At 49.2% G+C, this 275,479-nt stretch overlaps 18 protein-coding genes, 1 non-coding gene and 1 pseudogene across 38 annotated transcripts; 13 read left to right on the forward strand and 7 right to left on the reverse strand.

Moving 5' to 3' along the window:
• The first annotated feature begins 6,642 nt into the window (after positions 1–6,642).
• ZBTB3 (zinc finger and BTB domain containing 3) lies at positions 6,643–12,225 on the forward strand. 4 transcript variants are annotated; one of them, XM_023559676.2, is made up of 2 exons: positions 6,643–6,665; positions 7,124–12,225. In XM_023559676.2, exon 2 carries the CDS (start codon positions 7,164–7,166, stop codon positions 8,694–8,696), a length of 1,533 nt encoding a protein of 510 aa, XP_023415444.1. In that variant the 5' UTR covers positions 6,643–6,665; positions 7,124–7,163; the 3' UTR covers positions 8,697–12,225. The 4 variants fall into 4 exon arrangements, with proteins under 4 accessions (XP_023415444.1, XP_023415445.1, XP_064143978.1 ...); XM_023559677.2 differs by having other exon boundaries at positions 6,662–6,683; XM_064287908.1 differs by having other exon boundaries at positions 6,662–6,679.
• A 724-nt stretch (positions 12,226–12,949) lies between these two features.
• On the reverse strand, positions 12,950–26,724 carry TTC9C (tetratricopeptide repeat domain 9C). Its single transcript, XM_003419641.4, has 3 exons — positions 25,522–26,724; positions 19,092–19,274; positions 12,950–16,573 (listed from the first exon to the last, which is right to left on the reverse strand). Exons 1-3 carry the CDS (start codon positions 25,757–25,759, stop codon positions 16,479–16,481), a joined length of 516 nt encoding a protein of 171 aa, XP_003419689.1. The 5' UTR covers positions 25,760–26,724; the 3' UTR covers positions 12,950–16,478.
• Positions 26,725–27,772: 1,048 nt separating this feature from the next.
• HNRNPUL2 (heterogeneous nuclear ribonucleoprotein U like 2) lies at positions 27,773–37,527 on the forward strand. Of its 3 annotated transcripts, none has more exons than XM_064287898.1 (14): positions 27,773–28,325; positions 30,398–30,533; positions 30,817–30,893; positions 31,101–31,240; positions 31,518–31,608; positions 31,697–31,818; positions 32,030–32,293; positions 32,470–32,592; positions 33,337–33,465; positions 34,027–34,195; positions 35,570–35,770; positions 36,773–36,846; positions 37,108–37,215; positions 37,335–37,527. In XM_064287898.1, exons 1-14 carry the CDS (start codon positions 27,788–27,790, stop codon positions 37,416–37,418), a joined length of 2,256 nt encoding a protein of 751 aa, XP_064143968.1. In that variant the 5' UTR covers positions 27,773–27,787; the 3' UTR covers positions 37,419–37,527. The 3 variants fall into 3 exon arrangements, 2 of the variants coding, with proteins under 2 accessions (XP_064143968.1, XP_010597410.1); XM_010599108.3 differs by having other exon boundaries at positions 31,706–31,818; XR_010322416.1 differs by lacking the exon at positions 36,773–36,846 and having other exon boundaries at positions 37,335–37,350.
• A 2,645-nt stretch (positions 37,528–40,172) lies between these two features.
• On the forward strand, positions 40,173–59,762 carry LOC104846803 (seipin). Of its 8 annotated transcripts, none has more exons than XM_064287899.1 (13): positions 40,173–42,850; positions 43,104–43,182; positions 44,992–45,174; positions 47,715–48,031; positions 49,251–49,332; positions 52,254–52,397; positions 53,357–53,491; positions 53,680–53,777; positions 55,215–55,356; positions 55,503–55,563; positions 55,731–55,814; positions 55,910–56,068; positions 58,035–59,762. In XM_064287899.1, the coding sequence occupies exons 3-13, from the start codon at positions 45,121–45,123 to the stop codon at positions 58,748–58,750; spliced, it is 1,992 nt and encodes a 663-aa protein (XP_064143969.1). In that variant the 5' UTR covers positions 40,173–42,850; positions 43,104–43,182; positions 44,992–45,120; the 3' UTR covers positions 58,751–59,762. The 8 variants fall into 8 exon arrangements, with proteins under 8 accessions (XP_064143969.1, XP_064143972.1, XP_064143975.1 ...); XM_064287905.1 differs by lacking the exon at positions 58,035–59,762 and adding an exon at positions 56,117–57,103 and having other exon boundaries at positions 42,733–42,850; positions 55,910–55,990; XM_064287906.1 differs by lacking the exon at positions 58,035–59,762 and adding an exon at positions 56,123–57,103 and having other exon boundaries at positions 42,733–42,850; positions 55,910–55,990.
• On the reverse strand, positions 43,177–44,993 carry GNG3 (G protein subunit gamma 3). The gene is made up of 2 exons (XM_003419642.4): positions 43,898–44,993; positions 43,177–43,636 (listed from the first exon to the last, which is right to left on the reverse strand). Exons 1-2 carry the CDS (start codon positions 43,994–43,996, stop codon positions 43,508–43,510), a joined length of 228 nt encoding a protein of 75 aa, XP_003419690.1. The 5' UTR covers positions 43,997–44,993; the 3' UTR covers positions 43,177–43,507.
• Positions 59,763–62,188: 2,426 nt separating the features above from the next.
• On the forward strand, positions 62,189–64,784 carry UBXN1 (UBX domain protein 1). Its single transcript, XM_003419471.4, has 10 exons — positions 62,189–62,236; positions 62,347–62,425; positions 62,565–62,618; positions 62,708–62,814; positions 62,902–62,971; positions 63,210–63,401; positions 63,497–63,548; positions 63,661–63,777; positions 64,285–64,477; positions 64,642–64,784. Exons 2-10 carry the CDS (start codon positions 62,367–62,369, stop codon positions 64,689–64,691), a joined length of 894 nt encoding a protein of 297 aa, XP_003419519.2. The 5' UTR covers positions 62,189–62,236; positions 62,347–62,366; the 3' UTR covers positions 64,692–64,784.
• Positions 64,785–66,620: 1,836 nt separating this feature from the next.
• Positions 66,621–69,983, reverse strand: LOC100672081 (ubiquinol-cytochrome-c reductase complex assembly factor 3). Its single transcript, XM_003419472.4, has 2 exons — positions 68,631–69,983; positions 66,621–68,538 (listed from the first exon to the last, which is right to left on the reverse strand). Exons 1-2 carry the CDS (start codon positions 68,748–68,750, stop codon positions 68,383–68,385), a joined length of 276 nt encoding a protein of 91 aa, XP_003419520.1. The 5' UTR covers positions 68,751–69,983; the 3' UTR covers positions 66,621–68,382.
• LBHD1 (LBH domain containing 1) lies at positions 68,741–79,455 on the forward strand. The gene is made up of 6 exons (XM_023559762.2): positions 68,741–70,188; positions 70,266–70,425; positions 71,433–71,660; positions 74,005–74,129; positions 75,056–75,153; positions 75,240–79,455. The coding sequence occupies exons 1-6, from the start codon at positions 70,039–70,041 to the stop codon at positions 75,268–75,270; spliced, it is 792 nt and encodes a 263-aa protein (XP_023415530.2). The 5' UTR covers positions 68,741–70,038; the 3' UTR covers positions 75,271–79,455.
• CSKMT (citrate synthase lysine methyltransferase) lies at positions 71,800–73,480 on the reverse strand. The gene is made up of 2 exons (XM_023559763.1): positions 73,406–73,480; positions 71,800–72,827 (listed from the first exon to the last, which is right to left on the reverse strand). The coding sequence occupies exons 1-2, from the start codon at positions 73,478–73,480 to the stop codon at positions 72,153–72,155; spliced, it is 750 nt and encodes a 249-aa protein (XP_023415531.1). The 3' UTR covers positions 71,800–72,152.
• LOC111753208 (small nucleolar RNA SNORA57) lies at positions 73,421–73,569 on the reverse strand. Its single transcript, XR_002788095.1, has one exon. It is a non-coding gene; the product is annotated as a small nucleolar RNA SNORA57 (small nucleolar RNA).
• Positions 79,456–87,175: 7,720 nt separating the features above from the next.
• INTS5 (integrator complex subunit 5) lies at positions 87,176–91,720 on the forward strand. The gene is made up of 2 exons (XM_003419644.4): positions 87,176–87,308; positions 88,574–91,720. The coding sequence occupies exons 1-2, from the start codon at positions 87,229–87,231 to the stop codon at positions 91,551–91,553; spliced, it is 3,060 nt and encodes a 1,019-aa protein (XP_003419692.1). The 5' UTR covers positions 87,176–87,228; the 3' UTR covers positions 91,554–91,720.
• A 194-nt stretch (positions 91,721–91,914) lies between these two features.
• Positions 91,915–111,210, forward strand: GANAB (glucosidase II alpha subunit). Of its 2 annotated transcripts, XM_064287914.1 has the most exons (25): positions 91,915–92,019; positions 95,174–95,278; positions 95,435–95,543; positions 95,794–95,921; positions 102,111–102,290; positions 102,744–102,809; positions 103,590–103,663; positions 103,837–103,920; positions 104,008–104,104; positions 104,372–104,552; positions 105,327–105,480; positions 105,686–105,921; positions 106,014–106,140; positions 106,243–106,322; positions 106,578–106,721; positions 106,853–106,949; positions 107,228–107,329; positions 107,506–107,749; positions 108,658–108,722; positions 108,908–108,984; positions 109,103–109,177; positions 109,354–109,467; positions 109,591–109,703; positions 109,866–109,966; positions 110,118–111,210. In XM_064287914.1, exons 1-25 carry the CDS (start codon positions 91,982–91,984, stop codon positions 110,225–110,227), a joined length of 2,901 nt encoding a protein of 966 aa, XP_064143984.1. In that variant the 5' UTR covers positions 91,915–91,981; the 3' UTR covers positions 110,228–111,210. The 2 variants fall into 2 exon arrangements, with proteins under 2 accessions (XP_064143984.1, XP_064143985.1); XM_064287915.1 differs by lacking the exon at positions 102,744–102,809.
• Positions 111,211–112,981: 1,771 nt separating this feature from the next.
• B3GAT3 (beta-1,3-glucuronyltransferase 3) lies at positions 112,982–117,880 on the forward strand. The gene is made up of 5 exons (XM_064287926.1): positions 112,982–113,121; positions 114,588–114,762; positions 116,164–116,524; positions 116,720–117,010; positions 117,378–117,880. The coding sequence occupies exons 1-5, from the start codon at positions 113,040–113,042 to the stop codon at positions 117,474–117,476; spliced, it is 1,008 nt and encodes a 335-aa protein (XP_064143996.1). The 5' UTR covers positions 112,982–113,039; the 3' UTR covers positions 117,477–117,880.
• A 175-nt stretch (positions 117,881–118,055) lies between these two features.
• ROM1 (retinal outer segment membrane protein 1) lies at positions 118,056–121,468 on the reverse strand. Its single transcript, XM_003419474.4, has 4 exons — positions 121,148–121,468; positions 119,272–119,899; positions 118,639–118,885; positions 118,056–118,528 (listed from the first exon to the last, which is right to left on the reverse strand). The coding sequence occupies exons 2-4, from the start codon at positions 119,859–119,861 to the stop codon at positions 118,322–118,324; spliced, it is 1,044 nt and encodes a 347-aa protein (XP_003419522.1). The 5' UTR covers positions 119,862–119,899; positions 121,148–121,468; the 3' UTR covers positions 118,056–118,321.
• Positions 120,426–130,247, forward strand: EML3 (EMAP like 3). 6 transcript variants are annotated; one of them, XR_010322417.1, is made up of 23 exons: positions 120,430–120,664; positions 121,461–121,632; positions 121,714–121,974; positions 122,068–122,178; positions 122,286–122,441; positions 123,241–123,308; positions 123,683–123,806; positions 124,030–124,200; positions 124,391–124,460; positions 124,563–124,673; positions 124,916–125,011; positions 125,394–125,549; positions 125,710–125,851; positions 126,300–126,451; positions 126,533–126,658; positions 126,743–126,874; positions 127,503–127,570; positions 128,039–128,127; positions 128,251–128,296; positions 128,401–128,488; positions 129,006–129,104; positions 129,391–129,521; positions 129,601–129,715. XR_010322417.1 is itself a non-coding variant. In XM_064287917.1 (23 exons), the coding sequence occupies exons 1-23, from the start codon at positions 120,643–120,645 to the stop codon at positions 129,793–129,795; spliced, it is 2,838 nt and encodes a 945-aa protein (XP_064143987.1). In that variant the 5' UTR covers positions 120,430–120,642; the 3' UTR covers positions 129,796–129,922. The 6 variants fall into 6 exon arrangements, 5 of the variants coding, with proteins under 5 accessions (XP_064143991.1, XP_064143989.1, XP_064143987.1 ...); XM_064287917.1 differs by having other exon boundaries at positions 128,199–128,296; positions 129,601–129,922; XM_064287921.1 differs by lacking the exon at positions 122,286–122,441 and having other exon boundaries at positions 120,426–120,664; positions 128,199–128,296; positions 129,501–129,521; positions 129,601–130,247.
• A 393-nt stretch (positions 130,248–130,640) lies between these two features.
• On the forward strand, positions 130,641–138,762 carry MTA2 (metastasis associated 1 family member 2). 2 transcript variants are annotated; one of them, XM_064287922.1, is made up of 18 exons: positions 130,641–130,785; positions 131,524–131,591; positions 131,907–132,000; positions 133,742–133,859; positions 133,973–134,036; positions 134,225–134,342; positions 134,639–134,741; positions 134,929–135,028; positions 135,195–135,383; positions 135,485–135,559; positions 135,676–135,734; positions 135,911–136,008; positions 136,131–136,270; positions 136,510–136,738; positions 136,885–136,974; positions 137,380–137,498; positions 137,606–137,754; positions 137,953–138,762. In XM_064287922.1, the coding sequence occupies exons 1-18, from the start codon at positions 130,758–130,760 to the stop codon at positions 138,116–138,118; spliced, it is 2,007 nt and encodes a 668-aa protein (XP_064143992.1). In that variant the 5' UTR covers positions 130,641–130,757; the 3' UTR covers positions 138,119–138,762. The 2 variants fall into 2 exon arrangements, with proteins under 2 accessions (XP_064143992.1, XP_064143995.1); XM_064287925.1 differs by lacking the exon at positions 137,606–137,754.
• Positions 138,763–138,888: 126 nt separating this feature from the next.
• TUT1 (terminal uridylyl transferase 1, U6 snRNA-specific) lies at positions 138,889–158,522 on the forward strand. Its single transcript, XM_003419477.4, has 9 exons — positions 138,889–140,910; positions 142,254–142,444; positions 152,663–152,978; positions 153,364–153,464; positions 155,039–155,508; positions 156,115–156,224; positions 156,384–156,494; positions 156,639–156,731; positions 157,342–158,522. Exons 1-9 carry the CDS (start codon positions 140,604–140,606, stop codon positions 158,475–158,477), a joined length of 2,835 nt encoding a protein of 944 aa, XP_003419525.3. The 5' UTR covers positions 138,889–140,603; the 3' UTR covers positions 158,478–158,522.
• Positions 158,523–159,802: 1,280 nt separating this feature from the next.
• EEF1G (eukaryotic translation elongation factor 1 gamma) lies at positions 159,803–170,672 on the forward strand. Its single transcript, XM_003419647.4, has 10 exons — positions 159,803–159,931; positions 161,036–161,194; positions 161,840–161,903; positions 162,062–162,204; positions 162,733–162,876; positions 164,545–164,674; positions 165,081–165,285; positions 169,818–169,990; positions 170,083–170,207; positions 170,439–170,672. The coding sequence occupies exons 1-10, from the start codon at positions 159,920–159,922 to the stop codon at positions 170,595–170,597; spliced, it is 1,314 nt and encodes a 437-aa protein (XP_003419695.2). The 5' UTR covers positions 159,803–159,919; the 3' UTR covers positions 170,598–170,672.
• An 11,290-nt stretch (positions 170,673–181,962) lies between these two features.
• Positions 181,963–213,604, forward strand: AHNAK (AHNAK nucleoprotein). Its single transcript, XM_064287927.1, has 5 exons — positions 181,963–182,093; positions 193,413–193,511; positions 193,889–194,048; positions 194,518–194,705; positions 195,676–213,604. The coding sequence occupies exons 3-5, from the start codon at positions 193,889–193,891 to the stop codon at positions 212,776–212,778; spliced, it is 17,451 nt and encodes a 5,816-aa protein (XP_064143997.1). The 5' UTR covers positions 181,963–182,093; positions 193,413–193,511; the 3' UTR covers positions 212,779–213,604.
• Positions 213,605–241,899: 28,295 nt separating this feature from the next.
• Positions 241,900–244,832, reverse strand: LOC111753186 (ubiquitin-ribosomal protein eS31 fusion protein-like; annotated as a pseudogene).
• Between the last annotated feature and the right edge of the window lie 30,647 nt (positions 244,833–275,479).

Here is a 275,479-nt window from a genome sequence, read left to right on the forward strand (position 1 = left end):
AGAGCTTGGGCCAAAGACACAAGGAAAATATAAGCCCAAGAGATAGAAAGGGCCACATAAACCAGAGACTCCATCAGCCTGAGACCAGAAGAACTATATGGTGCCCAGTTACTACCAATGATTGCCCTGACAGGGAACACAACAGAGAGCCCCTGATGGAACAGGAGAAAAATGGGGTGCAGAACTCAAATTCTAGTAAAAAGGCCAGACTTAATGGTCTGACTGAGACTGGAGAGACCCCAGAGGACATAGCCCCCAGACTCTCTGTTGGCCCAAAACTAAAACCATTCCCGAAGCCAACTCTTCAGACAAAGATTAGTCTGATCTATAAGACATAAAATGATACTGATGAGTGTGCTTCTTAGGTCAAGTAGACACATGAGACTATGTGGGCAGCTCCTGTCCGGAGGCAAGATAAGAAGGCAGAGGGGGATAGGAGCTGGTTCAATGGACATGGGAATACAGGGTGAAGGGGAGGAGTGTGCTGTCACATTATAGGGAGAGGAACTAGGGTCACATAACAATGTATATATAAGTTTTTATATGAGAAACTGACTTGAATTGTAAACTTCCACTTAAACCACAATAAAAAGAAAGAAGACGACCCTGGAGCACAGCATGTCCTTTGGACCTGGGATTCCTGTGCTGAGAACCTCCTAGACACAAGAGAAAGCTGTAACACTGGTGCCAGTGATAAATGGTGACAAACACAGCAGAGCCCAGCAGCATCAGTATGAGCAGCAGGAACCAGGAGACATGGCGCAAGGTGGATATAGTGAGTTTGCCAACCTATGGAGTGAGACAAAGCTGAGAGCCTTCAAGCAGGAGGCTTTTTGAAAGATTGGGGTGTCTTTGGGCTATTGTTGGCAGAGCTAAAGAGCTGTAACACTTGCCTCAGCAGAGCAGAGGACAAGAGAAGGCCCGCCTATTGGCACAGCCAAGAGAAAGGCCATCTGCCTGCAAGGCACGGCCGAGAAGCTGAGAGCTGTCTTGATTGGAAGCTTTCCTGACTGAAGAACTGTATCCTGTCTCCTGACTTGTATTCTGTTACTTCCAAGTTGACCCTGATCTGAGTTGTAGCCTGTTACTTCTCTAATAAACACATAATCGTGAGTATGATCTGTAAGTTCTGTGTGGCTGTTGTAACAAATTATTAAACCTAGCAGAGAAGTCGAGTGTGCCGTGTGTGTGGGAGGGGGTTGGCTGATGTCAAAAATGGGGAAAAAGTTGGAGAGTGGAGGTGTGTCTGACCTCCACCTCATAGGAATCAGCTTTGTGCTGGTCTTGATTCTTATCCCTTCTCATGGATGTGGATGAGGTCTGACACTAGTAAATTACATCCCCCAAAGTCCCATCACAAAAATGGCTCTTCTAGCCACACCATTGCTCATCCTTGATTTTTCTTTTTTCTTTTTTTTTTTTTTTTGCCAGAACACATTGACCTAGCCCAAAAGAGCTAGAGATGAGAGAAAGAGAGAGAGGAGGGGCTGTCTGAAGTGCTGGGAGGTGCGTGTGAACTCTGGAGCCTAAGGCTGCTACCCATTGTTATCTGGCTTGGATGGCTAGGGATGAGTTGATAGGAACCTGGCTGAATGAAGAGAAAGATGTTGGACACCATGAGCTGGTGTAGATTGCTGCAATTTGATGTCTTACTCCGGACTGGACTTAGCTTATGGGTGCAGATGCTCAGAGTTCTAAATGGAACAGAAGATTCTTCAAGACCAAGGAACATGCTTGTCTCCTTGGAGTACTGGTTTGATAAAGGATGAGCAATTTAAATACTCGCTATCTAAAACAGGGGGAGATAAAGACATGATGTAGCTGGCTTATACCCTTTCATGAGTGTGCTTCCACTAAATGAGGGGGACAAGGAAGGATCCCCAGTGAATAGATTCCTCTTTTCCTGATGGCTCTGAAGAAGAAAGGGTGGGGGGAGATGCTAATAGGATTATACGATTCAGTTGTGAGTGCTGATTGTTAACAGGGTTAATTGTGATTGTAAAAGCTGAAAGGTAGAAGCTGTGAGTGTGAAAGAGTGGACTAAGGGGGAGGCACTGCTGAAGGCATGAGTCCAGTGGCTGAACCTAAAGACCCTTAAAGGTTTTGCTGTACTGATAACTCCTAAGGCTCTGAACAAGGGAGTAATCTCTCTCAGTTAAATTTTATCAGAGGCCAGAAGATGAACTACTGGAGAACCTGACCAAATCAGATGGCCAGTTGCAGCAGACCTAAATGGCTGGTAGCTTAGGACTCTTTGCCCTACCACAGTACTAATTATTAATGACTGTTTTGGACTGGTAAAATGATTGGGAGGCGGAAGTTACCCTCCAAGTATCAAAGAATCATGGCTAGAATAGCCAGTGGTGGCCTGCGGTGTGACGGATCGCTTTGTGTGGCCTTTCTCATCAGGGTCTTGAATCTCCCACCCAAGTGATTGGGTGGGACTATGCAAATAAGGTAATTGTGGCTGTCATGGATAGAATCATGTCACCCAAAATATGTGTACCAATTTGGCTAGGCCGTGATTCCCAGTATTATGTGATTGTCCACCATTTTGCTATCTGATGTGATTTCTCTATGTGTTATAATTCCTATCACTATGATGTTAATGAGATGGATTAGCAGCAGTTATGTTGATGAGATCTACAAGATTAGATTGTGTCTTAAGCCAATCTCTTTTGAAATATAAAAGAGAGAAGCAAGGAGAAAGACAGCAGGACCTCATACCAGCAAGAAAACAGAGCTGGGAACAGCACACATCCTTTGGACCCAGGGTCTCTGCTCCTGAGAAGCTCCTAGACCTGGGGAAGATTGATGACAAGCACCTTCCTCCAGACCCAGCAGAGAGAAAGCCTTACCTTGGAGGTGATACCCTGAATTTGGACTTCTACTAGACTGTGAGAGTATAAACTTGTTTGTTGAAACCATCCACTTATGGTATTTCTATTATAGAAGCACTAGATAACTAAGACAGTGGGCCACCAAGGGGATTGGTCAGTTTTGCCATCCTGGTAGGCTTAAAAGAGAGACAATTCCAGAGCAAAGAGAGGATCTCACCACCACCAAGGAAGAAGGGGCAAGAGTAGAGTGCATCCTTTGGACCTGGGATCCTGTGCTGAGAAGCTCCTGGAACTGAGAGACAGAAAGAAAGAGAGAGCGCTGCAACACTGAAGATGGTGAGAAGTGATTGCAGAGAAACACTGGCAGCAGGTACCAGTAGCAGGAGACGATGTGGTGGGCTTCCTGGGCCACAGAATGAGAAAGCTGAGTGCCTTTGGGCAGAAGGCTTGCTGGAAGAGTAGGGTGCCTCTCAGCACTTAGTGAAGCTAGGTTTGCTGACCCACTAGCTACGGCTGAGTGCCCTCAGGCCAAGGCTATTGGCAGATTGGGGTGCCTCTGGGCACTTATCAGCAGAGCTAAAAGAGCTTTGTAACACTAGCTGGAGCAGGGCAGAAGCCACGGACCACAGAGAGGCATGCCTGTGAGCACAGCTGAGACGAGACTGCCCTAATGGAAGAACTGTATCCTGAGTGTTCTTGAACATGAATTGTTACCTGGTACTTCCATAATAAATCCCATAACTGTGAGCATTGTCTGTGAGTTTCATGTGGCCATTGCAATGAATTATTGAACCCAGCAGAGAAGTAGAGTGCTGTGGGGGGGATGGTTGGTGTCAGAATTGGTAAAGATGGCAGAGAGAAGAGACTTGTCTGAGCTCTGCCTCATAGGAATCAGCCTTGGGCTGTTGATCTTGATTCTCCTTCCCCTTTGTGAAGAAAGAGGGGGTCACATGCCACCCTCGTGCCTTTTTTACACTAATGATGTTGCGCATCTTTTCATGTGCTTGTTGGCTATTTGTATATCTTTGGAGAAATGTCTTAAGTCCTTTGCCCATTTTTAATTGGGTTGTTGAGTAGTAGGAGTTCCTTATGTAGTCTGAATATTAGACCTCTATCAGATATATAAGGTTTTCACAGGCTTTTTTCAGAAGTAGACTGCCAGGTCCTTTTTCCTGATCTGCTAGCTGAAACCTGTCCACCATGGGTGACCCTGCTGGTATTTGAATACCGGTGGCATAGCTTCCAGCATCACAGCAACACAAAAGCCCCCACAGTATGACAAACTGACAGTCTCACATACTTTGGACATGTTATCAGGAGGGACTAGTCCCTGGAGAAGGACATCATGCTTGGTAGAGGGTCAGGGAAAAAGAGGAAGACCCTCAATGAGATGGATCAACATAGTGGTTGCAACAGTGGGCTCAAGCATAACAACAATCGTAACAATGGTGCAGAACCGGGCAGTGTTTCGTTCTGTTGTACATAGGGTCACTATGAGTCGGAGCCAACTCGACAGCACCTGACAACAACTTCAGATATATGGTTCCCAAATATTTTCTCCCGTTCTGTAGGTCGTCACTCTCTTGAAAGTGTCTTTTGATGCACAAAAGCTTTTAATTTTTGATGAAGTCCAATTTATCTATTTTGTCCTTTGTTGCTTGTGCTTTTGGTGTCTTATCTATGAGTCTACTGCCAAACACGATTGTCATGAAGTTTTGCCACTATGTTTCCTTCTAAGAGTTTTAGCTCTTAAATTTAGGTACTTGATACATTTTGAGATAATTTTTATATAGAGCATGGGACAAAGAACTAAGTTTGGCCTTTTGTATCTGGTTTCTGAAAATAGTATGAGCTATTAAGGTGGCCTTTCTGAAACAGCCAGGCAAGTAAGGGCTACATAGGCCCCACAGCTGGGGAATTCAAATCAGGAAGGAAGGGGGGCATGATGCAGTTAGGCATATTCATTGATGGGATTGTTCATAACCAAGCATTAAGGCTCCATTCATGAATATTCATTGAGGTCCCAAAGATTAGCGAGCCCTCGACCTTGGAGCTCTCTTTTTTGAGGCCTCATGGATTGGTAAGGAGCCCTGGTGGTACGGTGGTTAAGCACTTGGCTGCTAACTAAAAAGTCAGCAGTCAGAACCCACAAGCCACTCAATACGAGAAAGATGTGGCAGCCTGCTTCTGTAAAGATTACAGCCTTGGAAACTCCATGGGGCAGTTTTACTCTGCCCTAGAGGGCTGCTATGAGTCAGAATGGACTCTACAGCAAAGGGTTTGGGTGTTTGTTTGTTTTTTCATGGATTGGTGGGAGCATCTACGCAGGGGAGAGGGTACAGCATATCCCTGGGAACAGTGGAGCCCCCAGGGCCAAGACCTCTTCCAGACTTTGCCTATTGCCTCTCTTGGCTTGTATCCTTTCTGGTTACAATAAATGGGTAACTCTAAGTATAGGTAATCGTCTCTGTGAGTTCTGTGACTCATTCTAGCGAATTATCAAACCCACACAAAAGGCTGGTGTTTGCCTATTTGGCAGGGACTAGAAGGAGAGAGTACCAACTTGTGGAGACCAAGCTCTAGGTGGTTAGGGTCAGATAAAGAAAGTGCCACGTGGGTGGCTGGTGTCAGAATGCTGACCAGGAAAAGTGAGGATATAAGTTATGTTCACATTTTGGAAATTAGCCTTATGTCAGCTATTATTCACGCATGCAGTGCAAAGCAAGGGTCCAGCTGATTCTTTTACACGTGGACATCTGGTTTCCCCAGCGCCATTTGTTGAAAAGATTCTGCTTCATCTATTGAATGGTCTCGTTACCCTTGTAAATCAATTGACAATACACGTGAGGGTTCACCTGAGGTCTCTATTCCTTTGGACTATGTGTGTACTCCATGCCAGTACCACATTTTTTCATTACTGTAGCTTTGTAATAAGTTTTAAAATCAAAAAGTGTGAATTTTAGCATGGGTTTTTCTATTTCTGCATAAAACACTTCTGGGAATTTGATAGCGATTGCGCTGAATCACTTTGGGTAATACTGCATCTTTCTTTTTTTGCTGCCTCTTACTCTGACTCGAGTAATGTGGTTGAAAAGGGTTCCCAGAGGGGTAACCTAGTGCCCTAGTTCTCACTCCTTCAGCCACCACACCTTGTTCTATAGTCAAACCTCCAATCAGACCTAACCAAAATTAGGGACAGTACATTCCCTACCTTCCATCTTTGTACTAAAGACAAGCAGGCCACTCTGGCCTCAGCTTCAATATACTGTGCCCATTCTTCCAAATCATAAACAATATTTATTGTGTTAGGAATTAAAATAAGAACACTTTTCAGGAAGCAAGAGACAGCTACAGTTCTGAGAGGTGTGCCTGTTGCCCACGGTTAGGGTTTTAGGACTCTGGCCTACTGGGTCCCACACCAGTTTCTTAACTCGTCGTCTTTTTCCGGTCACCCTGCAGCCAGAGCGACGTGCTGTCGGCTCGGGCACAAAAGTCCTGTGAACCTGCAGACGTAGCTCCGCGACCCGAGGGCGCCCGTCTGGTCCCTGAAGCCGGGTCCCCGCCCTCCTACAGTCTCAGGTGGATGGAGAAACTCAGCCAATCCAGGGGGGCTCTGAGGCAAAGAAGGCGGGACAGAGGAAAAGTTTAGGACAGGAGCACTAACCAATCCGACGCCTAGCTCCCTGAACGATGGCCGCGAACACCCACTTGGAGACTCCGGTCAGGGAAGGGGCGGGTTAGTGGGTGGTGGGCCAATCCGCGGCGGGGGAGGGCGAATTTGAGCCAATTGAAACTGAGGAGATGGGAAGGGGCGGAGTTCACACGGTGGGTGCGCGGCGGTGGGTGAGCGATCGGCTTTCTCCGCTAGTTCCCACCCTAGCACTCCTTAGCCCCTGGAATGCGAGAGGGAGAAGCTGAGGGAGTTCCCGGGGTTGAGCGTAGACGCATCCCCGGAACAGGCCTGGGAGCGAAAGAGACTCCAAGTTTGAGGAGCCTTTAGAAGCTACCGGGTGGGCAACGAGGAAGCGGAGGCTGGTCAGGGGAGGAACTTCCGGGGCGGGGCTATTTGAAGGGAGGCGGGGCGTGCTGCTAAGGTTAGGCCGGGGGCGGAGCTAATAGGAGACCACTGGGTGTGACCCAGGAGCAAGGGTACTAACTTAAGCGACTGTCTTGGGGATGGGAAGGTGTTGCCAGAGGCCTTGGGGTGGCATGTGGTAGTTCAAGGCTGAGGTTAAGATTGCTGGGGAGGTTACCTGGCCTAACCCACTATCCTCTCTTCTCAGGTGGGGACCTTTTTAGGGCCCCTTCCCTTCGCGGGATGCTATGGAGTTTCCAGAGCACAGCCAACAGCTGCTCCAGAGCCTCCGGGAGCAGCGTTCCCAGGGTTTCCTTTGTGACTGCACCGTGATGGTGGGTAGCACCCAGTTCTTGGCCCACAGGGCCGTACTGGCCTCCTGCAGCCCCTTCTTCCAGCTTTTCTACAAGGAGCGGGAACTGGACAAGAGGGATCTGGTGTGTATCCACAATGAGATTGTCACGGCACCAGCCTTTGGGCTGCTTCTGGACTTTATGTATGCCGGCCAGCTGGCCCTGTGGGGGGATACCCCTGTGGAGGATGTGCTGGCAGCCGCCAGCTACTTGCACATGAATGACATTGTCAAGGTGTGTAAGTGGCGGCTCCAGGCCCGGGCCCTGGCAGAGGCAGACAGTACCAAGAAGGAGGAGGAGACCAACTCACAACCCCCTAGTTTGGAGTTTTTGTCCAGCACCTCCCATGGCCTCCAGCCTTCGTTGACGTCTGCTGAGACATCAGGCCACTGGGGCAAAGGGGACTGGAAAGACCCTGCCGCTCCTTCACCTACTGTCCGTCTGCCAGATGAGCCGCCAGTATCCGGTGGCGCTGATACTACACAGCCTGGCATGGAAGTTGACTCACCACATCTCCAGGCACCTCCTCCACCAGTGGCTGATGTCACTCTTGCCAGTCCCAGTAGCTCCACAGAGATCATTCCTGCCAACTACTTCTCTTCTGGGCTCCCAGCAGTTTCAGCGGAGCCTTTGACTCCCCTTGATGTGGGTCCTGAGAGTCTGAGGGTGGTAGAACCAAGGGGTTCTGGAGGACCACTGCCAGGCTTCTATCCCCCATCCTCAGCTCCAGCCTCAGCGCCAGCCCCAGATCCGTCCCAGGCCCCAGCCCCAGCTGAAGCAGAGCTGGTCCAGGTGAAAGTAGAAGCTATTGTGATTTCCGACGAGGAGCCAGATGTGTCAGACGAGCGGCCTCGAGGTCCTGGGGAACTGTTCCCACCTGGAGGGGCAGTGTTTGGAGGGCGGCCTCCCCAGCCAGAGGCTTTGGAGGAGGTGGGGCCAAGTGACCAGTTCCTGCCCCCAGACCTTCACCTGCCCTACCATCTGCTGCCAGGTCCAGGGCAGTATCATCGAGGGCTGGTGATCTCGCCCTTGCCTGCCCCCCCAGCCCTGCATGAGCCACTTTACCTGCCTTCCAAGTATGAAGCAGCCCCAGGAAGCTTTGGGGTTTTTACTGAGGATGTTCCCACCTGCAAGACATGTGGTAAGACCTTCTCCTGCTCTTACACGCTGCGGCGACATGCCACAGTGCACACGCGTGAGCGACCCTACGAGTGCCGCTACTGCCTTCGCAGATACACACAGTCAGGGGACCTCTACCGCCACATCCGCAAGGCCCATAATGAGGACCTAGCCAAGTGCAGCAAACCGGATCCAGAGGCTGGCCCCCATCTTGGGGGGCAGCCCCTCCCCGGCTCCCCAACAGCAGACAGACAAAGCAGTGGTGGTGGAGGGCCACCCAGAGATTTTGTACTTGGCCCCAAAAACTAACATCTGGGGAAGCATGAACCAATGCTGGGCCTGCTCTGACCAGTGTTAGGGAACAGCACAGAACATTGGGGGCACTCCTGCTGGGGTGACAGGATGGAGGTCCCTACCTTTTTCGTCTCTCTTTGACCAGCCAGAGAACAGGACCTTATGGGGCAGAGCTTATCCCTCCAGGGGCACTGAGAATTCTCCTGGGGTGTATCCGCTTCTCACTCCACATTCTGGACCATAAAGCTAACAGTGAAAGTGGCTCTTTGAACTGGTGTTGGCTGGTTTCTTCCACAAGCCTGCATGTCTCCTGATTTCCTTCATTCCTCTTCTCCAGATCTTTCAGGAAGCTGACATCTGTACTTGGGATGGGGATGGCAGTCAGGTTGCTTATGAGGAAAAAAGTGAGACAAGCGGAAGGCAGTAAAGGCTTAGGAAAAACACACAAACTGGGGAATCTTACACAATTCTGGTTTATTACTGTAGTTAGTGTTTGTTGAGCTCATTTGTGCTGGGCTGTGTTGGGCACTTCATAGACATTTCATTTAATCCTCAACAACTGTATGAGGTATTACTCCACTCCCTTCTTTTTTTAAAAGACAAGGAAACTTAAGACTCCAAGAGCAAAGTTAACTTGTTTATGGTCAGTTAGAAGCAAGCCAGGATTTGAACCCTGGCTTGTGACTCGAACACCATGCATGCTCTGCTGGTTTTAAACTTTGTTGACATTAGCTCACAGAGAACTGCAAGTTGCTTTCTTTTTTGTCATTTTGGAGGGTTTGGCTTTGTTCTCTTGATCTATTACCTCTGCTTTCCACATAGACGTTTGGTTCACTGTTCCAACTGGAAATTTTTGCCTACATGTTGGAGACGTGAAATGAGGTCTTTGAGGATGAGAAACTGAAAGGCAAAGAACTCTTAAGTCCCCTAGTGGTATATTTCTGGGAGGAGGTTGAGGGCCTATGGTGGTATGGAAATGATGGGTGCTTACAGAAGAGTAAAGGAGCCCTGGTGGTGCAGTGGTTCAGCACTTGGCTGGTAACCGAAATGTCTGTGGTTCAAATCCGCCAGCTACTTCGCAAGAGAAAAGACCTGGTGATCTGCTCCCATAGAGATTTACAGCCTAGGAAACCCTATGGGGCAGTTCTATTCTGTTGTATATGGTGGCTCTGAGTTGGAATTGACCTGAAGGCACACAGCAACAGCAACAGGGAAGAGTAGGGGTCCCTGGGTGGTGCAAATGGTTAATGTGCTCAGCCGCTAACTAAAAGATTGGGGGTTTGAGTATACCCAGGGGCACCTTGGAAGAAAGGCCTGGTGATCTGAAAAATCAGCCATTGAAAACCCTGTGGAGCCCAGTTCTACTCTGATGCACATGGCGTTACCATGAGTTGGGAGTCAACGGTAACTGGTTAGGGAAGAGTAAGGTACAAAATCACAGGTGGATGGATCTTATAGTTCATCTAGTCCAACTCCTTCATTTTAAGTGTGATGGCCAACAGCCTAGAGAGGTTATTACTCATCTAAGGTCACACAGGTGGTTATCGACAGTAGACATAGGTGTGAAATGGGAGCCTGGGATGCCGATGTGGGATGGGAAAGAAAAGAGCTCCAGGAATATAAGAGAAGGGTCTGGCCTCAAGCCTTTTGTGAAGAGTGGTGCTCTAGGATCGAGTAGAAGGCTTCCTCCAAGCCCTTCTCTTCTTGGCACATAAGAACTGAGTGCAAATAACGCAGAAAGGAAAACAGAAAGGTAAAAATACAAGTAAATTTTTAGTATCCTTTTTTTCCTTTTTGGATCAGAGTCCTGATGGCCAAAAGGTCAGCAGTTCGAATCCACCAGCCACTCCTTGGAAACCCTATTGGGCGGTTCTGCCCTGTCCTCTAGGGTCGCTATGAGTCGGAATTGACTCAATGGCAACGGGTTGGTTGGTAGGTTGGTATGCTATATTCAGTACTGTGAACTCTCAATAGCAAGCTACTATTTTTAAGTTATAGGGAGGAGACAGCTGAGCAGAGATTTGGCCAAAGAAAGCTCCTTAGCTGGGACATTGTAGAAAGCAAAAGACAGCTCTTAACATGTTCATTGCTGAAAGAGTGAATTCTATGCCTTTCACTTTCCTTATGTCAGAATAACTTTCTAATTTATCTTTCAGATGGCTTCTCATTTTATTTATGCAAATATATTACCTTTCAAATGGCTTCTAGTTTTTTTTTATGCTTCTAGTTTTATTTATGCAAATATATTGCCTTAAGCCCTTGGTGAAACAAGGCAAGACAGAAACACACGAAGAGTTATTCTAAGTGGAACACCTTTTCTAAACTCTTCCTGGAGTAAGATCAAATCAAAATGCCTGTAAGCATCAGTTGCTTTTAAAAGTGTGAATTTTATGGTATGTGAATTAGAACTCAATTAAAAGGAAAAAAAAAAAAAAAAAGAATTGGTTGCCTCAGAACATCAGTTCCTAAAAGCAAGACGTAGTAAATGTCTGTGTATATAACGTATATAATTTCTCTGCGGCATCTACATAGTCTGGGGAACACAGTAACCTTTGTTATTGGTTAGGTCATGGCCATATGCAATACTTACCTAAAGAGGCTCTGTTGCTTGCTGAGATTCTCCAGAAAAGCAAGTATTCACTCTCAGTTCCCAGCACGAGCTGCCTTTTTTATTGGAAATGGCAGTTAGAAATTCACATGATCATTAAAGCAGTAATTAAATAATCAGCGCAATTAAGTCCACAGTGACCTCAGTTTCTTTCTCTGCTGGAAGGTAGGAACAGTTTATGCCAGTCAGTAGAGGTGTGATCAGTAGTTTCCACTGCTCTTGCTGGTCCCATCCATGGATTCCTGAAGTCAGGAACCACAGGCATTCAGGGATCAGCTCATCTGACCTCCAGTCTAACACTGGATTCTCCTTTCACCAGTTGTTATCAAATCTCTGCTTAAAAAAGAACTCTGTACCCCGAAAGGAAAACTGTTTCATTGTTGGACACCCCTAATTGTTAAATGGGGTTGCCATGACTTAGAATCAACTCTGTGGCAACTGGTTTTTTATACTGAGCCCAAATCTGGCCCCTTTTATGGGGAGATGGGCCAGGCCCCAGCGTATTAAGAGTTGTGACCCTGAGAATTTGCTTGTTAGCTATAATCTTAGTTTTCAGACAACCACCTATTCTTCTCCAGCTTGAGAGAAAGATTTCTAGTTTAGTGTTTTGTTTCTTCTCTTAATTGACTATTTGTTAAGCGTATGCCTTCACCTGGTGTCTAGTGCCTGTTCAATCCCAGACACTTCGGCCCTTCACATTGGACTTTTATTTCAATTTTCTCTGAAGCCAGTGTTTTCAAAGACGGTTTACTTGGACATATACTAACACGTTTTTATTGTAAAATACATTTATTTTTATTTTTTGTTTGGCAAGTGACAAAGTTCTCTAAAGTTCTGCCTCCCCATTTCATCAGTAAGCAATTTTGGTATGCATCTCTAAAAGGACTTAAAAAAAAAAAAGAAAACCAATTACCACCATTACACTCAACAGAATTGTCAATAATTCTTATTCATATTTCCCTGATGGTCTCATAAAGTTTTTTTTTTCAAATCAGAATCTGAACTAGAGTCATACATTTATTTTGTTCATTTCTCTTAAGCCTCTTTTAGTCTATAGGTTGCCCTTCCTTTTTTCCCCTGCCAATTTATTTGTTGAAAAAACTGGGTTGTCTAATGGTTTCCCAGTCTGGATCTCACTAATTGCATCCCCTTGGCATCATTTAACATGCTCCTGGATCTAAAGGTTCTTTAAAAAAAAACTCTTATCTTTTCAATAAAATATTGACTAAATAGTAGTATAGGTAATATCTGGTTTTGGCAAAACTGAAGGTGGGGGTATGAGTTTGGGAAACCACTGTTCTGAACTGTCCTTAATGTGCCAATGGCTGTCCTTTGCATCCATTGCGAATCCTTTCTCTTCATTCAAAACCTTCACATTCTGTGGAAAACGTTAAGGATTGGTAAGGCATGCAGCCTCCCCCTCCTCAAACTTCCACAGAGAGATTTCCATACCTGTCCTTCAGATTGTGGGGTAGCCAGATCGCCTCAAGACCTCATCAAACTGCCTGCCTTTGTCCACCTTCCTCTTTGCTAACAGCTGCATTAGGAGCTGGGCTTAGAAATCAAAACTGAAATGTAAGCCTGACCACTTTGTTCTCTTAGCAGTGCTAATTAAAAGGATGAGTGCAATACATTTGTAAAATATGTTTTTAAACATCAATTTTATTTTTTCTTCACTGACACATAAGATGATAGCTTATGTAACATCAAGTCTATATATAAAAACAAAATAAAATCATAAAGCAAAACTTGCCCAAAGCAAACAGTACACAACCACGATATTTTGTTCACAAACCTAGATGTAAAAGAAACTTAAGAAGCTTGGGAAAGGAATACAATAATTAGTTCTGTCCTTGGATAGCATAAGTTTATTTGGTAGAGAAACTTCTTGTCACAAGCTGATGGTTGTGTTCTTTAAGGGTGTAGGGAGGTACAAAGAGGGGTCCAGCTCTTTGGGAGATGTGACTGGTAAAGTGAGAATTGAGGTACATTTGCCAAAACTAAGGGTTTTTCTTTTTTCCTCTGTAATCTCTTTTGTGCTTATATGATAGCTAATAACACATACTTACTACCTCCACTCATAAAGGTAGAGGTGGTGCTATATGGTCTCATCTACTGTGTTGTTGTTAGGTGCCGTTCAGTTGATTCCGACTCAACGACACTATGTACAACAGGACCAAACACTGCCCAGTCCTGCAACATTCTCACAAGTGTTGCCATGTTTGAGCCCATTGGTGCAGCCACTGTGTCAATCCATCTCGTTGAGGGTCTCCCTCTTTAGCTGACCTTCTACTTTACCAAGCATGATGTCCTTCTCCAGGGACTGAACCCTTCTGATAACATGTCCAAAGTACATGAGATGAAGTCTTGCCATCCTTGCTTCTAAGGAGCATTCTGGCTGCACTCTCCCACAACAGATTTGTGTTTTTCTGGCAGTCCATGGTATATTTAATATTCTTCTCCAACACCTGTAATTCAACGGAATCGATTGTTCTTCAGTCTTCCTTATTTATATAGTCCAGATTTCCCATGCATATGAGGCAATTGAAAACATCATAGCTTGGATGAGGTGAACCTTAGTCCTTAAAGTGACAACTTTGCTTTTTAAAACTTTAAAAAGATCTTTTGCAGCAGATTTGCCCAATGCAATGTGTCATTTGATTTCTTGACTGCTGCTTCCATGGGCATTGATTTTGGATCCAGGTAAAATGAAATCCTTGACAGCACAGTAGGAAAAACTGACAGACACATGGTGACCTACTGCGTAGTACCCACAACATTGTGGACATAATCCACAAAGAGTAAACAGAATGACAAAGGAGCTCCAGTTGATGGACATTTGTACTGAGCCATGACTGCACCAGACCTGCAACCTCACCCAACATGGCATCCAGAGTTCCATTTATCCTTAAAAGGCACTAAGGAAGGAAAGCCCTTCCTCATTCTTTCCCTCCTCTGTAAGGACCTGTAGTCTTACAAAATACAGACTGATAAGTAAAAAATAAATTTATGATTTTATCCTGCTCTATGATGGCATTATTTCTGGAAGACTTGATCTGTCTTTCCCATGTTTTTTAGAGAAATGAGCATACTATAAATATGCACCTACTAAAAATTTAAATGTTTACTTGGGTGTTTTTTTGGCACAAAGTCTTAAATATAAGGATCAGCACAAAGCTGGTTCCTATGAGGTAGAAGTTAAAGATGTCCCAAAAGCCCAACTTTTCCAAATGGCTGTACCACTCTATCAACAATTTCTCCTCCCCTTTGGTGCAAAGAACAGGTTAATCCCTGTGGCTTAAGCCTGTTTTCTTCCACCTTCAGGACTTGTGCCTTCTGCCATCCTCATCATGGCCAAGAAATGTCCCACTTGAGGGGCCATTATCCTACCGTCCCTCTCTGACCTCTTCATCTTTGATAAAGCACTGACGTCCCCTTCCTAATAAACAGACCTTTTGAGTTCTGTACATGCTTGACTCCTTCCTGAACGGTTTGGACGGACAAACGGAGGCAGAGGAGGGAGCTAAAGGGAAGGCATTTGGAACAGCCCCTTGTCTGCATCTTTAGTTTCCAACAAAGAGACTTGTTCTTATTCTCTCGGTCTGATTAGCTGGTTGCTGGGGAGGTTAAAGTGCTGGAGTGTAGACAGCACATTGGATGGTGTGACTAAGAGGCAGTGCATAAGCTTCAAATCCTGATTCTGTCACTGAATATTTTATAAGGATCAGGACAAAGCTGGTTCCTATGACGCGGAGGATAAAGACTTCTCAAATATCCAAGTTTTCCAAACTGCTGTCCCACTCCATCATCTCTACCATCAACTACTCCTCCTCCCCTCAGTACTCTCCCTCCCATCTTTGGGGTCCATAATTCGCTGCAACAGCTCAAAGAACTAACAGCATCAAGGAAATGGCTCACACAGTTGTGGGTGAGGTGTAGGCTTCTCTCAGTCCATGTGGCTGTAGGGGCTGACAAACTCAAACGACTGGCTCACAAGACTGCGGAAGCTGGCAAATCAGGTCAGATGATGGGCTGTAAAGCCTGCCAATTCCAGAACTGGCAGGTCAGACAGCAGGCCTCTAGCTCAAGTCCTGTGAACCGGAGGTCAGATGATAACAAATGGAGGCATGATCCAGATGCAGAGAGTTTGAGAGCCCTGTCAGGGCACTCACATATATACCTCGGATGCAGGCCACACCCAAGGGAAGGGTGTAACTTGAGTAAGGGTGGGACTTGAGTCATGCCTGCTTACAAGGACAACCATACAATATTGGGAATTATGGCCTAGCCAAGTTGACACATAACCCCAACCATCAGAGCTTCCATATACCTTATTTGCGTAGTCCCCCTCAACCATTGTGTGTGAGTCACAAAAACCATGGCTAGAAGGGCCACATTAAGTAATTCGCTGAACCGCAGGTCTGAAGGGTTATTAAATAAATACTTAAATGCTTGACTTCTGAGGTTTTAAGATACAATAGTTTAATGGAAAAAATAAATAAGTATATGATTTGAGAATGAGCAACAGCAAAGACTAGAAATTACCAAAAGAAACAAAAGGAAACATTTTTGTAGGGGAAAAAAGAATCTCAATGTCTGTAGATATTAAGGAAAATAAGGAATTAATTTAACCAATGATGGTTTAATTATACTCACTGATTTCATTTTAATGCATTTGGGCCCAATTTATACATTTTTAGTTTCACAAAAAAATATATCTCCCAATTTGTGGCTGTGTAACTTTGGCTTTGGGCATCTGAGGAAACGAAACAAGGAACTGCTTTCCACTTGTCCTTACTATTCCACCCTCTGCTACCCTTCTCCTCTGTAAGTACCACTAACAACATCTACTATTAAAATCGAGGCCACAGGTATGGCTAATTCCACCCATAGCTGATAAGCATTTTCTGGTAAAAATACTTCCAAAGGTAACGTTCTGGTGAAAACGTTTCCCAAGGTAAAAACCCCCAAGAATAACGTACTGAAAACAATATAAACACACAGATGGAGAGACAAAAAAATGACACAGACTGTATAAATCATAAAGAGTTTGTGCAGAACTGGAAACAACAGAAATCCACGTGGGTCAGAGGTGTGGGGTTAATTTCTCTTGCTGAGGCTCAGGTTTCCCCTTGATGGATCTTTAATGGTCCACCCAAGTTCAAGTGAAGAAGCATCTTTCTTCTTTCTTAACCAAACATGCCCAGGTAGAGCTGCTTCTCTTTTCGCTGGTAGCTGCTGAGCTCTGACTGTGTCATCTGGAGGTACCGCCGGACATTGGCATCTTGAAAGAGGATGGAGAAGGCGATTAGAGACAGATCATAGCTGTACCCTGAGGAAGGGAAGGACTGTTATCACACTCCAATTTTTTCCTGTCCCTCTAGGACTTGAATATGTCACAACTATTCTATGCAGCCCTGGTGGCCCAGTGCTTAAGAGCCTGGCTGCTAACCAAAAGGTCGGCAGTCTGAATCCACCAGCCACTCCTTGGAAACCATACAGGGCAGTTCTACTCTGTTCTATAGGGTCACTATGAGCTAGAATTGACTCGATGACAACAGGTCTATGCAGCAGTAAATCTCATTAACACCACTGAATTTTTAAAATCTGTGTGTGTATAAGAGGTAGGCTGGTTGCTAATTTTATGATGAAAGGAATGTTTGAAGAAAAAGCTATTATAGCTGGGCCTCTAAAGATATTATCCATGTAGATGGTACTCATCTATGTATTTGAAGGTAATAAACATGAGTAAATAATTCATGTTTTATATTTTTATTAATTCATAGTAACTTTCTCCATACATTTGCATTAGTGAGATTTTACCACATTGCTTTTGTTTAGGGGGCATCTGCTTCTAGCATCTAGTAGCTGCTCTAAGCTAGAATGCAAAAAGAGAGACAATTTTCGGTGTTGAGTCAAGCAACACAGCCGTCTGTCTGTTACCTGTTTCTAAGGTATCTTTTTGCCTTGGAAACAAAGTACCAAGTCTCAAATTCCTTCCAGTAAGCCTGCCCTTTCTCTAGCTAAAGGATAAAATGGTAAAGCAAACGCCAGACGCCAGCTGGAGGGCTGGCAAAATGAGGATTATCAAGTTTATTCACTGGGACCCTGTGGTGTAATGGATCACTTTTATATGGACTTTCTCACCACGGTCTTTTAACTCCCACCAAATGACTGGGTGGGACTATGCAAATAAGGTGCTTGTGGCCCATCAAGGGGATTAGAGAGATTTCTAATAATGCAAATAAGGTACATGGCACCCTTGTGGGGATGGGACCATGCAAATAAGGTGCATGGAATCCTAACGAGGGGGTTGGTCAGTTTGCCATCCTGCGACGCTTAAAAGAAAGCCAATCCCAGAGCAGAGGGGAGAAGCTCACTACCACCAAGAAAGAAGAGCTAGGGGTGGAGCACATCCTTAGGATCCAGGATCCCTGCACTGAGAACCTTCTAGACCCAGGAGACAGACAGAGCTATATCACCAGAAATGGTGAGAAGCAGCAGCAGAGAAACACTGGCAGCAAAGGCAGCAGAACCATGAGACAGTAGCGTGGGCTTCCTGGCCCATGGAGTGAGAAAGCTGAGTGCCTTCGGGCAGGAGGCTTGCTGGCGGAGTGGGGTGCCTATGGGCACTTGTTGGCAGAGCTGGCCTCACTGACCCACAGAGCTAGAGAGCTAAGCGCCTTTGGGCCGAGACTCACTGGTGGAGTAGGGTACCTCTGGGCACTTATTTGTGGAGCTAAAGAGCTTTTAACATTTGCCTGAGCAAGGCAGAGGCCGGGCCCGAGGGGTCAAGGCAGGGGTTGGTGGGTCCGAGAGGCAGAGGGCCAGGGAGTAGGCCTACCTATGAGCACAGCCCAGAAGCTATCCTGACCGAAGAGCTGTATCCTGAGTCATTCCTGATCCTGAATTGTAACCTGTTACTTCCCTAATAAACCCCATAATCGTGGGTATTGTCTGTGAGTTCCACTGTAAGGAATTATGGTACCCAGCATAGAAGTAGAGAGTACTGTGGGAGGGACAGCTGGTGTCTGAATTGGTAGCAAGGCTGGAGAGAGGAGATAACGTCTGACCTCCATCTCACAGGGCTCAGCTTTGGGCTGTTCGCACTGAGGATTCTCCACCCGCTTTGTGAAGTTAGACAAGGTCTGATGTCCCCACGCCATTCTTACAGACCTAGATCCTATTCCAGTCATGTTCCTAAAAGCTAGGAACTGACCCTTGAAAAACAGCCCTTTAACATCTGTTTCACTAAGTGAGGGAAATTATGTACACAAATAAACCAAAAACCAAACCAACTGCTGTCGAGTTGATTACGAGCCGTAGCTACTCGTGTGTGTCACAGCAGGACTGTGCTCCGTAGGATTTTTGGGGGCTGATTTTTCGGAAGTAGATTGTCAGGACTTTATTTCAAGGTGCCTCTGGGTGGACTCAAACCTACAACCTTCTGGTTAGCAGCCGCCCACGTTAAGTGTTTGCACCACCCAGGGACTCCATGTATATACATATATGATGTGCCTATATATATATCCAGGTGTGTATACACCTATATACACATTAAACATTTCTGGAGAATAGACACAAAATTAATATTGCTTTCTCGTGGAGACAAGAACACAGGGGTGGGAGAAGGTCTGCTCATTGTACATCTTTTTATCCTTTTGAACCCTGTGATTGTATTACCTGTTCAAAAAATTCAACACATTGAAAAAAGCAAAATAAAATAAAACCCTTTTCGCACAGATACACCTCAGCAGGACAATTTTTTTTGTCCTCACCACTTCAATCCCCTTCCCTCTCACCTTTTGGCTGTCTATTGATGGCGGCCAGGAGGTAGTGCCGAGCCTGGTCATAGTCCTGCAGATGGAAAAAGGCCACTCCAGCCCGGTACAACGCCTTAGCATTATCAGGCTGTCGTTCCAGAACTTTCTGACTGTATTCCTTTACTCGTTCATAGTTCACTGGCTCCATCTGAAGAAGGCAGGCTAATGGGGCCAAATGAAAGGGACAAGAGGGAGGAGGGCCTTATTATAGTCAATTCTACTGACCAGCTGAAAGCAGGACCAAACATCATATGATACCATCACCATTCACTCATTCGACAAATGTTTAAGTGTCTACCACATGCCAGACACTCTTCCAAGCACTTGGGATGCAGCACTGAATGAAAAGGTTTTCATACCTTACAGTCTACTGAATGCCTACCAGAAACCTAGTGTTGGGTTAGGCCCAGCTGTGAAACTAATAAGAATGCACTTTCAAATTTATTTTAAACTCTCTTTCATCATGTCTCTTCTGCCCAAGGCTCTCTGGCCTGAATCCCCCATTTCACCAGTTCCTGTAGGACAGCTTTGATAACAACAATAGCTTCAATTAATTGTGTAAGTAAATAGCAAGCACTGTGCTTTGCGGTTAATAAACACTATTGTTTAATCTTTTCATCAATCCTTTGGAATAGGCAAGTGTTCAGGTCAGCGTTCTGCCTTTCTAAGAGAAAGGAAATGAATTTCCTATATCACAACTGTGGGAATTAAGCATACTACTATTAAGTTATACAAGAAATATAACCAAAATGTCCCTTAGAAGCAAGGATGGAGAGACTTGGCTTGCTTAGTTTGGACACATCATCAGGAAAGACCAGTTGCTACAAAAGGACATCATGTTTGGTAGAGGCCCAGTGAAAATGAGGGAAACCGTCGTCAGTGAGATGGACTGATGCAACAGCCACAACAATGAACCCAAATAACAGTGATCACTAAGAATGGTACGGGGCCAAGCAATGTTTCGTTCTGTTACACATAAGATCACCACGAGTCAGGGCCAACTCAGGGCAATCAACAACAGCAGCTGAGACATCCAAGACGCAGGGCTGATGAGGATATTAACGTGCCTGGGCTATGTTTGCATCTCCTCTACAACATCTCCACCAAGTGGTCATATAGCTCATACTTAGTTCTCCAAACCAATACCCCTTGCCATTGAGTCAGTTTCGCCTCATAGTGACCCTATAGGGTTTCAAGGCCGCAGTGTTTACAGAAGCAAACTGCCACACCTTTCTCCTGCAGAGCAGCTGGTGGGTTCAAACTGCTGACCTTTTGGTTAACAGCCAAGCACTTAACTACTATGCCACCAGGCAGGGCTCCTTAGTTCTTCAGTGGTCACCTAATTCATCATCCTAGCTTCATTCATTTGATAACTAGTTATTGAGTATGGACTATGTGCCAGGCACTGCGCTAGAAACAGGAAATAAGAGAAATAAGACAGGCATCTTGCTGATTAAACAAGAAAGAATACACATTAAACAACTAAATTAATTTTGAAAAGTGCTCCCACCAAGCACCCCAAGTAGAGGCTCTACAGATCAAGTCCACCTGGAAAGTAAAGATATTTTCAAGGAACCATCTCTAGAACATCTCATTTCCTTGATTTCTGGTCAATTCCCCACTGGATATTCTATTCTCTAATAATGTCCATGAAAGCCCCAAAAACTTGACTCCATCCACGTAATTAAGGTCAACTCTACTCTGAGGAGGCAGCTCTTCCTTGGTCGTATTTTGAGTGCCTTTCAACCTGGCAGGCTCATCTTCTGGCACTACATCAGATAATGTTCTGCTGCTATTCATAAGGTTTTCGCTGGCTAAGTTTTTTCAGAAGTAGACTGCCAGGTCCTTCTTCCTAGTCTGCCTTAGTCTGGAAGCTCAGCTGAAACCTGTCCGCCATGGGTGACCCTGCTGGTATTTGAATACTGGTGGCATAGCTTCAAGAATCACAGCAACACACAAGCCCCCACAGTATGACAAACTGAGAGACGTGTCGGGGTACTGGCCATTTTGAAATAGACAATCATATGGCCTACTATGCCGGGAATGACAACTTGAAGACAACTTCAAAAAACATTTCAAGATCTATCCTGAAGGGCAACGTGTCAGTGATAGGACAGTATCCATAAGCCTATAAGGAATACCAGTTAATACTACCATTATTCAAATTTATGCACCAACCACTAAGGCCAAAGATGAAGAAACTGAAGATCTTTACCAACTTCTGCAGTCTGAAATTGATGGAACATGCAATCAGTATGCACTAAGAATTACTGGAATGCAAAAGCTAGAAACAAAGATAAAGAATCCATAGTTGGGAAATACAGCTTTGGTGATAGAAACTATGCCTGAGATGGCATGATACAATTTTACAAGACCAATGACTTCTTCACTGCAAATACCATTTTTCATGAACATAAGTGGTGACTATACACATGGACCTTGTCAGATGGATGGGAATACAAAGGAGCGAAATCGACTACATCTGTGGAAAGAAATGATGGAAAAGTTCAGTATCATCAGCCAGAACAAGGCCAGGGGCCAAGTGCAGAACAGGCTGTCAATTGCTCATACGCAAGTTCAAGTTGAAACTGAAGAAAATTGGAACAAGTCCACAAGACCCAAACTATGACCTTAAGTATATCACATCTGAATTTAAAGACCATTTCAAAAGTAGATCTGATGCGTTGAACACTATTGACTGAAGACTAGACGAGTTGTGGAATGACATCAAGGATATCATACATGAAGAAACCAAGAGATCATTAAAAAGACAGGAAGGAAAGAAAAGACCAAAATGAATGTCAGAAGAGACTCTGAAACTTGATCTTGAACGATGAGTAGCTAAAGCAAAAGGAAGAAATGATGATGGAAAAGAGCTGAACAGAAGATTTCAAAGGGCAGCTCAAGTATTACGACACGTGCAAACACGTGGAGATAGAAAACCAAAAAGTAAGAACATGCTCTGCATTTCTTAAGTTGAAGAACTGAAGAAAAAAATTCAAGCCTCAAGTTGCAATATGGAAGGATTCTACAGGGAAAATATTAGCGCAGGAAAGCATTAAAAGAAGTTGGAAGGAATACACAGAGTCATTATACCAAAAAGAATTGGTCAATGTCCAACCATTTCAGGAGGTAGCATATGATCAGGAACCGATGGTACTAAAGGAATATGTCCAAGCTGCACTGAAGGCATTGGTGAAAAACAAGGCTCCAGGAATTAACGGAATACCAACTGAGATGTTTCAACAAATGGATGCAGTGATAGAGGTACTCACGAGTCTATGCCATGAAATCTGGAAGACAGCTACCTGGCCAACCAACTGGAAGAGATCCATGTTTATGTCTATTCCAAAGAAAGGTGATCCAACCAAATGTGGAAGTTATTGAACAATATAACATGCAAGTAAAATTTTGCTGAAGATCATTCAAGAGTGGCTGCAGCAGTACAACGACAGAGAACTGCCAGAAATTCGAGCTGGGTTCAGAAGAGGACATGGAATGAGGGATATCATTGTTGATGTCAGATGGATTTCGGCTGAAAGCAGAGATACCAGAAAGATGTTTACCTGTGTTTTACTGACTATGCGAAGGTATTTGACTGTGTAGATGATAAAAAATTATGGATAACATTTCGAATAATGGAAATCCCAGAACACTTAATTGTGCTCATGAGGAACCTGTACATAGATCAAGACGCAGTCGTTGGAACAGAACAAGGGGATACTGCGTGGCTTAAAGTCTGGAAAGGTGTGTGTCAGGTTGTATCCTTTCACCATACTTATTCAACCTGTATGCTGAGCAAATCCTCTGAGAAGGTGGACTGTGAAGAAGAATGGAACACCAGGATTGAAGCAAGACTCATTAACAACCTGCGTTATGCAGATGACAAAACCTGCTTACTGAAAGTAAAGAGGACATGAAGCACTTACTGATGAAGATCAAAGACCACAGCCTTCAGTGTGGATTACACCTCAACATAAAGAAAACAAAAACCCTCACAACTGGACCAATAAGCAACATCATGATAAATGGAGAAAAGATCGAAGTTGTCAAGGATTTCATTTACTTGGATCCACAATCAACACCCATGGAAGCAGCAGTCACGAAAAATGAAAGATGCATTCCATGGGGCAAACGTGCTGCAAAAGAGCTCTGTAAAGTGTTAAAGAGCAAAGATGTCACCTTGAAGACTAAGGTGCACCTGACTCAAGCCATGGTGTTTTCCATCCCTGGACAACAAATAAGGAAGATCGAAGAACTGACATCTTTGAAATATGGTGGTGGTGAAGAATGATGAATATAATACTGACTGCCAGAAGAATGAACGAATCTGTCTTGGAAGAAGTACACCAGAGTGCTTCTTAGAAGCAAGGGTGGCAAGCCTACGTCTCACATACTTCAGACTTGTTATCAGGAAGGATCAGTCCCTGGAGAAGGGCATCATGTTTCATAAAGTAGAGGGTCACTGAAAAAGAGGAAGACCCTCAAGGAGATGGACTGACACCGTGGCTGCAACAAGGGGCTCATGCACAACACTGATTGTGAGGATGGCGAAGGGCCAGGCAGTCTTTTGTTCTGTTGTACACAGGGTCTCTGAGTCGGAACCGAGTCAGCGGCACCTAGTAACAACAATAGCGTCCATTGGTCTGCAATGGGAAATTAAGCTCTGGCTACGACTCCCCAGGTTTAATTTTAGTTCCACTACTTACTAGCTGTGTGAGTATTTCCTCATATGTGTAGTGTTTAAACAGTGTCTGCCATGGGATTTCATAAATGTCACCTCAGTGAGTCCTACCTTACAACCCTCTTTAAAAGTGAACATCATCTAACTAGTAAAAAATGTCTGCCTTGAGCATTATGCTATCTATATGGGATCAAATTGACAGGAACCTTAGCTGGCAGTGAATTTATGTTAACAAGGGAGGAAAAATTCATTAACACAGGGTGAGAATGGTTACATAACTTGAAGAATGTAATCAACGTCTCTAAATGGTACAAGTACAAACTGCTGAATTGGTGTTTGTTCTGCCTGTATACCCCAAAAGCTACAAAATAAGTAAAATTATATATATATATATATATACACACACACAAACACACACACACACACATATACATATAAACTAGTACTTGGCACATAGAACAGAAGTGAACACCCCCATGCCTGAGGCTCTCAGGAGTCTCATTTTCTACTTTATTCTTTCTCACAGTACTTATCACCCTTTGGAGCCCTGGTGGCACACTGGTTAAGAACTTGGGTGCTAACCAAAAGGTGGACAATTCGAAATCACCGGCTCTTCCTTGGAAACCCTATGAGGCAGTTCCACAGCAACGTTTTTTTTTTTTTTTTTAATCACCATTTAATATATTACTTATGTTACTTCTTTCGTTTATTGCCCGTCCATCTCTCTTATTTGAATATATATTCAAGATCCCATGAGCATAGGGATCTTTGTTTTATTATACTATATTCTCAACATCTAACAAACAGTTGGGGACTTGAAGGAATTGAAACATTAGCAGCTATAAGTCTATTATTATTTGAATCAAAGAGTAGTGCACTCCTAGCGGACATATACTGTTAAAAAAGCTAGGTTTTCAAAGGACCATAGCTAATGGGTATTGTACTAACGTAAAAAAAAAATTACTCTTTTAAACAACCACTGTTGTTATTGTTAGTTGCCGTCGAAATAACCATTAAGAAGTGTGCAAACTACTTCTAATCATTTCTATGACCCCGACTTGGGCTGTCAGAATGTTTGAGCTAATTTCATTAGCTCTATGGTTAATCTACCTGCCATAGAATTGGCCTAAGAAATCTCCTTCTTTCAGTGGAATGATCCGAGTGATGCTAGCTCTCTTAACCCAAGGCCATCTGCAGATCAAAGATACCAGTTATTCAAGTTACCATCCAGCAGATTTATAAGGAAGAAAGTTAGAAAAAGCAATCCAAAACATCAAATATCGATGGCTTACCTCACCAGCTGAAGCACTGGCTTCTTTCCCACATGTTAAATTTCCCTTAAAGAATCAAGACCCTAACCATAAGTTCAGTATTTTTCTCTACAGTGTGCAAAACTCCCTAATGCACGGCTACTCAAACTACATGGCCATCCGCATCACCTGGGAGCTTGTTAGAAATGGAAATTTATAGGCCCCCTCGGAGCACTAAATTCGAATCTCTGAGGGTGGGTCCCCAGAAGTTGTGTTAACAAACTCTAGGTGAAGTTTGAGAAGCATTGCTCTATAGAAACTCAATCAGAACCCCACGGATTGGAAATAATATTCCAATTCATGCCAGGATAACCGGATGACAGTAGAAAAGCACGTCAGTGCCATTTTCCTGTGTTCACAGGTTTTCCTGTGTTTGTCTTGATACTCTCCACCCAACCTTCAGCCCTGCTCTTACCAGCTAGATTGTTGTAGCAGTCAGTCTGCGTGGTATGCAGCATGTTTTCTTGCTCAGATGTGAGAGCTGGGCCCTGAGGTCCTAGATTAGGTATCGGGGAGGGCAGATTTGGGTCCAGACCCCGCAGCTGTAGCAGGGCTCGATGGTATCTACTCACTGCATCTCGGTATTTCCCTTCCCGGTAGCGCTGGTTCCCTTCCTCCTTGTACAGCTGAGCCTCCAGCAGGCGCTTCTCCATAACTCTTTGTCGCTCAGTACTCCTTTGGAATTGGTATGTGAAAGAGCAACTGAAGCTCTGGGAATGGGAGCAAAATAATTGATTTTGGTAGCCGACTTTAAGAAGGCAAGAAATTATCCTTCTCCGGGATGCCGCCCAGGTTAAGTGAGCTTTGCTTGTTTCTACCACAGTCCCTTCCTCTCCTCTCCACAGTACTTTCAATCTCCAAAAATGCAGGAACTAATTAGGAAAAGGATGTGGGAATAGGAAAGCTAACGATGAATTGGATCCTAAAGGAGTAGTTCCGCGGTGAAGACGCCCCTGCAAAAGCAAAGGCCCTAAGGAATCGTGGCAGGCGTGCGAACGCCGGGTGAATTTGCTTCCTTCTTTCTTTTGGACACACCCCGTGACCCGGAAGTGGAAGGAGGTAGGCTGGGAGACTGCTGAAAGACATCTAGAGGGCTTGCCTCCTTTCTAGCCCTTTATTTGCACTTCTTTCCACAAATATTTATTGATGTCTGATAGTGCAGTAGAGCCCTGGTGGCACAGTGGGTAAGAATTTGGCTGCTAAGTTGTAACCGGGACAGTTCTACTCGGTCCTTATAGGGTCGCGATGAGTCCAAAGCGACTCCATGGCAACGGGATTTTTTGTTTGTTTTGGTCCCTAGCGCAGTGGTTAAGAGTTTTGCCGCTAACCAAAACCTCAGCAGTTCGAATCCACCAGCCGCTCCTTGAAAACCCTATGGGGCAGTTCTACTCTGTCCTATAGAGTCGCTATGAGTCAGAATCGACTCCACGGGCAACGGGTTTGGTTTTTCGGCTTTGGTGCTGTGAGCTGGGGAACCGATGTGAATGAGGTCCGTGCATCCCAACCCACAGCTCGCGACTAAAGCGGTGGTATAAGTATCTCGGCTGCAAGTCCACCAAACCTAGCCGCCCTCTGCAAATGCCTAAGTCCGGAAGTCTATTGAACCAGGGTTTACAAACGGGAGCCCAGAAACTAAAGGGTCACGTCTCCCAACAGTGCAGTATCCAAAGGGTCGCGTGTATTGCGTCACGGCGCCCAATCAGAAGCGGCCCCGCCCCTCCAGCCTCCCAGGCGGACCAACCTGGCGGGGGGGAACTCCGGGCACTTCAGCCAATTGGAAAAATACGAACGATCTCAGATGTCCAATCATAACTGCAGATAACTATTAGAGCCGGCCAATGAGAGAAATGAAAGGCGGGGTGGGAGCGTCTGTTGCTGGGCAGAAGTGGAAGCCTTAAGAGGAGCCCTGGGGGTATACCGTATTCCATGGTTCTGGAGCGTTCTTTTCCTTACTAGGCAGAAAAACAATTGCTAGTAGGCTTTTATGTTGCAACAGCTTCCCTTATAACATATTTTAAAACAAGTGGAGAACGACAGCTGTTCTTACTCTCCACAATCCTATGCACGCAGTCACTAGGGAATAGGGACTAGGAAGCAAACTCTAGGGGCCGGACGGGAAGTCGAACGCGACTAAGGGCGGTGAGAGAGTGGGAGGGGCAGATGAGACGGGTGCTCCGGGCGGTTGCACAGAAACCTCGGCTGGAACTACGAACACCCAGGCGTGTACACGCTTCCGTGCTACGAGGCACTTGAGCCGCAGCCAGCCTTTCCTGTCTCGACCTCCGGTGCGGCTGCGCGGTAAAGCCAGCGGCGGCGATTGGCCCAGGCGATGAAAGGGGGCGGGAGGAAGAGGAAGGGGAAATCCGGCATCCTCCGCGCGCGCCCGTGGTAGGGAAACCGAGGGGCGCAGGACGGGAAACAGCTCCCCATCGCGTTGTTAGAACCTGCGTGGGCCGAAAGGGGGAGGGGAGAAGGAAGGGGAAACAAACACTACGTAGTGGAGACTGTGCGCGGCCCTCGCTGCGTGCGTGCGTTCGTGCGTGCGCTCGCTCGCGCGGGCTCAGGGCTGGCTCGTGAGGCGGAGGCGGAGGCGGGCGGCGGCGGCGGCGCCTGCGCGGTCGGGCTCGGTCGACGGTTCGCAGGGGAGGAGGCGGCGGGAGGCGGAGGAGGCGGCGGCGGCGATGGAGGTGAAGCGGCTGAAAGTGACCGAGCTACGGTCGGAGCTGCAGCGACGGGGTCTGGACTCGCGCGGCCTCAAGGTGGATCTGGCGCAGCGGCTGCAGGAGGCGCTGGACGCCGAGATGCTCGAGGACGAGGCTGGCGGTGTCGGGTCCGGGCCCGGCGGGGCCTGCAAGGCGGAGCCTCGGCCTGTAGCCGCGCCGGGCGGAGGCCCGGGCGGGGACGAGGAGGAGGACGAAGAGGAGGAGGAGGAAGACGAGGAGGCACTGCTTGAGGACGAGGACGAAGAGTCACCTCCTGCTAAGGCTTCGGGCCAGGCCGCGCAGCCGCCGCCGGAGCCCCCGGAGGCGACAGCCGAACAGGCCGCGGCCGACCCCGATGCTTCCGAGCAAGCGGCGGAGGCCACTGCCGGGTCAGGTGGGGTAAATGGTGGCGAAGAGCAAAGCACTGACAAGAGGGAGGAAGACGAGCCCGAGGAGCAGAACGGGGACGAGACTCCGGAATCCGAGGCGCCGGGTGACAAGGCTGCAGAGGAACAGGGTGAGGAGCTGGCAGCGGAGCCCAGCTCCAAACTGCCGAATGCGCCCCGATCCAGTACCCCGCCCTGCATCGTGGGGTTGGACCCGTCGTTCTTATTGCCTGGAAGTGCAAGATTCCCATTGCCATTTGTGGAACTCGCCGGGAGGTGGATTTCAGCACCTGCCCACCTTTCTGAGCAGTTTGGTCTCCTCTGGTGGCCCCGCTCGCTGCAAGGGAAAGATTGCTTTAACTTGCTTCGTTGGTGGTAGTGAATGGACGTGAGTGATTATGGACGTGAGTGGTTTTGCACGCGAACTGCTCGTGAGCTACCTGTGGAGCAGCCTCCCGCGGTTCTCATTATGTTTTCCAACATGCTGAGGAATTGACGGCCACAGGGACAGCCAGACCGACAGTTGGAAGCTTAGGTCTTTAGGCTGTCTGACTGTTGACGTTTTTGTCATAAAAAATACTGAGCAGTAAACTAAGTTCGTCAGAGTCTGCTCCATGAAAAGCACATTGCTAGAGGTTGAGCCACACAGTAAATCGGGAAATCTAACCTTGTTCTTGTTTTAGCAGCAGGGCACAGCCTCCAGTGTGAGGGTGTCAAGTTTAATAGTTAATTAGTGAACAGAAAGTCTTAATCTGATATATTTAGGATAAATCAGTTAATCTTACTTGGCTGGAGCTTTTACTTGCCTGTATTCTTACCTTTAAATTAATTTTCCCATTGAGTTGCTGGATGGGCATATTTGTAGATCTGGCTGTATACCTGTGTCAGCCTTTTACATTTCAAGTCCCTGACTTCCTGAATTGAAATGATACTGAGGTGCTGGTGGGTCCATCGGGTAACCTTGTGGAAGAGACTGCAGAGTTGCCCCAGGGAGATAGTGAACTCTCTCACTTCTTCTGAAGGGGTTGGATAGTTAGAGCCGATCCATAACACTATCTGTCAGAGTAGGGAGGCAACCTGGAGCAGTTTCCAAGTGTTACTGTAAAGTGGGTTGCCTTAGTTCTTTTTATAATACATTTTTAGGTTGCTACTGATTTTCATGGTATAATTGGAACCCACTCTGTGACAATCACATGCAACTTGCAGATTGTTTGTCCTCTGTCCTGGAACAAAAATCCCATTACATAACTTTTGTATTATTCCAAATAGCAGATAAGGAAGATGTTGAGGATAAAGGACAGCTTTAAAGAAATTATTATTAAAAAACCATCTCAGTGTTGCAAAATACAAAAGTCTAGGGAAAAATTCCAGAGTGTTTTCCTCTTGTAAAGAATGTTGCTAAATATAGGAGAACACTTTTCTGCCCCAAATTATGTGCAGTAAGAGTGCAGTGTTATATATGGATCTCTTGTGACTTAACGGCTTGCTCTTGGAACTTTCAGTAAATTTTCATGATGAAAATCCAGCTTTGTGTCATGCACCTGAGTCCATTTGCTGCAGAAGTCAGGCCATGGTTGTGCGTTTTAAAGATGGAAAGACAAACTCTAAAAAAAAAAATTGAGGCTTCTGTATCGTGAAGCTGTGGAAGTGATGGAAAGTATGTGCTGATCACTTAAATACAGATCTCACAAGAATGTAAACCTGTAACAACAAAAAAACCAAACCTGCGGCTGTTGAGTTGATTCCAACTCACAGCGACCCTATAGGATGTAGAGCTACCCCCGTGGGATTTCCAAAGCTGGAAATCTTCACAGAAGCAGACTGCAGATTAACCTATAAAAGTTTTTTTTTTTAGGACTTAGAGGGTGTTTGTTTTTATGTCACTGATAGGAAAATCTGCAGGTTTGACCTGATTTAAGCCAATACATTCAGAATGCACATATTGTCCAGTTTTAATCTATTGTTTATCTCTAATTCACTTGTAATGTTCAGTGTTTTTTTTGGTCTTTTTTTTTTTTAATAAAATCCCAGCCAATGGCAGGAAGGTAATCTTTGGAAATGAAAGATTTTGTGGCTGTAGTGGGAATAACCTGGCTATTCTGGTTAGACAGATACTCAGACCCCCCTTTAATTTCTGTTGGTTCTGAGCTAATTCTACACTCCAGTATAAAAACTGCTGATTTTCTTTCCCTCGTTTTTGTAGGAGATGACCAAGATAGTGAAAAGTCAAAACCAGCAGGCTCAGATGGTGAGCGGCGGGGGGTAAAGAGACAGCGGGATGAGAAGGATGAACATGGCCGAGCTTACTATGAATTCCGAGAGGAGGCTTACCACAGCCGGTGAGGGAAACAGTCCCTTTCATTGAAGGGAGTGTCTGCTCTGATTTTGGTGTACCTGATGTTGATTGGAGAGTCTGGAAGGAGGGTGGATTAAAAAATGGAATAGGTTTTTATAGGCATAAGTTTTAGATTGAATCTACCCTGGAAAGCTCCTGTTGCCCTTTCTTATTTGTTGAAAAAAGCTGTGTGCTGGGATTTTATATTCACTGATCTCTTAAAACAGATGCTCTTCAAAGAAGAGGGCTGTGGTTACATTGTATTTGCTTTTCTTTCATGTGTATAGCTCAAAGTCTCCACCGCCCCCTGAAGAAGAGGCCAAAGAGGAGGAGGAGGATCCAACTCTTGTGAACCTGGACACATGTATGTATAAAACAGGCAGATTGGGTTGTTGTTTTCAACTAAGAGTGATTTTGGAGATTGTAACATCAGGGCTTGCAACTTAACTTCTAAGATATTGAGTATGTGGGAGACTTTGTATCCATTCTGGACAACTGGGTATATTTGGGCCCTGTTGGTGGCTTTTAAGTGTTGGGCACTGGAGTAAACTGATGGCTTCTTTCTTAACAGATACCTCGGATCTCCATTTTCAAGTGAGCAAAGACCGCTATGGAGGGCAGCCACTTTTCTCAGAGAAGTTTCCTACCCTTTGGTCTGGAGCAAGGAGTACTTACGGAGTGACAAAGGGGAAAGTCTGCTTTGAGGCCAAGGTAATATATACATTTTATTGAGGCCATTTATATGTTAATTTATCCATCGGTATTTTATTAGTGCAGAAGAAGACAGCATGCTTTTTACAATTACCTTGGCATCATTAGCCAAGAAATAAGCCCCATCGCTTTGGTATAAGTTCAGTGACAGTTGTTACTCTGATGTTGAGTGGTGATATTTGTAGTTTTCAGCCGCTATAGAAACATTGTTTTTCTAACTCAGACATTGCTCCTGGGTTGGGCAGAGTATCTGAGAATTCCTTTCTGACTTGGCCAGGTAACCCAGAATCTCCCAATGAAAGAAGGCTGCACAGAGGTTTCTCTCCTTCGAGTTGGGTGGTCTGTTGATTTTTCCCATCCACAGCTTGGTAAATTATTTCTTAAACTTCTTCATTAATGTTTGCTACCATTTTGCTTACTCTGTGGAGAGTTTGGGTTTAAAAACTAATTTGTCAGTTTTTCTAGGTGAGGATGAATTCTCTTATGGGTTTGATGGACGAGGACTTAAGGCAGAGAATGGACAGTTCGAGGAGTTTGGCCAGACTTTCGGGGAGAATGATGTCATTGGCTGCTTTGCGGTAAGTCCTCCTGAAAGTTGTGGGTCAGTATCAGCAAGTGGATAGAGGGCACTGGGGGTTCAGTTGTGCTACCCATCAGCTGCTGACTTTTATGCATTTACTGCATTGCTTGCCTATTGGTGTTGTACAGCAGCCTGAGTCAAAAAAAGTTGTTACATTTAATCACCCTTAAACCCTGCAAGCCCGTAAGTGCTCTTGTCCTGTGTTGTAGAATTTTGAGACTGAAGAAGTAGAACTCTCTTTCTCCAAGAATGGAGAAGACCTTGGTGTGGCATTCCGGATCAATAAGGAATCCCTGGCCGACCGGGCCCTCCTACCCCATGTCCTCTGCAAAAATTGTGTTGTAGAATTAAACTTTGGTCAGAAAGAGGAGCCCTTCTTCCCACCACCAGAAGAGTTTGTGTTCATCCACGCTGTGCCTGTTGAGGAGCGGGTGCGCACTGCAGTCTCTCCCAAGACCATAGAGGAGTGCGAGGTATGCGAAACAATAATGCAGGAATGTAGGGCTCTCGATCTGCAGTGGTGGGTGGGTACGCTCTCCCAGGTCTCCTCAGAGCCGAACTGGGGCAAGGGAGGATGTTCTTGAACTGGGCTGGATAAACATAACCCTCACTTATTTTTCCTTGTATTCATGGTTCTGTTTACCTGCAGGTGATTTTGATGGTGGGACTCCCTGGATCTGGAAAGACCCAGTGGGCGCGGAAATACACAAAAGAAAACCCTGAGAAAAGATACAATGTTCTGGGAGCTGAGACTGTGCTCAGTCAAATGAGGGTGAGTCGCAGGGGGAGATGAGTCAGCTGTAGTATTTGCTCTGGTGGTACCAAGAGACTCAACCTGTCCCCAGTGGAGTTAGTCTTTGCAGTGTCTGAGAACAAGGGTCTCAGAGATAGAAAAATGAGTTGTTTTTTTTTTCTTAGTTCTTATCATGCTTTAAGTGCAAGTTTACAAATCAAGTCAGCCTCTCATACAAAAACTTATATACACCTTGCTGTATACTCCTAGTTGCTCTCTCCCGAATGAGACAACACACACTCCTTCTCTCCACCCTGTATTTCCCATGTCTATTCAGCCAGCATCTGTCCCCCGCTGCCTTTTCATGTCCCCTCCAGACAGGAGCTGTCCACATAGTCTCATGTCTCTGCTTGATCCAAGAAGCTCACTCCTCAGCAGTATCATTTTCTAGTCCCTGTCTGAAGAGTTGGCTTTGGGAATGGTTCCTGTCTTGGACTAACAGAAGGTTTGGGGACCGGGGGCCACAACCTCCGGGGTCCTTCTAGTCAAAATGAGTCTTTTTAAAATATTTCTCTAAAATAGATTTGTTTCTCTCTGCTGCATTTTCCAGTTTCAAAAAGCAGGTGAAAATCTGTAATACATCCATATTGAGACTGGAATAAGAAAGAATAGATGTGATAGCTTTGGTGGCATTTAGGGTGGTGACACGTACCAGTGACTTTTGGGCTTTAATTTGCAACATAACTTCTTGTGTTTTTCTTCACTTCCTCTCAAACTCACCAGATGAAGGGGCCTGAAGAACCAGAGATGGACCCCAAAAGTCGAGACCTTTTAGTTCAGCAAGCCTCCCAGTGCCTTAGTAAGTTGGTCCAAATTGCTTCCCGGACAAAGAGGAACTTCATTCTTGATCAGGTATTGTTCAGACATTCAGAAGAAACCTGATTTTATAGATGATCCAAAGATGAAAAATTTGGCATACATTTAATATGGCAAAGTTGTCAAAGTAGAGTGCGTATGTAGAGAGAGACCGAGTTAAGGAATAGAATCAGGTCACCGAATTCTAACCAACTTGGTTGTGTGTTATGTTTGTAATTTTTTTTTTTTAAATAAGAAATAGCTCTCGTTAATGTTTTTGCTGGAGCGTACAGACTCAGACTATGAAACAGTTAACGGGGCAATGGAAAGAGCGTTGGAGCTTGTTGAATTCTTGGCTCCAGCACTTAGTAGATTTGTGGCCTTGGACAAGTCCCTTCACTTCTCTGAGCCTCTGTGTTCCTGATGTGCAAAAGAATAATGTCAAGAGCCAATTTTCCTGATGTGTAAAATGTAACAGTAGTTGTCAAGTAGAGTTGGAAGAATTAGAGCTTGTGTATATATAGTTCTGTAACCTGGCATCTTGCCTAAAAAGGGTTTTGGTTGAGTTTGATTAGTAATTGTTATCCCTAAAACGTCCATTCTTATCTTTGTTTCTAGTGTAACGTGTATAACTCTGGCCAACGGCGGAAACTATTGCTGTTCAAGACCTTCTCTCGGAAAGTGGTGGTGGTTGTCCCTACTGAGGAGGACTGGAAGAAAAGGCTGGAGTTGAGGAAGGAGGTGGAGGGAGATGATGTACCTGAGTCAATAATGCTAGAGATGAAAGGTGGGCTAAAATTCTACAAATCGGGGGTCCTCCTTAGTCAGCGTGCCCTTGAATTGGGCCTCTCAGCTCCTGGAGTGATTCTCCACATCTTAAGTGTAAATCTGGAGAGCACCTTAAGGGGCAGGAGCACTTCCAGAGAGAATGGAGAAGCAGTAGCTCCTCCACCCACGTTGGATAAGGAATCGAAAAGGTTAAGATGGATCTCTGGGAGAATTAGAACTCAAGGGAAAGAGACTCACTGAGTCAGTTTTTCGTTCAGGAAATATTGATGGATTTTGTTTATGCTCCTGTATGTTCAGCACCGTCCTAGGCATGGGGGAATAGCAGAGCTCTGCTTTCATGGAATTCATATTCTTGAGGGGGGAGATTATTGTAGTTCAGATTGAAATGTGGTGGGAATGAGTGATCTCATTGATTCGTCTTGTTTTCTGGTAACATGTTGGGCCTGTTTTTTGTTTTGGTTTTTATTTGTTTTGGTTTTGGTGTCTGACTGAAATCTAATATTTCTATGAACTACAAAGCCTTAGAGCAAGGTACACGTGGGGCAGAATTAACCATCTTGGTTAACCTAGCTTTCAGCTATCTCTTAGAGAGTGATTTTCCCCTTGCTGCCTTTAGCTCTTGGCATCCTACCTGTCCTCTTGTCTGCTGGCTCTTCGAACTCTGATAATTCCCAGGCATGGGAGCCGGTTTACGCATCTGTGAGCTTAATTCTCTGAGTTTACTCAGAATGAACTGTGCTAGTCCATCACTGATGATCAGGCCTCTGAATTCAGTTTCTTAAAACTGAATAATAATTGATTCATCTAAGGATCATGAGAGCCCGTTGAACCAAACCCCACTGGGACCCAGCCTCTGAACTTGATATGTAGAAACCGGCAATTGTACCAGCCCATCAAGTACAGCTGGTAAATGAGACCGTTGTACTCTTGTTTTCTGTTCACCTTGTGCAGATGAGTAGACGCCTTCAGGCTTGAGTTAACTTCTCATTTTAAAAATGTATTTCCTAACATCTTATCTAACCAAGACCACAACTTTCTCAGTTACTTCTAGCCTCTGGCTACCTGCTTCTCTCCTGATAAGAAACACTAACCCAGGTCACTCTAATTTATCATGGATTACTTGAGAACTCGTAAATCTGCAGCTTGCAGATAGTCCTTTGCCTGGGGCTGTTACAATTTAGGGAAAACTAACGGTGGAAAGAGTTAATTTGATTATTTATTTACACGTGAGTGGGTGTGAACCCAGCACATTTTAGTGCAGTAGTAGGTGAGGCTAAGAAAATCTTATTCTTCTTGTAATAGAGTTTTCATAATGAGATCTTACCCATCTATGCACTTTTCAGGCCCACAAGCTTCTCTCTTACTCTTATAGCCAACTTCTCTCTGCCTGAAAAATGTGACTATATGGATGAGGTGACATACGGAGAGCTGGAGAAGGAGGAGGCTCAGCCCATTGTCACTAAGTACAAGGAGGAGGCAAGGAAGCTGCTGCCCCCCTCTGAGAAGCGGACAAACCGCCGAAACAATCGAAACAAGCGCAACCGGCAAAACCGAAGTCGAGGCCAAGGCTACAGTAAGTCCCGGGGACCTGCCAACGCCCAGCCTCAGTCTCTTCTTTGTGCTGAGTACAGCAGGACCCATAGGAGAAGGCCAGGGAAACCAAGTCAAGTTACTGACAAGGAGGAAGTGTCTTCTTTATGGAGCATATTGCTTCCTGTGCTCTTTGTCCCCGATCCTCCTGCTTTCTCCATAACGCTTCAACTGAAGGCAGTGGTTTCATATGTTTGTTTCCTTGAAAAGTAATGTTTGAGCCTTCTCATCTGTCTTGTTTTCATTTTTACACGTGGTTTCCCTACTTCACTGTTCCAGTATGCCCGAAGGATTTGTGCAGTGAAGTTGAATGCTCATCTTAAGTTTTCTTGCTGCTTTCTCTGTCAGATCAAACCCACTGTGTAGACCAAACAGTGAATGCATAATTCAGTTAAAGCAAGTTAGCAGCCACTTGTGGAATGAATTTTTACTCCGAGTATCTAGTTTGTTAGTTAAACCCTCTGCGAATTCGCTGCCCTTTTAAAATGTGCATGTGTAAGTCAGTAAAAATTTTGAGTGCCTACGGTGTGCAAGGCCACCGCGCTAGGTGCTGGGATTACAAACACTGGCCCTCAAGGGCCTTATTATCTAGAGTTTGTTTCGGTTCTGTAAAATGATGGGTATGGGTTATATGATACCTAAGATCCCTTCCAGGGCTGAAAGTCTGTGATTCTATGAATGGCAGTTTTTACACATGTTTCTAACTCTGCCACGTATCCTTTTGCCATCTTAAATGTTCTTCAGGAATTGGGGGGCTTCAAAAGCAAGGTGGCTTGGTTTTCTTATGTCTCTATTCTCTGCCCTCCCCTCTCAGACTTTTTAAAAGGTCTCGGCTAGTGCTTTAATTACCATTGTGTGAGCCTGATGGAAGCAGGCCTTCTATTCTCCCCAAATTGCCTTTGGCTCCAACTTTTTGATTTCCACTCAGACGTGGAGCCAGGACCCCATGCCAGCTGTCTGAGCGCGCTCTCCATTTCTCTTCCAGTGGGCGGGCAGCGCCGAGGCTACGACAACCGGGCCTACGGGCAGCAGTACTGGGGGCAGTCTGGAAACAGAGGGGTGAGTGCAGCTCTCCTTCTGCTCCTCCCTCTGGGCCGTGATAGCCATTCCTACTGGCTTGGGGGAGCAGAGTGGTTTGGGCTGTTTACTAGGGCTTAGGATTTTGCCCGTGTAATGTGTTCCTCTGAAAGAATTTATTCTGGGAAAATTAAACCTGTTTATATCGCCAAGCTAAGATACATCTCATTTAAGAGGGGGTCACAGTGGGGTATGATGCAAAAAGCCCACAAATCTTTGCTCCTTCTCTTTCTGTTTTCTCAGGGTTACCGTAATTTCTACGATCGATACAGAGGGGACTATGATCGATTCTACAGGCGAGATTATGAGTACAACAGATACAGAGACTATTGCAGACAATACGATCAGGATGTAAGTATCCTCTTAGGATAGGTAGAGGGTGAGGAGGCTGGACCAGAGGGGGATCAGTGTCGCCTCTCCATCTTTAGTCAGTTCTGGCTCCAAGTGATGGGGTTTCCCCTTTCTTCTAGTGGCAGAATTACTACTACCACCACCACCCCCAGGACAGAGACCGATACTACAGGAACTACTACGGTTACCAAGGGTATCGGTGAAGCCCCTGCCATTGTCGCCTATCAGCCATGAAGCTGAATCTCTGGGGGTGCCAGGCACCCGCCAAAATACAACCAAGGAAAACAGGGGCTGTTGGGGTGGGGCTGAGCTGCCGGGGAGGGGCGGTGGGTGGGGGAGGGTACGCAAGCCGGGGTAGGGGCGGGGGGAGGTGGAAACCAACAGCAAAACTGTACATTTTTTTTAAAGTTTGTTGAAAAGAATATTGTCTTATTCTATAAAACATTTCAAACCTAGTTAGGTATTTGTAATCAAAAAACATTTGCGCAGAAAGCAGCACTTAAGGCTGCCTGGCCCGCACCCCGCAGGTGGACAGGAAAGAAACTGAAAATGTCGCCCTTCTGACATTGTGAGGCAGTTGGACTGGCAACCAAGCAAGGGAGAGTAATGTGGTGGTGTCGGGAGGACGGGGAGGTAGCGTGGGGGTTTTTTTCACAGCAGAAGCAGGCAGGAGTGGGGACAGAGGGAGAGCTTGTGACAGGGCAGTGAAAATAAACGATTGGCTCATATCAATCACTCACACCAACTAACAGTTTGTATTTTCTTTACCGACCTTTCCCTTTTGGGATATCTGGTCTGGTGGGCTGGGAGGCCAAAGTGTCCCTATCTCCACTTGCAGTGCCTTTGTGCTCTGTGGCTAAGGCATAGAGACTGCCAGTTGGGTGGTTCTATTATATAGGATTCCTGGGCCAAGGAGACACGGAGGCTGTTTTGATTGCAGAGCAGAATAGCTTGTCCTTCTGTGTACCCGGTAGCGAATATCCTTCACATCAGGGGAGAGAATGGGATTGCAGCTCTCAGCCTGATGATTGTGGCCTGCCAGTCTCTAGTCTTTGTCTTCCAAGGTTGAGACAGGTGGGAGGTCTCTGAAATCATCTCTGGTGTAGTGTCTGTCCTCTTAGTGCAAGAGAAAGAACGTTTCTCAGGGTTTCAGCTCACACAGAAACGCAGCAGGATTCTTTTCACTGCAGCAGGATATGTATATAGGTGAATCCTGTGGTGTGGGCTACCAGGCCCAGGTGCTGAGAATAGCAACTATTTTATACAGTACGGAGGGCGTGTGCCCTGCTGGTTTTTTGATACGCAGGTAGAGAGTAGATGGAAGAGGGGAGGGTGGGGGGTGGGAGGCAGCTCAGTGGGGCTGCTGAAATGCGGGAAGGTGTGAGTGTGAGCGTGTGTAAATGTGTGCATGAAAGGGGGCACCGCTTCTGACTTCTTGAGACAGGATTGCTTCTGGGGTGCTTTCCCTGTGTGTCTCCCAGAGAGGCCTCTAGCCAAGTTGCTGTGAGACTTCAGTTAGGATAGTTCCCTTGTGACTTTACCAACATTCTCCCAGTTCTTGACAAACAGCTTCAGGTTGCTGGGTTCAGGAATATGGGTGAGATATGGAAATGCAGTTTCAGTACTTGGCTTCAGTTTTCATTCATCTTCCTCCTTGGTGTCATGTCAGCCAAGAGCTTACTGAGCAAGCTCCACATGTTGTAAACTTCCTAGTGAGAGAAAACTCGGGGTTGTGCGACTAGAATGCTTCCCTTTCGTTCCTCACCCAGGCAGCTCTCTGTTCGAAGTTTCGTGCTGAGATTTTCTCTCCTTCTCCCCATCCCACTGTTACTGCCACGCAGCCCTTCTCTAGGCGTGCAAGTCCTCATCCTGGCCCTCTAGTCTCCCTGTCTGTTAGGACACATCCTTCTGCCCCACGATACCTCTGACCCCTCAGCTGGAATGGGGGCAGGTTGGCAGGAGATGAATTTGCTTGCTGATAATGATGTTCTTCCTCTTGGCTCCTGCTTCCTGGTGGTGCCGTCCAATGAATCTGTGTGTGGCAGTGGGTGAAGTGATGGCATCAATTTTTCTGTAACCCACTAGCTTTTTGTTATTATTAAGGGAGTATGAGAAAGCTTTGCTCATAGTGTCAGGGCAAAGAGGTAAAAACTGGAGCCCAAAGAAATTCCCCTAGGGCAAGATGATATTAGAATCGAAAATTGAGTTTCCTGAGGCTGAGGCTGCCACCCCTTTTCAGATGTTTGGTCCTCTAACAAATAGCATCTTTTTATAGGGCTACGGCAAGGTGGGGCTACTAGGATCCTCCAAGGCAGGAGGATAAAGTTGAGGCCACTTTGGGTTTTGTGGGAGGCACTTGCTGTTCATTTTTGACACTAGAAAGTTTTTTGTTTTTGTTTTTTTTCTCAGTTGTTTTTCTAGGTGGGTGGAGAGTGAAACTGCCACATCCTTGTTGATTCAGACCAAGAGATCACTCGCCACAACAGTAGATGTCTGGGTTTTGTTTCTGCCTGTCTTTTTATTATGGGAAAAAAATGTTTTTGGGGGGAAATGTGGATTATGGTAACAGGAGGGATCCCTAGCCTTGTTTTCCTTAGAAGACTTATTTAGTGTTTTATCAGACGTCTGTTGTAGTTGTTGTAGATGGAAAAGCTTGTGAGAAAAACACATGAAGCCTGTAAATGTCTTTGCAAAGCCTGTCAAGCATTCTTGGAAGTGGCCAGTAAAAAAGGGTTTTACCATTTTAAAAAAATGTAACTTGTGTCATTGTTTACATCTGTAACTCCTCCCCCCTCTCCCCTTCTCATTACAACATTTGGTGAAAATGTAGGCACAGTAGCTTCCAGTTTTAGAATAAATAACCATTTGGATTGAATTCACCCTCTCCTGTGGCTGCACTGACTGGGGTGGAGTGTATCACTGGGGGACTGATAGATTTTTTTTTTTTTTTTTTAATGCTTTTTTCTCAAATTGCACTGGGTCCAGCCAAGGATGGCCTTCCTCATGCGTGGCTGCCAGTCCCTTCCTTTTCTACCTACCAGGCCTTCACTGGGGAGGTGCAGTCATGGGTTGTTAGTCTGTTTAGTGCTTGCTTATGCTAAGAGTTGGACTCATTGGAGTCGAAGGAAATAGATAATATGATCTGTGTATACTGGGCCTATACTAAAACCCACTAGATGCTTAAAATTAATCATAAGGTTCCATTTATTGAGTCAAATGAGTTTATTCATGAGTAATTAACATTTATGATGAAAAGCCCAATCATTCAACAAAAGATGTTTGGGGTTATTTTGTAGTGACTTTGGAGAATGAGAAGGTGACTAATTAAAAATGCACTATTTTCCTAGCATTGAACTGATCCTTATTGCAGTTTCTACTAAATGCCCGAGTACTTATTAAGGCTGGGATGCCACAGGTTCATGGCATCCACTGTTCTGAAGGGGCAGCGGTATAGCTCTTGATACCACTCCAACTCCCAGTTCTGTACCTGACACAGATTCAGATCCTAGGGATTTATAGCTTTGTACCCTAAAGGCTATTCTCGATTTTGGTATAACATTTAAAATCACTCAGTATTGGAGCTAATTAAACCATTTTTATTTTTTTATGGTTATAGTTCATGTGATGTCTCTAGTGACCTCCAAGCCCCCTTTCCCTCTCAACTAGAGCTGATGAGTATGAAAATTTGAGTATGCAGAAAAATTGAGCAGAGGCTTTTAAAAAGAAATCTAATATCACGGTAATATTTATTGAGCACATCTGGCTTTTTACCAAGTCTGAGCTGATGTGGAAATTTTCACTTACTCTTCTGGATGTTGCCCAACACTGTGATGCAGTAGGAAAAGGGAAGGTTCTTCGTCCCTGCTATGTACCATGCTGGCCTTTTAATTAAGCATGTACATACAGTACAACCCATTCATTAAAGTTTTGAGTTCCTGCTGGGTACCAGACATTGTCAAGGTTTGGAAGATTAAAACAGACCTCCTTCTTGGAGGTTTCACAAGTGCTAAGAAGGAAATGGAAACCCTGGTGGCGTGGTTAAGAGCTATGGCTGCTAACCAAAAGGTCGCCAGTTTGAAGCCACCATCTGTTCCTTGGAAACCCTATGGGACTGTTCTGCTCTCTGCCTTAGGGGCGCTATGAGTCAGAACCGACTGGTTGGCAATGGGTTTGGTTTTTGGTTTTTTTGAGAAGGTAGTAAAGCAGGCTACTGTACAGAATGGAGGTAGGTCCCCACCACAAGAGGGAAGCCAAGTTACTTATGTATTTTGGATGAGGGAATTTATTGGATGATCTCCAGGACAGTTTAAAAAAAAAAAAGGGCCCTGAAATTCCAACAGCAGCTGAAAAGCTGCTATTCCCGAAGGTGCCCCGAGTTTACTGGTTACCCATGAAGCCCATGAATACAGCCATAGGAGGCAACTCCTGGCAGAAGCCAACAATTACACACTCCTTATTCCTTTGGTTTCTTCTGGTCTGTATCATCTTTGCGTGGGGTTTGTGGTGAAGCTGGGGATGATGTGCTTGTCCCTAACACAGGTCACTCTCCTACTGCAGGGCAGCCCCCCAAATGACTCAGGCACAAAACATGAGCTGGCCAAGGCTCCATGGAAGAATGTGTCGCCGAATTTAGGGCATCTCGATGATCCATGAGTGGGCAGCCTGGGGTTCCCCTTCTCTGCCGTGGCCTGGTCCCACTTCCGCGACATTCATCCTTGGAAGGAAACGTCTTTTAAAAGGCATCCTGGGGCTCATCAGCCTCCACCCAGTTTCACAGCCCGGGAGAGATGATCTCAAGACATTACGCCTTAGTTTTGGCCCTCGGCCAGGGGGCATGCCGGACCCCTGCAAGGGGTGGTAGGCACACTAGGGGTGGGGACGTTGCTTGTGACAGATGCGGCCTAATCTGAGAGGAAAATGAAAGCATATCAAGCCCGTTCTACCAGGAAACTTAAGCTGAACAATCTCAGCCTTATCCAGTTCCTGGGGAGACCAGCATATAGAGGCGACCAAGAACGGCGCCCCAAGGTGAACGGGGCTGAAAGAGGACGGGGCCTTCCAGGTACCAGGCGGTGACCCCATACTTAGTGACCCTTTTAAAGGGAGCCTCTACTTGGCAAGCTGTAGAAACCTTGATTCCCTCACAAGATCCAGCCTCCCAGCGCCTGACCCGCTGTGCTTCCGGGGATCCCCTTGCCCCAGGATCCTTCTTTATGACCTTCCTTTCTGCCTTCAGCTCGATGGGGAAGACGTCCGCGTCCAGGCTCCAGAGTAGGGTGGGAGCGGGTATGGACTTAGCGACGACAGAGGCAGCCATTTTGAGACCAAACTAGAGCACGGAAAGGACCATACTGGGAACTCTGGCTGCCTGGGGGCCGCCATTTTAAGAATGGGGACGGCGGTCTAGTCCTGTACGGTGAACGCAGGGATACGAAGGCTGCCATATTGGCACTAGTCACAGGGCAGCGGCCATCTTGGAAAAGGACCTGCCGTGGGCGCGGCCATCTTAGAAGTAAAACCCGCCCTTTTCGCAGTAACCCGAGCCAAGCCCCTCCTCTCCATTACGTATTATTGCTTGGAGACCCTCCTGTCTGCGATGGCCTTCGCGAGTTCCTCCCTAAATCTACCCCATACGGTCTGTTTTCATTTTTACAGTACTTGCTTTCATACCCCTCTTGTTATGTGTGTATGAATGCTCTCCGTAGTCTGAGTGTCTGTTGTAACTTAATTCTACTTGCTCGCGCCCGCTGTCCTCCCAACGCCGCCGGTCCCTGACCTCTGACAACACCTAACCTGTTTGACTGGCCCTGTTCCCTGGGGATGGCACGCCTCCCACCTGCCGCACCCACCTCCAAATCTATTGACTGATGATCCTCTCTGCCCCCAAGAACGCTAACACAGGAGCTGGCCTCTGAGGCTCTGGATGACTTTATTCTTCAAATGACTTTCCCCTTCCGGTAGCTCCAGGTGAGACTGAGAGCAAGCATCCCTCTCGCCATTGTCTGAGCGGATCCGGGAGGGAAGTTGGCAGGATGCTGGCAGAGTCTGACGGGGCCCTTCTGTTGGGTTAAGCAAAGGGTGCCCCGAGTCACGGGTGCTTGGGGTCGGCCACAGGAGGCGAGGAAATGGGATCGACGGAGAGGTGAAGGAGGGCCTTGTGCTTCAGATAGCTTCACAGGGTTGGGCACGGGGTAGGGATGGGGTGCAGGGAGCCTCAGGGGGCTCAGGACAGTGACTAACCTAGGGAAAGGCCCAGGAGAGGGGAAAGGTGAAGGAGGACGGACAGGGCAGCTCAGAGGAGGGCACAGAAGAACTTCTTCTCCCGGAAGGGGTTCTCCGAAGTGGGCACGGGGGTGATGAGAGGATCCTCACAGGCATGGGCATCACAGTAAGTCATCAAGTCTGCTGCTGCCTTGGATACCTGGGGCACAGCCAGGAGGGGGTTGTTAGCCAAAACATGTCTGAAGGGTCTGCAGTCTCCTTCCCCAAATGGATTCTCTTTGGCCATTTCTAGGGCTCCTCACCCTCACCCCCAACAAAGGTGTGGGACTGCTCTCCACCCATAGCCTGAGACTCCTCCCCTGGCCTCAGGGAGTCAAGGAAAGAAAGCATCTCTTATCCTCAGGTTTGGGAAACTACAGCAAGGCCTGACCAGTTTAATGGAATTGAGGGTCCCACCCACCTTTATCCGGCACAAACTGGCTTCAATCTTAAGCTGTTCCACCATCTTGCGAGCTTGCCCAATGCTCATAGTGCTGTTCACCGGGGTCTCCCCTTTCATCCTGCGGAGAGAGAGGGGCAGCTCAGAGGAAGATAAGAGGCCCTGTGCAGTTTCAGCTGAAAGCCCCTTCCATGCTCAGTCCTCACCAACCTTTCCAGGGATAGGGTCAGGTGCCCGTTATTTTGTCTCCTTTTATCCCCACCCTCCTCCAGTGATCCTTCTCATCCCTGAAGGGTGGCTGAGGAAATGAGAGGGTGGGATGAGATGCTCCCTAAATTCCCACATGGCCTGGGCCACAGATGTTAAACATACAAATCATATAAGGCCTTTCAGCTCTTCAAGTCACCTGCGTTCCCAGCTCTGAAATTCTCGAAAAGAAAGAACCCCACCCTAGTAAGGAAGTCAGATACCCCCCAACTACCCCCTTGAGCCCCAGTGGGAGAGAAGCAGGCTGCTCCCTACTGACCTGAGGTGACAGGCAGCGGCAGCCCTAGGCTGTAGGGTCAAAGCCTCCTGCCTGATGGGTGCCCCACCCTGCCGGGCGTTGCAGCTGAAAGTATCTGAGGCAGCAGCAGAAGGCCACTGAGAATGGTCAGGCCAGACAGAGGTCCGTCTAGGGCTGGTGTCAGTTTCTGCAGCTCAAGATCTGCCCTGATGGCTGGTACCTGAAGGATGAAGGATGCTAGAAGGAGCTGTTCAGATCCTGGAGCATACCAACTGCCTGGCCAGTGGGGGAGACGGCTGCCGCCAGCAGCCCCTGCGCGCACCCTCACCGTTACTCGTTACTGTCTCACTACCTACCCCTCCCCCATTGCAGGCATTCCCAAGTCCAGGCTAAAGCCTTCCGCAGAGGAGCTGGAGGGAGCGGAGGCAAAGGCCGACTCCCCCCCTCAAATGGGGTGGTCTGGGCCTGTGACAGCCCTGCAGTGGAGTGGGCCGGCTGCAGGGGACCCTGCTCATTTGAAAATCTGACATCAGCTGGGCAGTAGCCCCTCTCCCCTCCTCCCCCTACTCTGACACAGCATTTAGCACCTGAATCTTTATTTCTCTCCCAGGAACCGTCTATTCTCCATATCCAGGAAAATGTGACGAACTACAGGTATTAGCTTCGAGATCACCACTTCACGTTCTAGCCACAAGTGACTCGAGCGGAAGGTACAGGGCAAAGGAGGAACGTGAGGAAGATGTCTAACGACATGGCAGACCAGAGAGAAGAGGGAGAAGCCGGAGAAGAAGAGGTAGGTGTGCTGAGACCAGATCAAAGGATTGGACAAAGAGAAGGTGTAGGGGGACATCGTGGCGAGGGTCAGTGGGTGGTTGTGGAAATTGGTGCGCTCCCTGGGGAGGAGTGACAGGTATCGGAGTGAGGAATTTGGGACCTTTTGAACAGATTACCTCCCACACCTGCAGCGTTGTGCTTGGTGCTGCGGAGAATACAAAGATATACAAAACACCCACCTCTGAAGGATCTTATCTGGGGTGATGGGACATATAAACCCATTGCTGACGATTCGATTCAGACTCATAGCGACCCTATGGGACAAGGTAGAACCGCCCCATAGGGTTTTGAAGGCTGTGATCTTTATGCAAGCAGAGTGCCACATCTCTGCAGAGCGGCTAGTGGATTCGAACCGTAGACCTTTTCAGTTAGCAGCTGAGTGCTTAACCACTGCGCCACCAGGGCCCCTTTCGATGAGACATATACGAAATAGGAAACGCTGCCTGACAAGGCTTAGTCCAGATAATGTGCTGTGGGGGCTCCGAGGAAGATCACTCATCGTTTACACCGAGAGAGAAAATGCGGGGCTGAAATGCCACCACTTTGGTGACTAGGGGACAGCAGGCTCGCTGGCGCAATGCGCATGATGCGTAGGTTCCCGCAGACTGCAGCACTCTGGGCGAATCCGCCTCGCCTTGGACGTCTACAGGTCCGAGGAGCTGGCTGTGGGCGGTGAAACCCGGCCAGCTGGCTCCTGCCTGGCTCGGTTTCGGGGGTTAAATGGCCGGTGGGTAAGGTGTGGACAGAGCGCCGAGATTGCGACCTCGAGGGGTGCGCTGAGGGGACGCTGCTGGCTCAGAGCATGCCCTCCGTCAAATCTCGGGGCCTGGAGGGAGCCGCGTTTCCCGGTTGGTTACGGTAACCGAGGGTAACCGACGCAGGGAGGTGCCGGGGAGGGCGAGAAGCAAGAGCCCCTCAGCCCAGACCGGCCCCGCCCCTCCCCCTGCGCCGGCGCCGGCCCGCCCCGCCCCCTGCGCCGGCCCCGCCCCGCCCCTGACGTGAGGCTCCGCCCCCCAGCGCTACAAAGGCGGGCCGGCGGAAAGGGGCAGGACTTCCCCGGCAGGCGGAAGTCCCCCCGGGTGGTTGCCTTGGTAGTGCGTGAGGCCGGTAAGTCGTCCGAGCTGCTGCCCGCGGGCTGTTTCCATGGTGGCGCGGTTAGGTGGGGGCTCCCGGCTTCTCGCCCTGGCCCGCCGCCGAGTCGGAGCGGGGGCTGGCGGAGGAGTGGCCCTTGCTGCAGGAAGCCTTGCCCTGCCATGGAGCGGGAGCAGCTCGAGGTTCGGGGGCCAAGTGGACAGACGAGTCCCCCCGCGTCGGAGAGGAGAAACTCCGGAGGCGGTGGTGACTGCCCTTAGCTGATGGTTTTGAGTCCGGCTGTGCGACCATAGGCAAGCCGCGCATCCTCTCTGTGCATCCACCTCAGTGTCTTGGTTCAGTGGCGTGGCGTGGGTGTAAAAGCATTTTCTAAGAATTTTAAGGAGAGAGTTCTCTGGTAAGAAAATCAATAATATCGGCTATGAACCCAAGACTAGAACACTGGACAGAGCAATCAGATGTCAGCCCGTGTAGGGAAATCGCAAAAAATAAATCAAGATTTAAAAAAATGCTCAAAACAGGGAAACAGTGATGTCATTATGTAAAAGAAGACAACACTGCAACAATAAAGAGGAACTAAGAAATGTAGTCATAGATCTTTCATATGGAGAGGAAAACAAGGCGATATAAAGAAATAAAAGTTAGGTTTAAACTTAGAAAATTAGGGGTAAATGTTAAGGTAACCACAAAGGAGACTTAACAATCCTACTCATCAAAATAAAATATAAGAAAAAAATAGTCAGCAGGAACAAAAACAACAACAAATAACAGGAAAAGACAATGTATAAAGATAAACTACTCACCACAAAAAATTAAGTGGGAAAAAGAAACTGTCAACAACACACAAAGACATCAAAATGACAGCACTAAACTCATACCTATCCATGATTACGCTGAATGTAAATGGATTAAATGCACCAATAAAGGGCAGTGGCAGAAAGGATTAAAAAAAACACGATCCGTCTACACGCTGCCTATAAGAGACACACGTTAGAGACAAACTAGGATGGAAAAAAATATATCAAGCAAACAATCAAAAAAGAACAGGAGCGGCAATATTAATTTCTAACAAAACAGACTTTAAAGTTAAGAATTACAAGGTGCTCACCTTCTGTATATTATTTATTGCTATGAATGCATATGAAGGTGGCTTGTCCCAGGATCAGTGGTTGGAGGAAGAGTTCAGCCGAGGAGCTCCTGCCCTAGGGGTGAAGGGAGCATCGCGAAGGGATAATTGGCTGAAAAACAACCATCTGAAGAAGGGCCAAGTGAAATAATGAGTTTGCTTTGCTTTGCTTTGCCTTGCTGTCTCTGGTTCCTCAAAGCCAGTTTAGCAAAACTTGTCCTTTTTGTGCCCCCCTCTCCAGGGAGAGGAGCCATTCTTTTTCCCTCTCTGTCTTTTTCCAGGAACCACCAGCTGCCTCACCCCATGGCCAGAGGTGGCGTCCAGGCGCTAGAGGAGCTAGGAACACAAGGGCTGAACCTGGGGCCAGGGCCCCTGCTGTCCCTGCCATGGTCAATGATCCACCAGTCCCTGCCTTACTGTGGGCCCAGGAGGTGGGCTACGCCTTGGCAGGCCGTGCCCGAAAGCTGCTGCTGCAGTTTGGAGTGCTCCTCTGCACCATCCTCCTCCTGCTCTGGGTGTCTGTGTTCCTATATGGATCCTTCTACTATTCCTACATGCCGACGGTCAGCCACCTCAGCCCTGTGCACTTCCACTACAGGTGAGAGGTGCTTTCTATCCAAGTAGAGGAATCTTGTGGGAGATGATTGCTGCAAGGGGCCTTTAGAGATTACTCAATTCATCCCTCTCATGTACAGATGAGGAAACCTGAGCCCTGTGCTTATGTGACTTCTTTCCTTTCACAGCCCAAGGCTGGGACAAGTTGGACTCATAGGGCTCTAGGGTCTTGGTTCTACCTCTAGTTACTACATGCTGGTAACAAATGAATAAAACCTTTCGGACTGTCGTTATCAGGGTCGGTTCTATTTAAGTTGCGTCAGGCCTCTCTCAGGCTCAGTGTAGAATTTTGAGGCTACTCAGTCCCTTGGTTCATCTCAGAACTAAACTGGCCTTTAGCAGATATGAGGAAATCAGCAATTTACCTCAGTCATTAATCCCTCCCCACCCTCAACAGTCTGATGCACAATGGAGATTATGGAAGCACAAGGTGACTAGGCTTATTGCCTGAGCCCGCAGATTCTCCCCATTTTATAGACTGCCAAAATCTTTCCAACCATATTTACCTTAACAGTGGTTATAGGACCATCAACAAATGCTGGTAAAGGGATTATTGTCAATGGTCCAGAGTCATTTTTTTTTCCTGTCTGAGAGTCTGTGGTCATGAGTTATATTTTCTAAGGAAGGCAAAACTTCTCAATCTTTTAGGGGGCATGTGTCATATGAAAGCTATGACCTTTCATGCCATAGAAATGTGTGTGTATATACACATATGCACACACACAAACCCCGTGTGCAGTTTTGCCTACAATTTAAGGGAATTTGTAAGCCACATAAAGGACATCTGTAGATCCCCTTGGAGAGGAGTTTTCTCAAAAGACCAGAAATAGTGAATTAGAATCTTTGGGGGTGGGTCCCAGGACTCTACATTTTTATCAAGCGCTCTAAGTAAGTGGTTCTCTGGAAACACCACAGTTTGAAATTATTCAACAAGGAGTCCATAGATTCCCATCCAAGAATTCCTGCTCTCATGAGAGGAAAAAAACTCAAGTAACAGGAAGAAAATAAAAGGATCATTGTGGTGTCTTGAGTCTCCTGGCTCCATTCATTCTCCATCTCCCTGTAATAGAGAGAAGGGTGCCTGTTCTGGAGAAGGGATGGGGACTAGAGGGAGCCCTAGGAGGCCAAGGAGCTGTGCCAGAAGGGTAAGAGGGTAAGGCAGGTACTGTAACAGCAGAGTATCATTCCCCATTCTCATTTAGGACCGACTGTGATTCCTCCGTCTCCTCACTCTGCTCCTTCCCTGTTGCCAATGTCTCCCTGGCTAAGAGTGGACGTGATCGGGTGAGTATGGGAGCTGGAGAGAGGTTTCATTAAACCTGTAGCTTTGATGACTTGAGATAGGAGGCCCTGAGAAAAATCTGGAGAGCAAGGATGAATATTAGAGACTAGGAAGAAGGTTCTTGAGGAAAGGGAGGTTGAAGAAGAAATTAAAGTATAAATGAGTTATGTCTGTTGGTCTTTCCCGGGGATGATGTTAGGAACGTTCTAGTTCTCACATTGCTGCAGGCAGGTTATAGCCACTAGATGAACTGTGCAGCGTGTTTTAAACTCAATGAATAAATCAGGTATTTCACTGAAATAGGATGGCATCCACCCAAGAGTTTTGAAAGCTTGTATGTCAAATTATGAAACTAGTAACAAATACGTGTGACCTGTCATTACAAAGGGTACTGTGTCAGAAGACTGACCAGATGCCCTTTGTAACGAAAAGGATTCCTCAGGGATCCCTGAGAAATGCAGGATGAGAACTTACCCTTCTATACTAGACAAGCTGGTGGAGGTTCTGATAAAGGGTGACATCCCTGAACCTTGGAGGATAAGCATAATGTCTAATGACTGGAGTTTTTTTGTAGTTGTCTGCCAGCAACATAATTAGACGTAATCAGTGGTAAAACTTAAGAAGTTGTAAAAATATTTTGAAAGTTATTTTTCAAAAATGAGTACTTGGGAGGAAACTGACTTAAGGATCAAAAACACAGGATAGCAATTATGGCCACTCATGTATAGGGATGAGTAAACTATAGAGTGTGGGGCTCCCTGGGATTGGTGTTCAGACTGGCCTTATGTGGTAATACTGATAATTGGAGTGACTGTGTATCCTGTGACATCTTTCTCTTTACCACCGTGGAGCCACATACTATCAAGAAAAATCTCACCAGGATGGATGACTGGGGCGCAAATGGCAGATTTCAGGGTAGCAAAGTGGAATATCGGGCATTCCAAGACAAAGATTTCTCATTGCAGTCCTGGAACTTGGAGATTATTATAGAATGTTCTCTAAAGACATTGATCCAATGTGCTTCTTGTGATTGAAAAATAATAATAGTGATAATAATAAATGGGCTATATTGGGAGTTGTTGTTAGGTGCTGTCGAGTTGGCTCTGACTCATAGTGACCGTATAGGACGGAGTAGAACTGCCCCACAGAATTTCCAAGGAGCAGCTGGTGAATTTTGAACGGTTGACCTTTCGGCTGGCAGCTGAGCTCTTTACCACTGCGCCACTAGGGCTTCATATTGGGAGAGGGGATTGGAAATACAGCCACAGTACGTCTGCACCTGGGATGGGGCATACAGTTGTGTTGCTGCCCACTGTGGAGATCATAGTGGTGATACTGGGAGCCATGGAAGGGAGCCTACAACAGCCTGGGATACAAGGCTGCCAGATGAGGAAGGAAGGGAAGGATGAAGGCAGAGAGGAGATCCAGCCCAAGTCCCTGAAAATTAGAGAAGGTTGAAACAGGGAATGCTTTTGGATGAATGAAGAAACATGTCTTACCTGTAACACCTTGCTAGAAGTGGAAGATGTCTTTCCTGCTATCAGGATTGATAGAAAACTATGCATTGCATAAAGTAGTAAAGTGTAATATGCAGATTCTGCATCCCAGAAGAATGTGTGGAGGACTAGAGAGATCAGTGTTGGTTGGGGTAGTCTGACCTTATAGAAATGGGGAGACACAAAGTGGACCTTTTAAGGAAGGGTGAATATTGTGTGGGAATGGTGGGGAAGGGATAAACATGAACAAAGGTAGGGACTCACTCAGCAGATTCTGAAATTAGATTCCGTGGATCCCCTCAGACGAGATGGTACTTAAACAGAGCTATCTTCTTTTTTTTTTTTAATATGTAACATCTTTATTGAGATAAAATTTACATGCTGTGCAGCTCACCCATTTAAAGTGTACAATTCAGTCATTTTTAGTACAGTCATAGGGTTGTGCAGCCATCATCACAATGAATTTTAGAACATCTTATCACCCCAAAAAGAAAGCTTGTGGCCATTACCAGTCAGCCCTCATTTTCCAGCATCTTGCTCAGAGAATTACCTATTTTAATGTTTCAAAGAGTTCAGTGACACACCTGGCTTAGAATCGTCCAGCCTGCACAATCATCTGGCAGGAATTCGATAGAATCCATTTTTTCAAGAGGGAGTCCAGTCTGAAAATCAGAATCTGTCAAGAAAGGCCTTGATCAGGGGTGTTCTCTCTTTGTCCTTGTGATAAATGTTCCAAGCACTCCTGTGGCTGTGTCCAGATTTTTTAAGTTTCCCACTCTGGGCTAGGGCAGTATTTTTCAATTGCCTTTCTGGTTAAAAACGAAAGCTTTACCATCACCCTTGTGGTTTTTACACATCACCCTGAGGGGTTCTGCTGCCATATAAGAACCAGTGGAATTAAAGGAATGGAGGAAACTAGGAGATGTTTGGTGGCAAATCTTTAACCTTCTTGAGGTTGATCCTAGTGAACAAAACCTTCTCACAGAGCCTCAGGGCTCTGCCAATAGACGGAAGCAAAATAAGGGGCCTCAATGACACAGAGATGCTCTGTAGAGATGCTGACTGCTAGAGCTGGCTAGGGAGACAGTTCTGGCACTCGGTTGATTAACGGTATAAATGAGGACAGGCTGGGCAGAGGCCTGAGTCATAGATGGCCCAGTTGGGGCCACCATGATGGTTCGCTTTGGGAAAAGGGAAATGCAACCCAGCCATTCTCAGAACGGAGCAGAGGGGCCCACAGACTACTGAAGACCTGGGAAAGGGGGATCCAGCCACCACCAGGGGGCAGCACCTTCCCGGGCTGAGCGAGATGGAGAGACCTGTTAGGCTAATCAAGGGGTCGTGATTGAGAATTGGGGTGGTGGAACAGGGACAGTGCAATTAAAAAAAATTTTTTTTTGAAAAGAGACGGGGGTTCCTTTGGGCAGGTGCTGATGTATGGGCAACCATATCGTATTACCTTGGAACTTGAGCTCCCGGAGTCCCCTGTGAATCAGGATTTGGGCATGTTCTTAGTCACCGTTTCATGCTACACCAGAGGCGGCCGCGTCATCTCTACTTCTTCACGCTCAGTAAGTGTTCGGCGCCTGTCAGGCTGTGGAGAATGATGGCAGATGTCAGAAAACCTGTGTCGGGCCTCAGGAGAAAACATCCTTGGTCCTGAGGTCACAAATGTTTTAGGTTAGGGAAGAGGAGTCAGTCTCAAACCAACAACATTTGCCAGACAACTGCAGATATCTGATGAGCACGTCCAGCTTTAGGGGAAAGGGTGGAGCTGCTCTCTGAAAACCCGGCCTCAGAGCCAGACAGCCCTGGGCTCAAGTCCTAACTCAGACCCTATAGTCGAGGGACAAATGATTTCATCTTTTGGTTATAAAGTATTATAAAATGGGTATAATAGTAGCTGTCTCATAGCAAGAGTAGTTTGGAATCAGTGAGGAAAGGCAAAGTGCTTATTAGGACATAACCCAACCTAACCCACTGCCATCAAGTCAATTCCAACTCATAGCACCTCTGTAGGACAGAGGAGAACTGCCCCATAGGATTTCCAAGGAGCAGCTGGGGGATTCGAACTGCTGACCTTTTGGTTAGCAGCCAAGCTCTTAACCACTGTGCCACTTGGGCTCCGTGGTTTTTAATAAATGTTAGACCCTTCTTCTTACGTGAATTGTCCACAGAAACACGTCATGAAGCAATTCCCGGAGTGAAGTAAAGCTTCAGATGTGCACTGGGACTTAGATTCCATACTAGACTGCAGAACTGTTTTGGGGGAAGAGTAGAGCAGAGGCAGGATTGGGCTTAACCTAGGAGGTTTCTTGGAAGAGAGGTCTTTGTCGTACTAGAAGAGAGAAATGTGGTCAGATAGGGAGAGGGGTTACTCAAGCATTTGGAATGTTTGGGTCGAGATTGGGGGGGAGGGTAGGAAGGTTAAGGTAAGGGAGGAGCCTTGGTCAACCACTTGGGTGGCTGAGGTGTTGGTAGGGAATCTGGGGGCACCTGTCCCCAACCGTTCCCTCCCTGGCCCTGACAGGTGATGCTACATTACCGCTCAGACCTGCTGCAGATGCTTGACACGCTGGCCTTCTCTAGCCTCCTGCTGTTAGGCTTTGCAGAGCAGAAGCAGCTCCTGGAGGTGGAGCTCTACTCGGACTACAGAGAGAACTCGGTGAGAGGGGTGAAGGGTGACAAGGAAGCAGCCTTCACCATTAGCCAAGAATTTTGCCAGAGGAGCCTCAGGGCTCAGTTGAGGGGTGGGGGTGGGGACAGCCACAGAACCCGGCCTCAGGCTGGGCTGGTAAGAGTGACAGCGGCAGGAGCTCAGCCTGATGCTGCTGCCCACCTCACCCCCTGCAGTATGTGCCAACAACCGGAGTGGTTATTGAGATCCACAGCAAACGGGTCCAGATGTATGGCGCCTACCTCCGCATCCACGCCCATTTCACAGGGCTCAGGTGAGGAATACTGAGGTGGACTGTCATCGAGCTGCCTGCACGTGAAGAGGGCAGGGTAACAGGTTTTACTGAACCGAGTCAGGTTTTACACAGAGCAGAGGTTCTCCACTCTGGCCCTGCTATCACCACTGACCGTTCTGACTGGGGTCACGATAGCTGGTCCCAGATAGAATGGGAGAAAAATATAGAACCGAACTCATTCTTACTGGGGAAAAAAAAAAAAAAAGACAAACTGGAACAGTAGAGAACAGAGGAGTCCCTAAGACTATCACTCTGAGACACTCTTTAAACCTAGAGCCGAGCCTATCCCAAGATCAGCTTTTAGTGAAATAGCAGAGTGGTATACAAAATAACGGCTATTACACATTAGATTGGTGCCCTACTTAAAAACCAATCAGTACGAGACCAAGAAATCAGTAATTACTCAAAGATGAGAAATTAAGGAGACAAGGAAACTGGAGTACCGGGGAGGGAACAAACTGAACATAATTAGAGAGAATGCTGACATGTTGTGATAAATGTAACTAGTGTCATTGAACAACTTGCGTGGAAATTGACAAATGGGAACCTAAAGTGCTGTGTAAACTTTCACACACACAAAAAAAAATACTGATGCATGGATAGACTGGGAAAAAAATGTAGAATAAAACTCAAATTCTAAAAAGGCCAAATTTATTGGACTGGTAGAGACTAGCGGAACCTCTGAGACTACTGCCCTGGGTTACCCTTTAAACTTGGAACTCAGATCACTCCTGGGGGTCAGCTATCAGCCAAAAGACAGAGCAGCTCATAAATAGTATCACCCATGAGTACTGCACTCCTGTAAACAATCATCTAAATGAGGCCTAACCATCAACATTTACCCTAGACCTAAGATGAGAAGGTAAGGGTTACAAGGAAGCTAAATTAATGGAAACAGAACAACCAGAATGGAAATAATGAGAATGCTAGCAAATTGTGAAAAGTGTAACCAACGTCACGGAATAACGTGTATAGAAATTGTCAAATGAGAACCTAATTTGCTATGTAAATTTTCTGCACAATCACAATTAAAAAAAAAAAACTGATGCCTGGGCACCACCCAAGGCCAGCTGAACCAGAATCTGTCCCCAGGGGATGCTATGTGTAGCCAGAGATGAAAACCACTGTCTTGAACCATCGGATCACCAGGAGTTAGGGTGACTTGATGCACTGCTGCAATTGAGGCCCTTGGCAGTGGCCCTGCAATGCTGAAACCGCCCACGGGTCCTTGGTTTAATTAGGACCTCATGTAGCCCAGCAGCTCCACATCTGGGCTCTGGGAACTGGGTGGAAGGCAGGGAGGTAGAGCCTAGCTTTGGTCAGACTCACTTGAATTGCACTGTAAATTATTTCTGGGAAAGGAGGGGGCTGCTGCTTTCCAGTAACTGCCACTCCCCTCTTCTGCTTCTGGCTCAGGTACCTGCTGTACAACTTCCCGATGACCTGTGCCTTCATCGGCGTCGCCAGCAACTTCACCTTCCTCAGTGTCATTGTGCTCTTCAGCTACATGCAGTGGGTGTGGGGGGGCATCTGGCCCCGACACCGCCTCTCTTTGCAGGTCGCAAGGGGCAGGGACCCCTTTCCTTCCCCTGTTGTGACCCTTCTTTGTGAAGTGGGCAGGGCCATGTTGGGGGTTGGGGGATGACGACTCTGCTCACTGGGAGGGAAGTCAGCCCTCACTGCTCAGTAGTTTCTCCTCCACAGGTTAACATCCGGAAAAGAGACAATCCCGGAAAGGAACGAAAGATCTCCGCCCGTCAGCCAGGTAAAGGTGATGGTGGGGGGAGATGGGCTAGGCTGGGTGAGGGGCAGGTGCTCACTCAGGATGAGGCTTCAAGCTCACATACTGAGCTGAGGGTCAAAGGAAGGGCTGGAGGAGGTGAAGTTGGCACTGCCACCCTAGCCCTACCCTGTCCTCTGCCCCCTTCGGAGGTGCGGGGCTCCAAGGCCGGGAGGAGCTAACTCAGTCAGATGTTCCAGAGGGTGGTGAGAGCGCCGAGGACCCCTCAGGCACAGGTATGGTGGTGCCCCAAGTTCCTTCTGTCCTACTCCTTAGCTCTCCCTTTCAGCCTTTTCTGGGTCTGACCTCTGCAATCCCCTTTCGGCTGCAGAGGGTCAGCTGTCCGAGGAGGAGAAGCCAGAGCAGCAGCCTCCTCGTGGAGAGGAAGAGCCGGAGCCTGAGACCAGTGATGGTGAGGGGCACCCTGAACCTCTACCTGGGTGCAGTGAGAAAGAGACCGAACCACAGAGGAAGCAACACTGGGCTTCAGGTTATCTAAGTTCCTGTTGGGGGGTTTCTTTTTCCCTCCTTGTCCAAGGTTCAGGCTCCTGGGAAGATGCAGCTCTGCTGATGGAGGCTAACCTGCCTGCTTCTGCACCTGTGCCTGCCCCTGCCTCTGAGCCTGCCCCTGCCTCTGAGCCTGTCCCTGCCTCTGAGCCTGCCCCTGCTTCTGTCTGTGCCCCGGAGACTCTGGGCAGCTCGGAGCCCTCTGTGGGTGCTCTCCGCCAGCGCTCCACCTGCTCTAGCTCCTGAAGAGGGCAGATTCTTTACCTTCCAGCACTTTTCCCAACCCATTTTCCCCCAATAAACTATTTTTGTGCCAGCTGCTTCCTTGACTCTGAAATGAATTCAGGGCAGTTATTTGAAAGCCTTGTGTTTCCCAGATACCCCCTTATCTGCCATCCTGACTGAAGGAGGTTGTCAAGGGCTACCGATGGGGAAAGCCTCCAGACCCTGGACTACATTAGGCACATCTGTTTGCATTTATGAGCTTAGGCAGTCCACGGAGTGAGAACCTATCCTGACCCCTGTCACACTTCTTGCTCTTCCCATGTGACTCTGATCGCTCTCTGGGGAGGGGAATAGTGGAGGGTGGCTCTGGAGGGCTGGAATACTCACTCTGACCTCAGCACCCCTCCCTTTGACTGTCCATTGGGAGGCAGAAGGCAGGAAATGACTGCCATGGATGCGGTGTTTTAGAGAAACAGCATTTTGTAGTCTGGCTGGGCCCCATGCTGTCCACAGCTGTTTTCCTCTCTGGTACCAGCCAAGTGGCCCTCAACCTCATGCTCCCCTCCCCACCCCTTTCCATGACTCCAGCCTTGGGCTCCTGGCTGGCTGCTTTCCACATTCCACTCGCTTTTCAGAACCCAGGCGTCCTGGCCTCCAGCTGAAACCTCTGCATGTGGCTTCCCCTCCCTGGCCCCGTGACTCAGGCACTTTGAAGGGGCCAGCCCTCCTCTTGGCACTCAGGCACTCACCGGGTGGGGGTCAGAGGGAGGGGGCTAGGTGGTGATATCACAGCTGAAGGGTATAAAAGCTTCTAACCAAGAGAGAATTGAAATCGGAAGACACAAAACCCGGCCGTACAGCCTGCGATCTTGTGGACCCCTCAGCTTGATCCCCACAGACTGCTGATCTCTGGTTCCAAAGTCTTACTGGTGAGAGGCCTCTGTGGGCCAGGGAGGGGTGAGGGGAGGTGGTGAACAGACAGGATCAGGACTGCTTGGACAGGACTGGTACCCGTAACAGGTGGGGGGTGAGGAGTCCGGGGTCCTTATTTCCTCCTGTTCCATATCTGGAAGAGCCCTGGTACAGTGGTTAAGTACTCTGCCGCTAACCGCAAGGTCAGCAGTTTGAACCCACCAGGTACTCTGAGGTAGAAAGATGTGGCAGTCTCCTTCCGTAAGGATTTACTGCCTTGGAAACCCTATGGGGACAGTTCTACTCTTGTCCTATAGGGTCACTATGAGTCGGAATCCACTTGACCACAATGGTTTGGCTTTGGTTCCACCTCTTCTTTCTCACTCGTGTCTCGTTTCTCGGTTTTCATATATGTCGCCGACTGATGTTTGTTTTACTTAGGTCTTTTCTCTTTGTGGCAGCTGGGAGTCGTTCCACCTCTCCCTCCCTAGGCTGAGTCAGTCACCCCCTCCTCTTCTTGCCCAAGCACTTTGTTTATTCATCAACTGTTTCTAGCACATCACTCCTTGCTGGTCTCACTTCTGTCTCCGTCTCTCTCACATGCCAGACCGTATTTTGTTCCTTTTTGTCCAAAACCGAGCATGTAGCCTGGGTGCAGAAGCTGGCTGACAAGTGAGTGCGTCTTGTCTCATTCCCACCTTTTTCTGGCTCCTGTCACGGCCCCTAGTTCTATGTCCCCGTCCTTGGAAGTTTTGTTGAGGCATAGGGCCTGGGAGACATGGAGTCTAAACAGCTTTACCTATTGCTTCCAGACTCCATGCTGGGCTCACCCTGCCTACTGTGGCTCCTGGTCGTGACCTTCTCCTTGGTTCCCAGAGCTCAGCCCTTGGCTCCTCAAGACTTTGAGGAAAAGGAGGAAGATGAGACTCCAAGGCCACCCTCCCAGCCTGTCCCCTGTGACTATGACCGCTGCCGCCACCTGCAGGTACCCTGCAAGGAGCTGCAGAGGGCCGGGCCCACAGCCTGCCTGTGCCCTGGACTCTCCAGCCCCTCCCAGCCACCAGACCCACCTCGCCTAGGAGAAGTGCACATGGTGGCCGAGGAGGGCCGGGCGCTGGTCCACTGGTGTGCTCCCTTCTCCCCCGTCCACCAATACTGGCTGCTGCTTTGGGAAGGCAGCGGGGCTCCCCAAAAGGGTCCCCCCCTGAACTCTACCGTACGAAGAGCAGAACTGGAGGGACTGAAGGCTGGGGGGGCTTACATCGTCTGTGTGGTGGCCGCCAACGAGGCAGGAGAAAGCAGCGTGCCCCGGGCCGACGGGGAGAGCCTCACGGGGGCCAACTTTCCTGCCTTCGGGCCCTGCGGCCGGCTTGCCGTGCCCCCCAGGCCGCTCACCTTGGTCCATGCGGCCGTGGGCGTGGGCACAGGCCTGGCCCTGCTCAGCTGCTCGGCCCTGGTCTGGCACTTCTGCCTACGGGAGCGCTGGGGCTGTCCCCGCCGCCAAGCCCGGGCCGCAGAGGGGCTCTGAAGGGGCCTCGGGGCCTCTCTGGCAAAGCCAAACCCCACCTGGGGAGCTCAGCCCAGACCCAGGGGAGGAGCCGGAGATGGCCTCTGCAGCCTGGCTCGCGACCCGCTGGAGCTGGATGGCGGAGCACCAGGTTGTGCGCTGAGCTGCAGGCCCCAGGTGCCCAATTCTCTGGTCTGAGAGCTTCCTTAGGTCCCACACTTGTCACTTTGTTTCTGGCTGAGATTGAAGGAAGACTATAGGCCAAAAAAAAATTAGCAACAAACCTGTTGACTTATGGCATCCCCATGTGCTTCAGAGTAGAAATGCACCCCCTAGGGTTTTCAAGGCAGTAACCTTGCTGAAACAGAGCCAAGCCCTTCTTCTGAAACGCAGCGGGGTGGATTTGAATTGCCAACCTTTCAGTTAGTAGTCCAGGGCAAAACATTTTCGCCACCCAGGGACCAGACAACAGAACAGGGGTTGGCAATTTTTTTTAAAGGGTCAGATAGTAAATAACATAGGCTTTGCCATTGAAGAGGATAAAATCAAGGATTTTTTGCGTTTTTAGTATGTAGGTACTTATATAACCATTTGAAATGTAACCATTTAAAAATATAAAAACCATTCTTAGCTTGTAGTCTTTACAAATCAGACAGCAGACCAGATTTGGCCTGCTGGGCTGTAGTTATACAGCTTTCTGTCTTACACTCTCAAAAAGGGTCTGCCACTTTGGGTGGCCTCAGTGGGACTTTGAGAATATAAGCTTCTGCAGGATGGGAGTCTGAGGACAGAGACCACCCCCTTCTCCTTCTGCCTTTTTGTTCAGTTATTAAGGATGAACACATCCGAGTCAGAGTCCACCTGTGTCTAAGGGTAGAAATAAAAGTCTGATGCATTGACAAAAAGGGAGGGATTGACTGAACTACCATCTGTTCTGCTTGTTGAAAAAAAAAAGGGGGGGATTTCCCCCTTTTCCACCCCCACTTGTGTTTATTGTGCATCATTAACGACATTAAAGGAAGCTTAAAAGACAGATATTTCCATTTTCATGTTTTTTTCAATCCCCTATCCACACATCTATTTTTCAGAGTGATACACACAAACTTTTGAATTTATGTTTAAATTAACTGGGCACAGAAAAGTCTATTTTACGTTGCTGCATTAAAAAAACAAAAACCAAACCTGGTGCCATCTAATCGACTCCAATTCATGGCAACCCCATGTGTTACAGAGTAGAACTGCTTCATATAGTTTTTTGAGCTATAATCTTTACAGAACCAGATTGCCAGGCCTTTTTTCCTCGGTGCTGCTGGGTTGGTTGGAACCTCCAACCTTGAGGTTATTAGTCGTGTGCCACCCAGGGAACTTTACTGGCCTTATAACATGTTTTCATAATAAAAGAAATATACAAATTTCAAGGAATATTGGCAAATATAAAGTCGCAGTTCTCCTCAAGAGCTAATTGCACTTAGCAGAGAAGTCTTTCTCTATGCAATGCAAATATTTTGCTTTTTCAGGCAATATATCACGGACAAAGTTCCATGTCAGTAAACGAGGTATGTTGATGGCTGCATACATTTCCGTAGGAGGATGCTCCTTAACTGACTTTAGCCATTGCTCTTTGTCGGAACCTTTAAGTTGTCTTCAGGGTTTTCCATGAACATCCTTGTTTGTGCATCTTCAAATGTTTTGTGAGAGTATTTCTATAGGATACTTACCTGAAAGTAGGTCAAAAAGGCAGCACCGTAAGTTTTAACCATTCGCTTCTTACAGAGACTCTAGAATAAATTCAAAATGCATTTGTTTTCTAAAATACACCTGTTATCACACTGCAGTGAATAACTTGTACCTTCTAGTTTAATTCCTGTATTTCTTCAGCATTCATCCCTTTATGAATAATGACAGAGCCTGTTATCTCATTATTAAAGACGTGCTTTACATGCATTCTCAATCTTCACTACAATCATTTCACAGGTGAAAAATCCAAGGTTCTAAATGGTTTGAAGATACAACCAAGGAGTCGAGCTACGATTTGGGCCTAAGCTGCCCAACGCCAAAGCGGATGCTCTCCTCTCCACCACGGAGAAACAACGTTTAGTGGTTTAATGAATGAACACCTTCTGGGTTTAAATGCTGGCTCTCCTACTTATCAGCTTGTGACCTTAGGTAAATTATCTCATCTTTCAGTGTCTGTTTCCTGTGACTAATAATACATCATAGGGATTGCTATGATGATTAAATGAATTAATCATATAACAGTCTCCAGTGGGTAATATATTATCAGCATCAGTAATTTATTATTGCTCTGCCTCCTAAGAAACAAAGTGAGCTTGACTTTGTAGCAGGCACTGTGCAATAAGCGTATCTCCACCTTCAGGGCTGAAAATGAGCCCCCTAGGTTGAAGGCACTCCGAACATTCAGAGGTGGCAACAATGGACTGGAGCATACCAAGGAGCGTGAAGATACCACAGGACCAGGCAGTGTTTTGTTCTGTTGTATATGAGATCGCCATGCGTCAGAGTAGGCTTGAGAGCAACTAACAACAACCTTTAGGGATCTAACAGCCTGGGTAGTGGTGGAGGGCTAAGCAATCAACGAAGACTACAAAGGAGGGGTAAAAATGTATAATGGGGTAAATACTAGAGCTGGGAGGCAGAGAGGGGTGCTCAAAGCAGGCTTCCCTTAGAAAGCAAACCTTGAGTTGAGTCCAGAAAAATGACGGGGAGTTAAGGAAGCCCTGAGAAGAGGCAGGGCACCCCAGAGGGACTAGCAGTTGCAAAGGCCAGGAGGAAGGAGAAGGCTCTGTTTTGTAACATACACAGGTTACCCTGAAGTGGTGGGAGGTGAAATTGCGTAATAACAATCAACATTTATACAACACTGTCTTGCCAGGCACCTAAGGTAGGTGCCCTAACATAAAAAGGGGACAGGGGGAGGAAGGCAAATCAGCATTTGAGTGTTGTTCTGGGTAACTGGGGTGTCCTGGAGAAATTTTAAGCAGGAAGGTGAAGACAGGATCAGATCCTGTTTTTTTGCAAAGATCCCTCTGGCAGGTGGGCGGAGGATGGCTCAATTCCCCGGAGAGGATGAGTGGGTCAAAGAGTGTGCACATTTCTACGGCTCCTGATAAACACTGCCAAATAACTCTGCTGATGGTTGAGCTAATGGGCCAGATTCCTCTTAATATCTAAAAAAAAAAAAAAAAAAAAAAAAAAGGGTGAGGCAGCGTTAACTCCCGGGAACTGGCCCCATCCCGCCCACGGGTTTCATGGCCGCGTCGTCCGTCCTCCCCACCGCCACCTCCCAGCGCCGCCCGCCCCGCCCCGCCTCGCCCCGCCCCGCCTCGCCCCGCCCGCGCTAGGCTCCGGCCGCCAAACCAGGCACGTGCTTTCTGTCTCTCCGCAGCACCCGTCCACGGCCGCTCCCACGTGACCCAAACAGATTCGGGCACTTCCGCCTCCCCTCGGCTTTCTTCTTGTCGGTGTCCGCGGCGGACCCAGAGCCCGGTGAGCGAGCGAGCGAGCAAGGGCCCGGGCCGCGGCGTCGGGGCGGCCTTGGGTGCGGGCCAGGGGCGCCCCGCGGTGACCCGCCCCCGCCCTCCTCCTCGTCTTCTCAGGCTCCGGCGGCGACGGCGCCATGGCGGAGCTGACGGCTCTGGAGAGTCTCATCGAGATGGGCTTCCCCAGGGGACGCGCGTAAGGGATCCCCCAGCCCCGGGCCGCGGCAGGGCGCAGACCCGCCCCGGCCTTTAGCCCCGTCCGGCCTCCAGCCCTGCGCCCCGGCTTGTCCAGCACCATGGCTCCTCGGCGCTATTCACGGTGTTTTTGCTCTCAGGGAGAAGGCTCTGGCCCTCACGGGGAACCAGGGCATCGAGGCCGCGATGGACTGGTGAGTGCTTCGACTAGGTGGCCAGCGGTTGGGGGTTGCTCGGAGGGGGCAGCCTCAGCGCCAACCTGTCTCCCGACCCTCCCTGCCAGGCTGATGGAGCACGAAGACGACCCCGATGTGGACGAACCTTTAGCGACTCCCCTTGGACATGTCCTGGGACGGGAACCAACCTCTTCAGAGCACGGTGGCCCTGCAGGTCCTGACTGGAGGACGAGCTGTGGTTATTGTGGGGTGGGGGGCCTGGAAAATACAGAAGGCAATAATACTGGTGGCTTGTTTGTAGGACCCGGGTCTACCGCAGGAGAAGGAAAACCCAGTTTGAGTGAAGAGGAGAGACAGGAACAGACTAAAAGGTACAGTAAGGCACAGTCTCACAATCTGGGGGTCATCTTCCATCTCTCTCCAGTACAGAAGTCTGGTCTAAGAAGCTTGAACTTTCTCTTCCCACTTTTTTGGGGCAGTTTCCATTTTGTTTTTTTCACTTATTTTGGGATAGATGTTCCCTGATTTTGTTTTCCAGGCTAATTGTCATAAATTCACCTCCCCACTCAACGTCCATTTCTCTTGAGCTCTATCCTTGCTGCAACACAGGATGATGGAGCTGGTGGCCCAGAAGCAACGGGAACGTGAAGAAAGAGAGGAGCGGGAGGCGTTGGAACGGGAACGGCAGCGCAGGAGACAAGGGCAGGAGTTGTCAGCTGCCCGACAGCGGCTACAGGAAGATGAGATGCGCAGGGCTGCTGAGGAGCGGAAGAGGGAAAAGGCTGAAGAGTTAGCAGCCAGGTCTGTGTGATCGGGATATTGGATTAGAGGGGAGAAAATAAATCAAAATTTGCTTTGTCAGTGGCTGACCTACTTTCTTCCTTTCTGCCTTCCAGACAAAGGGTTCGAGAAAAGATTGAAAGGGATAAAGCCGAGAGAGCCAAGAAGGTGGGCGATTGGATCCCCTCTTCCAGCTTCAGAAGGAAAGGATGGGCTTATATATGATGTGTTTCTCCTGAGCCGGTGAGTGCCCAATGGAGTGTTTTACTTTGTCTTCTAGTATGGTGGTACTGTGGGTTCTCAGCCATCCCCATCAGCAACAGAGCCAGGTCCTGTTCCCTCCTCTCCCAGCCAGGAGCCTCCCACCAAGCGGGAGTACGACCAGTGTCGCATACAGGTACTGACTGATTTCTTTCTCACTCCTGGGACCCTTCCTTGGTCTGTAAGGTGCCCGGCTTAGGGTTTTTTTCAGTTATGTTCCTTTTGCCAAACCTCTCCCTTTTTTGTAAATGACTTTTGAAATCCTACCTCCTCTCCTCTCAGAGGAGGTATCGAATTTCATCTGTCCCAGTCTTATTTAAATCCATAGTACCGCTCTCTTACTCAGCAATTACTCTTGTTCGTGGCTTTTATTTGGTTTATTGCACAGTTACTCGGGTAATATATCTACTCACGTATTTTTATATAATCTTGTCTTTGTCTTCTCAAATTGTAAGGGAGGTGGGAGTTTTTTTTTCCAGCATTTAATAAAGCAGAGTATAAGTGGTTGTCATTAGGTGCTCTAAATAATAATAGCGCTGGTTCAATCTCTCTAGGAAGGATGGGCCCACTTCAGCTTTTCTGTACTGGGGCCCCTCACTCAGTCTTGACCACCACAATACTGTACCTCTTCCTTACCTTCTAGGTCAGGCTGCCAGATGGGACCTCACTGACCCAGACGTTCCGGGCCAGGGAACAGCTGGCCGCCGTGAGACTCTATGTGGAGCTTCACCGTGGGGAGGAGCCAGGAGGGGGCCAGGACCCTGTGCAGTTGCTTAGTGGCTTCCCCCGACGGGCCTTCTCAGAGGCTGACATGGAACGGCCTTTGCAGGAACTGGGTATGGCATGTGGGACCAGAAAGGAGCGCTCGGGGGTAGAGGGACATGCCTAGGAAGGGAAGGGATTTGATGAGAAGGAGCTCTGGAGATGATGTGAGGCCAGGAACCTTTGGGGCAAAGAGTAGGTATCGTTGTGGCTCAAGCCTGTTTTCTTCTGTCTTCAGGACTTGTGCCTTCTGCCGTCCTCATCGTGGCCAAGAAATGTCCCAGTTGAGGGGCTTTTATCCTACCATCCCTCTCTGACCTCTTCATCTTTGATAAAGCACTGACATCCTCTTCCTAATAAATAGATCCTCTGAGTTCTGTACGTGCTTGACTCCTTCCTGAATGGTTGGGATGGACAAATGGAGGCAGAGGAGGGAGCTAAAGGGAAGGCATTGGAATAGCCCCTTGTTCACATCTTTAGTTTCCAACAAAAAAAAAACTTGTTTTTATTCCCCCTGGTCTGATTAGCTAGTTGCTGGAGAGGCTGGGGGTGCTGGAGAGTAGGGAGTATATAGTGGATGGTACCTTTTGTTACCATGAATGAGAGCCAGTATATACATACGCTTAAAATCCAGATTTTGTCACTAAGTGAATATAAGGATCAGCACAAAGCTGGTACCTATGAGGCAGAGGTTAAAGATTTCCCAAATGTCAAACTTTTCCAAACTGCTGTCCCACTCCATCATCTTTAACATCAGCTACTACTCCTCCCGTCTTTAGGTTCCATAATTCTCTACAGCGTCTCACAGAACTTACCAACTGTATCAAGGAAATGGCTCACAGTTGTAGAGGCTGGCAAGTTCCAAATCCATGGGTCAAGTGTAGGCGTCTCCTGACCCACACAGCTGCAGGGAATGATAAACCTAAACCGGCAGGTTACACCCCAGGGTACTGGCTCAGGATGCTGTGGAAGCTGGCAAATCAGGTCAGATGGCAGGCCTCTGGCTCAAGTACCAACAACTGGAGGTTAGGCAGTAATAAACTAGAGGCAGGGTCCTGATGCAGAAGAAAAAGAGCCCCACTGGAGCACCCACATATGTACCTTAAATGTACGCCACACCCCAGAGAAGGGTGTGACTTGAGTAATGTGGGACTTAAGGCTGTGTCTCAAAGTATACCCCATAGTAACCCTGACTCATTACCATATAGAGGTTAGGATTTACAACACACAGAAAACGGAGGACAACCATACAATACTGAGAATCATGGCCTAGCCAAGTTGACACACAGCCCCAGCCACCACAGGTTCCATACACCTTATCTGCACAGTCCCACTCAATCACTGCGTGTGAGTCACAAAGACTGTGGCTAGAAGGGCCACATTAAGTAATTCATTGTACCACAGTCACTTACTAGCTTTGCAGCTTGACTTAATCCTAGTTTTTTCTTTAGTAAAATGGGGATAATAGTACCTGTTTCTTAAGAATTGTGAGGATTAAATAACACTGCTATAAGGTGTTTTAGCAATGTGTCTTGCACCTAATAAGTATTAGCTACTAAAATGAGATTTTTTTTTTTTAAATGTGGCTGTCCCTACAAATGTCAAGAGGAGCATTAGGGTGACTTTTGTAAGTGCATCGCTTGTGCTCTAAGAGTAAGTCATAAACCACACTCGTGCTTTCCTCATCATGACATCAGAAGGTACTGAGTGCTTTATATGTAATAACAGATATGAGGGCACTATTATCCAGGTGTAGGTACAAGTCTCCCATTTAAGAGATTAGGATACCAAAGCACATGACTTGCCCACATTGACACAGCTAGCAAGTAGTAGAACCTGAACACACACCTGGGAAGCCCCTGACTTTCGGGCTCAGGCTCCAACCACACTTCTCCATGGCAGTCCCTCTCACCGCTGCTCATCACATGACTCTAGTGCTCCCTTAAACAGCTGCCAACGTCTTGCTTCTTATTCCCAGGCTGGCCATAAGTAACACTGGAAAGATCACGCACAAGTATATTTTGCTTACACCTCCACCATCTGGCAGCTGGAGATAGCACCAGTGCTCATAGCTGGGTTTACACCTCAGGGCTAAACCAAAACCAGACCCAAACCTATTGTCAACTCAATTCCAACATTTTGCTTACAGCTCCACCATCTGGCAGCTGGAGATAGCACCAGTGCTCATAGCAACCCTACAGGACACAGTGGAACTGCCTCCTAGGGTTTCCAAGGAGTAGCTGGTGGATTCTAACTGCTGACCTTTTGGTTAGCAGCTGAGCTCTTAACCATTGTGCTACCAGGGCTCTGAGCTCAGCTACCAAGCTTTATTTAGTGTTCTCAGTTTATTTAATAAAAGCAGCCTTTTTCCAACTGAATTCTTACTTAGGATAGAAAATAACCAAAAGAGGAGTGGCTTCATTGACTTGGGTATAGGGCTTGGGACCTCACTACTTTATCTCATCCCTCAGTGGCATCTCCAACAGATCCTGTAGATTCACAGAGATTGGAAACTCTTACAGTGAAAACCCTAAGGAGGGGGGGGACCTACATTTACTGAGTGCTTGTGCTATCTGTGCCAGGCACTACACTTTGTATTTCTAAGTTAACTTTTACAGCAACCACCAAGGCGTAGCTACCACCTTTTATAGATCAGGACTGAGGCTTGGAGAGGTTTTATAACTTGCAGGAGTTGAACCAAGATCTGTCTGACTCAAAAAAAAAAAAATATATATATATATATACACATATATATATACCCATATATATATACCCCTCACTACCCCCCAATAGCTAGTCAACCTCTCTAAATCCATCATGGCACATGGTAAGTGCTAGGTGCCCCTCCGCAGCCTCACAGGACAGGAGGAGCCTAGAGTATCTTCTCTATGTCTCCGGCTACAAGATTTTTCAGGATGGCTCTGATTTCAAGAATGTCAGTGGGTTATCCCCAGAAGTTTGTGCAAATTTAGGCCACATGACCTGATAGTGTTTCGAAAATATGGTTCGTTATTCCTGTTGAAATTGTCAAGGATTTCGTTTTACTTGGATCCACAATCAATGCCCATGGAAGCAGGAGTCAAGAAATCAAATAACGCATTGCACTGAGCCAATCTGCAAAAGACCTCTTCAAAGCCTTCAAAGGCAAAGATGTCACCTTGAAGACTAAAATGTGCCTGACCCAAGCCATAGTATTTTCAATTGCCTCACAGGCACGCAAAAGCTGGACAACGAATAAGGAAGACTAAAGAATTCATCCCTTTTAATTATGGTGTTGGCAAAGAATACTGAATATACCATAAGAACGAACAAATCTGTCTTGGAAGGACAGCCAGAATGTTCTTTAGAAACAAGGATTGGCAAGATTTCTCTCACATACTTTGGACATGTTATCAGCAGGGACTGGTCCCTGGAGAAGTACATCATGCTTGGTAGAGAGTGAAAGAGAGGAAGACCCTTAGGAGATGGATTGACATGGTGGTTGCAACAATGGGTTCAAACATGGCAACAGATTGTGAGGATGGCACAGGACCGGGCAGTGTTTCCTCCTGTTGTAGTACATGGGGTTGCTATGAGTCCCAACTGGATGGCACCTAAGGACAACAACGGCTGTTGGGCTTCCGCCTCACACATGGGCCAGGGCAGGCCGGCGCCTTAAACACCCTAGACAGAGACAGGATCCCCACAGCTACTTGGGTATCTGGAGGCTTCAAGCAATAAAGCGCACTCTAGATGGGGGAACGTAATTTACTAGTTGCTTCGTTTGGCCACATCCAATCCAGGCCTCCATCCCTGACCGCGATGCGGAAGTTAAAGGGCAGTGCAGGGGTTGAGGAGGACGTGCTCACCCAGCGGCAGCTCCTGGGGCCCCGAAGAGGACTGGGCGCGGCATCCCGAGTCCGGGGTCCCCGCCGGGTCCACGGAGGTAAAAGGCCGCCTCGGACTCCTGCGCCCGAGGGTAGGTACTGCAAGTCTGGCCTCATGCCGACCTCCCACTGCTGCCACTGCCGTGCATCCAGTTCTTCCTCCGGGTCACGTTTTCCTGAGTGGCCGCTGCCTCCTGCAGCGTAGCCAGCAGAAGCTCCTTGCTCTTGACTGCCTCGGCCCTGCGCTGCGCGTCCTGCCCCGGCATCTCCTGCGGACAGTGAGGGAGGTTCGCAGTCCCGGCCCCCAACCCGGGGCTCGCTGCCCGCATGCCGCCACCTCGGGACTCCCAGTTACTCCCACCTTGAGCATCTCCTGTGTCCTCTGCTCTCCCGGGGTCACGAGGACAAAAAGCGCGGAACCGAAGCCAACTCCCAGCCCCAGCACTACGCCCATAGTCAGCACCTTCCGCACGGCCGCCATGCTGGACCACGCCACCAGCGAGGCAGCCTCTCGGTCCTCCCGCAGCCTAGAGAGGTAGCCACGGTCTCCCCGCTGCGCAGGCTAGAGCGGCCCATAAAGGCAACCATAGAGAAGGGGCGGGCTAGAGTGGCCCTGAGCCTCCAAAAGTTTAGAATCTAACACGTCTGGGTTTTAGCGGACGGATTTGAGCGTAAGAAGAGGCAGTGTTACCACGATAAAAAAAAAAATAAAAAAAGAAAGTCTTGGCACCAAGGGCTGAGCGCAGGGCCCGTCGTCATCAAATCAGGAGTGGAATTGGGAGGGAAGAGTGTCTCCATCGTTGCTGTGGGTTTTACGATTGCTCTGTATTGGGCCCTCCACAATCTCCCAGTTAGTAGATCGCTGTGCTCTGTAGTTTCCTGCGGTTACTTGTGGGTTTTCTCTACAGCACATAGCAGTCATTAGATACTGACACACATCAATCCATTGACAACACTCCTCCCCACTTCCAGTTTTGTTTTTTTTTTTCCAATCCCTTCAACTCTTGAACGGAAGCGCAAAGCCAAGTGTACTGGATAGGGAAAAGGGTTATCTTTATTTTTCTTTGTTTACAAATAACGGTTACTTTTTCCATCATGGTATATCCTTGTGGGTTTTTTTCTTTGTTGTTGAAAGCATGAAAACTCTGGGTTTTTCTTTTTTCTGGATTTCGTGTAACATACCAAATTTAGTTTGGAGAAGAAAAAGCCTCTTAGCTGTGTTACTTTGGGCAAGTCCCCTCCCTGTGCTTTGGTTTCTGCATCTGAAAATGGGGCAAACAATAGTACTTATAGTTTTAGGATATTTAAATAAGTTTATTTGTAAGACATTTAAAACAGACACTTTATGTACGAACTATGGAAAGGGAAACAAATTTGCTCTGTAAACTTTCACTTAATGCACAATAATAAAAATAGAAACACATTGTAAGTTTTCCTTGAATAAAATACAAATATGCCAGCTTGGGAGACCCAATGAACTAAGGAGTCAGGATATTCCAAGTTTGCTATCAAAACCCTTCACTCACAGGGTGTTAATCCAAATGTCCCTTCTGGTTCAGGGAGTCAGTAGAAATAAATCTCCTGTCCCACTTCTTGTGCATTGTTCCTTCCACTAGAAGGCCCATAATCTCCTAGCATGTCATCCTCCTCTCCTTAGAAGTGATTAAGGGACCAGGCTCCAAAGAAGATTAAAGAAGCAGTCTGTGGGCTGCACTGGGCAGGGGTAGTCTACTCTGAGTTGACCTACCCTGCAACTAAGAATCACCACAATGGCTCTTATGCCAGAGAGCAGCGAGGAGGATGGGCCTTGGCCTAGAGATAGCCTGGGCTCCTCCAGGAATTCAGAAAGTCCCAGGCTGACCAACTCTCTTAAGGACAGAGTGGAGATTGCCAGGGTTGAAGGTCACCAGGATGTTCAGGTTAGTACTTCCCCACCCTCTGCCCTGCTGCTGGTTCATCCTCCAACTTGGCCCAAGCCTCCTCTGTCACCGTTCAGGTTGTGTCTCAAAAGCCCCGCCTGCCCTCCATTGTGGTGGAAGCCTCTGAGGTGAGTGAAGAGAGTGGGGAGCTCCGATGGTCCCAGGAGGAGCTACTGCTACTTGCTGATGGTGAAGAAAAGGCAGAGGCCTTCTTCCAGAACCAAGATGAAGAGCCAGGTGAGGGAAGTGGCTAGTTCAATGGGGTCATTGTGGCCTGGGTATTGTGGGCAGGGTGAGATAGAAAACTCAGTTGTGTCCCTTGCATTCAGCAGTGTCAGGCACACAGTAGGTGCTCAATAAACATAGCGAAGATAGATGTAGAGGCGGGAGAGAAAACAAGGCAGTTGGCCAAGTTGGAGACCATTGGATAGCAGTGTTGATATCAGGATTGGGGACACCTTATGTTTTTAATATTTTAAAACATTTGTTGTTGGGGGGGATTACACCCAATCCCACTACTTTCTAGACTTGTTTCCATGTTACAGAAGCTACTTTTTTTTTTTTTTGGAGCATTTGCCTACTTCCTGATTCTCAAAGCAATCCAAAAAGGGAAATCTTTTCCCTTTATGAGATAACCAAGGCTCTTAATGTTATAATCACTGTATGACTCTTGAATTAACAAAAAATTAACAAATTCATTTTATCTTTTAAAAACTCAGTATTAGCAACCGATGACTGCCCTGACAGGGAACACAACAGAGAACCCCTAAGGGAACAGGAGAGCAGTGGGATGCAGACCCCAAATTCTCATAAGACCAGACTTAATGATCTGAGACTAGAAGAACTTCAGTGGTCATGGCCCCCAGACCTTCTGTTGGCCCAGGACAGGAACCATTCCCAAAGCCAACTCTTCAGACAGGGATCAGACTGGACAATGGGTTGGAGAGGCATGCTGGTGAGGAGTGAGCTTCTTGGATCAGGTGGACACTTGAGACTATGTTGGCATCTCCTGCCTGGAGGGGAGATGAGGAGGTGGAGGGGGTTAGAAGCTGGTGAAATGGACACGAAAAGAGAGAGTGGGAGGAGAGAGCAGCTGTCTCATTGGGGGAGAGTAATTGGGAGTGTGTATTTGTATGGGTTAGCAAGGTGTATATGGGTTTTTGTGTGACTGACTTGATTTGTAAACTTTCACTTTCAGTTAATGGGCTTTTTAACTTCCTTCTCCTCCCCACCCCCCCCCCCAGGGTGGGCTTGGAGCCCACTGGACCCCAGAATTCCCCTAAGAACCCTTAATCCAGGACTCAGCTGGGGGCAGGAACAGGAAGAGCAAGATACCTCCCGGATTCCTGGGGACATGGAGTGTCATGAAGCTCCCAACCCCTGTCCTGTCTGGGACCTGGCAGCAGGCTCTCCCGTCTGTAGAAGCTGCCTTACAGAATTTTCCCATCTCCTGCCTCCCAGTGTCTTTGAGGGTAAGTACTGTTCTCCCCCTCAAACAGTTCACCTGGTTTATTAAGCCCTTCTACCCAACACCTCACAGCTTTCCTTTTTACAGGTGAGGAAAAAATGAGGTTTATTAGAGGGTAGGCCACTGAGTCATACAAGTAAACCAGTGCAGGGATTTGGATTGAGTTCCTATCTGCTTTTAGGAAACCCTGGTGGCATAGCAGTTAAGTGCTATGGCTGTTAACCATAAAGGTCGACAGTTCGAATCTGCCAGGCGCTCCTTGGAAACTCTATGAGGCAGTTCTACTCTGTCCTATAGGGTCGCTATGAGTCGGAATCGACTCGAAAGCAGTGGGGTGTTTTCTGGTTAAACTGAGACAGAAATATTCAGTAATGCACATACCCACCTAGTAAATGTGGAAGCCAGGAACCAAATCCTCACTTTCCAGCCATCTAACTCACAAACACAAACGTCTCTAACCCTCAACAGAAACACTAGGATGAGGACTAATTGGTCTTTAATGAGAGCTTTGAACCAAGTAAGCAAAATAAGTGAACCCCCTGAAAGGGCCAAGCTCCTGCACAGTCACAGTACAGCCATGGGATCCTTGTTCCAAACAGGGTAGCCGCACATCAGGATCCTCATCTGAAAACTGAATAAGGGTCCCCCCAGGGCTCAGGACCCTCAGGCACTCAGCCAGCAGCTGGTAAGCCCCAGGCAGACAACCCCGAGCAACAGCATCCCAGGTGCCCTTGTCCAGCACCAGCTGGAAAGAGCTGGAGGGAGCTACTGGCCCCAGGTTCTGGGCATCAGCCTGCATGAAGTGGAGGCAGGAAGCCGGGTGTGCAGGGCAAAGGGGGGTCTGGCCTTGACCACCCTCTAGGAGGCTGTTCATATGGGCCACAGCCACAGGGGAGAAGTCCACCCCCAGCACATCCACAGGGTGGGGGCACTTGGTGTAGAGACCTGTGCACAGGCTGGAGGTCCCACAGCCCACATCCAGCACCCGCAGCGGACAGGCAGCCGGTGCCTCCTGAAACAGCGGCAGAAGGAGACCCTGGGCTTCTTCATATCCAAAGAACCAGTCGAAGGTGGGAACGCTGCCCACGCGAGGCTGAGCATGGAGCCGATCCCAGAGGCAGCGGTCAGCCAGGCAGCTTCCAGCCAGGGAGCCTGTGGACACGGGTGGAGACTATCTGTCACCCGGCGTCCAAATTCTAATGGGGCCCGAGGTCTAATCTCATTGCTACAAAAATGGTGTATTTATACCTTGGGGTTTTATGACCTGCAGTTCCAGAGACTAAACTCCCGGGTCACGACGAACCCACATTGCCCTCCCAGTTCTGCCCACACTCCCTACCCAAGGCGCGGCGCGTCCCAGCCGCCAGGGTCGCCACGTGGGAGGTTCTTAACAGCGCTGCCAACATCCCGAGATCCCAAGGTCGGCCAGGCACCTTCTGCTAAGTGCAGGCCCGCAGGAGAGCAGAACCAAAGGCGGAGGGGTAGAGGAACGTGGGGTTGGGAGGTGTCAGAGGTCCAAGGGAAGATCTGCAAATTCCGGGCCGCGGAAGAGCGCGTTATCGCCGCCCCGAACTGGGTAGCCTCGGATAAGAACGGACACAGACCGACTATGGCGCAAACAGTCTTTATTGGTGGCAACGGCAAGAGAGAGTACGGGGACACAACAGCTTCTGCTTCCGGGATGACGTTCAGAATCCTAAAATCAAAGGAGAAGACGTGACCATGCGGGGTAAGAGCCTCGGCTCTGACCTGAGCCTCGGAGTCACTTGTCCCGGCGCTTGAGGATAGAACCAGCAGACCGGAAGCCGCCGGCACCGAAGACATGACGCCGAGGGGACCGGAGCCCTCTCCCTCTGCCTCCGTACATAACGGGGACCGGGACCGCACGCCCGGCCCCCGCCAAGAAAAGGAGGGTCCGCGGGCCCGCCCAGCGCCCCAGCCCGGCCCGCGCCAACACCCCGACTTACTAACTTGCCGCCATTGGAGAGACCGGCGTCTGAGCCGAGCCCCTTTATATAAAACCCCGAGACCCGCCCCCGAGCTGCGATTGGCCGTCGGTGGGCAGAGGGGCGGGGCCGCTGCGCAGACGCAGCCGGGTAGCGGAAACGCTGAGCCGAGCGAGCGTCGCGGTGCAGCCATGGGGGCTCCAGGCGGGAAAATCAACCGGCCCCGGACGGTGACTGCGTGGGGGCCCCGGACTTGCTTTCCCCAAGCCTCCCCGGACCCGACTGCCTCCCCTTCAGCAAGCCGCAGGCTGCCGCTTCTCGCCCGATACGGGATTGAAGGGGGCGGGGATCCCGGCCGGCAGCGCGCGGCCTCCGCGTGACTCGCACCTTCCTTCCCCGCAGGAGCTGAAGAAGAAGCTGTTCAAGCGACGGCGAGTGTTGAACCGGGAGCGGCGACTGAAGCACCGGGTGGTTGGGGCTGTGGTGGACGAAGGGCTGATCACGCGGCACCACCTCAAGAAGCGGGCGTGAGTGCCATTCCCTCTTTCCCCTGATGCTCCCCGCCGAGTCTTCTCCCTCCTCCCTGCCGAGCTCCGGAGCACCTGACTCCTCCCTGCTTTCCCTGCGCGCTCAGGTGTGTGCAAGGGACGTTCGTCGGCTCCGCTTGTCCGCAGACTCTGCTAGCTTCTCACAATAATAGCTCACAGCCTTACTTTAGGCCCTTGATCCCACTGAGAGTCTAAGGAAAGCTTTTGACTCTCCCACTCCCCAAGTAACACTGTCCGCTCACACAGACTTCTATAAGTAAACTTGTTTTTACTTATGGAAAGGTACACATATAAGGGTTATGTTAGATGAATTTCACAGAAATACACGCAGGATTTTGCATACAAGTTTCAAGGCCCCCTAAGTCTTGGGAAAGAGTTCCCACCCCGTTAGTTAGTTTTTATGTCTTTCCATTGGTTTCTTCATTATATTTATTGTTTCTACTCTACACTAAACTTTAACCCATTTTATTTAATACTTACCTAAACTCTGAGGTATTTCTTCAGATTAGTATTAAATAAAATATGTTAAAGTCTTAAGTGTCAGAGAAGCTTTAAGTCACAATCTTAGAACCCAGATTTCCAAACAGTTTTGTGATTTGAACCCGAAGACCTTTGCAATAGCCAGAACTGCTTCTGTGGCCTATGTCAGTTCAGTTTCACCTGGACTTATTTGCTGCTACCTACCCTTCAGAGTCCCTGGGTGATGCACAGTTAAGGGTTTGACTACTAACTGATAGGTTGGCGGTTCACACCCACTCAGAGGTACCTCGGAAGAAAGGCCTGGCCATCTGCTTCTGAAAGGTCACAGCCTTCAAAACCCTATGGAGTACAGTACTACTCTGCACACATGGGATCACCATGAGTGGAACTGACTCGATGGCAACTGGTTTGGCTTTCGGCTTTAGGTCCAGTGCACGTGCCAACATTACTCTGTCAGGGAAGAAGCGCAGAAAACTCCTCCAGCAGATCCGGCTTGCCCAGAAGGAGAAGGCAGCCATGGAAGGTGAGGCTGTAGCAGGGAGCTGGACTGAGAGGGGAGCCTGCACTCATTTGGGTTCTTTAATGCTTTTCCTCTTTTCTTTTGCTCAGTGGAAGCCCCCCGCAAGCCATCCAGGACTAATGAACCACAGCCCAAACGTGAAAAGAAGACAAAAGCGCCTCAGGATGTAGACATGGAAGACCTTGAAGATAAGATCTAAATTTCTCACCCCTGCTACCAAAAGTTTTCCTCGAGCCAGGAGCCAGTTTCAGTGGACTTTGGAGAAAGCATTGTCCTTTTCCACTCTGCAGGTTCCTCTTCCATAATGGCCTGGTGCTGGGAGGGAAGAAGGTAGAGAAGAAAGATTGGGGAGGGGTTTCTCTAGCAGTCAGTTCCATTTGTAATAAAGCCCTAGAGCTGTCACTCAGATATGTGTGATTAAATGTCGGGATGGGGATGGGCAATGAAAAGGGGTGAGTGTAGCAACAAGACAAATAGGAAACAGGATCCACAGAGCTGGCTTGATCAGAGGTAACAAGAAACCAGCCTCAGTGATGGCTCCGTCTCCCTTGTGGGTGACACTCCGACCTCCCAGCTCTGACAAAAATACCGATTGTTACAGGGATAAGAGAGGAGGTAAGAGTCCTCATTCTGGGCCTGGCACTGCCCCAGTATGACCTGGACGGGCAAGTCACTTTATCTCATTTTTGTCTGTGCTTCTTTCGCTGGAATGCATTGTAGGGCCTGTTTCAAACAAGAGCTCCGTAGGTGTTCCTGATACAGGTGGTGCACATTATACAGCTGTTGTTTGTAATTTTTTCCTGAATCTCTCTTGATATCTGGGACAAAGTATATGTCCAAAAAGCATTAGTTTCCTTCCCTGGGAAGCTGTTTGAGTAGTAGTCGCGTCAGAACTTGTTTAACTTCGGAGGGGATAATGACAATCACCATCAGCCCAAAGCTGATTCCCAGGAGGTAGAGGTTAGACGTATCTCCACTTTGCAACTTTTTTCTTTTTTAAACCAATGCTGACACCAGCTTTCCTCCCCATGGCACTCTCTATGTCATTTGATTTCTTGACTGCTGCTTCCATGGGTGTTGATTGTGGATTCAAGTAAAATGAAATCCTTGACAACTTCAATCTTTTTTCCGTCTATCGTAATGTTTTATCGTGATGTTTATTGGTCCAGTTGTGAGGATTTTTGTTTTCATTATGTCGAGGTGTAATCCAAACTGAAGACTGTAGTCATTGATCTTCATCACAAATGGTTCAAGTCTTCTTCATTTTCAGCGAATAAGGTTGTATCATCTTGTGGTGTGATGGATCACTTTTGTATGACCCTTTTCATGATGGTCTTGTAACTCCTTGCAAATAAGGTAATTGTGGCCCACCAAGGGGTTTGGTCAGTTTTGCCATCTCTCTAGGCTTAAAAGGGAGCCAATTTCAGTGCAGAGAGAGGATCCCACCGCCACAAGAAAGGAAAGCCAAGAGCGGAGCCTGTCCTTTGGACCCGGGATCCATGTGCTGAGAAGCTCCTGGGACCAGGCAACCAAGAGAGCTGTAACACTGAGGACAGCAAGAAACAGTGGCAGAGAAATGGCAGCAGGAGACAGCACAGTGGACTTCGCAGTCCACAGAGTGAGAAAACTGCGTTCCTTTGGACTGAGGCTTACTGGCGGAATCAGGTGCCTCTGGGCAGTTACAGGCAGAGCTAAAAGAGTTTTATAACATTGCTTGAGCAGGGCAGAGGCTGAGGGCCAGAGAGAGGTGTGCCTGTGAGCAGAGCTGAGAAGAGGCTGTCCTGATGGAAGAACTGTGTCCTGAGCATTCCTGAACCTGAATTGTAATCTGTTACTTCCCTAATAAACCCCTGTAGAAATGGCGTGGGGGTGAAGCCTGACCTTCTCACTCCACAAAGAGGAAGGAGAATCAAAATCAACAGCCTAAGGCTGATTCCTATAAGGTAGAGTTCAGACATGCCTACTCTCTCTGCCATCTTTACCAATTTTGACACCAATCGTCCCTCCCACGGCACTCTCTACATCTCTGTTGGGTTCAATAATTCATTGCAATGGCCACACAGAACTCATAGACGATAGTCACAGCTATGGGGTTTATCAGGGAAGTAACAGGTTACAATTCAGGCTCAGGAACACTTAGGATTCAGTTCTTCCCTCAAGATAGCATCATTTCAGCTGTGCTCCCAGGCATGCCTCTTCCTGGCCGTCAGCCTCTACCCTGCTAGTGAGACAGGGAAGAGATTCGCTGGCTGAATTAAATAAGGGCTAAGTTTCAAGGCCCTGTGTGGTTGACCAGCTATAATTAAATCTAAACCTAAGTACAGATCACCATATAACTTTTACTGCTGGCACCCAAGAACTGCTTGTGATTAACTAGGTGTTTAGACAAGGGACTACTTTTCACGGCCCTATGTGCTTGACCAACTATAAATTACTGATAATCCTCCTGAGCTGTTTTTTAAAGGCCTCACCAGGTGCAGAGCATGCGCAGTAAAGATCAACGTGGACTATGAGAGACGTTCCACATGAGACAAACATGAACAGGGACCCCTCGCTGGGGCTCGAATCGAGATCCAGAGGCATCATGCATATACAACATCTCAGAGTAAGTCCCGTTTGACATCCCAGCAGCCTTTGTGACAGACTCCATCTTAGTTCCAGCAACCTCTGCGAGGAAGTCCATCTTGAATTTTAACTGCAAGCGTATTTGACTTTCATAATCTCTTCCCTTCTAGAAATCTCCACAAATCTAATGAATAAAGATAATGCCTTCCTCCTCCAAACCCTCTGCCTAAAAGCTTTTATAAGCCCTAGGGAATCCTTTGTCCAGTGAGAGACTGGAGGCTAGTGTAGGTGGAAACCCCTCTCCCTCTCTCCCTTGCGAGGCTTTTACTCTGTCCCTAATAAACCTTTGTTCCTGTGGAATCTCTGAGCCTCTCCTGGTCATTCTTGGTCAGAAGAAGGTAAGAATCTAAGCAAAGCTTAGTCCCAAGCTGGGAAGCCCTGCCCTGTAACACTAGGAAGAGTGTTATAGAGCTCTTTAGCTTTGCCAGTAAGTGCCCAGAAGCGCTTAGCTTTCTCACTCTGTGGGCTGGAAGCCCACCACGCTGTCTCCTGCCATTGTATCTTTGCCACTGCTTCAAAAGCTCTCTCTCTGGCTGCTGGTTCCAGGAGCTTCTCAGCACAGGGATCCTGGGTCCAAAGGATGTGCTCACCACTCCTGGCTGTTCTTCCTTGGTGGTGGTAGTGCGATCCTCTCTCTGTTCTGGAAGTGGTTCTTTTTTAAAGCAAAATTGACCAATCCCCTTAAAAAAAAAATTAAAAAATCCCCTTAGTGGGCCACAATTGCCTTATTTGCACAGTCCCACTTAGGTGGGAATTACAAAACCATGGCTAGAAAGGCCACAGAAAAGCGCAATCCATCACACTGCAACCCCATAATCGTGAGTATTGTGTGTGAGTGCTGTGTGGCCATTGCAATGAATTATCGAACCCAGCAGAGAAGTAAGAGTGCCATGGGAGGTACAGTTGGTGTCAGAACTGGTAAAGATGGTGGAGACAGAAGGCATGTCTGACCTTTGCTTCACAGGAATCAGCCTTGGGCTGTTGATGTTAATTATCCTTCCCACAAGTGAAGTTAGAGAAGGTCAGACTCCGCCTCCATGACATTTGTATATATTTGCATATCTCAGGTTGTTAATGAGTCTTTCTCCAGTCCTGGTGTTGTGTTTTTCATATAGTCCATTTCTCGGATTATTTGCTCAGCATACAGATTGAATAAACATGGTGAAAGGATACAATGCTGACACACACCTTTCTTGATCTTAAACCAAGCGGTACTTCCTTTGTCGTGGTTTGAAATATGTCTCCCCAAAAATATGTGTATTAACTTGGTTAGGCCGTGATTCCCAGTATTCTGTGGTTGGTTGTCCTCCATTTTGAGATTGTAATTTTATGTTGAAAGGATTAGGGTAGGGTTGTAATACCACCCTTACTCAGATCCGCTGTAAAGGGAGTTTCCCTAGGGTATGGCCTGCACCATCTTTTATCTCTCAAGAGATAAAAGGAAGGGGAAGCAAGCAGAGAGTTGGGGACCTCATACCACCAAGAAAGAAGCACTAGGAGCAGAGCACGTCCTTTGGACCTGGGGTCCCTGCAGCTCAGAAGCTTCTCAGCCGGGGAAGATCAATGACAAGGAATCTTCCTCCAGAGCCAACAGAGAGAAAGTTGTCTGCTGGAGCTGACACCCTGAATTTGGACTTGTAACCGCCTAGACTGAGAGAATAAATTTTTCTCTTTGTTAAAGCCCTTCACTTGCAGTATTTTTGTTATAGCAGCACTAGATGACTAAAATACCCTTGTTCTGTTCAAATGACTGCCTCGATCTATGTACAGGTTCCTCAGGAGCACAATTATGTGTTTAGAATTCTTCCATTCTGCGGGGAGAGTAGCGTCCCAGCTGGGGAGCCGTCCCGCCGGGATTTTGGCGGACGGGGGCGGAGCGTGAACGGGGGGATCAGCTCTATATTCTGTGGTGCTACACTCCTAGCTCTCTGATCCCTCCCCCACCCTCCCCAGGCAGCTCCATTAACATCCGAATACCCTGAGCCAGAGGGAGAATTCAGATAGGGATCTGACTGCATTTTTTTTTTAGCTGATTACCTGGAAAATCTAGTTTCCCAGTGATGGCTCGGAGACAGCAGTCCATATCAAACCACATAAAGAAACAGACCATGACAGCTTCTCCAACCCCCCAAACAAAAGAATCAAAATCTTTCCCAAATGAAGATACAATCCTGGAATTATCAGATACAGAACATAAAAAACTAATTTACAGAATGCTTAAAGATATAACAAATGAAATTAGGATAACTGCAGAAAAAGCCAAGGAACACACTGATAAAACTGTTGAAGAACTCAAAAAGATTATTCAGGAACATACTGGAAAAATTAATAAGTTGCAAGAATCCATAGAGAGACGGCATGTAGAAATCCAAAAGATTAACAATAAAATTACAGAATTAGACAACGCAATAGAAAGTCAGAGGAGCAGACTCGAGCAATTAGAATGCAGACTGGGACTTCTGGAGGACCAGGGAAACAACACCAACATAGCTGAAAAAAAATCAGATAAAAGAATTAAAAAAAATGAAGAAACCCTAAGAATCACGTGGGACTCTATCAAGAAGGATAACTTGCGAGTGATTGGAGTCCCAGAACAGGGAGGGGGGACAGAAAACACAGAGAAAATAGTTGCAGAACTGACACAAAACTTCCCTGACATCATGAAAGACGAAAGGATATCTATCCAAGATGCTCATCGAACCCCATTTAAGATTGATCCAAAAAGAAAAACACCAAGACATATTATCATCAAACTTGCCAAAACCAAAGACAAACAGAAAATTTTAAAAGCAGCCAGGGAGAAAAGAAAGGTTTCCTTCAAGGGAGAATCAATAAGAATAAGTTCAGACTACTCAGCAGAAACCATGCAGGCAAGAAGGGAATGGGACGACGTATACAGAGCACTGAAGGAGAAAAACTGCCAACCAAGGATCATATATCCAGCAAAACTCTCTCTGAAATATGAAGGAGAAATTAAGATATTTACAGATAAACACAAGTTTAGAGAATTTGCAAAAACTAAACCAAGACTGCAAGAAATGCTAAAGGAGATTGTTTGGCCTGTTGACCAATAATATCAGGTACCAGCACAATACAAGGTCGCAAAACAGAACGTCCTGATATCAACGCAACTCAAATAGGGAAAGCACAAAACAAACAAATTAAGATTAATTCTAAAAAATAAATAAATAAACAAAATAATACACATAACAGGAAATCAATAGATAAACGATCGCAATAATCAAAAAGAGGGACTAAATATAGGAGGCATTGAACTGCCAGATGGAGAGTGATACAAGGCGATATGGAACAATACAAGTTAGGTTTTTACTTAGAATTCTTCCATTCCTCGAAATGTTATACATAATTTGTTATGATCCACATGGTCATTTGGTAGGAATTACAAAGATTATGGCTAGAAGGGCCATATTAAGTAATTCATTGCACCGCAGGCAACCTCCTGGCTCTTCTAGCCATTGTCCTTCCATACTTGAAAGATTAACTTCCCTGTCTCAATCATTTTACCAGTCCAAAACAGCCATTAACAATTAGTCCTTCAGTAGGGCAGAGTCCTCAGGGTGAGGTTACTCAGGCACCAGCCATTCGGGTCTGCTGCAGGTGTCCATCTCATCTGGTCAGTTTCCCCAAAAGTTCCTCTCATCTTCACCCTTTTTGGTGTCTGATAAAATTTAACTGAGAGAAGATTATTCTCTTGCTCTGAGCCTCACAAGTTATGACCATAGCAAAACCTTCAAGGGACTTTAGGTTCGGCCACTGTACCCCAGTCCAGCAGTACTTTCCCCTTACTCCACTCTCACACTTAAACCTTCTACAATTAGTTTTTACAATCACAATTAACCCTATTAACAACACTCACAACTGAATCATACAATCCTATTAGGATCTCCCCCCACCCTTTTTTCCCCAGACCCAACAGGAAAAGAGGAATATATTCAGTGGGGATCCTCCCTTGTCCACCTCATTTAGTGTAAGCACTCTCACAAAAGTGTAAGCCAGCCACTTCATGCCTTTATCTCCCCCCCAATTTCTAAATCACCTGTCCCTATCTAAGCTATCAAGCTAGTGGAGCCTTGGTGGTGCCAGTGGTTAAGCATTTGGCTCCTAACCAAAAGGTTGGCAGTTTGAATCCTCCAGCCCCTCCTTGGCAACCCTATGAGGCAGTTCTGTGTCCTATAAAGTCGCTATGAGTCAGAATCGACTTGATGGCAACAGGCTTTTGGTCTATCAAACCAGTACTCTGAGAAGACAAGCATGTTCCTTGGTCTTGGAGAATCTTCTGGTTGGAACTTTGAGCATCTGCATCCATAAGCAAAGTCCATTCCAGAGCAAGCCATCAAATTGCAGCAATCTACACCAGCTCACAGTGACGAACATCTTTCTCTTCATTTGGTCAGCTTCTGGTCAGCTCATCCCTTGCCATCCAAGCTGGGTTACAATGGGTACCAGTGCTGGGCTTGAGAGTTCACACACACCTGCCTGCCCTTCAGACCAGTCAGCCCCTTCTCTCTCTCTCTCTCTAATCGTTAGCCCACATGGACTAGGTCAGCTGGCATCACCCATAAACTCAGGAGCCCACACAAATCCCTGCAATTCTGACCAGCCAGCCCTCTCTCTCTCCCTCGTTCTTAGCCCCCAAGGGGTAGGTCAATGGGTGACAATGGAATATGTCCAAACTCAGCCCATATCTTCATTGCAGCACTTCCCCTACTTCCACTCATTGAGTGGACCCAGGTGGCCACCCAAGGCAAGCATACCAGGCTGTCTACTTGCTGGCTCCTTTTAACCTCCAGTCCTAGAAGGAAGCTCCGATGGGCACTGACTCTTCCTGCCTCGATACACCCAAAGGCAAACCTGCTTGCTTGCTTGAAATTCAGAAAACAAAACAATCATTTTTTCTCTGCAGGTCGTTCTTTCAAATGCACATCTTCTGTTCTCTCAGCGGCTCTGGGTAGTTCTGCATGCCTTTTCAAATGCAAATTTCCTGACTCCGAAGGATTCTGGGTGGGGCTTAGGTTTTTGACCACATTTAAACCAAAAACCTGTGTTTCCCTAGGGCAAATTCTACTTTCCCTTTTAGCACATCCAATCAAGTATTGGCTGTGCTAAAATGGAAAGAGTTACTTGCTCTGTGTAATCTGTAATACCCAAAATTCATTTCTATCATACATTTAGATCTGTTTCACAACATTAGGAGAAACATTCAATATGTATAGTACATTCAAATAAATATAATCCTTTTTAAAACATTCTAGTTTCATTTTCTGTACCCCTTGACTATCTTCCCACTTATATGCATATGGTGTTGGGCCTCTGGCTGGGTGGAACCAGAAGACCTCAGCCCCCTATCCATCATCCCATTTAACAGCCCTGGCCCTTGCCCTGAGCCACTCCTGATGTGGATTTTCTCCCCTCAGCTGTAACGTAACATCTCACTTTCCTTTTAGTCATTAGAGATAACAACCAAAGTAACCATCTAAGAATCAAAAGTTTCACTTCCCCCACCCCTTCCTTCTTTCTTTTACAAAATCCCATACTTCTGACTGTGGAGCTATTGCAAAGATCCCTGCTTCTGACACCGACTGTGAAACTGGTGTGGCAGAGGCGTCTGACTTCCTCTAACTTCACAATGGGGGGAGGAGCTTGAAGCTGATTCCCATGAACTGGAACGGGGGAAGGAGCTTGAAGATGATTCCTATGAACTAGGGGTTAGACACACCTCCTCTCCTCAGCCCTTTTTACTGATTTTGACACCCATCATCCCCCCTGGGCACATTCTACTTCTCTGGTCAGTTTGATAATTTGTTGCAATGGCAACAGAACTCACAGACAGTACTCATGATTATGAGGTTTATTGAGGAAGTAACAAACAGGTTAAAATTCAGGTTCAGGAAACTCAGGATACATTTCTTTAATCAGAACAGCCTCTTCTCAGCCATGCCTGCAGGCAGGCCTCTCTCTGACTCTTGGCCTCTCTCTAGTCCTGGGCCTCTCAGCCCCTTGGCCAGGCCTCTGCCCTGCTCAGACAAGTGTTACAAAGCTCTTTAGTTCAGCCAATAAGTGCCCAGGGTACCACGCTCTGTCAGTAAGCCTTGGCTTTAAGGCGCTCAGCTCTCTTGCTCTGTGGGTCAGCACACCCACTGTAACTGACTTGCTCAGTGAGCAGGGAAGCCCCCTGTACTGTCTCGTGCTGGTCCGCTGGTTGTGCTACCGCCTTTTCTCTGCCACTGCTTCTTACTGTCTCTTGCCATCTGTCTTAGTCATCTAGTGCTGCTGTAACAGGAATACTACAAGTGGATGGCTTTAGCAAAGAGAATATTTATTCTCTCGCAGCTTAGGATACTAGAAGTCCAAATTCAGGGTGCCAGATACAGGGGAAGGCTTTCTGTTGCTGTTGTCTCTGGGGGAAGGTCCTTGTCATCTATCTTCTCCAATCAAGGAGCTTCTCAGTCCAGGGACCCTAAGTCCGAAGAATGTGGTATTCTCCTGGCTCTTGTTTCCTTGGTAGTATGAGGTCCCCATGATGCTCTGCTCACTTCTGTCTTTTATATCTCAAAAGATATTCACTTAAGACACAACCTAGTCTTGCAGATTGAGTCCTGGCTCTTTAACATAACTTCAGCTAATCCCCCTTCATTAACATCATATAAGATTTACAACACATAGGAAAATCACATCAGATGACAAAAGGTGGACAATCACACAATACTGGGGATCATGGCCCAGCCAAGTTGGCACATATTTTTTGGAGGACACAATTCAATCCATAACACTGTCTTTGAGATTACAGTTTTCTCTCTCTGTCTCTTGGGTCTAGGAGGTTCTCAACAGGGAATCCAGGTCTAAAGGACATGCTCTGCTCCCCTCTTTTCTTCTTAGTGGTAGTCAGGTCCCCCCTTTCTGTTTCTTGGATGGCTCATTTTAAGCCTAGCAGGTTGCTAAAATTGACCAATCCCCTCGTTAGGCTTTCATACACTTTATTTTCACAGTCCCTCCCCCACAAGGGTACCATGCACCTTGTTTGTATTATTAGCAAGCTGTCCAATCCCCTTAGTTGGCCACAAGCACCTTATTTGCATCGTCCCACCCAGTCATTTGGTAGGAGTTACGAGACCGTGGTGAGAAAGGCCATAAGAAAGCCATCTACTGTGCTGCACTAATGAATGGCAGACAGAAACCCAGATCTATCTGTTTTAGTTAACTAGTGCTTCTATAACAGAAATACAAGTGAGTGATTTTAACAACAGAAATTTATGTTCTCACAGTTGGGAGGCTAGAAGTCCAAATTCAGGGTGCCAGCTCTAGGAGAAGGCTTTCTCTCTCTGTCGGGTCTGGAGGAAAGTCTTTGTGCCTTTGGAGCTTCTGCTCCTGGGTGATCTTCATGTGGCTTTTCATCTATCTTCCTCCATCTCTGCTTCTCTTGCCTGCTTGTTTAATCTCTTCTATATCTTAAAAGAGAGGGTCTTAAGACACAACCTACACTAATCCAGTCTCACTAACATAAGAAAGACAATCCATTCCCAAATGGGATTATAACCAGAGGGATAGAGATTAAGATTTACAACACATATTTGGGAGGGACACAATCCAATTGGTAACAATCCATAACTCCAAAATGAATAGTCTTAAAATGTGAAAACATTACGGACAAGGACTTCGGGATAGTCTTAGAGCTGGAAGAACTCATCTTGTTCAAAAGCCTTTTTACAGATTGGAAGCTGAGGCCCAAAGAAGGAAAGTGTTGGATCCACGTTTGAGTCAGAGCTAGGAGTAGAAATTGTCTCTTACACTTCCTGTTAGAGGCAGGAGACATAATTTGTAACAGTGCTTGCTGGTAGGTAGTAGATGATATACTTTGTGACTGAGCTCTAAAATTTATGAACAAATAAAGAGCCATAATTAGTGGCTTAGCTTTTTTTTTTTAATTGTCAGATCGATGATAGATATGACCAAAAAATGCTATTTCAACATTTTTTACATACACAATTCAGTGACATTGCATTCATCATGTGCAACCATCATCATTATCCATTTCCAGATTGTTCCATAACCCTTAACAGAAGCTCAGTGGATTTAGCTTTCAAAGCACAACCATAAAAGTGTCTTTAATACCTACCATCTGGTGTTACTTTAACTCACACTTCCAGTGAGAGCAGTAAGCCTTCTGGTTAGTACAGACCTCAGAACTTACTGGTCTCTGCCGTTTTCTTTTTCTTTCATTCATTCATTCAACAGCTCTTTATTGAGAACCTACCACATGCTAGGCAGACAGTGTTGTAGGTGATGAGGATATAGCTTTTAACATAATGGAAGAAGTCCTTGCTGTCAAAAAGCTTATTTTCTGATCTTCATTCAACAAATAAAATGGCTAATGCCCATATACTGGTTACCATTGCAGACACTGCTCTAAGCGTTATAACCAAAAACCAAACCGTTTGCAGCTGAGTCAATTCCAAATCGTAGTAACCCTATAGGACAGGGTAGAACTGCTCCACAGGGTTTCCAAGGAGCAGCTGGTGGATTCAAACTGCCAACCATTTGATTAGCAGCCACAGCTCTTAACCACTGCACCACTAGGGCTGCCCCAAGTGCTATACAGGGAACATATTATCTCATTTCAATTTTCACAACAACACTGTGTGGTAGCTGTAGTATTAGTACCCTTGTTTCCAGATGAGAAAACAGGTACAGAGAGGTAAGTAAAGCACACAGCTAGTCAGTAAAATAAGTAGAACTTAATCTACGTAGACTGGCTTGAGTGGGAGCTCTAATGAGAGTAATAGCTCAGTATATAGTTACCACGCTGCCTCCTCTGCCAGGTACGGGGATGTGAGTTAGAGAAAGGTCCCTGTGCTGGGAGGCTGGGGAGAGAGCAAAGCCTCAACAATGGAAACTGGTAGAAGGATGTACTTATCCCTGACTGCGAGGACACCGTCAGTCTGGCTGGCCCAATTTATTTCGGGCTCCTTCTCCCTTCCTCGTTCCTTTTCTTCTCTTTTATACATTTTCTCTCCTTTCTTTCAGTCTCTTTTCCGCTTTCCCCCTTCCCATCTCTCTTTAACTGGTGTTTTACATTACCAAAATTTATTAATTCAAATGTTTCCTAGTGCTTCACTTTCTAAAAGCTTGTGATTGAACAACTTGTATTTTTTTGCTTTAGGAAAAATAATTAAATTCAACCGTGAATGGGCCGCAACTAGCGTTAGTCTGGAAAAATAGTGGTTGAACTGAGGGCTTATCGGTTTCACGTTGGCATTGCCGCAGCTCTCCTCCCCGACTCCGACGCGTCGCGGAACCAATGTTTGTGGATCACCCGCATCGCCGGATTAATTTTTCCGGGAGGCCGCGGCGCGGGTTCCTTTTGGGCTTCCCGTCAGTGCGCATGCGCCGACTGCGCTCCGCTGCTCCCGCCTCGGAGTTGGGTCGGGCTCCGGGATGTCTGCGTTGTGTGACCCTCCCGGGGCCCCAGGGCCTCCCGGGCCCGCCCCGGCCACCCACGGTCCCGCGCCGCTCAGGTAGTCAGAGCTCCTGTCATCTTCCCCCGCCACGCTGCTCCCGCGCCAATCCCCAGCCTTCTCGCAGAGACCTGGATCCTACCTCGAGAGCTCCCGTCAGGGTTCTCAGGGATTCCTGATCGCGTCTTCCCAGACCTTAGGGACTGCCTCACAGAAACTTCGGGCTTCAGGGCCCATTTTCCCAAGACCTCGGTCCTGCCTCCCCCTAAACCCAACCCTAGGTACCCCAGATCCCGGCCTTGCTCTCCCAAGAGTCGGGGATATGAGAAGTCTTAGGAACCCAGCTGCCCTGCCCCTTTTAGAACGGAGGGCACCCAGGGCGCTGACTTCATGGAAACGCCCTGAAAACCTGGGCCCCAAAACCTACCATTGCACTTGAATAGGGACACACCCCTCACCTTAGCCTGTTTCTTTGGAGGAACCTGAGAGGAATGACACTGTCAGAGCCCTATCAGCCCCTAGAAGATGCTGTCTTTTTTGGCAGAAAAGGCAACTAGAGGAAGAGGGTTTTGCCTGCTCTCGTAACATTGGCTTCTGGATCTCTTAGGACTGAACGCATATGTTTGGGGAGGGGAAGGGTTGAAAGGCATTATCTTGTCTGTGCCCTGGGACACCCTGATTCCCAGGCATATTGAGGGTCCTGGGAACGTTGTTGATGCAGTGGAGTCTAAGTGGAGGGTGATTAGAATGCTTGCATAATATGGGAAGAAACAGGTGTTAGGAAGAGAGCCCTGAGTAAGGTGTAAGTTAAAGCTATTTTCTTTCCATTAAGAGCAGAATTCTGGGGTGTTTGTTTTATGGGGGGTGGTGGTGGTGAGGTAAAGGTGGAAAGGTGTTTTTAAAACCAGTGTTATAGGAATCCAACAAATTCAATTCAACAAATATTCGTTGAGAACTTCCCATGTGAGAGGTACCTCAAGATAAGGACATTCATTGTTGAAAAGTGCAGAAAAAATAGTTCCTCCCCTCTTGGAGCTTATAGTTGATTACTTAACCTCAGTTTCTTGATCTGTAAAATGGGATCATAATAGTACCTTTCTTATTGGGTTGTTGTAGGATTGAGATAATATACATAAAGTACTTAAAAGAGTATCTGACACATGCTGAGTTATCTAATGTTGGTATTGTTATTAAAAGAAAAATAGCTAGGATTTATTCAGCAATTAGTGTGAACATCACTACCTTATGTAGAAAGAAACCGAGGCTCAGAGAGGGAACGCAGCTTGCCCAACATCTTACAACATTCTTCTCTTGCTTCTTTATAGTGCTCAGGAACTGTCACAGGAAATCAAGGCTTTTCTTACCGGCGTAGACCCCGTTGTGGGCCACCAGCTCTCAGCCCGGGAACATGCTCGCTGTGGTCTTCTCCTGCTCCGCTCTCTGCCACCTGCTCGGGCTGCTGTGCTCGACCATTTGCGAAGTGTCTTTGATGAGAGTGTTCGGGCCCATCTGGCTTCCCTGGATGAAAGCCCTGTGGCTGGCCCACCTCACCTTCGCCCACCCCCATCCTCCCATGTCCCTGCTGGGGGACCTGGTCTAGAGGACGTGGTGCAGGAAGTACAGCAAGTGCTGTCTGAATTTATCCGGGCCAACCCAAAGGCCTGGGCGCCTGTGATTAGTGCGTGGTCCATTGACCTCATGGGGCAACTGAGCAGCACTTACTCGGGCCAGCACCAGCGTGTGCCCCATGCTACTGGCTCTCTCAATGAACTGCTGCAGCTGTGGATGGGCTGTCGGGCCACGCGCACATTAATGGACATCTATGTCCAGTGCCTCTCAGCTCTCATTGGCAGCTGTCCAGATGCCTGTGTGGATGCATTGCTGGATACCTCTGTCCAGCATTCCCCTCATTTCGACTGGGTTGTAGCACACATTGGCTCCTCTTTTCCTGGCACCATCATCTCCAGAGTCCTCTCCTGTGGCCTCAAGGACTTCTGTGTCCACAGTGGGGCTGGAGGTGGCGCTGCTGGGAGTGGTGGAAGCACTTCTCAAACCCCCTCTACAGACCCCTTCCCTGGATCTCCTGCCGTCCCTGGGGAGAAACGGGTGCCCAAGATTGCCTCAGTTGTAGGCATCCTAGGGCACCTGGCCTCCCGCCATGGAGACAGCATCCGACGGGAGCTCCTTCGAATGTTCCATGATAGCCTGGCAGGGGGGACTGGGGGCCGGAGTGGAGATCCTTCCCTTCAGGCCACAGTTCCCTTCCTATTGCAGCTGGCAGTCATGTCACCAGCTTTGCTGGGGACAGTTTCAGGAGAGCTGGTAGATTGCCTTAAGCCCCCGGCTGTGCTGAGCCAGCTACAACAGCACCTGCAGGGATTCCCCCGGGAAGAACTGGACAACATGCTGAACCTGGCCGTGCACCTGGTGAGCCAGGCCTCTGGGGCAGGTGCCTACCGCCTGCTGCAGTTCCTGGTGGATACAGCCATGCCTGCCTCCGTCATCACCACCCAGGGCCTGGCTGTGCCAGACACTGTGCGTGAGGCCTGTGACCGGCTGATCCAGCTGCTGCTGCTGCACCTGCAAAAACTGGTGCATCATCGAGGAGGGTCTCCTGGGGAGGGGGTGCTGGGCCCACCCCCACCCCCCCGCCCTGTGCCATTTTTAGATGCTCTAAGAAACCATGTTGGAGAGCTGTGTGGAGAGACCTTACGACTGGAACGGAAGCGCTTCCTATGGCAGCATCAGCTTCTGGGCCTGCTCTCTGTCTACACCCGGCCTAGCTGTGGACCTGAGGCCTTGGGCCATTTACTGAGCCGGGCCCGGAGCCCTGAAGAGTTGAGCTTGGCCACCCAGTTATATGCAGGGCTGGTAGTCAGTCTCTCTGGCCTCCTGCCCCTGGCCTTCCGAAGCTGCCTGGCTCGGGTGCACGCAGGGACTTTGCAGCCTCCCTTCACAGCCCGGTTCCTGCGCAACTTGGCACTGTTGGTGGGGTGGGAACAGCAGGGTGGTGAGGGTCCTGCAGCTCTAGGGGCCCGGTTTGGGGAGTCAGCCTCAGCCCATCTGTCTGACTTGGCTCCTCTCCTGCTACATCCTGAGGAGGAAGTAGCTGAAGCTGCTGCCTCCCTGTTGGCCATTTGTCCCTTCCCTCCAGAAGCCCTATCCTCCTCCCAACTCCTGGGCCTGGTGAGGGCTGGGGTGCATCACTTCTTTGCCTCCCTGAGGCTGCACGGGCCCCCAGGCGTGGCCTCAGCCACCCAACTTCTCACCCGCCTGTCTCAGACCTCCCCGGCCGGGCTCAAGGCTGTCCTGCAGCTGCTGGTTGAGGGAGCCTTACATCGGGGCAACACAGAGCTGTTTGGAGGGGAAGTGGATGAGGACAATGAGACTCTCTCAGTGGCCTCGGCTCCTTTGGCCTCTGCCTCTCTGTTGGACACTAACCGACGGCACACTGCAGCTGTGCCAGGTCCTGGAGGGATTTGGTCAGTTTTCCATGCTGGAGTCATCGGACGTGGCCTAAAACCTCCCAAGTTTGTGCAGTCACGTAATCAGCAGGAAGTTATCTATAACACCCAGAGCCTCCTCAGCCTCCTGGTGCACTGCTGTAGTGCCCCTGGGGGCACCGAATGTGGGGACTTCTGGGGGGGCCCCACCCTGAGCCCGGAGGCAGCCAAAGCAGTGGCAGTGACCCTGGTGGAGAGTGTGTGTCCTGATGCAGCTGGTGCTGAGCTGGCTTGGCCCCCGGAAGAACACGCTCGAACCACGGTGGAGCGGGATCTCCGCATTGGCCGGCGCTTCCGGGAACAGCCTCTGCTCTTTGAGCTGTTAAAGCTGGTGGCAGCTGCTCCCCCAGCCCTGTGCTACTGCTCTGTGCTACTGCGGGGGTTGCTGGCTGCACTCTTGGGTCATTGGGAAGCCTCTCGCCACCCCGATACAGCCCACTCCCCCTGGCAGCTGGAGGCATCCTGCACCCTGGTGGCTGTCATGGCTGAGGGGAGCCTCCTACCACCAGCCCTGGGCAACATGCACGAGGTATTTAGCCAGCTGGCACCATTTGAGGTGCGCCTGTTGCTGCTCAGTGTCTGGGGCTTCCTCCGGGAGCATGGGCCCTTGCCCCAGAAGTTCATTTTCCAGTCGGAGCGGGGCCGCTTCATTCGGGACTTCTCTAGAGAGGGTGGGGGTGACGGGGGACCCCATCTGGCTGTGCTGCATAGTGTCCTGCACCGCAACATCGACCGCTTGGGCCTTTTCTCTGGTCGTTTCCAGGCGCCTTCACCGGCCACCCTCCTTCGGCAGGGGACGTAGCCTTTTTCATGCTCCAGAGCCGAGGGAGGTTGAGCAATGAGAGAGAGAAGGGGCTAGATTGCTCCTGAAGGGTGGAGGTCTCTTCTTCGTCCTTGGTCCAAATAGCGCTGTCACATTTTTCCTCCTCTACCTTTTTTTCTAAATAAAATTTGTCTAGTCGAGAAAAACAGTCCAGCGCCTCTGTCTGATACTTAGAGCGGGCAAAGTCGGACAGCGCGCCTGGCTCTGGATGGCCCCGCCCCCGGATTTAGGCTCCGTCCCCGCCCCTCCGCCCAGCATTTAGAGTGCGCACTCCGCCAATGCGACAGCCACGGGGCGGTGCTCTGGCCGGGCCAATAAGAAGGCCGGAAGGGGCGGGCGGTAACATACGTGGCTCAACGCGGGCAGGGGAAAGGGGGGACGGGGTCAAAGACTAAACCCGGCACAAGATGGCGGCGGTAGCGGCTGTGGCGGCGCGTAGGAGGCGGTGAGGAGCCCGGAATCCGGTGGCGCGCCCGGGACGCCCCCAGCCCCTCTAAGCCCCATAGCTCTCCTTCCTGTCTGTCCTTCTGAGACTTTGCCACCTCCGGCCACGCGAGGGCCATTTGTCCTTCTGAAGGCGGCCTCAGGCGCCCGTAGCCTTCCCGCGGTAGATCCGCGCGGCTCTGGGAGCCCTTGTTTCTAGGACTCCCCGCTTCAGCCCGGCGGCCCAAGAAGGCCGTAGCTGTGCGCTGAGTCTGGCCATGGCCACTCGCAGCCGCCGCCCTCTCCTGGCGACTCACAGCGGCCAACGCTGCCGCCTCCTGCCTGCAGTGCGCGGGGCCGCTGGGGTGGGGGACGAGACGCGCCGGGCCTCCGGGAACGCAGCAGGCTGCCCTGCTGGCCCTCAGCCGGTGTCTGGCAGTTCCGTCTGCACCACTCTTCTTGCCCACCCCTCCCAGCCCCATCCGCCGTGCCCTGGACCCTGCCCTGCTCTTGTCTTCTTCACGTGGACACCAGTCCTATCTTGTTCGGTGTCCATGGTCGTTGGGCACGGCCGGGGCAGGATCCAGTAAGTTCACACTCTTCCTGGATGATGTTGCTGAAACACAACATGTACCCGAAGGGTTTGGTCCTGCACTCTCGAGTTTGTATTACCGAAGAAAAGATTCGAATCACATTATCAGCATCACAAAATGTTTACTAGGATCTAACGGATGCGCTGGGGTTGGGAGAGGCGTGTCAGCAGCAGTGAAAAAAATGTGGATCATAAACTCAGTTCTCTGGGAGCCTGTGATCTGAAGCAATAAACTTGCCCTGCGGCTCAATCCTGACTTTTACTTGTGACCACCTCTTTCTCGGGGTGTTCAGGGCATTCCTGAGTTCCCAGGGCCTTCCAACAGGTCGTATTTGGAGGATTTCTTAGAAGTCCTGTCCCCATTGGCATCTCTCCAAACCCATTTTATAGACTGTGCGAATAGTGTATTTAACTCATGGTACTTCTAATTACTGCTGCTTTGGGCAGGTGGACATGGGCTCAGTGGCCCCGCATGCTTGTTACAGTCACTCCTCAGGATCTGTGATTAAGCCACATGGCTTGTTGAGTTTCTTGGTAGCGTTCCTTTTTCGTGTTTTGCTAGTGCTTATCATCTGCTTGGGAAACCCTGGTGGCATAGTGGTTAAGAGCTACGGCTGCTAACCAAAAGGTCGGCAGTTCAAATCCACCAGGCACTCCTTGGAAACTGTATGGTTTTACTCTGTCCTATAGGGTCACCATGAGTTGGAATTGACTCCACAGCGGTGGGTTTGGTTTTTTTTTTTTTCCAATTCCTGCTTGGCATAGTGTTTTCTTCACTTTTCAGTCTGGCATGGTCTGGAGTATGTGCTTTACATATTCTCCTGGAACTGGAGGGCTTACTGTTTTCTGATTCTGGTGATTTTCTTTACAGCTCGCTATCAAGTGGATAGGGAACACTGGTGCTGCAGTGGTTAAGCACTCGGTTCCTAACCAAAAGGGTTCGAACCCACCACCAGCCCTGCAGGAGAAAGATGTTGGCAGCCTGCATCTGTAAAGATTTACAGCCTAGGAAGGCCCATGGGGCAGTTCTCCTCTGTCCTTCGGGGTCGCTCTGAGTCCAAATTGAGTCAGTATCAGTGGGTTTGTTTTTTATCAAGCAGATATTGAAGCTGGTGCTGGATATAATGTGTATAGTAGATCCTACTCTTAGTTACCCAATTAGCAGGTTGCAAAGTTCTGTCGTTTAGAAGGAACCTGTTTTTTGCTTTTGTTTTTCCTGTTTGGAGCACCTTCTCAGAGTGTGCTTCTGGACTGCCTACATCAGAGTCACAGGGAGAGCGTATTTATAGTGCAGATTCCTGGGGCTCTGGAATCTTCATTTAATGAGCATGCAGGTGATTCTTAAGAGAAACTAAAGTTTGAGAACTCTCGTCTTGGATTTTCCTCAGAAAGGCCTGCTGATCTACTTCCAAGAAATCAGACATTGGAAACCCTACGAAACACAGTTCTACTCTGACACGCATTAGGTTGCCATGGGTTGGAGTTGACTCAATGACAACTATTTTTTGTTTTTTATTAGTCCCTCGTCTGTCATTTGATAGCATGTTGGGGAAATGATAGATTGTGATAACTTTCTTGGGGCGATGGTCCTCAGTGTGGCAAGCCCAGTATAACCTGTTAGTGGTTGGTATGCTGTATTGCGGATCATAGTTAAGTACATGGTTCCTGGAGTCAGGCAGAGCAGGGTTCCAGTCCGGTCTCACCTCTTACTAGCTGTTTGACCTTGGATGAGTTATTTATCCTTTTATGCCTCAATTTTCTCATCTGGAGGAAAAACCCAACCCTACACTCACCAAGAAAACAATGAAAGAAAGGAAAAAGAGGTAATTGTGAGGATTCAATAAAATAGTAAAGAAGTGGTTCTGAGCCCTGATTGCTCGTTAAAATTGTTTAGGGAGCTTTTAAAAAATGCTGATGACCAGGCCTCACTTCAACCAATTAAGTCAGAATTTTTGAGAGGGCTTGCCAGAAGTTGATACTTTTAGAAACTGCAGCAGAGTTGAGAAGTAGGGCCATAAACCAGGTAGCCAGGCCCCTGAAGGTCTATTAGGGTTCAACATTGTTACTCTTCTCAAACTTAAGGTGATCTTTTTGAAGATAAAAGAGTGGAGATCAGAGGAGCAGAATGCCTTGGAAATGTGACTGGCAGGCTAGCTGAGGGTGCATCTTTAACTTTCTAACTCTATAGCTCTATGGATCCCTTGCCAATGAAGCGCCGTGCTTGCTTTGTTTTTCTATCCCACACACATGGTACCACCACTTCCCCAGGGACTGGCTGTTACTGCTTCTTTCCTCTGAGAGGCTGATGTAACCAGCATCAATACGAGGACCTCTGAAGGCCAAAGATCCTTTGTCCACTTCCTCTGTCTTTTGAAGGGAAGGTGTGAGTGAGCCTGCCCCTCAAGGCTGCCCCTTAGCCCCATGTCTACTCTGCATTCTTTGCTGTTTGTTGGGACTCCATCTTTCTCCCCTTTTTCCGGAGCTGTCTTCTAGGACTGTGGGAGGAAGAGGCCTTTCCCTCTGAAGGTGGGGCCCTTCCTGACCCTGTGCTAGCTGTTATATCTTTCTCCTTTTTTCTCCTTAGGTATTGGCCAGGTTTGGTACTGGCTTGCTTAGGGGTCTGCCTGGGAATTACCCTTGCTGTGGATAGAAGCAACTTTAAGACCTGTGAAGAGAGTTCCTTCTGCAAGTATGATATTTCTGGGAGTGTGAGATGGCAGGTAGAGGAATGTGGGAGGTGTCTGTGGCAGGTGGAGTAACCTGGGGACATTGCAGGTGATAAGAGGGGCCCAGGGACTCTGGGATGTGCCTTCTCACCTTACTTTTGAACCATTCCGCTTCGCAGGCGGCAGCGAAGCATACGGCCAGGCCTGTCTCCATACCGAGCCTTGTTAGACTCTCTGCAGCTTGGTCCTGATGCCCTCAAGGTCCATCTGATCAACGAGGTCACCAAGGTCAGGGGAGACAAAGAAAAGTCTTGTGGGAGTGGGGAAGTGGTTGAGGAATAATTTGGGAAGGCGAAACCTGTAGCCAGGATCCTGCCCCAGCCTAATATTGGGATTTTACTTTGTGAGGAATTCGGATTTCAGTTCCCTTTGGGGAAAGACTCTGAGGAGGAGATCCCTCAAGAAGGGGTGAGTTCAGAGGTCATTCTGTAGCATAGCCTGTCTCTTTGCTCCGGATCCAAACCTCTGGCCCCCACAGGTGTTGCTGGTGCTGGAGCTCCAGGGGCTTCAGAAGAACATGACTCGCTTCCGGATTGATGAGCTGGAGCCCAGACGGCCCCGATACCGTGTGCCAGATGTGTTGGTGGCGGATCCCCCCATAGCACGGTAAATTTCCGTCTCCATGCCCCTGTTCTTCCCGGTGAACATTTTCTCGGTGGCTGACTTCCTTTCCCACATTGGGGTAATATCTGACTAGGGTGTTGCCACTCTCCTCATCCTTTCTTCATCTCTTTCCCTGTTTGACTCATTTTCTCTTTCACCCTATATCTTCATTCATTCAGCACACAGGTGTTTGTTCCTCTTCTGTGCCAGCCCAGGCTAGGTGCTGGCAGTACAACAGGAAATAAACAAGGCACAGATCTTGGTCTCCAGGAATACAGTATCTCCTTGATTTTTTTCCCTCCCTCCCTCCCTCTTACCTCAGATATTCAGAACAGAATTATTCATACTCTTAGGTCGTGATACAGTGTCATCGCTGTTTCACGTATAGCTCTTTATTAAGTACATAATTTAGAAAATAATACTATAAAAAAAAAAGCACCTATAAACCCTCCGCTCAACCCAGCCATATACTTCTCACCATCCTGTACCCCTGACTCCCCCAGAGGTGATTGTTATTCTGAAGTTTATCATTCCCTTGCTTTTTTGTTTTTGATAGTCTTATCGTGTGTATACGTGCAAGTATATATAAGCCTCAGCAATAGATTACATGGTTTTGTTTGTTTTTGAATTTTTTAGAGTATTTTAGTGAATGTGGTCTTCAGGGATTTCCTTTTTTTTATGTAACTTTATTTAACTCTGTACATGTATCTCTAGCTCATTTTTTGTTTGTTTATTGCGGTAAATATATACGTAACAAAACATTTGACATTTCAACAATCTTCACGTGTCCACTTCGTGACATAAGTATGTTCATCATATTCAGTCATCACCCTTATCCATTCTAAATTATGTTATTACCCTTAACAGAAGCTCAGGAATCCTGGTGGTAGCAGTGGTTAAAGCATTCAACTGCTAATCGAAAGGTCAGCGGTTCAAACCTACCAGCTGCTCGTGATAGAAAGATGTGGCAGTCTGCTTCTGTAAAGATTTACAGCCTTGGAAACACCATAGGGCAGTTCTCCTCTGTCTATAGGGTCACTGTGAGTTGGAATCGATTCGATGGCAATGGGTTTTTACGGTAACAGAAGCTCAGTGTTCTCTAAGCATTCTTTCTTTCCCACTACCTTCTGCCTACCTCGGTAACCACTAATAAACTTTGATCTCTATACACTTGGCTACCATTCATTTTTACTGCTGTATAATATATATATATATCTTATAATAATATTAAGTTGTTTGAATATACCCCAACTTTTTTATCCCTTTGCATGTTGATAGACAGTTGGGTTGGTTCCAGTCTTTTACTGTCTGAACTGTTGCCATGAATGTTCTCGTACATCTCTCCTGTGTACCTGTGTAGGATTTTCTCTTTGGTGATAGCTAGGAGAGGAACTGTAGTGTTGTAGTATATGGGAATGATTGATCAACTTTCTGAGTTAATGCCAAAGTGATCACATTAGTTTACACTTCCTCCAGCGATTTTTAAGCGGTCTCATTGATCGTATCCTCTCCAGCACTTGGTACCGTGGGACTTAATTTTTGTAAGTAAAATCAGTATACAGTGGTAGCTCATGGGGGTCTTGGCTTGGTCGTCATTCCCAGTTTGGTGAGATTGAGCATCTCTGTAGGTTTATTTGTCGTTCCAGTTTACCATCTTGTATGATGGTAGTTCACAGCTTAAGCCGTTTTTCTTTTAGGATGTCCTTAATCATCTGTAATAATTGGTTAAATAGTCTTGATAGTAATTCTTTATAATTTATATATGTTGTAGATATCTTTTCCCAGATTGTAGTTTGTTTTTTACTTTTATAAAGCTGTTTTTTAGGGGGAAAAAAGAACTTCTGATTTTAGAGTATTTTTTGATTTATAGAAAAGTTGTGAGAATTTTATCAGAGTTCCTCTATACCCTGCACCCAGTCTCCTCTATTATGAACATTATTGTGGTAAATTTTTCACATCTAATAAGTTATTTTTTCATTATTTCACCACTTGTCTCAGTTTGTTGCTCTGTGGTGGCTTGTGTGTTGCTGTGATGCTAGAAGCTATGCCACTGGTATCTCAAATACAAGCAGGGTCACCTGTTTTAGCAGAGCTTCCAGACTGACAGACTAGAAGAAGGACCTGGTGATCTACTTCTAAGAAAACTGGCCAGTGAAAACCTTATGAATAGCAGCGGAACATTGTCTGATATAGTACTGGAAGATGAGCCCCTCAGGTTGGAAGGCACTCAAAATATGAGTAGGGAGGAGCTACTTCCTCAAAGTAGAGCCTACCTTAATGATGTGGATGGAGTCAAGCTTTCGGAACTTATATTAGCTGATGCGGCATGACTCAAGATGAGAAGAAACAGCTGCAAACATCCGTTAATAATCGGAACATGGAATGTATGAAGTATTAATCTAGGAAAATTGAAGGTCTTCAAAAATGGAATGGGACACATAAAGGTCGATACCCTAGGCATTAGTAAGCTGAAATGAACTGGTATTGGCCATTATGAGTCTCATGAGCATATGATCTACTATGCTGGGAATGACAGAATGAAGCAGAACTATGTCACAGCCCTTGCCAAACATTTCAGGATCTGTCCTGAAATACAGTGCTGCCAGTGATAGGATAATATCCAAATATCCATACATCTACAAGGAGGACCAGTTAATACCACTGTTACTCAAGTTTATACACCAAAGATGAAGAAATTGAAGATTTTTACCAGCTTCTGCAGTCTGAAATTGATCAAACGTGCAATCGAGATGCATTAAATAATTCCTGGTGATTGGAATACGAAAGTTGGAAACAAAGAAGAATCAGTAGTTGGAAAATCATGGCCTTGGTGACAGAAAAGATGCTGGAGATCGCATGATAAAATTTTGCAAGACCAATGATTTACTGCAAATAACTTTTTTCAACAACATAAATGGTGACTCTACATATGGACCTTGCCAGGTGGAATATACAGGAATCAAGTTGACTGCATATGTGGGTAGGGATGATGGAGAAGCTTGATATCATCAGTCAGAACAAGTCTAGGGCCTGACTGGAACAGACCATCAAATGCTTAGGTAAAAGTTCAAGTTGAAGCTGAAGAAAATTTTAAAAAGTCCACAAGACCCAAAGTACAAACTTGAGTATATCATACTTGAATTTAAAGAGCATCTCAAGAATAGATTTGATGCATTGAAAACTAATGACCTAAGACCAGACTAGTTGTGGGGTGACATTAAGGACATAATACATGAAGAAACTAAAAAGTCATTAAAAAGACAGGAAAGAAAGAAAAGACCAAAATGGATGTCAGAAGAGACTCTGAAATTTGCTCTTAAACATAGCATAGCTAAAGCAAACGGAAGAAACGATGAAGTAAAAGAGCTGGATAGAAGATTTCAAAGGGTGGCTGGAGAAGATAAAGTATTATAGTGAAATGTATAAAGACCTGGAGATAGAAAACCAAAAGGGAAGAACACCAAAAGAGCATTTCTCAAGCTGAAAGAACTGAAGAAAAAAATTCAAGCTTCGAGTTGCAGTATTGAAGGATTCTATGGGCAAAATATTGAATGACACAGGAAGCATCAAAAGAAGATAGAAGGAATATACAGAGTTACTGAACCAAAAAGATTTGGTTAGCGCTCAACCATTTCAGGAGGTAGCATATGATTTAGAACTGATGATATCGAAGAAAGAAGTCTAAGCTGCACTGAAGGTATTGGCAGAAAAAAAAAAAAAACAAGGCTGCAGGAGTTGACAGAATACCAGCTGAGATGTTTCAACAAATGGATGCAAAGCTGGAAGCACTCAATCGTCCATGTCAAGAAATTTGAAAGACAGCTATTTGGCCAGTTGACTAAAGAGATCCATATTTGTGCCCATTCTGAAGAAGGGTGATCTAACAGGGTAACGGAATCATTGAACAATATCATTAATATCACATGCAAGTAAAATTTTGCTGAAGGTAATTCAGAAACAGTTGCAGCAGCACATTGATAGCGGTACATTGAACTGCCAGAAATTAAAGCTAGATTCAGAAGAGGATGTGGAACGAGGAATATCATTGCTGATGTCATATAGATCTTGGCTGAAATCAGAGGATACCAGAAAGATGTTTTTCTGTGTTTAATTGACTACGCAGAGACATTCGACTGTGGATCATAATTTATGAATAAAATTGCAAACAATGGGAATTCCAGAGCACTTAATGGTGCTTATGCAGAACTTGTATGTAGAGCAAGAGGCAGTCGTTGGAACAGGACAAGGGGATGCTACGTGGTTTAAAGTCAGGAAAGGTGTGTGTTGGGGTTGTGTCCTTTTCACCATACTTATTCAGTCTGTGTGCTGGATTAAGTAAATAATATAAGAAGCTGTACTGTATGAAGCAGAACGTGGCATCAGGATTGAAGGAAGACTCACTGACAGCCTGTGACATGCAGATGACACAGCCTTGCTTGCTGAAAGCAAAGAGGATTTGAAGCACTTACTGATGAAGATCAAAGACTACAGCCTTCAATATGGATTGCACTTCAACATAAAGAAAACAGGAAATCTCACCAATGAGCAATGTCATGATAAATGGAGAAAATATTGCAGTTGTCAAGGATTTAGTTTTACTTGGATCCACAATCTGTGCCCTTGGAAGCAGCTGTCAGGATATTAAACAACATATTGCATGGGGCAAATTTGCTGCAAAAGTCCTCTTTAAAGTGTTAAAAGGCAAAGATGTTACTTTGAGGACTAAGGAACACCCGACTCAAGCCATGGTGTTTTCAGTCACCTCGTATGCATGCGAAAGCTGGGCAGTGAATAAGAAAAGGTGAATAAGAATTGACGCCTTTGAATTATGGTGTTGGTGAAGAATATCGAATGTACCATGGCCCTCCAGAAGAACAAACATCTGTCTTGAAAGAACTACAGCCAGAATGCTCCTTGGAATGGAGGATGGCAAGACTTTGTCTCATGTACTTTGTAAGTGTTATCAGGAGGGACCTGTCCCTGGAGAAGGACATCACACTTGGTAAAGTAGAGGGTCAGTGAAAAAGAGGAAGACCCTCAATGAGATGGATTGACACAGTGGCTGCAACAATGGGCTCAAGCGTAGCAACAGTTGTGAGGATGGTGCAAGAGGAGGCAGTGTTTTGTTCTGTTATGCATAGGGTTATTGTGAGTCGGAACCTACTTGATGGCACCTAACAACAACAACAAGAATGAATTATTGCATTACTATTAACTAAAGTCCATACTTTATTCAGCTTTTCTTAGTTTTTACCTAATAGCTTTTTTTCTGTTAAGCGATCTCATCCAGGATATGACATGACATCTAGCTGTCATGTTTCCCTAGGCTCCTATAGACTCTGACCTTTTCTCAGACTTCTCTTATTTTTTTAAATAATTTTTATTGTGCTTTAAGTGAAAGTTTACAAATCAAGTTAGTCTGTCACTTGTAAGCTTATATGCACCTTACTACATATTCCCATTTACTCTCCCCCTAATGAGTCAGCCCGCTCCCTCCTTCCAGTCTCTCCTTTCGTGACCATTTTGCCAGTTTCTAACCCTCTCAACCCTCCCATCTCCCCTCCAGCCAGGAAATGCCAACACAGTCTCAAGTGTCCACCTGATACAAGTAGCTCACTCCTCATCAGCATCTCTCTCCAACCCATTGTCCAGTCCCTTCCATGCCTGATGAGTTGTCTTCGGGAATGGTTCCTGTCCTCTGCCAACAGAAGGTTTGGGGACCCTGACCACTGGGATTCTTCTAGTCTCAGTCAGACCATTAAGTCTGGTCTTTTTATGAGAATTTGGGGTCTGCATCCCACTGTTCTCCTGCTCCCTCAGGGGTTCTCTGTTGTGCTCCCTGTCAGGGCAGTCATCGGTTGACTTTCCTTATTTTTGATGCCCCTAAAGGTGTCTTTTGATGAATAGAAATTCTTAATTTCAAGATAATCAAATACATTTGTTACTTTATAGTTGGTGTTTTCTGTGATCTGTGTAAATAGTTCTTCCTTACATTAAAATCAGAAAAAAACTGATTTATATTTTCTCCTAAAGCTTTTATTTTTAAATGTGAAGGCATAATCTGCCTGGAGGCGATATTTGTGTATGGTGTAGGTAGGAAGTATAAAGAGCCAAGAGTAGTCCGGAGTCTTTTGAAGTGTAAATCTACAGATACACTGGGACTCAAACGAGAAGTTTCCATCACTTTCCTAGGCTTTCTGTCTCTGGCCGTGACGACAACAGTGTGGAGCTAACGGTGGCTGAGGGGCCCTATAAAATCATCTTGACGGCGCGACCGTTCCGCCTTGACCTGCTGGAGGATCGCAGCCTGCTGCTCAGTGTCAATGCTCGAGGACTCATGCACTTTGAACACCAGAGGGCCCCCAGGGTCTCGTGAGTACAGCGGTTTCCACTTCAGGGAACTTTACATGGAAGAGTCTAGGGATGTCATGGGATCTGGCAGTGGGTTCCTGGGAGGAGGCAGGGTGGCCAGACAGCCAGGTAGGGGTTGGGGGCTGGAAGAACCTGTCTGTCAGGGAGGGTAGGAACCAGACCTGGGTCAGTTTCTCCATTTCCTGTACAGACCAGGAGGCAGTCACTTTTGTCCCTGAGCTGTATCTTGGACATCACCGCTGGGAGGCCTGCCTGGTCCTGCCTCTCCCTCTTCCCCTTCTCACATCATCACATTTCCCAGATTTATTTTCTTCCTTTTTTTGTTATATTTTTTGGTTTCTGTTCTCCCCCATCTCTGGAAGTTTGTGGACTGAAACTCACTTTTATGTTTCTGTTTTTGTGTTGGTTTTGTGCCTCCTTTTCCCCTTCCCTACCCATCTCCTCCTGCCCCAGTTTCTCGGATAAAGTTAGTGTCACGCTCGGTAGCATATGGGATAAGATCAAGAACCTTTTCTCTAGGTAAATCCATGGCCACTGGTACTGTATCTGTTCCTCTGCCCTCACCCGCCCTGCGCTCTGGCCCTCAGGGGAGGTCGCCCCGATCCCTTCCTCCCCTGCCCTTCGCTCACTGTCATTCCCCAGCTATGTGCTGTTAGGGCCTCTGGGCCCCGTTCCCCTGGCTGGGAGCCTCCCCGGGAGAAGGAAGATGAAATGTTGAAAGGAACGGAAGGAGCCTCTTGCATTGCCAAGGGGTAGAGAGGCTGCCTGGCTCTCAGCTGGGGTGCAACTGAGGCTCTGGGTAGAGCTGCTTGCCAGCTGCCCTTGAAAGCATTCTTTGGCAGAACCTCTTGTGTAAGTCCCTATGCATATTTGTAGACCCTGGTATGGCCGGCTCGCCTTTGCAAAACCCTCATGTCAGGCCAGGAAGCTGAGGCCCGAGAGAGCAGTTGGAGCCAGAGTCTCAGTGAAGGCATCAGAGCCAGGACTGGCATCCCCAGGCCCCTGAACCATTCTGCTTGTCTCTTCTGGGATGCTCGCAGAGGCTGGCGACTTGGGCCTGTCTGCAGAAGGCACCTCCCATTGGCATTTACTCCTCATTTCCCTTTCTCATTTCTCTCCCCATCCTTTGCACACTCACCTGCTCACTGGGGGTCCTTCTTCATGCTTTAACATTTAGTCCCTTCCTCCAATGCCTTCGTTCCTTTGGACCCTTGGCTCTCTATTCCCCCATCCCTCCTTCCACTAGCCCCTTGTCCCTGCCCCCTCTGGATTGGAGCAGACAGCTCTCCTACCTTCCAGGCAAGGATCAAAAGACCCAGCTGAGGGCGATGGGGCCCAGCCCGAGGAAACACCTGGAGGTGGTGACAAGGCAAGTCAGAGGGGATAGGTGGTTGGAGGATAGGGCTGGCTGGGAGGCGGGAGGGGAAGGCCCACAAGAAACTTGAGTTTAGTCTTGCCGTTAGGGGTGGGATTTAGAAAATGGGAGGAGGGTGGGAGAGAACTGGGGTATGACTGGGCAGTGGTCCTCTTTCCTCTTCACAGCCAGAGGAGGCCCAGGAAAAGGCAGAGAAAGATGAGCCAGGAGCCTGGGAGGAAACGTTCAAAACTCACTCAGACAGCAAGCCATATGGTGAGGGGCTGGGCCAGCCTGGAGCAGGGCTGCAGGGAGGCCTTGCCAAGTACACGCTCTTGAGCTTGTCCTTTGCGTTGCTTCCAGGGCCTACGTCTGTGGGTTTGGACTTCTCCCTGCCAGGAATGGAGCATGTGTATGGGATCCCCGAGCATGCAGACAATCTGAGGCTGAAGGTCACTGAGTGAGTCCCATGGTGACATCAGGCTATGGGGGCAGGGAGAGAGGGAGGAGAAGTCAGAGGCTGTGGGGGGATGTGCATGCAGATTGGCTACCCTAGTCAAGTAGGGATCACTTCCTGTGCCTAGATCACCTTTGGTGACCAGGGAAGTCTTCTTTGAGAAAGGACAAAGGGACCAGTTCTTGGCCCACACCTGTGTCTGTGGGTTGGGGTTGTGGGTGCTGTAGCCTGGGGCCAGTCATGAACCCAGGTCTGCCTGTCTGCCTGCAGGGGTGGGGAGCCATATCGCCTCTACAATTTGGATGTGTTCCAGTATGAACTGTTCAACCCCATGGCCCTTTATGGGTCTGTGCCTGTGCTCCTGGCACACAACCCTCAGCGGGACCTGGGCATCTTCTGGCTCAATGCCGCAGAGACCTGGGTTGACATCTCCTCCAACACTGCAGGGAAGGTGAGAGCATAAGGCATCAAAAAAATGAGGGAGGGAGTCTTGCAGGCCTGGAGATCCGCGTGAATATGAGGGCGTTAGCTTTGAAGAAGCGAGGGTGTAGCCTGGGGATTGGGTGAGGGAAGGGGCCCTGGGCCTAGAGAGCAGCATTTCAGTTCCCCAGTCACTCCCAGAAGACACACACTCAGGGAAAGGCATTTCCTTTCTGGACTGAGGGGATGCCTCAGTTCTTCAGTACATTTCTTATTGAGTATGTGTTAAGTGCTAGGCACTTTTCTAGGTGCTGGGGACATAGGAGCAAGACAGATAGCAAAAAAGGCAAAATAATTTCAGAGGCAGTAAGTGCTAACTAAGGAACCCAGTGGTCCAGTGGTTAAGCGCTCGGCTGCTAACCAAAGGGTCGGTGGTTCGAACCCACCAGCTGCCCTTTGGGAGAAAAGACCTGGCGATCTGCTCCCATAAAGATTATGGCCTAGAAGACCCTATAAGGCATTCTGCTCTGTCCCCTAGGGTCACTAGGTGTCAGAATTGACTCGGTGTGTAGCAACAACAAAGTGCTAACTAAGAAATGACACAATCTCATGGTGAGGGTGGGGTGGGGCTGCTGTAGATAGCATGGTCAGACAAAGCTTCACTGAGGAGGTGACATTTGACCTCAGGCTGAAATGACTCCCAGGAACCAGCTGTGTGAGGGCTCTGAGGAGGAAATTGCTGCTTTTGTACTTGGGTCGGGAACAAGAGGGCAGCTGTCGGAACTCTCACGGGTCTCCTGTACAGACCCTGTTTGGGAAGATGCTGGACTACCTGCAGGGCTCTGGGGAAACTCCCCAGACAGATGTCCGCTGGATGTCGGAGAGTGGCATCATTGACGTGTTCCTGCTGCTCGGGCCCTCTGTCACTGATGTCTTCCGGCAGTATGCTAGTCTCACAGGTAGGTGGTGTCCCCACTGTGCCAGCCAGAGGCCTCTTGGGAGGGGTGGCTCTCTGTGCATTTTCAGAAGTGCTGTGCCCCAACCTGTTGTCTAGCCCTTCAGCCTCCTCCTAGTTTACAAGCCTCCCTCCATTTCTGGGTGTCCTCACTGACCCCAGGTTGGGCCCAGCCCCCATTGTGACGCCGCCACTCATTGAACCCACAGGGACCCAGGCATTGCCCCCGCTCTTCTCCCTCGGCTACCACCAGAGCCGCTGGAACTACCGGGACGAGGCCGATGTGCTGGAAGTGGATCAGGGGTTCGACGACCACAACCTGCCCTGCGATGTCATCTGGCTGGACATTGAACATGCTGATGGCAAGCGGTATTTCACCTGGGATCCCAGCCGCTTCCCCCACCCCCTCACCATGCTCGAGCAATTGGCCTCTAAGAAGCGGAAGGTGAGAGGCTGCAGCATGGCCAGTCTTCTGTGGGTGAGGCTGAGGCATGAGAGCCCTGGAACACTCTCACCACCCCTGTGCTTTGTTCTCAGCTGGTGACCATTGTGGACCCCCACATCAAGGTGGATTCTGGCTACCGGGTACATGAGGAGCTGCGGAACCAGGGGCTGTATGTTAAAACTCGGGATGGCTCTGACTATGAGGGCTGGTGCTGGCCAGGTAGGCAGGCCCAAAATCCAGGGAGAGGCCGTTGGGGACCGGGGAGGTAGGATGATGGCTGTTTGGCCCCTAGGGCTAACAGTCACCCTCACCCTCTCCCAGGCTCAGCTGCCTACCCTGACTTCACTAATCCCACGATGAGGGCCTGGTGGGCTAACATGTTCAACTTTGACAATTACGAGGTAGGGAAGGACCAGGACTCATTCTCCGCGCCACCTGCATCTGTCTTTCTCCCCCTGCCTCCCTGAGTCCGTCACTCTGCTTGGTGACCACGCTTTGGTTGGTTGTCTCTAATGTTCAGGGGGTCTCGATGATCCCGGATTTAGAGCGTGGAGAAATGCATCTTTTTAGATCCCTGGGAGCTCTCTGCTCTAACACCGCTTGTCTTCCCCCTCTTCTCTGTTCTTCTGTTCCCATTTTCTGTCTCGTGTTCCCAGGGCTCAGCTCCCAACCTCTTTGTCTGGAATGACATGAATGAACCGTCTGTCTTCAGCGGTCCCGAGGTCACCATGCTCAAGGATGCCCAGCATTATGGAGGCTGGGAGCACCGGGAGGTGCATAACATCTATGGCTTCTACGTGGTAAGGGCCTGGGAGAGGAGGGTTGACAGAAAGGGGGAAGCCTGTGCCCAGAGACTGAGGGCCAGGGAACTTGCTGCAGATAACAGCTAGCTTTGGTTCTCACCATGCCTCTTCTCCCCTCTCCTACCCAGCACATGGCAACTGCCGATGGGCTGATGCTGCGCTCTGGGGGCGTAGAACGCCCCTTTGTCCTAAGCAGGGCTTTCTTCGCTGGCTCCCAGCGTCTTGGTAAGACTTGGAATACTAGAGCTGTGGCAGATGGGTATGAAGGGCAGATCAGAGGAGCCGTGGGCCTTGGGTTCATCCACCCATGCCACCATCCACTGAGAGCGGTATGCTGCATCCTCCCAGCTGTGCACTGTGAGCAGAGCCAGGGAGTGGGAGGTCCAGGACCATTCGTATGTTCTTGGGACTCAGTAGGGTCCTGGGGGCCCCAGAGCAGATGAGACAGGTCAGAGAGGTCAGCCCTGCCACCATTTGTAAGCTCTCTCGCTTGTCTTCTTCAGGAGCTGTGTGGACAGGGGACAATACTGCCGAATGGGACCATTTGAAGATCTCTGTCCCTATGTGTCTCAGCATGGGGCTGGTGGGACTTTCCTTCTGTGGAGGTGAGAGAGGGAGGCATTTGGTGTGTTGGTGTGATAGGAGGCGGGGGCAAGGTGGAGAGCCCAGGGCCTGTGCACGAACACAGAGAGCTGAGAGTCCAGGGTGGGGCCGTGGGAAGCTCCTCAGGCAGCATCCCTTCACCGTCTTTTCCAACCTGCTTCCTCCTCCCCTCTCCCAGCGGATGTGGGCGGCTTCTTCAAAAACCCGGAGCCAGAGCTTCTCGTGCGCTGGTACCAGATGGGTGCCTACCAGCCATTCTTCCGGGCACATGCCCACTTGGACACTGGGCGGCGAGAGCCGTGGCTTTTACCATCTCAGTACCATGACATCATCCGAGATGCCTTGAACCAGCGGTATTCCTTGCTGCCCTTCTGGTACACCCTCTTCTATCAGGCCCATCGCGAAGGAGTTCCTACCATGAGGTGAGGCATCTGTGTGGAATGGGCTGAGCTGGCTTGGCACAGTGGGGACTCAGCTACATCTCTGGGCCTCTTTCTTCACTCACCAGGGCCTTGTAAATCTGATTTCAAGGTCAATAGTGAAGGGGAGACTAAAGAGGATGAATTTTAGCAGTAAACTTATATGGAGCACTTACCCTGTGCCAGGCATTATTCATCACTGTGTCCCCAGAGCCTAAGAAGACAGACAAGTGTATCCTACCCTTGTGGAACTTACATTCTAATGAGGAAGACAGACAAGCTCGTAAACAAATGTATACATGAGAAAACTGCAAACAGTGGCAAGCTCTTTGAAGAAAATAAAACTGCGTAATGGCATTAGGTGGTCACAAAAGGTCTCCGAGAAGAAGACCATGTGAGCTGAGACCTCAATGTTGAAAGTAAGGTAGACTTTTGTGACCTAGCAGAAAAATGTTCCAAGCAGAGGAGATCGCAAGTACAAAAAATCTTGACGTGGAAATGAGTCTGTTCAAGGAATAGAAAAAAGCCACCAGAGTGTCTCAGGGGTAAGGAATGAGAGAGAAAGGTAGAATTTGAAGTTGGAGAGAAAAGTAAATGTTAGCCGCCATTCATGATCCTTGGAGGGTCTTGTAGAGAAGGGTGATACAATGTGGGAGGAGGCCAGTGGAAGGCAGCTGTGCAGAGTAGCTTGAAGAGGGGACAAAAGAGGAGACAGGAAGGTGCGTTAGAAAGTTAAATGACTAGGCCAAGGATGTACTGTATAGCTGAGGTTTGAAACCCGGTTAGGCTGTCTGGTTGCAAGCTTCTGGGTCTGACCCCTGTGCTATTCTTATTGCCCGTTTTTGGGGGAACATCTTTGACTTCTGTCAAAACAGCAAGTTTCTTCCTTTCTTGTCTTGCTTTCTTCCTAGACCCCTGTGGGTGCAGTATCCTCAGGATGTGACCACCTTCAGTATAGATGATCAGTTCCTGCTTGGTGAGAGATGGGGAAGACAGCTGGTGGTCGGTTGGGATAGGGCTGAGAAAAGAAGTAAGCACTTATGGAGATCAGTCTGTGGATACCTAGGGAAGGAGGAGAGAGGGAGGCTGGTGCCTTGACATTCCCTGGTCTGGGAACTGATCCTCTCCATTCGGAGTTGATTCTGTCCTGGTATGTTTTAGGTGATGCGTTGCTGGTTCACCCTGTAGCTGATGCTGGAGCCCATGGCGTGCAGGTCTATCTGCCTGGCCAAGGGGAGGTAAGTTCAGGAAGAGTGGGGTTGGGAAAGATGGTAGAAGCCAAAAGCAGCAAAAAGGATGGGGGCCCCTGTGCACTGACTGAATGACCCAGTATCTTCTCTCTTCTGGTGCCCACAGGTGTGGTATGACATCCACAGCTACCAGAAGCATCATGGTCCCCAGACTCTGTATCTGCCTGTGACTCTAAGCAGTGTGAGTATGCCTGGCCCCTTTGCCAGCTCCATCTGCCTGTAGGTTTCCAGAGGGGAGAGAATGTGAGCTTTGGGGTCCAGTACCTAAGTGGGCACAGGTGGGTGAGAGCAAAAGATACTGAGGGCCCAAGGTTGGACAAAGGGGGTGACTTCACCGCAGCAATGCTCTTGCCCTAGATCCCTGTGTTCCAGCGTGGAGGGACAATCGTGCCTCGGTGGATGCGAGTGCGACGTTCTTCAGAGTGTATGAAGGAGGACCCCATCACTCTCTTCGTTGCACTAAGTCCCCAGGTGAATTCCCAGGCAGGGAGTCTCCTCAGCCATCTACTTACGTTCCTAGGATTCAGTTCTGTGGGGCTGTACCCCTGGCTCCCTCTTGGGCTCAGGCTTTCACCTGTTCCACTTTCTCCCCAGGGTACGGCCCAAGGAGAGCTCTACCTGGATGATGGACACACGTTCAGCTATCAGACTCGCCATGAGTTCTTGCTGCGTCGATTCTCATTCTCTGGCAACACCCTCGTTTCCAGGTAATGGGCTAGCCGTTCTTCTTTGGCACCCTCTGGAGGGGGCCAGGTCTTGAGGACGTTCACAGTTCACTGGACTCTTCTTCACATCCTGAACTTGCTTTGATCTCTTGCTTCTGCTCTGACATCATTCCCCCTGACGGGCATCTGCTTTTGCCCTTCCAGCTCAGCTGACCCCAAAGGCCACTTTGACACACCAATCTGGATTGAGCGGGTGGTGATCATAGGGGCTGGCAAGCCAGCAGCAGTGGTACTCCAGACAAAAGGTGTGTGAGTGGGCTGACCCCGGGGGCGGAGAAAGCGGGGAAGCAGGGAAAGGGTTGGGGGCGGCTTTGCCTGTGGGAAACAAGGTGGATTGCTGGGCAACTAACTGAGCATGCAGCTGCTCTGACTGTGCCCTTGTTCTTTCTCCCCCAGGATCTCCTGAAAGCCGCCTGTCCTTCCAACACGACCCTGAGACCTCTGTGCTGATCTTGCGCAAGCCTGGTGTCAGTGTGGCCTCTGACTGGATCATTCACCTGCGATAACCCAAGAGATGTTCCGGGTTGGGGAGGGAGGTGCTGTGATGGTTACTCTTCCTTCTACCTTGGAGTTCGACCCTCCCTAGACTTTACCTTTCTTATCCCACCACCCAGATTCTGCCAACATCTGGGCAGGATGAGAGGGCTGTCCCTGGGCTCCTAACTCCTTTTGGGATCTCCTGACCTCTCCCACTCCATTGACACCATGCCATTCCCTTCATCCCCAGCATCCTGCTCTAACTGGAGCATGTCACCTGTGAAGGCCTGGGGACCACAGGTCCCTTGCTTCCCCTCTTTCCCTTCCGTGGGGGCCCCTGAGTGTCCTTCCCCAAACCCTATTCACTTATGCCTCTGTGTGTTGATGCCATTTCTTGGACAATGAAGGCAGTGAGTTTAGGCCCCTTTTCTCCTTCTCCTTTCCTCCCTATCAGAGTGTTCTTCCTCCTTTTGTTTCTTTCCCCTGCCTCTTCCTTGTCAGCCCTCCCCTTTTTATGCCCCACTGAAACACTGGGACCACCCTTACCTGGTAAAGGGTGAATGGATCAGAGGAGTGCGTTCGCTGGAGAATATCCTCCTCCCTCTCATCCCCCCCTTTTCCTGTCCCTGGTTCCTTCTAGAGCTGCTGTAGTTCTGACAGGGGCAGTTCTCCCTTCCCTGCCCCTTGGGGGAAAGAAGTTTCCATTCCTCAAGAGAGGATGGATATTGAACTTCTTTTGCACCCTCCTTGTCCCTTGGGGTGCATTCAAGATGGAGAAATCAATTGTGGTTTCATTGAATCACGGTCACCTGTATTTATTGCTGGGAGAAGGCTGAGGGTGGGGAGAGATGATCATGTGTGCCCAGGGTCGGCCCGAAACCCTGGGTGGGGGTGGGGTGGGGGGACTAATGGGATGAGGGGGGATGTTCATGGGAATTTTTTACATCGTCTTGGCCCCCAGCTGTGACAAGTTTTGATAAAAGGAGAAACAATAATAAAGAGATAAACCATATAGTGTCAGGAATCTGCATTCTGGTTCTGGCCTGAGCCACGGATCCTAGAAGCTCAGTGACATCTGGCTTCAGTGTAAACCTCATTGACTCACAAAATGAGCACACACACACCTTCCTCAGCCTGCTAAACCAAAAAAAAAAAAAAAAACCAAACTCACTGCTGTTCAGTTGATTCTGACTCATAGCGACCCCACAGGGTTTCCGAAGCTGTAAATCTTTATGGAAGCAGACTCCTACATCTTTCTCCTGTGAAGCCACTGGTGGTTTCGAACCTCTCCGTGAGCAGTTGATTGGTTTAACTACTGTGCCACCTGGGCCCCTCCTCAGCCTGCTAGATGCTCATATTTTCATAGAGGAGCCCAGCAAGGTTATCAGATTTTAGTTGTGTGCCATCAAGTTGATTCCCACTCTTAGTGACCCTGTAGGGTAGGGTGGGACTGCTCCATAGGGTTTCCTAGGCCCTGGTGGTGCAGTGTTAAGCACTCGGCTTACAAGCCACCCAGTGGCTCCAGGGGAGAAAGACTGGTGATTGGTTCCTGTAAAGATTGCAACCTAGAAAACCCTATGGGGCAGTACTATGTCACATGGGGCCGCTGTGAGGCAGAATTCACTTGACAGCACCCAACAACTACTCTTCATGGGAGCAGATCTCTAGGTCTTTTCTCCTGAGGAGCAGGTGATGGGAACTGCCAGCTTTTCAGTTAGTAGCTCAGTGCTTAACCCCGATGCCACCAGGGCTCCTAGTACCTGTGGTTAATAAGTGGTGAGCAGAGCTGATCATGCCCCTCTTGGATACAAATAATCCTAGGACCAGATGTTCTCGCACTGAAGGCTGCTTTTCTTTACCTGGCAGCACTTCTTAAAAATTGCGCATCAAAATATGGTATGAGAAACTGACTTGAATTGCAAACTCTCAAAGCACAATTAAAAAAAAAAACGGAAAAATATTTCCCATTGTTGTAGTGACAGGAAAGTTTCCTCAATTTTGTAGACTGACCAACAATCTTACACGGATATTTTCCAAGAAATAGTTTTCGTTTTTACAGAAAATTTCTTAAGATGGCTTGTGCCTATGAGGAGGCAGGAGATTATCAACTGGGAATTCCCAGGCTGAGGCGTTCCCAATTAATTGCCTGGGAGGTAGTCTACTGCCTTGGCATCCCCACTCCTTGTCATCTGGTGAAAAATGAGCAGAGGAAACTGGATCGTGGAATCAGACGCCTAGATAGAACACAGAAGAAAGCTGCCCAGAGGCAATTTATATACTTTGCTTCAGTTTCTTATCTATAAAATGGGAACACCACCACTTAATTATGATTTCATGAGAGATGCCCAGAGCACAGGCCTGGAACATGATAGGTCCTAGATTTCATTCATTCCTGTAACAAGCATTGGCTAGGCAACTGAGATTGGCCGCTTGGAGTGAATGAATGAGTACAAGGAGACAATCTCCACAGGGACCGGATTTCCCTGGCAACGCCCTGCTCCGGGGTGGTCTAGATGCAGGGCCCACGTGGTCTCACCCGGGCTTTTGACCGCGGGCCAAGCGTCTTGACACGCCGGAGATGACGTCATCCATCCCCGTAGTTCCCGGAACTAGGCTGTGGGACCGGAAATCAGCCTTGTGGTTGGGGGGAGGAAAAGCAGACTGACCGGAAGTGGGTCCGGCGGGCGCCGCCAGCCCCAGCTCCCGGGAGCCCGCCCGCCGCGGGCATCGGGCGGAGGCGGGGCGGGGCGGGGCCGCTGCAGGGGCGGGGCCTGAGGGTGGGAGGGCGGAGACCCCGGGCCCCAGGACCCCGCCTGTCCCGGCGCCGCCGGCGGCGCGGCCATGAAGCTGAAGCTGAAGAACGTGTTTCTCGCTTACTTCCTGGTGTCGATTGCCGGCCTCCTCTACGCGCTGGTGCAGCTCGGTGAGCGGGGCTGGGCGGGGGTGCGGCGGCTGGCCCGAGGGCGCCCGCGGCTCTGCATCCCGCCCTGGGGACGAGCCCCCGCGCAGACCCAGTCATCCCGCTCGGCCCCCCGGACAGCCCTCTGCGGCCCGGGCGCACCCCCCGCCGCACCTCGGATGAAATCAAACTCCATCCCAGCCCGCAAGGCCCCGCATGATCGTGCGCGTCTGCCTCTCCAGCCCCATTTCACACTTTGCTTCCGCCCGGCTGGCCTCCTGACAGCTTCTCGAAACCCCCATGCTCGTGGCTTGCCTCAGGCTCTGAACCTGGTCCCTCTGCCTGCAACGCTTTTCTCCCGCTCGATCCCGGCTGCCTCCTCATCCTTCAGGGCTCAGCTTAAATGTCACCTCCTCCATTTCCGACCACGTAGCTAAATTAACCCTTTCTCTTCCCAACTGTCTAATTCTCTATCCTGTTTCCTTCATGGCTGTTATCACCGTTTGTGATGATTGGTTAATTTGTTTCTTGGCTTCTTGTCTGCCTCCTCCTCCGCTAAACTGAAAGCTCCATGAGGGCAGGGACCATGCCTGTTCTGTTCCCTGCTGTATCCCCAGTACCTAAGGCAGTGCCCCACTTGTAGGATCATTCAATAAACATTTATCTAATGATGGAACGAATGAATTTAATGATAAGTCTTTAGCCTCACAGCCCAGCGGACAGGTTGAACTCTCACTGCCTCCTACGCAGAGATTTAGGCATAGCCCCCATCAGATGCTTGAAAAGACTTCCCTGTTTAAGGAGATTGATTTGCTCTTCGGGATTCCAGAAGGCAAAATTAGGACCAGCAGGTAGAAAGGATGGAGGCAATTAATAAGCTCAATAAAGCTCAATAGCCAGTGAAAATTGTAACAGATGAAATTTATTAAGGATAGAGACCAAACCAAAAAAACAGTTGCCTACCAGTCGATCCCAACTCATGGCAACCGCATGTGTGTCAGAGTAGAACTGTGCTCTGTGGAGTTTTTAATGGCTGATTTTTCAGAAGCAGATCGCCAGGCCTTTCTTTCGAGGCACCTCTGGGTGGACTGTAACATCCAACCTTTCAGTTAGCTGCTGAGCTCATTGACCCTTTGTACCACCCAAACCCATTGCTGTCGAGTCAATTCCAACTCTTAGCGACCGTATAGGACAGAGTAGAACTGCCTTATAGGGTTTCCAAGGCACGGCTGTAGATTTGGACTGCCGACCTTTTGGTTAGCAGCAGTACCTCTTAACCACTGTGCCACCAGGGCTCCCACCAGGGTTTCCCTGCACCACCCAGGGACTGTTAATTGAGGCAGTGAGTTCCCCCACCACCAGGGATTCAGAAAAGGCTGTTAGAGTTGTAAAAGGATTCCTTGACTAGGAGTTGAATGGGAAAGTTAGGTCCTTTGAGATGCTGAATGTGCTGTGGTTCTCTGTCCCCCATCACTGCCTTCTGGGACCAGGCCAGCCGTGTGACTGCCTCCCTCCCCTGCGGGCAGCGGCTGAGCAGCTTCGGCAGAAGGATCTAAAGATTTCCCAGCTGCAAGCTGATCTCCGACGCCCACCTCCTGCCCCTGCCCAGCCCCCTGAACCCGAGGCCCTGCCTACTATCTATGTTGTCACGCCCACCTACGCCAGGTATGGCTCTGGTATCTCAGGAGGGCTGCATTAAACAAGAGATTGGGGTTAATGAGTTCGGGGAGCTGCTGGGCCAGAGGATGTGCCTCCAACTAGGGTATCCTGATGCCAAGCGTCAGGATAAATGAAGCACGTTTTTATTCAGAGATTAGTGGGGAAAATGGTTGTTTTTCTAATAATATAGACATGGATGTACTATGAAATAGAACACAAAATTCCTGCTAAATTTCAGTAAGGTTTCAAAGACATTTTGAGCTTGCCAGTGAGTTTACTCTCTCTTCTTAGGGAGCCTTTGGCTAGAAAGTTAGAGCTCCTGACTAAATTGAAGTAGAAAGGGGTTTGGCATACCAGGGTCTGGAAATAGTTAACACCAGCTATTATTTACAGTGTGTTTACACTCTACCAGGCCCTGTGCTAAGGGTTTACATTAAAATCTATCTATCTATCTATATATATAGATTTATTATTGATAAAACCAGTTGAGGAATAGTTTTGGATCTGTAGGCAAAAGCGTCTGTTCACGTGCCTCTCTGGAATCAGATGACTGACCTACCCCAGGCGCAGGTAGCTCCAGAGCACCACGGACCCCCTCCCCTCTAACCTTGGGACAGGCAGGCAGATCTGAAGGATAAAGAAGCCCAGGAGAGGCTCAGCAACACATTCTAGTTTCTTCTCTAAATTCAGCTAAATCACTCATTCCCCCTGGAGAGGAATGAGCCCCGGGGTTCCTCTAATTTAAGTTCTTCCACCTGGAAACCCACACAGTAGAGGAAAATGACCTTGGTCTACTGGTGTTTTAGAAAGTCGTTACCTTATTTAATCTTTAAAGCAACATTGTTATATAATATTATTTCCATTTTGTTATTGTCGGTGTGGGGAAGTCGATTATGACTTGCAGCAACCCCATGCCACAGTAGAACTTGCCCCATAGGGCTTTCTGGGGTGTAATCTTTACTAGAGCAGATCACCGCGTCTTTTTCCTGTGAAGCCTCTGGATGGTTTTGAACCACCAACGTTTTGGCTAGCAGCCAAGCACCTAACCACTGCACCACCAGAGCTGCTTAGTCCCACTTTACAGCCGAGAAAACTGAGCCTCAGAGAGATCGAGCCATTTTCTCAAGGCGTCTCACCTAATAAGTTTACAAAGCTGGAGGTCACATCTAGATCTGTCAAATTTGGCCTGTGCCTTTAATTTAGAGTCTCCCACAGTGAAAGCTCTGGGCGTGAGGTGGGTGACAGACATGGACTGGAGGGACAGGACAGGTGTCAGTGGGAAGTTTGGGTACTGGCTGGGACAGACCCTGGGAGGTGCTAGAAGGGGTCCAGGAGAAGCCACATGTCCCAGCTGGAGTGGGCAAATGGTGCCTCCCCTTCCCGCCTTGCCGTGTCTCTCCCCTGCAGGCTGGTGCAGAAGGCGGAGCTGGTGCGCCTGTCCCAGACACTGAGCCTGGTGCCCAGGCTGCATTGGCTGCTGGTGGAAGATGCTGAGGGCCCCACCCCGCTGGTCTCGGGGCTGCTGGCTGCCTCCGGCCTCCTTTTCACACACCTGGCGGTCCTCACCCCCAAGGCCCAGCGGCTTCGGGAGGGTGAGCCAGGCTGGGTTCGGCCCCGTGGTGTAGAGCAGCGGAACAAGGCCCTGGAGTGGCTCCGGGGTGGCGGGGGTGCTATAGGTGGGGAGAAGGACCCACCACCGCCTGGGACCCGGGGAGTCGTGTACTTTGCTGATGATGACAACACTTATAGCCGGGAGCTCTTTGAAGAGGTGAGCACTGGGGTGGGGATGGGGAAGGAGGCCAAGTGGGGGCAGTTTCATCAGTTGCCATGGTTACCAGTGTTGCTGGTGGCTGCTGTGAAGGGAGTAGGAGCTGTTGGGGAGAGTGACTCGAGTGGTCCTTCCTGCTGCTGCCTTTCCACTGGGCCACCTTTTCTTTGTTTCTTCTTTCCTGACCTCCTTTAGATGCGCTGGACTCGTGGTGTCTCAGTGTGGCCCGTGGGGCTGGTGGGCGGCCTGCGATTCGAGGGTCCCCGGGTACAGGATGGCCGGGTTGTGGGCTTCCACACAGCGTGGGAGCCCAACAGGCCTTTCCCCATGGATATGGCGGGATTTGCTGTTGCCCTGCCCTTGCTGTTGGCTAAGCCCAATGCCCAGTTTGATGGTAGTGCTCCCCGGGGCCACTTGGAGAGCAGTCTCCTGAGCCACCTCGTGGATCCCAAGGACCTGGAGCCACGGGCTGCCAACTGCACTCGGGTAAGGGGACAGAAGTAGGCTCAGAAGCCAGGCTCTAGGAATGGAGAAGGAGTGAGAGCCTGGAGAGGAGTGTCAAGAGATGGGTGGTTGACCAGGAGGGCCTTCAAGACTCTGATTCAGCCTTGCTTACTTGAAGGGGAAGCTGGGAGCCAGGGAGGGAAAGCAGTCTCTTGCCACTCTGTCTCCCAAAGTCTAGGAACCCCTGTGGCACAAAGAGGGTAAGGGGTAAGGACTCATTTTAGAGACCCCAGAGCCTTGGCATCCTGCTCGTCACACTCTGCAGCCAACACTGTGGGTAGAGGGCATGGAGAATGTTCTATGCTAAGAGCTGCAGAGGCCCAGCTCTAATGGAAACTCTCCGGTACAGGTGCTGGTGTGGCACACACGGACAGAGAAGCCCAAGATGAAGCAGGAGGAACAGCTGCAGCGGCAGGGCAGGGGCTCAGACCCAGCCATTGAGGTGTGACAGTAGCCACTGCATCCTGACTGCCACTTCATTGCAGGCATGGACCTTGTGGGACTGGGCGTCTCGCCTGCCCAGGATGTGGTTTTCCAAGTCCTGACCCCTCCGAGCCAGGCGTCCCCTCTGCCCCTCCAGCCCCAGGGCGTAACCAGCTGCTTCTCCCCTTCCCCCGCCTGCCACGTGGTGCTGCCCACAGGCTGGGGACAAGCGGCCCTTGTATTGAGCCAGGTCAGCCCTGTGGGGTGGAGCAGGAGGACAGATGGACTCAGGAGGGAGGGCAGCTGAGTAACTGGGTAACTTATTGGGGCTGGGCATGCACTGGGGGGCTGGAGGAGCTGGGCTGGACCCTCCCACCTCAGCATGCTGACCCCCCTCCTACCTCTGGAATAAAGAATCTCAATCTGGAAGGGCCTCTCTCTCCTTCACTTAGCGGTCCAGTTCTTGCAATCTTATCTCACATCTATGTGGGCACCATTTGCTGCCCAGGCTGAGCCAGGGTCAAAAGCTTGGTGGCCTGGCTTCTCCATCAGACAGAAGTCAGTTCTCTCAGGGCCCCACCCCCTTGAAGAGAAGGACAGTGGGTTCAGTCCCAAAGCTTTATTGAGTCTGTGCTTCATACGCAGTCTCCGGTCCTTCCTGTGCCACTTCCCGTCACCCTGTTTCCTTCTGTTCCCTGGTGATTTCTGCCACATAGGGCTGGGTCCTAGGACACCTGGTTTTCTCCCTTACTCCAGTCTGGCTGGCTGACTACCCTTCCCCCTCTAATCCCAGAGACCCCCACTGAGAGCCTTGGTAAAGAGCTGTGAGGCTTCCAGACTGGCCCCTACCTCACCCCAAGCTCCAGGCCACTAGGCCGCAGGCAGACCCTCCACAGGAGGTGCCTCTTCTGGTAGGGCCTCCTCAGGTGCTGGCCTGTGGGAAACCCCTGCCTGCAGCCAGGCTGTTTTCAGCCCACCGGGAAAGAGATAGCCCTGGGTCACTCCTTCCCCATCGATGACCCCGTTGAGCCCCTCCAGCGCCGTCTGCAGGTACCGCAGGCCCAGGAGCACCAAAGCCTGTGGGGAAAGCAAGGAAGCAGAGGTCAAGGAGGGTCTGCAGTCCCAGGGGGGTCTAGGTTGGAGGCAGCAAGGGCCAGATGGAGGAAGGCCTCCCTTTGCTGACTCACCTGTAGAAGGAAGGTGACAGCCAGTATGCTGCCCAGTGTGCTTGCCAAACCCTGCAGGTATCCCAACAGCACCCCATGGCACCCTTGGGCCCAGAGGTTTAAGTTGGGCTGCCGTGGATCAAAGATGGGGTGGGCGTGGGGGTCTGAGAGTCGGCTTTGCAGGCAAGGCCGGGGAGAGTGGGGGTTGCAGCAGGAGAAGGGGACCCCGTCAATCAGGTACAGGCCTTCCACATTGCTCTGGATCCGGCTGCAAAGGGAGGGTGGGGTGTTAGGATGTCTAGAGACAGAGGACCGAGGGAGAAGCTGGGGGGCCCAGGAACGGAGAAGGGACAAATTACAGTAAAAACATCTGCTGAAAGCTTTACTACGTGCCAGGCATGCATCATTCATTTATCTTTATAACAGGCTTGTATGACAGGTACTAGTATTAGCTCCATTTTACCCACAAGGAACTGGGCTCGGAGCGGTTTGGTAACATTCCCTGGCCTGGGTCACACAGCTAATAAACAGCAGAGCTGTAATCTGGTCTCTCAAACACTAGGCTCTATTTCTTGCCCATTTGGATAAGTAGGGTTTCAAGGCAGCAGGAGGAAGCCTGTCTAGGGGGAGAAAGAGAAGAAGCCAACCACTCACTCAACCACGTCCTGGTCATTGGGGTCCAGGTAGCGGCTGCTGACCCACTGGACCCCAAACCAATCCTTGTAGCCATGACGCCCGCAGCAGTGGTGCCTCAGCTGCAGCTCATCCACCAGCCGCTTGGCATGACAGTGTCCCGGCACTTCTGTGTCCTTGTAGTGAGCCAAGGCAGTCCCCAGGCCCTCCTCCAGCCCTGCGCCCAGACTCCCAGGCAAACCCAGGGCTAGCCCCAGGGCGAGGACCAGAAGGCCTCCACCCCCAACAGTGCCAGCCACCAGCAGCGGGCCCAGGACCCCTCGCCAGGGAGGGTATCGAGCTGCATTCAGACTTGCCCGGCTGGCTCCTGCACCCATCACGCCTGTGCCCAGAGCCACTGCCCCCGCTGCCAGGGCAACCTGGGGCAGGGCAGGGAATGGGCAGGAGGGAGCCAGGAAGGTACCAAGGGGCCTCAGCTGGATCAGGAGGTGCCCACTACAGAGGGCGGTGAGGCCACCAGTCAGTGCCAGCAGCCAGGAGAGGAGCCAGATCCCCTGCGCCAGGCGGATGCGGGGCTGGAGGGGCAGCACCAGGGGCAGCACCGGCGCCATCTCCCATCTCCGCTCGAGGAAGTGCAGGACTGTCAGGGCTGTGGTTGGCCGGGCCGGGATGCTGAGTCAGCGGCGCCCGGCTTGAGCTGGGCTAATGCCACTTTGACCCCAATACCCTGGGCATCTTCCACCCGCAGCCTTAAAAACCCCCACTCGGTGTCCTGCCAGCCCCAATTCAGGATGCCTTGCCTTGCCCCTGAGGAGAAGCCCCGCCCCCGGGTATAGGGCCCATTTCGTGACCCCGCCCCTGCCCCCTCGCGGAAGTTGGGGGGATGCTTGGCTCAGCCCGAAGGGCGCGGGGTCGGGGGCGGAGACTCCCCTGGGAGCTGGGGGCGGGTGCAGGGGATCTCGGAAGGGCTTGGAGGGAGGAGGCCGGGCGGGGTGAGGGGGTCAGCGGGTTGCCCCGCCCCGCTTGGGCCCGGACAGGGAGGGGTTACCAGGCGGCCCGCCCCCCGGCCCGCCCCCCTCCCGCGCTTCCTGGCGGCTCCGCGTCCGGCGCCTGTTTGTGCCGCGGCGCTGGGGCCCGGGACGGTCCCGCCACCCACCCCCGGGAGCCGAGCGCGCCCCGGCAGAGCCTGAGGCCCCGGCGGGCCCTGCGACTGCAGCCCCCGCCCCACAGCGCCCCCTCTAGGCGCTTTCCCCGAGCCCGACAGCGCCCCCGGGGGTGGCACGACGCCCCTGCGCGCGCGCCCCTGGGTGCTTCCCCTTCCCCTCTCCCCTGCCATGGCCCCCGCGGCTTAGACGCCTCCGCCGCCGCCGCTCGGAGCAGCCCGGGGGCCAGATGGACGGGGCCGCAGGGCCCGGTGAGTACGGGGCGGGGCGGGCGGCGTGCCCTTCTGGGAGCGCCCGGCCAGTCGGGCGATGCCAGTGCGCGACCGCTGCCCGATGGCGTCCCCGCGTGCTCCTCCGCCCCGTGGGCTCCGAGCATCCTCCACTGTTCTTCGGTCCCTCTTCCTAGTTACTTGGGCCCTCCTACTGTCATTTCAGACTTACCCAACGTCAGTCCACCTCCACGTTACTGTGGGCTCCTCAGCGTTTCCCTGCTCCCCATGCTACTCTAGGCTTCTGGTATTTCGGGTCACTTCTCACCCTCACTGTTAACCCGGGACCTTCACTATGACCCTACTTTTTACTGATAGATACCCTGTCCTGTCACCCAGGATCTCATCTCTGGTACTCTAGGTCCCTCATTGTGACTCTGTTGTGCCCCCCTTCTCTCCTGGTGCCCCTTTTTCTGGAGACCTGAGCTTGCTCCGCGGGGGCCCTGTTGCTCTGCCATCCCTCACCAGTACTGTGCCTCTCCGTGGCTCCCACGTTCCTCGGCAGTACACCGTATTTCCCTCTGGTATTCCACGGTATTCCCTGTGTTCCAGGAGGCTGAGACGGCAGCAGGAGAGGAGCTTTGCCAGGTTCCTCGCCTGCCCTGCCAGAGGAGGCCCTTGATCCGCTACCACCCGTCTCCTCCCCTCTGGGCGAGCCTCCAAACCTGGGGCTGCTTGCAGGGGGCAGTCCTATAGGACATGCACGTCCTATAACGGAGACAGAATCCCTCCGCCCTTCCTGCAGGTGCGTTCTGAGCGCCTCTTGCCCCTTTCTCAGGTGAGGGCCCTGCTCAGGAGGCCCTGCAGTCCTTGAGCCAGCGGCTTCGGGTGCAGGAGGAGGAGATGGAGCTGGTGAAGGCAGCCCTGGCAGAAGCGCTCCGCATGCTGCGGCTACAGGTGCCCCCAGCCGCCCTGCAGGGCACTGTCCAGCCAGCTCCCACCAGGGACAGGTATGCACTTCATCCCACTCCCTAACTTCTCCTTCCTGGGGCTTCTGGGGGCATCAGGTTGATTTGCTGTTTCCCTGGCAGCCCTGCAGCCCCCCCAGGACTGCCACCCACATGCAGCCCCTCCTTGGTGAGTAGAGGCACCCAGACGGAGACAGAGATGGAGATGGGACCATCGTGCCCCGGGCCCCCTGGCCTGAGCAATGGGCCCCGGGCTCCTCAAGGGGCCAGTGAGGAGCCTGGCGGGACTCAGCTTGAAGGAGGGGGCAGCAGCAGCAGCGGGACTGGCTCCCCCGGACCCCCGGGGGTCCTCAAGCCCGCACAGCCTCCACAGCGCGCTGAAACGTAGGTGTCTTGTGGCCAAGGCTGGGAGAGGTGGGAGGATTGGGGAGCATGATTGGAGAAGTGACCTTTGCCTCCTCTCTGTGCCCCCACCAGGCCACGGAGAAATTCTTCCTCCTCCTCCCCCTCCGAGCGGCCCCGGCAGAAGCTCTCCCGCAAGGCAGCTTCCTCGGCCAACCTGTTATTGCGGTCAGGGAGCACGGAGAGGTGGGTGAGGCTCCCCCCCACCTGCCCCGCCCCATACTCAGGCTCTGACTTTCCACAACCCTCACCTCCCTTCCCTGGGCGGGGTGGGGGACCTCATTGCCCAACAGGAAGAAAGGAACAAGCACTCATGAGGCGCCTGCTGTGTACCCGGCACTGTGCCAAACTCTCGACTTCCTCCATCTCATTCAGTCCCCACGACATCCTTGGGGGGTAGGTGGTCTCATGCTACCCATTGTCCAGGTGAGGAAGCAGGCTCAGAGAGGGTAAGTCATTTGCCTGGGGTCACACAGCTAGAGCCAAGATTTGAACTCAGCTCTTCCTGACTCCAGTTCCTGTGCCCTTTCCACTGTATCCCAACACACCTTCCAGGATTCCAAGAGGCTTTTCCGAAAGCTCCCATGCTTTTCATGGATGGCTGTCCTTAGAGCTTCAGCCCCCCAAATCTACAACGTGTACTTCTAGAGGGCAAAGAGAAATCCTACTGGCTGAGTGTAGTGTCAGAGTGGGTCCAGGCCCCAGGACACCTGCTTTCTTATTCTAGTCCAGTCCAGGGGCCTCTCCTTTATTCTCTGAAAAGAGATTATCACCTTATTATCATCCAGTGATAGTGATTTCTGCAATTCACCTGCCACTTTTCTCCTGAGAGATAAAGGCTTTCTTCCTTACCTGCCAGATCCCTGATAGGCAAGGCTGGTGTACCTTCTGGATTCACCTTGGCCCCATTTTGCAGATGGGGAAAGGAAGGGGAGGTGGTCAGTATGCCACAGGCCCTGTGGTCTGGAGGAAAAGCCTCTGAATTGAGAGTCAGAAGGCTTCCTGGCACCCTGTGCTGCCTGTTACAAGCTTTGTAGCACTCAGCCCCTTCAGTCTCAATCTTCTCCTCTCTTAAATGGAGCTAAAAGTCTCCACCTACTTTTAGAGCCCTTAACAGACGTGTTGCAAACTAAAAGCCTTCAGAGGCGCCTGTGGTCTCTGGAGTAACTTCCTTTCGTGTGCCCTGCCCCTCCCACTCAGTTCTTGCGATCTGACCCCAATCCCTATGCTTTTCTTTCTTCCCAACAGCCGTGGGGGGAAAGATCCCCTCTCCAGTCCTGGGGGCCCTGGATCTAGGAGGAGCAATTATAATTTAGGTATGTAAAGAGGAACTTGCATAAGATAGGGTTTGAGCTATTATGGGGGACCTGTGAAGTATGGGAGGTCCGTGGGGGGCACAAACAGTTTGTATTCAACTACTAACCTAAAGATTGGTGGTTTGAACCCACCCAGCGGCACCACGAAGAAAGGCTTGGTGGCGATCAGCTTCCGTAACGATCACAGCCAAGAAAACCCTGTGGGGCAGTTCTACTCTAATACAGGGTTGGCCATGAGTCGAACCGACTCAATGGCGAAGGGGTTTTGTGTGTATGTGAGTGTGAGTTCTGGTGGGCGGAGCTGTGTAGTCTGGCTTTCCTGGAAGGGAGACAGCAGGGTGGTGATTGACACCCCCTCCCCCTTTTCTCTGTAGAAGGCATCTCAGTGAAGATGTTCCTTCGTGGTCGCCCTATTACCATGTACATCCCGTCTGGCATCCGCAGCCTTGAGGAGCTGCCCATCGGGCCACCCCCGGAGACCCTCAGCCTTGACTGGGTGTATCCTGCCCCCTCCAGCTTCATGAGAACCATCTTTTCCCACCTTGCCCCCTGCCCCGCCCCTTTATAGTTTCTCCTGGGTCCACGGGGACAGGGAGCCCTCTGAATCCTCCCCTACCATCCTTCTGCCAATGGTGCTGTCAGCCTGGAGCTCTGGCCTCCTCCCCTCTGCCTCACCCTGCCATTGATCTGACCCTTTCCTTGACCTTGATCCCTACCCCAGTTATGGGTACAGGGGTCGTGACTCCCGCTCCAATCTGTTTGTGCTGCGCTCTGGGGAGGTGGTCTACTTTATTGCCTGTGTGGTGGTGCTTTACCGGCCCGGGGGAGGCCCGGGGGGCCCTGGAGGAGGTGGCCAGAGACATTACCGGGGGCATTCAGACTGCGTTCGATGGTGAGGGTCTTGGGGTCTGAGAGTGGGCGGCTGCAGGCAGGGAGTGGTGGTGGGCCCGGCAGGAAGAGGGTCTGGGCAGATGTCGAGGAGCAGGAGAGAAAAGTTGCCTTGCTGCTCTGCAAACATGGGGAAGGTGTCCTGGGTGGCCGTGAGAGACCCTCTTCCCTAGCGTGTGCCCTCCCCCACTTAGCCTTGCTGTTCACCCTGATGGTGTTCGCGTAGCCTCAGGACAGACAGCAGGAGTGGATAAGGATGGAAAGGTAAGGCCAAAGCCAAGCAACAGGTGGACAAGATGGGACTCCAGCCCAGCTGCTGCTCTCCCTGAATCTTTCCCTCACACCCCCAACCTTCTTCTCCCCCAGCCCCTCCAGCCCGTGGTCCACATCTGGGACTCAGAGACACTGCTGAAGCTGCAGGAGATTGGACTGGGGGCCTTCGAGCGGGGTGTGGGGGCCCTGGCCTTTTCAGTTGTGGTGAGCTGGCTCCAAAGCCTCTAGACCCCCACTTTCTTTGCCCAAGAACCCACTCTTGCACGTCACCATGAAGTCTGAGAAGTTCTAGCCTTCCTAAGCCCCATCCAGCTGGTTCCCCTGAGAAAGGATACATGTCAACTTCTGCCCTGTGGACCTGTGATGGCACCCCTGGCCTAATGACTATGAACCCCCAAACCTCCAGGACTCACCTCAGCCCCTCAACTGTGTACCCCCATCCTCAGGATCAGGGTGCTTTTCTTTGCGTGGTGGATGATTCCAATGAGCACATGCTGTCTGTGTGGGACTGCAGCCGGGGCACGAAGCTGGCTGAGATCAAGGTGATGAGCCTGGGAGGCCTGGAGGAGCACTTGAGGTGGGGAGGTGGGAGTGGTGTAGTACACAGGGCCCAGACTTACCAATACATCTATTTCTTTTGTGGCTAGGTCACTTTGGGGAAACCTCCTAGCCTTTCTGAGCCTCAGTTTCTTCATCTATGCAGTGGGGCTATAGAATTTCTGATCTCATAAGAGTTAGTGTGTTAGTTATTAGGGTGATTAATAATTAGTGGCTGAGAGTAATGCTATTAGGAGCCAGGGTCTTGAAGGAATGGCTGTCCTGGGGACATCTGCAGGCTAGCTGTCAGGACACGGATTGAAAGGAGTCAAGTGGGAGGAGGGTGCTCAGGGCTCAGGGTGGCTGAATCTAGTGTCTTCCCTTCAGAGTACAAATGACTCAGTCCTGGCCGTTGGCTTCAGCCCTCGTGACAGCAGCTGCATTGTCACCAGTGGGAAATCTCATGTCCACTTCTGGAACTGGAGTGGTGGAGCAGGGGTTCCTGGGAATGGGACCCTTACCCGGAAACAGGGTGTCTTTGGGGTGAGGCGTGGGTGGGTAAAAGGTGGCGGGGGAGGGCAGCGTGGAGATGGAAGTGTTAGACTGAGTGCTGCAGACCCTAGTGCTACCCCACCCCCACCTGTCCTGTGACTTTTCACCTTTGCCCTTCCCTTTGACCTCTGCTCTCTGCTCTCCTCTCCAGAAATACAAGAAACCAAAGTTTGTCCCTTGCTTTGTGTTCCTCCCTGATGGAGACATTCTTACTGGGGACTCAGAGGGGAACATTCTTACCTGGGGGCGGAGCCTCTCAGATTCCAAGACCCCAGGCAGGGGTGGGGCCAAAGGTATGTGGTTGGTGGTGGCACCTGGGAAGTCCTGTACTGCAGAGAGCCTATGGGACCAGAGGAGAGGGTTTCCCATCTTATTACCTTGAGACTTGATAGTTCTGTTTGGAGCCTCATGGGAGGACTCTGGGGGGCTGGTCTAAGGGTAGGGGATGGCGTGGCAAAGGGAAAGGGCAGAGACTTTGGAGTTTGCCACCTCCTGGGTTCAAATTCCAGTTCTGCTACTAGTGTCTGGCCTTTGGGGAATTACTTCATTTGAGCCTCAATTGTTTTGTCTGTAAAATGGGGAGAATAGTAGCCATATTGGCAGCCATTAGGATCAGAGACAGTATTCAATAGGCACCCAACAGCAGGGAGTTACTACCTTCTATTGTGATGGCCCTGGCTGCCTCTGCTTCCTACTCTCCTGCACCCCAAGAGCATGACCCACCTGGGGTTTTGCCAACAGAGACCTACGGGATTGTGGCCCAGGCCCATGCTCACGAGGGCTCCATCTTCGCCTTGTGTCTTCGGCGGGACGGGACAGTGCTGAGTGGTGGTGGGCGGGACCGCCGGCTGGTACAGTGGGGGCCTGGACTGGTGGCCCTCCAAGAGGCTGAGGTAAGGCTGGGCTGGGGGCCACAGAGGGAGGGCAAGAGGGATGGCCTGCTGGGCCCTGAGTTTTTGCCATCCCCTCTGCAGATTCCTGAACACTTTGGGGCCGTACGGGCCATTGCTGAGGGGCCTGGCTCGGAGTTGCTGGTGGGGACCACAAAGAATGCATTGCTGAGGGGGGATCTGGCTCAGGGCTTCTCCCCTGTCATCCAGGTTAGGGGGCCAAGGGCTCAAGGGAGGAGGGAGGGAAGAGCAGTTGGGGAGGGGCCAAGGTGACAGCCCCATGCCCTGCTGCAGGGTCACACGGATGAGCTCTGGGGGCTCTGCACACATCCCTCCCAGAACCGCTTCCTCACCTGTGGCCATGACCGGCAGCTCTGCCTGTGGGATGGGGAGGGCCACGCGCTGGCCTGGAGCATCGACCTCAAGGTAGACCCCTGTGTCCCTGGATCCCCTACCTTTATGACCTTTATGATTTCCGTAATCTCCTTTTTTCTGCTCTTGGAGGTAGCCAGCTTGGACTGGTATAGCTGAGCTGGCTATTAAGGTATTAATCCCTCTGTACTGGTTGGTACAAGCTGCTGCCTTTAGTGCCCTGGCCTCTCCCCTGAGGGACCTCTAAGACCTCCCTTTGATTCAGCAACTAAGAGGTTAATTTCTGGCTTTGTAGTTTGCCAGCTGCTGGGTTCAAATCCTAGTTCTACTACTAGTGTCTGGGCTTTAGGGAGTTACTTTACTTCTTTGAGCCTGAGTTGTCCTGTCTGTAAAATGGGGAGAACAGTAGCCATGTTGGCATCCACTAGGATCAGAGACAATATTCAACAGGCACCCAACAGCGGGGAGTTATTACTTTCTATCGTGATGGCAGCAGGCCTCAGTTAAATATTTTGAGTATCACCCCTTGTTTAGGCTCCAGTGACACCCCTATCCTATCCCAGGCCTATTGGCCCTCTCCTCCCCCATCTCCTCCTTGGGAGGAAGAGGCTTTGACAAGATGTCGGTCCTGGTTCCCTCACTTGAAAGGCATCTTCTTGAATTTAGCTTCTCTCCCTTCCAGGAGACTGGTCTCTGTGCTGACTTCCACCCCAGTGGGGCAGTTGTAGCCGTAGGACTGAACACAGGGAGGTGAGAGGGAGTTAGCACTCCTGGGAGGGGAAGCAGGGAGGTATGGGGAGGTTTTCTGGAAAGGGGGAGTGGAGGAGACAGACCACTGTCTGCTCAGGAGCCCCAACTGCGTGTTCCTACCGCTCAGTCCTTCTCACACTTTGGGCCTCCCTTGCTCTCTCGAATAACTGTTGTCTCCTCCAAGCTGGGAGTAGAGGAGGTTGCAGTCCAGGGTAGACAGGCTGAGGGGACTGGAGGGAAGACAGACCCTTGTAGTGGGCCCCTGGTCTCTAGTTCCTGACTGCTTTCTGAGAGGATGCTTAGCCCTTTCCCACTTTCCAGCATAGGAAAGCAGTGGTGGTTTCTCTGTCTACATCCCAGCCTTTCTGTGGGCTTGTCTGAGGGTCTCCAATTTGCCAACTCCCACCCTGCCCAGGCCAGCTCCCTGGGTGTCTCCTTACCCCCTGCCTTTCCCTCCCTCCCTTCCAGGTGGCTAGTTTTGGACACGGAGACCAGAGAGATCATGTCTGATATCACTGATGGCAATGAGCAGCTCTCTGTGGTCCGGTACAGCCCAGGTGAGAGCCATCCCCACCCTGGCCCCAGACCCCTCTCTGGCCTCTTCCTCTCTGAGTGACTGTCTTTGCAGATGGGATGTACCTGGCTATTGGTTCCCATGACAACATGATCTACATCTATAGCGTTTCCAGTGATGGCGCCAAGTCCAGCCGCTTTGGCCGCTGTGTGGTGAGGAAGCTGGGGTAGAGGGTGGGGTGTTGCTACAGCAGATAGACTTGCGGGGCGGTCAGGAATAGTGGCTGCGTTTTTAACCTCTTGACCCTTGCTTGCAGGGTCACTCCAGCTTCATCACTCATCTCGACTGGTCCAAGGATGGGAACTTCATCATGTCCAATTCCGGAGACTACGAGATTCTTTACTGTGAGGGGCAGCAGGGGAGGGCATGGGGAGAGGGTAACTGAGGTGGGTGTTACTTGTGTGTGGGGGTTCCTGGTTGGAGGGGATGAAGGAGAATGGGTGGGGTGCTCCAGGCAGCTCCAGGCTGTCAGACAGGGAGGTGGAGATGAGGCTGAAGTGGGGGCAGAATAATACACAGGAGAAATTTCTTGTGATTTGGAAAAACATAGTTTTATACTACATTGTGTTCCCACATGAACTTGAGGGATTTGAAAAATACACTAAGATTCCTGCAGAAAAGTTTCTCAGGACAGGTGCAGAGAGATTGATTTATCTAGGGAGCAGAAACTGAGGAGAAAGGGATAGAACTCAGGAACAGGAGACTGGGGAGGGTTGCTCCTGGCCAGGTGGCTACCATGATGATCAGACCACAGGGCCACCGCCTCAAGCCAGCCTCTCCAACCTGGCCTTCCGGGGCATCTTCCCGCTGTCTGGGCTGAGGGCAGGGTGAGACTGAGCTGGGTGGGCTCCCCCTCCCCAGGGGATGTGGCTGCAGGCTGCAAGCTGTTGCGGAATCGCTACGAGAGCCGAGATAGGGAGTGGGCCACCTACACCTGCGTGCTGGGCTTCCATGTTTACGGTGAGTAGGAGCGCAGGGGCGTGGAACCCTACGGGTGGGGTTGGAGGGGGGGAAGGACAAGGTGGAGCCCGCCTTGGGCTCAGAATGCTGGGTGTCTGTCCAGGGGTGGGGGTCAAGAAACCAGCAGATCCTGCTTGGGAGGCCCCAGGGGGTCCTGGGGCCCGGGAAGGATTGCCTGGAAAGCAGCCGGTGGGTGGCGTGAGTGCCCGAAACGGTACCGCGTTGGGTCGTGGGTGGGTGGCAGCTGGGGGGGGGGGTACCGGGCTGAGGACGGCCGCTGTGCTAGGCGTGTGGCCCGACGGCTCGGACGGGACCGACATCAACTCCCTGTGCCGCTCCCACAACGAGCGCGTGGTGGCCGTAGCTGACGACTTTTGCAAAGTGCACCTCTTCCAGTACCCGTGCGCGCGCGCCAAGGTGAGGCGGGCGGGACCCGGGGCCGGGCGGGCCGGGGCCGGGCGGCCGCCGCCCCTGCAACTCGGCATCCTCCCGCCAGGCGCCCAGCCGCATCTACGCGGGCCACGGCAGCCACGTGACCAGCGTCCGGTTCACGCACGACGACTCGCACCTCGTCTCGTTGGGCGGCAAGGACGCCAGCATCTTCCAGTGGCGCGTGCTGGGCGCGGGGTTGGCGCCCGCCACGCCCTCGCGAACCCCGTCCCTGTCCCCCGCTTCCTCCCTCGACGTCTGACCGCTGCCGGACCGAGGCGACCGGCCTCTCGGTGCGCCCCCGCCCCAGCCGCATCCCCCAGGACCAGGGGCCGAGCCTTGCCTCGACTTCGAGACATTCCTGAGGCGAACGGACCCCGAGCACACTGTAGAAACCCGCTGGCCGAGCCGGACAGTCCCACCTTGGGCCCCGACTCCCACCGACCGCTGAGGGGCAATAAACCAAACCCAAAGTGTCTTCCCTGTCCTTTTGTGGGGCACGGCTGGGGCGCCTCCGGGCCTTGTGTGGGTGGAGAGGCCTGCGGAGAGGGTATGGGAGGGTGGGCCATTTATGCAAATAAAAGGTAAAGCCGCTTGCAAATAGACGCGTGAAGAGCGAAGCCGCACAAGCCTTTGGCGGCCTCAGGGCTCCGGCGAGGAGAGAGTTAAGCCCAACTCCTCTCCCGCCCTCGGAGGAGGGGCCGAGCTGGAACGGAAATCACCGAGCACCGGGCTGCGGTTGGCCGAAAGGAGCCGAACGCTTTCCGGAAGTAGCCGATCTCTGGGGTCTCGCTCTCCGACCTGAGCCGAGCGCGGGGCCTTGTTCTACCGATCGGCCGAAGGTATTCCGGAAGGAGGCGAACCCCGAGGCGGGCAGGGCAAGCCTTCCTGGCGGCCGGCAGGGCCCAACGTCTGGTGGGGCTTGGCGAGGGCGGGGGGAGCTGGAGCCTGGCTCTGGTCCGGCAAGAGCCGAACTCGTTCCGGAAGAAGCCGACCGGACCGGCGCCGGCCTCGGCGTCCCGGGCGTGAGGCGGTAGCGGCGGCGACAGCGCGGGCCGGGATGAACCGCGACGGCTGAAGCGGCGGAGGCGCCGGTTGCACGGGCCCGACCGAGACTTCCGCGAAGCTCCAGCCCCGCGCCCGGGGCTTCTCCTCGAGCCGAGCCTTGCCCCAGCGAACCTCCCGGACCCCTTTGTGCGGCCGGAGTCGGCGGCGGGAACGGCCATGGCGGCCAACATGTACCGGGTGGGGGGTGAGTACCGGGCGCGGGGGGTGTGAGGCCCGGGGCGGGAAGGGTTGGGGGTCGGGACCCGAGGGGCTCGGCACTTGGCGGCGCGGCGAGCCGCGTCTGGGGCGGCGTGGACCGGAGCACGGACCGGAACCGGAACCAGGAGCGAGAGTGCGGGGACCGCGGCGCGGCCGAGCGCCGAGACCCGGAGAGAGGCTGCGGGGCAGCCCCGACGGCGCTCTCGGGACTGCGGCGGGGGCCCCGGGTCGGAGAGTGGGGCTGGGGAAACTGGCTCCGAAGGGTCTGACAGGACACGCAGGGGGCGCGAGGGGTCGGGGCGACGGCTGTGCCACCTGCGGGGGGACGAGGGAGGGAGGCTCCGCGGAGGGGCGCCCGGAGGTTTCCTGTCCTTGGGTGCTATTGTGCTCTGGAGTGAACAATCGCTCATTTTGCCGAGACTCGGGTGCAACTCCGTCGCGGAGCTGTGCGCTCTGCGGGGAAACCCCTGCTTCTTGTCTCTTTGCGAAGTCTCACTTTTGAGCGAAGGATCTGACTTTGGAACTAGGTGCGGCGGGGGTGCGGAGCCGTCCCCATTTTCTTATTCTCTCCACTGCCACATCTCAGCGTCCTAGTCTCTACCTGGACTCTTTTCTCCTTTTGGCTTACTCAGGTGGACTTTCTCTCCTCCCACTCTGGGGCTCTGGCGCTCCTATCTATCTCCTCCACTGATTTTTCCCGGCTCTCCCCCTTCCCTCCCCCCAGATTACGTCTATTTTGAGAACTCCTCCAGCAATCCTTACCTGGTTAGACGGATTGAGGAGCTCAACAAGGTGAGTGAGCAGAGGCTCTCTGCGCCCCCACCCCGTAACGGGCTCTTTCTTCTGAGGGCTCTAACTTCAGATGAAGAGAGGACCCTAGCTTAAGTACTCATTCATATTCATTCATTCAGTGCTTTCAGGAAAGGCTTATTGAGAGCTTGGTGGGGACTTTACTGTTCTATCTCTTGGGGACAAAAGAAAGGGATTTAGAAGGCTGTCGTTGAATATTGGCATTTCTAGGATCCTTTAGAAGCGTATTTTGTCTTTAGTCTTTGTGAAGTTCTGTGTTCAAATGACCGGTTTTCACTGCCACTTTTTTCCCCCCAGACTGCAAACGGAAATGTGGAAGCAAAGGTTGTCTGTCTTTTCCGGCGAAGGGACATTTCTAGTAGCCTCAACAGCCTGGCTGATAGTAATGCCAGTGAGTGTCTTTAACCCGGAACCCCGTGCTTTTTTCCCTTACCCCATGGTCTGAGGCCTGGGCATGTCCCTGCACGTGCTTCCCCTGGTATCATGCCCAAGGCGGGTGTGAGTTTAGGGGTGGGAGAATGCCTGGTCTGTGGAGGGAGGCCTGTTTTTACATGTTGGTGTTGGAAGCAGGGTGGAGGGACCATGCCATGCTAAGGAAAGCGAGAATATGGTCAGCGTGTATGTGTGAACATGAGATGTGTGTGACATGTGAATGTGAGCGTATGTGTGTGAGAGAGTTGGTAATATTTAAATAGAGGGTGAGGAAGAGCTTTTAGAGAAGTCAAACCCTTGGGACAGCTTTGGCTACGTTGGGACAGTGGGTAGTGGCTGAGAAGGGCAAGGTGAAGAGGAAGAGGCTGTAAGTGCCGGCCTGCAGAACAGGGAAGGAGGCTCATCTTGTGATCACAAGGTGGTGAGAATACACTGGAGGAGAGAATGGGAAGCTAGGAGAAAGGAAGATGGCAGGAAAGTTTCTTGTACTTTTTCTCTTATGTTTCCTCTCTACGCCATTTTACATCGTTCTGTTTTCTTTTTGCCTAATTTTCCTTCTTTAAGCTTTCATCTTTACATATATATGATTATGTATGTATGTATATGTGTATATATGTGTATGTGTATATATGTATATAACCCAGTGCTGTCATATATGTGTATATGTATACATATGTGTATGTGTGTATATGTGTATATTTGTATGTATGTGTATATATGTGTATATATATATGGTTCTGGGTTTTCTGTTTTCCTTAGCTTTTTTTTTTTTTTTTCCTTGCTTTGGTTTTCTTTTCCCTTACTAGATTATTTTCCTGTTTTCAGGCCGCTTTGGGCATGAATGGGTTAATGAAGAGCTTGGTTTACCAAGTTCCCTGGTCCCTTTGGGGTTTCCAGGGCCATCTGGCAGGGGCTGACCTTGGCCTTGTCCAATCAGAAGGGGTGCAGGGGGTGTGGTCCCCTTGCCTTAGCACCGGTTTCCGGAGCACATAGGGGAGGGGCGGAGCCTGGGAGGGGGTGCCCTTCTCCCTGAGGTTGGAAACAATGCACCAATGAGCCGGGGCCTGAGGCTTTTCTGCCCCTCCCCCTTTGGATGGCTCCCAGCCAAGTTAACCCTTTCCACCAACGTTTGAGGGCAAGCTGCAGCTCCTTGGGGAGGAGGGTTTTGGCACTGGTTTGAGAGATGCTGTCCTTGAAAGCCCCAGGAACTATTATTAGCCAAGTAGAAAGTGACGGATAGTTTTGGTTGTGTTTGATATTTTTGAGCCAAGAGTCCTGAAATCTGAAAAGAGGAACTGGTAAGCACAACCTTGTGTGATGCACACTCATCCCATTGGGTTCCTGAACACTGGGCAGGTTTAGCAAGGAGACAAGTGTGATGTTCTTCCTGGGCCTGGTGTGGGCAGTATTTGTGCTTTGTGAGCGGTATCTTTTATCAGCTGGGTTTGCCATGTATTTCTGTGACATTTTTCACAGCAGCTCTTCCCTAAGAGCATTCCTGATGGTAAGTTGGGAGTGTCTGTAATTGAGTAGAGGATTAAGAGGGAAAGCTGGTAGGATCAGGGTATGGAAGGCAGATGCCTGGGAAATGTGAGAAAAACAGAGCTGAGATAGGAAATGCTCTTCCTGGGTTGGAGCTTTGAAGGGGGCTTCTTTTTGGATTGGTTTCTGAATTAGTTTCTTCCTCCTTAATCTCCCAGGGGAGTTTGAGGAGGAATCAAAGCAGCCAGGAGTGTCGGAGCAGCAGCGACATCAGCTGAAGCACCGGGAGCTTTTTCTTTCTCGGCAATTTGAATCCTTACCGGCCACTCACATACGGTATGTGACAATCAGGGCCACTGTGGCCTGTGTGCACTTATGGACAAGAGGGGGTGGTGTATTGGAGCAGGAATGAGGAGCTCACTTAGGGTCTTCTGATCTCTTTCCTGCAGGGGGAAATGCAGTGTGACCCTTTTGAATGAGACAGATATCTTGAGTCAGTACCTGGAAAAGGAGGTGAGAAAGAGGATTGCTTTGGGAGAAGAGAAAAGGAATGGGTATAACCCCCAAAAGGCCAGCGGGATAGGGCTGTGATGAGGTACAGAGTTGACATACTGTCTTGTACTTGGAGCTCAAGACATGCCCCCCCAGCTCCTGCCTGTGTGGACTCCTGTCCTGTTTACCTTCTCTCTTCCCATCTCCAGGACTGCTTTTTTTACTCACTGGTGTTTGACCCTGTGCAGAAGACACTTCTAGCTGATCAGGGGGAGATCAGAGTTGGTTGCAAATACCAAGCTGAGATCCCAGATCGCTTGGCAGAGGGTAAGCACCAGGACAGAATGCAGGCTACTGGGTTATTCTGCTCTAGAGGGTGTGTGAACCTCAAAGTCTCTGTGCATGGTGTGCCCTGGAGTTGTGCAGTGCACAATCATGCTCTCTGCTGTGACCCTTATAGAGCTGAGAACTTGGGAACCTGAAAGGGACAAATGGGCGTACAGTTGGGCGGTCTGAGAGTTAAGATGACTGATGGAATCAAAGCAGGGAAGGGCGAGGAGGGAGGTGTTAAAATACTAATTATTCTCCCCCACTTTCTTCCTCCTGATGCCATTGCTCCCCAGGAGAATCTGACAATCGGAACCAACAGAAGATGGAGATGAAGGTCTGGGACCCAGATAACCCTCTCACAGACCGGCAGATTGACCAGTTTCTCGTGGTGGCCCGGTGAGGGGTGGGTGGATGGGGATGATGGGCTGGAGAGGGTGTGGACGTAGGACCAAGACCCATTCTGAGAGATGGATTTTGTTATTTTTTCTTTGGCGTGGGTGAGTCCCTTCTTTCTCTTCAGGCTTAGCTCCTGAGCCCACTTGTAATTTCTTCTTTCCGTCTTGACTTCTCCATCTCCCCTTAGAGCGGTGGGGACCTTTGCGAGAGCCCTAGATTGCAGCAGCTCCATCCGGCAGCCAAGCTTGCACATGAGTGCAGCTGCCGCTTCCCGAGACATCACCCTGGTGAGCAGAAGTTGGTGGGTCATTGGGCAGGCTGGGCTTTGGGGGGGACCTACAGAGCCTAGGGGCAGAAGAGGGTGTCTCCAAGGGAGTGGGGTGTTTAAAGAGCAGCAGGAGAGTGGCAGTGAGGGTTTGAAGTCATCAGCGTTATCCTCCATCTTCTCTGTAGTTTCATGCAATGGATACCTTGCAGAGGAATGGCTATGATCTGGCTAAGGCCATGTCGACCCTGGTGCCCCAGGGGGGCCCAGTGCTGTGCCGGGATGAGATGGAGGAATGGTCTGCCTCGGAGGCCATGCTGTTTGAGGAGGCCCTGGAGAAGTATGGGAAGGATTTCAATGATATTCGCCAAGACTTTGTAAGTAGATGGGGCTAGGAAAAGAGTTGGGAGAAAGATGGAGGGAACCAGAAGCTGGGACTAGATGCCCAGCTCATTCTCCTCTGCTTTGCACTCCTCAGCTACCCTGGAAGTCACTTGCCAGCATAGTCCAGTTTTATTACATGTGGAAAACCACAGACCGGTATATTCAGCAGGTAAGGGCTGGCCGGGGAGGCCGGACCAGAGGCCTGCCCCTTACCTTGGCCTTTGAAAATGATGACTTTTCCCTGCTGAGATGCTCTCATCCTTTTCTTTCCTTTTTTTCCTGTAGAAAAGGTTGAAAGCTGCTGAAGCAGACAGCAAACTGAAACAGGTTTACATCCCCACCTAGTAAGTGTGGTGGGTACGGGCGACTGGCAGGTTTTCCGTCTCTTTCCCCAACCTGTGCCTTCCTCAGTGACTGGGGGTGGGCAAGGCAGGCTCAGAATATTGTGTTACAGACAGTGTGTAAAGAGATTCTTTTCCTTGACCAGTTTCCTTGTTTCTCCCCCTGTCACTCCAATTAGCACTAAGCCAAACCCTAACCAGATCATCTCTGTGGGCTCAAAACCTGGTATGAATGGGGCTGGATTCCAAAAGGGCCTGACCTGTGAGAGCTGCCACAGTGAGTTCCCAGGAGGGACCGGGATGCTAGGGGTGGGTGGGAGGGCTGCTCTGGTCCTAGAAGTCCGGGGGCTGAGGTGGCATCCTTGCTCCCTGACCTCCCTCTCCTCTGTGTTCTGACAGCCACGCAGTCTGCTCAGTGGTATGCCTGGGGCCCACCCAACATGCAGTGCCGCCTCTGTGCTTCCTGTTGGATCTACTGGAAGAAGTATGGGGGACTGAAGACCCCGACCCAGCTTGAGGGGGCCGCTCGGGGTACCACAGTAAGGACTGAAGGGGACAGCCAGGGGAGGGGAGTAAACATTTGATGTGAGCTTTGGGCAAAGGCCAGAACAGTGAAGTCTTTGTATGGTGATGGTTTGCTGTAGGGGACCTGATAGGCAGGTCTGGTGGTAGTGAAGAGGTCAGGCAGGAGGAAATTGGCCCTCTACAGGGAATGGAAGGAAGAAGGGAGCCTCAGAGCCAATCTCCATTCTCCCGTTTTCCTCTGCCCCTCCTCCAGGAGCCACACTCGAGGGGCCACTTGTCCAGACCTGAAGCCCAAAGTCTTTCCCCCTATACCACCAGCGCCAACCGGGCCAAGCTGCTGGCCAAGAACAGGCAAACATTCCTGCTCCAGACCACGAAGCTGACCCGTCTTGCCAGACGCATGTGCAGGGACCTGTTACAACCGAGGAGGGCTGCCCGACGACCTTATGCTCCTATCAATGCCAATGCCATCAAGGCAGAGTGTAAGGGCAGTGGAAGGCCTTGTGGCGGGTTTCCCTAGATGTTAATGACGGTAGGGATGGTAGGACACAGATTTGACATGGCTCCTGGCCCCAGCAGAGGCCTGAATTGTGAAGCCCCTTCAGAAGCTTTAATCTTATTTCTCCAGGCTCCATCCGACTTCCTAAGGCTGCCAAGACTCCACTGAAGATTCACCCTCTGGCGCGGCTGCCCTTGGCAACTATCGTCAAAGATTTGGGTATGGGATGGGGAACCAGACTGTGGATATAGGCTGGGCATAGGACAGGTGACCCAATTAGGGTGGAGGTAGGCTCCTCCTACTCCCTTTACTGTCAAGAACCTTCCTTCTCCCTGCTTTTTTTTTCCCCACTGAGTTCTTAAAAAGTTAGTCTAACTGTGTTTTTATATGTTAATGATTCTTTTCATAAGCTACCCAGTATTACCATACTGATTTGGTCAGATCACAGTCCTGTATGATTTCTGAAATATTGGAAATAGCTTACCAGACCCTTCCCGGTCGCTACTTTTGGAGATGCCCAAGGAAACTATGCACCCAGGAGAAAGAGATGGAGTTGAGAAAGGGAAACTGTAGGGAAGAGAAAGTGTCAAAGTTCTCTAAGTTTTATTATTTTTTTCCTGGCAGTGGCCCAAGCACCTTTGAAACCAAAAACACCTCGGGGCACCAAGACACCTATCAATAGAAACCAGCTGACCCAGAACCGAGGACTGGGGGGCATTATGGTCAAACGGGCCTATGAGACTGTGAGTTGACAGGCTGGGGTGGGCCAAAGCTGAGTTGGGCATGCTTTTATTCTGGTAGGAGTCTGAGCAGGTCCCCTCCCTCATTGTGTTGCCCCACCCTTTTCCAGATGGCAGGGGTAGGGGTCCCCTTCTCTGCCAATGGAAGGCCTCTGGCCTCAGGGATTCGCTCAAGCTCACAGCCAGCAGCCAAGCGTCAGAAACTAAACCCAGCTGATGCCCCCAATCCTGTGGTGTTTGTGGCCACAAAAGATACCAGGTAGGGAGCCCACCATGGGAGGGGCTGAGAAGTTGATAACCCAGGTTGGTGGATATGAGAAATAGGAACATCTAAGCAAGAGCAAGCAGCTCCAGGAAGACTGGTGGTGCAGGGAGGGGCAGTGCTGGGAAGGCAGAACTGCCATGTGGAGTTTCACCTTGGGGGTCTTAGCCTTCTTTCTTCCCCTCTCTTGGCCAGGGCCCTGCGGAAGGCTCTGACCCACTTGGAAATGCGACGAGCTGCCCGAAGACCCAACTTACCCCTGAAGGTGAAGCCTTCGCTGATTGCAGTGCGGCCCCCAGTTCCTCTGCCTGCACCCTCACATCCTGCCAGCACCAATGAGCCCATTGTCCTGGAGGACTGAGCATCTGTGGGGAAGGGAGGTGGGCTGAGAGGTTGAGGGTAGGTGCTTGGGCACCCAATCCTCCTTTTTTTCTAGTATCAAAGGGAGTGAGGCCTGTGAAGAGGGAGCAAATGTGTGTCCCTGGAGGGGGTGGGCACCCCCTGGTGGCACCACAGCTGGGCTTGTCCCCTCCCCATGCTTCTCTGTGCCTGGTGATGGAGGACTGACTGCAGGGACTTGGCCTATGTGGGAACCTGGCCTGTTTTGTCGAGTAGGACCCACAAATTGTCTTGGACAGTTTTGGGGGGAGGGTTTTTTAATTTTTTAAAAATTTTGCCTCCCTTTGTGAAAGGGAAGGGGGAGGGGAAGAGTAAACAGATGTCAGGTGGTTGTACCTGATTGGGGGAGGAGGGTGTGCACTGCCATGTCTTTTTATTTTTTTCCTAATTGGGGGTTCTCTTCCTGTCCGGTGTCCGGACTTTCCTAATTGGAGTTTGAGGCCCCTAAGCTGGCATCAACCCCAGCCCATGCTCGCTCTTTCTTTCCCCCCTCCCCCTCTGCCTTTTGTACGCCAACTCTCAGAAATAAAGATCTTTTGTCCATTTTTTTAACCCTAGATTCTGTAATTGGTTCTTATAGTAACAAATAAAAACCTGTTTTCTTCAGCTCCTCCCGGCTCAGCTGTTCTCTGCCATGGATATGCGTGGGGGAAGGGAGGGGAGGTCTTCAAGAGGGAAAATAATAAAGGACAAAGGAATATAAAGCAAGTACAGATGGGGCTTGCCCTGGAAACAGCTTCTTTATGAAATATGGACTGAGGCTGCCTGCTGTAGCCAGCCTCGTGGGCCCAAATTCTACCCCCCACCCCAGGATCCCCACAGCCCCCAGTGGTGCTAGAGACCAAGCACCATCCTGGCCAGATTCAGTCAAAGCAGTTGGGATGAACTGCCTCTGGATGGCTGGTGGCTTCCTGAGGAGCGGGGTATGACTGCCGCTTCCTCTATTTCCCCAACTCTTATTTCCCTCTGGAATCCCTGGGTGATGCAGATAGTACCGAAAGGTTGATGGTCTGAGTTTACCCAGAGGCACCTTGGAAAAAAGTTGATCTACTCCAAAATCAGCCATTGAAAACGTGAGAGATCGCAGTTCTACCCTGACACACATGGGGTTACCATGAGTCAGCATCGATTCTACAGAAACTGGTTATTTCCCTGTCCCTTTTTCTTAGGAAATTCTGGGAGCTGCTAGAGGCCAGAGGCCAGGGCACGATGTAGGCCACCTTAGCAGGTACCGCAGGATCTTACCACCCAGCTCCAGGCTGTACTCAGCCTGCAGCATCAGGATTCTCAGAGCCTCAGCAACTGCCTTGATATTGGGGCCCAATGCAGTGCTATTCTCTGCCTATTTAGGCTTGGGAGATAGAACAGATACCTGAACAGGGCCCTATAGGACGGATACCTCAGGAGAGAAGACAGGAAGGTCAGCTTACTGTGTGCTCCTTGGGCCCCTCCTTTAGAGATGGGGGACAACCTCGGCAAAGTGACTTGCTCAAGGTCACAGCCCTTGGTATGTCTGCCTCAGGTCCACTTTGTATAAGCGAAACCACAGCATAAACTGTTTAAAATTACGATCCCCTCCATCTCGGTCTGGCCCCTGCCCCCAGGGTCTCCCTAACTCTTTTACTCACTTCCGGTGAAGTGAGCCCACACCAGCAGCCGTGTCTGGGGAAGAACAGAACACTGTACCAGCTTGAGGGCGGCAGCAGCACTTCCCTCCTCCAGTGTCCTCATTCAGCTGCCACCACGGCCGGTGTCTTCAGCGCTGCCTTGAAGGGGGCCAGTGACTGGCGCCTCGTGAGTACACTCCACGCAGCCCACTAACGCCGAAGGCAAGTGGATGCAGGGATGAGTCTGGCTCACCCAGGCCGCGTGATCTGGCTGCGGTTCCACGGAGTCGGCAAGGTAGCCGGCGGAGGACGGGGCAGAGCTTCCCAACCAAGGCTAGGCTGCACAGAGCCGTAGCGAGGGGGGCAGAGAGGGGCATTTGCCGCCGGGCGCAAGTACAAAGGGGCGTCGGATGAGGCCGGCCGGCCGCAGAATCACCCCCCTCCCCAGCCGGCGGGCTGGGGCGCTCGTGACCCTCGTTTTGGGGAAGGCCCAGGAGGAAGAGGGTAACAGTCGTTAGGCGGTTGGGAGTCCAGGGGCAGCCCCAGGCTTCGTGGGGCAAAGAGTGGAGACTGTCCATCCTCCGCCTTTACTCCCTGGGTAAGTGAAGGGTTACGGGCGCAGCCGCGCGGATGTCTACCGTGCTTGAAAGGGGCGCCCAGCCGGCCCGCGACCACCCAGCACCGAGGCGGCCGGCTGTCTGGAAAACGGCCCGAGACGCAAGACGGCGCTTGCCTTTGTGGCTACTGTGTTGAATATTCATGATCTTTGAACCAATCATCGCATGATTATCTCAGACAGAGCACACCAATCGGCTCACCGCATGCAGATAAGCATCGTAGATGGGCGGCTTTTCTTATATCTGTGGAGACTGCACCCAGGCTAGAAACGGAACCCTGAGTGGAAAGCGATGGGTTTCCGGAGGGGGTGTGCCTGCACGAGTGCCGCGACTACGTCACTTCCCATCCGAGCGGCGGAAATTGCTTCCGAGCGCGTTGCTATTTGGAAGACAGGGTTCTGGCGAAGGCAGAAGTGCTTGTTTTTTTTGTCGGTATTGGGAAGTGACGATGGCGGCGGTGGATTCGGATGTCGAATCGCTGCCGCGTGGGGGTTTCCGCTGCTGCCTCTGCCGCATTACTACAGCGAACCGTAAGAGTTGGCTAGCGAGGGGGTGGATGCGGGCTCTCATCTTTTGACCCTAGCGAAAGTTAGGGTTAAAGGTCATAGTTCCTGTCAAGTCGGTTGGTGGGATCACCCAGTTCCGTTTTCATAGGCCGCCGCCGGTCCGAAGGGATTGAAGAGGAGAAAGTCCCATCACTTTATAGATCTCCTTCCCCGTATCCAAGACCTCGACGACGAAAGTCCCGTTATTTTATTCCCTCTTCAGCCGTCATCTATTGGACATCTGCCCTGTCCCTGCACTCTGCTGGACCCTAGGGTGAAAGAAGGGGGTTCAGAGATGAAGGAGCTGACATCCAGAGAGGGAGACACTTTCAATACACTATAGATGTGTTTGGAGAGCTGTGGGATTAGAGAAGGCAGTAATTAAGAGTTAGGCAAGTCTTACAGAGGAGTGACCCAAAAGCAGGGATATGTGAAATAGCATGACAGGCTGCGGTGATGCAGCGTAGGGTACCAGTGAGGGAGGGACAGAGAGTGAGTTTGGAAAAGTGACAGATCGTAGTAAGACAATGCAAGGGGCTCAGTGAACCCTCCGATTCTGATTGTGAACTCGTCAATCATGATCTTCCCTAAATGGGGTCTTCTCCCTTCCCCTGTGAATGGCAGTCTCACCTGTCCAGTAGGGCAAGCCAGAAACCTAGGAGTCATTAAGTCTTCCCTGGCCCCATATCTACATTGGTGACACCAAGCAGCAGACTCAAATATAATAAAAATAACGATAGAGGCTAACTTTTCCACATTTACCATGTATCAGACTCTCTGATAAGTGCTGTATCTGAATAGTACCTATGTAGCAAGTACTATTATTACCTTCATCTTATACCTGAGGAAACTGAGGCAGAGAGGTTTAGTAACTTGCTCAAGGTCTCCCATAGCTTGACAGAGCAGGGATTTGGATTTGGGTAAGTGACTTAAAAGCCTGCACTTATAATAATCACTGTACCATACCCAGAGATGGTCCATGGGGAATAGTCTAGGGTCCTGAGTTACTTAGTCCTTCCATATATAACCTGGATAAGTCATCTCTTCATGTCTTCACAATTGGCAGGTGTTGCTGCACCTAGTACTTACAGATGGCTTAAGATATATTTGTAGTGTAGCCTTCTCCGGGGAACCACTTGGAGAATATATAGGGACAATGGACAAAGGAGGAAGGTAGAAGAAGAAAGGAGACAGGACTTTGTTTATTCAAAGGTCACACTTAGTATAACTTTGAAGGATCAGTAGAATTTAGGTGTGCAAAGAGCGAAGGCAGGGCAGGTACAGTGGAGGGTGATTTGGGTGTTTTTGTCTCATGCTTGTCTTTGCAGGACCCAGCCTAGATGCCCACTTGGGAGGCCGAAAGCACCGGCACCTGGTGGAACTACGAGCTGCTCGAAAGGCCCAGGGACTTCGAAGTGTGTTTGTCAGTGGCTTTCCCCGGGATGTGGATTCTACTCAACTGTCTGAGTACTTTGAGGCATTTGGGCCTGTTGCCAGTGTTGTCATGGATAAGGACAAGGTACAATGAATGACTCTGGGGGTAAAGAATGAGTCGAGTATGCCACATACCAAAAGAGACATGAGAGAGAAACCAGCAGCCTATTTTGGCTGGTTCCTAATGTGGCCTGTCCTTGGTGGGACACCACAGTACCTAAGCTAGTCCTGTTTTGTGAGCCCTCCCCTGGATTTTATCAGTTCACGAGGAGACTTGTTAGATTTAGTCAATCTGTTATTCACCAAATATTTGTTGACTGCTAGCTTTGTTCTAGGCACTGTGCTTAGAGCTGTGTTCTGAGTGATGAAGTAGGTGTTGTTTCTGCTTGCACAGAGCTTACAGTCTAGAGAAGAAAGTAGACGATTAAATGACTATAGTGAAGTGGGTGCTTTAAGAACACACCTTTGGGGGACTTTCAAACCCCAAAGCAACTGGTTGATAAACCAGATGGCAGTTTATTAATTTACCCTGAGGGGTCCTGAGGTTATCTGGTTAGAAGACCCTGTCCTAACTTTTGTCAGTGTCCTTGATAAAGTTTACTGTCACAGTGCTGTGTTCTTTGGCCATATTGTAGTTCTGAGGCTGTACTCTGTTAAGTAGACATGACTTAGGTGATGCCCAAGTGTGGTACAGTGAATTGCTTAATATGGCTCTTCCAGCTATAGTCTTTGTGATTCTCACACATGATTGGTTAGGACTATGCAAATAATGTGCTTGTGGCCCACCAAGAGGATTAGGCAGCGTGCTGCTAATGCAGATAAGATGTATGGAACTTGTGATGGTTAAGGTTATGTGTCATCTTGGCCGGGCCATGATTTTCAGTTGTTTGGCAGTTATGTAAAGATTTAATCATCTTCCATTTTGTGGCCTAATGTAATTGTCCTCCATTTTGTAATCTGATGTAATTATTCCCAGTTTTGTGATGTGTTGTAAATCCTAGCCTCTATGCCTGTGATTATGGTTCCATTTGGGAGTGAGTTTTCCATTAAGTTAATGAGGCAGGATTAGGGTGGGATGTACCTTGAGTCACCCCTTTACTAGAAGGTGTGACTCAAGTCACCACCTTTTCCCCAGTCACCACACTTATTCAAGTCACACCGTTGCACTGCTTTGCTCAAGTAAGAAGAGTTTCCTTGATGCTGTGGTCCGCATCCAATATGTATGTGAGTGCTCCGGCAAAGCTCTCTCTCTTGCTCTGAATTCTGCATCTGGCTCATCATCTGACCTCCAGTTCTTGGGACCTGAGCCAGCAGCCTGTCTTCTGACCTGATTGCCGGCTCCTGCAGCCTTGTGAGCCAGCAGCCTGTTATCTGACCTGCCGATTTGGGTGTCTCAGCCCTGAAACCACGTGAGTCAGGAGAAACCTCCAGCCTGACGCCTGACTCACAAATTTGGGACTTGCCAGCCTGCACAACTGTATGAGCCATTTCCTTGACAGTTTGTGAGTTCTGTGAGACTTTGCCGTGAATTATGGACCCCAAAGATGTGAGGGAGAGTATTGAGGGGAGGAGCAGTAGTTGATGTTAGAGATGATGGAGTGAAACAGCTGTTTGGAAGAGTTGGACGTTTGGGACAGCTTTAACCTCTGCCTCATAGAAACCAGCTTTGTGCTGATCCTTCTAAAAGAAATGGTTCACTCACCAAGTATCCCAGACCTTCTCTTAGGATGGGGTCTGTTTTGTTAGGGATTGCATTCAACTACTCAACTACAATGGCTTAAGCAAAAAGGGTTTGTTTTTTCTCATGTAACTGTCCAGGCCTAGGCAGTCCAGGGTTTTACTGTCTTTCTGCTCTGTCATTATTGACATGGCTGTCATCTTCATCGTGATAATGCTCCTTTCACATCTGCAAGCGGGCAGGAGGGGCAGGGGAAGGGCCCCCATGCCTTTTTCTTTATTTCCCAGGAAAATACCTTTTCCAGAAGGCCTCCTTGATAGACTTCTACTTATATCTCATTGGCCAGAACTCCATCACATGGTTATCCCTAGCTGCAGGCAAGCTTGAGAAATGAATTTTTTTTTTTTTTTTAAACCTGGGCTCATTGCTCCTCAGAACAAAATCCGGGTTCTGTTTGTAATTTAGAAGGGGAGAATGTATACTGAGTGGGCAATTGGAAGTGTCTGCCCCAGGTTACTTCTTTAGAAAACCCAAATGTCCCCATTTTTGTCAATAGTTTATTTCGATCACAAAGAACGATGTTTTTCTGGATTTAAACCTACAGTTTCTGGGGCTTCTATTTATTATAACAATAATGATTAGAAGCTTTATTGAGCAGTTACTCTGCACCAAGTGCTAAGTACTTCACATACAATATTTCATTTAATTCCAACAGTGTTTCCTTGAGGGGGGTTTCACTGGGAAGTTGGAAATTTGGGGATTTAAGCCCCTATTTGGGAGGCAGCCACAAAGTACTTAACGCCTTTGAGTTTCAGTTGCTTAATTTGTAAAGCGTAAATAATAACACATATCTTGTATGAGTCTTAGGAAGCTTAGACAGAGTTTATGTGAAATGCTTAGTTTACAAGCCCTCAACAGATGGTAGCTCTAGGTGGGGATGGTAACGTTGAGAGGAGAAAAATGCCCAGGACACAGGCTTCTGTATCTGCTAGTCCTGGCCTCCTTGGCGCCTTCTGTAAGGTTCTTGAGAGAAGCAAGGCCAGGCAAAAAGACACCTAAGTTCTAGCTACAGCTTTGGTTCCAGACTTGATGTTGAATATTATACTGGTGAGCTTTGTGCCTCCTCAGAGTCAGAAGACAGGTCTGAGCAGGGCCAGGTAGCTGCCTTTTCCCTTGGCTTCACTTTGGTTCCTTTTTGCTCTGTTAGGGGTGAGGGTAGAAGCAAGGATAAGAAGGGAACCTTTTTTTTTAATTAATTGATGTATAATTCACATAAAATTCACCCTTTTAAAGTGCATCATTCAATGGTTGGTACATTGTTGTTGTCATTAGGTGCCATCGAGTTGATTCCAACTTACAGTGACCCTATGTACAACAGAATGAAACACTGCCCAGTCCTGCGCCATCCTTACAGTTGGTATGCTTGAGCCCATTGTTCCAGCCACTGTGTCAGTCCATTTTGTTGAGGGTCTTCCTCTTTTTTCTGACCCTTTACTTTACCGAGCATGATGTCCTTCTCTAGGGACTGGTCCCTGCTAATAACATGTCCAAAGTATGTGAGACAGTTTCTCCATCCTTGCTTCTAAGGAGCATTCTGGCTGTACTTCTTCCAGGACAGATTTGTTTGTTTTTCTGGAAGTCCATGGTATATTTGGTATTATTCGCCAACACCATAATTCAAAGGTGCCAATTCTTCTTCGGTATTTCTTATTCACCATCCAGCTTTTGCGCGCATATGAGGCGACTGAAAATACCATGGTTTGGGTCAAGCGCATCCTTAGTCCTCAAAGTGACGTCTTAGCTTTTCAATACTTTAAAGAGGTCTTATGCAGCAGACTTGCTCAGTGCAACAAGTAGTTTGATTTCCTGACCACTGCTCCTGTGGGCGTTGATTTTGGATCCACATAAGACGAAATCCTTGATAACTTCAATTGCCAACAGTAAAAATGGTGTGGTGGTGGTGTCAGACCTCCTTGTCTGACTTCACAGGGGGAAGGAGAGAAAATCATTATCAGTATCATTATAAAGCTCAGGGTGATTGCTGTGAGTGAAACATGCGTCCAACCTCCCTCCAACCTTTTTAACGCTTCTGACAGCAGCCATCCCTCCTACAGCACTCTACTTCTCTGCTGAGTTCAATAATTCATTGCAGTGGCCACACAGAACTCATAGACAGTACTCACAGTTCTGGGGTTATTAGGGAAGTAACAGTTTACAATTCAGGGTCAGGAATGACTCAAGATATGGAGGATAGCTCCTCCACTGTGCCCACAGGCAGGCCTCTCCCTGGCCCTTGGCCCCTCAGCCCCTGGGATGTCTTGGGCTGTCTTCTGCTCTGCCTTAGCTAGGTGTTACACAGCTCTTTAGCTCCACCTATAAGTGCCCAGAGGCACCCTACACTGCCAGTAAGCCTTGGCCTGAAGGCGCTTAGCTCTCTAGCTACATAGGTCGCGAGCAAGCCTAGATCCGACAAGTGCCCAGAGGTACCCCATTCTGCCAGGAAGCCTCTTCCCTGAAGGCACTCAGCTCTCTCACTCCATGGGTTGGCTAGTTCTGTTGCCACCATTTCTCTGCTGCTACTTCGCACTGTCTTGCACTGTCTCTCATGTCACGGTTCTCTGTTTCCTGGGTCTAGGAGGTTCTCAGTGCAGGGACCCTGGGTCCAAAGGATGCGCTATGCTCGCGTCTCTTCCTCTTGTTGGTAGTGAGGTCCTCCCTTTCTGCCTCCGGGATGGCTCATTTTAAGCCTAAAGGGATGGCAAAACTGACCGATCCCCTTGTTAGGGTTCCATATACCTCATTTGCATGGTCCTACCCCACAAGGATGCCACGCAGCTTATTTGCAAGTTGTCTAATCTCCTTGATGGTCTACAAGCATCTTATTTGCATGTTGTTGTTACTGTTGTTAGGTGCCGTCGAGTCAGTTCCGACTCATAGCGACCCTGTGCACAACACAATGAAACACTGCCCAGTCCTGCGCCGTCCTTACAATCCTTGTTATGCTTGAGCTCATTGTTGCAGCTACTGTGTCAGTCCACCTCGTTGAGGGTCTTCCTTTTTTCCGCTGACCCTGTACTCTGCCAAGCATGATGTCCTTCTCCAGGGACTGATCCCTCCTGACAACGTGTCCAAAGTATTTAAGATGCAGTCTAGCCATCCTTGCTTCTAAGGAGCATTCTGGCCGCACTTCTTCCGAGACAGATTTGTTCGTTCTTTTGGCAGTCCATGGTATATTCAATATTCTTCGCCAGCACCACAATTCAAAGGCGTCAACTCTTCTTCGGTCTTCCTTATTCATTGTCCAGCTTTCACATGCATATGATGTGATTGAAAATACCATGGCTTGGGTCAGGCGCACCTTCGTCTTCAGGGTGACATCTTTGCTCTTCAAACTATAAAGAGGTCCTTTGCAGCAGATTTGCCCAATGCGATGTGTCTTTTGATTTCTTGACTGCTGCTTCCATGGCTGTTGATTGTGGATCCAAGTAAAATGAAATCCTTGACAACTTCAATCTTTTCTCCTTTTACCATGATGTTGCTCATTGGTCCCGTTGTGAGGATTTTTGTTTTCTTTATGTTGAGGTGTAGTCCATACTGAAAGCTGTGGTCTTTGATCTTCATTAGTAAGTGCTTCCAGTCCTCTTCGCTTTCAGCAAGCAAGGTGGTGTCATCTGCATAACGCAGGTTGTTAATGAGTCTTCCTCCAATCCTGATGCCCCGTTCTTCTTCATATACTCCAGCTTCTCGTATTATTTGTTCAGCATACGGGTTAAATAGGTATGGTGAAAGAATACAACCCTGACGTACATCTTTCCTGACTTTAAACCAATCAGTATCCTCTTGTTCTGTCTGAACAACTGCCTCTTGATCTATGTAAAGGTTCCTCATGAGCACAATTAAGTGTTCTGGAATTCCCATTCTTCACAGTGTTATCCATAGTTATGATCCACACAGTCAAATGCCTTTGCATAATCAATAAAACACAGGTAAACATCCTTCTCGTATTCTCTGCTTTCAGCCAGGATCCATCTGACATCAGCAATCATATCCCTGATTCCATGTCCTCTTCTGAAACCGGCCTGAATTTCTGGCAGTTCCCTGTCAATGTACTGCTGCAGCCGTTTCTGAATGATCTTCAGCAGAATTTTCCTTGCATGTGATATTAATGATATTGTTCTAAAATTTCCACCTTCGGTTGGATCACCTTTCTTGGGAAGAGGCATAAATATGGATCTCTTCCAGTCAGTTGGCCAGGAAGCTGTCTTCCATATTTCTCGGCATAGACAAGTGAGCACCTCCAGCACTGCATCTGTTTGTTGAAACATCTCAATCGATATTCCATCAATTCCTGGAGCCTTGTTTTTCGCCAATGCCTTCAGAGCAGCTTGGACTTCTTCTTTCAGTACCATCGGTTCCTGATCATATGCCACCTTTTGAAATGGTTGAATATCGACTAATTCTTTTTGGTATAATGACTCTGTGTATTCCTTCCATCTTCTTTTGATGCTTCCTGTGTTGTTTAATATTTTCCCCATGGAATCCTTCACTATTGCAACTCGAGACTTGAATTTTTTCTTCAGTTCTTTCAGCTTGAGAAACGCCGAGCGTGTTCTTCCCTTTTGGTTTTCCATCTCCAGCTCTTTGCACATGACATTTTAATACTTCGTCTTCTCGAGAGGCCCTTTGAAATCTTCTGTTCAGTTCTTTTATTTCATCAATTCTTCCTTTTGCTTTAGCTGCTTGACGCTCAAGAGCAAGTTTCAGAGTCTCCTCTGACATCCGTCTTGGTCTTTTCTTTCTTTTCTGTCTTTTCAGTGACCTTTTGCTCTCTTCCAGGATGATGTCCTTGATGTCATTCCACAACTCATCTGGTCTTCGGTCACTAGTGTTCAATGTGTCAAATCTGTTCTTGAGATGGTCTCTAAATCCAGGTGGGATATACTCAAGGTCATATTTTGGCTCTCACGGACTTGCTCTGATTTTCTTCAGTTTCAGCTTGAACTTGCATATGAGCAATTGATGGTCTGTCTGTTCCACAGTCGGCCCCTAGCCTTCTTCTGACTGATGATATTGAGCTTTTCCATCGTCTCTTTCCACAGATATAGTCAGTTTGATTTCTGTGTGTTCCATCTGGTGAGGTCCATGTGTTTAGTCCCCGTTTATGTTGGTGAAAGAAGGTATTTGCAATGAAGAAGTCATTGGTCTTGCAAAATTCTATCATTCGATCTCCAGCATTGTTTCTATCACCAAGGCCATATTTTCCAACTACTGATCCTTCTTTGTTTCCAACTTTCACATTCCAATCGCCAGTAATTATCAATGCATCTTGATTGCATGCTCAATTTCAGACTGCAGCAGCTGATAAAAATCTTCTATTTTTTCATCTTTCGCCCTAGTGGTTGGTGCGTAAATTTGAATAATAGTAGTATTAACTGGTCTTCCTTGTAGGCGCGTGGATATTATCCTATCACTGACAGCGTTGTCCTTCTTCTTTTGGACATTCTTTTGGATGATGAATGCAACACCATTCCTCTTCGAGTTGTCATTCCCAGCATAGCAGACTATATGATTGTCTGATTCAAAATGGCCAATACCAGTCCATTTCAGCTCACAAATGCCTAGGATATCAATGTTTATGCGTTTCATTTCATTTTTGACGATTTCCAATTTTCCTGGATTCATAATTTGTACATTCCAGGTTCCCATTATTAATGGATGTTTGCAGCTGTTTCTTCTCATTTTGAGCAGTGCCACATCAGCAAATGAAGGTCGCGAAAGCTTTATTCCATCCATGTCATTAAGGTCGACTCTACTTTGAGGAGGCAGCTCTTCCCCAGTCATCTTTTGAGTGCCTTCCAACCTGGGGGGCTCATCTTCCAGCACTGTATCAGACAGTGTTCCGCTGTTATTCATAAGGTTTTCACTGGCTAATACTTTTCAGAAGTAGACTGCTGGGTCCTTCTTCCTAGTCTGAGCCTGGAAGCTCAGCTGAAACCTGTCCTCCATGGGTGACCCTGCTGGTGTCTGAATACCGGTGGCATAGCTTCCAGCATCACAGCAACACAAAAGCCCCCACAGTATGACAAACTGACAGACACGTGGGGGCCTTATTTGCATAGTCCCATCCAATCATTTTGTGGGAATTACAAGACCATGGCTAGAAAGGCTATATAAAAGCGATCCATTGCACTGCAATTAGAAATTACAGAGTTGTTTAACCATCATCACTGTCCAATCCCAGAACATTTGCATCATGCCAGAAAGCAACCCCATGTGTGACACAGGCCTGTGTGCCTGCAGGGCCATCCCCCAGGCCCAGCTTGCCTTCATTTCAGGGATGGATTGCCCATAAGCAAGGTATGTAATCTGTACTAATCTGTAGTGCACAATTTCACCTGTTTTTCACATCAAAGATGTGGTGAAACCCATGTGAAATTGTGCAATTCGGGTTCATAAGATCCTCTCCTTCCCTCCTCTGGGTTGGCTCATTTTAAGCCTAGTGGGATGGGAAAACTGACCGATCTTTTCGTTAGGGTTCCATAAACCTTTATTTGCCTGGTCCCAGCCAATCACTTGGGTGAGAGTTACAAGAGCATGGCAAGAAAGGCCACAGGAGAGTGATCCATCACACTAAAAGGGGTGATGGTAAGGCTTTTGTCTTTAACCAGAGAGGGAATGGGTTAAAAAAAAAAATGCTGAAAAATACTGCCCTAGCCCATAGTGAGCCACCTCAAAAACCTGGACCTGGTCAGGGGAGTGCTTGGAATGTTTATCAGGAGGAGGAAGGTGGAAAAGCACTGGTAGAGGCCTTTCCTGATAACAGCTGCCTATCTTCAGTCTGAACTACCTTTTGAGCAAAGTGGATCCCGTGAGATTCCTGCCAGGCGATTGTAGAGACTGGGTGATTCTAAGCCAGTTGCTTTGCTGAATTCTTTGAAACATTAAAATAGGTATCTCTCTGGCTGAGTGTGGGGGAAATGGGGAGTTGTAAGTTGTTTTTTTAGTATTCTAGACACTAGATCCTTATTAGATACATGATTTGCCAAAATTTTCTCCCGCTCTATGAGTTGTTTTTTCACTTTTTTATGGTGTTCTTTGAAACACGAAAGTTAAAAAAAATTATTTTTAAATTGATGTAAAATTCCCATGACATAAAATTAACACTTCAGAAAGTGAACAAGTCAGTGGCGTTCACTAAACATTCCAGGGTTGTGCCACCATCAGCTCTGTCTAATTCCAAAACATTTTTGTCACCCGCAAATAAAATCCTGTACCCGTTACTTCCCGTTCCTCTTCCCTCCGGCCCCTGGCAACCATCAGTCTGCTTTCCGTCTATTCTGGATGTTTCATACAAGTGGGATTATACAATATGTGACCTTTTTGCATCTGGCTTCTTTCGCTTAGCATGTTTTTGAGTTTCATCCACATTGTAGCATGTATCAGTATTTCATTCCTTCTTATGAAAAGGTTTTCATTTTAATGAAGTCCAAGTTACCTGTTTTTTCTTTGATTGCTTAGGATTTAAGTGTTCTACCTAAGAAACCGTTCCCTAATACAGGATCACAAAGACTTATACCTATGTTTTTTTCCGAAAGTTTTATAATTTTAACTCATTCACTTAGGTTTTGGTCCATTTTGAGTTAAATTTTGTATAATGGCGTGAGGTAGGGGTTGAAATTCATTCTTTTGCATGGCTAGCCATTGTCTTAACACCATGTGTTGAGAAGACTGTTCTTTCCCTGTTGAATTGTCTTGGCACCCTTGTCGGAAATCAGTTTACCATAGGCATATAGGTTTATTTCTGAGTGCTGAATTCCATTCCTTTGACCTAAATGTCGATCCTTATACCAGTACCACACTGCCTTGATTCTGTTGGAGGTACCTTTTTATAAGTGGAATAAGGCTCCAGCTTTACCACTGGACAGGCTACAAAAGAATATGGCCTTTTACCCCAAAGCAGTCATATTTGTCCTGCTCCTTCTAACACTCTTTTAAAAAAAAAAAAAAATAGAGCCCAGTGCATGTCATGGAACTCAACCAAATCACAGGAGCATGGCTGTCGTGTATTGCCATTATTCCTAGATGGTAAGTTCCTTGAAGATAGGGATTATGTGTCCATATTTATGCCTAGCAGTGTTCACTACATGGGTTTTTGATAAATATCAGAAGAGTCTAGTTAAACCAGGAAAAGTCAGGGGGTGGGCCGCAGTGACGCCAGTGAAATCACATCATTGGCAAGAATAGGGAACAGTGAAATAAGCAAAAAGAGATTTTCAGTGGCAGACTGGGGTGAGAAGAAAATGTGTGGGAGGGGTGGAGAAAATGGCTTCTTTAAATGTCCCCTGCTGTTACGGAAATGGAAACCCTGGTGGCATAGTGGTTAAGTGCTATGGCTGCCACCCAAGAGGTCGGCAGTTCGAATCTACCAGGCACTCCTTGGAAACTCTATGGGGCAGTTCTACTCTGTCCCGTAGGGTCGCTCTGAGTTGGAATCGACTCGACGGCAGTGGGTTTGGGTTTTTGGGTTACGGGAAGAGCAAGCAAATAGTCCCAATTCATGGGATAGTCCCCATTTCAAAGCTCCTCACCTGCTGTTTGGTCCCTGCCCCTGTTGTGGTTTACCAGGGAGTGTTTGCCATTGTGGAGATGGGGGACGTGGGTGCCCGGGATGCCGTCTTGTCCCAGCCCCAGCACAGCCTGAGAGGACATCGCCTGCGGGTCCGGCCACGGGAGCAGAAGGAGTTCCAGAGTCCGGCTTCCAAGTCCCCCAAAGGAGCAGCCCCTGACAGTCACCAGTTGGCCAAAGCACTAGCTGAGGCGTCAGACGTGGGGGCACAAATGGTAAAGCTCGTGGGGCTGAGGGAGTTGTCTGAGGCTGAGCGGCAGCTTCGGAGCCTCGTGGTGTCCCTGATGCAGGAAGTCTTCACAGAGTTCTTCCCTGGTAAGTCACTGCCCCGCCTGTGCCTGAGCCCCTCTGTCCTTCAGGTCCCTGTATCTGCATGCCGGTCCTCCCACAGCCAGGGGTGTTTATTCCGTTCCTATTATGTTCTTCTGGACCCCTGGTGGCGCAGTGGTTCATCCATCTGCTGTGAACTGAGAGGTTGGAGGTTTGAATCCACCAGCTGCTCTGTGGGATAAAGATGTGGCAGTCTGCTTCCATAAAGATTTATAGCTTTGGAAACCCTATGGGGAAGTTCTACTCTGTCCTTCAGGGTCACTGTGAGTCAGAATTGACTCGGTGGCAATGGGTTTTTGGTATAGGTATATTCTTCTACTCCCTGCTCCCTCCAGTGTCTCTTGACCTTTATTCTCTGCTCCGCACTCAGGCTGTGTGGTCCATCCTTTTGGCTCTTCCATAAACAGCTTTGATGTCCATGGCTGTGATCTTGACCTCTTCCTGGATCTGGGTGACTTAGACGAGCCTCAGGTGAGTGACAGGGAGGCAGCTGAGAAGAGTCAGTGAGAACGGTCAGTTAAAAATAGTTGCCTCTTATTAGCCATGGTACTGTGGTTAAGTGCTTTACCTCTCCACGCCTTAGTTCTTCGTCTGTTCGTCTGTAAAAGGGGGTAATGGGACCTACCTGAAAGGGTGATTGTGGAGAAATGCGAATATGGATGGGTATTAGGTAGGATCGAAATGAACAGACATGGGATACAAGGCAGTTTTAATAGGAAAAAAACATTTCAAAATGGTACGTATAGCATAATCTTATTTTGGTAAAATGATATATAAAAAGATGCAATAAGGTGAATTTTGGATTGTGTTTTTTTGCTTCTCTGTATTTTCTGTCATACATAGCTTCTGTTTTTGTAATACCAAACCAAGTCAAACCCATTGTCACTGAGTGGATTCCTACTCATGGCAACCCTATAGGACAGAGTAGAACTGTCCCATGGGGTTTCTAAGGCTGTAGTTTTTACGGAAGGAGCCCCGGTAGTGCAGTGGTTAAGTGTCTGGCTGCTAACCAAGACGTTGGCGGTTTGAACCCACCAGCAGCTCCTCTGGAGAAATATGTGGCAGTCTGCTTCCATAAGGATTTACAGCCCTGGAAACCCTATGGGGCAGTTTTACTCTATCCTATAGGGTTGCTGTGAGTTGGAATCAACTTGGCAGCAGTGAATTTTGGGTTAATCTTTACAGAAGCAGACTGCCATATCCTTTTCCCACAGAGGGGCTGGTAGGTTCACACCGCCGACCTTTCAGTAGTTATCAGCGGAACATTTAACCACTGCGCCATCAGGGCTCCTGTTTTTATAATAGCAAAGGGTTATTTATTTTTTTAACATGTCTTTTCATTCTTTCTCTACACACGCACACACGATTTATATTTTCTGAACCATTAGAAGGCAGGCTGTACACTGTGCGCCTTTACCCCTTAATATTCTAGCGCACATTACCTAAGAGGAGCCCTGGTGGCACAGTGGTTAAGAGCTCAGCTGCTAACCAAAAGGTCAGCAGTTTGAATTCACCAGGTACACCTTGGAAACCCTATGGGACAGCTCCACTCTGTAGTATAGGGTCACTGAGTTGGAATCAACTCGACAGCAACAGGTTTTTTTTTTTTGGTTATTACCAAAGAACAAAAGTATTCTGGTGCATAACCACGATACGATTATCAAATTGAGGAAATTTTAACACTGGTACAAGACTTTAACCTCCAGTCCATATTCTGATTTGTTAGCCGTGTCTACGGTGGACTGTTGTAGTGTCTCTTCAGTCAGCTTTGATCTGGTATAGTTCCTCTGCCCGTTATTGTTTTTTGTGACAATGATATTTTTGAAGAATACAGGCCATTTACTTTATGTAATTACACGGCTACTTTTATTTTTAAAAAAGGATTGCTGTGAGGATTGAATGAGTTAATAGATGCGAAGCCCTTAGAATAGACCCTAACATGTAACAAGCTGCAGATATTAGATATTGTCATTTTGGGGACAAGAATGTTCCCCCAGTTAGGGGACAGCAGCAGAGGCATTCACTTGGCTCTTTTCTGCCCACAGCCAGCCCCAAAGCCTCCAGAGTCTCCATCCTTGGACTCGGCCCTTGCTTCCCCACTGGATCCTCAAGCCCTGGCTTGCATCTCAGCCTCCCCTCCAGGCTCACAGCCTCCATCTTCTCCCCAAGACTCTGAAGCCCTGGACTTTGAAACCCCATCCTCCTCCCTGGCGCCCCAGACTCCGGACTCGGCTTTGGCCTCTGAGACCCTGGCTTCCCCCCAGTCCCTGCCTCCAGCCTCTCCCCTACAGGAAGACAGGGGAGAGGGGGACCTGGGGAAGTCTCTGGAACTAGCAGAGGCCTTGAAGGGGGAGAAAGCAGAGGGGGGAGCAATGCTGGAGCTGGTGGGATCTATTCTTCGGGGCTGTGTGCCTGGGGTGTACCGAGTCCAAACTGTGCCCTCTGCCCGACGCCCTGTGGTCAAATTCTGCCATCGGCCCTCAGGTCTCCACGGTGACATCTCCCTTAGTAACCGGTATCTTTCTTGGGGAGCGGTGGTGGTGGTTGGGAAAGGCCAGCTGAGAATTCCAGGGTAGGAGGAGGGAGTCCTGGTCTGAGAAGCTCCTGTACCTTCCGAGCCCTGAGATTATTCTTGTATGGTCTCATCCCTCTTTCTGCCTCTCATTTCCTTGTCTGGTTTCTATTTTATGTTCTTGAAGTGTGTTCCTGGGGATACTATTTTTAAGGCATGTGGAAAAGGATTTCATGGTTAAATACATTTGGAAAGTGCTAAATTAAATGAGTTTTGTTTTTTCTCTTTCCCCTTTCCCTCCTTCTCTTTCCTCCCTTTCTCCTTCCCTTCCCATCTCTGTTTTTTTGCATACTGAAGGCTCTGAGCAGTTTTATAACCTGCTCTGAATGTTCCAGACTGGTATATAGGATGTTATGTTTCCTAAACTCATTTGATTTCCTTTTGTACACCCTCTCAGAAGACCAGTGTTTTGGTACCCACTTTGGGAAACCCCCTCTGGCCTCCTTACTCCACTTGGCCCTGGTTATACAAGTCAGGAATGAGAGCAGGGGGAGCTGGTAGCTCAGAGGGGTCTTGAGCCCTGACACCATCGTCCTCCTTTCATCCCAGGCTGGCTCTGCATAATTCCCGCTTCCTGAGTCTTTGCTCCGAGCTGGATGGGCGAGTCCGGCCCCTTGTGTACACCCTCCGCTGCTGGGCTCAGGGTCGGGGCCTGTCAGGTAAGGATGAATCAGGACAGACTTAAGGCTGAGTTGGTGTCAGGACCAAGGATATCAGGGAGAGAAGGGGGCAGGTATAAGAACTGGTGTGGAGAAAACTGCTATAAAAGAGGTCGGGAGCCTCTCTAATCTAACTGGAATTACTGATTATTCACTCAGGGAGCGGCCCCCTTCTCAATAACTACGCCTTGACCTTGCTGGTGATCTATTTCCTTCAGACCAGAGACCCTCCTGTGTTGCCCACTGTGTCCCAGCTCACCCAGAAAGCAGGTACAACAGTTTGGCCTTCACTGCTCTGCCATCATACTTAGACACACTGAGCTAATGAGGTCTCTTCTTATCCCTCCCTCCCCCTTCGCTTCTCCCCACACAGTCCCATTTCCTGGCTGAACTGCACCTTTCTTATTCTCACAGGTGAGGGAGAACAGGTGGAGGTTGATGGCTGGGATTGTAGTTTCCCCCGAGATGCTTCGAGACTGGAGCCCAGCACCAATGTGGAGCCCCTCAGTAAGTTCTGGGAGCCTGGGAGACAACCAGTGATTTTATTAATCACAATAGTAGGTAACATTACCGTATGTCTACTGTGTGCCACGCATGGTTCTCCATGGGATGGTGAATATTGTTATTGTCATTTATGGACAAAGAAACAAAGCCTTGGGGCAGCCAAGTGGCTTGCCCGAGGCTACACTGCTAGCCAGAGGAGGGAGTAGCCTCTGGGGAAGGGTGTTGCTGAGAGCACAGAGAGAGGGGCTTGACCTCTTGTATAGAGGGAGCAGAGAAGTCTAGCTTCTTGACATTCTCCTGAGCTCCTTGGAAGAGAGACACTACTGCTAAGGAAATGGCTCTGGTGTAAGACCTGTCTCCAACAGTCTCAGTTCTGGCCTGTACCTGTTGCTGTCAAGTCGACTGCAACTATAGTGACCCTATAGGACAGAGAACTATCCTATAGGGTTTCCAAGGCTATAATTTTTATGGAAACAGACTGCCACATCTTTCTCCTACAGAGCAGCTAGTGGGTTCAAACTGCTTGGTTAGCAGCCTGTTTAACCACTGTGCCACCAGGGCTCCTTTCTGGCCTATAAGTGACCCTTTTTCTCCAATCTTCCTTCTCCTGCAGGTTCCCTGCTAGCCCAGTTCTTCTCCTGTGTCTCTTGCTGGGATCTTCGGGGCTCACTGCTTTCTCTGCGGGAGGGCCAGGCATTGCCTGTGGCAGGAGGCCTGCCCTCTAATCTCTGGGGGGGCCTGCGCCTTGGCCCCCTGAATCTCCAGGACCCGTTTGACCTGAGTCATAACGTGGCAGCCAATGTGACCTGCCGGGTAGCTGGGCGGCTACAGAACTGCTGCCGAGCAGCAGCCAATTACTGCCGAAGCCTCCAGTACCAGCACCGTTCCTCCCGGGGTCGGGACTGGGGGCTGCTCCCTCTTCTGCAGCCCAGCTCCCCTAGCTCCCTGCTATCTGCTACACCCATCCCCTTACCCCTGGCTCCCTTCACCCAGCTCACTGCGGCCCTGGTCCAGTTGTTAAGGGACGCATTGGGGTGCTGTATAGAGCAGGGAACCAAGAGATCGAGGTCAGAGGGAGATGCAGCTGGGGAGTCTCCCCAGGGAGGGACAAGCAAAAGACTGAAACGAGATGGACGGACGCAGAGCTGTGAGGAGGGGAGGGAAGAGCAGCAGGAATGTGCAGGGGGCCACGGTGAAGACGGGGTGGAAGAAATGGTCATAGAGGTTGGTGAGACGGTGCAGGACTGGGCAATGCAGAGTCCTGGGCACCCAGGGGAGCTGTCCTTGACAACCAGAGAGCACCTAGTCACCGGAGAAGGGGGCCAACCAGGCCAGGTAGCCTTGGCAGAGCAGGGACCCAAGGGACCTGATGCAGCCCAAGAAGGGTCACAGGGTGAGACAGGCAAGGGGGCGGCACTCTCCTCGGTGAGCTGGCGCTGTGCCTTGTGGCACCGAGTGTGGCAGGGGCGGCGGCGTGCCCGGAGACGCTTACAGCAGCAAACCAAGGAAGGCAGTGCTGGAACAGAGTGGCTGAAGACTGAGGCTCAGGTGACCCAGGAGCTGAGAGGACTGAGTGGCGGTGAACAGAGGCCAGGGGCTGAGCCCCTCCTGACCTTTGTGGCGGCCGCCTCCCAGGCAGACCAGTCTCTCACTGTGACCCCGCTCCAGGATTCCCAAGGCCTGTTCCCTGAGCTACACCATTTCTTACAGGTTTTCCTCCCTCAAGCACTTAAACATCTCCTCAAGTGAAGACATACACACTAAAGGGCAATAAAGCTGCTAGTTTACTACAAATGGTCTCCAGTTTAATTTCCACCTGGTAGTAATCCTCCACCTTCCACCAATACATCTCCTTTCCTCCTTCCCCTCCCCCAGACCTTACCCAGCCACCCACCCACCGCGGTCCAGTCGATTCCGACTCATAACTCATAAGGACCCTATAGGACAGAGTTAGAACTGCCCCACAGAGTTTCCAAGGAGCGCCTGGCGGATTTGAACTGCTGACCTCTTGGTTAGCAGTCGTAGCACTTAACCACTAGCCACCAGGGTTTCCCCGCCACACCTTAGCTGCTGCCTTCTCAGAGGGGCCTCTTCTGACTACCCTGTCTAAAAGAGTTCTGTTATTCTCCACCTCGGAGCCTTTTTATTTCCTTCATACCATTTATCACGGCTGGCAGGGAGAGCCAAGGCAGTTGTGGTGCCTGGGCCTTGAGTTCCTGAGTGATGGCGTGGTCGGCGAGTTGAACAGTACTTGGGAGAAGAACCAAATTTGCCTCAACATTTCTTCTGCTGCCCCAAAGATTTATGAGTGGTGACAGGGCCCACGATTCGGGCTCAGGGTTCTTCTTTCTCTCCTTTAAGAGTTCATCTGGCTCTTAAATTGGGTAGAGGATCTTCAAATCGGTGAAGGGCAACCCACTAGTATGTTAATTACCTTAAATCATTAGCCGCCTAGGGTCGGAGGCCAGCCTCCCGATAGGACGTGGCAGGGATATGGCTGCACCCTCCCTTCTGCCCCTTCCATGTCGCGGGCCAGAGTACTAAAAAAACTAGCGCCGTTTATTTTCGCAGTAACAGCATCCCAGAGCTGCAAGGTGGTTTAAAGGGAGCAAACCTCACTTTTACAGGCGGTTTCAGACTTGGGCCCCTGTTGAGGTGGACGTCCCCTTCTAGCAACGAAGGGAGTTTGGCAAACTACTACCTCCGCACAGCAGCTGTTTCTCTGCTTTGTCATACATTCATGGTTTGGGGGTTTCGCAGAACCCCCATCAAGTCCCTTCTCCCCGGATCTGCAGGGAGACGCCTCTGCGCCCCGGCGCAGCGCCTGCTGACAGCTCTGCCACGTAGTCGGGAAGGGGCGTCTTTTCCAGCAGTTTCTCACTGTTTCCCCTCCCTGGGCGCCGTCCCCCTCCACAGGGGGACCCGCATTGGCCACACCAGTGGGGCGGACCAGCCAAGAAAGTCCCAATGCGCAGGCGCCGGCTTTACCGCGCCGGCCCGCGAGCCCCACCCCCTTTCTGCCAATTCAGCCGCAGCTGGATTTCGAACTGTCGTGCGTATGCCTTCTATGCCGTCCTCGCTTTCCGGCTGCTGTTTCTCCACGGCTCTCCCCTTTCCCCCTCCTTTTTCCCCGTGGCGGCTTGCTTTGCGGCAGCGCCGAGAACCCCACCCCCTCTCTCTGCGGAATCACCATGGCGGCTGGGGTAAGTTTGCCGGCTCTGGGAAGCGAGGTGACCTTATCCACCTCCATCCTGTGCCCGAGTGGGGTCAGTGGGCGCCCAGAGGAGTTCCAGAGCCTAGTGGGGTGCTGATCTGGGGTCTGAGGTCTAGAGACATGACTGCTGGAGAGCAGGGCTTCCGGAGCCCCGAGGGGAACTGAGGCTGGGGTTCACGGAGGCCAGAGGTGGAAGGGTCGGGGGTAAAGCAGAAGAGATGTCGAGTCCGGGCCTCCTGGGGCCTTGAAAGGGGGTTCGGGTTCATTGCCACCTCGAGATATGGGAGCCCAGCAGGCTGACGGAACTTCGGCGACCGTTTTGTGGGGCAGCAGCAGCGGACAGGGTAAAGAGGAGGGTCTTTGTGGGCACATTCGGCTGGCCACGGTTAAGGGTCGCTTCAGGGGGGTTTGGGAACGAAAGAAATCCCCGGACTGTGGAGTCAGGCCAGTTGGACTCCGCTGTCCAGGATAGTGAAGGAGGAAAGTCAGCACCAGAGAACTCACTGCGGGACAGGAGGGGTGGTATGCGTGACAAGGTAAAAGGCTCTTTAGGGAGACGAGTTGGTTAGGGAAGAGGGGGCGCCATTTGGTGTCTCCGTGGCAGTTCTGAGGGGAATTATTTCCACATCTGTTGGTGGGGTGTGTGTTCTTTAGAGACGAGGGTGATGCTTATGAAGGAGAGACTGGCTCAGCTGTAGAGTAGGCAGGCGCTCCGCACCCTTCAATGAATGAAAGAAGGGCTCTGGGAAGGGAGGGGTGCTGTGGTTGTCGGCAGATGGAGTCAGAGTGAGCTACAAGCTCTGGGTTTCTTGGAGATATATTTGGGGGAAGAGAATGCATGTAGAGGTGTCCTTAGGAAAGGTCAGATCTGTCAACAAGCTTTATTTAGCAGTTAGTGTGTAGTTCTGTTCTTGGAATTTCCAGGGACTCTGATTACATATGGCAGGTACTAAAGAATTTGGTTCACCAGCGGGAGTAAAAGAGTGAACTGAACAGATGGCAGTTACTCACAGGGGGGTAATTCTGGGGGGTGGCATTTAGGACTGGGACCCTCAACTCCAATTATTTTATCCTCCTCCTCTTTCTTACACAGACCCTGTACACATATCCTGAAAACTGGAGGGCCTTCAAGGCCCTCATCGCTGCTCAGTACAGCGGGGCTCAGGTCCGCGTGCTCTCCGCACCACCCCACTTCCACTTTGGCCAAACCAACCGCACCCCTGAATTTCTCCGCAAATTTCCTGCCGGCAAGGTGAGTAGGGAAGTGGAGAGAGGTGGGCCTTTGGCCCTGAGAACCCACAGAGCCCTAGAATCCCATTGCTCTGGAGGAAGTTTCCATCCTTAAAAGGAAGCTTCCTGTGTTGTTTTTTTTCGCATTTCAGTGACTTAAATATTATTATGAGATGATTGCCAACTTACATGGAGTTGTAAGAAATAATACAGAGATATCTAGTGATTTTTTTTTTAATAAAATGCACAGATTTATTTGTGTCTGTAGGAAGAAGCATGCATTTTGACCAAGTGTTTTCAGTGTGAATAGATCAAGTATCTGCTCTGAGGTGGGTCCCTGCCCCAGGGGGCCTACAGAGATAATGTAAATTATCCTGCTAAAGGAAAATAGCTCAAGTGCTCTGGGTAGCAGCATAATGAGGGGTGTAGACTTAGATGTCAGACTTGGGGTATCTAGTCTTTTGCTTGTAATCTTATTGAGGGGTTTTATACAAATACTTGATAATATTCAAATTGTTTAGATTCACTAGTTCAGATACTGAGAGTTTGGGTGGCAAGGGTTGTCAGCTGTATATAAAAAAATTTAGCCAAAACGATTCAGTCCCTGGAACAGGCTAGTGAAGATCCCTGTGTATTTTACTTCATCTTTTGACTGCTTTGTCCTCAGGTTCCAGCATTTGAGGGTGACGATGGATTCTGTGTGTTTGAGAGCAATGCCATTGCCTACTATGGTAATGTGCAGGGCAGTGCGGGAATGGGAGGGTCTGGAGATGAGGGGTGTGGAAGCAGAGGGTGAGGGTGAGCTGGAGTGGACAAGAAGATTCTTAGGGGCCTGGACTGGAGTTGGCATGGCCCCAGTGTTCCTGACCTTTGTGTCCTGTCTCTGCAGTGAGCAATGAGGAACTGCGGGGAAGTACTCCAGAGGCAGCAGCCCAGGTGGTGCAGTGGGTGAGCTTTGCCGACAGCGACATAGTCCCTCCAGCCAGTACCTGGGTGTTCCCCACCTTGGGCATCATGCATCAGAACAAGCAGGTGAGCCTCGGGACTTAGGCAGAAGCCAGGGGCTCCAGAGTGTCAGAGAGTAAAAGAAAAAAGATTGAGAAAAGGTGATGCCCAAAGAATATCTGGGTAATGAGAAGAGCTAATTTTTGGGGTGTAATTTGGCACAATGGGCTGTTGAGGTATCTGAGTTCTTGGTTAGATAGACCCACTGAAGGGATTGTCATGAGTAGTCAGGGGAGAATTTCTGCTGTAGAAAGATTATACCAAACAGTATAGGAGGTGGTTTGACCAGATGGCCTCTAAGTTCCTTCTAAATTCCAAGATCCATAACTACAATCGATACAGTGGGAAGTGAAGCCAGACTGCACCATGAAGAAATTTAACACTGAGAGCTTCATTGGCGATACGTTTGGAATGACCCTAGACTCTGATTCCATTGAGAGAGGGTGGGGGTGATCCAGGACTCAGTAAGTGAAATAACTACCTTAGTTTAGTTTTAGCAGTGTGTGCAGGGGGAAAGGGATTGGCACCAACTGGCTGATGATTTAAATTCAATAGGCCACAGAGAATGCCAAGGAGGAGGTGAGGCGAATTCTGGGGCTGCTGGATGCTCACTTGAAAACGAGGACTTTCCTGGTGGGAGAACGTGTCACCCTGGCTGACATCACAGTTGTCTGCACCCTGTTGTGGCTCTACAAACAGGTGAGGTATATTAAAAAATCCAGTTGGCAGAGGGTAGGTAGAGATTAGGAACGAAGTGACAAGTCTTCCAGGTTATTCTGGGTTCTGCTGTGGACATGGTTGTCAGGGAGTCTGACAGCTAGTCTGTAGGACAGTTGGAATCCCAGGATTCAGTCCTAGAACTGTGCTTTTCTCTGCCTTTCCTGAGAAGTTTGATGTTCTGTTCGCTTAGTTTTCACGTGGCAGCTAAGATGTTTAGTTTGTTGACATATTTCCTGGGAAGGCCAGTTGTGGTGTTTAGGTAGGGGTAGTAGCTTTTTTTTTTCTTCTTTTTTTAGTAGCTTCAGCATCAAGATCTTTTGGAGGTCTAGGTTTAGATCTTGGTTGCGTCACTTACTAGTTATAGGGTTGTATGTGTTTTTTAATTCTTTTAGTCTTGTTTTTTTTTTTTTTTTTTTTTACCCCTGAAGTGTATAAAACCAGAGTAATAGTTATCCCTCTGGAGGGCGTCAGTTAAAGGGGATAAGGGGTTGCTTGTTTTCTTAGACTGATGCTCGTCCAGAATAATAATGCAACGACAGCATAGAAAAGATTGCTTGGAACGCAGTGGTTAAGCACTCGACTGCTAACTGAAAGGTTGGTGGTTTGAACCGACCAGCCGCTCTGGAAGAAAGATGTGACAGTCTGCTTCTGTAAAAATTACAGCCTTGGAAACCCTACGGGGCAGTTCTGCCTTGTGCTGAGGGTCTCTTAGGGACCATCTTAGTGAGTCTTTACCTCCTGTGTGGGTGAGGAGAGATGTAACCTGCCCAGGGACACAGAGCTAGCATGTGGTGGGGTAAAACTTGAACTCAAGCACTGCAGAACCAGCACTTCCAATTGCTCTGTTGTCTGTCTCAGTGGCAAAATTTTTTTCCTCTGATCTCAGCAAAATAAAAAATGACTGCTGGGAGTTCTTCACGAAGCTAAGTTTAATTTAAACGATGGTTCATTACTTTTGAAATTGTTAGATTTTTTTTTCTGTTGTTGAATGTTCTTTACTTTTTGAAGTTTGATAATAGTGGCAAACTTACTTTGGCAAAATAAGTAGTTGATAGCCCCCTGTTGGTCCCCAACCTTTAAAAAAATTTGTACTGATGTGTACAATTTAAAAAATGAGAGACGATAGACGTGAAATGGCTTTGCAAAGGAGCAAGGCAGTGTACGGATATTATTCCTACAGAAATATTCTGATCCATGGTAAGTGGAAGGGGTGGGCGCAAGCAGCCTATTAAATTGAGCTGGATTACAAAAAAAACGATTAGGAGAATAAATGAGAAGCAGCCCTAGTGGTGTAATGGTTAAGCTCTCAGCTGCTAACTGAAAGGTTGGCGGTTTGAATCCACCCTGCGGCTCCGTGGGAGAAACACCTGGTGATCTGCACCTGTAAGATTATAACCTAGGAATCTCTGTGGGGCAGTTCTGCTGTGCCACGTGGGGCTGCTGTGAGTTGAAATGCACTCAGCGGAACCTCACAACAACAGCCCCCAGTGTAAGTTGGTGTTCTAGGGAGCTGCTGTCTAGGGGGTTTTGAGGGAAGTGGAAAATGGAGCTTTGGTGTAGAAAGAGACAAGGACTCTCAGGGTCTGGCTAGAAACTCTTCAGGGCCTTTCCCTGCAGTGACTTTGTTTCCCCCCTATATCCTGGCAGGTCCTAGAGCCTTCATTCCGCCAGGCCTTCCCCAATACCAACCGCTGGTTCCTCACATGCATTAACCAGCCCCAGTTCCGGGCTGTCTTGGGGGAGGTGAAGCTCTGTGAGAAGATGGCACAGTTTGACGGTAAGTCTGAGGGAGGGAGAGAAGCATGTGTGAGATCGAGATGCCGGCGCCCAGGGGCAGGGTCTGGTTTGCTCAGTGTCAGCCCCTTGATTTCCTATCTTGCTCTCAGATTGTGTGGACCCACAGAATGTAGGGTATCACACATAGTCATTAATAGTGTTCTGCGAGACTTGTTTTACACACACACAGTCATTTGTGTCAATATACGGGGTTGCAATGTAACAGGTACTTGTTGAGGGTTGTGTCCTTTCTCGTGGACAAAAAGTGAACTGGGGGCAGGGAAGTCCAGAACCAGATTCCTTAGTTTTCCCAGCCAGCGTTTCCCTCTCACCCTGCTTGCTTCCTCGTTTTGGAAGGGTATGGAAAAGGGCAGGATGTTCACTTTTCCTCTCTCCCTCTGCACCAGCTAAAAAGTTTGCAGAGAGCCAGCCTAAGAAGGACACCCCACGGAAGGAGAAAGCACCACGGGAGGAGAAGCAGAAGCCCCAGGCCGAGCGGAAAGAAGAGAAGAAGGCAGCAGCTCCTGCTCCTGAGGAAGAGATGGACGAATGTGAGCAGGCGCTGGCTGCAGAGCCAAAGGCCAAGGACCCCTTTGCTCACCTGCCCAAGAGGTATGGCTATTTGAAGGGTGGAGGGCTGGAACCCAAGAAGGCCTGTTCTTGACTCACTCTGTGTGTGTGTGCGCGCGCGTGCGTGCCAAGAAAATTGCATTGTCCGTACTAAAGTAAAAGGTGTATTTTAGTTGCAAATAAAGCAGCTTTCTGAATATATCAAAAATTGAAATTGTGAATTTTTAAAGTAGAAAGCAAATTCTAAATACATGTAGTAAAACCAGCAGGGACAGAATTTGGCGTGGTGCTCAATTGGTCTTGAGCCTGCTCTTTAGGAGCGTTTATGATTTGTCAGAACTGATGGAGCGAGAGGTACGGGCAGAAGGTCCACAGAGCCTTGCGTCTACTCTGCTCTTGGGGCTGGCTCTTGGAGGTGGTTGTGTCCTCTGATGGTTATATTTTTGCAGTTTTGATGAATCAGACTGTACAACAAATGCTCACTAAGAGAAAGTGTGATGACCGTGGCTACATATTATCTGTCTAATTCATTGTTTCCAAAACTGGGGGAGTTCAACCCCTAAAGGAGAAGGAATTAAACAGGGTGGTCGCTTTATTTTCTTTTCAGTAAATTAGGTGTTCTTGGAAGAAAGACTATGGTAAAAGGGAGATTTTTGGTGTGAAAGCACGGGGGCTGTGGTACGATGGATCACTTTTATCTGGTCTTTCTTGCCGTGGTCTTGTAGTTCCCACCAAGTGACTGGGTTGGGACTGTGCACAGGAGGTGCCGATGGCCCACCAGAGGGATTGGCTAGCTCCCTAGTAATGCAAATAAAGTGTATCGAACCCTAATGAGGGGATTGGTCAGTTTTGCCATCCTGCTAGGCTTAAAGCGAACCATCTCAGGTGGAAAGGGGGGACCTTGTCACCATCAAAGAAGAGCTAGTAGTGCAGCTCGTCTTGGACCTGGGATCCCTGCACTGAGAATCTTTTAGATCAGGATTCAGAAGAGCTTTAACACCAGAGATGGCGAGAAGCAACTTCAGAGAAACGGCAGCAGCAGAGGTAGCAGAATTGGGAGATTGGCCTCCTGGCCCACAGAACGAGAGAGCTGAGCACCTTCGGGCGGGAAGCTTGAGGATAGTGGAGTGCCTCCAAGCACTTTTCGGGGGAGCTAGAGACTGAGTGCCTTCAGGCCGAGGCCTGGTGGAATGGGGTGCCTCTAAAGAAGTAGTAACACTTGCCCGAGCAGGACAGGGCCTGGGCTGGCCCGGCCCGGCCCGGCGCCAGGGGGCCAAGAGCAATGGAGAGGCCTGCCCGTGGGCATGGCTGAAGAAGAGGCTGTCCTGATTGAAGAATGGTGTCCTGAGCATTCCTGAACCGTAACCTGTTAACTTCCCTGATAAATACTATAACCGAGTATGGTCTGTGAGTTCTGTGTGGCCGTTGAATTAGTAAAACCCAGCAAAGAGGTAGAGAAGAGAGTGCCGTGGAAGGGATAGCCGGTGTCAGAATTGGTAAGAAGTTTGGAAAGAGGAGCTGTGTCTGATTTCTGTTTCAGCTTTGGGCTGTTGGTGCTGATAATGGTTCTCCTTGCCCCTTGTGAAAGCAGATGAGGTCAGACACAGCCACCATGCTCTTTTTACAGGGACCCGGACACCCAGTTCTCTACCATCAAGTTCTTCTTTAGTCATTGCTCCAAGGCATTTTATTGGGATTTCAGGCAATACGAGAATTGTATTTTCTGTGGACATTTTGCTTTTTTCTCCATTTTTCTTGCCCACTGCTTCTGCCCTTCCCTAAGCCGTCTGTCTTCTCATTAGTTGGTCTGTTAGGGTTCAGATTTGGCCTTCCAGGGTTTATAATGGTTTTGATGAGGGATAAACCAGTGTGAAAAGGCACCCACTGGTGATGGTCACACTAGCTGAGCTTAGAGTTGTAAATTATAGACTCTGACAGTAATGGGTGATCGATCAGTAACTGCTGCTTCTCGCATTTGGAGAACACTTGGAATCTAGCTAGGAGCGCTGTCTCCCAGGTATTTGCTACTATATCAGGAAGGCTGCACCTTGAAAGATTTTTTGTTTTTAAACTAACGTGATTTATCGTGAGTCTAGCACAGGGGCAAGTCAAAGGCGAGCAGAATTTTTGGGGTGTTGTAAGAATGGTGTGGCGGGGGGCTCTCTGACCTCCCCCGACGTCATGAGGTGGGAGAATCATTATCAGCACCAGTAGCCCGAGGCTGAACACTGTGAAGTGGAGTTCAGATGTGCTGCTTCTCACCGCCATCTTTGCCAATTCTGACCCTATGTTCCTCTCAAAGCAGTCTGCTTCTCTGCTGGGTTGGAAAACTTGTTGCAGTGGCCACACAGAGCTCAGACCGTATTCACAGGGGGTTTATTAGGGAAGTAACAGGTTACAATTCAGGCTCAGGAACACTCAGGATGTAGTTCATTGGTCAGGACAGCCTTTTCTCAGCTGTGCCTGCAGCTTGGCCTCTCTCTGGCCCTCGGCCCCTCAGCCTGGCCTCTGCTCTGCTATGCCAATAAATGTCTGGGGGTGCCTCACTCCACCAAAAACCCCCTTGTCCACACCTCACTCTGCCAGGAAGCATCCTTCTGGAAGGCGCTCAGCTCTCTTAGTCTGTGGGTTGGCACACCCACTGTAACCTCCTTGCTCCATGGGCTGGGTAGCCCACTGTGCTGTCTTGTGCCACTCCCCTGGTTCCTATCACTTTTTGCCATCTTGCATTGTCTCCTGTGTCACAGCTATTTCCTGTGTCTACGAGGTTCTTAGCACAGGGACCCCAGGTCCAAAGATGCGCTCCGCTTCCATCTTTTCTTCTTGGTGGTAGTGAGGTCCTCCTTTTCCGCCTCTGGGATGGCTCATTTTAAGCCTAATGAAATGGCAAAACTGACCAATTCAGTCGTTAAGGCTCCATACACCTTATTTGCACGGTTCTGCCCCCACAAGGGTGCCATGCACCTTATTTGTATTATTAGCAAGCTGTCTAATCCCCTTGGTGGGCCACAAACACCTTATTTTGTATAGTTACACCCAGTCATTTTGTGGTAGTTACATGACCATGGCAAGAAAGGCCGTATAAAAGCAGTCCATTGCACTGCAGGTGTGTAAATAACCTGTGAGGGAAGGAACTCAAATTCTATATGCTGTTGTAGCCCGGACACTGTTAATGATTAGACAGTTTCACATATAATTTCACATATGTTAGGTCTGTACCCTGGGCAGAAAATAAATCAGGTAGTAGACGTAAATAAGTTTTTTTTTAAACTAAGCATTTTGTTACATCTTTTTGGGAATGTAATTAGGGTCTATTTGTTGCATTACCAGGATGCCCTTTTAGGCTGCAAAAATGATTTTCCGTGGGATTTTTAATGTCACAAAGGTGATGATAAAGTTCAAATACTCCGGGGGGTGTGAAGAAAAAAATTGCCAATCCCACTTTTTGGGTGGGCGAGGTTTTCAGCCCCTCAGATGAGGTCTGTAGTGAGCATTTGGGAAGGAGCTAGGATCTAGTGGTTGAAGGGCAGATGATCTGTTTTGCTACGCTGTAACTCGGCAAGTCAGTACCACTTAACCTTATCTTCAGAAGGATGGTAACAGTCTAAGTCACGGGTTTGTTGTAAGGATTAAGTGAAACAAACACGCGGTGAACATTGTAGCGTTATTTGTACTAGTGAATAATTGAACCAAGTGAACATTCAGGAAGGGGGCTAAATAGAGTCATAGCACATACATGCAGAAGATCATTTTTTAGACGTTCGGATGTTTAAAAGGAACTTCATAGCGTGTCACAGTAGTAACTGAAAATAGTGCAAGGTACGAAACAAGATAAATCATAACCTTGTTTTTGGAAAATCAAAGAAAAGCCAAGGGGAAATACATCAAAATATTAACTAGCTATCCTCATTTACTGGCAGTACAGTGATTTTCTTCAGTGTGTATGTATTTTTATAATTGGGAAGAAATAAAGAACCCTTCCGGTGAGCAGTTAGCTCTTCTGTGTTGATGTTGGCACTCTTGGGGCTCAGTGTGCCAGATTGCTTCAAAGGTAGCTTGAACCTAAGAGTTTTTCAGCATCCAAACTGATTTCTGGGGGGAGAGGGGCTGAAGAACATGGGTGTAAGATTTGGGGTGGAGGCTTACACAGCTGTTACGTTAGCGAATGTAGCCTCTGGAACCTGGAGAGCCCTCTGTGGTGGGGAGAAGAGAGTTGGGTGAGTAGGTAACTACTGAGGGTGACTCATGGAAAGCAGCCCCAGGAAGGGCTGACAGGAATAAAAGGTGTTCTCACCCTGCATCTCCACTGGGGGGCAGCAGTTAGCCATGCCCTTCCTGGAGCAGGTGAGCAGGTCCCACTCCTTACTTGTGCTGGGGGAGGGGAGGTAGGGGAGTATGTAACCTTTCAGCTCTCCTCCTTCCTAAGGTTGTACACATCTGTCAGCCCAGTGACCTCTTTCTTTTAAACTAGTAAATTTTAAACAAAAATACCCTTACCTTCTCTTCCTGGTATCTTCCCTCTTTGTAACCTCAGTAAGACCTTATTGACCTTGTGTTTTTTCCCCTCCTGTCAGTACTTTTGTGTTGGACGAGTTTAAGCGCAAGTACTCTAACGAGGACACGCTCTCTGTGGCACTGCCGTATTTCTGGGAGCACTTCGATAAGGATGGCTGGTCCTTGTGGTTTTCCGAGTACCGCTTCCCTGAAGAGCTCACCCAGACCTTCATGAGCTGCAACCTCATCACTGGTGAGCAGAGGGTGGGGCTGCGGAGAGGAAGAGGGCCGAGTGTGGTGGGAGCTGTGATTCCCAAGGCTGCATGCTCTCCCTCACCCCTTCAGGAATGTTTCAGCGATTGGACAAGCTGAGGAAGAATGCCTTTGCCAGTGTCATCCTCTTTGGAACCAACAACAGCAGCTCCATTTCTGGAGTCTGGGTCTTCAGAGGCCAAGAGCTGGCCTTCCCGGTGAGGAGGGTGTAGGGGAGGAATAGCTGTCTCTTCAGGGTGAGGCGAGGATATGAGGAGAGCATGGTGTTTTACTCCAGGGCTGGCGGGCCTTCAGGGAATGTGTACAGGCAAGAGCCATTCGCATTCACCGGAATCCTGGTAGCTGATGACATGTGTCTGAGCTGGAAGTCACACAGGTGTGTGTGTCCTGTAGCCTTACTGTTTTATTTCCTGGCTTTTTATCCGTAGCTGAGTCCAGACTGGCAGGTGGACTACGAGTCATACACATGGCGGAAACTGGATCCTGGCAGTGAGGAGACCCAGACCCTGGTGCAAGAGTACTTTTCCTGGGAGGGGGCCTTCCAGCATGTGGGCAAAGCCTTCAACCAGGGCAAGATCTTCAAGTGAACATCTTGTGGTCATCTAGCTGCCTGCACCTGCCCTTCAGGGAGATGGGGGTCATTAAAGAAACGGAACATTGAACCTTTTCCTGTCCTGCCTCCTTTGTGAGTGATGACGTCTTCAAAGGGGAGCGGAGCAGATATGTGAAGCAGGGTATTTTTTTATTTTCTGTGTCTGCAGTATCTGCAATACCTCGATTGGCAGGAAAGGAGTCTACAAAAGAGCAGAAATAGAGGCCTCTCCTCAGTCTTGATTTTTAATTCCCTGCTTCCTCCTGCGATGACTCTTCTAGCTGGGAAAGGTTGTGGAAGCTGTTAGAGAGGGGAGTGATAAGGAGTTTTGTAACTACTTAATTCTTGGGGACTAGATTCCAGATTTTCCTCAGTGAAGGGAGAGAATACCTGATACCGATGGTACAGACTAACATGATAACAACAGTGTGCGGAGGAACTGTCCCCTGAGGTAGGTGGCCATGTCCACGGTTCGTAGTTTAAACATGACTACTCAAAATAGACTCTGGGCTGTGGATGCTAACCTGGCTGCGTATCAGCCCTGGTGATATCTCTCATTTACAGAGAAGGAAGTAGGGGCTCAGAGATGTAAGTAACTTGCCTGTGATTACACCTCTTTTATGGTAGAGGCAGGATTTGGAATCCAGTGGGTTTCACTGAGGCACTTTGTATAACATGCTTGGCTTCCTCTTAGAATGGAGAGCAGTCCTAACTGGTCATTCAGTGCCCTGCTTGGACCAACTGTCACTTTTTTCTCTTTGGGACTACTTACGTCCTTTTCAGAGATTGTTGCCCCTGCCCCAGCTGTCTTTTCTGAAGAACACTGAGGATCTTCCTGTAAAATTTAGCAGCTCTAGTGAAATTGGAAACCTCCAGTTGATTTCATATTTTGAGGCATGTGCAGAAAGCAGTCTCTGGGTTATGGTTTTCTGTGTGGTTATTTCACCCCACCATGTATAGTCCAGGCAGAAGGGGAGCTGCTTACTTGGGAGGGGAAGAAGGTGATCTTATTAAGAACAGACAAGGGACTGGTGCCTTAGGGGATAGGGTTGTTCTCTGTAGCTAGGTGCCCTTTCCTGGCATCTGGCGACCTATGAACCGATGGGGCAGAGAACCCGTGGGTTGGAAGCCAGATGAGTGAGGAGGGCAGGGTTCTTGCTCAGACCTGGCTGCTCATCGTGAGCTGGATTCAAACTTGATTCCTGTCTTCTGAGCATTCTGGGCTCTCTAGATAGGATCCGGAAGTGCTGGCTCGGGGTGTGCCCTGAGCTTGTTGCTGGGGCCTCACTGAACCTGTCAGACTCTCAGATCGTTTCCCACCACACCCCCTTTGCTTGTGCAATCTTCCACCTTTGTGGTATCCCCTTCATCTTCTAAGGACCTGAAGATTTAGGCAGGAGAGGCCCAGTAGTCTGAGTAGGTTAGGTCTGAGGAGCAGCCCTGAGGCCCAGGAGTGGGGCTTAACATGAAAAAGGATGGGCATCCTGAGCCCAGGAATCGCTGAGGAGCAGCTGGGAGGGCCTTGAAGCCCACGTGGCCTGGGCGGGCCTGTGCTGGGTGACCAGGGACCTCCACCCCAGGGTCCCCTTGAGACTGCAGGAAGGGTGACTCATCTGCACATCCTGCCTCCTGTGCCCAGAGCGCTGGCGGTTTGCTGCAGAGCGAGGGTGGCCAGGCTTGTCGGCAACAGGCTGCTGGAAGGCCAGACCCACGCTTGGGGGAGGGCCAGTACCCATAGTGGAGGTGGGGCAGAGGCAGGAGGGAGGGGGCTGTGATCTCTGCAGGGGTGCGGGATGGGAGGGTGGGCAGGGAAGGAGTTAACAGTGGGAGCTTCTAGCGGCAGATGTAGGGCGGGCAAGAGGGGAAGCACATCTGGGTTCAGTCCCCATCCTGCCCCAGGGAGGCCTGAGTCACCACACCCCACCCGCTGGGGGCTCGCGGCTAGGGGCTCGCGCCGCCGCCTCTCCCTGCCTGGGCCTTAACGCCCGCTGGAGCCAGGCTTTCCTGCCTCCTCCCAGTGCTGGGCGTTGAGAGCTCCCGGCCCCGCCCGGCTCGCCAAGCGCAGCCAATCGGAACCCGCGCCTGGCGGGCGTCTCCGGTTGCTGGGTGGTTTACCTGGCGTGACGGAGCCTCGTGCCGCCTGCGCGCCACCTATAGCTGGCATCCCCCCGCGCCCACGGTCCAGCGCGTACAGCCAGAGCTGGGGGCCGAGGGGCAGAAAGGAAAGGAGTGCTGGGAATGGGTCAGGGGCTGAGAGTAAGGGGCGTGATCTTGAAGAACTGGGTAGAATGAAGGAAGGAGTTGGCTGTTTTATCCTTTATCCGCTTGGCGCAATCTCGGGGCCTCCGCAAAGGCTGGAAGAAAACAGAGAGGGGGTCGGGCCTCAGAGGTGCAACTGGCTGTAGATAAAATCTTTACAGAGCCTGGAGTGTGAATGTGAGTGGCGGACACTTGGCTTTGCTTGTAGATAAACCAGTAGTTACTAGATACTGGTTATAAGCACGTATTTGTTTTTGTTGGTGCTTCTGCTTAAGTCACTGTAAAGTAAAAAGCTTTTAAAGTTCTTCCAAGAAAGACCTAGATATATATATATATATTTTTTTTTTTTTCTCCACGCCCTGCTTGGAGCTGGAGCTTGACAGCTGCTGCTCTCACTGGGTCAGACCCATCCCACCAGCTGCCCACATGCCCCAAATGTGCCACTTCCCCTTTTGAGAGGTGGGGGGGGGAGGGCCTAGAATGTTGCAGGGAGAGGGATGAAGCACTTTGGAGGCTCCACCCAGTAATTTCTGAAATTAATACTGTGGTTTTCATGGCAACCGGCACTCTGTCTTCAGAACCAAGAACTTGCCCTCCACACGCATCAAATAAGATTTCCTGGGGGGTTGCGGCTTCCCTGGCTCACCCCACCAGCGGGACCTGCAGGGCACTGTAACTTCCCCAGCTTGCTTTGGTCTTCAGTCTGAAAGCCATTCTGGGGTACCCACCCCGTTCTCTACTCTTCTTCCTCTAGTGCTTTGGAGCTGTAAGATTGGCGCTCCTGAAAGGTTAGAGAAACCATCACCTGCTCTTGTCTGTTTGCTCGAAGCAAGCTGGCACGACTCCCAGGGGAGGCCACTATTCTACTCCGGTGGGATTGCTGGGGTGTCCCCGTGCCTCAGCACCCAAGGGATGAGCACAGCGGGAATAACAGGGCTTGCTGGAGAATATCCCTTTATTCCCCTGAGTCTTTTGTAAGAGGGGGAATACCTTGAGCAGGTGGTACTGCTTCAGTGGTGAGGATGTCCTTGGTGACACTTGGATCTTTTGATATTCCTGGGCTCTTTGCTTCCTGCCCTCCCACTCCCACGCTCCTCTTTGTCTTCTGGATTTCCTTAGGAACCCAAGGGGACCCTGTTGACCCTGCCTTGTTTGCACAATGAGTGGTACTCCTGTCGGTGATTAGATGGTGAGTCAGGGACAGGGCCTATTTCTGATTGGATCTCCCATGGAATGTGCCTCCCCGTACTTCCAGCTGCCCCCTCCCCTCTGCAGCAGGAACAGCTGTCATGTGAGGGCCTCTCCTGCTGGCTCAGCCATTTTGCAATCATCTGGCTGGCTCTGCCGGGATGGGAGTGGATAGTGAGCATGGCAAAGCCAAGGGGGGAACTAGGGAACATGGTAGGGCTGAGGGAGCCAGGGGAGTCGGTGGGGCCTAGGGAGGGCTATGGACTTGAGGGCCGAGGAAGAAGGGCAGTCAAGGTTAGGTGGGAGGGGTAGAAGCGGCTGAGGCAGTATGATGCTCTTAGGGCGCCCATCAAAGGCAATGGGGGCTGCCCCAGTTGGGAATGGAAAGGAGCTGGGGCCTGGCCAGCCCTTCTTCAGGGAGATCTGCACTTCCCTTGACTCACAGGGAAGCCACAGGGTGCTTTCCTGCTATCTTCCATGTGAGACCTGAGTCACCCAGTTGCCCGGGGTGCTGGCTGCCCTATGGTAGCGGAGCCTGCACCCAACCCTGCCCTACCCCACCCACTTCTGCTGCTAGGACAGGGGCTAGCCCACACACCCCTTTTCTCCATGGTGACCAGTTTGTCTCTTTGACTCAGACTTACAGAATGTATGGTCAGCAGGGACCACAGGGAAACTGGAGCCCAGAGAGAGGAAGTGACTTATCAGGGACACTGCACACACACGAGTCTTTGCACTGTTCACACAGCCACGTACTGAGTCACTTTTACTAGTAAGAAGAGCAGAAGGGCGCTGCCACAAGAGCTGAGGGATTATGGTGGGCCCAGCGCACTGGGTTTCAAGGTTTACATACAGCCTGGGTCTAAAGGCTCCCAGCAGCACAGAGTCCACGGGGAAGGAGAAGCGGAGCAAGCCCTGGGGCAGGGTCGGCCTGAGCAATCCAAGTCCTGGGGCGGGCATAGGGCACTGGGTGTAGCAGAGGCGGGACTCTGGGTGACAGGAACCTCAACTATGTGGTGACTCAGGCTCTGGGCAGCTCAGGCCCTTCCTTCCCTGTTCAGCCTTATCTCCGCAAACTGGATTTGGGGAAGCCTAAGCAGAGGAGAGAGGGAAACCCAGGCGGTCTTCCTTTTCCCAGGAAACTGGAGGCAAGGCAGAGAAAATTGGGAAGGGAGGAAGGCAGATTCTTAAGAAAGGGAGAGCGAGGAGCCTGGTGTGCCCCTTGCCCTTGGCCCCTCCCTGCCTGCTCCCTGCTGGGGAATGGAGCTGGCTGGGGCGTTGGCTGCTCCGGTCATTCCTGCTCCCTCCCTCTGCTCCTGTTTACAAGTCAGCCTGCCCAGTCCCCAGCTCCATTCTGGGCTCTTCTTTTCTCTCTCCCTCCCTCCCTCCCATAGCTTCATTCAATTAAGTTTTGCCACTTCTTTGCCCTAATCTCAAGTCCACATCTTGTATTATTTTATTACACCCACAGCTCCTCAGCCTCTCAGCCACCTCCCATTGTGCTTGCAATCCATTTACAACCAGTGTGTCTCCCTGCCCTGTTCTCCTTGCCCACTTCCCTTCCCTTTTTATTGCCTGGACAGTCTTTTTTTCTTTTTTTTTTATTGATATAATTGTAGCTTTGCATGCAGTTGTAAAATCATTCCTGCACCTTACCCAAGTTCTCCCAATGGTAATATTTTGCAGAACCACACTAACACCATAACCAAGACATTGACATTGATACAATCCACCCATCTTAGTGTGTGTGTATGTATACATATTCCTCTGCAGTTTTTTGTTTGTATTGCCTTCTTTCCTCCCAGAGTCTGTACTCAAGTGCTGCAGCTCTTGATCTCTAATCAGCTTTTGCTTGTTCTGCTTGGGGCTGAAGATCTCATTAGGGACTGGGTGTAACAGAAGGGTTTCCGGGTATCAGTAATTCAGGAACTCTTTATTTGAAGCTTGTGGTGTAACTGCAGGGCTGGGGGTTGGAATTGAGCTGGAGGAGGATTTTATTTGGCTTCATATTTTGGGTTAGGGTTAGGGGTAGGGGTAGGGGTTTGGAGTTTGAGAATTGCTTGGGAGATAATGTTTGCTTCCCAGAATCACCCCATAGGTTTGCCATTCAGTTGAAGAAGATAGAAGAGTTGAAGTTGACAGATTAGCAAGCAAAATGGAAGTGGATGGAGAAGGGTCTGATGACAACCTCTGGGCTGGTGTGTACATGGGGCGGAGGTGGTATAAACTGATGCAGCTGAGGTGGCTGACCTCCTTGCCTAACTTCACAAGGGGGAAGGAGAATCAAGATCAACACCAACAGCCCGCGGCTGATTCCCACGAGGCGGAGGTCAGACATACCTCCACCCTCCAATCTTTTTACTGATTCTGACACCAACTGTCTCTCCCATGGCACCTTCTACTTCTCTGCTGGATTCAATAATTCATTGCAATGGCCACACAGAATTTAAAGACCATACTCAAGATTATGGGTTTTTTATATCAGATAATTAAAAAAAATTTTTTTTTATTGTGCTTTAAGTGAAAGTTTACAAATCAAGTCAGTCTCTCATACAAAAATTTATATATACCTTGCTATATACTCCTAGTTGCTCTCTCTCTAATGAGAGCACTCTTCTTCCTTCCACTCTCTATTTTCATGTCCATTTGGCCAGCTTCTGACCCCCTCTGCCCTCTCATCTGCTCTCTAGACAGGAGCTGTGCACATAGTCTCATGTGTCTACTTGATCCAAGAAGCTCAGTCTTCACTAGGTTACAGTTCAGGATCAGGAACTCTCAGGATACAATTCTTCCATCAGGACAGCCTCTTCTCACCCGTTGCTCGCAGGTGGGGCTGTCTCTGGCCCTCGGCCCCATGGCCCAGCCTCTGCCCTGCTGTGGCAAGTGTTACAGAGCTCTTTTAGCTTTGCCAATAAGTGCCGAGAGGTATCCCACTCGGCCAGTAAGCCTCACCTGAAGGTGCTCAGCTTTCTTGCTCTGTGAGTTGGCATACCCACCACCGTCTTCCGTCGGTCTTCTGGTTCTGATGTTTCTGCTGCTACTGCCTCTCGCCATCTCTTGCCGTCTCTCTGGTGTGGCGTTACAGATCTCTCTCTCTGTCTTCTGGGTCTAGGCTGTTCCCAGTGCAGGGACCCTGGGTCCAAAGAACACATTCCAATCCCAGTCTCCTTTCATGATGGTCCTGAGGTTCCCCCGTCTGCCTCTGGGATGGCTCATTTTAAGCCTAGTGGAATGGCAAAACTGACCAATCCCTTCGTTAGGTTTCCATACACTTTATTTGCATGGTCCCCTACAAGGGTGGCATGAATCTTATTTGCATTATTATTAGCAAGCTGTTCAATTCCCTTGGTGGGACACAAGCACTTCATTTACACAGTCCTACCCAGTCATTTGGTAGGAGTTACAAAGACTATGGCTAGAAGGGACATATTATGTAATTCAGTGCACTGCAGGTAGAATCTGGGAGATTCTGCAAGGCTCAGAGAAGGGCTTACAGCCATTTCTCTGCTTCTAAGAGTTCTGTGCAAAAGAACCCCAAGGGGGAGGGTGGCAGTCAGCTTTCAAAGAGATTGCAAATTTCACTTCCTTTCTGGAAACGAAAGTTTAAAAGGTATGATTACTCTTTTAGCAGTCTGTCTGTTTTCTTCCCTGATTTGGAAAAGGGGACTGTGGGGAGAAGGGCGGGGAAGGGGAATCCCCTGGCAAGGGGCCTGCCCACAGTGCTCCCCTTTGTGGTTGCTATGGAAACAGGCATAATAGAAACAAAGCAGGCACGTTGCTTGGCAACAGAGGAGCCCAAGGTTCATCACACACACACACACACAACAAGTAATCTATCAGGGAACCCCCGGAGAGGGAGCGTCATTTCTGGAAACTGGGGTATGCCAGCGATGACAAGTCCTAGAACTCACCTTGCCTTGCCAGCCTCAGAAGGGGTAGTGGAGTGCCAGGGGGAGGGCTAACCTCGCTGATCCCTGGCTTATGAGAGGGCAGCCTTTATTTTGGCAGGAGAATCTGAAACTTTTGAGAAGACACTAGTTGTCTTTGTAATCTTCGGATTTAGGGGACTCCTTATAATTAAATGTCTGTGTGTGTGTGCGAGTGTAGTGGTGTAAAAGACCTGGTAGAAAAGGTAATGTTTAATTTGATCAAAAAAAAGCACAGGACCTGCAAGAAACTCAGAACACAAGCTAAGGGGGCATCAGAGACATTTCTGTTCTGTGGTGAGCACCTTAAGGGCAGAGATGTCAAGTTCTCCATGACCTGCACCACCACCCACCACCACGAGTGCCTGGCCCAGTGTCGGGCACACAATAAATGTTTGTACAACTGCATGAGAGACTGACAAGCCAGGGGCTGAGTCCCTGGGGGCTAAGAGCTGGAAGAAGCTTTGACGGCTTGAGTGCAGGATACCATTGTGAAAAGAACAAGGGCTTTGGGGGCCAGTTCTACCTGGAGTTCCTTCATGCATTTCCCAGATTGTTCCCGGGCGATTGTAGCCACTGCTCTAGGTGTGGGGCATACAGCAGAGAACAGGAAGTCCCTGCCCTCATGGAGTGTTACAGGAGCTTCGACTCCTGCTTCTTGGAGTTGTGTGACTTTCGGTAGATCACTGACCCTCGCTGTCACCATTTCCTCATCAGAGTGCCTCCCTCCTAGGATATGCGAGGATTAAATGAGCTAGCATGCGACAATCAGTGCTTGCTACAACGATACACACAATCACCATTCAGCAGGTGTTACTGTAGCTTGGTGGGGGTGGGGGAGGGGTGTGGGTGGGGGAGAGCGCTACAGCCATGGGCAGAGGAAAGGACTGGCAAAAAGTTCTGAATGTGTGTGTCTCCAATTACAAAGTTGAAAACTTTTGAAAATATTCCCCTCCCCTGGGCGGAGGAGAGGTCCCTGGATGGCTCAAATGGTTTGGTTTGTACTCCGTTATCAGCTTACAGGTTGGTGGTTCAATCCCGCCCAGGGGCTCTTTGCAAGAAAAACCTGGTGTTCTGCTTCTCTACAGGTTACAGCCAAGAAAACACTATGAAGCAGTTCTACTCTATAACACATGGGGCCGCCATGAGTCGGAATCAACTCGCTGGAGATGGTTTTTTTTTTTTTTTTGAGTTTCGAAGTCTGACCTAGGAAACTTCAGCTCTGGGTCCAGCGGGCCCTGCCAGGCTACGAACATATTTTTTTTTAGGGGACACAGTCTATACCCTCTAGCCTGGACTCGGGTAGGGCCAGTCACCAGAACCACCCTCGCCACGTATCTTTACACTCTTATCCCGATGAAATACCTGGACAGTGATCCCTGCTCTGCAGTGGGTCCACAAACCAGCCTCTCCTGCCTTCTTCTCTGTTGACCAAGAGGGTGGCCAAAACAAACAATGGAGCAGATAAGTTGGCTCTCACCCCGGGAAGCTTGCCTCTGCTCATTTGCTCCAGGGGAGCCCAAAGGAGCCCTAGCTGAGGCGAGAGTACAACATCCACGTCTTCCCCACCCTTCTTTTCTTTCCTGCTCCAGCCTCCTCCCTCCAAACTCTCCTGGCCCTTTTTGCAGATACTCCATGTCTGCGTGCCATAAGTCACATCATGGCCATCTTTCTGAAGATCTAGGTGTAAGTCAGCTCCCATTTTACTAAAACTTGCTCTTTCAAGGGACCAACTGATGGTTCATTTCACAGCGTTAAAAATCCTTTGGTAAAACTGTTAACAATGGTTAACATTGTTAACATTGCTAACCATTTTGTGAGAGGGACTGGGTAGGAAGAGGGAGACGTTTGCTTTTTATTGTTCTACCTTTCTGTACTGTTTAAATTCTTACCATATGTAGGTATTGATTTCACTAGAAATATATATATTAACAGGGATTATCTGGTTTGTAGGATTACAGGCCACTTTATTTTATCTTTATTCTTGGTCTACATTTAAACAACTGAATGAATAGTGAAAACGAAATAAAATGTAAAAACGCTGTTGGTAAAGGAAAAAATGAGCTCTTGGTTTTTATTTTTAGAAGGGATCCCTGAAGGGCACAAATGGTTTGCCCTAGACTACTTGGTTTTTTTGTTCACTAACCTAAAGTGCCCCCAGTGGTGCCATGGAAGAAAGGCCTGGCTATCCTTCCGTAAAGATTACAGCCAAGAAAACCAAATGGAGCAGTTCTACTCTGTAGCTCCCGGGCTTGCCATGAGATGGAATTGACTTGGCAGTGGGTTCTTTTTTTTTGTTTTTTAATTAAAAAAAAAAAAAAAACCCAAAGTTAAAAAGTTTAAATTTTTTCTTTAAAGTGCATGTGAGGAACGGGGGCAGAAGAAAATGGGGAGGAGGTAATTCTTAGGAGGGTCTGGGCCTATGTGATCTGCGGCGGGGTGTGGGTTGCCTCTGCTGTGGGTTTGATTCAATATCTGGGTACCTGGGTGTGTGTTTATACATAAGTGTGTGAAATGCTGGTGCCCAAGTCTCTGATTTTGCATGTGTGTCTGCATGTCTCTGCCTGTCTGAGTGTCTACACATGTGTCTCCACCTTTCTGTGTCCATTATAGGAGTGTCTGCATGTCTGGGGTTCTTCTGCTGTCTCTTCCCTCCCCCCAGCCTGTACCCTGGGCGGGTAACTGGACCTGGGACACAGCCCCCAGGGCTGGCAGCGGAGTTGGCTGTCGGGTATTTTTAGCCTGTAAACATGTTTGCCATTTCAGAGGACAGGGCCAGGCCGGTCGCTGGTCTCCTCCCAGCCCACTCATGGTCTTGCAGTGGGGAGGGCGCTGCTGCTTCTGGCCAGGTCTCCCCAGTTCCCCAGTCTGGGGTGTCCCTCCCCTAGAGCTTGGAAAGGAAGGGAAAGGAGCCTATCGTGGGCAGGGAGTGGCCACCTAGGAAAGGAAGATAAGAGAATTCATAGGGGTGAAGAGAAAAGGTGTGTGTGGGGAGGTGTGTAGCCAGAAGGCCCCTCTACCCCATCATTAAGCATTTAATAAAATCTTCATGCAGTTAGAAGTGACTATGGGAAATGACTATAAATTTGGAATCTCAGCTTCCTGCAAGTGCGGAGGGGAGGAGAGGCTTCAAGAGGGGTCTGAGGAGTGGGAGGTCAGAGGAGAGGCAGGAGCTCCCATATCTCTCAGGGAGTTTGGAGAGGAAGGTGGCAGCCCAGTCAGCTCCTGGTCCTGGGACCTGGGTTCTGGGTCCAGGTCTGACTAACTCCTGGGTCCGGTCTGGCTTCTGGGCCTGGGTCTGACTCCTGGGTCACTGCGGTAGCCATAGCAGCACTACGGGCGTAGTGACCCAGACTCCGGGAGGTGGGGCCAGCGTTTTCAGCCCAGCTCCGTGCGGGGAGGGGCTGAGGGGCCGAGGGGACCCCAGAACGAGGGAAGGTGAGAAACGGGCGTAGCTGCGTGGAACTCGGGAACCAAGTTGAGAGATTGGGGACTGGGAGTTGAAGCAGATTTGTCTGTGTTGAGAGAGAACTGAAAGGTTGATGTCAGGCTGCAAGTCTCGGCTTAATCACCCCAACATTCCCCCCACCTCGTCCGCTTTCTGGGCCCCTTCGCTCTGCTTGCAGAATGGGGTTGATTTGCAGTTCCAGCTGTAGGGTGGGTCCCTGGGAGCTTCTACGAGTTTCTTGCCGCCGAAGCCACACACTGCACATGTGGGTGTAGCTCCAGGCCCAGGACAGGACAGGACAGGACAGGGGGCAGTGGACGACAGGAGGGGCTTGCAGGCGCCCTCTCGTCCTCGCACCCCTGGGCGGGCCTCCCCAGCAGCCTGCTCCCGGGGTCCCTCCAGCGTCGGCCCACTGGTTCGGCCCGGCCCCGCTCGGCCCCGCCCGGCCCCGCCCTCTCCCCACGGCTCAGAGCAGACCCGCCCGCCCCAGCCGGAGTTACAAGAGCCGCCTCCGCGCGCGGGTGCCTGGCCACTCGGAGCAGCTCCGCCGCGGGGACTGCACCGCCCGCCTGCCGGACCCGCCCCACCCGGGCTCGCCGCGCCAGCAGCCGCCGCCCAGCGACCTCAGGCCCCCGCGGGCGATGGCCGTGCCCTGGGGCTGAGCGCACAGGTAGGGGCCCGGGGCGCGGGGCGCGGGGCGCGGGGCGCGCAGGGCACCACCCGCGGCCCGGCGCCGAGAACAGGAGGAGTGGGTGGCAGGGATCCGGCTAGGCGCGGTGGAGGGGGTGTCACTGTGAGAAGTCGGGCCGCTGGGAGCAAGCGGGGCAGCCTGGAGCTGCGCAGGGGGGCGACGCGTCGCTCCCTGGAGCGGAGCTGTGTCTCTGGAGTTGGGGCACAAGTTGGGCAAAGTTGGCAAATTGCTGCGGAGCGCTCTGCGCTGCACTCCATCTTCCCTCGCGGGTGGATTGCTGGCCCCAGTGCGCGGCAGGGTGCCTCGCTCCTGCTCTGGCGGCCGCGTTCCCAGCCCTCCCTCTCCGCCGGCTGTAACTCGGAGTGCGGCTCCGTTCCGATCTGTTTACTGGCGGCGAAGTTTCCGAGGTGGCCGCCGCGGCCAGCCCCTCCTGGCGCCCTAGCGCCGTGTGCCCCTCTGCTGGCCTTCCCTGCTGCCTGCCCTCGGTCCCAACTTCGAGTCCCGAGTCCTGCGGCCCCACCCTGTTCTGTACCATTGGCCGCTCCTTTCTCACTCCTGGCGGCTCCTCAGCCCCCCTCCGCTGCCCCGCCCTGGTCTTGCCCCTCCGTGTTCCCGGCTCCAGAAAACTCCCTTTTCCCTCTCGGGCAGCGGAGCCTGGAAGTTTGCAGCGCGCCGCCCAGCGGGACGGGTGGGGTGGGGGTGGGGGACATAATTAGGGAGATTCCTGCCCCGGGGTGGGTGGGGAGGGAGGGGGTTGCTAGGTGGCCCAGCCCTCGGGACCGCCCCTTCCCCTCCAGAGGCGGTGCTCGCGCCCCCACCCCACTCCCAAACCCGTCCGGGCGGGATGGCCCCCGCCCCAGCGCCTGGCGCGGCGCCAGTAGCCTGAGGAATGTGGTGGTTGGAGCCGGTGACTAATTCAAACCAGAACTCCGGGAGGAGTGGTGAGGGGCAAAGGAGAGAGAGAAGGGTCTGTGGGGGGGAGGCGGGGGCGGGGGCGGGGGCAGGGCTTGGCGGAGGAGGAGGATTGGGCGGCCTTGGCTGGAGCCTTGCAACCCAATAGCGCGCCAGGAGAGAGGGGCGAGGGGCGAGGCCCTGCCTGGTGCTGGAAAGGCAGTGTGCTTAGGGTGTGTGCAGAGAGCTGGGTTATATAAGGCTTCCTATGCAGGGAGGGCGTGTGCAGTGTGCAGGGCCTGGGTGGCCCCTGACAGGGCTGGGCTCCCCCTGCAGTGCCCGGGCCAGGAGTGCGGGGACGAAGCCCCTGGGGAGTGCTGGCCATGGGGGTACGTGGGGCCACAGCCGGGCTGGCTGCACCCTTCGTGGGAGGGGAGCGGAGGGTCCAGAAGGGGGACCTCACAGCTGTAGTTGATCTCCAAGTCCCAGTTAGAGGGTGACCACAGAGAATTGTGTGCTGTGTGCTCGTGGGTTTCACAGTGTGGGCTTGGCCACAGTGGGGTAGTGGTAAGGTGCTCCCAAGGAGCTGCAATCCCTGCTGAGTGCCCTGCTCTGTCACGTGGACTTGTGGAAAGACAGCGTGGGGTCCTCCCACGGGACTGGGATCCTTAGAGAATGATCTGTAGATTCGGAGGAAAAAGGACCCAGGTATCTGCCTGGGTGGTGCAAGCAGTTTGCTATCGGCTGCTCACCTAAAGGTTGTCTTTTGGAACCTACCCAACAGCTCCACGGCAGAAAGGCCTGGCGATCTGCTTCTGTAAAGATTACAGCCAAGAAAACTCCATGGAAAAGTTCTACTCCTACCTAACACATGGGGTCACTATGAGTTGGAATTGACTCGGTGGCAACAGGTTTTTTTACATCCCCGATAGGGTGCTGGGGTCTCAGTAATTGCTTTGAAACAGTCAGTTAGAATCCAGGCCCGCATTCTCCATGCCCCTCCCAGCACAGCCTGGCACATGATAGGTGGTGGGCTGATTATGTGGGATGACTGCATGATGCCCTGGGGGGGTGGGGTTGTGCTAGGTGAATGTGTGCGGGGGTAGATTGAAGATGCTCAGGAGGGCATTTTAGGACCCCCCCCCACCTCTACAGGGTGTAATTTAGGGGGGTAGACTTCTTTCATCCCTCCCCGCCAATGAGGGAAATCCCTGGGGCAGGGTGTGGCACTCACTTCCTCTCTGAATGGGGCTGCTTCCTTCTCCTCTGGTCCAGTGGGATAGCGGGGCCAGGCCAGCACATGGTGGTTAGAGTAGGCAGAGTGGGGAGTACAGGGCACCCCTGGCTTAACAATGCTCCTTGCTCTGAGCTGCGGGCTGTTGGGTGAGGGAGCCTGGGAGAGGATCTGGGCCCTTGAGAGCTGGACTAGCAGTTGAAGCAGGATCTGGGGTGGGATCCAGGACATAGGAGATGGGGATTAGAGGGTACTGAGCCCCTCGATAAAGCTCCTATCCCCAAAGGGTCATGTGCAGGGTCACTGGGCAGAGAACAAGGTCATGCAGGGAGCCATGAAAGCCACATGGGGCTCAGGACTGCTGATATGGAGGCCTCAGCAGTGATTCCAGGTGCTGGGCAATCACTGCAGACCTGGAGGGCTGTGCCAGCCAGGCCATGGTTCAGGGGCACCCCAGGTTCAGGGTCAACCATGGGGCGCTAGGTTCCTAGTGTGGAGGGAGAAAGGTGACATCAGTCAAAGGCAGGGAATAGACTGGGGCCCGGGGGTCACCTCAGTCCCAGGGCAGGGCCTGGGTGGAGGTGCCTGGGCACGGCCAGACAGGATTCTTTCACTCAACTCGGAATTGGTTGGCTGGCCTGGCAAAGCACACCACCCCGAGCCTGAGCAGCTGGTTTGAGGGGTTGGGGTAAAGCGGGGGTGGAGGGGTGTGTGGGGCTCTGGGGCGTGGTCACCACCTTCCTTGAAACTTGGGAACTGCCTGGAGACAGGCAGCCTGGGAAAGCTAGTCTGACGCCTGTTGGGAATTCTGCCAGATCTCTCCCCCACCACTCCCAGACACCCCCAAGTTTCTCTTCCTGGAACGGGGCTGACCACATGCGTGTGTGCACTGTGGTGTGAGAAAGGGAGGTGGCCGCCGGAGAGGGTTGAGAAGGTGCCTGTGGTGCTGGCGTGGTGGCTGAGGCCTTCCACTCTCTCCCATGGGCTTCATTCATCCAGGCTCCACAAGAGCTGGCATTTCCCTGGGCTTGGCCCACCTGCTGGGCGACCAGGCCTTCCTGGGGGTGCCAGAGGGGGTGTGGGGGCCATGTGGTGGGCCACAGGGGGGGTCAGCAGGAATGGCCCTGTCAATGGGCATGCTGATGAAGCCCCCCTCCCTGCTGGCCTCATCCTCCAGAGCTGCAGCTGTTGTCGCTGGGGGTCTTGGGTGTGTCACTGTTAGCGCTCCAGGGGTCGCTGTATCATGGTGGACTTGGGTCCCTGTGACCAGTGGTGTTCCAGCCACAGGTCAGTGAGCGTGGTGTGTGTGTCATGGCCAGTGAGAGGGTGTCCCATTGGTTTTGCGTGGTGGTCATGGCATGGCTGAGCATCCGGGTGTGTCCCCTCTGCCTGTGTCATAGGGCTTGAAGGAAGGGGTGGGCTGACGGTCCTGGCACTCTGCCCTGGACTGGTGGAGGATTCATGGGGTGTGCGGGGGGAGGGGGGGGCTGTAGGTAAGGGCTGAAGTGAATTTCTCTGTCCAGGACAGGTCAGAGCCCTGGAATTGGTGTACAGAGGCCTGCGGAGAGTGAAGCAGCGCTGCACACGGCCTGTCAGGGAAGGGCATCCTGCCCTGTCCCCAGGGGCCGGAGCGGAGGTTCTGGGGGAAGGGGAAGTGCCTGGAGCTGATCCCGGCTACGTGTCCTGGCCCGGCTGGGGGGCGGCTCTTTGGCGGCAGCGCCCGAGCGGCTGGCTCCGCTTCCTGCACTAGCATGGTCTGACCGCTGGGGGGCGAGCGAGCAGCGCCCTCCCCGAGAGCCCAGCAGTGGGTGGGGCAGCCGGGCAGCTTCCCAGCCGTAATCTACCCCCCAGGGCAAGACAGAGCGTTCTTCTTCACCTCCGCGCTCTACCGTTCCCCCGCCTCCCCCCCCCTCGCCAAGTAGGACACCACCTTAGAGTTGATGTCTTAATCCCAGCAGTCCTGGTAAAGGCCAGGGCCTCCCTGCCTTTGTGGTCAGGTGCGGAAGCTCCAGTCCGGCTGGGCTGGCGACTGTGCTGCGGTCCCCAGCCTCAGGTCCCAGGGAGGGGAGAGCCCCTCTCAGTCAGGGGAGGAAGAGGGAGTCTCCCTCTCGGCTGGAAGTGAGAACTGGGAGCTTTGGATCGCCAGAGCTCGCTGGGGCGGTGGGAGGAAGCTGTGCACTGCCGGGGGACCGAGGTGGAGAGAATCGCCAGGGAGGAGCCCAGGAAGCAGCCAGCTGCTGTGTGGGGGCAGAGGCGGGGCTGTCCTGGAGGTCCAGGTGCAGAGAACACCAGTGTGACCGTGCACGGCCAGGGGAAGGGGGCTGATGGGGAGGGCTGGAAAATCTTCCAGGTGGTGGGAGTTGTGGGTGGGGTGGGGTACCTCCCTCCCCCAAGGGCAGGTAGCAGGGAATGAGAGAGACAGGCAGGTGCACACAAATACACAGAGAAGCACAGACCCAGGGAAACAAGCACCAGGTTAACAGGTACAAGGGCCCTCTGTGATGAGCAGGGCCTGGGGTTGCGAAGACAAGTGTCTGCTCTGGGCTGGTGATGGCCGGGGCTCTGGGCTGTGAAGCGTGCGGACTGGGCTGATGAGTGCCTCTGTGTGTGTCCTTGTGTGTCTTTCTCTGAATGTCCCTCCAGTGCCCATGGTGTGCGTGTCTTGCCAACGTATTAGTCAAATTCTCCCAGATAATCCCCCAGCAATCCATCCTGTGTAAGTTGAAAGTGCGCCCTCACTGCAGGGCAAAGAGTTAGCTGGGTAGGTGTGTGAAAGGTCTTCAGGCCACCTTCGACTCTGGACTGCACACTTCTACCCCAGTTAGAACAAGACATACTTTTTCCAAACAAAAGTCTGGCAGCTGCATGTTTGGGGGCCTACTTGGAGGGTTAGGCCCTGGAAGAGATGACATCTTGGTGTTTCTCTTTGTTCCTCTGGGAGAAATGAATGTCTGCCGGTCATGGCTGTTCCCATCTCCCCGTGAACGCTAGTGAGGAAGCATAGAAATGCTTGTCTGGTTTCTGGAGTGGGTCTGGTGCCGGCTGACCCCCGGAAGGGGGTGATCCCAGAGTTCCCCACCTGCTGGGACCCAAGAGAATCTGGGCGTGAACTAGGTTCTGGGCAGTGCAGGGTTCCTGATCCCTGGGGACACAACCTCAATAAGCTCAGAACCAAAAGGTGCCTCGGGTCCAGGGCCCCAGGATACTGGGGCTCCGTGCAGTGTGGACCATAACGAGGCTGGTGTGTGAGCGAGGGAGGCTGGCGGCTGCTTGCCTGCCCTCCCCTGCTTGTGGGTGCGATTGACAGCACTGCTTCCTGGGTGGGTCTTGTGCTTGGTGGGGGCCTGTGTCCTTGGATCTCAGCCTCTCCCCTTCTCTGTGTTTCTGTCCCTCTGTCTGAGGTATCATTCTACCACTGTGCCTGTCTCCTGCATGCGGGTCTGGGGTCTCCCTCCTAATGTGCTTGGGGGCTTTCCCTCTTCCTATGGGTGTATCTTCCAACTCTTTCTCTGCCCTCCTCTGTGGATGACTCCTCTTTTGTATATCTCTCCTATTCATCTTTCTCTGTGGTTTCTGTGTGTGCCTCACCCTGTGTGTGTATTCATCCCTTCATCCTGGGTGAAGACCTTGGCCTTGAATCAGAGAGCCCTGGGCCTGCATTTCAACTGTCTCATACTCAAATTGTCTTACCTCTGGGGCCTGTTTCCCCATCTCTAAAATAAGAATATTAATTCTCACCACGTAGGGTTGTTTGGGGGGATTGAGTGAGACGTCATGTGTGTAATGTTGCTAGCACAGCTCCGGGCACATAATAGGAACTCTGCAGAGTTATTCTCTTTCAGCTTGTCGGGGGCTTCTTTTTTTCTGAGAATCCAACTATCTTTTTTTAAGCCAGACATTAAAGAGATTTGCAAAAATGTAAAAAACAGTACTACTTTTTTCATTTCTCTTGGTGGTTTTGGAAAATATAGTTATTTTTCACAAAAATGTGTTATTTATATGAACATAGAATGGATTTATTACTGTGACTTTTAAATTAATATTTTGAAAAGCTATAAGTTTTAATTTGTGTTATGGTAAATTTATAGGTTTAAAGTCCTATAGGGTCGTTATAGAGTCACTATGGGTCGGAATTGACTTGATGGCAACAGGTTTGGTTTTTTTTTTTTTTTGGTTAAGTGTATAAAAAGGAGTCCTGGTGGCACAATGGTTAAGCGCTTGGCTGCTAACCTAAAGGTTGGTGGTTTGAACCCATCCAGCAGCTCCACAGGAGAAAGACCTGGCAATCTGCTCTTGTAAAGATTTCAGCCAAGAACACCCCATGGGGCAGTTCTACTCTGTTACATGGGGTCACTATGAGTCAGAATCGACTCTACTGCATCCAACGACAACAATAACAAGCATATAAAGGAAAGGGGTCTTGAGATTTAAAATTAAAAAAAAGAGCTCTGGTGGTGTAGTGGTTAAATGCATGAATGCTAACCGAAAGGTCGGCGAACCCACCAGCTGCTTCTTGAGACAAAGGTGTGGCAATTTGCTACCATAAAGATTACAGCCCTGGCAACCCTGTAGTTTCCAGGGCTGTCACCAGTTTTACTGTGTCCTGTTGGGTAGCTATGAGTCGAAATCAACTCCATAGCAATAGGTAATGGGAGATAAAAAAAAATTGAGAACAGCTAATCTGGACTCTGCCTAACTCTTTAGCCTCCCTCATCTTCTGTCCCTCTGAATGGATTTTCTTTCAATATGTAGCTTTCTCTTCCTCTTTGCTGGCTGACGAGTGTTTGAGTACGTGGCCCCTCTGGGTGTGTCTCTCTTCTTGGAATATCCTAATCCTCCCCTGGGTGGGCCTCTTCTCCTGTTATGTGTTTGGGGCTTTCCCTTTGGTGGGGGCCCTGACTGGGTGCGAGTCATTTCATTCTTCTCCGCATGGGGACACGTGTTTGGTGGGCCGGTGTGTCTGCGTGTGTGCCGCAGTGCTGCGTGGAAACTTGGTTGGTAGCTGTTGGTGTTCTCCCTATCGTGGAAGGGGCTTGGTGCAGTGAGGCGTTGAGGCCCAGCGGGCTGTCTCCCGGGTATCAGTTCCAGTCATCTCGACACTGACCTTGGCTGCCGGCTCTTTGGCTGCTGCAGCAGCTAGGCTGAGCTGCCTCCCTCCCTGGCTGTCCTCATGCTGGCTCTCGGGAGTGAGGGAGTGTTCCTAGGGGCAGTGGTGGTGGGTGGATGCCCCTCTGGAGGTCTTACCTGGCACAGGCGTCCACTGTTTTTCCTGGGCTTCTCCTGCATTTACCTGCGTGGCACCCCCAACTCACAGAAGTGGGCGTGGGCAGAGGCCCCTCTGCTCTGTGCACCTACTTTGTGGTTTGGAGTTGACAGGTCAGCCCCGTTCTCTTGTGGTTTCTGACTTGAATTATTTATACCCTGTCCCCTCAGCCTCGGATGTGCGTACTCTCAGCCTTGCAGCTGGAGTGGCCTTGCCTTCTCGCTCCTTTTCTGCCCTCAAAGCAGCCTTTGGCCTCTGGGGGTCTCCACTCCAGCCCTGCTTGTTCCTGTCACAAGCTTGTGTGGAGTGCAACATGGGGCTGGGAGCTAGCAGACCTGGGTTCGGAATTCACCCATTCTCATTTTCTGCACCTCACTTTCCCCATCTGTTGGCTGGTTGGTGGGTTGGCGGGCTGGGGCTGTCCAATAGAATGTTCTGCAACAGTGGAAATGTCCTATGTCTGTGTGTCCAATATGGTAGCCGCTAGCCAAGTGTAGCTGTTGGGCACTTGACTAGGGCAACTGAGGAACTAAAATTTTAATTTACTCAAATTTAAATAGCGACATGTGGTTAGTGGCTAGGTCCCTCGGCAGTGCAGTTTGCGTTGAGCTACTAACCTAAAGGTTGGCTGTTTGAACCCACCCAGCAACACCCTGGAAGAAAGGCCTGGTGATCTGCTTCTCTAAAGATTATTGTTGCTTTTGGTTGCTGTTGAGTCAATTCTGACTCATGGCAACCCCATGTATGTCAGGGTAGGACTGCTCCATAGGATTTTCAAGGCTACGTCCTTTCAGAAGCAGTTCACCAACCAGGCTTGTCATCCGAGGTGTTTCTGGGCGGGTTCAAACTGCCAATTTTCGGGTAGTGGTTGAGCTCTGTGTCTCCAGGGACTCCACCATAAATTTTACAGCCAAGAAAACTATGGAACAGTTCTCTTTTATAACTCATGGGGTCTCCATGAGTCAGAATCAACTCCATGGCGATGGGGTTTTTTTTTTGGGGTTAGTGGCTAACATGTTGGACAGCACAGCTCTAAGGGCTCTTCTAGCTCTGAAGGCTGATGACACAAAGCTCCAAAGACCCTTCTTTGAGTAACAGCTAGGCAGAGCCCCCAACTCCAGGGAAGCCTTGTGTGGGAGTATGGGAGAAGCAAGGACCATCTGGGTTTGGAACAGGTCCCAGGGGTGGAGGAGAGACAGGGCTGGGACCCAGATGCAGAAAACAGGGCCTCAAATCCCCCATCAACACCCTCGCCCCCAGCCTGGGAACTGAATTTCCTAGACCAGCTGAGGGGGGGTGGTCCTTCCTGTTGTGCCAGGAAGCCAGCCCATAGCCTGCCAGAGCCAAGTGCTCCTGTTCTCCCAGGGCTGTAGCTCAGGATGGCCTTCCTCCTCCTCAGGAGCTGCCTGGGTCCACGAAGCAGTAAGTCCCTCCCCAGCTCCTGAGGACTCCTGGCGTGGGGCTCCATCTTGAGGAGATGGTGGGGGAAGCAGATTGCCTGGTCTGCTCTGGAGCCCCAGACCCTCTGGCACCCAGGGTCTGACCGACCCCATGAAGCACTTTGTCGATCGGGTTTTAGGCGTGACCCTATGCATGTCTGGAGCTGTTGCAGCCACAGTGACTCATTGGAGAAGAAGGGAGGGTGGGGCCGAGATGTGGGCGAGGGTGAGCTGGCTTTCTCTCCCCTTGCTCGCTGGCTGCTGGCTCAGCACCAAAGGGGCCCTGCTTAAAGAGGAAGAGGGGGGTGCTAGGGCCATGGGTGGCTTCAGTGCTACCCAGGGAAGCCCTTGGGCTGGGAGGCTCTCTCCTTCTCTGCCCCTGCCTGGCTCCTTACCTGCAGGGCTGGGATCTTAGAGCTGGATTCTGGGAGAAGGCGCCATTTAAGTTCCAGCTTTGCTGTTTCACGTTGGGAACGGTCAGCATGACTTCCTGTAGCGGCCTCCCCTGCCTGACAAGAAAGGAGGCGGTGTTTTCCCAGCTCACACCTGTGCCAGCAGGCCACTCACCTCTCAGTTTCTTTGCTCACCTCCTAGCCAACACCTGTGTTGACAAGGAGGCACATCATAAATAACCACATTATGAATTTGTCAAAAGGGAGTACAGGTGGTGGAGGGACTGGGGTCTGTGTGTTTATCTTCCACCCGTGTTGTGGTCTGCCTGAGGTTGTAACTGCTAAGTGCGCATGAATTTCCGAAAAGACACAGCCCTGTCCATAGAGGCAATCTCTAGCATCTTCAAGACCTCGTTGTATTTCACCCCCTCAGAAGGCTTCTAAGCCTCCTGGAACATTCTGAGGCTGAATGGGTCACATCCAGAGCACCTTGCTTGTAATTTGTATGTGGGGCAGGAGCCAAGTCTTTTAAATCTCCGGATCTCCAGTATCTGGCTCATGGAGGGCATGTTTCAGTAAATGTTTCGAGATGGCATGAGTGCAGCTGGTAACAACCGAAAGTGGCGTGTAATTAATGTGGGCCCAAGCCGTGCCTGTCTCCAGTTTCTCCGCAGTGTCCTGTACAGTGCTGGGCATATAGGAGGCAACCAGTGTGCACACGTTTATTGATCGGTGACTAATTTCTAGATGTGAACAGCTTTGGGGTGGGGCTCCCTGTGACTTTTTGTGTCTCTTGCACAGATTCACAGGCAGGCTTTGGGATGACGCTGCAGCCGCCATTTCATGTGGGTGACTGTAGTCAGTGGCCATATTCACGGTCCTGCCTGGTGCCTTCCCAGGGTGCTTCTGCAGCTGACAGCTTACCCTGTGGCTGGAGGGCGTCTTTCCTACCAAGTGCCGGCACCGAGGGGGGCCTGGCTGGCTGCCCAGCTTGGGGAGCCAGATGGGCCTTGACTCACCCGATCCTGAGGCTGGCTCACCTGCATTTTAGCCTTTTGGCCTTGGGCCGGTGCCTGGTGGGGCTGGGGCTTCCCTTGTTTGAGCAGCTGCCTGTGGCAGGGCTCCTGGAGCTCCCTGCTGGCAAGGGTCTGCAGTCCTGAGGATCGGATTAGACGGGATGACCCAGAGTCACTGTTTGGTGGGGTCCCTGGGGGAGGGAGGGCACTACTAACCCTGCTTTCAGACCTGCCAGCTGCCCCCCATGCTGGAGACCCCCTCAGAGGACCCTCACACCAGTTCAAAGCTGCAGATGTGAAAGCGGACAGGGGAAAGAGTTACAGACTAGGTCCGAGCCCAGGCGTAGTTGCTCTCTTCTTGTGTGCCTCGGCCAAGTTGGCCTCTCTGAACCTCAGTCTTCATCTGTAAGATGGGGACAGTAACATCTACCTGGAGTCCCTGAGTGGTGTAAACAGTTAATGTGCTCGGCCACTAACTGAAGGATTAGAAGTTCAAGTCCACCCTGAGGTACCTCACAAGAAAGGCCTGGTGATCGTCTGAAAATCAGCCATTGAAAACCCTATGGAGCACAGATCTACCCTGACACACAGGGGATCCCCATGAGTCAAAGTTGACTCGATGGCAACTTTTTTTTTTTTTTTTTTGGCCTACCTCCTGAAGCTATTGTAATCTAACGAGAGCGTGTACCTTGTTAAACTTGTGTGAGCTGCACTTTTCACACAAGCTGTCTCTCCTTCACTTCTCATGGAAATCCACAGTCATCTTCATTTTCACAGATGAGGAAACAGAGGTCCAGAGAAGTTAAGTGACTTGACCAGCATCAGACAGCTAGGAGGAGGCAGAGTCAGGATTCGAATCGGAGTCTGGCTAACTCTTAACCCCTTTTCCATGCTGCCAAGCTGGAGAGCCACATGTGAACAGAATTGGTGGCAGGAGCAGTGGGGGCCGGGGCTGTGGTCTGGCCTGGGAGACGGAGCACTCAGCCAGGCCTTGGGTGGCAGCTGATCAGGGTTTCAAGCAATCCGACTGTCTGAGTCCACATCCTTGTGAACTTTCCCCTAGACCGTGTGACGGAGATTCCTGAGGAGAGACTGAAGGGAAGAGAGGAAGGAGGGGCGGGCTCCTGGCAAGGCATTAGCTCCTGAAAGAGCCCTGCAAAAGGTCAGTAGGAGGGAGGGTGACGAAGAGCTGGGGGGATGCGGGATGCAGGGCTGGAGACTCCCCCTTTGCATCGTGAGGCAGGGCCCCGGGGCAGAAGGGCTGAGGGACTGGTTGCCTTCTGGGCCAGTTTCTCTCCTGTGTCCTTTCCGTACTCTCTGCGGTGCTTTGGAGAACATGCATAGTGGAGGGACGTGAGCTGGGTTTCCCAGCCCTTCCGCCCCCACCCCACCCCCACACTGAGTCCCTCACCTGCAGAAGCAGCCACCTAGAGAGACTGTGCTTTCCCTGCCAGCCCACAGCGCCAAGATCCCTGGCCTTGTCACCCTCCTGCCCTCATGTCCCTGCTGTCCTGACACCATTTCCTTACCTCGCCCCAGATGGAGAAGGAGGAGGAGGAGGCGACCCGGGAGCTGCTGCTGCCCAACTGGCAGGGCAGTGGCTCCCATGGGCTGACCATTGCCCAGCGGGATGATGGCGTCTTCGTGCAGGAGGTGATGCGGAACTCCCCTGCGGCCCGCACTGGGGTGGTCAAGGAGGGTGAGTCACCATGGGGTGCTGACTAGGTGCTGGGGGTTGGAGAGCGTGAGGGTGGTGGGGGGAGCGCTGGGCAGGGAGCAGGTAGGAGTGTGCAAGTGACTGTGGAGGGAGGTCCCAGTAGCTTTAGGATAGCCCCAAGCCCTGTCCTCATTGTCCTCTCTGTGCCCCCCACTCATGGTCCTGGGGGAGGCAGGTGTGGGGGGAAGGTAGAGACCCCCCCCCCCACCGAGTGGTTCTGAGTTCTGACTGCACCACTGACTAGCTCGTTGGCTTTGGGCAAATAAGTTGGCTTCTCTAAGCCTCAGCTTCCTCATCTGTAAAATGGGTTTTACCACACCTTCCTTGCAGGATGGTCATGAGAATTAAATGCAAGGGAGCTTGAGGGCCCAGGATTTAGTGGTTGTGTGTCGCTTCCCTAAGGCCCTGGGGTGGGAGGGGTCTTACCCACTCCTTGCTCTTCCCTACTCAGGAGACCAGATTGTGGGTGCTACCATCTACTTTGACAACCTGCAGTCGGGCGAGGTGACCCAGCTGCTGAACACCATGGGGCACCACACTGTGGGCCTGAAGCTGCACCGCAAGGGGGACCGCTCCCCTGAGCCTGGCCAGACCTGGACCCACGAGGTCTTCAGCTCCCACAGCTCTGAAGTGGTTCTGGTGAGTCTCTGCTGGTCCCTCTGTGCCCTGAGCTCCCCATCATGCCAGCCTGCTGGACCCAGCGACTGAGGCCTCTGTCCGCCTACTTGGGTCTCTCTTGTGATTCGTTTTCCTCCTCTTACCCTTTTGTGTTCTCTTGCGCCTTGGCCAGCCTCTTTGTTCCTGCTCCTGGGTAGTATGTGGCTGATGCTGTCCCTAAAGTCTCCCATAGTCTCTTCAGGGAGCCCAAATGTTCCATCATGAGGGAAGTGACTTGTGTGGGCTGGTCACAGATGCCAGGAGGAAGGCCGATTGCTTTGCAAGAATCTTTGAAATGATTTCACATGTGCCCCACGGTGCCTTGTGGACACCGTTTTTCTCCTTCCAGAAGCGGAGAGTTATTCTAAGTAGGGGTCAGAGGCTGGGCAGCAAAGTGGTGGATTGCGTCTGTAGGGACCTTTCTCTGCTCCTTCTGATGGCTTATTTATTTAACAAATAATGGTTCCTCAAAGTGAAAGCGTTGACTCAATCGCAATCAGTCTCTTTGGCTCCTCAAATGCTTGCAAGGTGCCAAGGGCTCCTGGGAGGATTCCCTCCCTATTAAACAAACAAGCCAGTGAGTCGGGAGCTGAAGGGTCAAGTCAACACAGTGCTGGTTGCCTGGGAGGGTCCCTGGGACTCAAGAGGCCTATTTGAATCTCAGATTGATCGTAATCCTCCACACAGTGTAGGAGTTGACACGCCCTGCTCTTCCTGTGGCTTCCGCTTACCAGAATTTCCCCTAATAATCTCTGTTTCCTCCTGTGATATGGCTGTCAGCCCTTCTTTCTTCCGTCCCTTGTCCTGTGTCCCGGGAGGCTCTGTGGACCTCTGTTATGGTCCCAGCTTCTTTGGGAGACAGGCAGCCGTGTTGTCGGCTGGGCTGTGGCCGGGCGTCTGGTAATCCAGGCCGGCTCTGCTGCAACCTCTGCTGGTGCCTGTCTTTCCGCAGAGCGGGGATGACGAGGAGTACCAGCGCATCTACACCACCAAGATCAAGCCTCGGCTGAGGTCGGAGGACGGAGTGGAAGGGGACCTTGGGGAGACGCAGAGCCGCACCATAACGGTGACCAGAAGAGTCACAGCCTACACTGTGGATGTGACGGGCCGGGAAGGTGCCAAGGACGTTGACATCAGCAGCCCTGAATTCAAGATCAAGATCCCCAGGCATGAACTGACTGAGATCTCCCACGTGGATGTGGAGACCCAGCCTGGGAAGACAGTGATCAGACTGCCCTCGGGCTCGGGGGTGGTGTCTCCAACCACAGGCTCTGCTGTGGACATCCAAGCAGGGGCCATTTCCGCTTCAGGACCAGAGCTCCAAGGTGCTGGCCATTCGAAGGTCCAGGTCACCGTACCTGGGATCAAGGTGGGAAGCCCGGGCATCAATGTCAGTGCAAAGGGCTTGGACTTGGGTGGCAAAGGAGGGATCCAAGTTTCAGGAGTGGACATTTCATCTTCTCCTGGGAGTGGGGCAGTCAATGTGCAGGGGCCGTCCCTTGAGAGTGGCAATAATGGGAAAATTAAAATTCCCACCATGAAGATGCCCAAGTTTGGTGTCTCCACAGGGCCCGAGAGCCAGGCACCAGAGGTAGGGCTGAGTGTTTCTGCACCTGAGCTCTCCGTGGGGCACAAGGACGGCAAGCCAGGCTTGACCATCGGCGCGAACATCCAGGCACCCCAGCTAGAAGTCAGCGCTCCTTCTGCCAGTATTGAGGGCCTTGAGGGGAAGCTGAAGGGCCCCCATATCACTGGGCCATCCATCGAGGGTGGCCTAGGCCTGAAAGGTGCCAAGCCACAAGGGAGCATAGGGTTGGACATTTCTGCTCCCAAAGTTGAGGGCAGCATCACTGGCCCCAGTGTGGAGGTTCGAGCCCCTGATGTTGACGTTCATGGGGCTGGGGGCAAACTGAGCATGCCCGAAATGAAAGTCCCCAAATTCTCTGTGTCAGGTTCTAAGGGAGAAGGAGCTGGCATTGATGTGACACTGCCTGCAGGTGAAGTGACACTTCCTGCGGTTTCTGGGGACGTCAGCCTGCCTGGGGTTGCTCCTGGTGGTCTGGAAGGGAAGGTGAAGGGTGCCAAAGTCAAGACTCCTGAGATGATAATTCAGAAGCCTAAAATCTCTATGCAGGATGTGGATCTGAGCCTTAGGTCTCCTAAACTGAAAGGCGATATTAAGGTTTCTGCTCCTGGGATACAGGGTGATGTTAAAGGCCCCCAAGTGGATGTAGAGGCACCCAGCCTAGAAGGCCCCAAGCTTAGTGGCCCTTCTGGGAAAACAGGGACCTGCAGGATCTCTATGGCAGATGTAGACTTAAATGTGGCTGCTCCTAAAGTGAAAGGGGGTATAGATGTCACTCTCCCAAAAGTAGAAGGGAAAGATACAGTCCCTGGAGTTGATGTCACAGGCCCCAAAGTCAATGTCAGTGCCCCAGATGTGGAGGTTCATGGCCCAGAGTGGAACCTGAACATGCCCAAGATAAAAATGCCTAAGTTCACCACTCCAGTAGTCAAAGGGGAAGGCCCAGAATTAGACGTGAATTTACCAAAAGAAGATGTCAGTATTTCAGGGCCCAAAGTCAGTGTGGAAGCCCCAAATGTGAACATTGAGGGTCTGGGGGGCAAACTTAAAGGCTCTGATATTAAGCTGCCTGAAGTGAGTGTCAAGACACCAAAGATGTCCATGCCTGATGTAGATTTGCATGTCAAAGGTACAAAGGTGAAGGGCGAGTACGATGTAACAGTGCCAAAGCTTGAAGGGGAACTGAAAGGCCCCAAAGTGGACATTGATGCCCCGGATGTGGATGTTCATGGCCCAGATTGGCATCTGAAGATGCCCAAGATGAAAATACCCAAATTCAGTGTGCCGGGGTTCAAAGCAGAAGGCCCAGAAATGGATGTGAACCTGCCCAAGGCCAGTGTGGACATTTCTGGGCCCAAGGTAGATGTAGGTGCTCCAGATGTGAGCATTGAGGGACCAGAAGGGAAATTGAAAGGGCCCAAATTTAAGATGTCTGAGATGAATATCAAAGCCCCAAAGATCTCCATCCCAGATGTGGACTTGCATTTGAAAGGTCCTAAAGCAAGGGGAGAGTATGATGTCACAGTGCCAAAGGTTGAGGGTGAGATTAAAGTTCCTGATGTTGAACTTAAGAGTGCCAAAGTGGACATTGATGCCCCAGATGTGAACGTTCAAGGCCCAGACTGGCACCTGAAGATGCCCAAGGTGAAAACGCCCAAGTTCAGCATGCCTGGCTTCAAGGCAGAGGGCCCAGAAGTGGATGTGAACCTGCCCAAGGCTGACATTGATGTCTCAGCACCCAAGGTGGATGTCAAAGTTCCAGATGTGAATATTGAAGGACCCGAAGGGAAGCTGAAGGGTCCCAAGTTTAAAATGCCTGAAATGAACATCCAGGGCCCCAAGATCTCCATGCCAGATGTGGATTTGCATATGAAAAGTCCCAAGGTAAAGGGAGAATATGATGTTACAGTGCCAAAGCTAGAAGGGGAGCTGAGAGAGCCAAACGTAGACGTCAGTGCCCCAGATGTTGAAATTCATGGTCCTGATTGGAACCTGAAGATGCCTAAGATGAAAATGCCCAAATTCACCATGCCCAGCCTCAAAGGAGAGGGTCCAGAAGTGGATGTGAACCTGCCCAAGGCTGCTGTGGACATTTCTGGGCCCAAGGTAGATATTAGTGCTCCAGATGTGAGCTTTGAAGGCCCAGAAGGGAAATTGAAAGGCCCCAAGTTTAAGATGCCTGAGATGCACTTCAAAGCTCCTAAGATATCTCCTCCAGATGTTGACCTGGATCTTAAAGGACCCAAAATGAAAGGAAATCTAGATGTGCCTACACCAAAAGTAGAAGCTGAGATGAAAGCTCCAGATGTGGATATCAGAGGCCCCAAGGTAGACATTAAAGCACCAGATGTAGATGTTCAAGGTCCCGATTGGAGCTTGAAAATGCCCAAGATGAAAATGCCCAAGTTCAGCATGCCCAGCTTCAAAGCAGAGGGACCTGAAATGGACGTGAACCTGCCCAAGGCTGACATTGATGTCTCAGTACCCAAAGTGGACATTGATGCTCCAGATGTGAGCCTTGAGGGTCCACAAGGAAAGCTGAAAGGACCCAAATTTAAGATGCCTGAGATGCACTTCAAGGCCCCCAAGATCTCCATGCCTGATGTGGATTTGAAAGGCCCCAAAGTCAAAGGGGATGTGGATATATCTGCTCCCAAGTTAGAAGGTGAAATGAAGGTGCCAGATGTGGACCTCAAAGGGCCCAAAGTGGATATCAGTGCCCCAGATGTTGATATTCATGGCCCAGACTGGAACTTGAAAATGCCTAAGATGAAAATGCCCAAGTTCAGCATGCCTGGCTTTAAAGCAGAGGGCCCAGAAGTGGATGTGAATCTGCCCAAAGCTGACATTGACATCTCTGGGCCCAAGGTGGACATTGAAGCCCCAGATGTGAGCCTTGAGGGCCCAGAAGGGAAGCTGAAAGGTCCCAAGTTTAAGATGCCTGAGATGCACTTCAAGTCCCCCAAAATGTCTATGCCTGATGTGGACTTAAACTTGAAAGGCCCCAAAGTCAAAGGGGATGTGGATGTATCTGTGCCCAAGTTAGAAGGTGAAATGAAAGTGCCAGATGTGGGCATCAAAGGGCCGAAAGTGGACATCAGTGCCCCAGATGTTGATGTTCATGGCCCAGACTGGCACCTGAAGATGCCCAAGATGAAAATGCCCAAGTTCAGCATGCCCGGCTTCAAAGGAGAGGGCCCAGAAGTAGATGTGAACCTGCCCAAGGCTGATATTGACATCTCTGGACCCAAGGTTGACATTGAAGCCCCAGATGTGAGCCTTGAGGGTCCAGAAGGGAAGCTGAAAGGTCCCAAGTTTAAGATGCCTGAGATGCACATCAAGGCACCCAAGATCTCCATGCCTGACGTTGACCTGAATCTTAAAGGGCCCAAACTAAAGGGAGATGTGGATGTATCTTTGCCTGAGGTCGAAGGTGAAATGAAAGTGCCAGATGTGGACATCAAAGGGACCAAAGTGGACATCAGTGCCCCAGATGTGGAAGTTCATGGCCCAGACTGGCACCTGAAGATGCCCAAGATGAAAATGCCCAAGTTCAGCATGCCTGGCTTTAAAGCAGAGGGCCCAGAAGTGGATGTGAACCTGCCCAAGGCCGGCATCGATGTCTCAGCACCTCAAGTAGATATAAGTGCACCAGATGTAAACATTGAAGGTCCGGATGCCAAAGTAAAAGGTCCCAAATTTAAGATGCCAGATATGAATATAAAACCTCAGAAGATATCCATGCCAGATGTTGGCTTACATTTGAAAGGTCCTAAGATGAAAGGAGATTATGATGTTACGGTCCCAAAGCTAGAAGGAGAGATAAAAGCTCCTGAGGTGGACATTAAAGGCCCCAAAGTAGACATTAATGCACCAGATGTGGAAGCTCGTGGCCCAGACTGGCACCTGAAGATGCCCAAGGTGAAAATGCCCAAGTTCAGCATGCCTGGCTTCAAAGGTGAGGGCCCAGAAGTGGATGTGAACCTGCCCAAGGCTGACATTGATGTCTCAGGACCCAAGGTAGATATCAGTGTTCCAGATGTTAATATTGAAGGTCCAGATGCAAAACCCAAGGGCCCCAAGTTCAAGATGCCAAGCATGAGTATACAGACACACAAAATTTCTATGCCTGATGTTGGACTTAATCTGAAATCTCCTAAGCTGAAAAGTGATGTAGATGTTTCCATTCCCAAAGTGGAAGGAGACTTCAAAGGTCCTGAAATTGATGTGAAAGCCCCTAAGATGGACGTGGATGTTGGTGATATTGATATTGAATGTCCAGAAGGAAAGTTGAAGGGCCCCAAGTTTAAGATGCCAGACATGCATTTCAAGGCCCCTAAGATATCCATGCCTGATGTGAACTTAAACTTGAAAGGCCCCAAAGTTAAAGGGGATGTGGATGTGTCTGTGCCTAAGATGGAAGGTGAAATGAAAGTGCCAGATGTGGACATCAAAGGCCCCAAAGTGGACATTGGTGCCCCTGATGTGGATGTTCATGGCCCAGACTGGCACCTGAAGATGCCCAAGGTGAAAATGCCCAAGTTCAGCATGCCTGGCTTCAAAGGAGAGGGCCCAGAAGTGGATGTGAACCTGCCTAAGGCCGACATTAACATTTCTAGCCCCAAAGTTGACATTGATGCTCCTGATTTGGACATTGAGGGACCAGAAGGAAAATTAAAAGGTTCCAAATTTAAGATGCCCAAGTTGAATATCAAAGCTCCTAAGATCTCCATGCCAGATGTGGACTTGAATTTGAAGGGACCCAAACTGAAAGGGGAGATAGATGCTTCTGTGCCAGAACTGGAAGGTGATCTCAGAGGTCCTCAAGTTGATATCAAAGGCCCCAGCGTGGACGTGGAGGTGCCTGATGTTGACCTGGAATGTCCTGATGCAAAGTTGAAAGGCCCCAAATTTAAGATGCCAGACATGCACTTCAAGACCCCCAAGATCTCCATGCCTGATGTGGACTTAAACTTGAAAGGCCCCAAAGTCAAGGGGAATGTAGATATTTCCGTGCCAAAGTTGGAAGGAGATTTGAAAGGCCCCAGTGTGGATGTGGAGGTGCCTAATGTCGATTTGGAATGTCCTGATGCAAAGTTGAAAGGCCCCAAGTTTAAGATGCCAGACATGCATTTCAAGGCCCCCAAGATCTCCATGCCTGATGTGGACTTAAACTTGAAAGGCCCCAAAGTCAAAGGGGATATGGATGTGTCTGTACCCAAGTTAGAAGGTGAAATGAAAGTGCCAGATGTGGACATCAAAGGGCCCAAAATGGATATCAATGCCCCAGATGTGGATGTTCATGGCCCAGACTGGCACCTGAAGATGCCTAAGATCAAAATGCCCAAGTTCAGCATGCCCAGCTTCAAAGGAGAGGGCCCAGAAGTAGATGTGAACCTGCCCAAAGCTGACATTGACATCTCTGCACCGAAGGTTGACGTTGAAGCCCCAGATGTGAGCCTTGAGGGTCCAGAAGGGAAGCTGAAAGGTCCCAAGTTTAAGATGCCAGACATGCACTTCAAGACCCCCAAGATCTCCATGCCTGATGTGGACTTACACTTGAAAGGCCCCAAAGTCAAAGGGGACATGGATGTTTCTGTACCAAAATTAGAGGGAGAGTTGAAAGGCCCCGTTGTGGATGTGGAGGTGCCTGATGTTGACCTGGAATGTCCTGATGCAAAGTTGAAAGGCCCCAAGTTTAAGATGCCAGACATGCATTTCAAGGCCCCCAAGATCTCCATGCCTGATGTGGACTTAAACTTGAAAGGCCCCAAAGTCAAAGGCGATATGGATGTGTCTGTACCCAAGTTAGAAGGTGAAATGAAAGTGCCTGATATGGACATCAAAGGCCCCAAAGTGGACATCAGTGTCCCAGATGTCGATGTTCATGGCCCAGACTGGCATCTAAAGATGCCCAAGATGAAAATGCCCAAGTTCAGCATGCCCGGCTTCAAAGGAGAGGGTCCAGAAGTGGATGTAAACTTACCCAAGCCAGATATTGACATTTCAGGCCCCAAGGTGGACATTGAGGCTCCAGATGTGAACATCGAGGGTCCTGAAGGAAAACTAAAAGGCCCTAAGTTCAAGATGCCTGAAATGCACTTCCACACCCCCAAGATCTCCATGCCTGACATTGATTTCAACTTAAAGGGGCCTAAAGTCAAGGGAGATGTTGATGTTTCTGCCCCAAAACTGGAAGGAGAGTTAAAGGGCCCAGAATTGGATGTCAAAGGCCCCAAATTGGATGTTGATATGGAAGGCCCAGATGGCAAATGGAAAAGTCCTAAGTTTAAGATGCCAGACATGCACTTTAAAGCTCCCAAAATTGCCATGCCAGACGTTGACCTACACTTAAAAAGCTCCAGAATAAAGGGAGAGATGGACATAGATGTTCCCAAATTGGAAGGAGACCTCAAAGGGCCACATGTGGACATCAGTGGGCCAGACATTGACATCGAAGGACCAGAGGGCAAATTGAAAGGTCCCAAGTTCAAGATGCCTGACATGCATTTCAAAGCCCCCAATATTTCTATGCCTGATGTGGACCTAAATCTGAAAGGACCCAAAATCAAGGGGGATGTAGATGTGACTGTGCCTGAGGTGGAAGGTAAAATTAAAGTACCAGATGTGGACATCAAGGGCCCCAAAGTAGACATAAATGCTCCCGAAGTTCATGGCCCAGACTGGCACTTGAAGATGCCTAAGATGAAAATGCCCAAGTTCAGCATGCCAGGCTTCAAGGGAGAAGTCCCTGAAGTGGATGTGAGCCTGCCCAAGGCAGACATTGATGTCTCAGGACCCAAGGTGGACATTGAAGGTCCCGATGTTAACATTGAAGGACCAGAGGGAAAGTTGAAAGGACCTAAGTTCAAGATGCCTGAGATGAACATCAAAGCCCCCAAGATCTCCATGCCTGACTTTGATTTGCACCTGAAGGGTCCCAAGGTAAAGGGCGATATGGACGTTTCCCTGCCTAAGGTGGAAGGTGACCTAAAGGCCCCTAAAGTTGACATCCAAGGCCCCAAAGTGGACATCAATGCCCCAGATGTGGGTGTTCAAGGCCCAGACTGGCACCTGAAGATGCCCAAGATGAAAATGCCCAAGTTCAGCATGCCTGGCTTCAAAGGAGAGGGCCCAGAAGTAGATGTAAACCTGCCCAAGGCTGACATGGAAGTTTCAGGGCCCAAGGTGGACATTGAAGGACCTGATGTTAACATTGAAGGACCAGAAGGAAAACTGAAAGGTCCTAAGTTCAAGATGCCTGAGATGAACATCAAAGCCCCCAAGATCTCCATGCCTGACTTTGATTTGCACCTGAAAGGTCCCAAAGTGAAGGGTGATGTGGATGTTTCCCTGCCTAAGGTGGAAGGTGACTTAAAGGGCCCGGAAGTTGACATCAAAGGCCCCAAAGTGGACATTGATGTCCCAGATGTGGATGCTCATGGCCCAGACTGGCACCTGAAGATGCCCAAGGTGAAAATGCCCAAGTTCAGCATGCCTGGCTTCAAAGGCGAGGGCCCAGATGTAGATGTGAACCTGCCCAAGGCTGACATTGACATCTCAGGACCCAAAGTGGATGTTGAGTGTCCTGATGTTAATATTGAAGGACCTGAAGGAAAATGGAAAAGCCCAAAGTTTAAGATGCCTGAAATGCATTTTAAAACTCCAAAGATATCTATGCCAGATATTGACCTTAATCTTACCGGCCCCAACATAAAAGGAGATGTGGATGTTACAGTTCCCAAGGTAGAGGGAGAACTGAAAGTCCCAGAAGTTGACATCAAAGGCCCCAAAGTGGACATCGATGTCCCAGATGTAGACGTTCATGGCCCAGACTGGCACCTGAAGATGCCCAAGGTGAAAATGCCCAAATTCAGCATGCCTGGCTTCAAAGGCGAGGGCCCAGAAGTAGATGTGAATTTGCCCAAGGCCGACGTTGACATCTCAGGACCCAAGGTGGACATTGAAGGACCTGATGTTAACATTGAAGGACCAGAGGGAAAGTTGAAAGGTCCTAAGTTCAAGATGCCTGAGATGAACATCAAAGCCCCCAAGATCTCCATGCCTGATATTGATTTGCACCTGAAGGGTCCCAAGGTAAAGGGCGATATGGATGTTTCCCTGCCTAAGGTGGAAGGTGACTTAAAGGCCCCTAAAGTGGACATCAAAGGTCCCAAAGTGGATATTGATGTCCCTGATGTGGATGCTCGGGGCCCAGACTGGCATCTAAAAATGCCCAAGGTGAAAATGCCCAAGTTCAGCATGCCTGGCTTCAAAGGAGAGGGTCCAGAAGTGGATGTGAACTTGCCCAAGGCTGACATTGATATCTCAGGACCCAAAGTGGATGTTGAATGTCCTGATGTGAATATTGAAGGACCAGAAGGAAAGTTGAAAGGTCCTAAGTTCAAGATACCTGAGATGAACATCAAAGCCCCCAAGATCTCCATGCCTGACATTGATCTGAATCTGAAGGGCCCCAAAGTAAAAGGTGATGTAGATGTGTCTTTGCCAAAAGTGGAGGGTGAGATTAAAGCTCCTGATGTGGACATCAAAGGACCCAAAATGGACATTGGTGCCCCGGATGTGGACATTCATGGCCCAGACTGGCACTTGAAGATGCCCAAGGTGAAAATGCCCAAGTTCAGCATGCCTGGCTTCAAAGGAGAAGGCCCAGAAGTGGATGTGAACCTGCCCAAGGCTGACATTGATGTTTCAGGGCCCAAGGTGGACATTGATGTTCCAGATGTGAATATTGAAGGTCCAGATGCAAAACTGAAGGGCCCCAAGTTCAAGATGCCGGATGTGAATATCAAAGCTCCTAAGATATCAATGCCAGATGTGGACCTTAATCTTAAAGGCCCTAAAATGAAAGGAGAGGTGGATGTTTCACTTCCAAATGTAGAAGGTGATTTGAAAGGACCCACTCTTGACATAAAGGGCCCAAAGATAGATGTAGATGCTCCAGATATTGACATTCACGGCCCAGAAGGCAAATTAAAAGGTCCAAAAGTGAAGATGCCGGACATGCATGTAAACATACCCAAGATCTCCATGCCAGATATTGATCTGAATTTGAAAGGCGCTAAGCTGAAGGGAGATGTTGATGTCTCTGGGCCCAAATTAGAAGGTGACATTAAAGCTCCCAAATTGGATGTAAAAGTTCCAGAAGTGGACATTTCTGGCCCTAAGCTCAACATTGAAGGGAAATCAAAGAAATCTCGTTTTAAGCTTCCCAAATTTAATTTTTCAGGCTCCAAAGTTCAGACACCTGAAGTGGATGTCAAAGTTAAAAAGCCAGATATTGACGTGACAAGTCCAAAAGTGGATATTAATGCTCCTGATGTTGAGGTGCAAGGAAAAGTGAAAGGGTCCAAGTTCAAAATGCCTTTCCTTAGTATTTCATCTCCCAAAGTTTCTATGCCTGATGTGGAGTTAAACCTGAAAGGTCCTAAAGTCAAAGGTGAGTTAGATGTTGCAGTTCCTAATTTAGAAGGTGACTTTAAAGGTCCCAAAATGGATATTAAGGCACCAGAAGTCCATCTTGATGCACCTGATGTAGATGTTCACGGTCCAGACTGGAATCTGAAAATGCCTAAGATGAAGATGCCCAAGTTCAGTGTGCCTGGCTTAAAAGCAGAAGGGCCAGATATGGCAATGGATCTGCCAAAAGGAGATATCAACATAGAGAGTCCCAGTGTGAACATCGAGGGCCCAGAAATCAATGTGGAAGGTCCAGAGGGAAGCTTAAAAGGTCCCAAGTTCAAGATGCCTGACTTGAACATCAAAGCTCCCAAGGTCTCCATGCCTGACATTGACTTAAACTTGAAGGGACCCAAGGTGAAAGGTGATGTGGATGTTTCTCTGCCCAAAGTTGAAGGGGACTTGAGAGGGCCTGAGGTTGATATCAAAGGCCCCAAAGTGGACATTGATGCCCCCGATGTGGATGTTCATGGCCCAGACTGGCACCTGAAGATGCCCAAGGTGAAAATGCCCAAGTTCAGCATGCCTGGCTTCAAAGGAGACGGCCCAGAAGTGGATGTGAACCTGCCCAAGGCTGACATTGATGTCTCAGGACCCAAGGTGGACATTGATGTTCCAGATGTGAATATTGAAGGTCCAGATGCAAAACTGAAGGGTCCCAAGTTCAAGATGCCTGAGATGAACATCAAAGCTCCCAAGATTTCTATGCCTGACATTGATCTAAACCTGAAGGGATCAAAAATGAAGGGTGATGTGGATGTGTCTTTGCCAAGAGTGGAAGGTGACCTAAAAGGCCCTGAAATAGATATCAAGGGCCCCAAATTGGACATTGACACTCCTGATATTAACATCGAAGGCCCAGAAGGCAAATTAAAGGGGCCCAAATTTAAGATGCCAGAGATGCACCTAAAGGCCCCCAAAATGTCAATGCCAGACATTGATTTAAACCTGAAGGGCCCCAAAGTGAAGGGTGATGTGGATGTTTCACTTCCCAAGGTTGAAGGGGATCTGAAAGGCCCTGAAGTAGACCTGAAAGGCCCCAAAGTGGACATCGATGTCCCAGATGTGGACGTTCATGGCCCAGACTGGCACCTGAAGATGCCCAAGGTGAAAATGCCCAAATTCAGCATGCCTGGCTTCAAAGGCGAGGGCCCAGAAGTGGATGTGAATTTGCCCAAGGCCGACGTTGACATCTCAGGACCCAAGGTGGACATTGAAGGACCTGATGTTAACATTGAAGGACCAGAGGGAAAGTTGAAAGGTCCTAAGTTCAAGATGCCTGAGATGAACATCAAAGCCCCCAAGATCTCCATGCCTGACTTTGATTTGCACCTGAAAGGGCCCAAGGTGAAAGGAGATGTGGATGTTTCCCTGCCTAAGGTAGAAGGTGACTTAAAGGGCCCGGAAGTAGATATCAAAGGCCCCAAAGTGGACATTGATGCCCCCGATGTGGATGTTCATGGCCCAGATTGGCACCTGAAGATGCCCAAAATAAAAATGCCCAAGTTCAGCATGCCTGGCTTCAAAGGAGAGGGCCCAGAAGTGGATGTGAATCTGCCCAAGGCTGACATTGATATCTCTGGACCCAAAGTGGACATTGATGCTCCAGATGTGAATATTGAAGGTCCAGATGCGAAACTGAAGGGCCCCAAGTTCAAGATGCCTGAGATGAACATCAAAGCTCCCAAGATCTCCATGCCTGACTTTGATTTGCACCTGAAAGGTCCCAAGGTGAAGGGTGACGTGGATGTTTCTCTACCCAAAGTGGAAGGTGACCTGAAGGGCCCAGAAGTTGACATTAAAGGCCCCAAAGTGGACATTGATGCCCCAGATGTGGATGTTCACGGTCCAGACTGGCACCTGAAGATGCCCAAGGTGAAAATGCCCAAGTTCAGCATGCCTGGCTTCAAAGGAGAGGGCCCAGAAGTGGATGTGAACCTGCCCAAGGCTGACATTGATGTCTCAGGACCCAAGGTGGACATTGATGTTCCAGATGTGAATATCGAAGCTCCAGATGCAAAACTGAAGGGACCCAAGTTTAAAATGCCTGACCTGCACCTCAAGGCGCCCAAGATCTCTATGCCTGAAATTGACTTAAACCTGAAGGGTCCAAAGGTGAAAGGTGATATGGATGTTTCTCTGCCCAAAGTGGAAGGTGACCTGAAGGGCCCTGAAGTTGACATAAAAGGCCCCAAAGTAGACATTGATGCCCCAGATGTGGACGTTCACGGTCCAGACTGGCACCTGAAGATGCCCAAGGTGAAAATGCCCAAGTTCAGCATGCCTGGCTTCAAAGGAGAAGGCCCAGAAGTGGATGTGAACCTGCCCAAGGCTGACATTGATGTCTCAGGACCCAAGGTGGACATTGATGTTCCAGATGTGAATATCGAAGGCCCAGATGCGAAACTGAAGGGCCCCAAGTTCAAGATGCCTGAGATGAACATTAAAGCTCCCAAGATCTCCATGCCTGACTTTGATTTGCACCTGAAGGGCCCCAAAGTAAAGGGTGATGTGGACGTTTCTCTACCCAAAGTGGAAAGCGACATAAAGGGCCCTGAAATGGATATCAAGGGCCCAAAGTTGGACATCAAAACTCCTGATGTCAATATTGAAGGTCCAGAAGGGAAACTGAAGGGGCCCAAATTTAAGATGCCAGAGATGCACATCAAAGCCCCCAAGATTTCCATGCCTGATTTTGACTTAAATCTGAAGGGGCCAAAGGTAAAGGGGGATGTGGACCTTTCACTCCCCAAGGTGGAAAGTGACCTGAAAGTACCAGAGGTGGACATCGAAGGTCCTGAAGGAAAAATCAAAGGGCCAAAATTTAAGGTGCCTGATGTCCATTTCAAAACTCCTCAAATCTCCATGAGTGACATTGATTTGAATTTGAAAGGGCCTAAGGCAAAAGGAGATTTGGACATTTCTCTTCCTAAACTGGAAGGAGATCTGAAAGGCCCCAAAGTGGATGTCAAAGCCCCTAAGCTGGATATAGACACTCCTGACATTGACATCCATGGTCCAGAAGGGAAACTGAAGGGCCCCAAGTTTAAAATGCCTGACCTGCACCTCAAGGCACCCAAGATCTCCATGCCTGAAGTTGACCTGAATCTGAAGGGTCCAAAGGTGAAAGGTGATATGGATGTTTCTCTACCCAAAGTAGAAGGTGACCTAAAGGGCCCTGAAGTTGATATCAGGGGCCCCAAAGTAGATGTTGATGTCCCAGATGTGGATGTTCATGGCCCAGACTGGCACCTGAAGATGCCCAAGGTAAAAATGCCCAAGTTCAGCATGCCTGGCTTCAAAGGAGAGGGCCCAGAAGTGGATGTGAATCTGCCCAAGGCCGACATTGACATCTCAGGACCCAAGGTGGACATTGACGTTCCAGATGTGAATATCGAAGCTCCAGATGCAAAACTGAAGGGCCCCAAGTTCAAGATGCCTGAGATGAACATCAAAGCTCCCAAGATCTCTATGCCTGACCTTGACTTACACCTGAAGAGCCCCAAAGTGAAGGGTGATGTGGATGTTTCGCTGCCTAAACTGGAAGGTGACTTGAAGGGCCCTGAAGTTGACATTAAAGGCCCCAAAGTGGACATTGATGCCCCAGATGTGGATGTTCACGGTCCAGACTGGCACCTGAAGATGCCCAAGGTGAAAATGCCCAAGTTCAGCATGCCTGGCTTCAAAGGAGAGGGCCCAGAAGTGGATGTGAACCTGCCCAAGGCTGACATTGATGTCTCAGGACCCAAGGTGGACATTGATGTTCCAGATGTGAATATTGAAGGCCCAGATGCAAAATTGAAGGGCCCCAAGTTCAAGATGCCCGAAATAAATATAAAGGCTCCTAAGATCTCCATGCCTGATGTTGACCTGGATTTGAAAGGACCCAAAGTAAAAGATTTTGATGTGTCTGTCCCTAAGGTTGAAGGTACTTTCAAAGGCCCAGAAGTAGACCTTAAAGGTCCAGGTCTAGATTTAAAAGGCCCTGATGCCAAATTCAGTGGCCCAGATTTGAAGATGCCGTCACTAGATATATCTGCCCCTAAAGTAACCGCTCCTGATATTGATTTGCATCTGAAAGCACCAAAAATTGGAGTTTCTGGCCCCAAATTAGAAGGCAGTGAACTGGACCTCAAGGGCCCCAAAGTTGATTTAGAAGCTCCAAGCTTAGATGTACACATGGACAGCCCAGATATTAACATTGAGGGGCCAGATGTTAAAATCCCCAAGTTTAAGAAACCCAAGTTTGGATTTGGGGCAAAAAGCCCCAAAGCTGACATCAAGTCACCTTCACTAGATGTGACTGTTCCCGAGGCAGAGCTGAATGTTGAGACTCCTGAAATTAGTGTTGGTGGCAAGGGCAAGAAAAGCAAGTTTAAAATGCCGAAAATTCACATGAGTGGCCCTAAACTTAAGCCCAAAAAGCAGGGATTTGACTTGAATGTTCCTGGAGGCGAAATCGACGCTAGTCTCAAGACCCCTGATGTAGACGTCAATGTTGTGGGGCCGGATGCTGCACTAAAAGTTGATGTGAAGTCTCCCAAAACCAAGAAACCTATGTTTGGAAAAATGTACTTCCCGGATGTAGAATTTGACATTAAATCACCTAAATTTAAGGCTGAGGCACCCCTCCCAAGCTCCAAATTGGAGGGTGAAATCCAAGCACCTGATCTGGATATTTCTTCACCGGGGATTAATGTGGAAGGTCCAGACATCAAGCTGAAGGCTCCCAAGTTCAAGGTGCCAGGTGTGGATGTCTCAGGGCCAAAAATAGAGGGCAACTTAAAAGGCCCTAGGGTGCAGGCAAACTTGGACGCACCTAACATCAACATTGAAGGCCCAGATGCTAAAGTCAAAGCACCGTCTTTTGGCATTTCTACCCCTCAAGTCTCCATCCCCGACGTAAATGTGAACTTGAAAGGACCAAAGGTAAAGGGTGATGTCCCTAGTGTGGGGCTGGAAGGACCAGACGTAGATCTGCAAGGTCCGGAAGCAAAAATCAAGTTCCCCAAGTTTTCAATGCCCAAAATCGGTGTCCCTGGCATGAAAATGGAGGACGGGAAAGCTGAGATCCATGCCCAGTTGCCCTGCCTGGAAGGAGGCTTGAGTGCGCCCGATGTTAGGCTCGAAGGGCCTGACGTGTCTCTGAAGGGGCCAAAAGTAGACTTGCCTTCAGTGAACCTCTCAATGCCGAAAGTCTCCGGGCCTGACCTTGACCTCAACTTGAAAGGACCAAGTTTGAAGGGGGACCTGGATGCATCTATTCCCAGCATGAAGGTGCATGCCCCAGGGCTTAACCTCAAAGGTGTCAGTGGAAAGGTGCAGATGGAAGGAGATGGAGTAAAAGTTCCGGGGATTGATGCCCCATCACTCAGTGTTCATGCGCCTGATGTGACGCTGAAGGGACCAAGCCTGCAAGGAGACCTGAATGTCTCTGGTGACATCAAGTGCCCGAAAGTCTCAGTAGGTGCTCCTGATCTAAGCTTGGAGGCACCTGATGGTGGTATTAAACTTCCCAAAATGAACCTTCCCCAGTTTGGCATCTCCACTCCGGGGTCCGATGTAGACATTAACATCAAAGGGCCACAAGTGGCTGGAGAACTGAAGGGGCCAGGCGTGGATGTGAACCTTGGAGGTGTGAACCTGAAAGGGCCTCAGATTTCTTCCCCTCACATCTCAGCACCGGATGTGGACTTTAGCCTGGAAGGACCAAAAATCAAAAGTGAGATGAAAGGCCCCTCTATTGGAGGAGGTCTTGCTGGCATCAATGTTCAAGGTCTAGAAGGAAGCCTGCAGATGCCTGGAATCAAGTCCTCTGGATGTGATGTGGAGCTGCCAGGTGTGAAGGTGAAACTCCCAACTGGGCAGATTTCTGGTCCTGAAATCAAAGGTGATCTGAAAGGTTCTGGTCTGGGTTTTGATGGGGCTGCTCCTGATATCAGCGTGAAAGGGCCTTCATTTAACATGGCAGCTCCTGAGTCAGATTTCAGTGTTGGCCTGAAGGGCCCAAAAATCAAAGGAGGTGTGGATGTTTCCGGGGGTGTCAGTGCCCCAGGCATCAGCCTGGGCGAAGGGCATATGAGTGTCAAAGGTTCTGGAGGGGAATGGAAGGGCCCCCAGGTCTCCTCTGCTCTCAACTTGGAGGCACCTAAGTTTGCTGGGGGACTTCATTTCTCAGGACCAAAGGTAGAAGGCGGTGTGAAAGAAGGCCAGATTGGACTCCAGGGTCCTGGGCTGAGTGTGTCTGGGCCTCAAGGTCACTCGGGAAGTGGATCTGGAAAAGTAACATTCCCCAAGATGAAGATCCCCAAATTCACCTTCTCTGGCCGGGAGCTGGTTGGCAGAGAAGTAGGGGTGGATGTTAACTTCCCCAAAGCAGAGGCCAGTGTCCAGGCTGCTGCCGCAGAAGGTGAATGGGAAGAGTCCGAAGTGAAACTCAAGAAGTCCAAGATCAAGATGCCCAAGTTTAATTTCTCTAAGCCTAAAGGGAAAGGTGGTGTCACCGGCTCACCAGAAGCATCCATCTCGGGGTCCAAAGGTGACCTGAAAAGCTCGAAGGCCAGCTTAGGCTCTCTGGAAGGAGAAGCAGAGGGTGAAACGTCTTCTCCCAAAGGCAAATTCTCCTTATTTAAAAGCAAGAAGCCCGGGCACCGCTCGAACTCCTTCAGCGATGAGAGGGAGTTCTCTGCGCCTTCCACCCCGACAGGGACTTTGGAGTTTGAAGGTGGGGAAGTGTCATTAGAAGGTGGAAAGGCCAAAGGGAAACATGGAAAGCTGAAATTTGGTACCTTTGGTGGGTTGGGGTCAAAGAGCAAAGGTCATTATGAGGTGACTGGGAGCGATGATGAAGCAGGCAAGTTACAGGGGAGTGGAGCGTCCTTGGCCTCAAAGAAGTCCCGGCTGTCATCATCTTCTAGCAATGACAGTGGGACCAAGGTTGGCATCCAACTTCCTGAGGTAGAAGTGGCGGTTTCCATGAAGAAAGAGTAGCAGGCCTTTGTATGTGTGTACATATATATATATAAATACATCAGCCTTGGGTGTGTTTGTGTATAAACTCCAAAGAGAAACACGCCTATAGCCTCAGCAATAATGCAAAGAGCTTGCCTCTCCCAGTGGCAAGTGCTGACAAACCAACTGCCTTCAGGCTGCGGGAACCTTACACGTAGTTCAAGGGTTCCGAGTTCATCCAGCCCATGCGCAAAGTCAACAGTATCTGGCTTAAGATTTCAGTTTTTTGTTTTTTTGTTTCTGCGTTGAATGCTGAGAGCTCCCGTTTACTAAGCAAGCTTTTGTGTTTATTATCCTCATTTTTACTGAACATTGTTAGTGTTGGGGTCCTGGAAACTCACTTTTTCATTGTAATTACGATTGGGGCTTTTGTTAGCAGGGAGGGTGGGGTAGGAAGCAGTAGATGGGGCAAGACCTTCATTTCTCCTAAGATTGGATCGACTCCAACAGCAAACACTCAAAGATGGCCGAGAGGGGCTGGCAGCCAGGGTGTTTGGGTGTTAGAGCTCTTTGGCATTGCTTTTTTTCCCCAGGGGTGGCGGTCCCAGCCAGTTTGGTGCTGACAGCCAGCGGGAATTAGAATCTGTTTGCAACTTGTCCAGCCCACCAGCTCAACCTGAGGTTTCCCATTCTTTGTAAGAGAAATGTTTATTCATGACCGCCACATCCCTGATATTAGTTCTGATTTCTTTTAACAAATGTTATCATGATTAAGAAAATTTTCCAGCACTTTAATGGCAAATTAATTGAGAATGTAAGAAAATTGATGCTGTAAAGGGCAAATAAAGCTGTTTATTAACCCTGATGCCTTGTGACTGTGTTTTGTGTTGGGTGGGGGTCGGGGAGGATAGCCTGGAAGGGCTGCAGACCCAATCCTACCAGTTCCAACTGGACCCACCCAGTGGCCTTGCTAGTTTCATTGTTGTGTGCTGCCAAGTTGATTCCGACTTATAGCGATCCCTAAAGGACAGAGTAGAACTGCCCCATAGGCTTTCCTAGGTTGTAATCCTTATGGTAGCAGATTGTGAGGTCTTTTCTCCCACAGAGCGGCTGGTGGGTTAGCAGCCCAACGCTTAACCTTAGTGCCACCAGGTCTCCTAGTTTGATTAGTGACTTTAAAGTAGTGACTCCCCCCTCCCCCCCATAGGTAATGGGAGGGATTCTTCGCTTTTGGAATCTCAAGTGAGACTGGCTGCACCATTGCTGAGAAATCAAGAGACGCAAATGGGTGGCCCAAGACCCGGGACACACCCACCAACTTTGCATCTTTGCAAATGAATTTAAGATTTGGATATGGTTCTAAGTGGGTAAAAGGTTACGGATGTGAATGGAGAAAATACCTGTTACAAGTGGTAGAGAGGGCTCTGGCTGTGAGCCATCAACCTGCTATCTACTCCTGACCTGGCTGCAGGTTTGCTGTGTGGCCTCAGGGAAGTTACCCACCCTTTCTGGGACCCAGTTTCCTTTTTTTTGAAATCAGCGTGCTGATCTAGTATTAGATATCTTTATGATTACTTCTAGTTCATTTTAGGGCTAGCTAACCTTCATGAAAAATCTCTTCTTACCAAAGTCCTCTTTTGATTTTCAGCCTTACAGACTATATGTGGTAAGAGAGCCTTCTAGTAATTGGCTTCTGATGTTGATTATTTTTGGGCAGAGGATGGTGCCTTCTTGTACCAAAACAATTGGGCCAAGCTCCTTCACCTTGCCATTTCCCAGAGCTGCCTCCTTTCTGCCAGTGGATTCTCCCCAGACCGGAGATAACCCCACCCAGCCCTTTCCAGGACCACCTTATCAGCAGATTTCCCCATAGCCAGGGAATCTCCTGCCCAGTGTGGGCTTCAGCTGTCCCTGTTGGGATTTCAGATACACATTCACCAGCTGCATCCATTCCCACATTAGCTGGCCCACATCTAGGGGCCAGAGCCTGTATCTCTGGGGATTTGGGAGCTCAAGGGTGGCTCTTGGTTTTGGAAAGAGAGAGGGAGAGAAGAAGGCCCTTGACCCCCTGTTGCTTAAGATGACCTACCTGTAGATGCCCTTTGAATTGGCCAAGGCACATAACCTCTTTTGAGTTGAATTTCCTCGCCTGGAAATGGGGAGGGTATCCATCAGGCCAGAGAGTCTGTTCTACGCATGAGGTTGTCTATTTCACGAGGGTGCCACATTGACACGTGCAGTATTCATGGCACAGTCATTTATTTACTGAGAGCACGAGGGTGGGTATGGAGTCCTGGACAAGCAGGTGTGACTCCCTCTTCTAGAGTATTCTAGAAACACTTCAGGATACATGGGGCCACACACACGCCTGCTGGCATGCACATGTGTGTGCAGCTCCATTCTGTCTCAATGGGGTCTGGGCACCCCCTGAGGGTGCTTCTTTCACTCAACCATACCTTGAAGCCCAACTTCTGATCCTCCCTAAACTGTGGAGCTGACAAGGGTATGGGGTAGGGCAGAGTGAGCACGCTGCCCAAGATATGTGGCCCTGGTGCCTGGGGGTGGGGTGAAAGCATGACAGTACAGTGATGTCCATCAGGATCCTGGAAAGGTCTCCTGCACAGGGCTACTCAGGTTGTCCAATAATATATCAGTGAAAATTCTTATCTCAGCTTGAGGAAGGGGAGAGGTAGGCTAGGGCTGGCCCTGAGTGTCCGTTCATTCAATAACTATTTTTTGAGCACTTACTGTGCTCTAGGCGTGTTATTTGGTTGCAATCCAGCCCCACTGATCTCAAACTCCTCCTCTGCTGACCTCCACGGATCAAATGATGTAGTGAATGTGAGTGGTTTGGAAAACTGGAAAGTTCTGTGTAAATAATAATACTTCTCCCGGTGATGATGAGGATGAGAATGATGGTTCCTGGGCTATCAGGGTGAGGTCTCACTGGTTGGGACAGTCAGAGTGTAGTGGGAGGGATGGAGGAAGAACATAGCAATTGGCCATTTTAAAGGCAAGAACCTTCTCAGCTGCCCCCTCCTTGCACATTAGGGCCAGGCTGAAGGCAGTGACCAAGGTCCCCTTGGCGAGACCTGTGTGGGCCACAGAACATGAGCCTTACTTCCTGCAATGACCGTTGCCATAGAAGGGGCAGCCACAGAAGGAGGTTCAAGGGCCTAGCGTGGGATGTGTTCATCCCAGCTGGCTTTCCTTTGCCTCCCTGCCCTCCTACCACCCTCTTATCCCCTGGTCCTCTTGACACCTTTATCACCACCTGCCCCCACGCTCGTGCAGTCCTTGCTGGGGATGGTCCTAGATATCCCCCAAAGTTCTTCAGCCAAAGATTAGACAGGTCTATAGGGCCAACAGTAACACACATGAGGGACATGCTTCATAGTTCAATCATGCATATGAGACTAAAGGTCACAGCAGCCCAAAAGCAAAGAGAAGGCAGGAAGGGACAGGAAAACTGTACAAATGGGAACAGAACCTGGGGTGGAGAAAGGGAGAGCGCTGACACATTGTGGGACTGGCAACCAATGGCACAAAACAATGGGTATATTAATTGTTTAACGAGAAACGAATTTGCTATGTAATCTTTCACACACACACACACACATACACACACACTTTTACAGGGTCTTACACTTGGAGATCCTGGCTGCTGTGTTGGAGGTGGCGGGAGTATCCTCAGGAGACTGGGAAGGGGCTGGGAGGGACTCTTCCAGGTCCTTCCTCAGAGTTCTAAAGCAGGAACTGCAGCCTCTCAGGACAGCTCGCTTTAGGCAGCGTGACGCTGTGTGTGGAAAGCGGTGTGGTTATGGGGACATTTGGCAAATGGAATTACTTGAAATGCATGATGGGCTCACACATAGCAGGGAATGTTTTTCATAAACTCAAACTCATCTCTGTGTCTGTCAGGGTTCCTGCTGGAAACGAAATTCCACGTGAAGATAGTTCAACTGAACAGTTGTGGAGTAGTGGGCAGGGGCTAACCAGGGGTGATGAGACCTCCAGGGACATCAGGAAGCGGGTACTGCTGCTGGGCCAGGAGGGGCAAGGGAAGGAAATGGTGTTCCTGGAGCCGAGCGAGAGCTGGAGGAGGAGCTGAAGCCATGGCGGTCTGCCAGCACGGCGGGCCAGGCAAAGTGGGGAGAAATACCCTGACCTCTCTCCTGCTGATGTGTCCCACTGGAGGGCAAGGGAGCCCAGGTGTTGCAGGTGAAGGCATCAGCCCCGTGGGAGCACAGAGAGGGCAGAGAAGCAGGTAGAAGGTAGAGAGGGCAGATGGAGAATAACCAGGACAATGTCTTAATCCTCTCAATTTTCTGTATGATAGGTTTGAATTTTTATATAGTGGGCTTTCTTAAAATAGCCACAGTTATGTATTCAAGGTGGGATTATCAAGCAATGTGACAATTTCTTTTTTAAACAAACATACTAATACATCCCAGTGACTTCTTTGTTCTCAGTAATCACCTTGGGGTGCTCCACACTTCTTTCTGTGAAAGTTATTTAGTTAAGAATATTTTTCTCCCACTCTTTTGGAACTCAGAGTCACCTGTACACTTAAAAAAAAAAAAAAATCTTTGGCCCAGTTGCGTCACTCACTGCTTCGGCCCTAAAACCAGAAATCTTCCTCTCTAGATTTTTGCAAATAGCCAAAGGCCCTGGAAGATACTCCAGGGTTCCCAGGACAGAAACCTGAGAAGAACACTGGCAGAGAGTCGGTGGGGTTAGCTGAGCCCTCAGGAAAATTAAAGTCATTCTCCAAGCCTCAGTTACCTTATTTGTAACATGGCTGAGGATTTCTTCAAGGTCCTTGCTAGCTCTGATGGTCTAGGATCCCTTTAGAAGCCAGGCTGGTTAAGAAGGTGGATGGGTCTGTTTGGGGTCAAAAGCAAGGCATGATTATAATGTAGTGCAACTGATTTTCCTGTGTGGTTGGTAAATTGAGATGTTTTGAGTGACGACAGCGTTGTTGAAATACTGCTATGTCTCCAGCATCCAAAATCGAAGAAGGTGGCGCCCACCCAGATGGTGACTTTGGATGTTGCTAATCCATGTCTCACTTCTTCCGAGTTCCACCCCAGCTCTTCGGTATTGTGCGTTAGGCTGGGACATGGGTAACAGATCTAGGAGATGTAGCTAAGCGTATAAACAGATGTTCCTTTAAAAAAAAAAAATAGTATTTACCTTATTTTTATTTATTAAAACCATTTTTTGTCGCTCTAAAAACAGACACAATACATTTGCCAATTCAACATTTTTCAGGCAGACAACTCATTTACATTAATGATGTTGTGCAACCATCACCCAAAATCATTGCCAAATTTCCTATAAAAGTGTGTTTTTAAAAAAATTCAAACTTACCTAAAAGTTGCAAGAAGAGTATATAATAACGAATCTCCATATACTTTTCACTTAGACATCATGACCTTTCACCCTTAAATACTTCAACATGGATGGAATTATATAACCGCCAAAAAAAAAAAAAAAACGCAAAAACCAAACCCATTGCCGTCGAGTCGATTCCAACTCATAGAGACCCTAAAGGACAGAGCAGAACTGCCCCATAGGGTTTCCAAGGAGCGCGTGGTAGATTTGAACTGTCGACCTTTTGGTTAGCAGCCATAGCTCCTTACCACTACCTCACCAGGGTTTCCATAGCCACAATACGACAATCAAATTCAGGCCACTTAACACTGATACAATACTACTATCTAATATGTAGTCCATTTTAAAATTTCATCAATTACCTCAATAATCTCCTTTATCACAAGGTCTCTTTTCCCTATCTAGGCTTCAGTCATCCATGACCCCACCTGGCATTTAGTTGTCATGTCTCTTTAGTCTCTTCAATCTGGAACAGTTTCAGCTTTTGTTGTCATTAACGACACTGATATTTTTGACGTGTACAGGCCAGCTGTCTTCTAGAAATGGCCTTCAGTCTGGGTTTGTCTGATGATGTTTCCTCATGGTTAGATTCAGTTATGCATCGTTTGACTGGAATATGACGGAAGTGATGTCGGGTCTCAGTGTGTCACTTCAGGAGGTTACTTTTGATCACTTGGTTAAGGAGGAGATTGCCAAGTTTCTCTGTCATAAAGGTGTCATCTTTTCCCTTTGGAATTCACGAGTAAATTCTTGTTCATGAAAGAGCTCCAAGTTTGGGCAAGTTTATTTCGTAAGCACACTTTACAAGGCCTGGTGGCCTGTTCATATCAGCCTTGGCTGGGGGTTTTGAAAGTGGAGTTCTGGCTTTGAGTTTTGCAGCACAGAGCAGCTCTCTGTCTTTCCTCACGTGGACAAAGAATTCCAGGCATGAATGCCTGCCACGGGCCGGGAATGCCATGTGCTGTTTACCAGCCTCCCAATCACTCTGTGGCGTCTGTTGGCCGAAAGTTCTTCCTAAGACTGGACGCTTCCAGCAGAGACGCTGCCACGGGACACAGCTAATGAGTGGGGAACAGTCTGCTGAGGAGAGTGGTTTCATTTCTCTTTAAAAGCCTCTGTTATTTTCCACCACAAGCTTGAGGCCTGGCCCTAACGGAAAAACTTCCCAGCGGCAGAACCAAGGGTCGGAAAGGGTTATGAATGAAAAGACCTTCTCTTTGGACAGGGCGTCCTAGTCCACAAAGCGCTTTATCCACGGAGATCCCACACTGGGTCCTCAGCTCCGCCTGGCAAGAAGGTGGGCACCGTTGACTCCATTGTACAGGTGAGAAAGTCTTGGAGAAGTGAAGTGATTGGTCTTAACTCATGGAACTGGGAAGAGGTGACCCTGCTTAGGTCAATCCAAGTTTTCTGACAAAAAAAGTTTTTTTTTTTTTTTCTTCCCCACGATGCCACTGCTGCTTCCCTGAGGAAGCTGGGAAATTTTTTCTGGAGAGGTTTTAGGAAATGGAAGATGTCTTTTTGAAATTTGTAGGACCTTGACCTTTTAACAACATACCCCAAAGTAGCTACTAAATACTTAGGTGCAAAGCCTCTTCCCTCAAGGAGCCTATAGTCTAGTAAAACCATGTGCTACAGAGTCTGAAACATGGCCACCCTATGTGTCGCAGAGCAGAACCTCGCTACGTAGGGCTTTCGATGCTGTGATCTCTCGGAAGCAGATCAACAGGGCATTCTTCTAAGGGGTCTCTGGGTGGGTTCAAACTGCCAACCTTCCAGTTAGTCAAGCACTTAGCTGTTGGCACCACCCTGAGACTCCATAGTCCAGTAGGGGAATGATAATAATAATAGCTATCAGCTCTGCCACCTCCTAGCTGTGTGACCTTGGGCAAGTTATTGAACCTCTCTGAACCTCAGTTTCCTTATCTATAAAGCAGGGATGACAAGGCAACCTGGAGGATTATGCAAATTAAGATATATAATGTCGTTGTTGTTGTTAGGTGCCGTCGAGTCGGTTCCAACTCATAGCGACCCTAAGCACAACAGAACAAAACACTGCCCAGTCCATAATGTGTCTGTCAGTTTGTCGTACTGTGGGGGCTTGTGTGTTGCGGTGATGCTGGAAGCTATGCCACCGGTATTCAGCTACCAGCAGGGTCCCCATGAAGGAGAGGTTTCAGCTGAGCTTCCAGACTAAGACAGACTAGGAAGAAGGGCCTGGCAGTCTACTTCTGAAAAGCATTAGCCAGTGAAAAGAATGTGCTCAGCATATAGTAAATACTACGTGTTAGCTATTGCTATTAAATACATACTCTGTAAGGTACTGTGCATGTATTTAACCTGCTTTAATCCCTTTTGGTTTCCACAACAAGCTCATGAGGTAGGGATTATTTTTCTCATTTAATAGACAAAGAAACTGAGGCTCAGAGAGGTTAAGCAATCTGTTCAAGGTCACACAGCTAAATAAACAGCAGAGTCAGGATTCAAACTCGGGTCCAGTCTGACTGAAAAGCCCATGCTTTCTAACTACTCACAGTATTACACTTGCTGTGATACAAAGACCAGTACCATTACTCTCTGAGCTGACTCTAACTCTTGGCGACCCCATGTAGGAAGGCTGTGTTAATAGCAGTCAATAACAGAGACTGAAATAAAGTGCAATTGTGTTGGGGGAGAGGAGAAGGGTAGCTCTGACTGGGGAGCAAAGACGACTTAATGGAGCAGGTGGCATTTACATGGGGCCTTGAGGATTTCAAGGTCTGGAGAAGACTGGGGTGGGCATCCAGGTGGAGGGAAGAACAGGAGTAAAGGGCAGGGGGAGTGGACAAGTGGGTAGGGAGCAGGACTTGGCAGGGCTGGGCTGGGGGCAGCGAGAGATGGGAAGGTAAAGAATGAAAGTTGAGACCCAGGCAGCTTGAGCCTGGCCCTCCCCAAAGGAAAGGCTCTTACATACACTATTTGCCCATTTTGGCTGGAAAGCAGGGAGAGGCTCCAGGCCTCAAGCAGAGTATGAACTCTTGGCCCAGATTCAACCTCTTTCGCAGCTGCCAGGCTCTTCTGCAGCTGTCTTGCCCAGCGCCACCCTAGGTCTTCCCCTCCTGAGTCTTCCCTTTCCAGATGACAATAAACAAAGATGAAACTACAATCAAGGTCTTTGCATTATAACTAGCCCCACCCACTCGTCGGGCACCCCACAGCCTGGGCGCTGGGAAGTTCCCGAGCCTGTTCCAGCTAGTGGACTAGCTGCCCGGGAGCTGTGAGAATGCAGGCCAGGCCTGGGGAGGTCCCTCGGGCCTCTGGGGTTCTGGGGGCCTGAGCCCCCTTTTTGGGGTGGGCCTGGGAATGTTCAGGGGGCACCAGAGAGGGGTTTTGGGCAGCTGCGCACAGTCTCCACTCTTTTCCCTTCACCTGCTGGCCCTGCTTGACTCCAGGGGGCTGGAGAGCTGGAGAACGATCTGCGTGCGATCCTGGTGTGAGCAGAGGACCGACCTCCGGGTTCCCGGTGATGGAGCTGCTCAGTTCACCCACCTCTGGCGCCCTGCCCAAAGGAGCGCAACTAGACAGCTGCGAGCTCGGAACACTTGCCTCTCTCTTCACCCCGGGAATTTTAGGGGCGCGGGGGAAGAAGCACGCAAATGGAAATCGAGGCGGAAAACAGAAGAGCTAGCCCAGGATGGGGCAGAGGCCGAGGCGACGTAGCTGCGGGGAGAGAAAGCAGTAGGGGAAGGAACTAAGCCCTAGGACTGGGGGAGAGGGAGGGGTTCCGGAGTGAGCAGTGGGGAGCGTGGAGAGAGAAGAGACGGGAGACAGGAGACCCACAGGGAGCAGAGCAGCGTCCCGGGGTGGCTTTGGAGTGCTTTAGCCTGCCCATCATTTTACCATCTAAGATAAACTTACAATTTAAGTAAAGCAGCACGCTTACACCTTCGAGGCAAGTTCCCCCGCTCCAACCTGCAACCAGATGACACCCCTAGGCCCCCCCATACCGTAACCCTGGGGTAGCCAGTGTCCCGGGGGTAGGAGAGCCTCTCAAAGGGTCGGGCAGTGGGGAGGAGGAGCCGCTAGGGAGTGAGAGAGGCTTTAGGGGACACCTGCCGCCACGCCCCGTTTGAGCTACCAATCGCCAGGCCGGATTTCAGGAGTCGTCACCCGTTGCCGAGCAGATTTGTATTGGTATCTGGGCGGCTGCGAGCCTCCTGTCCTGCGGGGTGGGGAGCATCAAGGCGAGAAAACCGGGGCCCGGCAGGAAACAGGACCTTGGTGGCTATCCGGAAGTTGGTCCAGGCCAGGTTCACGCCTCCCAGGTCGCGGCCCCGGGATCCCCCTGCCCCCTCGTGGGTACCCCAGAGCCCCTGGATGCGTGCTTTGCTCTCGGTCCAAACTGCCCTGAAAGGACAGCCTCATACCCCTGGGAAACGCGTGCAGGAGAAGGCCAGAGTCTTGTATGTTTTTCTTTTGGATGTTTAAATTAAAAAAAGAGGGTATTCGGACTCAGACTGGTGCGTTCTGTTGGTGGTTATTTCCAGCTCATTGTCAGGCCAGCTTCGGGGTATTTGGGGCCTGGGGAGCCTTTTAGCGAAGCCTCACAAACGGCATGGAGAGGTGCCCATCTTGCTTTCTCTTCTGGGAGCCTAACAGCTCCTGAAAGCTGAGCTGCAGCCCCAAGGGGCAGCAGCAGCTGGAGCAGCAGTTCACCCCTTCCTGGGGGGCTGGCTTGCCTTAAGTTCCCCACTCTGGTCACAGGTGAAGGGAGGCTTTAGACAACTTGAGCCTTTCCAGGCAGCATGCTGTGGCCTGGGTTTGTGTGTTTTTACCTGGGAGTGTGCAGTGGCCCAAACGGTTTGCACTTGACTGCTAACCTCTGCTAACCCAAAGGTTGGTGGTTGGAACCTTTCCATTGGGGCCTCAGGAGAAAGGCCTGGTGATCTGCTTCCATAAAGATGACAGCCAAGAAAACCCTATGCCCCAGCTCTACTCTGTAACACATGGAGTGGCCATGAGTCAGAAATGGATGGGACTGGCAGCTTTTTTTGGTTGTTACTGTGCATCTCATCAAGGGCATCCAGTGGCCGGGCAGTGAGGAGGGCTGGAATGCAAGAAGGCAGATTGAGAATAATGGCAGGGCATTTACTACTTGTAAGATTGGGCTCACAACTTGAGTTTCAAGTGGGCCCTTCAGGCAGGTAGCTTGGTCAGATGAGAGGGAGGCCGCCCTGTGCGTTGTCTGAATTCCTAGAAAATGAAGTCTGGAAATTTAGCTGTGGATAGGAGGAGTGAGATGGTGAGTGGCAGGTGGCGTATACCCAGTGTCCTGGTCAGTCAAGGGGCATAACTGAGGGCCCACTGGGCTGATCAGCTGCCTGCATGTTTACTTGGAGGTTGGCAGGCAGGGGTGACTTTTTGCTCTTCTCTGTTTGAACACCGTGTTTTTCCACAAATTACTTGTCTCTGGAGTCATATCTCCAAGAGACAAATGAATGCTTTGAGCCAAGGACTTCTAAAAACATTTTTAAAAAATGGAGCTGCAGCCCTCTTAAGGAGGAAAACCACTCCCTCTCAACACTGTTCTTGGTGACTGCTCTTTGTTTGAAGTAATTATTGTCCTTAAAAAAAGTGGGAAATTACACATAACTGTTTATCAAAAGAAAATAAACACCTCGGATTTGTAGGGTTCTTGCCACTGGATGGTGATTCTAGCCCTTGGCCAGGAAGCCAGGTAAAAAGGCTGCACTCTGTGTTCTGAACTCTGGCTCTGAAACATTCATTTTCTATGTTTTACAATTTCCACAGGGGGAATGGCTGGATCCTGCGGGTCCACTTCCCAAGCTCGCTTACCGAGTTCTGGTTACTTAATCGTGGGGAACCTTCCACATTTTTTTTTTTTTTTTTGCGGCAGGAGTAAGTTCAGGAAAAAATGTGGGGAGTCGGGGTGCGTCTCATACTCCCATTCTACTCTGACATGGATTAACCTTTCTGTTGTTTTGTATTTATGGGCATTTGGTTAGCTTTCACTAAATAAGGAGAATTACAAGGCAGTTAGGAATGCTTTATTGAGACGGCCTGCACGGCATACAGTCCCCACAGGGAAGAAAAGGTCTTGGAGATGGCTCTGACCACTGCATTATCACAGGCTCTTCATGCTGTGGCCAAGGCCTGGGTGAGCATTCGACACCCCCGGCCGCAGTCTCTTGCCGTCCTGCCTTGCTTTTGACTCTCTGGCTATTGTTGACTTCTGCAGCCTCAAGCCGGCCTCTCCAGGCACACTCCGTTCTCTCCAGAGCTCTTAACATACCAGTTCTTCCCCTGGAAGCCTTCTCTGGCATCCCTCTCCTGCCCTGCCTATACTGTCATGTTGTCCTGTACTTTCTGGTTCTCAGCACAACTCGTATTAAATTATCAGTGACTGGTTGCTTATGGGGGCCCTGGTGGCACAGTGGTTAAGAGCTTTGCTGCTAACCAAGAGCTCAGCAGTTTGAATCCATCAGCCACTCTTTGGAAACCCTGTGGGACAGTTCTGCTCTGTCCTATAGCATTGCTATGAGTTGAAATCGACTCAACGGCAGTGGGTCTGGTTTTGATTGCTTCTCTGTCTGCCTCCCTCATCAGACTGTCAGCTCTGTGAGGGAGAGACGTCGTGTGTTTGTCCACCACTATATCCGTGCTGCATAGCACAGTGCCTGGCACTCGGCAGAAACTTACTAAGCCATCCCTGTCACTCTTATCATTTCGTACACTTCCCCTTAGCAACACATGCTCCAGTTTTCCTTCTCTTCATTACTGTGTAGTTCCCCAGTCGCCAAGGCATTAGCGTATTTAAAAAAAAAAAGTTGCCATCGAATTAACTCGTGGTGACCCCATGTGAGTCACAGTAGAACTGTGCTCCATAGGGTTTTCAGTGTCTGAGTTTTTGGAAGTAGGTTGCTAGGCCTTTCTTCTGAAGCATCTCTGATGGACTTGAACTGACAACCTTTCAATTAACAGCTGAGCGTGTTCAGTCAGGAGTGACTTTTCAGATGCCAGTCACCAGGTGCGAACCAAACCGATCAGATTTGAAGACCCCCCTTCTCCTCCCCCACCTTCACCAATTTCTATTCTTGGCCATCAAATCTCTGCTGCCATTTGGAGGGGGAGGGGCCATCTCGGACCCCACTCAGGCCCACCTTTGACCCCTACCAGACCCCTGTGAGTTGCTTCCCCGTGAGGCACCGCCTGCACTGCCGCCACCATCCCACCTTTCTCCGATTTCGGGTCTTTGCTTTCTGAGTCTCCAAGCTTTTGCTTTTACCTCCTTCTCCACTCCACGAGAGCTAAGATTCCAAGTGCCTCCGACCATGCTTTGTTTTATTAAGAAAGTAAACCAAACAAGGAGCCCTGGTGGCGAAGTGGTTGAGAGCTTGGCTGCTAACTGAAAGGTCAGCAGTTCAAATCCACCAGCTGCTCCTTAGAAACCCTATGGGGCAGTTCTGTTCTGTTGTGTAGGGTCCCTGTGAGTCAGAAGTGACTTGATGGCAATAGTTTCTTTTTTTTTTTTAAAACCAAACAAGGAGCCCTGGTGGTGCAATGGTTAAGCAATTGGCTGCTAACTGAAAGGTTAGTGGTTTGAACCCACCCAGTGGCTCTGTGGGAAAGAGACCTGGCGATCTGTTCCTGTAAAGATTACAGCCTAGAAAAACCTGTGGGGCAGTTCTACTCCGTCACCTGGGGTCGAGATGAGCCTAAATTGACTGGATGACACCTAACAATGACAAACCAAAGCACCTTCATTTTTCCCCCCTCTTTCTTTTCGCTTCCTCCTTTCTCCTCCAGTGACATTTTTGCTCAGAAACCCCAGCCAGCACGCGAAGAATTGTGTTGTCCAGCTGATGGCCAGGTGGGACCAGCCTTCTCTTTGTTGCAAGTAACTGACTGCATCCCCTGCACTCCACCCGCCCCATTGTTCTCGCTGAGCCTGGCAGATGGAGCGGCAGTAGCCCTGTTGCCAGTGCAGACCTTTGCAGAATGAGACAAAGCCCTTGTGTGTTTTGCTGGGAAGCACTTGGCTGTCAAGTGGTGCCATGTGAGTGCTGGAGTGCCTTTGTCGTGTCCGGCAGGCACCGCACTCACTCTCACACTTTTCAGAGCGTTTCCAAGCCTCTCTGGGGGAGATCAAGGCTGGGGGTTAGCAAATGTGTTTCTCTTTCTCAGGTTTGGGTTCAGTTCTTCTAAGAAAGTAGATTTTGAGGCCTTGAGATCAGAAATTTCCAGGGACATGAGGAGAGTATAGAATTGTGTGTTGTTTTTTTTTTTTTAATAACTTTTATTAAGCTTCAAGTGAACGTTTACAAATCCAATCAGTCTGTCACATATAAGTTTACATACATCTCACTCCCTACTCCCAATTGCTCTCCCCCTCTTGAGTCAGCCCTTTTAGTCTCTCCTTTCCTGACAATTTTGCCGGCTTCCCTTTCTCTCTATCCTCCCATCCCCTCTCCAGACAAGAGTTGCCAACACAATCTCAAGTGTCCACCTGATATAATTAGCTCACTCTTCATCGGCGTCACTCTCCCACCCACTGACCAGTCCCTTACATGTCTGATGAGTTGTCTTCGGGGATGGTTCCTGTCCTGTGCCAACAGAAGGTCTGGGGAGCATGGCCGCCGGGATTCCTCTAGTCTCAGTTAGACCATTAAGTATGGTCTTTTTATGAGAATTTGGGGTCTACATCCCACTAATCTCCTGCTCCCTCAGGGGTTCTCTGTTGTGCTCCCTGTCAGGGCAGTCATCGATTGTGGCCGGGCACCAACTAGTTCTTCTGGTCTCAGGATGATGTAGGTCTCTGGTTCATGTGGCCCTTTCTGTCTCTTGGGCTCTTAGTTGTCGTGTGGCCTTGGTGTTTGTCATTTTCCTTTGCTCCAGGTGGGTTGAGACCAATTGATGCATCTTAGATGGCCGCTTGTTAGCATTTAAGACCCCAGACGCCACATTTCAAAGTGGGATGCAGAATGATTTCATAATAGAATTATTTTGCCAATTGACTTAGAAGTCCCCGCAAACCATGTTCCCCAGACCCCCGCCCTTCCTCCGCTGACCTTTGAAGCATTCATTTTATCCCAGAAACTTCTTTGCTTTTGGTCCAGTCCAATTGAGCTGACCTTCCATGTATTGAGTGTTGTCTTTCCCTTCACCTAAAGCAGTTCTTATCTACTGATTAATCAATAAAAAAACCCTCTCCCACCCTCCCACCCTCCCTCCCTCCCCCCCTCGTAACCACAAAAGTATGTGTTCTTCTCAGGTTTACTATTTCTCAAGATCTTATAATAGTGGTCTTATACAATATTTGTCCTTTTGCCTCTGACTCATTTCGCTCAGCATAATGCCTTCCAGGTTCCTCCATGTTATGAAATGTTTCACAGATTCGTCACTGTTCTTTATCGATGCGTAGTATTCCATTGTGTGAATATACCACAATTTATTTACCCATTCATCCGTTGATGGACACCTTGGTTGCTTCCAACTTTTTGCTATTGTAAACAGAGCTGCAATAAACATGGGTGTGCATATATCTGTTTGTATGAAGGCTCTTGTATCTCTAGGGTATATTCCCAGGAGTGGGATTTCTGGGTTGTATGGTAGTTCTATTTCTAACTGTTTAAGATAACGCCAGATAGATTTCCAAAGTGGTTGTACCATTTTACATTCCCACCAGCAGTGTATGAGAGTTCCAATCTCTCCGCAGCCTCTCTAACATTTATTATTTTGTGTTTTTTGGATTAATGCCAGCCTTGCTGGTGTGAGATGGAATCTCATCATAGTTTTAATTTGCATTTCTCTAATGGCTAATGATCGAGAGCATTTTCTCATGTATCTGTTGGCTGCCTGAATATCTTCTTTAGTGAAATGTGTGTTCATATCCTTTGCCCACTTCTTGATTGGGTTGTTTGTCTTTTTGTGGTTGAGTTTTGACAGAATCATGTAGATTTTAGAGATCAGGCGCTGGTCGGAGATGTCATAGCTGAAAATTCTTTCCCAATCTGTAGGTGGTCTTTTTACTCTTTTGGAGAAGTCTTTAGATGAGCATAGGTGTTTGATTTTTAGGAGCTCCCAGTTATCGGGTTTCTCTTCATCATTTTTGGTAATGTTTTGTATTCTGTTTATACCTTGTATTAGGGCTCCTAGGGTTGTCCCAATTTTTTCTTCCGTGATCTTTATCGTTTTAGTCTTTATGTTTAGGTCTTTGATCCACTTGGAGTTAGTTTTTGTGCATGGTGTGAGGTATGGGTCCTGTTTCATTTTTTTGCAAATGGATATCCAGTTATGCCAGCACCATTTGTTAAAAAGGCTATCTTTTCCCCAATTAATTGACACTGGTCCTTTGTCAAATATCAGCTGCTCATACGTGGATGGATCTATGTCTGGGTTCTCAATTCTGTTCCATTGGTCTATGTGTCTGTTGTTGTACCAGTACCAGGCTGTTTTGACTACTGTGGCTGTATAATAGGTTCTGAAGTCAGGTAAAGTGAGGCCTCCCACTTTCTTCTTCTTTTTCAGTAGTGCTTTGCTTATCCGGGGCTTCTTTCCCTTCCATATGAAATTGGTGATTTGTTTCTCTATCCCCTTAAAATATGACATTGGAATTTGGATCGGAAGTGCGTTAAATGTATAGATGGCTTTTGGTAGAATAGTAGATTTTGAGGCCTTGAGATCAGAAATTTCCAGGGACATGAGAATTGTGCGTTTTATGTGATACAGACAGTCTGAATAACGATCACATCCAGTGGTCAAGAGAGAAAGGAGCAGCAATTCTGTTTATGCTGAGCGAGCATTCTCAGCCCAAAGCCAACCTATTTAAACCTCAGCTTACACAGGAGGCTTGTGCTGGCTTCTTGTCCACAGAGAGCAGGCTTCTAAGGTAGAAAGCTTCGGAGCTAAAGGTGAGATGAAAAGATGATTTCCTGCCAGAGGTGGTGGGTCAGGAATCTCCTAGTTGATTTTCTTGGTTCGTAATGGGAAAAAAAAAGTGAAGTTGAGATAGTTCTTCAGCTCAATTTCCAGCGTGACCAACTGGATCCCTTGGCAATTTAAAATCCACTTGGATTTTATGAATCAGTGGAGCATTTCAAAGCTGCTCACCACGCCCTGCGTGTCTCACTGGCGAGCTCTCTGAGGGATGGCTTGTAGGTTTGGGAGGCACAGGTTCAAACCTGACTCTGATGGTTAATGAAGCCAGTCTTCCCTAGCAAACCTGAATCTCCTGGCCAATAAGATTACCCAGCCTTCTAGCTCCTGTGTGAACTGGCATTGCTGAGAAGCTGGCTGAGCCGGACTCAGGTGGGGCAGCCAGGTGCCTATAAGATGTGGTTGGAAGACCTCAGGAAAGGCTACCCTAGCCTGAAATATCTCTCCTACTGGCTTGTCAAGGATGTCTGCAGTTTCAGTACTACTGAATCATTCCTCTGTGTTTAGGAAAGCCCTCTCCTGTAAATGCAGGTTGGTCTGGGATACAAGATCCCCTTAACCTTCTCACCTTAATTTGCTTGTAGGTTTTATCTCTTGGGTAAGGGACAAAATCAGTTCCATTTTTTCATGTTAGGCCTCTCTCGATTCGCTTAACTTACCTATTTCCTATTTGGAGTCTCTGGTTAGTGCAAAACGGTTAACGTGCTTGGCTGCTAACTGAAAGGTTTGTGGTTTGAGTTCAGCCAGAGATGTCTTGGAAGAAAGGCCTGAAGACCTACTTCTGAAAAATCAGCCGTTGAAAACTCATGGAGCACAGTTCTACTCTGACATACCTGGGGTCGCCATGAATTGGAATCAACTCAACGGCAATTGGTCCTCGTAGAGGTACGCCCTATTCTGCCCAGCTTAGAAAACAAAAAAACAAACCTGTTACCGTTGAGTCTATTCTGACTCATAGTGAGTAGAACTGCCCCATAAGGTTTCCAAGGAGTGCCAGGCGGATTTGAACTGCCGAACTTGGTCAGCAGCCATAGCTCTTAACTACCACACCACTGGGTTTTCCATTCAGCTTAGGCAGGAAGCAAAGCTGGAGACTGGGTGGCCTGGTGTGGGGGACAGAGGAGTGGAGGAAGTAGAAATGAGGGTGCTGAGGAGGACCAGCAGCCTCTCCCACGTGGTTTCCAAGCACAGTAAGGGCTGGCTGGACTTTGGTCTGGTGCCAGATGGCACATGGAGGTAGATGTTCTCTCCCCCTTTCTGCCAAGGTGGAGCACTGTCACCTCCTTCATGGGTGCCTTTCCTCTCCATTCTCACTTCCTTCCACTCACTCTCCCTTCCATGGCCTCCCTTTCTTTCCACCCTCTATGCTCTCTCCCTCTCCGCTCCGCCATCATCATTCTAAGTGGCCCCCTGCAGGAAGGGAACTCTCATTGGTAGCCCAGGGAAGCCAGGAGCTCCTAAGCCAGACCAGAGCTTCCCCCTTCTCTATTTTGTTCTCAACCACTCCAATCAGCTTGTGCAGATGGTTGGAGCCCATATGGGGAGTGGTTATCGAGATGCTACTGTAGTCTTAAGCCTTTCCACCTTTTCCTCTCCCCACCCTGGAAGAGATGACCGTAGCCCATCTATGCCTTACCCCTGCCTCAGGGCATGCTTTAGCTCCCACGGCCCCCCAGAGATCCTCAAGCAAGATGATGCCATAAACTCCTGTGGAATATAAGCTCCCAGATGGCTGGGATTTTTAATATACCCCCAGAGTCTAGAACAGTGCCTGTTACAAAGTAGGAGCTCAATAAATATGTGTGGAATGAGCCTCCTCTTGTTGAAGAAGCTGGTGAAATGCTTTTAACCCCGATGAATATTATATTGGAAGGTAGACATTTTTTAAACCAACTTTTCCAAAGACTTACTTTTCAGTTGCACCATGCAGCAATTCATTGTTGTAAAATATTCAAAACAATACAGATAAAGGGAAGTTCCCCTGGTCCAAACCCAATTCCACTCTCCTCCTTAGTGCTAACCACCTCCACCACCCTAGAGTGCATCCTGAAGACGTTGTTCTGCTCATTTGCACGTATCTGCATTTTCACATAGTAGTCATAGTTTTGTGGGTTAAAAAAAACACACATAAAATCACATCATATTATTGTGCAATTGGCTTTTTCTCTCCTTAACAACATGTTTTGGAGATGTTCTATGTAGGTACCTACGGGCCTGCTTCATTCTTTTGAACTGTTGTGAAATATTAAATAGCATAGGTGAAGTATTGTATATTTAATGATGCCTCTGTTGACGGACCTTTAAATTATTTCCAATGTCTGTGAACACCCTTGCCCACACTACTTTGAGCGTATGTGCAAGTATTTCACGTGGATACTTAGAGAAGGACTTACTGGGTGGCGGAGCATGAGCACGTAATAGTTTAATAAATGAAAACTTAGCCACTTGCTGTCAAGTTGATTCTGACTCACGGCGATCCCGTGTGTTTCACAGTAGAACTGTGCACCATAGGGTTTTCATGGCTGTGAAGCAGACCACCAAGGCTTTTCTTTTGAGGCATCTCTGGGTGGGTTCAAACTGCCAATCTTTCAGCTAGTAGTCGAGCACTTAACCATTTGTGCCACTCAGGGACTCCTAATACTTTAATAGCTACTTCCCAGTTGCTCTGCAAAAAGACTATTTGAGTGCACATTCCTACTTCTGGCTGGGAAAGTGCCTGTTTTCTCCATACCCTTATTGGTTTTTATTGATCTCTTTTATTTTTTTCCAATCTGGTGGTAAAAAAGTATTATCTCATTGTTAGAATAAAAATTTCAGTTCTTGCTTCATGGTCAGAAAGTTGGATTCACATTACTAACTAATCATATTGGAAGTAATGACACCATTTAATGCTCCGTTAGCTTCTGGGGGCCACCATAACAAAATACCACAAACTAGCTGGCTCACAATAACAGAAACGTATTCTCTTGTAGTTCCGGAGGCTGGAAGTCTGAAATCAAGGTGTTGGCAGGACCATGGTCTCTCTGAAGACTCTAGGGAAGAATCTGTCCTTACCTCTTCCTAGCTTCTGGTGGTTGCTGATAGTCCTTGGCATTCTTTGGCATATACCTGCATCACTCCAGTCTCTGCCTCCATCTTCACAAGACCTTCACCCCTATGTGTCTTCTCTGTCTTTGGGTCCAAATATCCCCCTTCTTTCTCTTATAAAAACAGCACTCATTGAATTTAGGGCCCATCCCCAGTGGCACAGTGGTTAAGCGCTCAGCTGCTAACTGAAAGATCGGTGGTTCGAACCTACCAGCCACTCCAAGAGAGAAAGATGAAGCTGTCTGCTTCCATAAATATTTCAGCCTTGGAAACCATATATTGTTGTTGTTAGGTGCCGTTGAATCAGTTCTGATTCATAGTGACCTATGTACAATAGAATGAAACACTGCCTGGTCCTGCACCATACTTATAATCCTTGCTATCCTCCTGTTTTATCCTCCTGTTGCAGCCACTGCGTCAGTCCATCTCGTTGAGGGTCTTTCTCTTTTTTGCTGACCTTCTACTTTACCAAGCATGATGTCCTTTTCCAGGGCTTGATCCCTCCTGATAACATGTCCAAAGTCTTTGCCATCCTTGCTTCTAATGAGCACTCTGGCTGTACTTCTTCCAAGACAGATTTGTTCGTTCTTCTGGCAGTCCATGGTAAGTTCAATGTTCTTCACTAATACCATAATTCAAAGGCATCAATTCTTCTTTGGCCTTTCTTATTTATCACCCAGCTTTTGCATGCATGTGAGGCGATTGAAAACACCAAGGCTTGGGTCAGGTGCACCTTAGTCCAAAAGTCATATCTTCACTTTTTAACACTTCAAAGAGATCTTTGCAGCAGATTTGCCCAATGCAATATGTCTTTTGATTTCTCGACTGCTGCCTCCATGGGCGTTGTTTGTGGATCCAAGTAAAATGAAACCCTTGACAACTTCAATCTTTTCTCCATTTATCATGATGTTGCTTATTGGTCCAGTTCTGAGGATTTTTGTTTCATGTTGAGGTGTAATCCATACTGAAGGCTGTCATCTTTGATCGTCATCAGTAAGTGCTTCAAGTCCTCTTCACTTTCAGCAAGCAAGGTTGTGTCATCTGCATATCACAAGTTGTTAATGAGTCTTACTCTAATCCTGATGGTGTGTTCTTCATATAGTCCAGCTTCTCAGATTATTTGCTCAGCATACATATTGAATAAATACAGTGAAAGGATATAGCGCTGATGCACATCTTTCCTGATTTTAAACCGTGCAGTATCCCCGTGTTCTGATCCAACGACTGCCTCTTGATCCTATGTACAGGTTCCTCACGAGCACAAGTAAGTGTTCTGGAATTCCTGTTCTTTGCAATGTGATCCATAATTTGTTATGATCCATGCAGTCGAAGCTTTTGCATAGTCGATAAAACACAGGTAAACATTGGCAGTGATATCCTTTGTTATGCATCTTCTTCTCAATCCAGCTTTAATTTCTGGCAGTTCTCTCTTGATGTACTGTTGCAAATGTTTTTGAATTATTTTCAGCAAAATTTTGCTTGCATATGATATTAATGATATTGTTCAATAACTTGCACATTCTGTTGGATCGCCTTTCTTGGAAGGGGCACAATTATAGATCTCTTCCAGGCGGTTGGCCAGGTGGCTGTCTTCCAAATTTCTTGCCATAGATGAGTGAGCGCTTCCAGCATTGCAAGGTGCAACGATAGAAACCCTATGGGGAAGTTCTACTCTGTCCTATAGGGCCTCTATAAGTTGGAATCGACTGAATGGCAATGGGTTTGGTTTGGGTTCTAATCCAGAGAAAATCTCCCTGGGTGGCACAAATGGTTTATGCTTGACTACCAACCTAAAGGTTGGTGGTTTGAATCCACCCAGCAGTGCCATGGAAGTAAGACCTGGGGATCTGCTTCTATAAAGATTACAGCCAAGAAAACCCTATGGATCACTTCTACTCTGTAACACATGGGGTTGACATGAGTCAGAATTGAGTTGATGGCAACGGGTTTGGTTTTTTGTGTGTGTGTGGGATACTCCCTGCAAAAGCCAAATGGCTTGTATTCTGTTACAATTTACTGATAAGAACTGACCTAACGTAAGAACTGATTTAATGCAGGTTGACTTCATCTTAACTTGATTACATCTGCAAAGACTGTGTTTCCAAATAAGGTCACGTTCACAGGTACTGGAGATTAGGATTTGAAAGTATCTTTTTGGGGAACAAAATTCAGCCCACTTCAATTGTATCTTTTCTTCTGTTACTCAGTTGCTATTTTATATGGAGTGAATAACTAGCCAGGTCTCTATCCTTTTTGACAGGAATAATTATGTATTGATTTTCTCCACACATTTTGCTATGACCTTTAGATGTGGAACATGAAAGTCAGGGTCTTGGAAGGCCATGGGGGGATTATCCTTAGCTTCTCTAGAGTGGCTCCAGTGAGTCCCTCAGTGCCCCAGCTGGCCCTTCTGCCATGTCCTTTCCTGCCACACAGTGGCCCATGTCCTAGAATGACAGTGCTAAATTGTCCAGTTTGAAGCTTCAGGGCATTCTGGGTTCCCCAGTGTTTGGGTTTCTCTTTTGATTAGCTCAGAACACGTCAGCAGAAGTTGTTGGTTTTGTCTTTTGTTTGGCTTCAGTGATACCAGGCCCATCTTCAAACCTTTTTCTGGTAGCTCAGAAGTTATACCACAGGGCTGGGCCCTGCCTTCATCTTTTCCAGCCTCACATATCACCCAGTACAGTGTTCTCCAGACAGACACGTGTTTTAAAAGGAAAAGCTTGAAGAGCATCTAAAATTTAACACTATTTAATTTCACGGCTGTTTTCCTCCTCCACCCCTACCTCGATGTAATTTGGTCTTCTTCTGTGTTCTCCCAACCTCTGTAAACAGGATAACACCAAAACACTCGCACCAAAAGAATTTTTCTCCCTTAATTTTCTCTAAGTATAGTTCTCTGTTACTCATAAGATATCCCTTCTTCCTGCTTGGCTTTCTCAACATAGTTTGGAATTATTTAAACCCCGAACCAAACCAATTGCTGTCGAGTGGATTCCAACTCTTGGTGGCTCCACGTGTGTCACAGTAGAGCTGTGCTCCACAGGGTTTCCAATGGCTGATTTTATGAAAGCAGATTGCCAGGACTCTCTTCTGAGGCACCCCTTGGTGGACTTGGACCTCCATCATTTTGGCTAGCAGCAGAGTGCTTAACAATTTGCGCTACCCAGGGACTCTAGAATCATTTAGTACTTTAATATTAATCTTTGCCAATTTAATTAGAACCATCACCCAGTATGGCTGGATTTAATAATGATTTTCTCCTGAGGTTTACATGTTTAGAGAAAGAGTGAGCTGCGCTTTAAGGCAGTGCCATTTGTTTTGATGGTTCCAGGTGAATTTCATATTTATTTAGGAAACCACTTGCTTGATAATTTGATTGTTTCATTTTCTAAAGGGAAATGAATTTGTTTTCTACTTCTTTACTCAGCCTAGCTAGTGCAAAATTTTTGTTTATTTGGTTTTAGTAGTATTACACTGTCATTTCTAAAGTGATGAAATTTTGGCCAAGAGCTTATTACCATTATTAAGTGCCATCTAGTCAGTTCTGACTCACAGTGACCCTATGTACAACAGAGCGACAGTACAACACTGCCTGGTTCTGTGCCATTCTCACAATCATTGTTATGTTTAAGTCCGTCATTGCAGCCACTGTGTCAGTCCAGCTCATTGAGGGTCTTCCTCTCTTTTGCTGATCCTCTACTTTACCAAGCATGATTTCCTTCTCCAGGGACTGGTCCCTTCTGATAACATGTCCAAAGTATGTGAGACAAAGTCTTGCCATCCTTGCTTCTAAGGATCATTCATCCATCTGTCCATCCATCCCATCCATCCATCCATCCTTCATCTGTCTAAGCCACAAGCATTTCCAGAGTGCCTGGGACACTGTGCCAGGCTCTGGGATGCAAAGCCAAATAATCCATTTTCCACCCTTAGGAGTACCTAATGAGGGCATTGCTTATTACTTATAGTGAGGAAAAACTTAAATGGCCCCAACAAAACGTAGGACAGGGAAGGTGGTCTATCTGTAGAAGGAAGCATGAATAAGAAAGTTTGCCAGTTTGAAGTTGAAGGTCCAGGCTCATTCTTTTCATCAACCTCCAAGTTACTTTCTCCTGAGAAAGAGTAATTTCTTGGGACGTTGTTCAACTTGAGCAAATACATGAAAAGAACAGCCCTTTGAAGCTATTGATAGCAACCTTGTTCTCCATGAATTGGTTTTCATATTGCTGCCAGAGGACTCCTGGTATTGGCCAGGGAGTCCCGTGGCCAGGTGGGCTCTCCTTCCTGATGGGCCCCACCTCCAGCTGGCAGTGATCCCCCGATTAGAGATCTATCATGCAAGGCTCCAGAAACTTCTAGTGGATTCCAGTCTCCTGGCTAGAGCCCCGCCCCATGGCATCCAGCTCAGTGCTGGGCAGAGAGAAGGGGTCAGTGGAAGAAACTGTTGAGAACTCAGGTCCCACAACACAACCCTCCTTTCCTACTCACTGTTTACTTTACATCGCTGCGAGCCTCAGTGTTCAATTATGCTTTATCTCTGTCCCTCTGCTGCTGCAAAGTCCTTGAGGACAGGGACTGGGTCTGGCGAACTAACAAACTTGACATAGCATCGTCCCCCTTATATGAAGTTCACTAGACTTTCACAGAAGGATGTCTTTCAGCTTCTGCCATCTCCCTTCCTGAGATTCTCCTTTCTCTCTTCTACAGGCAGAGCTTCTAGGCGGGGGTAGAGCTTGGGCTGGAGTGCTGTGTGGTACAGGGTAAAGGTGGGGTCTCTGGGTTTCTGTATACCCACAGTAGGCCTTTGAGAGATGTTCATTCATTGGATGATTTGATGAGTGCTCTGGTAATCATCTTTGTCCTTGTTGCTAGAACACACCACAGCCACCAGCACTGGAATCCAAAGATCAGAATAAACCTGAGAAGCCACCAACCAAGCTGGGGCAGTTTCAGTCTCCACTCCGAATGCAGGTGAGAGAAGGTGGTGGTGACCTCAGGAATGATAACCTCAGCTATAATAATGAGACCCTCCGTCAGACATAAGGCTTACTGGAACATCCACAGGTGTCCTGGTTATCTAGGGTTGCTATTACAGAAATACCACACCTGGATGACTTCAACAAAACAGATGTTTATTCTCTCACTATGTAGTAGGCTAGAAGTCCAAACTCAGGGTGTCAGCTGCAGTGGAAGGCTTTCTCTCTCTGTCAGCTTTACATTGGATCGGGAATGTGATGTGGGTAAGGCTGTTACAATCCCACCCTAATCCTCTTCAACATAAAATGACATCACAAAATGGAGGACAACCACACAATACTGGAAATCGTGGCCCAGCCAAATTGACACACACATTTTTTTGGGGAACATAATTCGATCCATGACAGATGGATTACCCAATAAGCAAGGTAAGCACATGCTTAGGGCATCAACAAAACAGGGGCACCAGTTGTTTTAGCACCCCGCAATCCACTAAAATATTTATAGCCCAGTTCATCTCATTCTGCTGACATGGCGTTCAATTGCTAATATTATAGTTGTATTCAGAAAGAAGTTACATCATGAATAGATAGCTAAGACACAACACACACACACTCACACACACATATATATATACATAACTCACATAATCCCATTCAAATGTGTGAGCAAGCAGAGGAGCGGGCACCACAGATTATCAGTGCTTAGGCCCCTTACATGCCTTAATTCCACCCTGGCTGGCTTCCAGACTCATCTCTCCCCTCTTAGACTTCACATCTAGCTGAAGCCCAGAAAGGTCCCTAGCACAGTATGCCTGGCACATAAAATAGACAGTGATGGCAAAAGCTCCTGGTTGGTCTCTGGCACTCACATGGCTGCACTCTCCTCTCTTGCCCTTTTGTGACACGCACAAGCTCCTCACAGTGTCTGCCTTCCCAATGCTGCCCTTAGAAAACTGCTTTATTGTGGTAAAAATATATATTGCAAAACACTTGCCAATTCAACATTTTTTTACACGTACAATTTGGTGACGTTGATTATGTTTGTCATGTTGTACAACCATCACCCTCTCTGTTTCCAAACTATTTTAGCACGATTAACAGAAACTCAGGAGCCCTGGTGGTGCGATGGTTAAGCGCTTGGCTGCTAATCAAAAGGTTAGCAGTTCGAACCCACCCAGCGGCTCCACAGGAGAAAGACTTGGTGCTCTGTTTTTGTAAAGATTAGAAAACCTTATAGGCAGTTCCACTCTGTCACGTGTGGTCCCTATGAGTTGAAAATCCAATAACAACAACAACAACAAACAGACACTTAGCGCCTCCTAAGCCAAGACTCTCCTTTCCCCCTCCCTCCCATCCTAGGTAACCACTAATAAACTTTGGTCTCTATGTCGTTGTTGTTGTTAGCTACCGTCAAATTGGCCCCCAACACATGGCGACCCCATGCACAACGGAATGAAACACTGGTCCCTCATCATCTCCATGATTGGTTTCAGATAGCGCCGTTGTGATCCACGGGCTTTCCAATGGCTGATTTTCAGAAGTAGATCACCAGACCCTTCTTCCTAGTCTTAGTCTGGAAGCTCTGCTGAGACCTGTGCAGCATCGTAACAACACACACGCCTCCACTGACAGAGGGGTAGCGGCTCTGCAGGAGGTGCACTTGCTGGGAATCAAACCCGCGTCCCCTACGTGGAAAGTGAGAATTCTACCACTGAACCACCGTACATTTGCCTGCTTCATATAAGTGGGATCATACAATAGTTCCTTTTGTAACTGACTTGATTCCACTCAGAATAATGTTTTCAAGGTTCATTCATATTGCAGCGTGTATCAGGACTTCATTGCTGTTTGTGGCCCAATGCAGCACTTTAATCTCATACCATTTAATTTAACGTTTATCAACTGTCTTGGGATTTAAAGATCATTAGGATTTGACCTCTTTCCTCAGACGGCTTGTGCACAATAATATCTAGTCATTCACCAAACAGCTACTGAGCACTTATGAAGAGTCAGGCACTGGAGGAGGCGACTTAAAGCAGCTGGTGACAGGGACTCAGATAAACTCTGAGGAGCTTAGAGAAACTTGCTGTGCCTTTTTTATCTTCATGTGTCTTGGTTTCAACTCCAGGAGAAAGATTACTGTTATCCTTGCCAGGGACCCGTCTACGCACCATGTCACACTCTTCCCCAAGCACAGACGTTTCCTTAGAAACTGATTTGTATGTCCCTCTCTTTCATGGACTTTGAAGCTGGAGCTTTGTGTAAACAGTACTTTGCCAGAGTGCCTGCCCCTGCCATTAGACTGTAGCTTTTTCTGAATTAACTTCTCAAGGGGATTAGGGTGTTTCCCTTTAATATTTAAAAGCCTGTTTGCACAGAACAGAGCTTGCATTGGTTTTCTCACGGCGACACGGCGGTCAGCGGTTGGTCATAAAGAGCCGTTTTGGTAAGTGAGAGCAGAAAATCTGTGGCCTTGATCAGAGAGCTCTCCTTGGAATCTGAGATAAGGCCTGTGGGCAGTTCAAACAGGTGGAGCTTCTGACTCAAGACATCTACCTGTTCGCTGTGTTCTAAATGCTCCAGCAGGTTGTGAGGGTGAAATGCTGGAAAGTTGACTCTCCGAATGTAAACCCGTAAAGTCATGGCACCAGATGCCGCATGAGTCTGGCATTGAGAGCTGTGTAGTCTAAAGGTTAGGAGCGCAGGCTCTGGAATTGAACATCCTCGGTTCAAATCCTGTTTCTGCTGCTATTACCTTGGGTAAATTCCAGTTTCCTCATCTGTGAAATTAGCATGATAATAGCACTTTCTTTCCTTGGGGGAGTAAGCCAGTTAGTACATGCATGTGTTTAGGTGCTCAATAAATGTAGCTGTTGTAATTCTGCCCCTTTCCTCGGCTGGCTTCACACTGGGCTATTAACCACAATGAGTCCTTCTTAGTCACCAAGGCTGTTTTCCTGGTCACCAACACTGTCATCAGATTTCCAAATCCTCCTTCATTTGTGGTGCACAATGGCCCTGATCCCGTTATTTCAACCCCTTTTGCTTGCTTTGCTTCTCTAACCATCTTATCACAGTCCTGTCCTCTTAGATGGAGTCCCTGGATGGTGCCAACAGCTAATGCGCTTGGCTGCTAACTGAAAGGTTGGAAATTCAAGTCCGGGCAGAGCGCCTCGGAAAAAAGGCCTGGAGATCTGCTTCTGAAAAAAAAAATTGGCCACTGAAAACCCTGTGGTGCACAGCTCTATTCTGACATACTGAGTCATTATGAGTGGGAATAGGCTTGACGGCAACTGGTTTTTACTGATTTATCCTCTCAGGTATTGTTTTTTGTACCTGGAAAGGCTTCTATTTAGAATCTGCCGCTCCCCACCCAACGAACTTCCTCTCCTCATTCTGAAGCCCTGTTGATGGAATGGAACTAGATATTCCTGTACCCAGGGCTAACCATGAGAAAACTCTAGGAGAGTTTTTCATTTTGTTTGAATGTATAAATTCTAAAGCCCTTCAAACCAAACCAAACCTGTTGCTGTCAAGTCGATTCCAACTCATAGCGACCTTATGGGACAGAGTAGTACTGTCCCATGGTGTTTCCAAGAAGTGCTGGTGGATTCGAACTGCCGAACTTTTGGTTAGCAGCTGTAGCTCTTCACCACTATGCCACCAGGGTTTCCATATGCCCCTTACCAGTGGACTAACCTGTGAATGCCCCATCTCTTATACATGGTGGACTTTATAAATCAGGAAAATTCTCTCTTTATCCCTGCTTCCCTCCCCCAACCCCAGTGCCTACTCAAGACTTTACTGCAATAAATGTCAACCCCACCCTTCAGGTTGCTCAGGCTAAAGCCTCGTGGTCATCCTGGACTCCTCTTATTCTTTTATATCCAATCTTTGATCCATTAGCAATTCCCATCAGCTCCATTTTCCATATCCAGATTCTACCCACTTCTTTTCATCTCCACTGCCACCATCCTGATCCAAGCCCCCAGCATCTCTCATGTGGATTATAGAGGTTATTTACTAACTGGTCTTCCTGTTTCTGCCTTGGCCCCCTACAGTCTCTCCTTAGCTCTGCAACAACATTGATTCTTTTAAAATTTTAGTTGAGTAGTGTCAATTCTGACTCATGACCCTCCATTTCTCCCCAACTCAAAGTTCTCCATTGCTCCCCAAGGCAAAGTTCAAGTGCTTACAATAGCTTTATAGGCTGGCACACCATCTGGCCCTCACTGCTTATCTTAGTCATCTAGAGCTGCTGTTACAGAAGAGTTGCTATCATGGAATAGTGCAGCTTTAGCAAACAGAATTTTATTCTCTCACAGTTTAGGAGGCTAGAAGTTCAAATTCAGGGCACCAGCTCCAGGGGATGGCTTTCTCTCTCTGTTGGCTCTTGAGGAAAGTCTTTGTCATCAATCTTCCCCTGGTCTGGGAGCTTCTCAGGACAGGAATCTCAGGTCCAAAGGACATGCTCTGCTCCTGGCATTGCTTTCTTGGTGGTAGGAGGTCCCTCTTCTCCCTTTTATATCTCAAAAGAGACTGATATAACCTAATGCTGTAGATGAGTCCTGCCTCATTAACATAACTGCCTCTAATCCTGCCTCATTAACATCATAGAGGTTGGGATCTACAACACATAGGATAATCACCTCAGAACACAAAATGGTGGACAACCACACAATCCTGGGAATCATAGCCTAGCCAAGCTGACACATTTTTGGGGGACACAATTTAATCCGTAACAGTGACGTCCTCTAACTTTTTTTTTGTTAGTTCATGTCTTTTATTAGCCCATACACAATTACTTGCCTTCTGGTTTGTTGAAGCAATAGGTCAGACAATACTTGCCACAGTGATGTCTCTCAAAGTGGCTGGCCATAAAAGCTCCAACACCACGTTCATGTGAAGGGCACTCCCAATGAAGGCGACTAATTTAGCCATTCTCATCCACCTTATCGTATATTAGGACAGCCAGCTTCACCTTCTTTTTCTCTTCTGCTTATTCTTATTGGGAGTAGTGTAAGACTTCTTCCTTTTCTTAGCACTACTATGAAGGCTCAACACAAGATGAAGCGTTGACTCTTTTTGAATGTTGTAGTCAGACAAGGTGCCTCCATCTTCCAGTTGTTTGCCAGCAAAGATCAGTCCCTGCTGGTCAGGAGGAATTCCTTCCTTATCCCGAATCTTGGCCTTTACATTTTCTATTGTATTCGAGGGTTCAATTTTGAGAGTGATGGTCTTTTCCATTAGGGTATTTATGACAATCTGCATTTTGGCAGTAGTTCCGCCACAGATGGAGGATAGAGAAGCTGCCCTTTAACTCTTAACGCGTCACTGCTTAAACTGGAGTCACCGGTGTGTGAATATCTTCTTGTAAATCCATGATCATTTTTTTTCCTGTAAAAGGTGTCTGAGTAATAAATACTCAGACTATATGGCCAGTAACCAGGAACTAGAATGAAGGCTGAAATACAAAATTAGGTAAGAAAGTTTTGAGGCTCCAGGCAGGAGTTTTACATGGTGTCTTAGTCATCTAGTGCTGCTATATAACAGAAATACCACAGGTGATGGCTTTAACAAAGAGAAATTTGTTCTCTTACAGTCTAGGAGGCTAGGAGTCGAAATTCAGGGTGCCAGCTTCAGGGGAAGGCTTTCTCTCTCTGTTGGCTCTGGGAGAAGGTCCTTGTCATTAATCTTCCCCTGGTCTAGGAGCTTCTCAGCAAAGGGACTGCAGGTCCAAAGGACACGCTTCCCTCCTGGTTCTTCACTCTTGGTGACATAAGGTCCCTTCTCTTCTCTGCTTGATTCTCTCTTTTATATCTCAAAAGAGATTGACTCAAGATACAACCTAATCCTATAGATTGGGTCCTGCCTCATTAACATAATTGCCTCTAATCTCACCTCACTGACATCATGCAGGTAGGATTTACAACACACAGGATAATCACATCAGATCACAAAATGGTAGACAACCATACAATCCTAGGAATCATGGCCTAGCCAAGTTGGCACACATTTTGAGGGGACACAATTCAATCCATAAGACATGGTCTGAGTTAACCCGAGGCAACAGCAAGAACACTGGTCTTGGAGTCAGGAGAAGGAACTTTCCATCAAACACTGACTCTGAAGTAACAACGCGATCTACTTTTCTGGGGTTCTGTTTCTTCATCTATAAAATGAGTTAGAGAACCTCTAAGTTCCCTTCCAGCTCTGACAATCCGTTTTTTGAGATACGTTGGGCAGAAAAGTCCATTTGGACACTGATAGTACTTTGTTGATACCAAACCCAGAGCACTGGCGATGAGGATTAATAGTGACTACTTTTACCAAGGTCTTCTCTTCTTAGGGAGCCCAGGTGGTGCAGTGGTTAGGAGCTCAGCTGCTAACCAAAAGGTCAGCACTTCAAACCCACCAGCTGCTCCTTGGAAACCGTATGGGCAAGTTCTACTCTTTTGCTATGAGTCAGAATGGACTCAATGACAATGGGTTTGGTTTTGGTTTGTGTCTTCTTAGAGTGATCTTTTCCGCAGACTGTATATAAAACCACACCTCATCTCTATCCCATTTACCCTGTTCAATTTTTCTTCCTATTTTTCTCTTATACTTTGAGGAAACCTGAATTTTATTTTATTTTGGTTATTTTTTAAAAATCTGTCTTCTCCTTCTAAAAATAAACTCCATAAGGCAGAGCCTTTTTTTGTTTAAGCCTGTGTCCCCAGTGCCTAAAGCTATGTCTCTCGTTTAGTGGCGCCCAGTCGATGTCCGCTGAATGCACTAATGATTTTGAGCACTTTCTTTGCTTTAGGCATGGTGCAGAGTACTTTGTACTTTGATCAAATAAGCGCATGAAGTAAGTATTCTTATTGTTGCTGCCATGGAGTTGGCCCATGACTCATGGTGACCCCACGTGCAGTGGAACAAAATGGTGCCCCGTCCTGCGCCATCCTCATGATCAGTTAGAGATTGGACCATTGTGATCCATAGGGTTTTCACTGGCTGATGTTCAGAGGTGGACTGTCAGTCTTTCTTCCTAGTCCATCTTAGACTGGAGGCTCTGCTAAAACCCATTCAACATCATATGAACACGCAAGCCTCCACTGGCAGATGAGTGGTGGCCGTGCACGAGATGCATTGACCAGGAAATGAACCTGGATAGAAGACGAGAATTTTACCACCGAACTACCACTGTCCCCATAAAGCACCTTGTACTTTGACCAAATAAGTGCATGAAGTAAATATTCTTATTCTTATTAGTCTTACGTAATGGTTGAGGGGAGCCCTGGTGGCATAGTGGTTAAGAACTTGGCTGCTAACCAAAATGTCGGCAGTTCGAATCCACCAGTTGCTCCTTGGAAACACTTTGGGGCAGTTCTACTCTGTCTATAGAGTTGCTGTGAGTCGTAATTGACCCAACAGCTATGGGTTTTTAATGGCTGAGAAAACCGAGGCTTCATGAAGTTAGGTAATGTGCCTGCAAGTGTCAGAGGTGGGACTTGAACCCCAGTGAGTCTGGCACTTTGCCGTTCACATCCTCAACTTCGGCACATCTCAGCCAGGAGGCCCCAATACCCAATGTGTCAGGGCACAGTCAGGTTATATTGAGGATCTGTTTTGACTCTCTCTTCTTTATGACACTGCTTTGTCCACAGGGAAAGGGAAAATCAAAACCTCAGTGTCCTCCCTGATGGCCTTTTCCTGCTTTGACTATGTGCAGAACACAGTGTGAGGTCATTTTGGCCCAGGGCAGAATTTCAGAACTGGTTGGTTTGTTAGTCATCCTCTGCCACCAATCCCCTTATTCTAAAGCTGAAGAAATGGAGGCCTGAAAGGGCTAAGCGTCCCGTGACTCCCTTATCGTCTTGGGCTATGAACTGCATGATTCATGAAGCTGCAGCGGTCTGGGTGGTAAACCAGAAGGCCGGTGGTAGCAGCACCCAGAGCCCACACTGCGTCCCCAGCCCCGCCTCACCCTGACGCTATCGCCACCTAGTGATCCTTGGGGCCTTATAGGCTTCAGTAACCTGGGTGCTGTTCAATTTCAGGAGGAGCAGATGCTGGCTGAGGTTCTTGCTTGTGGTCAGGCTGTCTTCCAGGCAGCACTTCTTGATGTGAAAACCGTCGTCTTTGTGGTGTTCAGGAGGCTGTGTCTCGGGACAGTTCTGCGGGGATTGCCGTGTCTTTGTGTTCCTGAGGGTTTGCTCCCATCTTTTTCCTCCTAGGTCTCTTAGGGGTTAAATGCTACCAGGAAGAAGTTAGGCAAGTTCTCCCGCTTATTCTACACGTTAGAAATGAGGAATATTTTACATTCATGGATAAGCTATTGCTTATTGATGCTATAATTACAGACAAAATATTCTTGTTCCTCTTTGTTACACATGAAACAGCAGCTAACAGTACAAGATGGACTATAATTACGTACTTAAGGGGTATGGCTTCTACTGAACTAGGTGTAGAAGTTCAGGGAAAAGGCATATTGGGGAGGGCTGGCATGGTCAGGAAATAAAAAATAAAATAAAATTAGAACTATCCCTCATCGGAAGTCCCTTGGTATCAAAACAGGTTAAGCACTCGTCTACTAGTCAAAAGGTTAGCAGTTCGAACCCATGCAGGCCTGGCAATCTGCTTCTGAAAGGTCACGGCCTTGAAAACCCTATAGAGCACAGTTCTACTCTGCACATGTGGGGTCTCCATGAGTCGGAATAGTCTTGATGGCAGCTAACAACAACCACCCTCATTGAGAGCTTCCTATGTGCCATGCACGATACAAATGATTAATGTGTCTTAACTCACTTGAGCCTCACAATAATCCTATGAAGTAGGTGCAGTTATATCACCTTTTACAGTGGAGGAATCTGAGGCACAGAAAGGTTAAGTAACTTGCCCAAAGTCATAGAGCTGGTAAGTGGCAAAGCCAGGATTTGAGGCCAGACTGGCTGGCTCCAGACTCCTCTCTCTTAAAGCCTACATTCTATGGCCTATGATGAAGGCTTTGTGAAGGAGGTGAGACTTGAGCCAGACCATGAAGAAGGAGAAGGTCCTACAACATGGGGACAATGTGAGTGATGGACCAGGGAATGGAGTGAACGTGGTGGCCCTCAACTGGGAGGAAGAAACTGGCTTTATCTGACAGAACACATGTGCTGGGGAGCAGGGGTAAAGATGACGGGGCAAGAGGGTGGGGACAGATTATAAAAGGCCTTAACATCTAGACGGAGAAGGCCATAGTCTTTTAATTGTGTTGAAAGGTGACTTGCTAGAAGCAGAGGTTTGGGGAGGTTTTTTGGTGGCAATAGTAAGCCTGAGGGTAGAAGGTGAGGAGGTAGGAATGAGGGGCTCAGTCTGACCTAGGATGGAACAAAAGGAACGGAAGGAAGGGAAAGTGGTGTGTGAGAATTCACAGAAGGCATCAGCAGGTGGGAGAGGGAGCGTAATATTCAACTGACTTCAAGACTTGGACTAAGGGACAATGTTGGCACTGAGTGGGCCAGGGTCTCACTGCTTGTTGGCTTAAACTGTTATCACGTGGGGGTGAGTGCACAAACAATTAAATATTTCTTACATAATCGAATTATTGGTCTTAAAGGCACAACTGTTTGGACAGCCTGGTAAGATAGATTTTTTTTTTCTCCTTCTGAATGTTGTATCCACCAGGATTCAATCAGAGAAGCAGAACCACTGTGAGCCATAGAGAATGAGGGATTTATCACAGGACACCAGCCTCCCATACTAGGGAGCTGGTTCCCCTGTCTGTGTGAGGGGTTTCTCTGTGTTGTCTGGGTGAAGTGCTTCTCTGTGTTACTGCTGGGTCTGAAGTCAGCTGGGCTGGCTCAGGGAGGGAAGAAGGACATGAAGAGGGGAAGACAAAGGACAAACAGGAACCCGCAGCCATCTCTGACCACTTGTAATCTCAGCGGTGCGGGGGACCTGAGGACGAGCTGGCGCCCCCCACCCCAGAGCTGCACACACTTGGCCCAGGCACTGGAGGAGCTGTGGGCCCAGTGGCTGCCCCATGCCAACAAGGTGAACCAGCAGATCAGCAACTGAGTGTGTGGGCTGCCCACAGCCCTGCCGTACATCCACCTTCGGAGCATAACAAAACGGCGGCAGCTTCACTTCCGCCTTCCAAATCTTGAGCACATTTCTTTCTTGGACAACCCTCACCAGGACCCTACAGGGAGGGGAATTCTGGGAAATGTTGCTACACTGACCTAGTACAAAGCCTCTACCCACGGTTGTCCGCATACACAGTAGAGTCACTTTTTTGTAATTCTTCTGTTTCCCTCCTGAGCTATTTAATTGAAAGAGCTTCCATGGATGTAGCATAAACGTTCTTAGTGAATCAGCCATAACCAACTATTTCCCCTGCAAGTTCTTAATAAATCTCTGGTCTTCTCTGACCTTCCTGAAGCTCAATTTCGTTCTGAAGGTAGAGTGAATGGGGTAGGTAACTTTCAGCAACCAGATGCATGATTGGATTTTAAAGGTTGATGAACATCCCACGTGAAGAGTGAAGACACGGGCTCACTGCTCCAGGCGTAGCTGACAACACTCACGTAGGTAGCAGGCGACCGTCCTCCTTCTCACCTTCCTTCTCATCCAAGTATCTCGTGGGAATGCAGCAGCCCAGCAACTGCACAAACAGCTCTTTTGTGACATGTGGTTCCTCATGAAAGTCAGCCTCTGGGCTTCGTTTGGGAAGGTCGAGGGCGTATTTACTGAGGCCTGTTTTCCTGTTGCTGGCCGGCCTTGCCCAGGCGAGGAGCGTTCCTCCACGTCCTGAGTGCATTCCAACTTGGTCACATCAGAAAGCAGCAAATCCAGGGGATTTTTTTTTTTTTTTTTTTACTATGGGCAGAATTTCTTGCACAGCAGAACACTCAGGAAGGACGGCCCTGTTTGGGGGCAGAGGTCAGGGCGTCAGAGTTCAGGGCCCTCTGAGAAAGGATCAGGCTCTTTGCTAATCTCCAGTGTGCTTGTTAGCTTCTGAGTTGATGTACCTGGAACAAACTCTGTCACAGGCAATACTTTGATTTAACTCTTGACTTGTATTTTCTCCCACCCCTAAAGTACCAGCCGCGAAGGTAATGTAGAAAGGAGCAGGGGCAAGATAGTAAGATTGGCAGGATTGAGGGGTCTGTGACTCTCACTGCACAGGTGGGTCCCCCTCAGGGGGCATGGTTGTTCTTAACTGCTGTTGAATCAGCCTGAACTCATGGTGACACCATGCACAAAGGAAAGGAACACTGCCCTGTCCTGTGCCATCCCCATGATGGGTTGCAGATCAAACCACTGTGATCCATCGGGTTTTATTGGTCTTTCTTCCTAGTCTGTCGTAGTCTGGAAGCTCCACTGAAACCTGTTCAACATCATAGTAACATGAAAGCCTCCACTGACAAATGGGTGGTGGCTGTGCACATGAGAGGTGAGAATTTTACCACTAAACCATAATCAAGGAACAAAGTGCTGACCAGCCTGACAGGACGCAGGGTGTGGGCAAGGCTTCCTAAGCCCTGTCCACTGCCCTCCCTGAAATGGAGGGGAGGGGGTGTCATACCCTTCTACAAATCTAGCAGAATCCACCTGGTGTCTTATCTTTCTCTCCCCTGGGTTCCAGCTTCTTGGTACCTGCCAAGCTTACCATAACCTTTTATTGAAGTGAAAAACAGTCTTGAGATATTGATATTCCCTAAAGCCACTTTGGAATACTTTCAAGAGCAGTTTCACAGCAAAACGGGGAAAAGGACAAGATTCCATGCAGGGCTGGGTTACCCACTTGGAGAGCCAGCTCTAATAAGGGAACTTGGACTACATGCTTGATCAGCTTCACGCGCAGTGGAAGATGGGAGTGGAGGGCTTTGGTTGGGGAGATGGAGGCCTGGTACTTGTACAGAATTCCCCCCTCCATGTGGTGACAGGCTGTTAGGGAAACAATAAAGGGTCATGAGCAGTCTGGCAACTTCCCAACCCTTCTTATACCTAAGATAGAAATGTCGGCCTGACAAAAATGTTTAGGTAATTTCCTAGTGCCTTACCACAGACTGTCAACTACCCAATAGTGGCTCTCTCTTTTTTTAAATAAAACTAGTAAAAAAATTTGTCCAACTAGCTTATTACAGTAAGTGCTGAAGTAGGCGCACTGTGTAATCTTAACTGTATTGACATTAGTGAGACAATTGTACCCCAAAAGGCTTGGAGGGTATTATTTTAAAGTGTTTGTTGTCATAGTGTACGCGTTCCTCTTTTCCAAACATTACTGGTGCGGTCAGTTGGGAAAAGTAAGAGGAGAAAAAAAAAATAAAAGAAGAGACACTTTTCTACCAATGCTGTCCTGAGGACTTGAAGGTATTTAAAATGGTCCCAGTGCAGAAGAGTTCATAACTAAGTGCCTGGGTCTGTGGAGGAGGCCTGAGGTGAGCATGGCAGGGGCTGGGGAGGGGCCCAGCCTTCAGTGTGAAGAAGCCTCAGAGTTTAAGCGCCCCTGCCTAACCCCAGGCTCTTGCTGAGAAGAATGGAATGTGTGTGCTGACCAGACCTGCCCCAGCTGAGGTGATTGTGGCGGGTAAGAGGCCATCCCAAGAAACCACAGCAGCGGGTCCCAGGTCTGGCATGCTGAAATGGGAACAGTGGGTGAGGAGATAAGGAGGCCAAATGCTTGGTGCTCTTAAGATAACGCCACCTCCTGTAGAGGGGAATTTCCGGGAGCAGAGGTAATTGAAACATAGTCCAAACTGGTTCCTACCAGGACTGCTGAGATCTGAGGGCCTGTGAGATTTGGAGTCCTCTGGAATCCGAGGGATTCTGGGATCTGAGGGCCTCTGAGGCTGGCAGGAGTGGAAGCCCACCTTTCCCAGGGTAGACCCTCCACGGTAACCAAATCTGCCCATACCACTCCTCTGAGTAAAATCCTGACCAGGCTTTCCTTTCCTCTTGGTGCGGATTCCCCAGCCTCCTCACCACCCTGACCTCTTTTCTCTTCCTCAAATATACGGAGGCCACTAGGCATTTGCACATGTTATTCCCTCGACCAGGAATGCCTCTGCCACACTATAAGCCAATCATCCTTCAGGTTTTAGTCCAGCCATCATTATCTCAGGAACCTTGACCCGGGCTTGGTCAGGATCTCCTTTTAAGGGCTCCTCACCTTTGTAATTTTTCCTGCCTTTGCAACTGCTTCCCTTAGGTCCCTCTCTCTTGCCAGGTTATAGCCCCAGGCTCTAAGAAGCTCAGGAACTGCTTCACATGTTGCCAGGTGTTCATTCCTGACAGGCGGCTTCTTGGAGGTCTGAGTGTGAGAGAAGGGAGACCCGTGCTCGTCTGCGAGTGCCTGGATGTTAGGGATACTGTCTGCTTGCTCACCTCGTATCCGTAGGACCTGGCCCAGGTGCTCATCGAATGCTCGTGGAGAGAGAGAATGTGTAATCCCCACAAGAAGAACGTGAGGAAGGTGTCGTGTCCACTTACAGACAAGGAATTTGAGGATCAGTAGGTTGCTGTCAAGTTGATTCTGACTCTTGGCGACCCCATGTGTGTCAGAGCAGAACTGAGCTCATTGGAGTTTTCGGATGTAGGCCGCCAGGCCTTTCTTTCAAGGCACCTCTGGGTGGACTTGAACCTCCAACCTTCTGGTTAGCAGCAGAGTGCGTTCAGCACTTGTAGCTCCGGGGAATCCTCCTGACTGAGGTTATACAGCTAATGGCGGCAAGTTCTCACACTTAGGATGCATTAGAATCATAGGGGAGGAGGTTAAAAACATAGGCTCCCAGGCCCCGTTCCCAGAGACTCTGATTTTGTCAACACATTTTCAATAAGGGCCCTGGGAGCCCTGCTTTCAAGGCCTGGCCACACCTTGAGAAGTTCTGGCAGAGGATGGGAGGAAGATGAGGGGAAATGCTGCCCAAGCAGTGGGCTTTGATGATTGTGTGTATATGGCTGTTGAAGGCTGGGGTGAGCCGAGGAGTGTGGCCGAGAGGCAGGGAAGGGGAGGTTAGGGTGACGGTGACAGGGGCCTGGGGTGGTGGTGGTTGGTTTCCAGCAGGTATTGGCTAGGGGTTGGTTTCCAGCAGGTATTTGCTAGTGGAGTGTTGACCAAGACTGAAGAGCTCAGGATGGAAGGACAGCTGAGGGACCATGGTGCCAACTGATGAATTCAGGGACTGCACGTGAGCCGTGGGTCACAAGCCAGAGTTGAGGCACTGACAAGGGGAGACCTGAGGGTTTTCGGAGCCCTGGGTGGGGTGAGTGCATGGAGTCCACAGACGGTGCTCCTGGGGAGAAGAGGCAAAGGAGGGAGGTGGGTGAGAGTCACACGGAGGTCAAGTGGAGGCACCGATGAGCAGCAGGGACCAGGTCCCACTTGAGGCCTAGAGCCTAAACAGCACGAGAGTGGCACTGAAGGTTGTCACTGGTGAGGAGGATGGGAAGATGCAGGAAAGAGGGTCAGTGGACAGAGCTAATGGCCATAGCAGAAGGATTTGACATGGAGCAAACCCTTTGCCTTGACCAGAAAAGTTGTGTGTATGCTTCCTCTCATGGAGGCCCAGTCTATGAACAGTCCCCTGGATCTGAGGGGTGATGGGAGAATTGGAGAGCTGATGTCCCCCCACCTCAGAGCTGTGGGCAGATGGCCTTTCTCTCCCTGCCTCTCCACCCTTTCCCTACCTGGCTTATCTATCTCTTTTTCAGGATGCTCTTCGTTCTTTTCTCAGCTCCCTTTTCTCTGTATCTCTCTTTCCCCTAACTGACCCGGGGAATGTATGGAATGGGGCTGTGTATATAAACATCGCACTCAGCTGCCCACTCACCCCCCTACACTCACTGCAGGCTCCTCTGGGTCCACTCTATCTCCAATTACCTGTGTGGCCTTGGCCGGTCTCTTCACATCTCTGTGCCTCACTCTCCCCACTTATAACATTTATTTCCATACAGCCAACCTCATAGGGCTGTTGTGAGGATTAAATGAGGATTAAATGAGAGAAGTCATGTAAAGTGCTTGGAACAGTGCTTGGCCCAGAGTAAGCCCTTAATAAATATTATCCATTATGACTCATGGAGGTCTCTGGCGAGGGTGGGGGTTCATCCCACTCTTGTTTTTTTTTTTTCAAATTAATGCAAATAGGGAGTCCCTGGGTGGCCAAAAAGGTTAAGCTCTCCACTATTAGCAGAAAGGTTAGTGGTTCAAGCCTGTTCAGAGGTGCCTTGGAAGACAGGCCTGGCCATCTGGCTCTGAAAGACCGCAGCCTTGAAAACCCTATAGAGAAGTTTTTCTCTGCTCACATGAGGTTAACATGAGTTGGAATTAACTCAACAGCAACTAACAATAACAACAACACAAACTGAGAACAAGAGGACTTCCACTGCTGTGTAGCAGTTGTAGTGTGAGTGGGTGGGAGGGGGAATGTCAGTGCCCAAGCTGCACCCTCTGCTGGTTTCAGGCACAACTGGTGGGAAAGTGGGACAGCTGCTAGAAGTTAAGTTGCTGGAGGAATTTTCTGGTAGATAAGTCTCCTAAGAGATAAAAGATTCAGGCAGGGCTGGCTGCAGTCGACAGAGGGTGAAAATTCTACGGGCCTGCTGCTTTGTGGCCCTCAGACACATCTTCGGTGTCTCACACTTGAGTCCTGTGGTTCACAACATGGAAGAATGGTTTCACCAAAGTCTCGGAAAGGCATTGGGGCCAAGAAACAATGCTTTTGTACTTGTTAGCCAGCACCAGGGAAGGAGGCATTTTGCCTACCTAAGCATGGTTAAGCATGGAGGATGGGGCGTCTTTGGTGCATGGAGAACCCAGGAAACACAGTGGCCCTTCATGCATGCTGACCTGGCAGTGCCCACCAGTACAGGAGCGACCTTGCAGGTGGTGGTACTTGGTGGAGGTGCCAGCCCTGCCCTGTAAGAGGTCAGACATGGAGGGAGGAGGCTGGCGTGGGGCCCTGGGGGTGGTGGCATTGCCTTCGGGCAGCTTAGTGAGCTGTGGACAGTGCGGACGGTGGTCACTAGGGGAGGGTAATGCTGAGGGGGAAACCGTAGCAGACCCTTCATGGGAGCAGATGGTCTGCTCATGCGGACACTTGAGCAGCTGCCTCAGGACTTCCAGGAATACTAGGGAAGGCTTTTCACGAGGCTGGGGCCCTACTCTAGCTGTCACAGGCAAGAGCCAACAACGTCCTCCATATTGCTGCCAAAATGGCCCCAACTTTAACCTCAGGCTGGGGTGGCCCATGCAAACACAAGTATGTATTTATTAATAAAAGACTGACTGAAAAGGAAAAGTTTTCTATCTCTGCCTTAGCTTCTTAGTGCTGCTTTGATAGAAATACCACAAGTGGGTGGCTTTAACGAGCAGAAATTTATTTTCTCACAGTTGAGGAGGCCGTGAGTCTACATTCAGGACGCTAGCACTAGACGAAGGCTCTCTTTGTCTGCTCTGAGGGAAAATTTCATCTCAAGAGTTCTTCTCATCATTCCTGGGAGATCTCTACCTGTCATCTGTCTTCCCCCATTTGTTTGCTTCTCTCTGAGCCTCATCTGTTCTTTTTATATCTCAGAAGTGATTAGGTTTAGAACACACCCAGCATGAATAAGGCATCATTAACATAACAAATAAAACCCTGTTCCCAAATGAGATTATATCCACAAGCACAGGGGTTAGAACTCCAACACATATTCTCGGGGTATATGCTTCACCCCATAATCCTGGGCTGTTGAGTTGGTTCCAACTCACAGCGACCCTATAGGACAGAGTAGAACTGCCCCATAAGGTTTCCAAGGAGTGGCTGGTAGATTCGAACTGCCAACCTTTTGGTTGGCAGCCCAGCTGTTAACCATGGCACTACCAGGGCTCCTTCAATCCATAACACTGTCAAAAAGTTAAATGCCAGTTGTTTTTTAATTTAGGAGGTCCTTGGTTTTCTCCCTATGGGTATGGTGCTAGATCTAGATTTTACAAATGTTCCCCCTTCTTCTACTGAAGGCCCTTACCTTCTCTCAAAGGAGGGGCTTGGAGGACCCCCCAGACAGGATCACTCAGGGCCTTCCAGTGCCCAGAACCACGTGACCACTAGTCTCTCTGGTACCACAGGCTCCGTGGCCCCTCTGTCAGGCCCCACTGTGCCTGACCCCTGTATCCCCAATGTCCAATTCACCCTGTGGAATCTCTACCCTTTGACCCTCCCTTGTCGTCTAGGGCAGTGGTTCTCATTGGGGAGAGGAGGGAGTGCATTTGGCAAAGTCTGGAGACATTTTTGGTTGTCACAACTAGGGGGAGGGGTACTACTGGCATCTAGTGGATGGAGGCTCCTCACTGCTCCAGGTACCAGCAATCCTGTCCCCACCCCTGCAGCAGGAGGCTGAAGTTTCACCCCAAGGCCTTCTCCTGTTCTGACATCAGTAAAATCAGTTCTTTTAACTTACAGTGGAAGAGGCACCTGGGTTGTCCAGAGGAATTGCAACATGCCCACCAACTAGTATCACCTATTTAAAAAAACTGTTTGCTGTTGAGTTGACTCCAACTCATGGCGACCCCATGTGTCAGAATACAACTGTGCTCCATGGGGTGTTCAGTGGCTGTGATCTTTTGGAAGTAGCTTGCCAGGTCTTTCTTTCAAGGTGCCTCTGGGTGAATCCAAACTGCCAGCCTAGCAATGGTAATAGCCAAGCGCTTAACCATTCACGCCACCGAGAGACTCCTTGTTACCTATTTATTCTACTGAAATCCACCAGCTAGGTAAGCACGGGACTATTGTGAACCATTCGGCTGTTTAGAAGTTTTGTCTTTTGTTTCCTTGAAAGAATAATGGAGGAAGAGGTCAAGGTTGCCTGGAGATAAAGATCTGTTATAAACCATCCTTCACAAAATTATTGACCTTGTCCACCTGGGGATGACCACCCGTCAGAGTCTTTAATCAGCACCTGAGCCTTATTGGTGGCTTCCAGTCGAGACATCTGGATGACCAGCTCTTTTAAACTTTTCAGCTCTTGTGGTTTTGGTGGCTGGGACCAGAGCTCTACTCTCTCAACCTCAAGAGGTTTTTACGTGTAATTTTTGGTTTATGATCCAGCATCATCAATGGGTGAATTGTGTTTTCTGTCTTCCTTGCTTGTCCACTTTGTGAACTCAAACAGTTTCACATGACACCTTCTCTGTCCCTGACACCTCTGTCCCTATGGGAATTACTTGCTCCTTTACCCACACATACATAGCATTTTATGCACCCCTTATTCATAGCCCTTATTACAGTCTGGTTACTTGAATATAATCCCAATACAATTAATATCCGCCACCTGTCCATCAGTTTGTCATACTTTGGGCAGTTGTGTGTTGCTGTGATGTTGGAAGTTATGCCACCAGTATGTCAAATACCAACAGGGTCATCCATGGTGAACAGGTTTCAGCAGAGCTTCCAGACTAAGACTTGGAAGAAAGGCCTGGCAATCTATTTCTGGAAATTAGCCAATGAAAACCCAATGGATCACAACAGAACATTGATACAACACACTGGAAGAGGAGCCCCTAGGTTGGAAAAAAAAATTTTTTTTTTTTTTTATAAAGGCACTCAAAATCAAAATACATAGTTGCCAAAACAATGGACTCGTACATACCAATGATCATGAAGATGGTGCAGGACTGAGCCTTGTTTTGTTCTGTTGTACATGGATCGCCATGAGTTGGAGTAACCACTCAATGGCAACTAACAACAACAACACAATTGATATAACTAATATATTATTCCCCAATGGAAGAAGACCCCCAAGGGCAGGGAACATATATTGTTGATTCATCTTTGAGCCCGTGGCACTAGCACTGTGTATGATCTGAGATCAGGCTTCAGGGAGTGTTTGCTGAGCTGAACTGAACTTCAAAGGACTGAATCCCGTGAGACAATCTGATGGGGAAAATGGCAAATGTGGGTCACTGAATTTATACTGAGGAAAGGCATTTCTGTTTCAGCAGGGTATGTTGGATCTGCCTGAGAGAGTGTCCATCTTTTTTTTTCTAACATGCTTTCCTCAGTGGCAAAAGGTTTAAAAGTTTCAAGATGCGCTTTGGGGATGATGGGCGAGTCATGGTGGAGACTAAAAACATTGAGAATTTAAGACGTTTGTAGGATATACTTTCTAATGAGATCTACTGCAAAAGTTAAAATTGTAGAATATATATATATATTTTTTAAAGAAACCCAAGTATATTACTTTCAAGGGTATAGTTTAAATGCCTTGGACTAGGATGAGAACAAGGACCTAGGCATTTATGTTGTTAACTGCTGTCAAGATGGTCCCAACTCACGGTGGCCCCATGCACAATGGGATTGAACCATTGTGATCCATAGGATTTTCATTGCCTGATTTTTGGCAGTAGATGGCCAGACCTTTCTTCCTAGTCTGTCTTAGTCTGGAAGCTCCACTGGAGCGTGATCATCGTGACAGCATTACAGAAGCCTTCACTGACAGACGAGTGGTGGCTGTGCTTGAGGTGCGTTGGCTGGGACTCGAACCCAGGTCTCCTGCGTGAACGGTGAGAATTCTACCACTGAAACACCACTGCCCTCAATAGGCTTTGTATAACCACCAAGTAAACTAGGTCTTTCAGAAGATAAGCTCGGGGACCTTAGTGAATACACAAATGACTCATAATTAATAGGTATGTTGTTTGTAAAACAGTTTATTATCCCATGCAGTTAAAACGCTTCCTCATCTTAGTTATACTGATAATTTGCTGAGTAACTTTTGTTTAAATGATCATAAATTCTCAATCAAGGGAGTCTGAATTAATAAGATTGTATTTTGTCCATCCATCTAATAAGTATTTATTGAGTGCCTATTATGTTCCAGGCTCTGGGGACAGCAATGAGTAAGACCAAGTCCTTGCCTTCCTGGAACATTCTGGTGAGGCAAGGCATAATGGTGGTTGGCAGAAAAGGAGGAAATATTTTGAAAGTAGAGCTGGCAGAAACTGCTGTTGGATTGGATGTGGTGAAAGGTGGAGGGTGACAGAGAAAGGAAGGATAACTTTTAAGTTTGGGGCCTGAACAACTAGTTGAATGGCCTTACCACTTAATGATTTGGGGGAAAATGGAAAGCAGAGGGTCTGGGAGAGAAAACTCAACAATTCGGTTTTGGATATATTAAGTTTGAGACCAAGTAGACAGGCAAGAGGAGATGTCAAGTAGGTAGGCAGTTGGATGTATTCAAGTCTGATGTTAGAGGAGTGGTTAAAGTTGGAGATAGAAATTGGGGTCATCAGTATGTAGATGGCATTCAAAGTCATGTTGTTGTTGTTGTTGTTAGGTGCCATTGAGTCGGCTCTGTTTAACAGCAGCTTTATGGATAACAGAACCAAAATGTTGCCTGGTCCTGTGCCATACCCACAAAATAGGTATGTTTGAGTCCACTGTTGCAGCCACTGTGTCAACCTATTCGAAGCCATGAGCCTGGCTGATATCAACCAGGGAGAACATGGAGTTGGAGAAGAGAACCAAGAACTGAGCTCTGAGGCTGTCCAATATTTGGGAGCCAGGGAAAAGAGGAGGGTCCAGGAAAGGAGGCCAAGAAGGAGCAGCTAATGTGATAGGAGGTAAACCAGAGTGTGGGATCTGGATCTTCAAAGAGTGGTTCCCGGACTGAGACTGTTTACGGACTATTTGTTATTAGTCCATGGTGAGACATGCATTAAAATTGAGAGTAGAAATTTAGAAACTTTCATAGCAGTCTCACATTGGCCCATCATCCAGGCACACACTGATTTTTATTCATTATTCATGATTTCATATTCATTTTTATTCTCTTACAAAAGTATTCGTCTATACTGAATTTGAAATGAAAATAAAAAAATTAGTCCCTCACCACAGGTTGAGTAAGATGAGAACTCAGACTTGACCTTGAATTTGGCAGCATGGGTGGGCTTGACAATGGAGCTTTTACTGGCATGAAGGGGATGGAAGCCTGAGTAGAAGGAGTTAACCAAGAAGGGCAGAGGAGGAAGAGGACTCAGTGACAATGAATAGAGCTTTGCTGAGAAAGGCAGAAAAATGGCTTGGTGGAGGAGAGAAAAGTGGGGCTGAGGGAGAACCTTTTTACTCTTTAAGACGGGGGTCATTAGGCCTTGTCATATGCTCCTGGGAATGATTCAGTGGAGAGGAGAGACAGACGATGCACAAGAGACAGAGGATAACTACAGGACTGGAGCCCTTAAGTTAGTGACATGGGATGGGACCCAGGGCACCCTGAAGGGAGGGCCTCACTGGGAAGGAGCAGGGAGTAGTTGTTAGTGTGACTCGTGGCCACCCCATGCATCTGTCCATTGTGACCCAAGGGATTTTCATTGGCTGATGTTTTAGATCTTCTTAGTCTGTCTTAGCTTGGGAGCTGAAACCTGTTCGACATAATAGCAAATGTCCACTGACAGAGGGGTGGTGGCTCTGCATGAGGTATGTTGGCCGGAAATCGAATCCGGGTCTCCCACATGGAGGGCAAGAATTCTACCACTGAACCATCACTGCCCCCTGAGCAGGGAGAGCTTGTCCAAACTTAGCATGACCACCTTGGCTTGTGTCTTAGTTATCTAGTGCTGCTGTAATGAAATACTGCAAGTGGATGGCTTCAACAAACAGAAGTTTATTTTCTCATGGTCTAGTAGGCTGGAAGTCCAAATTTAGGGTGTCAGCTCCAGGGGAAGCCTTTCTCTTTCTGTCAGCTGTGGAGGAAGGTCCTTGTTGTGAATCTTCGTCTGGACTAGGAGTTTCTCAGTGCAGGAACCCCAGGTCAGAAGGACACGCTCTGCTCCCGGCACTGCTTTCTCAGTGGTATGAGGTCCTACACTCTCTGCTTGCTTCCCTTTCCCTTTATCTCTTTTAAGATAAAAGGTGGTGCAGGTCACACCCCAAGGAAACTCCTTTTACATTGGATCTGGGATGTGACCTGAGCAAGGGTGTTACATCCCACCCTAATCATCTTTGACATAATCAAATCTTGGCTCATTAACCACAGGCAAAGATTAGGATTTACAACATATAGGAAAATTGTATCAGTCACAAAATGGAGAACAACCACACAATACTGGAAATCATAGCCTAACCAAGTTGAGACATATTTTTGGGGACATAATTCAACCCATGACAGCTTGGTTTGCCTTGGAATTTCCTGGTTTTAACATTGAAAGTTCCACATTCTGGGAAACTCTTTAGCCTCAATTTTAAAAACTGAGAGTCCAGAGTCTCTGGAACATTCTCAGGCCTGGGCAAACCGGAATGGCTGGTCACCCAATCACCCGAACGGGCTTGAAGGGAAAGTGTACACTTGGATGCAGGGAGGTTGGAGGCAGGCTTGTTGGAAGGAAGACAGGTAGGTTTTGACCATGGCTTCGATTTTTTTGGAGCCCTGGTGGTGCAGTGGTTAAGAGCTCGACTACTAAGGAAAAGATCAACAGTTCGAATCCACCATCTGCACCTTGGAAACCCTATAGGGCAGTCCTATAGTGTCGCTGTGAGTCAGAATGGACTTGATGGCAACGAAGTTTTTGGTCTATTTTCTTGGTGACATAAGAGGTGAGATCAACTGAGACTGAGGAGGTGAGAGAGGCTGGAGGCTAGAGGAGAAAGGAGATGTGGAACACTCATCTTGCAAAAAGAATTTGCTAAGAAACTTGGTAGCATTTCCAGGCGGTGCTGGGTACCAACTTGAGATAAATTTCTTATTAGTTGCCCAGTGGTTAAGTGTTACAGCTGCTACCCAAAAGTTCGGCAGTTGGAATCCACCGGCCACTCCTTGGAAACCCTATGAGGCAGTTCTACTCTGTCCTATATAGGGTCGCTGTGAGTTGGAATCAATTTGATGGCAATGGGTTTGAGGTTTTTTTTTGCAAGGGTTCATTAAGGAACCTGAGTAGCACAAACGGTTCGTGCTTGACTACTAACCTAAAGGTTGTTAGTTGAAACCCACCCAGTGGTGTCATGGAAGAAAAGCCTGGCAGGCTGCTTCCATAAAGATCATAGCCAAGTAAACCCTATGGAGCAGTTCTACTCTGTACCACATGGGGTGATCATGAATCAGAATCGACTCAATGACAACGGGTTTATATTATTTTTTTAAATACAGTCTGCAAAAGTCAAATGGCTCATATTCTGTTGTAATTAACTGGCTGGAACATAAGACAATCTTGTGTTTTCCTGGAACATAGTTAAAATGGATACGTCATTAGAAACACATTCGTGGTCTGCGGTGCTTTGAGATGAAAATAGAGCAGAAGCTACATCTGAGAGTAAATGAACACCTTCAACCTCACCTTTGATTTTTTCTATTAAGGGCTGTTAATGATGATAATACAGACCTGGCCGCTCAACGTTCAAACCCTTTGCAACCAGATCACTTCCTCACATCTCCTGCAGAAACTCAGCAGCGGTTTGCTTACACTGAACATTTATTTACAATGAACAATGACAATATTTACTCAAGCAACAATTCAGCACTAGTGGAAAAACAAAGTCATTGTCAGGCTTGCATTCCTACAGATCTTCATTTTAAAGCTGGTCAGCTGAATTGCCAGCTTTTACTTCTTTTGCCTGGTTCTGTTGGCAGACTTTAGAGAACTGATACTTAATCAGAATAGGTGGCTCCGAAGAATGAACAAGTCTGTCTTGGAGGAAGTACAGCCAGAATGTTCCTAGAAGCGAGGATAGAGAGATTTCTTCTCACATACTTTAGACATGTTATCAGGAGGGACCACTCCCTGGAGAAGGACATCATGCTTGGCAAAATAGAGGGTCAGCAAAAAAGAGGGTGACCTCAATGAGATGGATTGACACAGTGGCTGCAACAATGGGCTGAAATGTAGGAACGATTGGGAGGATGGTGCAGGACTGGGCAGAATTTCATTCTGTTGTACCTAGGGTAGCTATGAGTCTGAACTGACTCTATAGTACCAAACAACAGGTGATTCAAGAAGTTGCAAAGTGTGTGGGTTTGGAGTTAGAAGACTTGGATTCAAGTTACCCACCTACCTATCATAAACTCAGTTTTGTCGTAAAAATGTGCCCAAAACTACCTGTGCTGGCTATAGCCCTGGTGGCATAAACAGTTAAGTACTTGGCTGCTAACCAAAAGATTGTTGGCTTGAACCCACCCGGTCTCTCCGTGAGAGAAGACGTGGCAACCTATTCCCATAAGGATTACAGCCTAGGAAACCCTATGGGGGCAATTCTACTCTGTCCTATAGGGTCGCTATGAGTTGGAATTGACTCAACAGCACACAACAACAAAGGCTTCATAAACGTGTTGCCGTTGAATCGATTCCAACGCATGGCAACTCTAGGGGACAGAGTAGAACTGCCCAGTGGGGTTTTCTTGGCGGTATGTAATCTTTAGGGAAGCAGGTCATCAGCCCTCTCTTCTGAGGTGCTGCTGGCTGGGTTTGAAGAGCCGACCTTTAGGTTAGTAGTTGAGAGCAAATCATTTGAGCCACTCAGGGACCTTCTAAAATATGTCAGTGCAAGTGTCTCATGTCAAATGAATGTTGGCTGTTGCTATGATTATTTGTCGCCTGGGCTATGGCTTCCTTCAGCAGTTTCAAGATCTGTAGCTTTAATAAATTGGGGCAGAGAAAACTGCTGATGCACTGGGTGTGGCAGCTGGGTTTTGGAAAACTGTTGGGACTAAGGAGGGACAAAGTGAGGGACTAGAGGCCAGAGATGAAGTGAGATGGGAAGACGGGGGAGGTGAGAGTGAGCTGGGGAGGGGGGTGGCAGGGCAGAGGGTGGGGGCTGGGGCTGTGGTAAGAGAGAGAAAGTGCCGGATTTAAGGTACTGAAAGTGGAGTAGTTCTAGGTATTGACAAGCCCTAGGGTGCAGCCTTAAAACGGGATTGCTGGAATTATGTCCGCCGTATTCTGTTCCAGAACAAAGGGGCCAAGAGACCATTTTAGAAAGGCTTCCATTTAAAAGTTTAAATGTCCTTTACGGAAAGTTTTCACCTTCGGCTATTCAAGAAATTCTGCTCTATAACGTGACTCATTCGTTCCCCAAGGCTTCCCCATAGCCAGGGATTTTCTGCTCCAACCACAGAGACGTGGTTCCTGGAAGATGGTTCCCATTTTGTCCTGGACTAAAAGTGGGAGGCGATAGTTTTTGAATTCTCGATTATGCAATACTCAAAATACTTTTCAGAAATTAGTCCTAAAATCCTTATGGGTTGTCCATCTCTTACTCTTAATTATGACAATTGGAAACTTTTTGTGATTCCCTGGACTAATTCCGTTTAGGTCTACTCTTGATTTACTTAAAAGGCAACGTGGATTCCAACTCTACCGTTACAGATATCTCCCACACAGGACATATGACCACTTTATCTCCAGATTCTTGAGAGACCCTTTGTTCTTTTTTTAAATTTTATTTAATCTTTTTGTTGTAGTTGGGAATATACACAGCAAAACATACACCAATTCAACAGTTTCCACACGTACAATTCAGTGGCACTGATTATATTCTTTGAGTTACGCAACCATTCTCATCCTCCTTTTCTGAGTTATCCCTCCCCTGTCCACATAAACTTACTGCCCCGCAAGTTTCCTATCTAATCTTTCGAGTTGCTGTCATCAGTTTGATCCCATATATTGTTGTTGTTAGTTCTGACTCATACATAGCAAAACCAGATGGAAACACTGCCTGGTCCTGTGCCATCCTTACAATTATTATGCTTGAGCCCGTTGTTGCAGCCACCGTGTCAATCCATCTTGTTGAGTGTCTTCCTCTTTTTCCCTGACCCTCTACTTTACCAAGCAAGACATCCTTCTCCAGGGACTGGACCCTCCCGATAACATGTCCAAAGTAGGTGAGATGAAGTCTCACTATCGTTGCTTCTAAGGAGCATTCTGGTTGTACAACTTCTAAGACAGATTTGTTCATGGTGTATTCAGTACTCTTCGCCATCACCATGACTCAAAGGTGCCGATTCTTCTTCTGTCTTCCTTATTCATTGTCCTGCATATGCATATGAGGTAATTAAAAACACCATAGCTCGAGTCAGGCCTACCTTAGTCCTTAAAGTGACATCCTTGATTTTCAACACTTTAAAAAGGTCTTTTGCAGCAGGTTTGCCCAATGCAATACATCATTTGATTTCTCGACTGCTGCTTCCATGGGTATTGATTGTGATCCCATACAGTTCTTAAAACAGCATAATGCTCAAAGCAGACATTTTTACTAGTTAAGCTAAACTACAGTTTAGTTTTAAGACTTCAGGGGATGTTTTTGGTTTAAGGTTTCAAGATTATCTCAGGGCAATAGTTTCAGGGGCTTATCTAGCCTTCATGGCTCTAGATAGTCTGGAGTCCCTGAGAATTCGAAATTTTGCTTTGCATATTCCCTCTTTAGGTCAGGATTCTTCTATAGAATCTTTGATCAAAATGTTCGGTAGTGCAGCTGGGCACCATCCAGTTCTGGCCACCATGACACTCCCCAAAACTCTGGCAAAGGAGGCAGTTGTTCACAGAGGCAATTAGCCACATATACCACGTCCTTCTCCTATTCTTGACTCTCCTTCCTCTGTTGCTCCAGCTGAATAGAGACAAATTGTTGTGCCTTGGATGCTGGAACCCTTTGTTCTTCTTTCCTTGATGTCAGCAGTTAACGCCCCTGCCTTAAAACTCTGCCTTCCTTATCTCTCTGCTCCTCAAGACTCAGATCTTGATCTCCTGCTCTTCTCTCACTATATGCTCTTAGTTGCCGTCCACTTGGTTCCGACTCCTGGCGACCTTACCTGCAACAGAACGAAACTTTGCCTGGTCCTGTGCCATCTTCATGATAGTTGGTACGCTTGAGTTCCTTGTGGAGTGTCTTCCAACATGGAGGACCCATCTTTTAGCACTATATTGGACAATATTCTGTTGTGGCCTATAAAGTTTTCACTGCCTAATTTTCAGAAGTAGATCACTAGACCCTCCTTCCTAGTCTGTCTTAGTCTGGAAACTCTGGTGAAACCTGCCCTGCTATTTGAAATGTCAGTGGCATAGCTTCCAGCATGCAAGTTACCACAGTACGACAAACTGACCAATAGCTGGTGGCGCTATACACTAAAGAAAAGTATTTTTTCTCCTTTAATTATTTTTTAAAGTTATCATGAAATAATAAATCCTTATTATTAATTATTTCATATGGCTCAGAACTGTTTAAAGTGAAAAATGCGAGTTGCCCTTTACCTGCCTCCCTGGAGCACCTCCTGAAGTTCGGCCTGTTGTATACACTTTCTCAGAAAGCTCCCCCAGGCTGAGGCTTTGGGGACCATGTCTGCGGATCCACGTCTCCAGTTCCATATCCTAGTGCTGTAGTCCTTCCTTTGTGCTGGATGTTGTCATGACAGCCTCCCATTTCTGATGCAGCAAATCTTTAGCTCGTTGGCAGTATCCTGTGGACTGGCGTTAACTGAGCTCTGTGTAGCCTTGGGAAAGGTATTTGTCCTCTGTGTGCCTCAGTTTCCTCATCTGAACCATGATTCCTTGAGCACCCTTCTGCTCCGACCAGTCTGGCCATCTAACCTTAAGATTTCTGGTTTCCTCTTCTGCTCTTGTTATTTTTACCCAGCAGGAGGGATGTGCAGAGGTGTGGAAGTTAGGAAAGCTGGACTCACCTTTCCGCTCGCTAGCTGTGTGACCGTGGGCCAGTCACTTGGCCCCTCTGTACCTTAGTTTCCTCATCAGAGAAGTGAGGGACCAGAGCTATCTGATCTGCAGGAAATGTTCTGGTCCCATCACGTTGTGATTCTCATAGCCTTCTCCTACCCAGATGTGACCCTTCTGATCCTGAGCAAAGAGTCAGCCCAGGATAGGCGTTAGCTACCTTCAGCATTGGGCAGAGATGTAGATTTTGGGCAGGGGACCAGCTGGGGCAGCTGGATCCATCTCCAGTGCCCCTGAGTCAGTTCCTCGTGGTCTGACTTCATTTTTTTGTTGGAAGTGTTGTGAAATCCCAGGACATCACTCGTGCCCACTTTCAACTCTGAGAACATCTGCAGTGCCTTCCAACGGCCAAGTATGAATGATTTGGAGATAATTCCTCACCTGTAAGCTTGGGAATCTTTGCTCCTTGCCCTTGTGTGGGGAGTTTTAGGGAGTGCCATGGTGACCAACCATCTTGGTTTGTCCTGCGCTGTTCCTGGTTTTTGTACTGAAAATCCCGTGTCCCAGGAAACCCTTGTCTAAACTCCTCAGTCCAGACCCTGCCGTGTTCCATATCAGGGCCTGGCCAAGTTCCTTAACGGAATGGGTCACAGTTAAGTACATGATCCAGCATAGCAGTGGACCACAGAAGGAGCTGGAATAGGTAATAAACACAGATTCCTGGTGACGGTCTATTTATATTCAGTAGATCTGAAGCTTGTAGTTAGGTGCCATTGAGTCGATTTCGACTCGTAGCTACCCCGTGTGACAGAGTGGAGCTGCCCCATGGGTTTTTCCAGGCTGTAATGTTTACAGGAGCAGATCACCAGGTGTTTCTCCCAATGGAGCCCCTGGGTGGGTTGAACTACCAACCTTTCAGTTAGAGCCAAGCAGTTAACCATTGTGCCACCAGGGTTCCAGACCTGGAGTAGGGACTAGGAATTCACGTTTTTTTTTTTTTTTTTTTTTTATTCTTGTAAAAATATATATAACACAACATTTGCCAGTTCAACACAGGAACTCACATTTAATAAACACCCCAGGTGAGCCTGATGCAGGTGGTTCAGGTACTGCATCTTGAGAGACACTGTGCTAGGGCCATGACAGGAATAGTGCCAGCAGCTCCTGCCCTTAGGGAGCGCATGATACAGGCAAGGGAAGTGAAGCAGGGAAGAAACTAACTCTGATGTATAGCAATATGAAACAAGAGCTGTGCAATGTGTATTGGCCACTTTTTCCCCTCCTCCCACTCTCCAAAGTAACCCAGTGCCCACAAAGCTTGCCTTTGTTCATGACAAGGCTGACTTCGTAGTTTTTGGGCCAGGGGTCTCCAGGGAGAGTGAGTGACCATTTACTCCAGCTCACACCAGACTCTCCTGTCTCAGCCACCACTGCTCCTTCCACTGCAGTGTGTGGCCCCTGGAGTGAGGGGCCAGGTGTGGCGGTCTCTAAGGCCCACTGCAGCCCTGACCTTCTGGTGGTAAGGAAGTAGCCCTGTTCTTCTTGGTAGGCCACTGCCCATTCTGTTGCTCACAAGCTAAGCCTTTTTCTAATTTGAAATGATGAACTAGAGCTGAGTTCAAATCCTGCCTCTGCCGCTTATGAGCTGGGTAACTTGAGGGTGTTTCTAAGCCTCAGTTTCCTCATCTCTGAGTTGTGAAGTTGAAATGAGATACAGTACTCGATAGTACTCAAAAAATTACGCTGAATTCTTATTCTTTTTTTTTTACTTTGTTGTTGTTGAGAATGTACAAGGCGAAACATACACTAATTCAATAGTTTCTACATGTACAATTCAGTGGCATTGACTACCTTCTTTGAGTTGTACAACCATTCTCACCCTCCTTTTCTGAGTTGTTCCCTTCCATTAAGTTGTTCCCCTGAGGTTCCTATCTAATCTTTTGAGTTGCTGTTGTCACTTTGATAGATCTTAAATGAGCACAATGCTCAAGGCAGACATTTTTTTTTTTTTTTTTTTTACTAGTTAACTATTGTTTGATTTTAAGAGGGTTTCGGGGATATTTCTGGTTAAAGGTTTAAAGATTATCTCAGGGCAATAGCTTCAGGGGTTCATCCAGGTAAAGTCTTATTACTGTTACCAGTCATTGAACTTCCTCAACCCAAGTGGTGTTGAATATAGTGGTTTCCACTGGAATGGAGATAAGGTGAAAGAAATTACCCTGGGACTGCAGTGGTCATCAGTGACACTGTTGATCCTGAGACAATGAAATGGAATAGCGGAATAAGCACTTAGTTATAGGGATGACTTGAAGAGTGCCTGCAGGTCAAGTGTAGAAACTGTAAAGGACTTGCTTGTTCACCGGGCTCAGGGAGGTTCACTCATCCCTGCTGGCAAAGGACAAGAGCCAAAGGCGTTCCTCAGAGGGAAAGAGGAACTGAATGATGGCTCCACAGACCTTCAGATGAGCTGGGGCATCCTGCTGTGGGATACAAGGTCAGTGGGCTCCTGGGGGGATGTCCACCCCCAAGGCCCTAAGGAGACCAGCCTCCATGGCAGATGGGATCTATAGGGCAGTGTGTCACAACTGGCCAGGGACTATCTATCTATCAGGCATAGTTCCAAGGCTGAGGGGTGGCTCCCCAAGGGACCAGTGCTATGAGTGTCTCCAACAGTATGGTGTGGTGGCTAGGAGCACCAGCTCTGGAGCCAGCCTGCCTGGGTTGAAATCCTGTCTCATTTATTAGCTGGGTGTCTTTGAGTAAGTTATGGCCTCTCTGAGCCTCAGTTTCCCCATGTATAAAACGGGGGGCAAAGAATGTTTCCTATGCTGTTCCCACCTTGAAGACTAAGGTACGCCTGCCATGATGTCTTCAATTGCCTCATATGCATGTGAAAGTTGGACAATGAATAGGGAAGACTGAAGAATTGACCCCTTTGAATTGTGGTGTTGGTGAAGAATATTGAATATACCATGGACTGCCAAAAGAATGAACAAATATGTCTTGGAAGAAGTACAACCAGAATGCTTCTTAGAAGCAAGGATGGCAAGACTATGTCTCGTATACTTTGGACATGTTATCAGGAGGGACCAGTACCTGGAGAAGGGCATCATGCTTGGTAAAGGGTCAGTGAAAAAAGACGAAGACCCTCAATGAAATGGATTGACACAGTGGCTGCAACAATGGGCTCAAGCGTAACAGGGATTGTGAGGATGGCACGGGACTGGGCAAAGTTTCATTCCGTTGTACATAAGGTTGCTATGAGGTGAAATCGACTCCATGGCATCTAACGATAACAACAATATGCCGTTGGGATTATTAAATGAAATAAACTTGTAAATCATTTAGCACAGTGCCTGACATGTAATAAAGGATAACTTACTATCATTATTAGTAGTAACAGAAAGTGGCAAAGGCCAGTGAAGAGGGCCATACTCAGGACCATACTCAGGCTGCTAATCGAACAGTGGGTGGTTTGTGGACCCAGAGGCACCTTGGAAGAAAGGCCTGGTGATCTACTTCCAAAAGATCAGCCAGTGAAATTCCTATGGAGCACAGTTCTACTCTGACACACATGGAGTCGCCATGAGTTCGACTTGGTGACAACTGGCTTAGGGAAAGCACAAACTGAAGTGAGGCCCAAGCATGGTTAGGGCAGCAGTAGAGTTGCAGGACAGCCCATTCTGTTGGACCTGGCCGTGGTGCTACTACTGCAATACGTTTTGGGTTAAAGTCAGACGGCCGGGTTCGCCACACCCTCAGCCTGGCAGGTTTGGTTGGGATCAGCTCCATGGCTGGATGAGGAAGTGAGTGTGGGAGATTCTGAAGGGGAAGAGCAGATGGTGACCCTAGAAGAGGGATGAAGGCCATGTCCCTGGGACTTGGGGAGACAAATAAAAGGCAAGGTTGGGGAGCTAGCACTGGACAACTGGCCTAGCCCTTTGAGGTTCAAGAGACTCTTGTTTTCCTTCAGCGAATCAGCATACATTTTTTTAAAATTGTATTTTAAGTGGATGTTTACAAATCAAGTCAGTCTCTCATACAAAAATTTATATACACCTTGCTATGTACCCCTAGTTGTTCTCCCTCTGATGAGACAGCACACTCCTTTTCTCTACCCTGTATTCCCTGTATCCATTCAGCCAGCTTCTGTCCCCTTCTGCCTCCTTATCTCCCCTCCGGACAGGAGCTGCCCACATAGTCTTATGTGTATACTTGAGCCAAGAAACTCACTCCTCACCAGTATCATTTTCTATCTTATAGTCCAGTTCAATCCCTGTCTGAAGAGTTGGCTTTGGGAATGGCTCCTGTCTTGGGCTAACAGAAGGTCCAGGAACCATGACTTCCGGGGTCCTTCTAGTCTCAGTCAGACCATTAAGTCTAGTCTTTTGACGAAAATTTGAGGTCTGCATCCCACTGCTCTCCTGCACCATCAGGGGTTCTCTATTGTATTCCCTGTCAGGCAGTCATCGGTTGTAGCTGGGCACCATCTAATTCTTCTGGTCTCAGGCTGATATAGTCTCTGGTTTATGTGGCCCTTCCTGACTCTTGGGCTCATAATTACTTTGTGTGTTTGGTGTTCTTCATTCTCCTTTGCTCCAGGTGGGTTGAGACCAATTGATGCATCTTAGATGACTGCTTGAATCAGTAAACACTTTTAAGGGGGCCAAGTGTGGGTTTCAGGCCATTTAAGGCCTTCTGTCAGTTCGTTTTACTGTGGTGGCTTGCGTGTTGCTGTGATGCTGAAAGCTGTGCCACCGGTATTTCAAATACCAGTAGGGCCACCCATGGTGCACAGGTTTCTGCAGAGTTTCCAGACTAAGATAGACTAGGAAGAAAGGCCTGTTGGTCTACATCTAAAAATTAGCCAATGGAAATTATATGGATCACAACAGAACACTTTTCGATACAGTGCTGGAAGATGAATCCTTTAGGTTGGAAGGTACTCAAAATATACAGTGGCCACAAAAATGGACGCAAGCATACCAATGATTGTGACGATGGTGCAGGACCAGGCAATATTTCGTTCTGTTGTACATGGGGTTGCCATGTACAACTGGATGTGCAAGTGGTTCTAGTTGATGCATTTTCTTAAGAAATGCAACTCTGAGCGGAGATCCAAGCAGGAAACGTGGGTCCTCAGCTTCTTGGAGCCTTTTTAAGGACTGGACTAGAGCTGTGGGGGGTAGACATTTTAGTTCACTAAATGCCCATCAAATGATGAACCTGTGAAGGTCACTTGTCAAGAACCCTCTGTTCCTTTCTCCACCACCCTGCCCTTTCTCTCACTTTTATCTCCACCTTTCTCCTCTCCAAGGGCCCTCCTGAGGCTACTTTGTGGATTTCGCCATTGTCCTGGAAGATCTGTCCCCTCAGAATGATGGAAGACTGGGGGTTCCTGGGCTTGGCATCTCTTTATACTCTGCCTGCAGCCCCCAGCTTGACAGAGGATGGCGCCCCAAGGATGGCATCTTGGGAGAATGTTGCCGGAGTGACCAGCAGAAGTTCCAGCTGTCATCATCAAACATTCTCATGACTTACCAGGTTCTACGCGAGCTCCCCAGCTTCATCTGATTTCCCTTCTCCCCATCACTCACTTTTCTTTAGCCTCACTGTCTTCCTTGTGGTCCCTCCAGCACTAAGTCTGCCTTCCTTGGCCCTCACCCATAGTTCGCCATCGTTTCCACTGCCTGGAATGCTCTATCTCTTCTTAGCATGGCTGACTCCTTCTCATCCTTCAAACTTCAGCCTAAATGTTCCCTCTCGTGTCACTGTCCATGAACTAATAGGTTCCATATCTCCCTCAATGTCCTCTTTAACCGGTCATTTTGTTCAGAGCGTGCCCAGATCACAACTTGTAGTTTCCTATTGACTTGTTCATCTTGTTTATTGTTTGTCTCCTACTAAAGTGCCAACTCTACAAGGGCAGCCTGCACATGGAAGGTGTCAATAAGTATTTGTCATTAATGAACAAGTAGATGATGAGGGCATGAACCTAGAGAGCACAAGAGGGCCAGGAGAACGCAGACCTTCCAGAAGGGGCAGAGGGTCTGTAAGGAGACTTGAGAATGAGGGACAGAAGGGTAGTGTTAGTAACCAAGAGAGGAGTGAAACATCAGTTGGGGATGCTTTTGGCTGCAGGTAACAACAAACCTGTCCAGTGGCGGCTTAAACAGATGGTTATTTTTCTCACTGTCTGGAGACTTGGCAGGACAGTTCTGGGTTAAGGTTGCTAAGGTCCTCTTGGCCTTCCCCTCAGCTTTGGACGTCACATCCTCACACAACCAAGTTCAAAGGCAGGAAGCAGGGAGCAACGTGGGCCTGAGATAATCCTCACACGCCTCTCTCTCATGGAGGACAGCATGGAGATTGTCCCCAGAAACTCCCATCTGAGCCCCACCTACATCCCACTTGTTAGAATGGGAACATGTCTCCCCTTGGACCAGAGGCTGTGCCCATCTTGCTTGAAATCAACGAATCTCTTTCCTGTCCCTGAACAAACATGGAGTTCTGCCAGCCAGGTTGAAGGGGACTGGCTTTTGACTAAGTAATCAACAGTGCCTGCCACAAGCGTGTTTCATGAATTTCTTTCTGCTGGGTTAATTGATGCAGGGAGGTCCAGTGGGTGGAGGCACTGAGAAGTGGCCGCTAGATTTGACTCTTAGTGGACTGTTTGTGTCCCTTGAGAGAGCGGCTCCCATAGAGTGGTTTGGCTGGGCTGCAGACAGCAGGGGCTTAAGAATTACTTGGAGAAGTTCAGGAGATGAAGGCTGTATTAATCCCCTAGTGTTGCTGTAACAAAGTACCATAAACTAGGTGGCTTAAAACAACAGAAATTTATTCTCCCACAGTTCTGGAGGCTAGACATGTGAAAACAAGGTGTTGGCAGGCCCATGCTCCTTCTAAAAGCTCTAGGAAAGAATACCGCTTTGACTCTTCCTAGCCTCTGGTGGTTGCCAATCCTTGGTGTTACTTGGCTTGTAGTGCATTGCTCCAGTCTCAGCCTCTGTCTTCACATGGCCTTCTCCCTGTGTGTCTCTCTGTGTCTTCACGTGACCTTCTTATAAAGACCACAGTCATTAGATTTTGGGCCCACCCTGATTCAGTATGACCTCATCTTAACTAATTACATCTGCAAACACACTATTTCCAAATAAGATCATGTTCCGAGGTTCTAGGTGGACATGAATTTTGGGGAACACTATTCAACCAATACAGAAGTAGACTACCAAGAAGCTTGATGTTAAAGGTAAGAGGAGAGATGTGGCAATTGCCTAGGCAGGTGGCAGACACAAGGAGGTCTTTTCAGTTTGGGGCAGACTTGAAAGTTTAGAGGCTGAGCAAAAGGAGCCAGCAGGGTTAAAGATTTTGAAGCAAGATGGAAGAGTTGATTCCCATGGCCTGGAAGAACCATGGGATTGATGGGGTCAAGCGACAAGAGATGATGTCTGCGGCTGGAACAAGTGGAGGATTTTCTGAGAAAACTCAGTTGCCTTCTGAGACAGGAGGGCAGGAGGGCAGGATAGGGCTGGGAAGATGCCCAGCTGGGAGGAAGATTCCTTTCATTTTCTTTTGTGTGACACTGGGCTCATTTAGAGATTGAATCCATGACCTCACCCTTTTTGTTGCCTTTGTTTTAACGTTCTAGTATGTTGTTGTTAGCTGCCCTGTCAACTCATGGTGACTCCATGTACAATGAAACAAAACTCTGCCCAACCCTGCGCCATCCCCATGATCGGTTGCAGATTGAACAGCTTTGATTCATAGGGTTTTCATTGGCTAACTTTTGAAAGTAGATTGCCAGGCCTTTCTTCCTAGTCTATCTTAATCTGGAAGCTCTGCTGGCACATGTGTAACGTCATACCAATGCACAAGCCTCCACTGACAGATGGGTGGTGGCTATGCCTCAGAGCAACTGGCTGGCAATGGAAACTGGGTCTCCTGCATGGAAGGTGAAGGTTCTACCACTGAACCACCAAGGTATAACAGACTCAAAAAACAGGTCATATTTGTGTGGTTGTATATTAAAGAGTGGAAACCCTGGTGGCGTAGTGGTTAAGTGCTACGGCTGCTAACCAAAGGGTTGGCAGTTCAAATCTGCCAGGCGCTCCTTGGAAACTCTATGGGGCAGTTCTACTCTGTCCTATAGGGTTGCTATGAGTTGGAATCGACTCGACGGCACTGCGTTTGTTGGGTTATTAAAGAGTTCCAGGGGAAAGCCTGATCCCTGGCTTTCTAGTTCAGATGGACAGAGCTGGCCAGTACACAGTCTTGGGTGTGGCAAGTATATGTTGCAATCCAGAGGGTGCGGGGTCACTTAACAGCACCAGGAGCCAGATCCTGCAGTGAAGGCCAGACAGCAAGGCTGAAGAGGAGAGCCTTGAGCTGGGCAAGAACTTGGGGTCCAGGCCCAGGTCCACCACTTACAAGGTGGGGTTCACCGGCACTCTCTGAGCCTGTGACCTCATCTCCTCACTTTCCCACACACGAGGTTATAAGATGTGGTGGGTCCTCAGAGGGAATTCAGTAAATGCCAACCCCCCCCCCCGCCCCCTTGTCCGCAGGGAGCCTGGCCCTCCTCAGCACCACTCGGAACAGGACTGCGTTTTCCCTCACTCTTAGCCCTGGTCCCTCACTTCTGGAATCTTTTTCCTTTTGTTTTGGGGAATGATGGCCTGGGGCCCAGTTAGGAAGGTTGGAAGCCAAACCCGTCTCCTCTATTTATTCAGATTGTAGCTATGGATGCAGCAAAAATGCAAACACAAGTTTGACTGGATATATGAGTTTGGTACTCCAGAACATTTAGGGCTGTTGTCTACTTACGTAGGAGGCCTAAAACAACATTAAAAAACCAAAAAACCCACTGCCGTCGAGTCGATTCCGACTTGTAGTGACCCTATAGGACAGAGTAAAACTACCCGATAGAGTTTCCAAGGAGCGCCTGGCAGATTCGAACTGCCGACCTCTTGGTTAGCAGCCGTAGCACTTAACCACTACGCCACCAGGGTTTCCAAAGCAACATTATGTTAGCATAAATAATAGTAACGGATAACGATGATGTTTGCAGAACAGGGTGAATGTAATTAACGTCACTGAATTGTACATGGAAAAGTGGTTGAAACGGCAAATGCTTTGTTATATAGATTTCACCACCACACACACACAAAAAAATAATAGAAGAAGCCCCAACAGAAAAATCATTGGCATTTTTAAGAAAAAGTTCTTAGCAGGACTGTCCAGACGCTGTTGGCCTGATTAGCACCAGCGCTGTGAGCATCTTCTCAGTAGCTCTTCGATGTCCATGTCCACATCAGGAGGGATCCAGTTCTAAAAGGGACACCCCTTCTCTTTAGTCATCTGCTTTATGGAGTGCCTAAGGAAGGCTCCCAGCATGTCTCATGGTGTTGTTGGGGGCGAGACTGATGTTGCTTAGAATTGAGGAGCAGGGTCATTTGGTCCCATCGAGGCTGCCCCAATCAGATCAGTCCTGCCCGTTGGCCGGGGGGCCTGGGCTCCATTTCATCATCTCTAAAATGGGATGAATAGTGGAATTGCTATGAGGATTCAATGAACCGATACCTATAAAGTGTTTCAAAAAGTGTCTGGCTTAGTCGAGTAAGCACTCTTGTACCATCACATCTGCCCAGATGTACGCAGTTAATCAGTCAACCAACACGGATGCCTGTAACTTGGCCGTACTGTGCCCTGTGGGAAGGAATCAGCCTCACGCTGGAGAGAAAAAAGGGACACTGTAGAGATAAACAGAGGAGCAAGGCCAGGACCAGCCCTGCCTGGGCGGGCGGGTGTGGACAGCCTGGAGGACTCGCAGCTGCTGGGCGGGGCCGCTGTCAGCCGGCCTTGTTTAATCTCCTGGCAGCCGATGTGAGGGGAAAAAGGAGAATCTGGTTTTCATTGTGTGGTTGTTCCTCATTTCCTTCTGCTTTCGAGATCCTCTTCTTAGGGAGAACAATGCCCTAAACAAGGAGGCTCAGGCTTCCTGGGCCAGGCAGCCAGCCGCCCAGCTGTGGGGGAGATCAGGCGCCCCAAGAGGATGACATGGCCGGACACTCGCAGGGCAGATGGCGTTGGAGTCCCTCCCTCTGAGAATGGGTGGGGTTTGGCAGCTGGTTTGAGTTCCAATTTACCATTTGTTGTTCTGTCCCTGGGGCTTTGAGCAAGTCCCCCAGTCTCACTTTTTAGTATTATTTTGAATTTTCCCTAATTGCCAAGGAAGAGCAGTCTTCTCCGGGCCACTGGGGTTCTTATGAGGTTGGGCGGGTGGAGGGGCCATAGACCCCAGAACTGTTTGCACGACTTAGATTTTGAAGCCCGAGAGGCGCACCAGGCCACTGTGCCCCCAGCAAGAAGGGAGCGGTGTTGCTCCTTGAAAACCTGTCTGGCCTGGCCTGCGCACACACACAGACCGGCCAGGGAGGGATCTGGAGGCTCGCCTGGGGACCCTGGGGGTGCCACTTCCACAGCCAGGGACTTGTCAGGCCAACTGGGGGCAGAAGGTCCAGGGCTGTGTCCAAGGAATGGGGTGGGGTTTCCTCATTCCTTACTGTCTTCATATTTTGCCTTTCATCTGTGGTTTCCGTACATTTATCGACCATTCTGAGTTTCTCTTTCATCACCAGGAAGCAGAGTGAATCCAAAAGTGAGTCACCCACGCGTGTAAAGGGACAAGAAAACACCAAAGGGCTATTGGACTATGATCTGCAGGTATAGACAGTTTTAT

The sequence above is a fragment of the Loxodonta africana genome, chromosome 7 (genome assembly GCF_030014295.1).
Source record: "Loxodonta africana isolate mLoxAfr1 chromosome 7, mLoxAfr1.hap2, whole genome shotgun sequence".
Taxonomy (NCBI): Eukaryota; Metazoa; Chordata; class Mammalia; order Proboscidea; family Elephantidae; genus Loxodonta; species Loxodonta africana.

Bases quoted from the DNA above. Each gene is read 5' to 3' on its own strand.
- EEF1G (XM_003419647.4), top strand. The intron at 161,195-161,839 runs GTGAGTAGGGAA...CTTTGTCCTCAG, and splicing joins GCAAATTTCCTGCCGGCAAG to GTTCCAGCATTTGAGGGTGA. The intron at 165,286-169,817 runs GTATGGCTATTT...CCCTCCTGTCAG, and splicing joins TTTGCTCACCTGCCCAAGAG to TACTTTTGTGTTGGACGAGT.
- EML3 (XM_064287921.1), top strand. From the start codon at position 120,643: ATGGACGGGGCCGCAGGGCCCG. The intron at 124,674-124,915 runs GTGAGCTGGCTC...CCCCATCCTCAG, and splicing joins CCCTGGCCTTTTCAGTTGTG to GATCAGGGTGCTTTTCTTTG. The intron at 128,128-128,198 runs GTGAGAGCCATC...CTGTCTTTGCAG, and splicing joins TGTGGTCCGGTACAGCCCAG to ATGGGATGTACCTGGCTATT.
- AHNAK (XM_064287927.1), top strand. From the start codon at position 193,889: ATGGAGAAGGAGGAGGAGGAGGCGACCCGGGAGCTGCTGCTGCCCAAC. The intron at 194,049-194,517 runs GTGAGTCACCAT...TTCCCTACTCAG, and splicing joins CACTGGGGTGGTCAAGGAGG to GAGACCAGATTGTGGGTGCT. The intron at 194,706-195,675 runs GTGAGTCTCTGC...GTCTTTCCGCAG, and splicing joins ACAGCTCTGAAGTGGTTCTG to AGCGGGGATGACGAGGAGTA.
- INTS5 (XM_003419644.4), top strand. From the start codon at position 87,229: ATGTCTGCGTTGTGTGACCCTCCCGGGGCCCCAGGGCCTCCCGGGCCC. The intron at 87,309-88,573 runs GTAGTCAGAGCT...GCTTCTTTATAG, and splicing joins CACGGTCCCGCGCCGCTCAG to TGCTCAGGAACTGTCACAGG.
- B3GAT3 (XM_064287926.1), top strand. From the start codon at position 113,040: ATGAAGCTGAAGCTGAAGAACGTGTTTCTCGCTTACTTCCTGGTGTCG. The intron at 116,525-116,719 runs GTGAGCACTGGG...GACCTCCTTTAG, and splicing joins GCCGGGAGCTCTTTGAAGAG to ATGCGCTGGACTCGTGGTGT. The intron at 117,011-117,377 runs GTAAGGGGACAG...TCTCCGGTACAG, and splicing joins GGGCTGCCAACTGCACTCGG to GTGCTGGTGTGGCACACACG.
- UBXN1 (XM_003419471.4), top strand. From the start codon at position 62,367: ATGGCGGAGCTGACGGCTCTGGAGAGTCTCATCGAGATGGGCTTCCCC. The intron at 62,426-62,564 runs GTAAGGGATCCC...TTTTGCTCTCAG, and splicing joins GGCTTCCCCAGGGGACGCGC to GGAGAAGGCTCTGGCCCTCA. The intron at 62,815-62,901 runs GTCCTGACTGGA...GCTTGTTTGTAG, and splicing joins AGAGCACGGTGGCCCTGCAG to GACCCGGGTCTACCGCAGGA.
- ROM1 (XM_003419474.4), bottom strand. From the start codon at position 119,861: ATGGCGCCGGTGCTGCCCCTGGTGCTGCCCCTCCAGCCCCGCATCCGC. The intron at 118,886-119,271 runs GTGAGTGGTTGG...CTCCCTTTGCAG, and splicing joins AATGACCAGGACGTGGTTGA to CCGGATCCAGAGCAATGTGG. The intron at 118,529-118,638 runs GTGAGTCAGCAA...CTTTCCCCACAG, and splicing joins CTGTCACCTTCCTTCTACAG to GCTTTGGTGCTCCTGGGCCT.
- GANAB (XM_064287914.1), top strand. From the start codon at position 91,982: ATGGCGGCGGTAGCGGCTGTGGCGGCGCGTAGGAGGCG. The intron at 92,020-95,173 runs GTGAGGAGCCCG...TTTTCTCCTTAG, and splicing joins GTGGCGGCGCGTAGGAGGCG to GTATTGGCCAGGTTTGGTAC. The intron at 109,178-109,353 runs GTGAGTATGCCT...CTCTTGCCCTAG, and splicing joins TGCCTGTGACTCTAAGCAGT to ATCCCTGTGTTCCAGCGTGG.
- HNRNPUL2 (XM_064287898.1), top strand. From the start codon at position 27,788: ATGGAGGTGAAGCGGCTGAAAGTGACCGAGCTACGGTCGGAGCTGCAG. The intron at 32,294-32,469 runs GTATGCGAAACA...GTTTACCTGCAG, and splicing joins AGACCATAGAGGAGTGCGAG to GTGATTTTGATGGTGGGACT. The intron at 36,847-37,107 runs GTGAGTGCAGCT...CTGTTTTCTCAG, and splicing joins GGCAGTCTGGAAACAGAGGG to GGTTACCGTAATTTCTACGA.
- LOC104846803 (XM_064287899.1), top strand. From the start codon at position 45,121: ATGTCTAACGACATGGCAGACCAGAGAGAAGAGGGAGAAGCCGGAGAA. The intron at 49,333-52,253 runs GTGAGTATGGGA...TCCTTTGGGCAG, and splicing joins CTAAGAGTGGACGTGATCGG to GTGCTGATGTATGGGCAACC. The intron at 53,492-53,679 runs GTGAGAGGGGTG...CACCCCCTGCAG, and splicing joins CGGACTACAGAGAGAACTCG to TATGTGCCAACAACCGGAGT.
- GNG3 (XM_003419642.4), bottom strand. From the start codon at position 43,996: ATGAAAGGGGAGACCCCGGTGAACAGCACTATGAGCATTGGGCAAGCT. The intron at 43,637-43,897 runs GTGGGTGGGACC...GCTGTGCCCCAG, and splicing joins CCAGTTTGTGCCGGATAAAG to GTATCCAAGGCAGCAGCAGA.
- CSKMT (XM_023559763.1), bottom strand. From the start codon at position 73,480: ATGTCTTCGGTGCCGGCGGCTTCCGGTCTGCTGGTTCTATCCTCAAGC. The intron at 72,828-73,405 runs GTCAGAGCCGAG...GGTGACAGATAG, and splicing joins CAAGTGACTCCGAGGCTCAG to TCTCCACCCGTGTCCACAGG.
- TUT1 (XM_003419477.4), top strand. From the start codon at position 140,604: ATGGGCGGCTTTTCTTATATCTGTGGAGACTGCACCCAGGCTAGAAAC. The intron at 142,445-152,662 runs GTACAATGAATG...GTGGTTTACCAG, and splicing joins TTGTCATGGATAAGGACAAG to GGAGTGTTTGCCATTGTGGA. The intron at 152,979-153,363 runs GTAAGTCACTGC...CTCCGCACTCAG, and splicing joins CTTCACAGAGTTCTTCCCTG to GCTGTGTGGTCCATCCTTTT.
- LOC100672081 (XM_003419472.4), bottom strand. From the start codon at position 68,750: ATGGCGGCCGTGCGGAAGGTGCTGACTATGGGCGTAGTGCTGGGGCTG. The intron at 68,539-68,630 runs GTGGGAGTAACT...CACTGTCCGCAG, and splicing joins GGACACAGGAGATGCTCAAG to GAGATGCCGGGGCAGGACGC.
- MTA2 (XM_064287922.1), top strand. From the start codon at position 130,758: ATGGCGGCCAACATGTACCGGGTGGGGG. The intron at 133,860-133,972 runs GTATGTGACAAT...TCTTTCCTGCAG, and splicing joins TTACCGGCCACTCACATACG to GGGGAAATGCAGTGTGACCC. The intron at 134,343-134,638 runs GTAAGCACCAGG...ATTGCTCCCCAG, and splicing joins CCCAGATCGCTTGGCAGAGG to GAGAATCTGACAATCGGAAC.
- ZBTB3 (XM_023559676.2), top strand. From the start codon at position 7,164: ATGGAGTTTCCAGAGCACAGCCAACAGCTGCTCCAGAGCCTCCGGGAG.
- TTC9C (XM_003419641.4), bottom strand. From the start codon at position 25,759: ATGGAGAAGCGCCTGCTGGAGGCTCAGCTGTACAAGGAGGAAGGGAAC. The intron at 19,275-25,521 runs GTAAGAGCAGGG...TGGCCCCATTAG, and splicing joins CTGCTACAACAATCTAGCTG to CCTGCCTTCTTCAGATGGAG. The intron at 16,574-19,091 runs GTGAGAGGGAAG...TCCTCTTTCAAG, and splicing joins CATCAATAGACAGCCAAAAG to ATGCCAATGTCCGGCGGTAC.
- LBHD1 (XM_023559762.2), top strand. From the start codon at position 70,039: ATGGCTCTTATGCCAGAGAGCAGCGAGGAGGATGGGCCTTGGCCTAGA. The intron at 71,661-74,004 runs GTAAGTACTGTT...CCTTCCCCGCAG, and splicing joins GCCTCCCAGTGTCTTTGAGG to GAGCTGAAGAAGAAGCTGTT. The intron at 75,154-75,239 runs GTGAGGCTGTAG...TCTTTTGCTCAG, and splicing joins GGAGAAGGCAGCCATGGAAG to TGGAAGCCCCCCGCAAGCCA.